At 38.7% G+C, this 238,539-nt stretch overlaps 3 protein-coding genes, 1 long non-coding RNA gene, 1 other non-coding gene and 1 pseudogene across 8 annotated transcripts; 4 read left to right on the top strand and 2 right to left on the bottom strand.

Moving 5' to 3' along the window:
- Nucleotides 1-12,924: 12,924 nt before the first annotated feature.
- Nucleotides 12,925-12,998, top strand: TRNAV-AAC (transfer RNA valine (anticodon AAC)). The gene has a single exon. It is a non-coding gene; the product is annotated as a tRNA-Val (tRNA).
- Nucleotides 12,999-14,504: 1,506 nt separating this feature from the next.
- LOC104602110 (putative indole-3-pyruvate monooxygenase YUCCA5) lies at nucleotides 14,505-16,761 on the bottom strand. Of its 2 annotated transcripts, XM_088901664.1 has the most exons (4): nucleotides 15,927-16,761; nucleotides 15,427-15,798; nucleotides 14,883-15,090; nucleotides 14,505-14,758 (listed from the first exon to the last, which is right to left on the bottom strand). In XM_088901664.1, the coding sequence occupies exons 1-4, from the start codon at nucleotides 16,602-16,604 to the stop codon at nucleotides 14,700-14,702; spliced, it is 1,317 nt and encodes a 438-aa protein (XP_088757790.1). In that variant the 5' UTR covers nucleotides 16,605-16,761; the 3' UTR covers nucleotides 14,505-14,699. The 2 variants fall into 2 exon arrangements, with proteins under 2 accessions (XP_088757790.1, XP_010263981.1); XM_010265679.3 differs by having other exon boundaries at nucleotides 14,694-15,090.
- A 31,720-nt stretch (nucleotides 16,762-48,481) lies between these two features.
- LOC104602108 (myosin-6) lies at nucleotides 48,482-174,751 on the bottom strand. Of its 3 annotated transcripts, XM_010265677.3 has the most exons (39): nucleotides 173,783-174,749; nucleotides 173,505-173,633; nucleotides 173,027-173,170; nucleotides 172,754-172,899; nucleotides 172,524-172,680; nucleotides 172,310-172,368; nucleotides 172,045-172,204; nucleotides 168,997-169,146; nucleotides 168,769-168,905; nucleotides 168,508-168,654; nucleotides 168,232-168,333; nucleotides 159,631-159,688; nucleotides 159,424-159,525; nucleotides 159,152-159,189; nucleotides 158,884-159,010; nucleotides 156,159-156,329; nucleotides 155,946-156,077; nucleotides 155,736-155,845; nucleotides 155,491-155,548; nucleotides 154,231-154,408; nucleotides 153,577-153,782; nucleotides 145,379-145,498; nucleotides 134,121-134,219; nucleotides 101,490-102,002; nucleotides 101,144-101,283; nucleotides 98,782-98,896; nucleotides 98,657-98,701; nucleotides 98,454-98,534; nucleotides 98,165-98,335; nucleotides 69,760-69,918; nucleotides 69,446-69,625; nucleotides 69,002-69,130; nucleotides 68,850-68,920; nucleotides 68,630-68,729; nucleotides 51,462-51,518; nucleotides 49,613-49,669; nucleotides 49,444-49,524; nucleotides 49,243-49,325; nucleotides 48,482-49,164 (listed from the first exon to the last, which is right to left on the bottom strand). In XM_010265677.3, exons 1-39 carry the CDS (start codon nucleotides 173,783-173,785, stop codon nucleotides 49,050-49,052), a joined length of 4,830 nt encoding a protein of 1,609 aa, XP_010263979.2. In that variant the 5' UTR covers nucleotides 173,786-174,749; the 3' UTR covers nucleotides 48,482-49,049. The 3 variants fall into 3 exon arrangements, with proteins under 3 accessions (XP_010263979.2, XP_088757195.1, XP_010263980.2); XM_088901069.1 differs by lacking the exon at nucleotides 134,121-134,219; XM_010265678.3 differs by lacking the exons at nucleotides 48,482-49,164; nucleotides 49,243-49,325; nucleotides 49,444-49,524; ... (3 more) ...; nucleotides 68,850-68,920; nucleotides 69,002-69,130 and having other exon boundaries at nucleotides 69,452-69,591; nucleotides 173,783-174,751.
- Nucleotides 174,752-175,148: 397 nt separating this feature from the next.
- LOC148801237 (xyloglucan endotransglucosylase protein 1-like) lies at nucleotides 175,149-180,639 on the top strand (annotated as a pseudogene).
- A 19,419-nt stretch (nucleotides 180,640-200,058) lies between these two features.
- On the top strand, nucleotides 200,059-210,213 carry LOC148801236 (uncharacterized). Its single transcript, XR_016083614.1, has 2 exons — nucleotides 200,059-200,366; nucleotides 207,952-210,213. It is a non-coding gene; the product is annotated as an uncharacterized LOC148801236 (long non-coding RNA).
- An 11,781-nt stretch (nucleotides 210,214-221,994) lies between these two features.
- On the top strand, nucleotides 221,995-226,679 carry LOC104602107 (protein neprosin-like). The gene is made up of 7 exons (XM_010265675.3): nucleotides 221,995-222,467; nucleotides 222,601-222,687; nucleotides 222,757-223,026; nucleotides 224,018-224,191; nucleotides 224,362-224,415; nucleotides 225,061-225,207; nucleotides 226,015-226,679. Exons 1-7 carry the CDS (start codon nucleotides 222,267-222,269, stop codon nucleotides 226,390-226,392), a joined length of 1,311 nt encoding a protein of 436 aa, XP_010263977.1. The 5' UTR covers nucleotides 221,995-222,266; the 3' UTR covers nucleotides 226,393-226,679.
- The last annotated feature ends 11,860 nt before the right edge of the window (nucleotides 226,680-238,539 follow it).

The raw sequence follows: 238,539 nt of genomic DNA, 5'->3' as shown, positions 1-238,539 counted from the left end.
TCCCCTGAACCAGTCCATATTCAGCACCGCTTTTGTTTTCAGATGACTTCTACAAGTATACTGAATAAGGACAAGCAAAAACAGAGTTCAACCGACCACAAGAAGGCAATACACTGAGTTCAGCCTTCAAGAAGTAAAACAGAAACTTCTAGATACTTAGCCGAAGTACCCTTTTCAAATCTGGACTTCAAAGTAAATACCACTTGGCACTCAGCTGAAGTACCCTTTTTACAAACACAGTGTGGGCAATAGAGACAACCCCACTGTCAAGAGAAAAAAGGCCTCAAGAACAGTTCGGAAATTTCTGGGTTAAACCAGATTCAATGGCAGCCGAAGGTAGTACAGAACAACCAAAGCTTTCGGACAGTTCAACAGTCCAAACACAGTCGAAAGCAATACAGAACAACCGAAAGAAAATTGAACCCAGAAATATGAGTACAACTTACAGTTTCGAACCAGAAATCTGAATACAACTTACAGTTTTGAGTTTCAACAGAACCGAACTGTTCCTCTTCCCCTTTTTCTTTTCTCTGATTCTTCCTGGCCACCAAACCACTTCTCCAAGAGATTCAAGTCTTGGGCACTTCCAATGACCTCCAAGAATCAGGCAACACGAGTCAAGCTTCCAGCCCTAGGATACTAAAGTTCAGGTATGCTCTGATACCATGAAGAAAACTGAAGAGAAGAGAGTTGAGGGTTCGACAATGAGGGTCTGAGAAGAGGATGTCAAACTCTCCCTCTCTCAGCCCCCTAACACTGTTTTATTAGAAATATTTGAATAATTACAAGGAGGCCCTTAGTTGAGCAAGAATTTACACAGAACTTAATATTGACAAGATGGACCCAGAATAAGGCCCATTACAGAAAAGAAACATAAATAACAAGAAAGAATAAACAACCTATGGGCTTCTCTACAATAATTAAGATTTATAAATTTTTATTATATAAGCCCATTTCAACAGGACAAGTCTCTGGTCTCAACTCTCAACTACAGATGCTCTGATGAAACTGTTGATGCCTATTAAGATAGTATTTACCTTTGACTCGTGACTTGTGAGTTGTGGCAGCAAAAAAGCTTGTGTATTGACTGTCACTTCACCATTTTATTAAAGCAAAAAGGCTTGTCCTGTGCTGCAACCACTTGCTCGTCAAAATCTAGTACTACTGGTGTTGAGACTTCAGGTCTGAAACCTAGAACTCCTTTTTTCTCCAAAAATATTGAAGGGTCTATATTATTTGTCAATATAAATTGGCATGTCATGGAGTACAAAGCCTTCTTAATGGTGAAATGCTAGAGTGGCCTAGTGCCACAACGCATGGTGGCCATTATTCATAACGCACCGAAAGGGGAAAAGTGCATAAACAGGAGGTTTATTCCGACACATGGTGCCAGGAATCTCAACAACCTGCTTATGTTTCTGTCCTTTCTCCAGTGGTGCTTGCTTGAAACACCCCACTTACCTTATAAGGAAATCTCTTTTGCATAAATTGCTCATATTTGGATAAAACATCCTCAGTGTGCTAAATTGTGCTGAACCGTTCAAATTTTGTTGTCATTTGTTTCAAACCGAGTTTAATATCTAAGAAAAAGGAAGCTGGTGCATCACTGAATGTTTTGTCTGCCAGTTGTATCTTTGAGGCCTGGGGAGAACGAACATGCTATCTTCTCAGCTTCTCTAGCATCAGCATCCTATTTGGATGACAGCTGGCAACAATGATATTGTGATCTTTCAATTTCGATTTTCGACAGCAATGACTGAAAGATACCATTGCTTTTCTTTTGTCACTGACCAAAGAATTCTGTTACAAATGATTTGATACTGTTAAGCCTATAGGTCTCCTCAAAGGCAATTTAGTGTATTTTCAGCCACAAGATCTAATTTATATCGAAGGACTGATATTCCTTTGTAACAAATGAACGGGTTTAGTTTTTTAATATGGTAAAAGAGGAGAGAGCCCAAGGTTGGTAGGGAAAAAAAGTGCAGAGAGAGGAGGGTTGCAACAAAGGAGTTTAAGGGTAACTCTATGTGAGAATAAACGAGTTCCCATTGTACCCATTCTTCAAGTTCATCTAGTGGATCCACTTATAGGCCATAGAGCTGAACCACATAAAAAGCTTGTCCCTCATGGTGATGCTTTCTTTTACTTTGTTTTCTTTTATTGATGTTATGTATGACTTTGCCTATCTATTACTCGAGTTTATTCTAACTGGGATCAGAGCTGAAGGGTAAAATACTTAAACTACCCTTGTGCTTTAGCAAATAGACAAAAAGAAAATTCATTAAGTACTCTTAATTGAATTCTTCCTCTGCCATTAGCGTGCTGTTACAATCCACTTGCAATGTCGATTTTTTCCTCCATTATTCTTTAAAATTTTAAAATAAAATTCAACGGATCCAAATTTCAATAATGCTTCTACCTGTGGATTGAGTGTCTCCGATAAGCATGTCTGATGTAAATGCTCCCACCATTGCTGTTCACCACCGCTAATAAAGAGATTTTAGAGCAGCCCCAACAGTTTTCCATTGCATGAGGAATTTCTTTTAGCAGCCAATAACAGTAAAAAACAGAGCTGAATGGTTTCTGCTTTAAATTTCAGATAAAAATTAAGTCGAATAGTGAAGGGAGTGACCGAATAGAAAAACAAGGAAGGGGCATTTACGTCTTTCTCTTGAGTACTTGTCCACTAAAAAATGTTTAATAGAATATTTTGTGGATTCTATTAAACATTTTTTTCATAGTTTGACAGGGGGAAAATAAAAATCATATGCATCAAGTTGTCATGCTTGAACAAGAGGCATTTTGCATGTAGGTCTGCTGGATTTTATCTGCCACTTTTTTTTTTCAACACAGAGAAAGTGATTTGGAGGAATATGGAGCATTCATTTAGGTTGTGCTTGGAACCGTTGCCACTTCTACTTGCAATGTTTTAGGTTGGCCAATACAAATTGTATGAAAATATATTTTTTTCTACCACAAATGATTTGAGTAGAAATGGCAACGGTACCTAACACAACCTTAGTGGTCTGATTTGTGCAAAATATTTATCACCTTGCGGAAGTGGTTTCCTTCAACGGCATGGTGTGGACTGTCAAGCACTGGTGCATCAGTCTACTGTGAAGATGTATGCATTCTTTGTTACCAAGCAGGTGTTTTCACAATGCCCATGATCTTCTGAGATGCTAGGGTGTGCTTCAGAGTGCCCCAACTATCATGAGCAACATCCTAGGGGCTCTTGAAGTGAGTTTAATGGAGAATTTAAGCCCAAAACAAAGAATGTTTGCCACTTAAAATGGCTGGTTCACAGCAAGCACTGACATGAAAACAGAATGTATGGTGTTACAGTGGATCTGCTAACTGTAGAAAATCCAACTCAAATTTGTTGAGATCGAATTAGACAGACCCAGGATTACGAGATGATTTCAACTCAAGCATTCGATTATGGTGGAGACTTCATTTGGACAAAAATCTGTGGTGGTTCAAGCTGTCTCTGGTTGTTGTATGTTGTGGTGTAGGCCAACTCTTATGTTTGTGGTGCTTATTTTATTGTTATGTTGGGTTTGAAGAGTTATTGGGTCCAGATTAGTTGCTTTTCATTTTAGGGCAAATTTCTGCACCCTCCCAATCGTTGATGAAACCTCCTCTATAGTTTGAATTACATTTACCTCCCCTGAACTTTCTAACACAGTCGTAAGTAAACCCCCTCCACTGGAATCCTCTAACAAGTAGGGGTGGATTCGGATTGAGCTAAGTCAAATATTTGGCTATTCAAGATCAGCTTTCCAAAAAATGATAGACTCGAGCTCGAGCTTAATTCAAGCTAGAGGCTTGAGATCGAATTCAGCTTGACTCAAAAGCTCATATGTTCAAGCTCGACTGTGAGTCAAGCTTCCTATAAAAAATAAAAATGATTTTTCATTTTATATACAAAAAATAAGAATTATAAATTTTTTTATTAATATATATATATATATATGTATGTATGTATGTATGTATGTATGTATGTATGTATGTGTGTCTTAGGCTCAATTAGCAAATGAGCCTATATATTGGACTTGAGCTTGGCTCGAAATTTGGTTTAAACCAAGCCAAACCAAGCTTGATTTGTTTAGGTTGGTTTCTCTAAAAAACACAAACTTTATAAATAACAAAAAATAAAGAATTTAAAGTTGTAGCTTTACCTTTGAGTGATTGATATCAAGGGCAAAATAGGAAAATAAATCAAATTCAAAAAAGAGATTGGAAGGGTTTGGGCTAGCAATTCATATGAAAAGAAAATTTGAAAAGTAAATATTTTGGTCAAAAGCAACTACATGGATATTTTAGAGATTTTCAAGAGATTCTAACAAAGGGGTTCTAATTGCAACTATGTTAGAAAGTTCAAAGGAGGTGATTGCAATTACCAAACTTCATGGGAGGTTTCCACAATTTACCCTTTATTTTAACTTATGCGTCCCTTCACTAGTCAAGGACGTACTCTTTCAGGTTAGTAAACATGGTACCAAAGCACTAATCGACTTGATTGTTGATTGTTTCAACCTTTTTTTTTTCTTCTATTTTTTCTTTTTTCTTTTATTTTTCTAATTACCTATGAAGAAGCCCTAGTCTGATCGTAGGACACAAAGAGGTTTGTATCTAGGGTTTCTCTTTGGGTGTAAGGACCAAAGAGGAATTTTCCCAACCTAATGTATGCCCTATAAGAACTTGTTCACAACTAGTAGCCATTAGTCTACTAGAGAGATCTGTTTAGAACAGATCTAGGAGGATTGAGTGGACATTCTGAGATTAGGCTTGAAGGATAGTTCCTGGTGCAGTCGGTTGTAGTAGAATGGTTTCTCTGGTATCTAGAAGGTGCAAGAAGGCTAAAAGTGGTTATAACTGTACAGTTGTAGCTGTAGTACTGTCCAACAGAGTATCATTGTTAGTATAAGCCTATTTCTTTTGGGTGACAAAAGCTGCAATGTTATTGTTGGAGGGGAACCATGTTAATAATCTCAAGAGAAGTTTCTTCTAAAGACAACCAAACTGTTGGGAGAGCCTCAAACCTTGATAATCCTAATCTGCATAGTCTACAAAGCACTAGTGTTTTATTGGATGAGTACAATTTCAGAGATTGGTTAGTTTATACCAAGTTGTTCTTTACCCCCTAGGAGCTTATGAGCTATATCAATGGAGAGAAGAAAGAACCTAAGGAGGAAGATGCAGAATACTCAACTTGGTGTGGGGAAAACACAATTATTATGTCTTGGTTACTTGCTTCGATTGACATCTATGATCAGCCTGAGGGGGAGTGTTGTAATAAGTGATTAAGTGTGTAGGCCGACTCTTATGTTTAGGGTGTTTATTTTATTTATATGTTATTGGGCCTAGATTAATTGTTTAGGGTGTTTCTTATGGTATTGTAGATTCCCTTCTTTTGGTTTTTGGATCTCATAGGACTCCTTAGCCTTTGTCAAATTTTTTGGTCACAATATAGCACAAGACCATTGAGCCAACTGATTGGTGTCTCTAGTTGACAATGAAGATTGCCAAAATTTCCTCTTTGGTAAATTTCGAAGAATTTGAAAAGCATGGGATGTATTTGAAAAATTGAAGAAAAATGAAAGAAAAATTGACATTTCATACCAAGGCTAGAAGGGTATTTTTTATCATAAAAGGGTAATTTTGAAATTTAGAAATATTATATAAGTCATGTGGCATCACATGCGAACAGATTATAATGGTGTGCTAATGACAGGGAAAGAATTTGTCAACTATCAAAAAACTTAGGGGGTACTTTAAGTGATTTTTCAAACAATAGGTTAAGTTTTAGTCTATTTACTAAAACATTGTGGTAGACCCTCAACCTTTGAATTGGGCCTGGGTTGCTAAACTTGGGCTTAACCTTTAGTTGGGCAAGCTTGAGCTCGAGGTTTGAGAGTTGGGGTTGGGCTTGAGTTGACCCTCAACCTGACCCAACACGCACAAGTTGCACCTGAAGAAGGAGCATCGTGGCATTCCTAATCGTATTAGTTTTTATTTTTTTATTAAATTGTTTTAACTACTACTAAATATTTATTTAGTATTAAATTTTGTCATTTTAAAATGGATTAGGGGATTTTGAATTAATAACATTTAATTTTAAAACTAATAATTTTTTAATTCTTTTAATTTTATCAACAAATTTGTAATATCATTTTATTCTTTTACATGAAACTTAAATGTATATCAAATTATAAGATTTAATTTTGAAACTAAAATTTTCTTACTTTTTGGTTGTTTTATTAATATACATGTATTAATTTGTATTAACTTTATTTAAAAAAATGTATTAATAACAAAATATCAGAAAAATGGTAATTTTTATCTATAATTCTTATTACATTATTAACTTAATTAGATAACTAATTATATAAGTATATTATTATTTAATTAACCTTTTTAATTATATAATCACTTTCTAAGTTAACTAAATTTATTAAGTTAATTAATGTAATTAAGAAAAGTAATTAATAATTTCCTACATTAATTAACAAAAGTAATTTAACTAAATAAAAGTAAAATAACCTTGTATAAGTTAGGTGTACAGAAAGTTAATTATCTAATAACTAATTAATTAATCTTAGTTAATTAAGGTAATAACATTTTTTGAAAATGGTATGGTAAAATCAATTAAAAATCTATACAAGATGTATACAAAAGAGAAAAGAAAAGAGATAAAACAACCCCAAGAACCACAAAGTCCTAAGCAACAAGGCAAAGCCCACAAAGCCTAGATAGCTCCCCAACAGGACCTCAGCCATCCCATATGAGCTAACTAGACACCAACTGAAGAAAAGTGATCCTTTGAAAAAGTAGGGAGGCAAACAACCCTATCGGCTTGAAGGAGGATCAAACTGTCAAATTGTAAAATTCTACCAATAGCTTGAACTTCCTATTCTCAAGAGGAAACACCACATTGGATCTCTTCACTAGATGGGCATGCAGCCACCCTGAGAAGTGAAGCATCATCAGCCATCAGTCATCTAGGAAGGAAGATTTCATGCTCTCGAATCCCGTCCCCTGCAACCAACACCCTGATTTAATGCTTTAAGGTAATGACTTTAAGGAAGTCAATGAAATAAATTCAGTTAAACCTTAGGGAAAATTCCTGATCAGTACTCTGTAGTTTGGCACGAGTGATAATTTGGTCTTTGAACTTTAAAATGCGACAATTCAGTATTCAAATTTTTAAAATGTGACAATCTAGTATCCGAACTTTCAAAATGTGACAATCCAGTACTTACTGTTAATCAATCCGTTAATCAGCCGTTAAGTGACATTTGAAAAGTTAAAAATGTCATTCGAATGCCATCTAATTTTCTTTATCAACCATCCAAACATTGACAAAAAATTGAACAATCCCAAATTCTAGATTCTTCTAAATAGTCACCAACTTTTTTGAATAGAAGACGCTAGGATTTGGGACTGTTTAGTCTTTTGTCAACGTTTGCATAGTTGATAAAGAGAATTAGATGGCATTCGAAGGGCATTTTTGACTTTTCAAATGTCACTTAACGGATGATTAATGAACTAGTTAATGGTAGGTACTACGTTGTCACATTTTGAAAGTTCGGGTACTTGGATTGTCACATTTTGAAAGTTCGGATACTGGATTGTCGCATTTTAAAGTTCGGGGAGCAAATTGTCACTTGAGTCAAAGTACAGGGTACTGATTGGGAATTTTCCCTAAAGCTTATTTATTTTTTAAGTTAATTAATTGAAACATTATGTAACTAAGTAGTTTAATACTTTAAATAGTCAAAAAGGTCACTTTATGAGTGATTGGGTCGACCCTCATTTGTCTTTAAACGACTAAATATTAACATGAATGGAAATAATTTATAGAACTATAGATAGCTGCATTAATTAGTTGGGTTGGCCCTTGTGTTAGTTGCTAAACCAAACCTTACTAAGGCCAAAGGGAGAGGACAAATAGAAATTAGAGATAATTTAGGAGAGAATAATAGGTCTTTTTTTTTTTGTTTTTTGGAAACCTGATTGGAGGGGAGAATAAAGGGGAATTGGAGTATTTATATATACTAATAAGTGTGTACATGCTTTGCACGTGGTAATTCTAGATGATGATAATGATAGTGATAATGTATCAAGGTTTTTCTATAAAATTTATGTATTTTTTATTTTTTTGTTTTTATATATATTTTTTGTTTTATATTATTAATCAGATGCAGATTGAAAATCCAAATTTGATTACATAAACACCTCACCCAAATATGTGATAATCGGATCGAGTTGTGAAGTTTGCTTGGCTAGATTCTTCTTTTTGTAATATTTAATCTTTTGGTGTATCATTTTTTTGTTTATTTATCAAAAAAAATGTAACATTTAAATAGAGGGAATTGAAGGAGGTGAAAAGTAGTAGTTCAATTTACAATTTAAACCTCATAATTAAATAGTGACTACATTCAAAAATGAGTATTTTAGTCAAAAGAAAGTCTCACAATCTCATTCATATTTTTAATAGTAGTCTAAATATATAATTATAGATGTGTTCAATTTTTTCTATAACATTTTGTATTTTTGTGTGTAAAAATAATTCTAATATGTCACACTTATATTTTATTTAATATGATAGATATATGCTATTATATATGTGCCTAAATGTTTTATTGCAAAATTTATGTATGTTTTCCATTTTTGTATTTTTATATTCTATTAAATTTTATTATTTATTTATGACATTAAAGGTTAACATGTTTGACCCAAAATTTGAACTATCGATCTTTGCCAAACAGTAAAATAATTTCATTTTTAGTTAGTTCTAAATTATGTATTTCATTTTCATTACCAATAAAAATAATTATTGTTTATTACACTTATTTTTTAATTCTGATTAATAAAAATATCATAAATGTGTCTAATTTTTTCTACATTTTTTTTAAATTTCTATATTTATTTCTATTTTAAAATTTTTATTACCTAACTATGACTTCGTAGGTTGATCAATTTGATTCGAATGGTTGAATTGCTTAGCCACCACTTGGATTCAAAATAATTTTGTTTTTGAGTCAATTTTAAAGTATATGGGTTTATATTGTTAAAAATATTGACACAAATCTAATTCAATAAGAGAAAATGGGAGTTAATAATTTAAGTATAAGACTTAATGAAAGGGGATTAAATGAGGTGGGAAATAATAATTGAAGTTATATTTTCAACTTTACCATTAGAAATGGACTAAATACAAAATTATGGGCATTTTAATAGCCATTAAAACTAACATTAAAGCTGTAATAAAATGGCTTTTATACCCTTTCTCAAATAAAATAGAGGATAATTTTAATCCAAAAAAAAAATTACATTGCATTCACACTTGTTATATATATAAGAGAGAGATGCATAATCAAAATATAATGAGTATTGTGAAACATGTAATTAGTCCCCTCATATCACTAATATAGATAGCAGCTAAGAGGTCTGAAAGGTTGTTAGGATTGAGATCTACTGAGCCAATTGAAGACGACAGAGCCTCATTTGCTAGCCAGTCCGCAACATGGTTGGCCTCATGGTACACGTGTCCACAATGGACCTCTTCGTTCATACGAGTTCTTAACTCTAAGCAATCCTGCACAATACTCCTAAGTCTCCATGGGGGGTTGGTGAGACCACGAGCTTTGAGGCTCCCTCTATGGTGACGGGGTTGTTGATGAAGTTTGTTGCTAGATTATAAGCCTCCCACGTAGCCCAGGTTTTGGCCAAATTGATAGAAGTAGTACCTAATTTATAAGCTTTAAAATCCACTACTCCACCCAGATGATTTCTAGCAATGGTAGCGACTGAGCACATCCCATTTGTAAATCGTGATGCATGGAAATTTATTTTGATATTAATGTTTTCTCTCTTTGGATATTAATGCTTTCTTTATTTTCTATTAGAGTGTGTAGGAATTTTAGGATTCTTACCTTTAATTGTAAATATTTCTGCCATTTTCCTTGGATAATTCAGATTCATCTTCCTGAAAAAAGTGCATCCCTTTATAGGGTATCCAAAGAAAAGAAAGTAGTTTATTATGTATATTTTTTAATTTAGAAAATAAAATTGCAATGCTTACTACTATTATAGAAAATTTTTGGAATAAAATAATAAGAAACTCCAATCTAATGTAATCTTTTCATTTTCTTTTTGAATGCTAATTTAATATTAATTAAGGAAATTTAAAATTATATAGAAACAAAATAGCAACAGCTAATCTGACAATGGTTTAAACTAAAATCAACTACAAATAAAAATAGAAAATGAAAAAAAAAACATTTCCAGTCCCAAAATAATAAAAACAATCTAACATTTATGAACTAGATAGCTAAAATTCCAAAATTAATTTCTATAGAATATATAATTTTACAAATAAACCTCATTAAATTTTATAGTGCAGAAACATTGCACCCAGAGACCACTATACATTCAGCTGTAAATTAATCTTGCAAAATGAGGGTGCAACATTTAATTTTATTGTTGTTGTTTAGTAAGAGATGTTTTAAACAAAACCAATGTGATTTTCATGCATAGTGCCACCCATCAATGGAAAAGTTTGCTCCCCACATGTTACAACATGTTGCTAAACATAGGACATCCCACTTGTATGAGATTTTTCCAAACCATAAAAAATGTGTACATGCAGCAATGCAGCACTGTCAAATTATTGAGCCTCAGTTCCTTCCCACATAAACAGATTTAGGGGATGAATGGAGAGATTTGGGTTTTTATGTCTGTTGTCTTCATTCTACAAAACTTAGTAAAGAGTTAAAGAATACATCCTTCACTTTTCTGAGTGATGTCAGCCATATCCATCATTGATAGGGCATAGAGAGAAATGGAAGTAGGCAACATCAACATCAAAAACTAAGGGCAACCCATAAATTTAAAAGCTTCTTTCTTCTTTCTTTCCTTTTCCCCCCTTTTTTTCCTTTCCTTTTTAGTGTTGATGCAATGAAGGTGTTCTCACTTCTCATTGTGTAAACCTTACTGTTTATAAGTCATTGTTTTTCATTGATTCTTTACAATTTTTAAACACTGGTGGATTCTGAAATAAGAGAACCTTGTCTAGACAATCAGGGAGACATGGGCCTCCATATATATATAGTGGGTTCTGAAATAAGGGAGACGGATGGTGGCAAACCCACATGATGTTTTCTTGGTGTTAGTGATGGTTAAGTGAGAAGATGGAGATGTAACGGAAGCCATAGGTGCTCCAACAAAAAGAAAACATGCAGATGATCCATGGAGAAAAGACAGAGAAACACAGTTGTACTTATGTTTCAACTTTTAAAACTGGAAGTAGTGCAAAGTTCAGGCACTTGAACAAGTAGAGAAAAATAGAGCTGCTGCAGATTGTGTACCATAAAGGATATCTGAGATGTACACCAGCATCAATGTTCTTTTGAAAGATGTTGTGGTGGGTGGAGAAATACATACATGGGCCACAGGGAGAAAGGCCTCTAGCTGTGTGGTTTCATCAACACTTGGTGACTCATGTGCTTTGTTTTCCCTTTTGTGTACATCTGGGTTTCTTTTCCTGCTTATTTTGTTGATTCAATGTAGCATATAAATTTGAATCAGAGCTTAGTAAGAAGAGTAAAGGATTAAAAAAATAATAATGAGAAAAGAGGAAAAGACAAAAAGAAGAGGCAGGAATTTTTTATTTTGTGTGCTCAAGTTGCAACCATGGTTTTGAATTTTGAAAAATTTATAATTTTGGACCCAAAATGTAGAAATGGAATTTTAAGAATTTTGAAAAATTGTGCAAATTATTAATTAAAATTCATGATAAAATTTAATTGGTGAACCATATGATGAAATCCTAAAATTTCAGTAAATTTGTAACATTTATTCTGCAATAAATTCATGCTAAAATCTATGGTATATGAATTACACTATGAACGAAAAAATGTGAACCAGTGATAAAATGGCAATTGACATCTTCAACATTGTTGAAGAGTTGATGGTAAGTATATCTTGTTAAACATGAAAGCACATATTGTGAAATGGGAAGGAATGAAAAGTAAATAAACTATTTGATGTTTTTAATATGATTAATTAAAATTTTGATTTACCATACAAAAAATATTTATAAATCCACCATAATTAGACCTAAGGGTGTCCCAAAATCAATTTGGATGGATTAGACGGACCGAAAAGACATACTGGATTGGACCAATCTGGTCCAAAATATTTATTAGGTTGGATTGACTTGGTCTGTTCGTAAAAAAAAGAAAAAATTATATTGGATTCGGTTGGATTAAGCCAATATTCGATTCAATGATTTTAAGATAAAAATATAGGTGTTTATAAACTAGGTTTGGGTTAAAACCAATCTAAATTAAAATGAATTTGAACAAATTGAACGATCCAAACATTAAATTAGACCAGTCCAAAATGATCCAAATTATTGATTGGATTAGATTGGACCTAATCAATTTATAATGGACTCACATTAGACTGGATCGGATTGGACCAAATCCAGACCAATTGACACCCCTAATTAAACGCTCTAAATTCCACACCCAACATTTTCTGAATTTCATTTCAATTATTGTGATTGAAACCAAAATTTTCCAATATTTCACGAAATTTAAAACCATGGTTGCTAATATCATCTCATGATGTAAACTTTGGAAGCTTGAATCCAAAGCCAGGATTCTAGGAATGCGGACAATGCTGACAGAAATGGATCATCCACACATTTATTTATTTAAATCTGACAAACAAATTAATGTTAGATACCATTGATCTAATGTCAGAATTATCATACACAAAGGTCAGAAGTTGATGAGTGATCATAAGATTGCAGCCATCAAAAGGGCCTACTGAAAAGTCTGAACTGGTAGATACATTAATTGTTCTTCTGAAACCCATTACTATGATTTATTACAATCAAGATCACAATCAGGTGTCGTGGTGTAGTTGGTTATCACGTCAGTCTAACACACTGAAGGTCTCCGGTTCAAGTCCGGGCGACGCCATTTTCTAAATTTTATTAGTATTTTGTTCCGACCTCCCATCTCAATTCAAATCTCCTTATTTTTCTTCTACCCCTCCCTCGCTGATGGATTTTGGGGTAGTTTTTTTTTTTTTTTTTGAACTGACTGATTTTGGGACAAGGATGGGTTTTGGTATTTAAAACATTGTATCGGTATGGTATGAGGCAAAAATCAATGTAACTCTCTTCAATCTGCATATTAAATTTATTAAAATACCCTAATGTTTATAATTATATTGTTAATACAAAACATATAAATTTATGTATTATGTGTTGAATTTAATAATGTTTTGAATCTTATATAAAGAATAATTAATAATTTATATATTTTCTAGATCCTTCAATCAAATAATTTGAAATTTTGGTGTTTATTCATGTTATTTTAATTTGCTTGTTTATTGCTAATATAAAACAGAAAATAACAAAAAAAATAGATATGGGTTCTAAATCCAACTCAAGAGCCCGACCCATCCACCCCTCAAATACAGGGATGATGGGGTCGGGAAGGGTTTATTCACATTTTCATGTGTAGGGATGGTTTGGATTTTGAAAATCCAACCCGTTGCAAATTCTAGAGAACTAGGGTACAAGTGAGAGGGTCAAAAATTTACAAAACCCTCTCTGAAACTCGCCCCACTACCATCCCTAGATGTTTGTTGCTCAGTTGGCCACATTCTGAGTCAAAATATAAAAGAATTAAAAATCAAAATTGATGAGTGCTTTGCTTTTCTATACATATGTATACCTCAAGTATAAATAAGGCAAGACTAGGATAATGTTTGGCATCTTGGTATTCTTTTTAAAAGGAATTAAGTCAAAATGGTGTTTCTCATAATTCCTTCTTGCACAAAATTAAAACCTATGCACTGAAGTTGGTGTTTCTATACAAATTGACATAAAAAATTGATTCTTATCCATATTTATACTAAAATACTGATATATAAATTATTTTAAAGCAACTCGAAGCAATATATATAAAATTTTCTAGTTTACCACTGTGCCCCCATGTGCAAGGCAATATAGAACTTAGCTGCTCTCTCTCTCTCTCTCTCTAGATCTCTCTCTCTCCTCTCCGTGTATTTGTCATCCTCAAAGCGAAGGAAAGGAATGGAACAAAATGATGAAATGGTGGCAGGATAGTAGATATGGGACCAATATAATATAATAACTCTAAATATCTCTCTAGCCTGCCCTTGTGGTGATATATGTAGACTGCTGAGTCAATGATGTGGACCATTGGTGGGGCCCTCTCTAGTCTCACCTCATAAAAACTTGATGGGTAAAACCTGAAAATGACGTGAGTCGCCCATCCAGTGAACTGTCAGGATTTATTAGTTGGCGGACCAAAATGTGTGGTTTTGGGGAGGTAGGTTTCCTCACCTCAGAAAACAGAAAACATCAAACACTTTCATAAGATAAATCCTCTAAACAAAACCATTCATTAATCAATGTCACCGGAATGGTTAGAGAGAGAGAGAGAGAGAGAGTCTTCCTTTAAACAAACTCTTTCATTTAGATTCAATGATTGGATTATTGTACAAAACTTTGTAATCTAACACTAAAAAAAGCCTCATCTTCCTCTGTACACAAAACGCCCCATCATTTTCAAAACTTGGGCTTTTTGGAGAGGGCTGGTCTCTGTGCTATCTGTCTCCTGTGTTTTTTCTTTTCTTTTCTCTCCTTTTTACATAATTATTGTACACGATCGATCTCTGTCACGGCTACCCATCTCGACGGATCGATCGGTCGCCAACCATGAAATTAAAAGAAAAAATGCAAAGAGATCAAATACAATAAGCACCCAGAAGGAGAAACTCGATGCATGGAACTATTGAGTCATCTGTGTGATCTCAGAACTGTGAAATGCATCTCCGGTGGCAGGCAGTAATCTGCTTTTTCTGCTTTGTTTCTTCCTTCCACACTTTTCCAATATCTTGTGCTATCTTCACTGCATCAGAAGATGCACCAGAGAGCCCTCTCCTAGTGAACCCAACTGCATAAAGCCCTGCATTGCCTTTCCATCCATTTGGAAATGGAGACTTTGGAAACCCGTTCTTGGAGAAGAACTCACTCTCCTGTAAAAACACAGATATAGGAAGCAACTTCAGTCCATTTATCCACTTGTTGTTATATAAGATTTTCTTCAGAAAACCAGACCCACATAAGAAACTTCTGAAAACTCTACCCTTTCTTCTTTTAAATAATGAAAGAAAAACAGACAAATCACCACCTCCAAACAGAACCCATATACTTATTACATCCTGAGTTCCTAAATAAGTGTCAAATCGACCCAAAAATAGTAAGAAAACTAGAAAGAATCTAACAGATGCCCCCCAACTTATTCTAGAACTGTCATATAAATCCAAAGAATAAAAGTTAAGTTAGAAAAAAAAAAAAGAACATCTTCTCACCTGTAGCCAAGAAGGGACGTTGCTGCGATACCCAGTAGCCAGAATAACCGAATCAACCTCAAGCTTTTCTCCATTAACAAGCTCAACACAACCACGGGAGAACCTTTTGATCCCAGGAACAATTTTAACCAAACCAGATTTGATCTTTGATAGTGCACCAATGTCCAAAACAGGGGTCTTTCCTTGAGAATTCTTGAGCTGCAAAGGACCCATGGAAGGTCGTTTCAGCCCGTATTTCTCAATGTTTCCTAGTACCAACCATGCCATTATCAACAGCAGCTTATCAGCCAGCCACAGAGGAAGCCATTTGACCATGAAAAAAGCCAATTCGTACGTGGATTTCCCGAGAACCTCCCTCGGCAATACATGAACCTGTGCATTAATTAATTGAAACCGAATTCAGCTCCAGTATAATGAATTATATATGTAGTTTTCAATCGATCAACGAGATCTAATGGTGAATTATATATGATCGTGGGGGTATGCTATCGATTACTCACCGAGCTGCGAACCACCATGGATGGGAAGGCATTGTGGTTGCAGAGATCGAGAGAGACTTCCATGCCTGAATTGCCACAACCCACAACTAGAACACGCTTTCCCCGGTAGTCCTCACCAGACCTGTAGTGACAAGCGTGCATAACATGGCCTCCAAATTCCGACAGTCCCTCGATCTCAGGCAACACAGGCTCGGCATTCTCCCCTGTCGCCACGACAAGCCAGCGGCAAATGTACTCAATCTCGGCGGTGCGGTTGCCGCCGCCGCTGCTGGTAGAAACAGTCTTGACCCTCCACAACCCACTAGTCTCATCATACTTTGCAGACTGCACGCACTCATTGAATCGTGGGTTGAGCTCAAAACGCTTAGCATATGACTCGAGGTAGCCGATGAACTGTTTCTTGGTTGGGTACTCAGGGAAGTCCTCCGGGAAGGGAACCTTAGGGAGTTGGCAGAATTGCTTAGGGAGGTGAAGTTTCAGGCGATCATAGGTGCGCTTCTGCCACAGAGATGCAATGCAGTCCGTCCTCTCAAGAATTACAAAGGGTACGCCCTGTTCCTTGAGACAGGCGCCCACTGCTAGTCCAGATGGGCCGGCCCCTACGATGACCGGACCGTTCACCAAGACACACCGGCGAGCGAAGAAGTCCTCGTGATCAGACATTTTCGGTGGCTGCATACTGGAGACTGGTAGTGTTAACGTATGTAGCAGATCGAATTGTCTATGCCTATGTATGTTTGTTCTTGGATGACAATAAGTGAATTTGAAAGAGAAGTTGGGAGAGGAGATAGAGTTGATCAGAAGAGGCAGGAAATTAGAGAAAGGATGTCTTGAGTTGGTTGAGTTTGGAATGGGAGGGGAGAAGGGGTTGGAAGGCTTTAAATAGGAAAATTGTGAAGAGAGAGAGAGAGTCCTTCATATAAAATATTCTTAATATCATTCATTGAATGCAATTTTATTTAAATTTAGGATTTTTCAATTTTAATTTTTAATTAGGAAAGTTGCTTATGTTTTTATTTTGTTTATTTCTGTGGACAATTATCTAATACTAATTAATAGTATCAAAATGCATCACCCACAATGTTAGCTTAACGCCCCTAGATTACCTCTCTACCATTTCAATCACAATTTTAAACCTAGGTAAAAACAATAAAAGCTGTATGGACCATCCAAACTTCTATATATAATAATTTATATATGCCATTTGATCATGCTGATTTTTAGGTATAACACATATCCATCCATCACTACCTAATTCACAAATGTAACATCAATAGATCAAGCGTCAAAAGGTACAAATTAAATCTTCTAGTCTAGGTAAAACTTTTTCTAATGTTGCTCTAAAGAAAAAAAAATTCTCACATTTGTATGTACACACACTTATTAGCTGCCTAATGTCACATATTTAGAAAATTTCAGTCAAATTAAATAAATGGTTCTAACCTAATGGCTAATGCTATGTTTGGTTGGATAGAAAGTTTTTTTTTTTTTTTTTTTTTTTGGATTTGGAGAGGTGGAAAGTTAGTCAATGAAATTTTGATTCCCATTAACCAAGAAATTCATACTCATTTTTAAGAATTATGCCGAGACTAGTGAAAGTTTATTTTTCTGGATATCACTTACCTAGTGGATAAATTAAGTGTAAATGATACCCATCTTCTAAGTGGACAAATTAAAGGGGAAAATTGCCAATACTTTGATGAGACAAAAATGCCCCTTTTAATAATAGAATCTTTATGGTTAAGATTGTCATTGCCTTATTTACATAGAAAAATAAAAGAACATGGGTAAATGCACTTACTTGGGTAAATCTTTTCTAAGAAAAACTTACCCAAATAAGTGACTTACCAAAAAGCGAACGAAGCATAAGAGATAAACACAAAAATCCTTAAAAAAACATTTCCTTCAGTTTTCAATTTCTCTTTTATGTATTTTCTATTAAACCCAATACAGCCTGATAGATTGCTTATGCCACAAAATCGGGCATGATTAGATGACTCATAACCATGTGCTCAAGATAGACTTTAGTGCTTTAATAGAACCTCTTGTTCTTTATCCCAATGAATAGATTAAAATAAATTGTTGAAATCACCTAATTGAGCTGATTATTATTAATTTGTGCACACAATTAATCTCCTAGGAGAGGCTTATTTCGATGATGGTCCCTATCAATACACATAGAGTGGACCCAATTCAACATTTCTATGTATGTGTATCATCAGTGTATGTATATATGTATATATGGAAAATGCATATATATAAACATTATTTTTATTAATATTTATATAATTTATTTCTTTTATTGGCTATATTTAGAGTTAATCTGGGAACAGAAAAAAGTTTGCTAGCTATCCAAGTTGCACTTTATGCACACCGAGTTGCACCCCACACTACCAGGTAAGTGGACAGACTTTACAATTTTAAGTGACGTAATACCTTCCGTCAGAAACATGATTGCACCAAGGATGTACTATGTAAAGAAATTAGGTGCAACCTTTAATTTACAGCTCATAGCCTCATAGGGCTGCAAATCGTATTATCCAAATTCAAATTCAAATTTGATTTGATCCGATCCATTTATAATTCGATTGATATGGATCCACCCCTATTCAGTTCGATATGATTCGATTCAATTCAACTTAAATAATTATATTTATTATATTTTATTTACTGTTATAATTGGTTTGCATACTGTAGTTTTGCTAAAATGTCATAGGTTTACCTTTCATACAAGTGATTTTCAATTTATTTTGTCTACCGTGAAGTGAATCAAGCTGCAGATTGGTTAGTCTATCAAGCCCAATCCTGTACTATAGACTTCTTAACTTTTAATTTGCGGGATTTCCCTCCTCCTTTAGGCTTTATTTGTAATTGTGATTTGTGGGGATGTGCTACTCGAGGCTTGTGTGGCATCGATTGGATCTATCAAAAAAAAAGTTTAATTCATTTGATTAATAATATATCATATTTTGATCAATTTTAATTTATTTATTGATGCTATATTTATTCAGCATCCGGTTATTGCATCCGATACGATTTGAATCCAATTGAAATTATTAATCTAATTAAAATCAAATTTGGATTTAGGTAATTAATTTCTCATTCAATGGATCCATTTGCATCTCTATGCATATCATACGACTCCCATGGTATCAATTTGCTATAGAACCCAAAAAAAAAAAACTTGATAAAACTATAAAATATGAAACGAAATTCAAATAATTAAGAGAATCCAATAATAATAAAATAAAGAAATTTAAGTTATGACGAAAAAGAAATACTATTAATAAAATACAAAGGGTTAAATTATATGGTTTGAATTTACCGCCTATGTATATCCAAACCATATACTTTATGGCTTGCAGCTCAAATATATGAAAACTGCTCTTATATGTATACAAATTTTCTTCTTCTTTTCAACACAAAAAAACATTTATAAGAGAAAGAAACCCACTCACATTTGGGTTCATCTATAATATGGAAAAGATATCATATCTGAAAAACTTCTGAGCATTCAACTGGAATCATAAATCTGGTAGCCAATCAGGTGTTATTAATCAAGATTCATAGGTGGGTTTTGATTGGTCAAAACTCTTCCCATACCATATCTTTTCCACATCATAGATTTCTCCACTCACATTTATATGGATTTCCTTACCTTTCCTTTCTTTTCCCCACCTTTTCCTTCAAACCAAACATGGCCTAACTGATTAGCTCGAGCAGAGATGTGAAATCAGTTCTCTCAACCCCCAATTTTGGGGAAAAGGGTTATTAGTGTGGTGTTATGCTATTCTAACTGCCTCTATGGGATTCAGGTGTATCACAAAAAAAAAAAAGAAAAGAAAATCCACTCTTACACCAACATCTTTTTTTTTTAATCTTTTTTTCTAAGAGATAATTTTCCATATAAAAAGTCTATCTTATTGTAAAAAAGTAATTAGAAAAATCTACAATACTAAAAAAATATGATACAAAACGAATTTTGACCAATCAAAACTCACTCATAAATTTTGATAAATAATACAACCTAATTAACTACCACGTAAATTTCAGATATCATATCATGCGAACCCAAACTAACTATATCAACTGTTAGATTACAACATAATAAGCGTTGCACAAAAGTAACAACCTCCTAATTTTAGAAGAGGAGACCTACAAGAATAATTACATAAAAGGTGTTAATAGATAATTTAGATATTATTATTAAGGGAATATATGATGGGACAGGAGATCAAACTTTTTCACGATATCGTACATTTGGGCCCATCTAGTCCCATTGCACCAATTCTCATTCACCAGCGTCCTATCCAAGAACATTCTCATTTCTATATATTTAGGTTTTAATTAATTAGGTTTTAAGTGAATAAGAATGAGGAAGGTGCGTATGAGAGAGAGAAAGAGAGAATTTAGGGGCATGAGAAGCAACACGTCATCCTCATCCCATGAGAGAATTAACAACGAGAAATTCAAGAGGAAAATGATTAGAAAGAGCAACGTCCACGTGGCAGACGAGGGTGCTTACTGTTGTAGGCGCCCATAATTGATCCAATTTACCTCGTGGTTCGAGTAGGGGCTCAATACTCTCTCTCTCTCTACTTGTTCAATTTAAACTTCACCAACTAGGGTTTTTTTTGTCTGTTGTATATATGTTGCAACTATAAAAGAAAAATTAAGAACCCTAGTAGCTACCTCATTTATATACTGACGATGATTTGTGTGTATAGATACAACGATATTGGTTTTTTGTGGGGCTCATTCCTTGAAATTTAGACGGTGGATTGTTAGGGAGAGTTTTTGTAAGATGTGGTGATTTTGGGTCTCTTCTTCTTTCACGTTTTCCATTATTTCATGGATTGGGTGCCATGATATATATTCTCTATACCCTTTGAGGGTTTTGTATAGTTCATTTGGACTCATTTGGTAAATAAACACACTTGCTCGCTTCATTTTTGTTGAAGGCATTTAGTCAACCTTTTTGGCGTTACTTAAATTTGCATCAGTTGCAGAGATTTCTTAAATTGTTTTTTTTTTCTCTCGATGCTCGTGATTACCTGTTTTTGTTTTAGCACGCTTAACATGCTTCTTTGGTTGTATTTTATTTCGTTGTTGTTAATTTTTCTACTTTATAACCTAAGCATTTATGAATGAACTTGCCTTTAAGCATTAAATAAAAAAAAAAAAATTGTTCCTTACAATGTTGTTCATGTTCCAGAATTAGCTAACCTATAAAAGTGCCATGCTGATCAAAAGCAGGAGCATTAAGCTCTAGCTAGAATGAGTTTTTTTCTTTAGTTAAATGGTCTATTATGATACTTTTCATTATTGATTATGTAACTTGGGCTAGGGTTCTGGTTCAGATCTTCCTTCTTACTGTTATTTCGGGTAAAGTTGAAGCTATATATATTTGTTTTATGTATTTCAGAGAAAAATACAAATATTTGTATTGAAGTACACTACAAGGCTTGAGTTAGAGTTGAATAATCATGGTATATACCCCACCCACTTGGAGTTTGGGAGTGAGAACTCATGGAGAGGAAAGGAGGGAAGCATGTGCAGCAAACCTTGGTTTCATAGACTCTCTCCTTTTCATGTAAAGATTACAGCAGAGAGAAGGAGAGAAGTAGGTGTTTGGCACTTCTAAGGTTTATATTTTAATAATTTTAACTGATGGGGCTTTGGAATGAGCAGTGGAATCATACAACATGGATGCCAACTTTATAATGCCCTCCCCCCCTCTCCCAATTTAAAACCAAGCCTCCAAATGTGGGAAGTTAAGATATTTATAATACTAGCATCCATCCATGCATGATCTGTTAGCTAGCTAGGGATATGTGCTTTTATCATCCCTAGCTAGTTGCATAGCCTTGCAAAGTCTCTAAGCCAGTTTGGGGGCCACCTCAAGGCCACCCTTCGCCATCACTCTTTTGGTTAGCTTTTTAGGCTCCAATAGAGTACTTTCCTTTCCTTTTCTTTTCTTTTATTCTTTCTTCTACTTCTTCTAAAAATTAATAAATTTGAGGTCTTTCGAGATATTTTCTTTCCTTTTGTCGATCCATTGGCGCTAGCTATTAGTTACCAAGCAAGCGCGTTCGAAAGAATATTAAACCAGTACTATCTAACTAAAATATACTAAAGTCTAGCAAAACCTTTAAAGGGTTTGATCACGCGTAGAACAATAAAGGTCTAGAAAGATGAAATCATTAGGATATCACAGGCTTCCTAGAAGCTCAGTCGCCAATCTCAAGTGACCCTTTTCTCACAGGTCACCAAGAAAGTGATTGGCGTTTTTGTTGCAGATTTTATAGTTATATTAATATCACAAAATCAGTAATTTACATGATTGCTTATAATCTATAATCATGATATATACCAAGAAAAGTAGTTAACATGCAAACCTCCACAAATAAAATTGAGTATTTATAAGTACATTTTTCTATATATTGGGTTCTATATTTGGCTGTCAAGGAAACCTATTGATTTATTGTATTTTTTAATCAATGTAAAAACAGATTTCTATTCCCTTCTTATATGTGATATTATTGATTTTATTTTTGGAATTTTTGGCTCTGACAACCCTTGGTAGTGTCAGCTAATTAATTTGATTAGTGATAGTGAATTAATATTGGAATAAGAACATGAAATAGAAAAATTAAATATCGATTGGAGACAAATTATAGTAAAACCTTACAAAGAAAGGAATATGTGGAAAATGACTAATCCGATTGCTGCAAATTCCTTGATGTGAAAATCACCAATTCTTATTTTGTAGAAATTAAATCAAATTTGTAACAAAGGCTCAGTTTGAAAGGAATACAAATACAAATATGTAGAGTGCAAAACCTTGTTTTTCTTTTAAGCTTTTTTTTTTGCTCTAAATACTTTATCTTTTGAGGGTTTAAATCATATCTCCTCCCAGTGATTATTAATAATTTTTTCTTTAAAATAAATAATAATAATAATATTATTATTATTATTATTATTTTGTTATTGTTATAAGATTGGGAGATGATGCAACCCAAACTAAAACCCTGTTTTTTTTTTTTTTTTCTTTTCTTTTCTAGTCATGGAATAGTTTCCATAATTGGTCTACGAATGTTTTGGTCAATCTCAAGTAGTAAAGGAGTACGTGTTACAACGCAGTTCCACAACATAAAATATGTTGTGTTAGGTTCAGTTCATGATTGAAGGAGGGCCCCCGTCAGATTTCAAAAGTTTTCTCTTTGCATTTGAACCTTTGATTAATCTCAATCTTTTTCAGTCTCTATTTTATATACATTTGAATACTCATTACACTCGCAACTTCCAAATCCTTAATTATCTTCGTTATTGATTCAGCTATTAAAAATAGACTACTGATCGGCTACCCTTCTTCACCACAAACCAACATAAAGGTAAAACCTCTCAGCTGCTCCCTTTTCTAATCTAAAGGTCCAGAAGCATCTTAAATTGGAATCTTGAACACCAACGGTTCGATGGAAGGTTCTCTAGGGTTGTTTTCTTTAGGGTTCAGTCAGAATTACATGATTAGGGAGAACTTTAGAAGTTCTATAACTAAGTCTATTATATTATATTCCACTTTGGAAGCTTTAATCATCTTCTAATGGAATCATCCCATTTTTTACACAGGAAATTGGATGTTTTAAATCCCTGCCCTACAGAAGGAATGACTCATAAAGTCAAGAAATGCTGAGGATAGGAGAGAGAGAGAGAGAGGTAGTGACTTGTCAAACTAAAAGGTGGTAACATGGCATCATGAGAACTTGTGAAATATTAAAAGAAAACCCAACAAATCCATTCCACAAACCTATGTGGGCATCATCTGCTCTAGCACATTTCCTATTAGGTTTTGGTAGTTTAGATATGCATTCTGACTCCAGTTTGTTTTTCTTTCATTTGACTCACTAAAACAAATAAATGTTCCACTGATCTATTAAAGAATTATATTTCAATGAATTTTATCATATAACATATCCCCTTGGAGATGTTCTATCTCTTGTCCTATATTGAGAATATCAAATCTTAATTAACAATTAATGACCATTATCAAGATATCAATAGATATTGTCAAGGTGGAAATCTATCTAAAATTAATTGGCAGTATCTTTCTGGTCAAAAAAATTAATAAGTTTATCAAATCTGATCGCCCCTTAAAAACAATTTCCTTCTATTATTTTGTTATAAAACTAAAGTCTTATTACATATTATTCTATGATTTGGTTCATTTTCTTTTGATTCTTTAATTTTATTAAATCCCAAGTAAGCCGACCTTTCTGGTAAAATCAATAAAATAATAGTAGTTACTTAAAATTGATTAGTTCTTAATTTGTAAGCATCAAATCTTAACTACTTTCCTTTAACTCAATCTCCCTAAGTTTCCAACTTAAGTTTGCTAATAAGATATTGATAAATTAAATTGCACTATTTCCCTATTAGTTGACAAAATGGAGAAAATTACTGAAGTATGAACCAGGTAACACGGATATTAAGTGTGGATTTCTTAAGGGTTACTTATTAAAACACCCCCTATAGTTTCATGAATTTATTAAAATCTACCTTGTAGTTTACATTTTGCTAAAACCCCCCTTGTAATTTGCAATTAATTTACTTAATCGACTTTCCATTAGATGTTAGTGGAAATGACAGTTTTGACCCTAATGTCCATTTGAATAAATTTAATCAAAAGAAAACTAAGAATAAAATGCCATTAATGCCCATACTAAGACATGAGCAACTACTCTTTTTGGTTAATTTTGCTTTTTATGCAAAGAAGTGTTAGGGGTAGTTTTGGGATAAATATTCATGAGCCTATGCCATTGAACACTTCTTAGTGAAGGGTTGATTAAGTAAATAGATTGTAAATTATAGGAAGTGTTTTACTAAAATGAAAACTATAAGGTAGGTTTAAGTAAATTAATTTATGAAACAATAGGGAGTGTTCTAGTAAATGACACATTAAATTAATCTGTATGTACATTAGAGAGGGAGATAAAGAGCGAGAAAGAAGAAAAAGAAACGATGTATCTAATTAAGAGATTAATATAGAAATAATGTGTTATATATGATCCCAGTTACTTGTTAACCACATGGTAGAGAAACATGCACTGACCTATGAATAAGAAATTAGGGGTTACCAAAGAAAGAACCCACTTTGTTTAAGGGTAACTTAAATCATTGAGCTTGAATGTGGGTGACCTCATTCTCTTCCCCATTTCATTCCATAAGCTGGTGACCCAGTTCTCAAGGACTAGATTCTGTTAATAAGGTCGGTAGAAACGGTTTGAATCAACATTGAAATCTCTTGTGTTAGTTATCCAGATATAGGGAGCTGAACCTGCTGGCACAACCATAGCCTTGGCATGTGGTACCAACCTCTCTCTCTATATTAATCTTTCTGAATTTTCAAATTGGCTTCACCATACCCTAAATGCCGCCCTTAATTGCCATGCTTTTTGCTTCACAGTACACCAACACACACACAGACAGTAGTGTTTAGCCTTTCAAGTTGATATAACTATTATTATATATACATATTATAGGGCACAGATCTCAAGTGGGTTTTGATTAAAAGGGAAATTAGTGAAGAACATGTGGTTGTTCTTAATGAGATGTGTTTAGAGGGGTCTCCCTCACTTATCTAAACCAATTTCCTAGGCATCTCACATGCTCCTTATTGATTTTATAAACCCAATATCAAATTAAATAAAGCATATTATATTTCTGATCAGTTTAGTACTGTTAAGTGAAGCTCTCCTGATACACCGCTCATCACATGAGATGCTGTGGATCAGATTGGTGATCAGACCACACCCTTCAGTGGGTCCTGCTCATCAGGAGATATCAAGAGTAGTCAAGAGTCAACCTGATGGGAAGATCCTAAATGTTGGGTATTTGTCAGGACTGCGAGTCTGTGACACAATATATATAAGAACCAGGACAACGTCTATGGACGGTTGAGCTCATGCAGTCTGGTCGGTTTCAACTTTCAAGGTCCAACCGATGAAATTAAAACCAGTATATATATCTAAATTGCCTAAGACTAACGACACAGAGATTGATTTATAATCTCTAATTAATACTGATTCAGATTTATAATCTCTAGGTTCCTTCCATCTAGTGAGAGGTTCTGAGGGTGCAACGCGAAGCACAAGAAGTTTACATGGAGATTTCCATGTATTAGAGCACGATTTCCATAAACTGATTCTCTCCAAAGCTGAAGAAATGTTTGGAGTATGGAAACTCTCTTCCGATGAATATTTCTATTAATTTTTTATTCATGCATGAAACAAGTTTTCAAAAGGGTTTTGGCTGCACAAGTGCACATGCAATGCACTAACAATTAATTAGAAAGGCCAGTTTCACCATTAAGACAAGATTTATTTCTTCAATACCTTAAAACTCATGCGCATTTCTTACTGAATCTTCATCAAAATTGCTCCATTAGTATTTATTACTACACCCCACTAAATGCAGGATGGCACACAGTCAAAACATGAAACCATGCATATAACCACTGAATGTATACAACATAAGATTTCTCCACTTGTTAGATGTTGATTATCCCTAGTTTTCTCCTAAAAAGCTGAGTTCTTCCAGCTCTGATCTATATATCAGACAATAAGATCCTCCTCTACCATACCTCAGCAATGAGGTAAGCAACTGACATGTGTTCTAAGAACAATTCTTGTCATATATTCTCTCTCCAACTAACTAACAAACTAACTATAATAACTAACGGTATACATATTTCAAGAATATTTCCCAAGTGGTTAGAGAACCGTTGTATGAACATGCTTAAGAACTAATTCTTTCGGTTATGTTATGTAAGACAAATTTGACCGAAGAATATCCCTGAGTCACGAGGACGAGTCAGGTAAGAGAAATCGGAACACATGAAACCACATGGAATAGATATTTTATAAATCCATGTTAAAATATATATGATGATGATGATGAATATATATCTAGCCTTTAATGAGAAAACTGGTCAATGAGCTTCTGAAAATCAAAACTCTAAATACCAGACTAACATGTGAAGCATATAATTGAAGCGGTTTACTACTCCTACCAAGCAGAATTGCCGTTGGTTCTGTCATTAATTAAAGAGGATGGTCATAGTATTAATTTATTTATATAAAATCAAAAAAAAATAAAAAAAAAGGGAACCTTGAACAACCGTCCCAAACTACCTTTTGATTGTCTTGAACAGAGTTCATTTGGGGTCATCACTCATCACATGGCATGAGACATTTCAATGTGACTCCATGGTTTTCAATTCATTGAAACACAGAACCTCATTTATTTGAAGAAATTAATTAAGATTTGATTTACTAAACCTGGTTTATAGCAATTTTATATATTTATCCATTTCTATAGTCTGTTTGGTTCAGACAGGAATAAGAATGGAAACGAAAATGAGAGACAGTAGAAATGAGATTTCATTCCCAAAAAGGGCAGGGACTGGTCGTTCCTTCAAACGGGGGAATGCTATCGTAGCAGGAATGGGAGTGATATTTTAATTTGTCCACCTAAACAGTTAGAATCGAAACAACCCATTTTGATTCCGATTCTAAACCTCTATTCCTGTGAACCAAACAGGGCCTTACTGTTTTATTTTAATTTATTTGACTTCCTTTTGCAACTTCATTTGATTTTTGGATTGATATTTTAAGATTGTGATTAGTCCTTACTTATCAGTTGGCACATCAAATAATTGATTTATGTATCACAAACAAGTAAAGCAAACAAAGTGATGAGGGGATAATAAAACATACATCCTATATATATGAATGTATGTACAAAATCAAGAATGAATCAAGACAAAACACTGTATTGCCACTATGAGGATGATTGTATCTAGTCACTCCAAGGTAGTTGTAGAGCACTCATGGGCGATTAATTTGCCTTATGTTTCATAGAAAGCTCATTAGATTCTTCATCATCAATCCTCATATATGGCCCTATGATTGTCAAGGTTTAATGCATCAATTTGAGGATGAAATTCAGTTGATGACAACTGTAGGATACACTTTATAGCAAATTACACAAAGGGATAGATCCTATAAAGGTAACTTGTGGGGACAATTACATGGGTAGCTAGGTAGAAGACAATAGGCGACTGCCGTGACATGTTTCCATCTATTGCCAAGGTATCAATGCCTACTTGCCTATAGGAAAATCCCAGCAATAAAGAGACAAACACACAAGGGCATATAGAGAGGAACAATGGAAATTATCCAGAAAAGGAATAGTTAGGAAAAATAATGTTCATTATCATGGTTTTTAAAACCGACCCAGAGACTGAACCGGTCAGAGGTCCGGTTATTGGGTTGAACAGTCCGATCGTTCGAACCAAACGATTGGTCCATTCTAACAAAACAAAATAAAAAACAATCAAAATCGTTTGAACGATTAATTGTCTGGATCAGCGATTTACTGATCAAAATCAACGGTTTTTGAAAAAAATCTAGTTTTGGAAAAAATAGAACCGGTCACCTGACCGATTCCCGGTTTTTCCAGTCTGACCATCCAGTCCAGTCCAATTTTGAAAATCATGATCATTATAATGAATTAGAAAAGAAAATGTATAATATATATATATACACACTTGTATATTTTGAGATAAGCAACTGGGATAGATATCTGGAAAGTCACTAGCTAGTACAATATGGAAGTTCAGTTGCAACTGATCAATGAATTAAATTGAGAGTGGCAACGACAAGGTCACGGTTTCTTGTCTCAATTTCAAGGAACTAGAGTATGTATGGAGGTGTAGTTGCAACTCGATCGATCAATTAAATTGAGAGTAGCAACGACAAGGTCACGATTTCATGTCTAAACTTATTACATGCCAAGAAACAGAAATTTTGATATGGGAGAGAGCAATTTGGCTTCAATTATTATAAATTTTCTTGATGCAAAAGTTGTGATATTTATGTTTTGAACTATGTTGTATATGCAATTAATGGTTTAAGTTACTTAAACCTCTCCTAATTTTTGTGAAACTCTAAGAGAACTTCCCATGCATGTAGTGGTTTCATACTGCAGTTGATAACTATATTCAAGAGGCTATTATCCATCATGTAGATATTGGACAGAAAAAGAACTTCAATATATCCTTTGACGAGGGTAGATTTTGCCCTCTACTAACAATGTGCTAAGTGGCAATTCTAGAATTGTCGCATGATATCCCATCACCATGTGGATGAGGACTTGCCTTAAACAAAATGACGGAGACCTATTTGGAACCACGTTGGGTGTTCCTCACACACCCTGAGGATGCTTCAACACCACCTTTCTATGGCTGATCTGTACACACTTCGTTAGGATTGGGATGGCCACCATAGGATCGAGCTTGAGATTTCGACATGAAGGGAGACCTCCCATCGAGGTCTCACCAACCAGATTGGGACCCAAGTAGCAACCTACATGACGTGGTGGTCAACTTGCCTATACCTCCGCTGGCTTAACAGAGACCCAACTGGTGATCTACCTTTGATGACCTGACGGCATAAGATCTCGATAGGACTTGGTCGACAAAAGAGTCGACTTACCTCTACCAACCTAACGAAGAATCAGCTAGCGACCAACCTCTACCGAACTGACGTTGTAAAATATCGACAATACTAAGTCGGTAGAATAGGCAACTTACCTCCACTAACCTAATGAAGACTCAGGTGGCAACCTCATCACAACCGAGCTAGGGACCTCAGCATTGGCGGCAACCTCCCTCAAGACCCTCTAACCTAACTGGGACCCAGTTGGTGACCTACCTGACGTGGCGATTGGTCACTTCAAAGTGAAACATTGTACTTGACTCCTATAGGCATGATGCTTGACCGTTAGACCCGTCTCTCTACATCGTCCGCATCGGAGTTGATTGGACGGACCTTATCCCTCTATGTGGATCATGTTTCCGACTAAGAGATCTCCTCTGAACATGGCGGATGCAGTTTCCCGAGGATCTCGGACTCGTTGCATGAAGCTCCTAGTTTCTTACACCTATATAAAGGCCTCCTCTCTTTCATAGAAGGTATTTGTGATTTACCTCTAACAACTCTCTACCTCTCTTGCTTTTTACCTCTCTCAAAACTCTTTGTTGACTTAAGCATCAAAGTGTCCACCCCGGATAAAGCAACCTGGACACTCTGATCTCTTTCTTTATAGCTTAGCTAGGCGACCTACTCAGTTCGACGTCTTAACAATCTGCCAACAGGGAGTACCAGATCACGCATCATCACCTTGAATTATATATATCATGTTTTAGTCAATGTTTTGAGAACTAGATTGGAGAAATTGATTGACCATGAAAAATGATTCAATGATTAGGAGCAATGGACAACTTTCAGTTGGATGTGCATTCTGCTTTTCAAAACATTGTCTTCTTTTCAAAAAAAATATTAATGATAAAAAAAGGGGGGAGACATGAGACCTTACCCACGAAACAACACTAGGAACTAAAGCTCGAAACAAAAGACAAAAATAAAACTAAAAGAAACAAAATAACTTAAGAAGAACACTTGGAGTGATAACCCTTGTTTATTCTAGACAACATGTGAACAACTTCCATTTGAATTGTTTCCTGCACCTTCTTGGACATGGAATTCTTTTTCTTCTTTTTATTTCCCACTCTTACGGGTTCTTGATTAGATTCATTCCTCTTTGGAATTATATCTAACCAGATTTTCAACAACGTGAATTGTTTCTTCGCACCATGAATGCACTGAGTTCTATGTCAATGAGCTACAAAGGAATTCTACATTCTCATTGATTCCAATCTCCTAATCAACCCAACTCTATTGATTTGCTATAGGCCATAGAAAACATGGCCTACCATCACTGCCTTTTGCTGACACCTCCTACAAAAGTGTTTGTTTCATTGGATTCTTCTCCAAATCTATAGAAACATTTGGACGGGTACTATGATGATTGTAATGGCTTTTTAAAAGAATAAGAGAGAAAACGAGGAGAAAAAATACCTAAAATTAGGACTGTTTACGGGTTGGGTTGGACTGGGTTGGTTTAATAGATTTTTTTTCAATTGATCCAACTTGGTCGGGTTACTTAAAGAGCAAATCGAAACCGACCTACCATTAAGTAAAACTAACCCAAACATGAAGGGTCGGTTTGGGTCGGTTTGACATTGTTTGTGAACAACCCTATATTTGGTATAAAATTCCTACTCAAAAAAGAAAACAATCATAAAGACAAAAGTAATTCCTATTTAACTAATGTTTTATTGTTATTTAATGTTAAAAATAAATAACTAAATAGAAAAAATAAACTAGGATAAAGATTAGATTACCTGGTTAGGGAAAGACTAGAAAATGAGAAACTAACTCCATGAAAACTAAAAGACTGGCCCACTACAATGGGTCTCACCTAAGAATTAATAGTGGGTGATGACTGATCTAATTTGTGTGAAGCCACGACCCTGACTGGCGTTTTTCTCTTTCTTTCTCTCCATTTTTTCTCAGGCAGGACCAGATTGGACTGCAGCCAACTCTGTGATGGGCCTGAGCATCCAGGAAATATCGTGGGCACGTCGGCACAATGGGGTTTGGACTGAAAATTCCATGCACTAACGTCTGTATAGAGTGGATCACCTGTGGAATATCTTGGGCATGACTGAGCTTTAATAAACTGAAAGTCCCATCCACTTCGATCACTTATGGTGGATTCATACAGGGTTCAGCTTAAGTCATTGTCGCCAAATCAAACATCAATTTTTAGAATTCGAAATAAACTAGATATAATATATAAAAGATTCAAGGTTTGGAAACTTTATAATTTTCTGATGAACAAGAATTAAACTGTGATGAAATGAACTTGGACCAACAAATTGGTAAGCTTAAGACTCTTGGAGCACGTCTAATAATCATAACCTTTAGAGGACAGTCACATATCACCAGCCTCTGCATCCTATGTCTCAATGGCTCTCAGTACTCTATGTAGCTTTTATATATTTTGGCAGCACCTCTCTCCTTACTGGTGGCTTTGTCTCTGTTACAGATAGCCCTTTTCATGCACTCCGGAGCATCCCTCTTTTTATGATGGTTTTGTGGCTTAATTGGTAGGATCTCTTCATTACCTCTAGGGTTGGGGGGAGGTGGGGGTTAAGGGAGATGGGGATGGGTAAGGGTGTTAAAGGACTGGTTTTGGATTGGACCCCATCCAGTCCAAAATTAATTTGGACGGATTGGATAGACCAACAAGACATATCAGATTGGACAAATTCAGTCTAAAATATTTATTAGATTGGATTGGACCTGGTTTGTTCCTAACAAATTTATATTGGATTGGGTTGGATTAAGCCAATATTTGGTCTATTGATATAAGATAAGAATACATGTATCAATGGATCGGGTTTGGGTTGAAATCAATCTAAATTAAAATGAATTTGAACAGATTGGGCAGTCAGACATGAATTGGACCTGCCCAAATTGGTCCAAAACATTCATTGAATTAGACTGGACCTGGTCCATTTATAATGGACTTACATTGGACTGGATCGGATTGGACCAAATCCAGTCCAATTGGCACCCCTAGCCGGATGGGCTACCTCCCTCCCCCCTCAAAAGAAGAAAAAAGTTCTATATTGGGCCAGTGGGCCCAAATCGTTACCTGAGCCCAATGTAGTTGAAAGAAATCTTTTTTTACTCCAAGGGGCTACACAACGGGGGTAGCCCATCCCCTAGACCTATAAACCCCCTAACCAAGGTGTAGGTGGAATTCAATCCCAAGTCTCCGCTACAACCATGAGAGACCTTACCAACCAAGTGGTTGGCACCTTATTAGTTGAAAGCGATTAAAACCCCCCCTTTTTTTCTCGCCTTAAAATTTCATTTTGGAATCACGAGAGGGGCATTGTTTGGTATAATGGTAAAATCTTGGGCTGGCAGATATGACGATGCAAATTTGAGTCGAGAGTGGCTACTCTGTAAAAAATGCCAAAGGTTAAAGATCATATCCAGTCTGCCCCTCCAAACTGTCCATATAGATCCATTGATTTTACCATATGTACATGTTCAATGCCCCAGGCCATTTCTGCCCCACATTGTGTTGGTAATTTTGGCGAACAATATTAGCTATCCATGGTTCTAATTTGGCCCACATTTTACACCAATTTCAAACAAACAAGATGAGTACAAAAACGATTTAAAATGTGAATCATATTTACATTTATGAACCAAAAAAATAGTAAATATGCAGTGTACATATTTGTTTTTGCGTTGCAAACAAACGCAGCCAAAGGCTCAATTTAAAAAGAATACAAATACAATTATATAAAGTGCAAAACCTTATATTTTTGTATTATTTTATAATATTTGCACTCTACATACAAATATTTGTACTCTTTCCAAATTAAGCCAAAGTGATTTTGGACTAAAATCCTTTTCTTTTCCATAAGATAGGGTGGGGACTGGGGAATGAAACTTGGAGACTCCATCTGAGCTCCAAACTTGTTTGCCGACCAGCAAACCCACTCTAGAATGCTCCCCAAAGGAAATGAAATTGACCTTGTAGGCATTCCATAGTCCCTAAGAGTCCACCTCATCTGACCTACTAAACTGAGGCCTATACAGGTGAAGATAGATGACTCTGTGATTGCAACAACAATGGCAAATATCACAATTTCATTGAACACATAGAAAGGCCGGCCCATCGGTCCACTATTTGCCTGCAGATATACGCCTCACCCATGTGATTGCCATGTGTTTGATGAAATGCATGAACCATAGTACAACGGAACGGAACGGAAGTAACGGGTCTTTGAAATGCAGGAGTAGGGGACCTTCAACGATGGACCAATGATATTGTGTTTCGATGGTTCGATCAGGTGAAGCCATCAGGCCAACCACGAGGGTCGTCCTTTTGTATACGTAGTCGGTAACAATGGAGGTGCCAACATCTTGACCAAGGGACACTACCAGTCATGGTTATCCTGGAGATGGGATGTTACAGGCAACAACCCCGACGATATACCAACTGTCGGTGAGCGATCAACACTTGGGGCTCAGAATTGTGCTACTCTGAAATCTGAATTCAAGGGTGGTCCATTGTAGGGGACCTCGCTACAATTTTGTTATATATGGTCCCAAATCCAGTGGAGATCGTTTGATTTTGTGGATGACTGGTTCAAGGGGCTACTCAGTCCATGTGAATTCCTCATGGCGAAGGCTGGTTTCTCTCTCTCTCTCTCTCAGAGGCCAGCTCTTTCAATAAATACTTACTAGTTCTAAGTCAATATATGCAAGTGCTCCAGACTTATTGCAGTCGTCTATGATTGGATTTTGAAAGAAAAGGACCAGTAATGACAATATATGCAAGAAAATAACTCGTAAAATCAATAAAATTTTTTGAAAAATCAACCCTGAACCAGTCTATTCTCTAATATATATATAACTAAAGCTAGCTTTGATATTGACCTATAATCTTATATAGTAGCTTATAAGAATACAATATAAAACAAAAATCCATCACCTTCGTCTTTAATTTCATGAAGATATCGCAAAAGAATAAAAGAAACTTTTGAGAGAGAGGACTATCACATCCAGAGAATTGAAGAGTCGAAAAGGAAATCTATTATACGTGGCAACTCACTAATGCTACCGTCTGGGTCTGCAATCAACATAATATGTATTTTGTACAACTCTTTGTTTACTTTTGACTTAAAGTCCTGGAGAGCGAAAGGAAGCTGTCCTCTTTAATTCTGGAAGCAAACCTAATTTTTGGAGCTACAACTGACAGAGATATAAAAGATGATTAATTAGTTATCTTAATTTATAGCAAAAAAAATGTAAGAGACTATTTTTGTCAATTGACCCCCTACTAGTTAAAGGGCAGACTATATATTCTCCATTTTTTACTGCAATAACCATTCAATAGGACTAATGGGAGAAAGCTCCTAATCGTGATCAAACAATGAAGACTCCCCTAATGATCAATAACCAATGTGGCTCAACATATTTATTAAATCACACTGACAAGTTATATACCAACCCTTTTCTAGGAATTTCTTAAGTATATATAAATGAGAAAAACTGAAAACTCAATTATTAGGGTTGCTAAAGAAAGGTGTGATGCATGGTGGATGTAGGGAAGTCACATCTGCCCCTCAGAATGGGTTTCAAAAATGTCCCACAGTACATCCCAACTGTATACTGGAATATCTCACAATGATAAGTAAGGAAGATGTTTTCAATGCATGCTGAAATGTACATGTGGGGTGCTTTTGAAGCATGTTCTATGGTGGACAGATGTGAACTCGGATATAGGACCAAATTATTTGACACCTACACATTTATTGGGATATCATTCCAAGAAAAAATAAATAAAAAGAAAATGATCTTAAGCTGTGTTACTGAAGAAGTATTTATCAAAATATTGGAATAGTCATGACCAATCACTTTATGATTGAATGCAAGAATATAACTTATATCACATACTATTGTGCATAAAAAAACTTGTATCATCTTATCATGTAATTAAGCCATGACCAATCACTTTCAAGAGATGATTCATCAATCCAGCTATCTAAACCTTATCTAAACACAAACCACAAGATCATATTATGCCAACATTACCCATCCTTCACATCCATTCATTAATTTCTATATCATTCAAGTTGTGTGAGAGAAGAAAAAAAAAAACAAGAATATAAAATCATTGCATATGATTGCACATAATCTTGCTTTTTAATTAAAGAGAAGCATTGATTGCACACATATAGGTCAGCCAATAGTATTGTGGAGGACTTAATGCATGGACTCTTTCTTTTTTTCTTTCTTTCTTTCTTTCTTTTTTTCTTTGCATTGAAGAGGGTGTTCTATGTTTGATCAAAAGATATAAGGTTTCACTACAAAAACGAATGTCGAGTCGACCTTTAGGCTGTGTTTGGAAACAACGCAAATGGAGTGTAAAACCTGGTTCAGGGTAAATTTGCACTTTGATTCACTTTTGTCTGTGTTTGGCAACATTGCATTTATGCATTGACAAATGAAAGAAAACACATTTTTCAATACATATTTACATTGATAATAAGATGTAAAAGTACATCAATAAAAAAGAAGTAAATTTGCATTCAAGTGGGCTTTGATAAAAAAAAAATGGCATTTATTGGAATTTGTGTTTGCATCCATTACAGCTAAAAGTTTGTTTGGTAAGAAGGTAAATTTGTCTGTGCAAAACTAACCCAACTTTGCAATTTATATAGACCATTTTACACTCTATTTTTGCATTCACACTTATTTGCATCATTTCCAAACACAGCATTAGTGAGTTGTTTTTTTTTTTTTTTTTTTGATTTTGCGATGTTATCACACATGTTACCAAAATTACTTTGGGGCAAAATGATGTTGGCAATTAACATGCCAAATCTAAAACAAGTGTTGTTGAATATCAAATTTTCATGGAAAGCTGACCTTTGGGGACGTTTATTTTCACGATTTAACGACGTTTATACCAAACATTGCCAAAATTATTTAGCATGAAATGATAAAAGTAGGGAAAAGTATCTTTTATGATGTCAGAAATAAAGAAAATAGACTCTAAAACAATATGCTAACATGGTAATTTATATGAATTTTAAAATCAGCTATGAGAGATTGCTCTAATCACCCTACTGTTGAAGATCAACCGATCGAGGCTTTAAAAGGCTAAAGTTGTAGTTGAGGCATAAAGGCTCAAAATGGAGAGGTATAAGCCTCAAGGCATAGTAAGCCTAAAAAATTTAAAAAAGATTAATTAAAGTTTATAAATAATAAAAACAACATACAATAAACTAAGATAAAATGATAGAATTTGCTAGAATTTATAAAATAAAAGTCTAATAAGTAACAAATTCTAGGCTTCTTTTTTAGCATTCAACAAAGTAATAACTAATCAACTAACAACCATAAGCCTTTTATAATTTCAAAATCCAAATTTGTCAAATTGTTTAAATGATTATTCATATGTTTTAGATTATCAAAAAGTCCCCTTCATCAAAGTTTCCATCACTAATGAGTACTTCATTTATAGTATTTTCTTATGGAAAACAATAAAAACAAACAAAAAAAAATCCATTAGGAAGAGAATTGAGAAGCAAAATTGGGTATATAGTATTTTCTTATGGAAAAAAATAGATACAATGATATATTTAATAAATATGCTAGATTTCTAGTCACCCAAAAGGTGTAAAGTAATAAGAAAAAAGAATCACATTTGATTGACCAAGAATGAACGAAGAGAGAATAATTATGTTCCTTTTGGCCCTTGTTGCCTTGAACTCTTCTAAAACCCTAAAGATGGGCTTGGTTTGATGGAAAAGGTAGGGAAAGGAAGGAAAAGGTAAGAAAACATATAAAGGGGAGAAAACAAACCAAAAACTAGGGCACCCAACCCTAACGAACAAAAGAAGTAACAAGCAACAAGGGGAGAAAACAAAACACTAAAGCCTAGCCAAAAGCCCATTTACGGCCCAACCAATAAAGCTGGAGAAACAAAACACTACAGCCAGCAACAAGGGGGATAGCGGAATTCCTGAGCAAAATGTCCTAAGAGAAACTAGGAACTTTATTTTCTCTATTAGCTTTACATATTTAATCTTTTAATTTGTCCCATAATTACCAAAGTGTCTATATGATTTAAACTTAAATAAAACATTAAACAATCCTTTTTTTGTATCAAATAACTCAACTATTACAGGTTTTTGAAACTTTTGCCTTTTTTTTTTCTGACCAAGGCTTAAGCCTTTTAAAACCATGACATGTAGTGTGTGATGGGAAACTGGTTTTGGGCAAGACTCTGTGACTTACATGCTAAAACTATACATTCAATCAAATTTTTTATATATAAAACAAAATATCTATATTTATACTACTATTAAAAGTGTGAATGAGGTATAGATTTTGAATTTTTTTGATTAAAATATCCTTACTCTTTGAACTTGGTCTCCCTATATTTATGAGGGCAAAAGACATAATTTGTAAATTCATATATTCCTTAGCATTAAGTCCTATATTTAAAGTATTAAGTCTCATTTCATTTCATTAAATCTTATATTTAAGGCACATTAAATAAATAAGATTCATGGACTTTTTTTTTACTAAAACACCCCTATTTATGAATTTAATCCCTCTTTAACTATATTGGCAAAAAATGTAATTTAAAGTACTATTACTTTTCACTTTATTAAATTTCTTCTCATTAAGGTATTAACTCTAATATTTATAATAATGTAAAACCTACGTTCAGAACCAACATGAAAGTTAATTAAATAAACCACCCTTTTGTCTAAGTGGCAAGTAAACAGTTCAACCATCAGTGTCAAATGGGTCGACCAATGTTGTCACAATTAAATAATAAAAACTTAAAAATAGATATAAATATTACAAAAATTATAAAAAAAATGTAAAAAAATTAGGTACATCTCTAATAATCTATTTATCATATCAAACAACATTAAGCATGCTAAATAAAAGTATTTTTATTCAATGGAAATGAAATACAAGATTTAAAACTAACCCAAAAATGAAACCATTTTTCTATTCAAGTGGTGGATCAATGATTCAACCTTTTAGGTCAAACAGATCAACCCATGATATCATAAATAAATAATAAAATTTTAAAAAGTTAGAGACAGAAAAATTATTAATAACATATATTTTTGTAAAAAACATTTGGATGCAACTTTAATATTATGTATTCACCATATTAGACAAAAATAAGTGTGATAGATAAGATTTATTTTTACTAATGATAGAAATAGAGTTAAAAACTAAACTAATTTAAAAAGGAAACTATTTTTTGTATCTAATTAATGGTTAATGGTCCATAAGGAGGCTAATTAAGTGGGTTTAACTATAGCTCGTATCGACCTAGCTTGTAATTTTAGATGGGTAACTTCGATTTCCAATCATTGACTAGGGCCTAGGAGTAGGTTGAAAAGTTTGGGATTTTTTATTTTTGGGTTCAGCTTAAGCCTATTCCTTAGGTTGAAAAGTCAAGCTTGATTATATATATATATATTTGAATATATGCATATATATACAATTATACACATACATCATATGTCAAATTTTGTCATGGGGCTAATTGATAATAGATAGACCCTAGTCCAAAACTAATACAAGTGCATCAAATTTCAATGCAGTTTGGAGGTTGGGCCCAAGTTGAATAAATTAGACTTTGTTTGAAGCCTTATGTCATGACTTGACTACTCCCATTGGCTAAGTCGTGTGGCACTCACATGGCCCTCCAAGCAAGTCAGCCAAACTACACACCCAAAACCCTTCTTCTAGGTTGTTTAAGTGCTAAGGACACACACCAAAGTACACAAGAGCACACTAAGTATTGTAAGAGGAAGAGATTGTATTGCACTAGAAGAAAGCTTATAGCTCAAAGAATGCCCTTACAACTTGGATGCTTGTTGCAAATGAAGGAAGGGACCCCTATTTATACACTAACCCCCACAAGGAATCCTCTAGAATTATGTACACTTGACATCATCTAGACGTATCTCTAGAACATTCTACCTTCTACAGTCTTCTAGGGGATGCCCATTCCATAAGATACAAGAATACTCTAGAGGAAGTCTAGATTACTTCTAACCCCTCTAGGGCATTCCACATAAACCCGGATTGCTCCACAAGGTTCTAGAGATTTCCACCAACATCTAGCCCCTTCTAGACACATGGAGAACACTCTAGAACACCCCAAAACACTCCAGAACAGCCCAAAAACATGCAGAATTGTCTAGGAGCCTTAGGAAACACCTAGAAAGCCTCTAGCCAAGCAACCCATTATGTCACCCCATGACATTCTCCCCCACCTGATTGTGCAACACCCTCGTTGCACTCAGTTGGCTTGTACATCCTATTTCCTGATCAAGTCCTTGTGGCCGGCCGCAATCAACTCATCCACTCGTACATATGATGCTTCTGATGTAGGCAACCCCTTCCACTTGACTGCGTACTCCAACCATGGAGTTACCCCGGGAAAAGTGGCCATGGTTTCAGCAATAATCTCCTCATGTTCCCTGCCCTTTGGAAATGTGGCCTGCATTGTTGCTATAGCTGCCCATTTGCTCCAACCTTGATCATTTTCTTGGCCCTTGCCAGTGTCCTTGCCTCGGCCTTTGCCTTGGCTTATGCCTACATATACGACTTTGTCCTTGCCTTTGACCTACTTGTCGTGTTGTGCTGCCCTTGGTTGCTTGTCCACCCATGGCCTTGCCCTATGCCCATTTGTAGGGCTGATAACTTCTTCATTATTGCACATGTCCCATCCACCAAAGGGACCATGCATGAGGCCCCTACCTACATGATGCACAACACCCGTGCATAAGGTATGGGCATAGACCACACATTGTTGAAGAAGTCCATATCTAATATCATCTGGTAGTTATCCATTGGCACTACGGTCACATCTATGGCATCCTGCCAGCTCCCTAACTGGATTCTCACCCCTTGAGCAACACCCTCGATCTCACGTGCTTGGGAATTAATTGCCTTGATCATGCATGTGCTCTTTGTGACCTCTAAGCCCAAGCGCTTTGCCTCCCTAGTTGAGACAAAGTTGTAAGTCGCTCCTGTGTCAATCATGGCCTAGGTCTTCTCACCATTGATCAACGCCTCCACATACATTAGCCTTGACCAGGCCGTGGTCTTGGCTACCCCCTTAGCCAGCCCCTTCAGCTTCTTAACACTACAAAGTAACTACAATGACCAAACCTTGGCCTCCTCATGGCCAACGTCCTACTGCCCCATCTGTGCCACTAGTGCACTAAGCACCCTGTGCTATAGACAGTCACGAGCATAGTGGTCCCCTTTAAAAATGAAGCACCTTATTTTTGCCTTACCCTTGTCCCTTGACTTATGAGGACTAGTCTTGTCGTCTTGAGCTTTGGTCTGGGCCCCCTTGCCCTATAATCACTCAACATGTCCCAATTGTCCCTATGGTTGTGGTGATCTCCCCTACCTATGTTGTGGCCACCCCTTGTAGACTTGGGCTCCATTGAGCTACCCATGTTGCTCTCCCCCAACTTCTTCGCCTCAGCCATGGCAGTGGCTAGATCTTGCACGCCCCTGTGTTGTAACTCAATTTTCACCTACGACTGGAGTCCATCCATGAAGTTGAACAACTCCTTGTCAGCCATGTCGAGTATCTCAAGCATGAGTGTAGAGAACTCCTATACATAGTCCCTAATCGACCTAGTATGCTTCAACTTCCTCAAGTTGCGTTGCGTCAAGTAGGGGTGAGCAAAAAAAAACTGAAAGACCGAACCAACTGAAAAAACCAAACGAAACCAAATCGAAAAATTGGTTTCAGCTCAATGTTTTTAAAAAATTAAAGGTACCGATTTGGTTTCGGTTAACCAACATAGAAAACCAGTGGTAAACCGAACCGATCAGTATACATATATTTCTATATATTTTATATATAGTTGTGTATATTATATATATTATAAATTAATAAATATCCATTATATATAAATATATATTTATAATATATGATATATTATTTATAATTTTTATTATATATTTATATATATTTTTATAATATATTGTAAAAATTTAAAAATCAAAAATCCGACGATTAACCGAATCGGTCAACTGGTTAACCGACTGGCTTTGGTTCGGTTTCGGTTACCGATTTTCCAAAAATTAGTAGTATCGATTCAATTCCCAAAAAGCCCTACGGTTTGGTTAACTGAGCCGTGAGCACCCCTAGCGCCAAGTACTCTACATTCTCTAGATAGAATTAGCGCTTGATGTCCCACTTGAACTCATTCCATGTGTCAATGTGATACTGCCCCTTCTCCATGTCTGCACAGCGCTGCCTCCACCACAAGACAACTAAGTACCTAGTGGCAACACGTACCTTGGCCTACTCATCCCTTATGTGCACGGCTTCAAAGTACTGCTCCATGTGCCATAAGAAGTTGTCCAACGCCCATGCATCCCTAGCACCATTGAAGTGAGGTGACTCGGGTGCCCTTACCTTTGGCACATCCCGTAGAGTCCCCACCTCGTCCCGTGCTAGAAGCTTCTTGTAGAGCACCACGTTTGCCTTAAGCTCATCTACATTAGCACGGGCCTTGGCCAGGCTTCCCATCAGCTTGGCTTCCATCCCTTCTCATTCTTTGTCTTCCCCATGCCAGGCAAGATCCACAACCTCTTTCATGGTTGCCTTGAGCTCCACCAGCCTGCCCTCTAGGCCGTCAAGTCGACTGCCCATGCTTGTGAACTTGTCTTGCATGTCTCCCATGGCAAGCTCCAACCTCGCCATCCTAGCCTCCAAGGCAGCAAAGACGTACCTTGACACTTCCCTTGTTTTCTTGGAGTGACCCTTCTCCCACTTGTATGTCTTGCTATTGTCGAGTCCATCCTATATCATGTCCATGCACAAGCTCCCATGCGTCCCTAGAAAAGTTGTTCTGATACCACTTGTCACGACCTGATTGATCCCGTTTGCTAAAACACTCACTTGGCACTCCAAGCAAGTCAGCCAAACTACACGCGCAAGACCCTTCTTCTGGGTTGCTTAAGTGCTAAGGACACACATCAAGGCACACAAGAGCACACCAAGTATTGTAGGAGGAAGAGATTGTATTGCACTAGAAGAAAGTTTACAACTCAAAGAATGCTCTTACAACTTGGATGCCCGTTTCAAATGGAGGGGACCCTTATTTATACACTAATCCCTCAAGGAATCCTCTAGAATTATGTACACTTGGCATCATCTAGAAGCACCTCTAGAACATTCTACCTTCTACACTCTTCTAGGGGATGCCCATTCCATAAGATACAAGAACACTCTAGAGGAAGTCTAGATTACTCCTAACCCCTCTTGGGCATTCCACACAAACCTAGATTGTTCTACAAGTTCTAGAGAGTTTCACCAACATCTAACCCCTTCTAGACACATGGAGAACACTCTAAAACACCCCAAAATGCTCCAGAACAGCCCAAAAACATGCAAAATTAGCTAGGAGCCTCAAGAAAGCCTATAGCCAAGAAACCCATTATGTCACCCCATGACACTTAGGTCCAATGCATAGGGTTAGGCCGTGGTTAAGCTTAAATTCAGTCCAACTTACTTGGCTTGTTCCATAATGGTTTAATCGTTTAGGTAAGTGAGTTAACCAATGATGCCATAATTAAATAATATCTAGAATTATTTTAATAATTAATTATGTAAATGGAATAAAAAATTTAAATTTTCCTAAAAATAAGATTGTTTTTTTTCAAGTCAAATTGTCTAGCACCTGGTGCCATAATTATATAATAAAAGCACAAAAAAAAATAGATAGAAAGAAAACACAAAAATTTGTCTATAAAATTTGTGCACGTCTCTAATATCATATATATCATATTAAATAAAAATAAATATAATAAACAAGATGTATTTTTTTTACCAATGAAACTGAAATATAAAATCTAAATACACCAACGAGCCAAGGGAAATCAAGGGAAGTCATTAGCTGGTTTCTTCTAGCGTTGTCGCGGAATCGAATCCCATAACTAGCGCACTTTGGGGAAGATGGAGATCAAAGGGAATCATTAATGGTTAATGGCACCAAATACAAAAAAAATACTTAACTTTTTTAAATGGTTCTAATAAGAATATTGAAATTAGGGCAAAATTCTTAAATTACCCTTATGGTTTAGCTAATTGACTAACTCCACCCCTAATGGTTGACTATTGTCTTAAAGTACCCTTACTGTTTTGGACAATTATCCGCATTGTTAAATCGTAACGGAGGAAGGTGAAATATCGCTTTTGCCCCTATTTCAATAAACGCGCCAAATTGGAAATTATGTTTTTGTCCATCGTTTTAATAGTTTCATTGACTGAGTGGAGAACTCAGTTTGAATTTGAGTGGAGAATGAACACCATCGGCTGCGTGGGTTACCATTGCAACTCCTGACGATGTGACGACGTTTTTGTCCACCGCTTTAATAGCTTCGTTGACTTAGTGGAGAACTCAGTTTGAACCATGGAGAACCAGTTTGAACATGAATGGAGAACAAACACCATCGGCTATGTGGGTTACCGCTGCAACTAAGAGTGGTGTGATGACGTTTTTGTCCATCGCTTTAATAGCTTCATTAACTATGTGGAGAACTCGGCCTGAACCTGAGTGGAGAACGAACACCATCAGTTGCGTGGGTTACTGCTACAACTCCTAACGGTGTGATGGCGTAAACGATTTGTTTAGGTAAGGTTTCGTATGGGATTAAACCCTAATTAGATAGGGTTATTCAACTGTGTGGGGAAAAACCCTAATCAGTAAGGTTTCTTATTCGACTGTAATGGCGTTAAATCCTAATCAGATAGTTTTTTATTTTTTTATTTTTTTATTTTTTTATGGAGAAAAACACTGTTTTGCCCTATTTTTCAAATTTTAAAGGCAACTATTGAACTAATGTACTATAATGGCATTAAATAGGGGTGTCCATGAAAACTGAAAAACCGAACCAAACTGGAAAATGCGGTTAACCGAACTGATCGGTTTCGGTTTCGGTTTGGTATTTTTGAAAAACTGAAGGACCGGTTTGGTTTTCGGTTACCCTAGAAAAAAATCGACAGTTAACCAAATTGATCGGTATATATATTTATATGTATATTTTATATATATTTTAAATATGTCACATATTTTCTATATATTATTAGAGGTGTAAATTGGGTCGTGTCGGGTATACTTTATATATATTATATATATTTATATATATTTTATATATATTATAATTATATAATAGTATATAGTATATAATATATTAATAAAATAAATATTTCTTTTAATTTTATTATACTAATTTATTTAATTATTGCATATATAAGCAATTTTATACACAAAATTCATATAAAATTAAAATTTTAAGTTTTTTGTCAATTTTTTTAAATAAATAGCTTTGGCCCAATAGACGGTCCGACCTAGCCCAAGGCTCGGTCCACGGGCCAGCCCGGCCCCACATGGACCCGGGCCGTGGGCCGTGCCGGGCTGACCCCCAAATTTTTCACCAAGGATGGCGGCACAGCCCGTGATGGCCCGCAGGCCAGCACAACACAGCCTGCACAAAGTGGGAGCCGACCACGGGCCGTGCCGTGCTAGCTCGGCATGGCCCACTTTACACCTCTATATATTATATATAAATATATATATGCATTATATATAAATATATACATATATTATATTTATAATAATCTATTTATAAATATATTATATATTTTTATAATCCTTATAATATATTATATATGATTTATTATTTATAGTATAATATTATACATATATTTATATAATATATATTATGAATATAAAAAATCAAAAATACTGAAGAACCGAACCGGTCAAAATCCGAAACCGACGGACCAGTTAACCAGTGGTACTGGTTTGGTATCAATTTGGAGAAATTGAAAAACTAGTAGAACCGGTTCGGTTTGCAAAAACCGAACCATGGACGCCCCTAGCATTAAACCCTAATCAAATAGTGTTAAACCCTAATCAGATAGGACGATTCTTTCTTGTCTTGTATGTTTAGTTTCTTGTCTTTTATGTTTAGCTTACAAACATTTTTTTTTTAATTTTTTTCTTGCAGATGGACGGAAGACAATACTTTGCTTTTCATAGTCTTCCTTCTTCCTCCTCCAAATTTATTCGGTTGGTTGACAACCACTACTTCAAGTTCGTTTGGTATGGCAGAACTTGTGGCTCTGGCTATGGTCTCCTATACTCCAAACCTGGTTTGTCGAGCAGAACCTAAGCCTCTAAACCTATACTCTAATAGCGCCCTACATCTAAATCATAAAGGGAATTTTCGACCATCAAAGGGTAGTTTTGGTATTATATGATGAACAATCAATCACATGATGTCACATGTGAATGGCTCTTGATGGAGACTTGACGATAAGGGAGGTGTTAGTCAATTATCTGAAACAATAGGGATACTTTAAGACAATAGTCAAACAGTATGGGTGGAATTAGTCAATTAGCTAAACCATAAAGATACTTTAAGAAATTTGCCCTTGAAATTATTAATGTTATCTAGAATTATCACGTACAATTTACTAATTAGATTCAATAGCAGAAACCATATTTGTGGTTCATCGATTAATTATTCCTGCATGTTTCTCCAGGTTGTTCTAATTACTATTGTTGGGGAGCAATATAATATTAAGGAACTTAAATGACCAATGGATAAGAGCTATAATAGACTACAGGGACGCTGCAAAGGGCATTACTCGAGGAAGCTAAAAAAAGGATCCGAAAATTTAACAATTTAAAGGGTAATAGAATGGCATGTCAGAACATAGTTTAGCTTAGGTTTGAGTTGAGTTGAATTAAATCATGGATTAACAATTAAGGGTCGTGCTAAATATCACAAGAAATGATTATTGCAGTGAGTATTAAAGTATATAAATCTCATGGAGTTGCCAAAGAAGTTAAGACACAAAATAGGTTGTACTTGAATCAAACTTGTTGGGAGGATGTACCTTATAGATTAATTAATGCAAATACTTAAAAACAGTCGGATGAAGCCCATATAATGAAGCTCAAAAGCACCCAATTTAATATGATAACCCTTTGGATGCCTTTGATGTAAAAAACGTTTGACAATGAAAGAGGGAAGACTAAAAAACCCATGCGTAAAATATCATTTTTAACGGCCCAATAGATCATGGTAGATCAAAATAATCATCATGATCTTGAAAGATAAGCTCCAAAATACTTGGTATCAGTTTTGAACCACCATTGATCCGGCTTGGGAACTGTCCAGGCAACTAGTTTTATTTTACTCAAACCCAGTCCTTGATAAAAAACCGTTGAATTGGTCAAGCGTCAGCCCTTTGACTGGTTCAATGGTTTTTGATTATTTTTTATTTTTTAAGTTGGAACGACCTGTCTATTCAAACCAGATGGTCAAACCTTTGACCCGGAAACTATTTGCTAGAACGATTCTGGTTTTGGATCGGTTTTTAAAACTTTGCTCATTATATCTTTTGGTCTCTTGGGCTGTTGAAAGATCTAATTAAGAAGATTTCCCAAACAGATTAATAAATTTGGTCATTTTTCATTTGATAATGAATGATGGGAAACTGAAAAGAATCGGACCCTAGAAAGCTCACAGAAGCCAAAAATGGTTAAAAAGTTAAGAAAATTTCCATGTTATGTGCCTGAAATATAATTTTAACAGCTTGGTAGAACATGGTAGGCCAAGATATTTACCAAATCGCTTATCTTGAAAGACAAGCTCTAAAAAGCTCGATATGTCTTTTGATCTGCTGGGCTGTAGAAAGATCTACTTAAAAAAGACATGCCAAACAGACCCTATATTATTAGGATAAATACAAGTTTCTCCACGGTATCCATGCTTGTTTAAAGTGTATCCTGATACACCTTTTAAAATTGTCTTTCTATACTCCATTTTCAAAACTTTGAACCATGCTTGCCACTAAGCCACCTTACTTGCAATGATGCTAATGTTTGAAATCATATAGGCTTTATTAAATTTTTAGGGTACATTTAATTCAAATCAATAATGTTGTTATATGAATGTTCAACAAAAAAATTTGTAAAAAATCAATAAATAACAAAAATTAAAAGTATTGGGAGCAAAACTAAAAATACTGGGGTATCTTAGCAATTCCACCAATGATAATCCGCCTTTTGTTTCCTGCATCATAGTACACAATTTGGTTGTAACTTGTAACCCGTCAATCCCAATCCTCCATTACAACCCCTCAACCCAGGTGGAGGGAATCAAACCCAAGCCTCCATTATAATCAGCCAAAAGACCTTACTAACCGAGCCAGTTGGGCACCTTCAGTATCAACCCTTCTTGGTTGATAGCATGGCTGAGTATTGATAGATATAGACCAATTTCTAAGAAATTGAAACAAGAAAACTAAAAAATGAAAGGAAAGCTAATTAATGATTAAAATTAATATTTTCAAAAGCATTGGTGTTTGATGATATTTATATTGATTTCTTAAGCCATTACTAACATATCCTAATACTTGTACCATTCCCCGACATTTCCAAAGTAAATATGCATTTGTAAGATTTATATGGATTTCCTTGATGAATTTCATTTATTTGTCCTAATCCACCGTATCCCAAGTGTGTCCCAAATCCTAATCATATCTCAGTACATATATTAGAAGACAGTTTGAATCCCGGTTGCTACACTAGGCTCCTAAAGCTATGTAGGATCTCCAATTTATGGTGGAATAAAATATGCATGAATATTTGAAAACGTTTAGAGAGAAACCTCAACTCATCAAAACAGGAATAATATGAAAAGGAAGCCAGATAAAAAGAAGACAGGACCTGACTAGGATATCTTTAAATCAAAGAGTCATTCCCGTATATTTGCTAACACTAGCGCATCAGTAATCCACTTTAACCAAAGATACTCGGGGCTCAATGTCAATGAATAAAAGACTAATTGCCATCTATATTATTGAGAAGCTACTCACATTATCCTTTGCTTGTTTGCACATGCTACACAAGTTCACATAAGGCTAACTCAGCGTGGAAGCCTTTAAAGGAAACAAACAAATATCCCATCTGAAACAAATCAATTCCTTTTCAACTGAGTGATAAAGTAACAGCAAGTGACAGTAATACATATTTTTTTTTACAAGCCTGCTTGCTTTGTTGTAAAAAATCCATCCAGAGTGTATACAAGGTGTACAAAAAATTAGGAACCAAAGAATTCTCCTATAAATGTGGTCACATATTTGACGCTTTATACAATGAAAATTGGGAGGGCAGGGGGAACAAGATTGACACCTCCCACCAACAGTAAGCTTGCCTCCTAACCTCCTTACAAAGAATGCTGCCCCAATACCAAAAAGAAAATAAAACAAAAAATGGTGCATCGATCAAAAGGAAAACAAAATCTATCCTACCCCTCTTAACTATTCTGAATCACCCTAGGCATTTTACAAAAATCTAAATTCAAAGAATAATTTTACAGCAGGGCATGGATGCAGAGAAAAATAATATATGATGAAAAAAGAGGAATAAAGGGAGAATTTACATTAAATGAAGGCATACTGAAGAGACTGGGGATTTACTTTCTACCTTTGAGTTGTAAAATATTCCAGCGAGAAAAGAATTGGTTGAGAACAGCCTCACTCCTGTAAAAATTGGAAAGCTGGATTCTCAAGAAGTACTGCTGCAGGTTTCACGTATGCAAACTCCTTCTCTTGCATAGAACTTGATATCTCTTCCACTGAGAAGGGAATGCTGCATTAAACAGGCATGTGTTAATAGAAAACGAGCTGCCTAGTTTACTGTTCTGCGATGGAGAGGAAAACTTTTCACCTGGAATTCTCATCCAATAAAAAGGAGTTGCTAACATCATTGTTGTTGTCCTCCGTCATCATCTCCTTCATGCTAGAAATGACCTGTAGAAAGGTAATAATAAAAATTTGGAACTGTTATAGGAAATAGAAGCCTCAAAATATACAACCAGTTGACAATAAACTGTAAAAAGAAAAGAGAATCAGTAATGTTAAAACTTACAGCTGGATCAACAGTTGGAGTATTGTAGTTGTCATCCCAGTACAATGTACATATTCTATAAAGCTGCTCGACAGTCAAAATCTGGAAAAGCAGGCACCAATTACAATTTAGGTAGAAAGATGCATAGAAGATAAGATGCATAAGTGGATGGAGAGAGAGAGAGAGATACTGGGCAGAGGTCATTGGTGATGTCATCATACGAAATTCTAGACTTCTGGTGTATAACCTGCAGATCAACAGAAGAAGCCAATTAAACGAGAAAAAGAAATAATGGATGTGCTTGTCTAGATGTGAAGGATGCAACACAAGAGTTACCAAAACTTCTATGCGTATCTCAGCATTCAATGTGTATTCCTGAATAAACTCATTTTTCAATTATTCAACCATTTTATTGTACCGAGTTCAATGTTAGGCAGATTTGTCAACATGCAACAAGATGTTATTTTTAACTAGCTTTGTTGGTTGGGTAATTGGTCGCATTTATTCATGAAACAGCAACAACAAGAAGAGTTGTTGAAGATAAGCTATAGGAGTGTAGAGAGGGAGAGAGAGAGAGAAGAGTTTGGAAACTTTTTTTTCCAGATAAAATATAGGAAGTTATGTTGAAGATAAAAGAGGGCAAGATGAAGCAACAGAGACTCATGGATAATGACGATAAATGTTTAGAATCTAATGGGGGCTTGGATAATACAAACCATAACAGTGATGAACTGAAGGGAGAGAGTCATGAAGAACAAAAACCACCATAACTGGTTCATACATCATCAATAATGAAGATAAATGTTTAGAATCTAATGGGGGATCGGATAGTACAAAATCATAACAGCGATGAACTGGAGAGAGTCGTGAAGCAAAAATCACCAATTTCTATAACTGGTTCACGCAAGATTAAAAAGATGATGTAGGATGCAGTGGTAGGTCATTGGGAACAGAGATTGGTAATTACGGCAGGTAATGAAGTGACAGATTGGACAGGAATACTGGAGTCGGTTGTGGAGCAACTCAATATTAGGACTGCTGTGATCCTTATGCCCTTTGACGATAGGAAGGCTACATTGATTAGGGAAGAGAATGCAGAGTTTTCAACAGTTGGGACTGAGATAGGCCTGATTATGGTGGAAAAATGGCATACCTCGTGCAACTAGAAGAAAATAAATGAAGTTTTATTATAAAGCTGCTGGGGATTCCCTTCAATATATGTAGGGAGCATATTCTTGATAGAGTAGCAAGGGGCTTGGGAGGAATACTTAATATCATCAACCTGCATGCTACAAGAGCTCAGATCATAGTGGTGATACCGGAGGATGCCCCTTGATCGATTGATGTGTTCTTCGATGGTCTGTGGAGCAAGATCTGGTTGGCGACAAAACTTGAAGCATCACTGTGGAAGGGTTGTAACAAGGTTGAAGATGATGGTGAGGTGGCAGGGTGGTGTACATGTGGAGGGAGAGAGGATAGAGGAACACATGTGCAGAAGCAAGAAAATGAGGAGAGGAACAGTCTACAAATAAGGACCAAATGACAGTTTCCTGGAAAAGAAATTAATTCAAATAATTTCGAAAACAAGGAGGTGGGAGCAATTCCTACGTAGAGGCGGTTAAGGGTGTTATTACTTTCTTTAACAGGTAACAGACATTGAATAGAAGAAAATTAAAATTAGAGGTTAGAATAAACACCAAACACCAAAGACACAAATAGTCTGTATGCAATCAAACTAAAAAGAAAAAGAAGAAAACCACACTTCAACAAATGATGAACTGTATGACAGTAAACTGTATGTATCAGTTGACAATAAACTGTTTGTCAGGACTCTAAAAAGAAAGGAATTGAGTAAAGTGAACATTCAACAGTCAAACACCATGCTTCAAGCACTGAATGTTCTTTTGTAAATTTAATATAGGTATTTACTTTAAAGTAATTGTTTCAAACAATTCTCTGAATGTCCTTTTCTAGTTTAAAAACCCTATGCATATTTACATTTTCATCAAATGATGCTTCAATCAAGAAAATATACATACCAAAAACCCAACAGATTGCCTTATGTGCTTAAGTTCATCCCATGCTGATCCTGCATACTGTGCAATCCAAGGAAATATCAGATGTAAAGAGAACATATATATATATATATATATATATATATATATATATATATATACACATTTTAGTTCCTTTATGACCAAGCAGATTTGATCATGTCATGCCTAAGATTTCTTTGAGCTTAACAAATAATTGCACATCTGGGCCATTCTGTAGACAGCCTGAGGGGTAATGTTGTAATTTTGTAAGTTTGAGGGGTATTGTAAACATTTTACCTTTCTTTGTTTCCTTTTGTATTCTACTGAGGGGGCAGAATTGTAATTCCCCACCTTTATTTTATAATAACATTCTTTATGGAGAGGTAGACACTTTTTAGACTCTCCTTTCATCCTAATCTTTTTGGCATGTTTGAGAACAACATCGCAGGGACTAAGATGGTATCAGAGCAGCAACTAGACTTGAGAGTGCAATAGAAGACACCAGTGTGGCTTTCCCAATCAAAACTCTTTTTCCACAGATCAATAAAGGCATTTATTTGGAACCTTTTGCACATTTTTCTGAATGTCATGCCTAAGATTTCTTTGAGCTTAACAAATAATTGCACATCTGGGCCATTCTGTAGACAGCCTGAGGGGTAATGTTGTAATTTTGTAAGTTTGAGGGGTATTGTAAACATTTTACCTTTCTTTGTTTCCTTTTGTATTCTACTGAGGGGGCAGAATTGTAATTCCCCACCTTTATTTTATAATAACATTCTTTATGGAGAGGTAGACACTTTTTAGACTCTCCTTTCATCCTAATCTTTTTGGCATGTTTGAGAACAACATCGCAGGGACTAAGATGGTATCAGAGCAGCAACTAGACTTGAGAGTGCAATAGAAGACACCAGTGTGGCTTTCCCAATCAAAACTCTTTTTCCACAGATCAATAAAGGCATTTATTTGGAACCTTTTGCACATTTTTCTGAATGTCATGCCTAAGATTTCTTTGAGCTTAACAAATAATTGCACATCTGGGCCATTCTGTAGACAGCCTGAGGGGTAATGTTGTAATTTTGTAAGTTTGAGGGGTATTGTAAACATTTTACCTTTCTTTGTTTCCTTTTGTATTCTACTGAGGGGGCAGAATTGTAATTCCCCACCTTTATTTTATAATAACATTCTTTATGGAGAGGTAGACACTTTTTAGACTCTCCTTTCATCCTAATCTTTTTGGCATGTTTGAGAACAACATTGCAGGGACTAAGATGGTATCAGAGCAGCAACTAGACTTGAGAGTGCAATAGAAGACACCAGTGTGGCTTTCCCAATCAAAACTCTTTTTCCACAGATCAATAAAGGCATTTATTTGGAACCTTTTGCACATTTTTCTGAATGTCATGCCTAAGATTTCTTTGAGCTTAACAAATAATTGCACATCTGGGCCATTCTGTAGACAGCCTGAGGGGTAATGTTGTAATTTTGTAAGTTTGAGGGGTATTGTAAACATTTTACCTTTCTTTGTTTCCTTTTGTATTCTACTGAGGGGGCAGAATTGTAATTCCCCACCTTTATTTTATAATAACATTCTTTATGGAGAGGTAGACACTTTTTAGACTCTCCTTTCATCCTAATCTTTTTGGCATGTTTGAGAACAACATCGCAGGGACTAAGATGGTATCAGAGCAGCAACTAGACTTGAGAGTGCAATAGAAGACACCAGTGTGGCTTTCCCAATCAAAACTCTTTTTCCACAGATCAATAAAGGCATTTATTTGGAACCTTTTGCACATTTTTCTGAATGTCATGCCTAAGATTTCTTTGAGCTTAACAAATAATTGCACATCTGGGCCATTCTGTAGACAGCCTGAGGGGTAATGTTGTAATTTTGTAAGTTTGAGGGGTATTGTAAGCATTTTACCTTTCTTTGTTTCCTTTTGTATTCTACTGAGGGGGCAGAATTGTAATTCCCCACCTTTATTTTATAATAACATTCTTTATGGAGAGGTAGACACTTTTTAGACTCTCCTTTCATCCTAATCTTTTTGGCATGTTTGAGAACAACATCGCAGGGACTAAGATGGTATCAGAGCAGCAACTAGACTTGAGAGTGCAATAGAAGACACCAGTGTGGCTTTCCCAATCAAAACTCTTTTTCCACAGATCAATAAAGGCATTTATTTGGAACCTTTTGCACATTTTTCTGAATGTCATGCCTAAGATTTCTTTGAGCTTAACAAATAATTGCACATCTGGGCCATTCTGTAGACAGCCTGAGGGGTAATGTTGTAATTTTGTAAGTTTGAGGGGTATTGTAAACATTTTACCTTTCTTTGTTTCCTTTTGTATTCTACTGAGGGGGCAGAATTGTAATTCCCCACCTTTATTTTATAATAACATTCTTTATGGAGAGGTAGACACTTTTTAGACTCTACTTTCATCCTAATCTTTTTGGCATGTTTGAGAACAACATCGCAGGGTCTAAGATGGTATCAGAGCAGCAACTAGACTTGAGAGTGCAATAGAAGACACCAGTGTGGCTTTCCCAATCAAAACTCTTTTTCCACAGATCAATAAAGGCATTTATTTGGAACCTTTTGCACATTTTTCTGAAATTCTTTGAAGCGATCTGATGAGGTTTAAATCAATTTTGTTAGAGTCGGCTAAGGAAGGGGACTTCTGTCTTTTATCATAAGTTAAGATGTGCTTTGTCTGTTTGGTACTGTGTTAAGTTACATGTCCCATACTTAAGTAGGAGCATATTAGACATTGGATCTTGTATTGACAATATATATATATATATGGTCGGCTGGGAGAGTCTCTTTGACTTCTCAAATCAACAGTACTCTCCTTCTTCTTCTCTTTTCTCCTTCTTCCTCTCTCTTTCTCTTCTCTCTCTCTGAACCTGGTTCAACTGAGCTATCAACACATGGTATCAGAGAAATAAACAGGAGGGAAGAAGACTTTACAGATTCAAGTTCTTGGTACTGCGATCAGTCCTCCCCTTCTTTCATTTTTGTTTTCTGGGGCGCGCAACCTGGATTAAGGGTGAAAGAAGGCTGCGGAAATCTATAGAGGGCTGTGGTAACCTATTCTGGTGTTCCCAGAATTAATATGGTCTGGATTACAGGTGAGAGAGGAGTCCGGCAGCCCTAGTTGGTGGTTTCTGGACTGCTGTCACCATGTGTGACAGCCCTAGTGGTTGTGTGGTTATGTCTTGTAAAGAGACTGGGCCGAATGGGCCCTAACAGCCTCTCTTGTAATATCTTTTATTTTATGTTGATGGACCACACTTAATGGGCCTGTTATTTATTCTTGTCTATTTTTCTTTATGTAACTGCCAAGCTGGCTACCCACTTAAGGGCATTCTTGTCATCATCAATTTTTAGATCTTAATAAAATAGGGTTATAGGAGAATGGAGAATTTTTTTTGACTCCTTCTCTTACCTCTTCTCTTCGCCATCTTCTTCTCCTTTACAGTTATTCAGATCTGTTTTATTCTGCTAATCACTAAGTTTAATCTTGATATTAGAGGACTGATTTACATCTTGGTATCAGAGCGGGTTTAGTTCCTCTTCCTTCTTTTTCTTCGTTCCTGTACGCTCTAAAATCAAGAGAGTGTATGGAGAGATAGGTTCTCTATAGTATAGAGAATCACTTGCCTAGTTGGTAGAAGGGTTTGGAGAGTTTAGTTCTGGCTAGATTTTGCCAAGAAGTGATGCTGTTCTGCTGCTGCCCGAAACCCTAGCCGACTAGAGATTTTCGAGGTTACCAGGAAAGGTGAAGCTCGAGTGTGGCGCTCTGTGCTTGGAAGGTGTCTTGTGACTGCTAAAGGAGGGCGGTTCAGGTTTGGAAGAGTTTGGGTTAGTCTGGTAGGTGCGACAGCATCTTCTCTCTTCCTCCCATCTACTGGACGGAGCAAAACCCTAGTTTTTGAAGCACCCGAGTTCTGGTTTGACTTCAAGTAAGTTTACATAGTCAAAATTTCTGTTCTTTGATTTCCGTTTGATTAATGGAGCCATACGGAAGTGAGTTCAAGCAGGTGCCGGTTTCTGGACCTGCCTCAGTAGATTCCGTATTGACTGGTGTTACCACAATTAAGCTAGATGGAACGAACTATCTTGCTTGGGCACAATCTATAAAAATCTATGTTTGTAGTAGAGGAAAACTCGGGTATCTCATAGGCAGTAAGGTGAAACCCGAAGAGACAGACCCTAAATTTGAAAAATGGATGCAAGAGAACTATACTGTTATAGGATAGTTAGTCAACTCTATGCAACCCCATATAAGCCAGCACTATCTCTGGATGTCTTCGGCCAAGGAGATATGGGACAGTGTAACTGAGACCTATTCACAGAAACTGAATGTAGCCAGAGCGTACAAATTGAAAAGTGATGTGAAAAATCTGAGATAGGGGGAGAAGAATGTAGCAATCTACTACTCTATACTAAAATCCCTATGGCAGGAAATTGATGTTATGGAGACAGTGGTATGGGAGAGTAAAAAGGATGCTGAAATGTATAGAAAGCTGGTGGAGAGAAATAGGGTGTTTGATTTTCTCACTGGACTCAACCCTGAGTTTGATATTATCAGACATAATATTTTGGCAGGGATGAGGTTACTCTTTCACAGGCATATGCTATGATAAGTAGTGAGGAGAGTAGGCGGCAGGTTCAGTTGCAGAGTCCACCTTAAGAACATTTTGCACATGCGGGAATGAAACCAAAGGGCCCTACTGATAAAAGAGAGCAGGTGTGTGAATATTGCAAGAAACCATGGCATACAAAGGACACCTGCTGGAAGCTTCATCCTAGACTTCTCCCTGATAGGTTTAAGAACAATAGTAACCCTAAGAAGGGTAGTCAGGTGGGAAAACCCAAGACTACTAATGCTGCTACAGTACCTGAAGGGGGAAGTAAGGAGAGTGAAGAGAAATCAACCATTGAGCAGTTGGCTGCAATGAAGCTGGATTTTGAGAAGTATGGGAGGCTCCTAAATCACCTGGAAGCTACAGTTTCTTCAGCTCACCCCTCCAATAGTACATCATCTTCATCGGCTTTTGCTCACTCAGGTACTCGTGCTTCTGCAAATCATGCTTCAATTTCAGGTAATCATAAAATCCCTTGGATTATCGATTCCGGTGCATCATACCATATGACCAGTCTATCTAACCTTTTTTGCTCATATCACCTTCTCTCTGGGAAAGAGAAAATATCCCTTGCCGATGGTTCCCTTGCCCCCATCTCTGGTAAAAGTGATTTAAAGACCTCTGACACCCTGTTCTTATCTTCTGTTCTTCATGTCCCTAAGCTTAACACAAACCTCTTATCTGTTAGTAGCTTAACAAAGTCCATGAATTGCAGCATAACCTTCTTTCCCACTCATTGTGTTTTTCAGGACCTGCAGTCTCAGAGGATGATTGGGAGTGGCCATGAGGCGAACGGAATATACTTGCTAGACACACCGGATCAAGCTTTGGGATCACCTTAGAGTCAGTTGTGTCAGAGTCTGTTAACAAAATTTTATTATGTCATTTTCGGTTTGGTCACTTGTCTTTTTCTACTTTGAGTCATTTGTTCCCAGATATGTTTAAAGGAGTGTCTTTATCGAGTCTTCATTGTGAATCATGTGAGCTGGCAAAGCATTGTAGACATTCCTATTCAATTAGCAATAAAAGATCACTTTCTCTTTTTTATATTGTTCACTCTGATGTGTGGGGACCATATCACAAGCCAACCATGGGGGGCTACAGGTACTTTATCCTTTTTATTGATGATTATTTGCGTTACACTTGGATTTATCTCATGAAATCCAGGGATGAAGTACCAGCTATTGTGAAAAATTTTCATGAACTCATCCTCACTCAGTTTAACACTCGTATCAAAATATTCCGCTCTGACAATGCTAAGGAGTATTTTGAGAGAACCCTCTCCACGTATCTTAAAACTTTTGGGGTTATTCATCAAAGTTCTTGTTCCTACACTCCACAACAAAACGGGGTGGTGGAAAGAAAGAACAGGCATGTGGTTGAGGTTGCCAGATCCCTCTTGTGTGCATCCCATGTTCCTGTAAAGTTTTGGCGAGATGCTGTTCTTAGTGCTACCTTTCTGATCAACCGTATGCCCTCCCGGGTCCTTGGCTTTAAAACTCCTTTTAGTCTTCTCTTCCCAGATGAGGATCTCTTTTCTCTTCCTCTCCGTGTGTTTGGATGTACTTGCTATGTGCATATTCAAAGTCACCAAAGGCACAAGTTTGAACCCAAGGCTCATAAGTGTGTGTTTCTGGGATATGCTTCCACACAGAAGGGTTATTGCTGCTTTGATCCAGTTCGTGGCACCCGCTTTGTATCTCGGGATGTCACCTTTGCCGAGTTGACTCCCTTCTTTAGTATTCCTCCTGAGGGGTATAAATCTGATGAGCCCTTTGCTATGTCTCCAACTGTTCCTCTTCCCATCCCTTATGAGTCCGATCATGGGGTGTCCACCTCTTCCACTGGACCTACCTCTGATATCCCCACTCCCCCTCCTCCTTCTGCTCCTGCTCTCCAAAGGTGGTACCAAAGGCAGAGATTCAGACATGTGCAGATTGTTTCCACTCCTTCAGAAGAGCATCTTGCCACTCCCATCATTCCTGAGGAAACAGATCAGCCCTCTACTGACCCATCTCTGACTGTCCCAGACCTTGACCTTCCTATTGCTCTTCGCAAGGGCAAGCGGAAGTGTACAACCCACTGTATCTCCAAACACTTATCTTACAGCCTTCTCTCCCCTTCCTACTACTCCTTTCTTGCATCTGTTTCTTCCCATGTGATACCCAGGTCTGTACCGGAAGCATTATCTCAAGCTGAATGGAGGGATGCTATGATGACTGAGCTTGATGCATTGCATAAGAACCATACCTAGGATATTGTGGACTTGCCGGAAGGGAAGGAACCAATGGGTTGTAAATGGGTGTTTACCATTAAGTATCACTCTGATGGCTTTGTTGAGAGGTTTAAGGCTCAATTGGTTGCTAAGGGTTACACCCAAATGTATGGCATTGACTATCTTGAGACATTTGCTCCTATAGCTAAGATGACTTCAATCAGGGTTTTACTTTCTCTAGCAACTACTTTTGACTGGCCCCTACACTAGTTGGGTGTTAAAAATGCCTTCTTGAATGGAGACCTGCATGAAGAGGTCTATATGTCTCTACCTCCAGGAGTGTATGGGAAAGAAATGAAAGGCAAGGTGTGTAAACTACACAAATCTATTTATGGTCTCAAACAATCTCCTCGGGCTTGGTTTGAGAGATTTCGGGCTGCTCTTGTCTCCTTTGGCTACATTCAAACACAATCTGGTCATACACTATTCTCGAAGAGAAATGACTCTCTGGTGACCTTTTTGATTGTTTATGTTGATGACATTGTGGTCACGGGTAATGACATTGAAGAGGCCAGTAAACTAAAAGGATTTCTCAACTCTGAATTTGAAATCAAAGACTTGGGAGATCTTCGGTATTTCTTGGGCATTGAAGTTGCTCGATCTAAGGTTGGTATCTTCATATCTCAGTGCAAATATGTCCTTGATCTTCTTGCTGAAACTGGTCAACTTCGAGCTAAAACTATCTCCACTCCCATTGATCCTAATCACAAGATTTCTGGCACAAATGGTGAACCTTTGTCTGATAAGGGAGTGTTTCAGAGATTGCTTGGGAAGTTGTTATACCTTTGCATGACTCGGCCAGATATTTCCTATGCAGTAAGTGTTATTAGTCAGTTTATGCATTATCGCAGAGATACTCATCTAGCTGTTGCAGAAAGGGTTCTGTGCTACTTGAAAGGTACTCCAGGGAAATGTATTCTATTTGCTAAGCATGGTCACATGAAGCTGGAAGCCTTTACTGATGCAGATTGGACAGGATGTATTGATGACAGAAGGTCCACCTCTGGTTATTGTGCTCTGGTTGCTAGGAATATTGTGTCTTGGAGGAGTAAGAAACAATCAATAGTTGCTAGATCCTCAACTGAAGCAGAATACAGGGCAATGGCTCATGGTGTGTCAGAATTACTATGGCTACGATCTCTTCTAGAGGAATTGGGGGTGGACTATGAGAAACCAATGATGCTCTATTGTGACAACCAAGCTGCTATCAACATTGTACATAATCCTGTTCAACATGACAGAACTGAGCACATTGAGGTTGATAGGCATTTCATAAGGGAAAGAGTCTCTTCAGGAGAAGTTTGTTTACCATTCATCACATCAGAAGAGCAACTGGCTGATATCTTGACCAAGGGAGTTCCAAGGGGGAAATTGACACACTATGTAAGCAAACTGGGCATGATTGACATCTATGCTCAGCTTGAGGGGGAGTGTAAAGAGACTGGGTCGAATGGGCCCTAACATCCTCTCTTGTAATATCTTTTATTTTATGTTGATGGGCCACACTTAATGGGCCTGTTATTTATTCTTGTTTATTTTTCTTTATGTAACTGCCAAGCTGGCCGCCCACTTAAGGGCATTCTTGTCATCATCAATTTTTAGATCTTAATAAAATAGGGTTGGAGGAGAATGGAGAATTTTTTTGACTCCTCTTACCTCTTCTCTTTGCCATCTTCTTCTCCTTTACAGTTATTCAGATCTGGTTTATTCTGCTAATCACTAAGTTTAATCTTGATATTAGAGGACTGATTTACATCTTGTCTAGAGGTGTCCATGAAAAACCAAAAAACCGAAAAACCGAACCGAACCGCAAAATAAGTTTAACCGAACCAATCGGTTCGGAATTTTTGAAAAACCAAAGGACCGGTTCTATTCGGTTTAAAATTTTAAAATATTTATAATTTTGAAAAACCGAAGGACCGGTTCTGTTCGGTTTAAAATTTTAAAATATTTATAATTTTGAAAAACCGAAGGACCGGTTCGGTATATATAAAAATATATACTTATATTATATTTATAAATATATTATATATTTATAAAATATTTATAATATATTATATATCATTTATTATTTTTAATATAATATTATACATATATTTATATAATATATATTATAAATATAAAAAACCGAAAAACCTAAGAACCGAACTAGTCAAAAACCGAAACCGGCGGACCGATTAACCGGTAGTACCAGTTCGATTTTGGTTTGGAGAAATAGAAAAACCAGTAGCACCGGTTCAGTTTACAAAAAAAGGCCATGGTTTGGTTAACCAAACTGTGGACACCCCTAGTTATATCTGTGGTGGTATGAATCCTCTACTAGTTGGACCAGTTTTTTTTTTTTTTTTTTTTATGTTGACAAAAGCGGCTGAATGTGTGTTTAGGTGGTATCGTATGTATTGAGTCGTGGTGGTTGGATGAGGAGGTGCTGTAAGGTGGTGAGTGAACTGTTGTAGTATTCAAATAACAACAGTAGTTTTGTCCATGGTTTCAAATGTTGCAACATTTCGCTAATGTCGCCTGACATATGTTGATGTCGAGGCTCACCGACATGAAACTGGATGGTAATATAAACATTACATTATTTCGGTTGACATTTCCTATATTTCGGAAATGTTGGCAAAATTGGTCCAAATAACAAAAAAAATGACAGTTTTTCCTATTAGGTCGACTAATGTACATTAATAATATAATATATTAATATATTACATTAATATAATACAGTATATTAATATAAATTATTCCATTAATAATTTCTACTTAATATTTCAAATAAAATATTTATAAAAAAGAATTAACAAAAAATAAAAACAAAAGAATAAATTAAGTACTTTATAATATAAAACATAAAATATTTTCAAGTAATAAAATATAAACTAGTTAGTATTTTTAAAATATTTATTAAAATCATAAAATGTTTATTAAATTTTGTAATAAATCATATTCTAAATTTAATATAAAAAATCTGAATAAATTTATTAAATTTTATACTAAATCATAATTTATTATAAATTTAATATTAAAAATCATAATAAATTCATTAAATTTTATAAGAAATCGGAATTTATCATAATCTTAATATTACAAAAAGGAGAATCAATTCATTAAATTTATAATAAAACATAATGTATTATAACTTTAATATTTCAAAAATCAGAATAAATGTATTTCTATTTACTAGTGTGAAATAAATATATTAGAACTTATAATAAATCAGAATTAAAAATAGGAAAAGAAAATACAGGATAACCTTGTAAAAACATCAAAATGCATAATAAATCAGTAAATCGTCATTTACTAATTTTTTGTTGATCTTAGTTTCTTAGCTTTATATAATGGTAGGGAATAAGATAATAGTCTAGAAATATGTATTAATGCTTCTTTTATCATTTTACAAAATATCATTGCATATTTCCACAATGTCTCTAATTTTTACAATATTTCCCCTCGACATTTCCAACATTTCCGACATATGTCCTATATTTTGGTAAGCGACATTTACATTGACATTGACATTTTAAACCTTTGTTTTGTCTGGACTGATAAATTTCTTTTTGGAAGGGCAAAAGCAATTTCTTGAATTAAAATCTTGATGGCATCAATTAGTGATGTCAGTGGTGACCAAAAATCGAGTGTGATGATTTCCTCAGATTTTTTAAATGTGCATATGACATCCATTAAACTCAATGGTGAAAACTATGCGCCATGGGACAAGTAGGTGGAAGTGTTTCTTACGGCTAAGAAGAGTAAAACATGCGAGGGAGGAGAAACCTACAACTGAATCTCTAGGTTTTAGCGATTGGGAGCATGAAGATGCTCAAATCATGACGTGGTTTTGGAATAGCATGGAACCCAAAATTAGTGTCAACTTTATGTTCTTAGATACAACAAAGGAGATATGGGAACATGCTAAGAAACTCTATTCCGGCCAAGACAATACTACGAGAGTCTATCATCTTTATCACGAGTATTTCAGTTTGCAACAAGGAAATCAAACCTTTGAAGAGTATTGTGCCAATATGAGAAATCTTTGGGACGAACTTAATGTCTGTCATCCCTTAACTCCAGATGACAAAATTCAGCAACAACAAAGGGAGCAACTTGATGTTACCCGGTTCTTAGTGGGACAGAAATCAGAATATGAACTCGTCAGAGCACAGATATTAGGTGGATCTGCCCTTCCTACTCTAGAGGAAGTGTTTTCTTGTCTTCGTAGGATCTCTTTTGGACCCACAAAGGTTACCATAAATTTTGATAGATCAGCATTTATTGGAGCACGAAAAGAAGGTTATGGAAATAGAGGAGGTCATGCAGTTTGAGGGGGTCGTGGTAACCTCATGTTTGGTCATAGTCATGGTAGTGGTGGAGGTCATGATTCAGAAGGAGGCCAAGGTAGAGGAAGAGGAAGCACTACTAGGAAATGTACACACTATGGAAAGGATGGACACACAATTTCTGTTATGATCTACATGGGCTAATCAAGCCATTGTTGGTGGTAGAGATAATCAACCGGTTGATCCAACACCTTCTACATCTACAATTACTTCTGGGAAGGAGATGCTGAGTGTTCCAAGAGATGAGTAATGAGAGGTTCCTTCAGGCTACTTCACAATAGAATACTGCCACCCTTGCCCATTCAGGTATGGCTTGCCTGGCATCAAAACCTTTTCCCTGGATAATTGACTCTGAAGCCTTTGATCACCTTCCCCCTTCTTTTCTTATCTTCTATTTTTTATGTACCCAAGTTTCCATTCAATCTTATGTCTGTTAGTAAACTAACCAAGTCTCTCAATTGTTCTATCACTTTTTACCCTTCCTCTTATGTTTTTTTAGGATCTCAAGACGAAGAAGAAGATTGGTGAAGGGCATGAAGTTGGTGGATTGTATTATCTTGATTTCCTTACCTCCTCAACAGTGGCATTGTAGACTTGGTCATCCATCTTTTAAAGCTCTCAAGCTACTTGTTCCTTCATTGAGTCGTTTGTTTTCTTTGCAATGTGAGTTGTGTCAGTATGGGAAACACCATTGGGTTTCCTTTAGTCCTAGAGTTGATAGTCGTATGTTGAGTCCTTTTACTTTAGTCCATTTAGATGTTTGGGGTCCGGTTAGAATTGAGACCTATAATGGTTACAAGTATTTTGTTATTTTTGTTGATGACTGTTCAAGAATGACATGGGTTTATTTAATGAAAGAAATGAGTGAATTATCCTCCATTTTCCAAAAATTTCATGCTAAGATACGTACACAATTTGGTGTTCCAATTAAAATTCTTCGTTCAAACAATGATAGGTAGTATTTCCTTACTTCATTTTAGCAATATTTGGAGCAACATGCCATTATTTATCAGACTTTCTGTGCATCCACCCCCCCAACAAAATGGGGTGGTTGAGAGGAAGAGCTGGCATTTACTTAAAACAACTCGGTCCCTTCTTCATCATATGAATGTTCCTAATCGTTTTTGGAGTGATGCAGTGCTTACAACTAGTTTCCTCGTTAATCACATGCCTTTATTCATTCTTGGCGGTCGTTCTCCGTTTTCTATTTTGTTTCCCACTCTATCTCCATATCCCTTGACTCCCAGGATCTTCAGGTGTGTGTGCTTTGTTCATAATCTGGGTGCTAGTTTAGACAAGTTGGATGCATGCTTGACTAAGTGTATCTTCCTTGGCTACTCTAGGACTCAGAAAAGGGTGTAAATCCCATTACTCGGATGTCATTTGTTTGCCCTGATGTTACATTTTTCGAGTTTGTCCCATTGTTCTTAGGTCCTGATATGTCTCTCTCTCCTAGAATGGTCCCTCTTCCTCTTCTAATTAATGATCCCATTCCTATTGTTCCTGTTGTGACCAAGTCTCCACCTCCTCCAATGCAGAGTCATACTGAACGACTACCAATTTGGCAAGTGTATACTCACTGACAAACACTAGCACCTCCTCCAGCTTCAACTTTGTTAGTAGATCCAGTTTCTTCTACACCAGTGTTGCCTACTCCTTCTGATGTTATCCACTTATTGCATTGTGGAAAGATAAATGCAATTGTACTTTGCATCCTATATCCAATTATGTTTCTGTCTCTCACCTTTCCGCTTCACATCGCCAATTTGTTTCTCTGTTATCATTTGTGTATGCACCTAAGAATGTCCAGGAGGCTCTTACCTCACTAGGGTGGCGTCAAGCTATGGAAGAGGAACTCTCTGCACTTCAACACAATCACAGGTGGGAACTCACCAATCTTCCTCTAGGTAAGCATATTGTTGGTTGTAAATGGGTGTATACTGTTAAATATCTACTAGATGGGAGAGTGGAACGGTTGAAAGCCCAATTGGTTACCAAATGATATTCTCAATTATATGGTGTAGATTATGTGGAAACTTTTTCTCCTGTTGCAAAGATTGGTTCAATCCGTGTTTTGATTTCATTAGCAGTTATATATGATTGGCCCTTGTTTCAGCTTGACATTAAAAATGCCATCCTCCATGGAGATCTTCTAGAGGAAGCGTGCATGGAGCAACCACCAGGGTTTGTTGCTCAGGGGGAGGATGGTAAGGTGTGTAAGTTCAAGAAGGTAATTTATGTGCTCAAACAATCCCCTCGTGCTTGGTTTGGCAAGTTTAGTGAAGTAGTGAAAGAGTTCGGAATGAGACAATGTCAAGTTGACCACTTAGTGTTCAGTTATGATTCTAAAGCTGGGAAGATTTTGGTAGTGGTTTATGTGGATGACATAGGTATAACTGGCAATGAAAGACTTGGGATTGATAGACTGAAGGTCTTTCTACAAGATCACTACCAAAAAAAAGGATCTTGGGAAGTTGAATTATTTTTTGGGTATAGAAGTTGCCAAATCGAAGCAAGGTATAAACTTGTGTTAGAGGAAATATGCTCTTGACCTATTGGAAGAAATAAGACTATTAGGGGGCTCCAGGCCGTTAGTGTGGTAAGAAAATTCATGCAAAGCCCTCGAGTTCCACACTGGGATGCAGTACTTAGAATTGTGTGGTATTTGAAGGGGGCTCTAGGCCGTGGATTATTGTACAAGCCAAGAGGAAGTCTCGAAATAGTTGGCTATACAAATGCAGATTGGGCAGGTTCAGTGTCTGACAAGTGATCCAATACAAGTTATTGCACCTTTCTTGGAGGAAATCTAGTGACATGGAAGAGCAAGAAGCAAACTATTGTAGCAAGGAGTAGTGTTGAAGCAGAATACAAGACCATGGCATACACTACACGTGAACTAGTGTGGTTGAAAAATCTTTTGCAGGAAGTTGGGTTCTCAATAAACAAACCCATGAAACTATACCATGACAACCAAGTTGCAATTCACATCTCATCCAATCCAGTTTTTCATGAGAGGACTAAACACATAGAGGTATATTGTCATTTTGTAATGGAAAAAGTCCTTAGTGGTGTCATAGGTACAGAGCATGTGAGAACAGGTGAGGGTTGCGTTTGGGTTGAAAATCCAACCAGTTCAAACAAGAGAGCAGTTTAGGGTGAAAACAAGAGAACAAGTGAGGGTTGCATTTGGGGTGAAGTCCTTAATGGAAAAAATCCACAAGTTGACTCCTCAATATTTGTCACACAACCAATTCAAACAAGAGAAAACAACCAGTTTAGGGTGAAAACAAAAATCTGTCGACCCCACCCTAGAGAGTCAATATATATATGTATGCATGTATGTATGTATGAAATATAGTACTTATAGAAAGGCCCATGTGGGGCAAAGAGGAGAAAATAAGAAAGAAGGAATACATGATACTGTACAACAAGGATTATAGAAATAAGGTACAACATCAGGATTCTTCACACTCCCCCTCAAACTGATGTGTGTGCTTAGCATCAGTTTGCCCATAAGAAATAGATATTTGGATCTCGTCATGGCCTTGGTGAAGATGTCAACAATTTGCATATTTGAGGCCACATGAGGAAAGGATATAGAGCCAACAAGAAACAAGTCTCGAATAAAGTGACAATCCACCTCAATGTTCTTCATCCTTTCATGAAAGGCAGGGTTAGAAGAAATCTTTATAGCACTAGCATTGTCTACATGCAGAGGGACAGGTGCAGAGATAGGATGACCAAAGTAGGGATTTAAGTCCCACAATTTTACTGCACACCGACAACATTTCTCTATATTCAACTTCTGTGGAAGACTTGGAGACAGTTTTTTGTTTCTTGTATTTCCATGATATAAGAGAATCACCCATGAAAACACACCACCCAGTAATGGAGTGATGAGTATCGGAACAACCTGCCCAATCAGCATAGGCCATCAAATGGATAGGAGAGGATGAGGAGATACATACTAACTGACAACCTAAACCGCATGAGAGATGTTAGGTCGAGTCATAGTTTGAACCCCATTAGTTGATGATAGATAGAGGCATCAGTGAGCAAGGGTCCTTTTGACTTGGATAATTTAATATTGAGCTCCAAGGGAGAATCAACTTGCTTATTATCCTTGATGATTCTTTGGACTTCAAGTCCTTAGAAATAGGTGAGAGGACCCAAGTCCTTCATGTGAAAGGATCTGTGAAGACTTGAGGTCTTCAGGTGAAAGGATCTGTGAAGAAGGACCCAAGTCCTTCTACATCATCTCCAGTCAACATGTCGTCCACATACAAGAGGAGAATTATAATACCCTAAGGCCTTTTTCGAACAAAGAGAGAATGATTGGAATCACTCTGACTATACCCAACATCCACAACAACATCTCGGAATTTCTCAAACCATGTCCGAGGAGCTTGTTTTAGCCCACAAAGAGATTTCTTTAGGCGACAGACAAGAGATGGATCACTACAATACACAAGAGGGGATTTCATGTAAACTGTTTCCTTTAAATGTCCATGTAGAAAGACATTTTTCACATCTAATTGATAGATAGACCAAGAGTGCACAAAAGAGAGGGCTAAAAGGACATGAACTGTAGTGATCTTGGCAATGGGAACAATGTCTCCTCGTAATCAATGCCATACTCTTGTTTATAACCCTGAGCCATAAGACAAGCTTTGTATCGATCTAAGGAGCCATTAGACTTCAACATGATAGAATAAACCCACTTACTCCCAATGGTAGAGCCATAAAAAGGAGCTGGAACAAGGTCCCAACTGCCATTCTCATGTAAAGCTTAAATGGAGTTTATAAGGACTATTATAAAAGGGCCAAGTGTTATCAGCCTAGCCTTGGATCATATTAGTTCTATATATTTATACACAATATAAAAAGATTGTTATTTCATGGTCTACCATTAATAGAGTTTATAAGGATACTAATGGGGGTGGAAGTAACCCCCAATAAGATCAAGACCCATGGCGACCTTGATGGACCGATACTCACCTCGAACATCCAACTCTAACCTTGGATGATCTGGAACTTACCAAACCCAGTCGGAACTACCCTATCAGTAGTAGCAAAGGGCAGATTGGCTTACAAGCTGATCCACATGAGTAAGAAAGCACACTTCGCCGAGATGAGCTAACTCAGGAGAAACAAACCCGAGCTTTACTACGTTTACGGTAAGACAACCACCTGGCAATGCAGTCATCACACCTACCCATCTTGTTAGCTAGTAGGCCCTGGGCTTCCTCCACGTGTGATTAACGTGGCATATGAGTCACCTAAATGTGTTCCACTTCACTTCCAAGTGTTTCTACTTACAGGTGTCTTGCTCATCTCTGACATGTACAGACTGGCACGAGCATCCCCAATCTAGATAAAGGTTAGTTTTGCATTCATTACACACTTCTTGAACGCATTTACTGCTACCTAATACACCTTGGACAGGTCGGCCATTACTAACTTGCTCGTCGGAGACTTAAGCCCAGGATATCACCCTAGGCCCTCTGATCCTCTTCTTCCTTGCACGTTCCCTACCTCCCTACGAGTTGATCCTAAGTCCTCATTGAGACTTTTGGTGGTCATTAGATACATTTGAAGATTAGCTAATGATGGGAGGGACTAGTTCCTACTAATTGAAAGAAGTTGTTAAGTAAAGAAGTTATTTATTCAATCCACCATTCTTAAGAGATTCAAGTATAATCACTTTGTGATGGTAAGTATGCACCGGTCCATGGTACTGAAGGTTACCAACTATAGTCTTCTACATGAAGATAACACTCATGAGATTCTGTTGATCTAAAGAAGGCTTACTTGTATTTTTTGGATTCTATTTCTTTCCTCCTCATCGAGGCCAATGAAAGGCATAAAAGGAAGGGGGGAGAAGATGACTGATCATAAAATCACACTCAATTACCTCTTCCTTTGCTTCGGAACACCATAGCTCCAGTTCCTCTAACCCAGATTTCACATATTCCCCATTGCTGAATGTGCAACACTCTCGGCGTAGTAAAAAACTGGAGTAACAAAAATAAGTAACTCACATCATTATTTTGATTCTCTACATTACTAGGATTTTCTTGTTTTTTTTTGACAAATAGTAATAAGAAAAAAGTGGATCCAACATTGCAAAGTACCTGTTAAAGAGCTGTACATTTATATATGAGAAAGTCTGAGCAAACATCTTCTGAATGAGAATTGGAGGAACCTGAAATAAGGTCAACCATAAGTATTCATGCATCAACAAGAAAGAACCAGGGCAAGAACAAGAATAAACAGAATCCCATACAAAATTTTCTTTCAATGTATTGAGAAGTGCGTTGAGGCTCTCAATAATGTTCTGCCAGTGATCAGTTGGAGAATTATTGTCAAATGATTGCCCAGGTCGCAACATAGCTCCCCTTGATGCTCTTGGTACCTACATTTCAGTTAGCACAGTAACAGTGTATAAATTGCTATGCCCAGACCTAATAAAGACAAGCATCCATAGCATTCTCACAGAAATTCCAATTACTCGTATACAGAATCAAAAGGCATGTTATTTTCAGAATTCCTAAAAGCAAGTTTATAGAATTCAGTTTAAAACATAGAAGTATGCTTTCTATACTAATATGAAATTTTTGAAAAGCAAGTGTTATTCTTCACAGAGGTCCTTGACCAAGACATCTGAAAAAAATCTTTTCTGAAAGGAAAGCTATATATAGACAATGGAAATCTGAAGTTAAAAAAAAACCTGGATGCATTGGGAAAGTAGTGATCCCAATTCTTTCTTCACATTGTCTCTAATAATTCCATATATCTTCTCCACATATGCTGTCAGCTGCTGCTTGAACAGCAATGCTGGGTATTTGGCCTCAACTTGGCGTACAACATCTAAACCTACAGCAAGTTGTGCAGAAGACAAGCGGAAGCCCTGATAAAAATCAAGATCATTATACATAATGTAAGAGATGATTTCTAAGTCAAGTCTCTAGTTCTCCTTCACTCAATTAAGGATGGAATCAATCTAATAAGAAGATACGAAAAGAAGTAGAGGTGTCCAATTACTTGAGTCATCCTCCCAAATAATGATGTTGGAGGGGGAGGTTTCCGGCGTGGAGTTGAAACACTTGTGCTACCACTAGTTTTTAAACTGCGTTGTAGAAGGAACAACAGGGAAGAGGTAGTTGACAGCCAGTAAGCCATACGTTCAATGTTATCTTGATTCTGCAAACAAAAGGAAAAGAAAAACAAATGTTGAACTAAAAGAAAACAACACCTAAATTTCAGTTGATTTCTCATAGATCATAAACTTGTGTCAGTTGATTTCTCATATCATAAACTTCGGTGTGCAGAAGAAAGAAAAAATAAAACATGTAAAACGTAAAAGAGTCATAAAATTGGGAGGAACCTTGATAGTTAGGAGAAAACACTAGAGATGAAAATGGACAATAAAAGGGCAAAAGGAATAGATCCCAACATTTGTTGGGAGCTCAGAACTAGCACCAATGCACTGCTTAAGTGCTTATCTAACAGTCCAGAATTTCATGTTATGATCAATGACCAAGCAGAGTTGGCCCACATTACTCCCATCCTACAAGAAATACAACTCAAAATAGACTCATAGTGTAGGCTACATGAAAAATAAAATAAGATTCCATGTTAACAGAGTTGGAAATTTTAAACACCTATTTCCAAAAGAAGTATAAACACTTAATGACCTTTGAAGTGGATCAAACAAAAATAAATTTTTTCCTTACTAGGAAAACAGAACGAATGATGTTTAAAGATTGAAAAGTTGTTCTAGGAGAAAGCTTAACAACACAACATAGATTAATAGTGGTAGATGTGTGCATTAAGAAATGGAAGAGAAAGGGAATAAAATAGGTGTCCAAGAGTTAGGTAGGAAAACCTAAAAGAAAAAAAAGCTCGCACAATTTAAAAACAAGTTGATAATAGAAGGGTATTAGAATTTAGATGGAAAGATTAATGATATTTGGCTCGAAATGGCAAACAACATAATGAAAGTAGCAAAGGATGTCTTAGGAAAATTTAAAGGGGAAAGGTAAAGTACTAAAGAAACTTGGTGGTCAAATGAAGAGGTTCAAAATATAATCAGATTAAAACGAACATGTTACAAAGAAAGGAAAAAATCTAAAAATTACAGAATTTGGAAAAAATGAAAAAAATATAAAACCATAAGGGAGTTAAAATGAAAGTGAAAGAAGAAAAATGTAGATCTTATGATGAGCTTCATCAGAAATTAGGAACTGAAGAGGGAGAAAAAGGAATGTATAAACTAGCAAAGCTGAGAGAAAGGAAAGGCAGAGATTTAAACCATGTTAGGTGCATTAAAGATGAGGATCATAGAGTCTTGGTAAAAGATGAGGAAATCAATGAAAAATGGAAAAACTATTTTGAAAGATTATTAAATTAACAGTAGGGAGAGGATGCTAATGGAGGAAATCTAACAATATTAAGGGTTAAAAATATAATGTACCTCCGTAGAGCTAGACCTACTACAGTAAAAGAGCCACTACATATGATGAAGGGAAAGGTGTTAGAACCTAATGAGATTCCAATAAAAGTGTGAAAAGGTATGGGAGAGGTATGCTTGTTATGTCTAAGTTATTTAATAAGATAGTAAAAGATATGAGTATGCATGATGATTAGAGAATTACCAATATGGTGCCTATATTTAGGGGTGAGCATTGTTTGGTTAAAATCGAAAAACCGAACCAAAATTTTCGGTTTCGGTTTGTTTGGTTCGGTTAATTCGGTTTTAAAAAATTTTGGTTTTTAGGATTGGAAATTTAGTTAACCAAATTAACCGAAATTTATTATATACATAATATAATATATGTTATTAATATGTAAAACATAATATATTTTAATATGTATATAATATATAGTTGACAAACAAAAGTTAAAACTAGGGTTTAGAATAGAGAAAGCAAGAGGAGAGAAGAAGAAGAAGAAGAGATGTGTGGAGAGGTGTGTTCTTGTTAGTGTTCACACCCTCAAAAAATCTTTATACTTTGAAAATAGTAAATTACAAGGAAGCCCCTACTTGGACGCCCAAATACAAAAAGAGTACAAGGAGGAGAAAAAGGTCCAAAAACACCCCTGTCTAAGCAATCTCAACACTCCCCCTCAAGCTGAGCATATATGTCAATCATGCCCAGCTTGTCAAGGTTCTTAGCAAACTTTGGATGGTGGACACCTTTAGTAAGGCAATCAGCTAGTTGGTCTTCCGACCTTATAAAAGGAAGGCAAATCTCTCCGCTAGCAACCTTTTCTCTAATGAAGTGTCTATCCACCTCAATATGCTTTGTATGATCATGTTGGTCAGGATTGTGGACAATATTTATGGCTGTTTTATCATCACAATATAGTCTCATTGGGATATCTACTTGGATGCCTATCTCAGTCAATAAGGTCTTCAACCAGAGTAGTTCAGACACTCCATCAACCATTGCCCTGTACTCTGCCTCAACACTAGAATGAGCAACCATAGATTGTTTCTTACTTCTCCAAGAAACCACGTTACCTTCCACTAAGGCACAATAACTAGATGTAAACCTTCTATCATCAATGGACCCTGCCCAATCAGCATCTGTGTAAGCCTCAATCTTTAGATGGTCGTAATTGGAATACAACATCCCTTTTCTAGGGCATCCTTTCAGGTATGCTAAAGTTCTATTAACTGCCTACATATGAGATGTTCTTGGTTCATACATATATTGGCTAACCACTCCAACAGCATAGTATATGTCTGGTACTCTGGTCTAGTCAAGTAGAGATACAGAAGGCGGCCTACCAATCTCTGATATATCCCCCTGTCTAGAAGACTTCTTTAGTGGAACTCAACTTGTGTTTAGGATCAATTGGAATTTTTGTAGGCTTACACCCTAATTTCCCAACTTCTTAAAGCAAATCAAGTACATACTTCCTTTGTGACAAAAAAAATTCCCTTATTGGATCTTGCAATTTCAATACCAAGAAAATATCAGAGATCACCAAAGGTATTTAATCTTAAATTTAGAAGCGAGGAAGGACTTTAATTGAGAGATACTTGTGATATCATCACCTATCACAACAATGTCATCAACATATACTATCACATTGTTACTCTACCATGAACTCTTCTAATGAATAAGGTGTGGTCAGCCTAAGATTGAGCAAACCCAATCTTCAAGATAGCATTTTCGAACTTGTCAAACCAGTCTCTCAGGGACTGTTTGAGCCCATACATGGACTTCTTCAGGTGGCAGACTTTTCCATCACTATTAGGAAAGCTTACCCTAGGTGGTAAGTCCATATACACTTCCTCTTGTAAGTCCCCATTAAGGAAGGCATTCTTTACATCCATTTGATATAAAGGCCAAGAGTAATGGGCAGCAAGAGACAGGATCACACGAATAGAGTTCATTTTAGCAACTGGAGCAAAGGTTTCTAGATAATCAATGCCATAAGCTTGAGTGTATCCTTTGGCTACAAGTCGAGCTTTGTACCTCTCAATCGAGTCATCTGCCTTGTACTTAATAGTATAAACCCACTTATACCCAACAGGAATCTTATCTTTAGGGCAAGGAACAACCTCCCAAGTCTGGTTCTTTATTAGGGCCTCCATTTCTTGGTTCATAGCTTCCTTCTAGTCAGGGGACTGCATTGCCTCTGTAACACAGCGAGGGATGGAAACAAAAGAGATGGCAGAAATATAGGCACAATAGGAAAGTGAGAGAGCCTCATAAGACACAGTAATAGAATACTTGCTACATGTCCTCTTCCCTTTCCAAATGGAATAGGAAGATCAAGGTTACAAACAATAATAGGATTGTTAGGAGCTTCAAGATTACCTGAGTCTGGGGAATCAGATTGTAATGGGCATTCTTATTCAGGAGCCACCCTCTTACTGTACCTGATGAAAAAATGCTACCAAGACTGAGGTCAATATGACATAAAAGCAGAGTGATCAATAGTAAAGATCTATTGAATTAAAAAATATGAAAGAAAAGTAGTGTCTTGAAGAGAGAAGGAGAAGGAGAAGAAGAGAAGTTGAAAAGAAAAGAGAGATAATCTGGCCGCCCCTTCACTTACTATTTATACAATAAATAATAGAATAGTACAAAGACAACTATGCCCTTATAGGGCGGCAAAACATAAAACAACATATATAACACTCAAAAACATAATAAAATTTGGACTCACAAATCTATTGTGGTCCCCACCTCCTATCTAATAACTAACATAAAACATCATAAAACTGATTAATTTTCAACACTCCCCCTCAAGTTGGGAGTAAATGTCACACATTCCCAACTTGCATAGATCGTGTTCAAGCTTGTTCTTTGCCACCCCTTTAGTGAGAACATCAGCCAGCTACAACTTTGAAGAGACATAAGGCAAATAAATTTCTCCAGTTGTTAACCTTTCTCTTATAAAGTGTTTATCAACTTCAATGTGATTTGTCCTATCATGCTGAATTGGATTGTGGGCAATATTGATTGCAGCCTGATTGTCACAGTATAACATCATAGGTTCCTCTGATTTTATCCCAATCTCACTCAAAAGAGATCTAACCCAAAGAAGTTCTGAGACACCATGAGCCATGGATCTATACTTAGCCTCTGCACTTGACCTTGCCACAACCGCTTGCTTCTTACTCTTCCAGGAGATCAAGTTTCCACCTACAAAGGTACACACTCCTAATGTAGGCCTCATGTCATCTAAGCATCCTACCCAATCTGCATCTGTATAGGATTCTAGCTTCAGATTCTCATGATTTGAGAAAAGAATGCCTTTTCCAGGGAGATTTTTCAGATATGCAAGTATTCTCTCAATAGCTTCCCAGTGCTGAACTTGAGGTGCATACATGTACTGATTCACAACACTGACAACATAAGAAATATCTGGTCGTGTCATAGACAAATACAGCAGTCGACCCACCATTCTTTGATATCTCCCCACATCCTTTACCAACTCACCATCAACACCATTAATTCTGTGATTTGGATCAATAGGAGTGTCTGCTGGATTGGTCCCCAGCTTCCCAGTCTCCCATAGTAAGTCAAGTACATACTTTGTGAAATGAAGATCCCATGCTTGGATCTTGCAACTTCAATCCCCAAGAAGTATTTGAGCTCACCAAGATCTTTGATCTCAAATTCTTGTTGCAATGATTTTTTGAGATCATCAATCTCCTCCACATCATTTCCTGTCACCACTATATCATCCACATACACAATCAGAATTGACACCAAAGCATCTCTCCTCTTCACAAAGAGGGTGTGATCAGACTGTGTCTATGTGTATCCAAAACAGATGAGTGCCCCTCTAAACCTGTCAAACCAAGCCCTAGGTGACTGTTTCAGTCCATACAGAGATTTTTTGAGTCTGCACACCTTTCCTTTACCAACATTTTCATAAAAGCTTGCTAGAATGTCCATATATACCTCCTCCTGCAAATCACCATTGAGGAACTAATAGTCACTCCATCCCAAATCCCCCTAGTATTAGCCCATAGGAAATTTTTTGCAATATGAGGTAACATAGAATTACACAGCCAAGACATTACCATGTAATTCTCCTGCACCCATCGGGAAGAGTCTGTATCAGGTTTCTTCTCCTCCCCAATGAGATACCCTAATTTTCCACGGGCACCAATATCCATCTTAGTTGATTATGCCCACTCCAAATAATTTGTACCATCATGTTTTACTGTAGTAATGATCCCAGACCCAAAAATATCACTACTACCTCCAACACCTAGTCCCACAGTAAGGGTAGATTTCATCTTGGTATTCCAACTCTCCATCTTACTTCAAACAGTTCAACAGTAAGAAAAAATAGATTGGAGACCTTCAAAACATAATTTAATATTACACACACAGAAACCAACCCTTCCGGAAGAAGAAGACCCTAGATGGAGAGAAATCTCTCTCCTCCCCACGCCTCCCAACAGAGAGGAGTGAATCGATCACTCTGGGAGGCTCAGAAAATTCCAACAATCAAACCGCCCTCTTCAAAAAATCAAAAGAAAACTAACAATACCTAGGCGCCCAAGATCAGATAAAAAACAAAGAGTCCAACTTTTCTGGGACTCTTCCCGATACTCCAGTTGTTCCTGATTTTGATGCCAAACAGTAGATCACCTTCTTGATGACTAGATCCCACTAAAAAATCCAAGAACTGGGCAATCTATAGCAGATCGATCAACCCTTTACTACTTCATGCAGTCGGCTTATCTAAGGCTGCATGAGAATGCTTCAAGAAACCCTAGCCGATGCTCTGATACCAAGTAGAAATCTGTTGAATTAAAAAATATGAAAGAAAAGTAGTTTCTTGAAGGGAGAAGGAAGAGAGAAGGAGAAGAAGAGAAGAAGAGATGTTGAAAAGAAAAGAGAACAATAATCTGGCTGCCCCCTTCACTTATTATTTATACTAAAAATAATAGAACAGTACAAAGACAATAGGGCGGCAAAACATAAAACAGCATATATAACTCTCAAAAACATAATAAAATTTGGACTCACATAACTACTATGGTCCCCATCTCCTATCTAACAACTAATATAAAACATCTACTCAAAAAAACATCATAAAATTGATTAATCTTCAACATCAATCATAGGAGGTTGCATCATGGAGGCGGCCCTTTGACTTTCTTCCGCTTGTACAAGGGAGTAAGCGGAAGCAAGAGAGACAATGCCAACAATAAGAATGTGTTGCCTGGTAAAATCTAACTTTGGATTTAAGCCAGCCAATAAATCAAAGCCTCTATTCTCCTCTATGTACTTCCGATATTGCTCACCATCTTCAAGGTCCTTCCATACGAGTGCTTTCAAGTGATCCATTTCTTCCCAAATAGATTGTAGAGAAGAGAAATACATAGCCACAAATCTCTCCCCTTGACGCATACTACAAGCTTCCCTTCGAACCTGGTACACTCTAGCTGTATTGTTAACTTAGGAATTAGTGGCAACAACTCTATCCCAAATATCCTTGGCCGTTGGAAGAAACATGTAGTTTCGGGCAATATGAGGTTGCATTGAGCAAATCAGCCATGACATAACAAGGGAGTTATCCTGTTCCCCCTTCGCAAATTACGGGTCTTCAAGATTTGGCTTCACCTCCTTTCCTGTGATGAATTCCAGTTTACCTCTCCGAGTAATGGTAAGTTTAGCAGATTGAGACCACTCTAAAAAATTGGTTCCATCAAGTTTAACTGTACTTATCATCTACTAGCAATATCTACACTTCTCGGGAACACACTGGAAACCATCTGAACATCCTTAGAATATTCCATATTCTATCAAGACACTTTCTCGCCAACCAAAAATGACCCCTGACACTTAACCAAAGCCACAGACCCAAGAACCAAGGTCACCACACGGTTAAGATACAAAAGGAGGCCAAAAAACCAAATTGGCGGCAAAATAAAAGGAGAAACAAAACTCCCTAAAATTATATAGGGCTCAGAAAATTATGAAACCACTTTCTTTCATTCCCAAAGAGTGAAACGACCTGAATGGTTTAGGTTTTACAACAGAAGAAGTCATTAAACATGATGTACAAGGCTCGACATCAGATCTGAAATTTTTAAGATTTTCTCCTTGAAAAAATCACTAAAAATCATAGAAGCTTCGAATGAGAGAAAGATTCATATCAAAATTCCTCTAAAATGAGGGCGAATCAAACAATGTAAGTTTCATTGACTGCCGCCAACACCTATACGGACTGCTGACGTCACTCGGTGGCAGTCTGACATCAGCAGTTCACCTCATGAGAGAGGATCAACAGGAGAGGTACTCCCAAGTTCCCTTACCCGCTCTTATACCAAGTTGACAAACAAAAGTTAAAACTAGGGTTTAGAAGAGAGAAAGCAAGAGGAGAGAAGAAGAAGAAGAAGAAGAAGAAGAAGAAGAGATGAGTCGAGAGGTATGTTTTTGTTACTGTTCACACCCTCAAAAAATCTATATACTTTGAAAATAGTAAATTACAAGGAAGTCCCTACTTGGGTGCCCAAATACAAAAAGAGTACAAGGAAGAATAAAAGGTCCAAAAACACCCCTATCTAAGAAATCTCAACATATATATAATATAATATATTAAAATATATAAAATACATTAACATATACATAAATATATTAATATATAATATATAATATGTATTAGTATAATATTAATAAAAGTCGGTTTTAACCGAAAAACCAAAAACCGAACCAAAAAATTCAGTTTATTTGGTTTGGTTTTTAATCGAATAAACTGAATGCTCACCCCTACATATATTTAAGAAGAAAGGTGATATACAAAGATGTAATAACTATCGAGGGATTAAATTCATTAGCCACACTATGAAACTTCGGAGAGAAATTGAATAATGATTATGAATTGAAACAAGTGTATCGAAGAACCAAGTTGGCTTTATGCCAAGGAAATAAACCATGGAAGTTATGTTCCTTTTGAGAAGATTGAAAGAAATGTTCAGAGAAAATAAGAAAGATCTTCATATGGTGTTCATTGATTTAGAAGAGGCTTATGATAGAGTTCCTAGAGAGATAATATGGTGGGTCTTGGAAAAGGAAGGGGTTCAAAATAGATATATAGACCTAATTAAGCATATGTCTGAGGCAGAAACAACAAATGTTAAAACACTACGCTGTACATCCCACCTACAATAATCTGAAATAAGGAAAAGAAAAAACAAAAAAGAAGAAGAAGGTTGAAGAAGATGCGAGAGAGAAAGAGTTCAAATCTCTCTTCATCCCCCAATGATCTCTTTTATTCTTTTGTTGAAAAAAAATAAGGACAATTACATAGTGTCCTTAGTAGGACATCCATCACTAAAGACAACAATAAAAAATAATAGAAAAAGAAAAAAAAATAAGCCCATAACTAAGGCCCACTACCTTTTAACACAAGCCATATGTGTGCCTCTAGGGGCATGCATAAACTGATTGATCACACTAACAACATATGAGATATCTAGCCATGTCATACAAAGGTATAGCAACTTCCCTAAAAGTCTCTAGAACACTCTCCTATATGCCAAAAGCTCACCATCATTAGCTAAGAGTTTATTGTTAGCATAAATAGGTATAGAAGTAGATTTGACACCAAGTTTCCTAGTTTCTATGAGAAGATCTAACACATATTCTGTTGGGATATCAAGATGCCATCTTTTTATCCTCCCAGTAATTACAATATCATCAACATAACAATGCGGAAGGTAACTTCAGTGCTTCTCCTCTTTACAAACAATGTATGATTAGATTGTGCTTGAGTATAACCAAACTCAAAAAGTGCAACTTTGAATCTATCAAACCAAGCTTGTGGGGATATGTTGAGGCTATAAAGAGATTTCTTCAACTTGCATACTTTGCCCTACATTTCCTTACCATACATACTTGGGGGAAGTGACATATAAACCTCTTCAGTTAAGCCTCCATTTAAGAACGCATTCTTAAAATCAAACTAATGTAATGTCCAGTCATAACTCACTACCAAGGACAAAAAAACTCTCACTGGGGTCATTTTTTGTAACTGGTGATAAAGTCTCCATTTAGTCAACTCCATATACCTGAGTATACCCCTTAACTACTAGCCAAACCTTATACCTCTTAGTGGTGCTCAGCATGGTACTTAACAATGAACACCCACTTACATCCCACTGGTTCCTTCCGATGAGGCAAATCCACAATATCCTAAGTACAATTTTTGTAAAGTGCTTTTTCAGTTCTCATAGCCTCCCTCCATTCTGACTTAGACAACCCCCAAGAGTTTGGATGGCATTGGTGGCATAGTTTCTGGCGGCTTTGTGGCAATTTAACTCTGCTGGTCCTGACTTTTGAGACGTTTTCGGAAGACATGAAATAGAGGAGGATTAGGAAGAGGAGGTAATAAAACTTGTGTTTGTTTTTGTTTCTCCTCAACTGAATGGTTTCCTTGAGGAGAAACAGAAAAATAAGGAACATTTTCAAAAGAAAGAAACACCCATAGAGACAAAATATTTTTTAGACATGGGATCAATGCATCAATAGCCTTTCTGAGAAAGAGGATAACCAAGGAAAATACACACAATAGCTTTGGGGTCGAGTTTACCGCAAGTGGGAGAGAGATCATGAAAAAAAATTGACACACAAAGATGGAACCCTTAGGGAAGAGGAACTGATGAGGAGACCTATAATCCAGTAACCGAGATGGCACCCTATTCATAACATAGGCAATAGTGAAAACAAAATCCACCCGAGTAACTTCTAGAAGGTGGTGATTTTTTCTCTCTGCAACCCCATTTTGTTGAGGGATTCCGGAACATGAGCTCCTATGATGAGAACCATGGGAAGTAAAGAAATCTGTGAAGTCACCATGAAAGTACTCCTTGGCATTGTCTGATTGGAAGGGTTGAATCTCTATCTGAAATTAGGTATAGACCATAGATTGAAAACCTCTTACAAGTTTAGGGACCTTTCCCCATGAGTGCATAGAGTAAAAACCCATGTGTATCAAGAGAAGTCATCAATAAATGAGATTAAATGTTTGTAGCCATTCTCAGTTGGAATATTAACAGGTACCCAAACATCAAAATACACAATATAAAAAGGAAAACTAATCTTTTTTTGTGTAAAGGAAACAAAGTTCAGAAATTTTTACTTAATTGACACACTTGGTACTGAAAATCACTAATTGACACAGACTTAAACAAATATGAAAAAAAAGTACTTCGAAGACTCAAAAGACATGGCCCAAACGGTGGTGCCACAAAACAACTTTACTCTTACTCGACTAACTCAAAAACTCTGAGACTGCAAGACCAACTTTGTTCTCCAACACATAGAAACCATCGACCATGTTCCCTCTACCAATTGTCCTCCCGGAGGCCAAACACTAAAAAACACAAGAATGTGGAAGAAAGGTTACTAAGCAAGTTAAGGCATGTGCAAATGTTACGAATGGACAATAAATTAATGGGTAACTTTGGAACATGCAAAACATTGAACAAGGTAAGACCAAAAGGGAAAGATATAAGTCCTTGACTAGCAATGGAGAGAATGATCCATAAACTAACCTCACTTTATCTCTGCTAGAAAGAAGAGTATATGACTGAAACAAGGTTGACTTACTAGTCATATGGTTGGAGGCACTGGAATCAATAATCCATGGGGATTTTGGGTTATTAGTAGATACAAGGAAAGCAATGGATGAATTACTTAAGGAAGAAGCAAATGAAGTAGAAGGTGTAGATCCAGAATCTGCCTGTCAGAGGGCCCTACCATATTGCTCCAAGTGGTCACAGAAGGAGCTTATAATCTCCTCCTTGCGATTAGAACGGAGGCATTCTTGAGAAGAACTCATGGTAGAAAAACCACCATGATGCTCATGGGATGCTAAGTTTGTCGAAGTGAACTTCTGATTTGCCTTCTTGCTCTGGTCTTGTGTTGATTTCTTGCTCAATTCCTGTGCCCACTCTGGTTTCCCATTCAATTCCCAACAAGTCTCGCAACTATGCCTGGATTTTTGACAGTGTGCACCATAATTTATCTTTATCGTCTACCTTTTTTCTAGTTTTCCCCTTTCTTGTTGAACCAACATTACCTCTTACAGATAAAGCAATGGTCTCCCCCTCGGAAAGATTCATAACAGGCTTCATACTTTTCTCATATTGAACAAGTGCATATACCTCTTGGGCAGAAGGAAGATCCTTGCTTCCCAAAATCTGCACCCAAATGGGTAAATACATGGGATTCAGACCCAAAAGAAAAGCAAACACCCTCTGCAGTAAGACTAGCTATTTATAGGCTTTGGCATCTTTCTCACTCTCCCATTCAATGCTTTGGTAATAATCTAACTCTTTCCATACTGAAGTGAGGGTAGAATAGTAAGCTGATAGTAGAAATTGCTGATAATTGATTCTGATGGATGCTTTGTGAAGAAAAGTAGTAGAAGCTGAAAGGTTTCAGCAAGAGAGAGCGAGAGAGAAGAAGAAAAGAGAGTGGGATGTCACCAGAACTGAAATTAGGTCTGGCCGCCAACCCCTCTTGATTTATATACTTAAATAAAAGAATGAAAGATTACAAAGATACCCTTAGTAGGGCGGCTACTTTAAGTAGCTGAACAATCACAACTTAAAATAACATAAACTAATGGCCCTAAGATCCAATAACTTCCTAACTAAATAACTTAAATAAAAATAAAACAAAGTTGGGCCCAATAACTTAAAATCGGCCTAAACTCAACACTCCCCCTCAAGTTGGGAGTAAATGTCACACATTCCCAACTTGCGTAGATCATGCTCTAGCTTGTTTCTTGCAACACCTTTTGTAAGAACATCAGCAAGCTGCAAATCAGAAGCAATGTATGGAAGACAAACTTCCCCTGAGGTCACCCTTTCTCTTATGAAATGTCTACCCACTTCAATGTGCTTTGTCCTGTCATACTGAACTAGATTGTGGGTAATGTTAATTGCTGCCTGATTATCACAGTACAACATCATAGGTTCTTCTGCCTCTATACCAAGTTCTCCTAATAAGGAACAGATCCAGAGAAGCTCTAAAACTCCTTGTGCCATGGCTCTGTATTTAGCTTCTTTACTTGACCTTACCACAATTGTCTGTTTCTTACTTTTCCATGAAACTAGATTGCCTCCAATAAGAGTGCAAACTCCTTATGTAGATCTCTTGTCATCTAGCATCCTGCCCAATCAGCATTTGTGTAAGCCTCTAGCTTCAACTGTCCATGGTCAACAAATAGTATGCCTCTACCAGGTTGTCCCTTCAGATAAGCAAGAATCCTGTCAACAACCTCCCAATGCTGGACTGGTGGGGCATGCATGCATTGACTCACCACACTCACTGCATAAGAGATGTCTGGTCTGATTGAGTCTGAGTATAGCCAAAAATAATCAAGGCTTTCCTAAACCTATCAAACCACACTCTAGGAGATTGCTTTAAACCATAAAGAGACTTCTTCAATCTGCATACCTTCCCCTTTTCAGCATCACTATAGAAACTAGCAGGAAGATCCATATATACTTCTTCTTGCAGGTCCCTATTAAGAAAGGCATTTTTTACATCAAGTTGGAAAAGGAGCCAAGAGTATGTAGTAGCAAGAGAGAGAAGGATCCGAACAGAAGTCATTTTTGCAACTGGTGCAAAAGTCTCTAAGTAATCAATGGCATAGGTTTGAGTGTACGCTTTTGCAACCAGTCTAGCCTCCTTGCCCTCTGTAGATCCATAATCTCCCACGTTTGATTCTTAATTAAAGCTGCCATTTTTTCCTGCGTAGTTGTCTTCCACTCAGGTTTGGAGAGAGCCTCACAGACACCCTTGGGTATAAACACAGAGTCGAGGGAAGAAAGGAAGGCATGATAAGGAAAAAGTCCACTGTAGAAGAGATACTGTGAGATACAATGAGCAGTATACTTTCTCTTCCCCTTTCTAAGTGCAATAGGAAGGTCCAGGTCATCTGTAATGGGGTTAGTGGAATCAATAAGAACTGAAACATCAGAGGGATCAAGAGGAATACCTAAGTCAGTGTCAGCCGAATCTGTAGTCTCCGAGGAACGGATAGGAAGTGATTTGGGTTCTTCTATAGTGGAATCAACCTCCCTGCGAAGGCGCTGTCGTGAGTAGCACTGAGAAACAGGACACAAGGGAGGTGGTAAAGTAGGTGACATAGGAGGGTCAGACATAGGAGTGGACACAGGAACTAGAATCGGAAGAGGAATAGACTGCTCACTTCCTTGCCTATAACACTCTTGAGAAGAACCCTTCGAGAAAAAAGATGTGGACTCAAAAAAGGTGACAATCATAGTAACATAACGACTCTCAGAGACTGGGTCATAACAATAGTACCCTTTCTGATTTTCTGCACACCCAAGAAAAACACACTTGTTTGCCTTCGGATCAAGGTTTGAGCGATGAGGACCAAGAACATGAGCAAAGCAAACACAACCAAAAACCTTGAAAGGAATGTGGAACATCTCCCCCTCAGGAAAAAGAAGGCTGAATGGGGTGCTAAATCCAAGAACACGAGAAGGCACCCTATAAAGACTGTTATGAGAACTGCATCACCCCAAATCGAACTAGGATAGTAGATGTGATAATCATGCTCCTCGCAATCTCAACAATGTGTCTGTTCTTCCTTTCTGCTACACCATTTTGCCGTGGACTATAAGAACAACTGCTCTGATGAATTACTCCATACTCTGATAGATACCAAGCAAGGTTCTTCTCAAAATATTCATTGGCATTGTCTGATCTAAACACTTTCACTCATACACCAAACTATGTTAGCACCATCTGATGAAACTGCCGAACCAAGGATGATACCTCATCATGGGATCTCATTAAGTAAATCCAAGAATACCGAGAAAAAAAATATCGATAGCCACCTATAGAAGGAACATGGTATGGTCCCCACACATCAGTATGAATAACATCAAAAGCAGATAAACACCTTTTATTACTTACCTTTAAATTAATGTTTACAATGTTTTCCAAGCTGACAGCCTTCACACTCTAAGCTAGACAAATTAACAGACTCAACTAACTTTGGAAATAAGAAATGCAAAGAAGGAAAAGACAAATGTCCCAAATGATTATGCCAAAGCATAATTTGACCCATAGACTGACTGAAAATCCCTGCTAACATGATGACTCTGATAATTTGGAAGCGCATCCAGAAGGTAGATTCTGTTGTCAGGTGTATTATATGTACTGTACGCAGGTTTAGTGCCCGTACGGGTATTTTTGTAATTTTTTGTAGTCCTCTTGTGTTGTACGGCTATAAATACAAATGCTTCACTCGCATGAAGCAGTTTTGGTTTTGAGGCCTTAAGTCTGCAGCCTCTTTTCTCTTCTTCTTCTTCTTCTTCCTTCTTTCTTCTTCTTCTTCTTTTGCTCAACATGGTATCAGAGCAGGACCGACTAGACCTGGAAAACAACCAGCTGAGGTCTCTCTTCACTGCTGCGTAGAAGCTATAGTCCTGATGCTCGAAGACAAGGAAGAAGAAGCATTCTCTAGTGCTGCGGTTAGTCTCCATTGCCGAGTAGGGCTCTGCTACAAGAAAGCTGACTATTCAACTTCCTAGCGCAGAAAAGGGTTCTGCTACATGTTTTTTCTGGAGTTGCTCGGCTAAGAAGACTGTAGAAAACCATCCCAGATGTACGAAGAAGGGTTCTGGCCTGCAAAGAAGATTGGGTCCATGAGGGTACTACCTATTCACAGTTCGGGTGACCTGGGTACTGAACTGAAGTTTCTCTGGTTATGGTTCTCTTCTTGCACTCTTTCGATGGACTGTTAATGTCCTATAATCTGAGTAGGGATTGTTCGGTTTTTTTTTCCCTCCTCCAATTGTGTGTTGCTCTATTCAGCTCTCTAAGGGACTGTTGTTGACCCCTAAACCCTAAGTGACTGTTCGGCTGCCCTGGAAAGTGGATATCAACTGATTAGGTGTGGTGAACCACCACTTGTATTTCTGTTCCTACTGAGAAGCTGCATGAAAGTTGTAAAATTGTAGGTCATTTAGACCTGGTTACACTGCAAGTTTAGTGTTCGTATATTGTTCTGTGAACTCCTACGAAGGGTAGGTCATACAAACTAGTACTGCAGCTGCAGTGTTTGTGTTTGGTTCTCTGTGAAACCGAAAATCAGCAAGTGCCTAGTTGTGGACTGTAGCAGCTCTGTAAGGCAGTGTGCCTTTGTTTTTGAGTACTTATAAACCTAGAATCATGAATAAGGAAAAAATGTGGTGCACTAATTGTCAGAAGCCCCGGCACACCAAAGATACTTGTTGGGATCTCCATGGGAAACCAAAGTGGGCTCAGGATCTACCTAAGAAGCAAGGCTCAGATGTAATTAGAAGGCATGGGAAACAAGGTACCAAGAAACACCACATGGCCAACATGGTTACTCGGGAGAATCAGCCCTCCACTTCTACTATGACTCAAACACCACATGGTCAACATAGCTACTCTGGATCTGACCCAAGGGAGGATATTGTAAACTCCTTCCGTGATCATTTGGAGCTTTATGGTAGAGCAATTCGCCAGATGGATGCTCCTCCCACCACCTCTTTTGCATCCACATCAGGTGCCACAGCTTTCCATGTTGCTTCTCACAACCTTGACTCTCCATGGATCATTGATTCTGGAAAGTCAAAACACATGACTGGTATGTCCTCTTACTTTCAAACTTATCACCCTCTTTCCGGAAGAGATAAAGTGAGACTAGTCGATGGATCATACACTTCCATAGCTGGTGAAGGAACTCTCTCTCTTCCCCTCGGCCTTACTCTTTCTGATGTTCTTCATGTTCCAAAATTCCCTATGAATTTGTTCTCAGTCAGTACTGTTACAAATTCCTTAAATTGTTTTGTGACTTTTTTCCCTACCTATTGTGTGATTCAGGATCTGGCCTCGGGGAAGACGATTGGTAGGGGACGTATGGTTGATGGACTCTACATGCTAGAGAATACGGCTGGCCTTCATGTTACAGAGTCTATGAGTCAGTTCAAAAAGAGTAAAATGTATTTGTGGCACTGTCGTCTGGGTCATTTGTCTTTTGAGACTTTGAAACTTGTTTTCCCAGAACTGTGTAAGTCAGTGTCTGTTTCTAATTTTTCTTGTCAAATGTGTCAGTTAAGCAAGCATTGTAGAACTCAATTTCCTTAAAGAAATAGTAAATCTGAGTTTCCTTTTCACATTGTACATTCTGATGTGTGGGGCCCTGTTACTTTACCTTCTAAGAGTGGCTACAAGTACTTCATTACCTTCATTGACGATTATTCCAGATACACTTGGGTATATCCAATGCGAACCCGTGAGGAAGTACCAAAAATTATCCAAGATTTTCAGCGGATGGTCTTCACCCAATTTCAGACCGAGATTCAAATATTCCAGTCAGACAATGCAAAAGAGTTTTTTCATAGTGACCTCACGGAGTTCTTTGCTTCACATGGCTCTCTTCATCGGAGCTCTTGTGCCCGTACACCACAACAAAATGGTGTGGCTGAATGGAAGAACCGACACCTCCTTGAAGTGGCACGGGGTTTACTACTCCACATGAATGTTCCCAAACGATTTTGGCTTGAGGTTGTCCTTTGTTCTACATACCTCATTAACCGAATGCCCTCTCGTTGGTTAGAGTACAAAGCCCCACATCAGCTTCTCTTTCCTAAGGCCCCTCTTCTTTCTATCCCTCCTCGTGTTTTTGGTTGTCGGTGCTTTGTCCAAAACCTATCTCCCACCCGGCGGAAATTGGACTCTCGTGCTATCCCATGCATATTTCTTGGCTACTCATTCTCTCAGAAAGGGTATCGCTGCTTTGATCCTGTTTCTTGGAGATTCTATGTCTCCATGGATGTTACCTTCTTTGAAGATGAGCCATTCTTTCCTGTTTCTCCTCAAGGGGAGTGTAGGCATGAGGAGAAACTGGTTCAGGTTCCTCCTCTTCCTATTCCTTCTCCTTCTCCCCCTTCTCTTCCTGATCCTGCACCTTTCCGTGTTTTTTCTCGTCGTCATAAAGGCCAACCAAGTTCAAGAGCTGTGGAGAATCCAGAAGCTGTACCTTAAGTGCCATCAAACTCATCGGGGGAAGATCATACTCACAATGGTCCTGACCTCCCTGTTGCTAATGATCTTGACCTTCCTATTGCCCATAGGAAAGGTGTTAGGTTGTGCACCACTAAACACCCCATTTCCAACTTTGTTTCCTATGAGAACATCTCACCTTCATTTCGTGCCTTCCTTACCTCTAATGACAGTATCCCTATTCCCAAGAATGTGGCAGAAGCTTTCTCAGTACTAGAATGGACAAATGCCATGAAGGAAGAAATTGATGCTCTTCATAAGAATGGCACATGGGAACTGGTTGATCTCCCTAAGGGAAAGGATCCAGTTGGATGTAAATCGGTGTTCACTGTTAAGCATGGGGCTGATGGAACTATGGAAAGGTATAAAGCTCGTTTAGTGGCAAAGGGTTTTACTCCAGTATATGGAGTTGATTATGCAGAAACCTTTGCCCCTATTGCCAAAATGAACTCTATTAGAGTACTTTTCTCTCTTGCTGCCAATCTGAATTGGGATCTACATCAGCTCGACATCAAGAATGCCTTCTTGAATGGTGACCTTGAAAAGGAAGTTTATATGGTTCAACCCCCCGGTTTTTTGGCTCAAGGAAGTGAACAGAAAGTGTGCAAGTTAAAGAAGTCTTTATATGGGCTGAAGCAATCACCAAGAGCTTGGTTTAGCAGATTTCATACTGCAGTTCAGCAGAGGGGATACAAGCAATGTCAGTCAGATCACACACTGTTTGTAAAAAGGGTAGAAGGTAAAATGGCTGCCCTAATAGTATATGTAGATGACATAATTGTTACTGGTGACTGGAAAGATGAAATTCAAAGTTTGAAGGGCTTCCTTGCCACTCAGTTCGAAGTGAAAGATCTAGGACCCGCCAAATACTTCCTTGGAATTGAGGTTGTCCGATCAAAAAAGGGTATCTTCATCTCCCAAAGGAAATATGTCCTAGACTTGCTTAAGGACACTGGAAAGATTGGGGTTAAACCAGCTGACTCTCCCATTAACCCCAACCATAAGTTAAGTGACAGCCAAGGTGAACCTCTTAAGGATGTGAAGCAATTTCAGAGGCTTGTAGAGAGATTGTTGTACCTCTTTATGACTCGTCCAGACATAGCATATGCTGTTAGTGTCCTCAGCCAGTTCATGCATGCACCTAGGTCCACTCATCTTGAAGCAGCGGAGAGAATACTGCGGTATCTTAAGAAGTTCCCGGGTGTTGGCTTATTATTCCAGAAACATGGACATTTGAGAGTTGAAATTTACACAGATGCGGATTGGGTTGGATCTCAAAGTGACAGAAGGTCTACTAGTGGTTACTGCACCTTTGTAGGAGGGAACCTAATTACTTGGAGGAGTAAGAAGCAAACCGTGGTAGCTAAATCTAGTGCTGAAGCTGAGTACCGTGCAATGGCACACGGAGTAGCCGAAGGTATGTGGATAAAGAATCTATTTGGAGAGTTGGGTTTTCCAGTAGACAAACCCATGACTCTACTCTATGACAACAAGGCAGCTATAAGTATCGCTGCCAACCCGGTACTACATGATAGAACAAAGCACATTGAAGTTGACAAGCACTTTATCAGAGAGAAAATCATCACAGGCGAAGTATGCACTCCATACATCAGCTCTGAAGACCAACTAGCAGACATCTTTACAAAGGGGCTAAACCATTCCAGACACCAAGGTCTCTGTGACAAGTTGGCCATGATTGATATCTATGCCCCAACTTGAGGGGGAGTGTTGTCAGGTGTATTATATGTATTGTACACAGGTTTAGTGCCCGCAGGGGTATTTTTGTAATTTTTTGTAGTCCCCTTGTGTTGTACGGCCAGTATGGTATAAATACAAATGCTTCACTCGCATGAAGCAGTTTTGGTTTTGAGGCCTTAAGTCTGCAGCCTCTTTTCTCTTCTTCTTCTTCTTCTTCCTCCTTCCTTCTTCTTCTTCTTTTGCTCAACAGATTCCATTCACCTCATGACTACTCCCAATCGTCCTCTTTGAAACCAAATCCTGCAAAACACAATGACCAGGAGAAAAAATCAATGAGCAATTCAAGTTCTTAGTCAAACTACTAATAGATAACAAGTTAGTACTCAATCTGGGTACATGGAGGACAGAGGGTAGGGAAATGGAATCAGTTATCTTGACAGACCCCTTCCCAACAATGGAAACATGGGATCCATCGGCTATGGAAACTATGTCTCTGCCAGAGCAGAGTTGGTAAGAGAAGAAAATAGTGAAACTACGGGTCATATGCTTCGAGGCTCCAGAATCTATAATCCAAGGAGGTCCCTCGTTACCTGTAGTAGAAACATAGTTTGCAGTGGCATGTGAACTACCTATATGAGCAAAGGAAGTAGAATGTCCACCACCAGATCCACCCGTACCTAGCTGTCTACCTGATAATGGATTAGGGATGACTATATCTCACTGATTAAGTAACAACCCATATCTCTCAAGTTCGGCCTTCATTGCAGTAGCTGCAACAGACTCCAAAGTAGCTGTAGTAGGGGGCCCAGGTAAGTCACCAGTTATTGCCATATTAACATTTCCCTTCTTGTTTTTGAGTCTATTTGGCACAAGGTGAGGATGAAGCTTCCAGCAAGTATCTCTTGTGTGTTTAGGCTTCTTATAGTAGTCACAGATCAGGTCCCTCTTATCTTCTTGATTTCACTGCCACCCCAATCTCCACTCTGCTTAGGTTTCATAGTACTAACCATAGCTGACTGTTCAAGACCCGAATTCTTCATCATCACATTCCTCCTACTCTCTTCCCTTGATACAAAGGCATATGCATGAGAGAGAGTAACACTATCACTATCCCAAGAAAGGATATGTTGCCTTGCAATGTCATACTCGGGATTAAGGCCAGCAAGAAATTCAAAGACTCAATTCTTCTCTAAGAGCTTCTGGTAGGTAGTTGCATCCTTATTACTTTCCCAAACCACTATCTCTAGATGGTCAATCTCCTGCCATAGGGTTTTAAGGACCCAAAAATAAACAGCAATAGGTTTATCTCCCTGTCTAGTAGCAATAACCTGGTTCCTCAACTGGTAGGCCCTAGCAACATTCTCACTCTGTGAATAGGTATCTGCAACTCCATCCCAAATTTCCTTAGCTGTATTTGCCCACAAAAAGTTTTTAGTTATATGGGGCAACATAGAATTGCACAGCCAAGTCATTACCATATAATTTTCCTGTACCCACCAGGAGTAGTTAGTCTCGGGTTTCACTTCCTCACCAGTGATATACAACAACTTCCCACGAGCACCAATGGCCATCTTTGCAGATTGTGACCATTCTAAATAGTTTGTACAATCTAACTTAACTGTAGTGATGGTCCCAACCCCAAAAAGGTCTCTAACACCTCCTCCCCCTGTTCCATTTCACTCCCTGGTTTGTTTTCAACTCCGTAACCCTCCATTAATCCCAAAAACGGGTTAGAAAATCACTTTAAGATGAAGAAATATGAGATAATTCCCTTCAGGCACGACAGACACCCTTCTAGTACCCTAGATGGTCCTCCCACAAAAGATTCCCTTTCTGCGGGAGCGGGAGAAGAGAGAGAAGAAGAAACCGCTCCTTCCAGGGGCCTCCAAAACAGGTGCGACTTGAACCGCCCCCTTCAGAAAACTTCAAGGAACCCTAAAATATTAGGGCGCCACTTCCTTGGTCAAAATTGAAGAGTCCTACAAAAACTGGACTCCCCCCTTTCTCCAATTCTTCCTGAATTAGATGGGAAACCCTAGACCAGCTACAGGGCAAAACAGATCCACCAAAAAATCCAAAAACTGGGCTTACTTGAGGTCTTCGATCAGCCTCTCATATCAACATGCAGTCGGTCGATCTAGGGCTGCATGATAGAGCAGCTCAAGAAACCTTCGGCCTGCTCTGGTACCAAGTAGAAATTGCTGATAATTGATTCTGATGTATGCTTTGTGAAGAAAAGTAGAAGCTGAAAGGTTTCAGCGAGAGAGAGAGAGAAGAAGAAAAAAGAAAGGGATGTCGCCAGAATTGAAATTAGGTCTGGCTGTCACACACATACATAGGCCAAACAGACCTCTGCAAGGCTAACATATGCCACAAAACATCAATACACAACTGCTGAACCAGGTCATTCATGACTTACACAAGGCTCCATGTGCACACAGGTTTCTGGATCATCAAACCCAAAAGGGTTTAAACTTCCCTTATACCATTGGGTTAAGGCAAACATTAACCACTTAGGAAGAATCAGTCAGTCATCAATCAACTTCTGGAATCACTATTGGTGAGATTCAGCCCAAAAACAAGAGATAAAGCTGCAGCCGAACAGTTCTCAGGTCCAGGACAGATTTTTCTTCTCCATTCTCAGTCCAAGGAGCAGAAAGGAGGGCTTCGATCAGAAGCGAAGGAATTTACAGAGCACTGTCCTGCTCTAATACCAAGTTTTCAGTTAGAGAGAAGAAGAGAAGAGAAGAGGAAGAAGAGAAGAAAGAGTTGAGAGAGCCAAAACGTTCTGGATGGTGGTTCCAAATCTTGTGTATATAGACTAGGGCGACCATATATAATAAAAAGAAAGGAAAAAGACATAAATGCCCTTACGACATAATAGTACATATTACATCAGAAGGAGAGGGAGGGGAAGAGGAAGAGAAAATCTCAAGGAAGGCTGCAAATGATTAAGAGGATAGTTTGGGGGAGGAGCAAGAAAAGAATGGTCTTTATAGGAAGCGAAGACACTGAGGTAAATGAAACAAAGGAATCAACAAGAGGTGGAATCAACAAGAGGGTCAACAAAACAAAAAGAGTTCGGATTGAATGGTCTATTAGGTGGGGTCTCTCATTGGTGAGATGGGTGTCATTTGAGTTGTCTTGTGATCAATTGGGTGTTAAGGATGGAAGTGGATATCTCGATGTTTTGCTAGTATGGGAATGATTTGTTGTTATGTTTGTTCTATTTGCAGTGTTGTTTGGAATCTCTCAACTGATATCCTTCCTTGCCTCTGAATTTGAAATCAGGGACCTTGGCGATCCTATGTACTTTTTGGGAATTGAAGTAGCAAGATCAAAGAAGGGTATTTTCATTTCTTAAAGAAAATAGGTTATGAGTGTTCTATCAAGGATTGGTTAGTTGTCTTCTTTACCTATGTTCGACAAGAGCAGATACATCCTATGCAGTCAGTGTATATGCATGAGCCCAAAACCTCTCACATGCAAGGTGGAAATGGGAATTCTAGTAGAAACTCCTATGAGACTTTACTATGAATCAAGAAGTTATAAACATTGCTCATAATCCTATTCAACAAGATTATACAAAACATATTGTAGTGGATAGACATTTCATCCAAGAAAAATTTGATAATGGATAAATTTGCCTATATTTTGTAAGATCTGAGAATCAACTTGCTGACTGCTTTACTAAAAGGATTTCACAGTCCAAAGTTTGATAGTAACCTAGGCAAGATGGTCATGATAGATATCTAAGCTCAACTTGATGAGTATTGAGAATATGCAATATTTTGTAAGGGTAATTTTGGATTTCTCCTTTCTTTTGTATTTGGTCACCCAAGGGCAATCTTGTACTTTTCCACTCAAATATAAAAGCAATGTTTTTTTGGTGTGAACAATAACAAGACACACCATCAGAGTGCACAATATTAAAAGGAGAAGATCTTTTATTACTCAAGGGATAACTATTTCTACAATGCTTTGACAGCTCACAAGACTCACAATAAAGACTGGACAAACTAATTCCTTTAAACAATTCAGGGAATAAATGACTCAATGCAGAAAAAGAAAGATGACCCAAACGAAAATGACATAACATAACTCGATTGATAGACTCTGTAGATAGAGACCCAAAAGCAGCTTTTCCAGGTTGTTCAGGGTACTGTCCCGGAGTATCAAGCAGGTATATTCCATTCGCCTCATGGCCACTCCCAATCACCTTCCAAGACTCCAGATCCTGAAAAACACAGTAGGAAGGGAAGAAGGTTACACAACAGTTTAATGACTTGGTTAGACTACTTACAGATAACAAGTTTGTATTTAGTCTAGGTACATGAAGAGCAGAAGGTAGGAACAAGGAATCTGTAGCCTTGATGGTTCCCTTGCCGGAGATAGAGGCAAGAGTACCATCGGCTAGGGTGATTTTGTCACGTCCAGGAAGTAAATCATATGAAACAAACAAGGTAGAAAGGTCGGTCATATGATCAGAAGCCCCTGAATCAATAATCCAAGGGATCTTAAGATTACCTGAAATGGTTGCATGATTAGCAGAAGCCCGTATACCTGAATGAGCAAATGCAGAAGAGGCTGAATTTTTTGAAGGGTTGGAAGAAGAAGTCACACCCTCTAGGTGACTGATCATCCTCCCAAACTTCTCATATTCTGCTTTCATGGCTGCTAACTGCGCACAAGCTGTCATCTCTTCAGTATGGTACTTGTCACTATCTGGACCAACAGCCGCATTAGCACTCCCTGCCCTTTTATTATCATGCTTCTTCTGAAACCGAAGAGGTAGAAGCTCAGGATGTAATTTCCAGCACTTGTCTTTAGTGTGTTTTGGCCTTTTACAGTACTCACAGACAACCTCTTTCTTCCCTGAGCCACTAGGAGTCCCTGCAACCCCTTTGGGTTTCACTCCCATATTAGCAAAGTGATCATTTAGACCAGCCCCTTGAACCTGGACAACCCTTCTGCTCTCTTCACTACTTACCAAGGCATATGCTTGTAACAGTGAGACACTATCCTTGGATAAAATATTCTGTTTTGTAATATCATACTCTGGGTTTAGTCCGGTTAAAAACTCAAACACCCTGTTTCTCTCAACCAGTATTTTGTAGGTCCTTGCATCATTAGTGGTGTCCCGAGTTACAACTTCTATCAAATCTCTTTCTTGCCACAAAGACTTCAGTGTTGAGAAGTATACAGCTACAGCTAAAGGTTTATCCCCCTGTCTTAAATTCTTCACATCACTTCTCAACTTGTAAGCTCTAGCCACATTTAATTTTTGGGAATAGGTTTCAGCAACACTATCCCAGATTTCCTTTGCTGAATTCATCCACAAATAGTGTTGGCTAATATGTGGCTGCATTGAGTTCACAAGCCACCCAATAACAATATAATTTTCTTGCATCCACTTCTCAAAAGATGGATCATCTTCTTCGGGAGCCTTCTTGCTCCCGGAGATAGAACCCCACTTTCCTCTACTACAGACATGAATCTTTACCGATTGTGACCATGCCAGATAATTAGTTCCATCCAGCTTGACCGTGGTCACAGTCAGTAAAGAGTCAACAGAGGCTCCCGGAACCTGTCCGGATTCAGCACCATTCTTGTTTTCAATCTCTGAGGAGTTCATCTCTTTAACCACTTCAAAAAGATTTCAACCAACTTCAAAAAAAGGACACCGAATGAAGATGGAACAAGGACTGTATTAAGCCTACCTCAATGCAGCAGAACCACAAATCTGAGTCACACCCAAAAGCTGTGAGAAACAGAAACAGAAGCTGCACCTTGTAGACTACATGGTACACCAAACAACTTGGTTCGGTCTTCAAGAGAGAAAATCAGAAGAACTCCTTTTCTAAACAGAAATTCTAGGTACTGTCCAATAAGCATCCAAAGGAAGCAAAAAAACTTCAGAGACTTTTTCACAAACACAAGGTGGGCAGTAGAGGAGACCACACTGTCGAAAGATTAATACAGCCCAGAAAATAGTCCGTACAGGTGCCCTAAACAGTCCAAAAGAAAAGGCCAACCAGCAGTACTGATTCCAGAGATATTTCAGCCACTTGAAAGTCCAAACAATATGAAAACAACCCAAAAAAATTCTGGGCTAAAGCAGTCTAAAAGAACAGCCGAATAGCAGTACTGATTTCAGAGAAATTTTGGATACTTCAACAGTCCGGAAAAATATAAAGAAAACAACCCAGAAATTATTGGGCACCACTCTCAATCTCTGATTTAAGCTCTAAATCAGGAACCAACCTGTTTTCTCTGATTCTTCCTGGTCACCAGACAGCTCTCCAAGAGATTTGAATCTTGGGCACCTTCTTCAATCTCTAATGACCTCCAAGAACCAGACGACTCAAACTGAAGCTTCCAGCCCTAGAACAACTCTCATGTAGCCGGCTGGACAACACCTACATGAGAGCCCAAGCCAAGTTTAGGCCTGCTCTAATACCAAGAAGAAAAACAGCCCTTGAGAATAGAGGACTGTTTAGAACAGATGCAGAAATCAAAAGAAAAACAGCAGAAATCCTTCTTCTAAGGAAGAGAAGATGAAGAAGAAGATGGCGGAAATAAGGGTTCAGAGGAAGAGAGTTTCGAACCTTAATCTCTCCCCTTACCACCTAACACTATTTTATTAAGTTAAACTTTAATAATTTACAAAGAGGTCCTTAGTTGGGCAAGAAATTAAAAGAACATAACATAGAAAGAATAGGCCCAGAATAAGGCCCATTACAGTAAAGAACATAAAAAATAAGAAAGGATAAACAGCCTATGGGCCATTCGGCCCATCTTCTCTACACTTTTCTTCTTTTGTGCTTCTCATTCAACAACAAATAAGTAGGACTAAAACAAAGTATATGACATGTAAGTTTAGAAATAATAGGAGTGTAAATCAGGATACACGTAGGAAGAGAGACCAAGAGATAATTCAATGCTTCTCATTCAACAACAAATAAGTAGGACTAAAACAAAGTATATGACATGTAAGTTTAGAAATAATAGGAGTGTAAATCAGGATACACGTAGGAAGAGAGACCAAGAGATAATTCAATGTTACCATTTCTAGTACCTTGGTTCAATAATTCATAACTAGGGAGAGATGAGGATGTCACCCAAAGAATTAAAGCAGATTGGGAAAAATGGACTGCATCTAGACTTTGTCTGATAGCAAACTACCATTTATATTAAAAGAAAAATTCTATAAAATAATTAATAGTTGTAAGGCCAGCTTTGTTGGGAAATCAAGAAACAACATGTTAAGAAAATGGGTGCCAGAAATGCTAATGCTAAGATGGATGAGTATAACAACTAGAAAGGATAGGATCAGGAATAAAGTCATTCATAGAAACCTATAAGTAGCTCCAATAAATGATAATGAGAGAAAATAGATTAAGATGGTTTGGTCACGTCTATAGAAGACCACCAATAGTCCCATTTAGAAGAATTGATTTGTTACAAGTGTAAGGGTCTAGAAGAGCTGGGGGTAGACCAAGAAGGTCATGGGTTAGGAATGGTTTAAGCACTAATAATTTAATGGTGGATACAGCTTTAAATAGAACAGATTGGAAAAACAGGATTCATGTAACTCACCCCCATATAGTTGGGATAAGGCATGGATGATGATAATGATGTTAATAGAGCATTTCATCTTTTATGTTGTTTGCTTTCTTTTTTTTTTTATTGAGTGAAAGTGAGAGACTTCATAGACAAAAAACAAAAAGTAGAAAATTGGAAAAGAAAAACGGTTGACCTCCTTCATAATCTCAAGCAAGGTTCAAAGTATCAATACAGCGAATATTCACAAACAAACAGATCACAGTATGTGGTGTTTTGACCGAAAAAATTACGAGTTTTTGGAAAACACTTAAAAAAGGTGTATAGGTGATTTGTCAAAATGATAAGATATGCCCAATATGAGAGCATATCATATCATTACTTTGAAACTTAGTTTCAAGTAAAACTGATACACAAAGAGACAAAATATCTCCAAAAGAAATTATGATTCTACAAAAGATAAGGCCATAATAGAAAAGGTGTACAAAGGGAAAGAGATAAAAGCATAGATAAGCTCATTACTGAAGAAGACTCAAGGATGGTAATTGGGTGATTATAGAATGGAGAGGAAACTTTATGGATGTTCATAAATGAACTAAAGAAGTGCAGATGGCTGAATAGAAATATCGAAGTGAAAGTCTAATGCTTACAAAGGGAAGCCAAGTAGCCAATAGCATGGCGGATAATCTAGCAAATCAAGGGGTGCGGAAAGAACAAATGTCTTGGGCTCAATTATAAGAAAACTACAAGGGAAGATAAAATCAATCTATTTCATGGTTTGGATTGAATGATATAAGCCTTTGGAAGGTTAGATGAGGCTAAAATCCTCAATGAATGTTATTTGGAAGGCAGAAAGAAAAGATAAATAATAACAGTTAAGCATAAAAAAAATACAGAGAAGGGATAAAAAACAATAATTTGAAGAATAAGAATATTCAGAACAGAAGAAAAACAATAGTGTGTCATTTGGAAGGCAGAAAGAAAGACAAGATCATTTAAAGTGGGTATAATGTGTATTTAGAATACATTTGCTTCATTTTTCACCTCTTTTCATATGGTGAAATTTTAATTGATAGACTAAGAAAACATGATCACTAAGGAATCAGCCAACAAAGGAGAGAAGACTGAACAGTATCTTTATGGTATTAACATCATAGTGGTTAAATTTACCAAACACATCATACACTGCAACAGGCCACATATTCTCAAAAATCTGTTTTTACAGAATTAGTACTTTATTCAGTTAGTCCTCACCCCTGTCACTGGAAAAGGCACAATCTTGTTTGATATTTATATAATCAAGGTCTTCAAATGACAATTTGATGATTGCATTAAACAAATAAATATTTGCTACGTTGAACATCCGGTTACCTCAATTGCAGTATGTCACTAATATCATAGTGGTTGGGTTTACACAACACTTCATGTACTGAAACAGGCCACATATTTTCAAAAATTCGTTTCTCCAGATTGAGTGCTTATTGGGTTAGTCCACACCCTTTCCTTGGAAAAGGCACAACCTTGTTTAATATTCATATAAAACAGGTCTTCTAATGATTGCATTAGAAGATTGGTGATTGCATTAAATAGACAAATATTTGGTATATGGTGCATCGGGTTACCTCAATCGCAGAACCTATTATCTGAATAAGACGGTCAAATACACTAGTTCTTTCAGCTTCAAACAATTTCCAATGGAGTAGGCATTTATATATGGTAAATGCTGCAACAGGCTTTCCCTGACTGAATCCAAGATGTTGTGTCACACAGTTGAGAAGAGTATCAACACTCTCCTGCACCAGAGGTAGGGAGTCCAAGTAATGTTTCTTAAAACTTGCTTGAGAAGAAATTATGAGGAAAATAACTAAGAACACCAAGTAAACAGATTGCATGGGTCTGGCAAGCCTATACTTGTGGTCTCTCGATGTTGGACCTCCTCAACCTCATAGATTCTGTTCCAAACTTCTTAACAGGCGTTGCACTCTGTGCTTCCTGCAAAAACAGCTTTTTGTTATATAAAAACAAATATAGTAAACCAAAATTGAAAGAATAGGCTCACCAATTATGTCCAAAACAGTTAAACAATAAATAAAAGGATATAAAAGGTAAATTACATTGGCTTTTGTCTCTTCACTCTCATGGTGACCATTTTCTAAACTCTGCAAGTAAAACCATGCATAAGAATGTAGCCACAGAAAGTGCCACAAGATGATGATATATCTACTTTTACTAGATTTACCTTATCTGTTGAAATATATAAATGTCCGGACATACGTTTCCCTGGTGAATTTAAAAATGATTGCTGCCGTATAACTTTGTTCTCAGATTCCACATTAGAAAGCTTCTCCTCAAGCCTGTGAATTAAAAGAATAAAAGGGAAGAAAATAAGTACACCAAACAATCAAGGAAAAAAAAAGAAAAAGAAAGAAAGTAAAACAATTTCTGTTCCGTGTTTACATAATCAAAGAGAACTAAATTGAAATTTTAACTAGATGACAATTAGTTGAATGTGTGAAGGAAATTAGATGAATTTGTGCAGAATAAACAAATTACTGATCGGATTTTGATTGCTAATGAAGGTATCAAGGAAACAAGAGATCTAGAAAAAAAGTATAATTTGCAAGTTGGATCTGGAGAGAGCCTACGATTTGGTTGGTTGGACTTTTTTAACTGAGGTAAAGAGACGGTGCGGGTTTGGAGAGGTGGTGTAAATGGATATGGGGCTTTTTGAGAATCTGTCATTACTCAGTGATAGTGATGGCACAGTTGTGAATTTCTTCTCGGTTAGATGTGGGAATAGACGGGGTGATCCCCTCTCTTATTTCTTATTAACTCTTATTGATGATGTCCTCACTAGACACATACTGATGGCTGATTTCAAAGGTTTAGTGCAAGGGTGGAGAGTAGGAAGAGATTGTGTACTGATAACCCATCTACAGTTTGTGGATGACACCATTTTGTTTTGTGAAGGAGATGAGCAAGATTGGATTAGGAAGCTAAAGTCTATGGTGCAGTTCTTTGAGAATATCAAACTTAAAAATAAATTTTGAAAAGAGCTGCATGGATGTGGTTAATATGGAAGATGGGGATATTTAAGATTGTGCAACCATTTTAGGGTGTAATATTGCTTAATGGCCTCTGCCTTACCTAGGTTTACCCTTTCAAACTAACCCAAAAGAAGTTAGATTTTGGAATCCAATAATTGAAAGGTTCTCTAAGAAGCTTGCTGGATGGAAGAAAGGGTATCCATCTTTGGGTGGCAAGATTACTCTGATCAGATCAACCTTATCCAACCTAAATGTTTATACCCGCCAGTGTTTAAGATCCCAATAGGTGTGAGTAGAAAGATTGAGAAGATGATGGGAGACTCTCGTGGGAACCAGGAGAAGGAAAGAGGGATCATAGGATTAGTACAGAAGAGGTTAGTAGAGGTAAAAATCTCAGGGGTTGGGGATAGGGAACATACAATGAGGGAACATAGGTCTATTAGAAAAAAGGATATGGAGAATCCTACGAGACAAGGACAAATTATGGGCAAAAGTGATTGTGAGTAATCATGGACTCTTGGACAACGAATGGGATGTTGGAGCATTGGCTAGCAAATCGAGCTTCTACTACATCAAACCTTGGAAGAAATTGAACATTACTCTTTCAGGCTCTTTTTCTTGTTTTTCCTTTTCTAAAGCCCTATCCCAACCCTCCACTAGTTCTTTGCTATCTTTTTCAGTTAAGGAGGTATGGTGTAAGCCTATTCCTCCTAGGATTTGAGCATTTTATTGGGAAGTTGTCCATGAAAAGATTAATATTTGTGACTTACTTCAAAGAAAGCAGCCAAAGTAGTGTTTATCCCCTCATTGCTATTCCTTGTACAAAGTCAATGATGAAAATTGATACCACTTACTAATCTCTTGTCCTTTTATTGCATCTATTTGTGAATGAGTTTTCTCCTTATTTGGGTGTAGGTGGAATCCTTTGGTGAATGTTCAAATCCTTTTTGCTCCAACTACTTTTGTATGGCCAAAAGTAACTTTGATGGTAGTAACAGGGAAATCCAGGAGCCCAGGACTTTCAGGTATTGGTGGTGCTATCAAAGATGAGGAGGGGAAGATAATTGCCCTATTTTTAGGACCAGCTAGGGAGGAGGACTCCCTTAGAGCAGAAGCATTCGCATTGATGGAAGTCGTACAAAAGGCGAAAACTCTGAACATTAGAAAATTGATTATTGAAGGTGATTCAAAATTGGTAGTGAGCTGGATACAAAGTGACAAGGTGAAGTTTTAGATCTACAACAATGGAAAGAAGAAATTCAGAAGTTTAACAAGAGACATGGAAGTAACTTTCAGCTGGATTAAACAAAGTGCAAATTCCTTAACTGATGCAGTAGCCAAACAAGGGGTGGGGAGAGAGACTGCTTCTTGTGCACAGTTGCAAACGAGAGGACCTGATGTGGGGAGAGATAAGAGGTTTTATCTCTCATTGACTTTACTTTGTAATTACAGTCATTGTACTCCAGTAACTTCTTTCTCATTAATGAATTCATGAAGTTATCATTCAAAAACAAAAAAAAAAGATGAAAAAATTGGTTCAATCACTAAAAGAACCTTTGCATTGAAATCTTCAATTGAGTCATCTTTGCCTCTGCATCCAAAGCTTGCTTCAGCCTTTCTTCACTAACTCTATTTGTTTCTTCATACTTTCTCTCTGTTTCATCAATCTTCTTTTCCAGAGAACTCACCAAAGCCTGAGATTATGACATACTAAATAATTAACAAGAACAAACCAATATTCTGTTTTACAAAGGACGACATTCTCAATACTGTTTTAAAGAATATGAATACATGTCAAAAAGACATGTCGACGAAACAATATTCATCAATATGCAGGAACAGGAAATAGCAGCCATCGTATATGAAAAACATTAACATCTTAGAGCTTCAACAATCTTACCTTGAGTTCTTCGTTTTCGGCAGTAAGCTTATCCAACATTGCATTATCAACAACTGCAACTTCCTTTACGATGGGAGCTTGCTCTGCTGTCCTTTCCACAGCCTCATGTTCCTTTGCCAGCATTGCTTTATTTTCATCAAATTGGTGTTGCCCCTCTTGCAAAGCCAATTTTGCAGCCTCACGTTCCTTTTCCAGAATTGCTTTTGTTTCATCGAATTGACATTGCATCTCTTGCAAAGCCAATTTCGCATCCTCACGTTCCTTTTCCAGAATTGCTTTTGTTTCATCAAATTGACGTTGCATCTCTTGCAAAGCTAATTTTGCATCCTCACGCTCCTTTTCTAGCATTGCTTTTGTTTCATCAAATTGGTGTTGTGTCTCTTGCAAAGCCAATTCCGCATCCTCACGTTCCTTTGCCAGCATTGCTTTTGTTTCATCAAATTGGTGTTGCATCTCTTGTAAAGCCAATTGTAATTTTGCATTTTCTTGTTTCTTTGCTTCCTCAATGTCCACCTAAAAACACAGGAAGGATGCATCAATTAAAGAAAAGCAATTAACACAACACAACTACAGTCTGTAGCATATGGCTTAGAAAGAACCATAAACAGATGTATTAAGAGAATCCCATGGCTCCCATCTGTCATCTTCTGCCCTTTTTTCCACACTGAGCCAAAGACATTTTCCATTTTTCACCTTTCTCGTTGGGATAGTGTAAACATACAAGACAGAGAAGTATAAACACACAAGACATAAATTAAATTAAAATAAGCATCCAGGTTGGTTACTGTAAATAAGAGCATGTAATGTAAGATTCTCTTATATACACAGTTTCGCCAGTAAAGTACCTGACTTTGGATATTTAATTACCAAACTATCTGTACAACTTCATAGGAAAAGGCCCAACGGTCTATGCTGTTTGTTGATATTGGTGTTAGAATAATGATTCATAAGACACTGAATACAAGTACAAAATGATGGGAAGATTGTTGGATAATATATGACCTTGAAATCCAGCAACTGCTAGTTGCCACTAATTTAGAGGCATGACATGATCAGTATACATACCTAAACTGTTTCAACCAATGACTAAGGGCAATTAGTCTGAGTGGGTTGACGTGCAAATACTGCCTTATGAGAAAGGACAATGTATCTCTTTTGTCTCGCCATTTTTTGATCAATAATTAAAAACTTTATTAAATAAGCGGAAAAAAAGAGTGCACATTCAGACACCTCTGTACTACAAGCCCTCTTTAAATTGTGCCCAACACCCTGTTACAACTGACCCTCTGACTTTTGGTTGTCCTTGCTTAGAAAGTCAACATACAAACAACTTGCAGATCATTTGACTCGATGAAATGTTAATCCTAATTCGCTAGACAGTGTTTTTATCACATTTATTATTTACCTGTATTCCATACTCCCTGGTTGATTGTTCTTAGTGAGCCAACTACAACTACTTTTGAAGCTCTTTCCAAAATAATATTCCGGACACGCATGTTCGCCCACACCTATTGGTCCCATTAACAAAGCAGTAATGCTTCCCTTAGCACTATTCTCTACCTATACCCAATGGTCCGGGATTCCCAATATCGCAGACATCAATGTTCAGTTTCAGTTTATCTAAATCCAGTGGCCTCCATTACCCAATGCACCATCTTAATCATTATGTGTTCCATGATTTCTTTCTTTCTGCAGCATTTAGTATCACCAATGCACTATCTTAATCATTAAACAGATCCATGGTCTTTACCAAAGTCCACCTCCATAAAACCCTTCCTCTCCAGTTGGCATTTTAAATAAAGTGATTAAAAAGTCTTGTTACATTGTCAAATTAACAGCTCAAGGTATGACAATGTATGTTTATAGAAACATTGAACAAAAATGACTCCTACAAATTTATGATTGGTGGTGCATTCTCTAGCTTGTTACTCAAGATCGTCTGGATTTCCCAAATCCTTCTAGCAAGTGATCTCAAAATGGTTTTGAACATCAGATTTTCTAAATGGTCTTTATGTTTTAATTAGAAACCTATAAATAATAATCTGGCCAACTAGAGAAAATTCGCTTCTCTAGTTCAAACAATAGGGAGCTCTCTTGCAGAAGGTTTTCATGTTTGAGGGTATCCACCAGAAGATGAAAGAGGCAATAATGAGTTCAACTGAAGGAACTTTCGATAGACTAAAGCTATTAAACAAATTCTTGGTTGGTCAATTCGTTAACTCTGAACCAGATGTGAAGAAGTGTTGAGTTGGATGGTGACTGAATGGAAACCAAGCAGGCAGTTCCAAGTGAGGAGACTTGGCACAAGTTTCTTTCTATTCTCTTTCAGTAGTTAGAAACAAGCTATAGATATCCTTGAACGAGAACAAGATCAATTATGGGATCCAGAATTAAGATTGGGGAGGTGGAATCCTCTTGTCAGTGTGCTGAGAAATGTGGGACCTTCAAGTTTCGTCTGGATTAACATGTTTGTCATTCCTCTACATGCCTGGAGCTTCCAAACATTCAAGGATGTTGGCAATGCATGTGGTATTTTTAGATTTGTCAGTTCAAGAACTTTGGAGTAGAAGAATTTAGTGAGTGTGCGTACCTTAATTGAGGTGGAGGAAACTCATCTCATTCCAGCATCCTTATTGCTTCACTTTGGCAAGGAACTATTCGACTTAAGGGTGGTGGTAGAAGGAACCTACCCAAGTGATTGGATTGATTATCATCTTCTCGTAGAAGGAGACATGAAGCAATTCTGAGTCATCATCTGGTGCAAAGAGGTGGAAGTCAAACAAGCAATTATTAGAGATAGGTTCAGAGGTTGAAGATGAAGGCAATTTGGGAAGAAAAAAAGTTACCAGTATTAGTGGGGCTGATACGCTGGGTATGTTGGATTTTTGAGACTTTGGGAAAGGAAAGAGGGTTGAATTGGGGAAGTGTATGAAAATGGAAGAGAGGTGTGGGGCCCACTCGGTGTCAGATAAAGAGAAGGTCGGGGATGGCTCGTTGGATCTATTGGGCACTGATATTACTAGAAAGATAGAGGATGTGAATAAATCGTTTGTTGAGATTGCTTAGACGGGTGTTTCTGGACTTTTTCTCTTTCTTGTACTCTTTTTGTTTTCAGGTGGCCAAGTAGGGGCTTCCTTGTAATATACTATTTCAAAGTATAAAGATCTTTTGAGGGTGTGAACAGTAAAAACAACACACCTCTCCATACATCTCTTCTTCTTCTTCTTCTCTCCTTGTAGTGATACAGTAGACCAGACATGATGTTCCTTGTTTATGTGGTCCTATAAGTTCAGTTCTTATTTCTTATTTCTTGCCTTTATGCTTGCGTACTTGTACTATTTTAGGTAGCAGGGCATTTTTGTCCTCCTACCTAATGTAATGTTAAACATATAAATAATAGGCGGCAGTAAGTAATTTTTCGCCCATCACTCTCTTTCTCTTCCTCTGCTCTCTTTTCTCCTTTTCTTCCTCCTCTTCTCTTCTTCTCTTCTCTCTTCTTCTTTTGGTTTCTGTTCTCTTTTGTACTCAGAAGTTCTGCTACCAACAGTAACTTCAAGTTGGTAACAGAGCAGGTTTAGGTCTGCTCGTGAATCTCATGTAGGCTCTTCCCAGCCCGCTACATGAGAGTTTAATAGGGCTGGAGTTTTAGTTCTTTTCATGGCCTGATTCTTGGAGATTGGTGGAGTTCGAAGCCTTGCCCAGGATGTTTCTGTTCTTGGAGTTCGCCCAGCAGTCAGGAAGAAAAAAGTTTTTGAGGTGAGATTTAGGGTTTAAATCTCAGATTGAAGGTGCCGCCTAGAAATTTCTGGGTAGTTTTCTCCTTATTTTGTTTCAAAAGGGCAGAGGAGTGTGGTCTTATTCTTCTTTGTGTTGGTTTCAGCATGGAGTTCTTTGGGGGTGAACAGAAACCAGCTGGAGAGGGTGCTGAAAGGGCTGTTAGTATGACTGATAACAATCCTTTTCAGGTTACCACAATCAGGTTTGATGGTTCTAATTATTTGGAGTGGGCTCAACCTGCCATGATGGCAATTGGAGGAAGGAGAAAGTTAGGCTATGTGACTGGAGATACTAAGGGACCAACCAAGGATGACCCTTCCTATGCCAAATGGGTTCAAGAAAATTATCTTGTGATGGCATGGTTGTGCAATTCGATACAGCCCCATATTAGCAGAAATTATATTTGGGAAAAGATAGCCAAGGATATTTGGGACAATATGAAAGAGACTTATTCCTAGCTACTTGATGTGGCTAGGGCTTTTGAGATGAAAATTGAAGTTAGCAATCTGAAGCAGGGGGAGAAACCTGTATCGGTTTATTACTCCACTCTGAAATCCCTATGGCACAAGATAGATCATCTTGAAACAATCGAGTGGGAGAGTAATAAAGATGTGGCAACCTTTAACAAGTTGGTTGAAAGAAATAGGGTTTTTGAATTTCTTGTGTCTGAATTCTGATTTTGACATTATTAGAGAAAAACTTCTCACTAGGGAAAATGTTACCTTGTCTCAAGCCTACTCACTAGTACGTAGTGAAGAGAGTAGGAGGAAGGTTATGCTTCAAAATTCTTAGATGGAAGTGGCATTAGCAGCTACAAGACACAAGTATAGTGGTGAGAGGGAGAAAGAGATAAAGAATGAAGGAAAGAAGGGTGTGTTTTGTGAGTATTGCAAGAAACCTAGGCACACAAAAGACACCTGTTGGAAGCTTCACCCGAATCATGTACCGGAAATACTCAGGAATAAGAAAGGAAATGCAAATGCAGTTGTTACATCAGATGGTTCTTCTCCTCAGGGCCTCAATCCACTTCTTTGGAGGCCATAGCTGCATTCAGGGCAGCATTGACTCAGTTGGAGAATGAAACCGGGCTTGTAGGATCATCTCAGTCTATCTCTACTACTACTACACCTCCTTCCTCCACATCAGCATTTGCCACTCAGGTACAAGAGCCACTACTTTTCATGCCTCTACTCCAGGTAACACTAGCCCTACTTGGATTATAGACTCAGGTACATCAGATCACATGACAAGCTTGTCTTCATTATTTACTTCTTACAACTTGTGTTTAGGCATAGATGAAGTATCCATAGCTGATGGCTCCCTTGTTCCCATCATTTCTGGCAAGGGAAACATCAGAATCTCTGATGCCACTACTTTATCCTCAACTTTGCATGTACCTAAGCTTAGCACTAATCTACTTTCAGTCAGTAGTCTTACAAAAAGCCAAAATTGCTCAATAACCATCTTCCCTGACCATTGTATTTTCCAGGATCTAGTGACAAGGAGAGTGATTGGGACTGGCCATGAGATGAACAGAATCTACCTGTTCTAGCACCCCCCTGGAAGTGATAAAGGAGTTACGAAGTCTTTTGTTTCTCAGTCTATGAGTTAGATTATGCTTTGGCATAACCATTTAGGTCATTTGTTTTTTGGGTCTTTGAAAAACTTGTTTCCTACTTTGTTTAAGTCAGTTCAGATGTCTTTTTTGAAGTGTGAGAGTTGTGAACTTGCAAAACTTTGTAGATCCTCCTATTTTTTGAGTAATAAAAGAAGCAATACTCCTTTTGAAATTGTGCATACAAATGTATTGGTGGCATATCATATTCCTGCTATGGGGGGGTACAAGTATTTATTATTGTTTGTTGATGAATACTCCCATTTCTCATGGGTTTATCTTATGTGTTCTCGAGATGAGGTTCCTACCATAACCCGTGCCTTTCACCAAATGGTTCTCACTCAATTTGAAGTCAGAATCAAAATTTTCAGATCTGATAACATCAAAGAATATTTCACTAAACATCTGAATTCATATCTTTTTGAGTATGGGGTTGTTCATCAGAGTACTTTTCCTCATACACCTCAGCAAAACAGGGTAGCCAAGAGAAAAAATAGGCATATCCTAGAAGTTGCAAGAAGTATTATGCTGAATTCTCATTTTTCCATTCATTTTTGGGGGGATGCTATTAATACAGTCGTGTACCTCATCAACCGAATACCTTCCCATGCTCTAGATATGAAAACTCCTATTTCATTATTGTATCCTGAGAAAGATTTGTACACCATCCCTCTTAAAGTTTTTGGGTGCACTTGTTTTGTTCAAATTCTAGGACCCCATCATTCTAAGTTGGATCCTAAAGCTGCTAAATGTATATTCCTTGGCTAAATATTGCTGCTATGGTCCTAGTTCCGGTTCTCAGTTTGTACCCATGGATGTTACCTTTATTGAGGATGTCCCCTATTACCTAGGTGTCTCTTCTCAGGAGGAGAATAATGAGAAGGATAATCCCTGTCTTGGAGTTCCTCTACCTATCCCTATTCTTGAAGGAGAGTTGTGCAATAAGGGTGCTTGTCAGAAGTGTAGGGAGTTGAGAGTTTACCACAGGAGGTGGAGGCAGGTTGATTTTGGTGCTCATAATCAGCCCAGGCTAGATCCTCTCTCCTCTGCAGTTCTAGATTCAGGTACTTTTCCCTCCTTGTCTGTTGATACAATACCCTCATCTTCTAATCCTCTACCCCCTCTAGATGATCTTGATCTTCCCATTGCAGTTCATAAGGGAATGCGTCGGTGCACTTCATATACTGCTCATTGCATATCTCAATTTATCACCAATGATCATCTTTCACCATCCTATAGGTCCTTCTTGGCATCTATCTCTGCTATACCTATTCCTAGGTCTCTACAGGAAGCTCTTGTAGTACCTGAGTGGAAGAATGCAATGGAAGAAGAGGTGGGTGCTCTCATTAAAAATAAGACTTGGGAGCTAATTGACAAACCAGAAGGGAAGAAACCAGTTGGGTGAAGATGGGTGTTCACTGTGAAGCATAATGCTCAGTTGAAAGGTATAAAGCTCGGTTGGTTGCAAAGGGGTATTACTCAGACTTATGGCATTGACTACCAAGAAACTTTTGCACCTGTTGCCAAGATGAATACCATTAGAATTCTACTATCCCTTGCAGCAAATTTCTCATGGCCTCTATTCGAACTTGATGTCAAGAATGCTTTCCTTAATGGAGACTTGCAGGAAGAGGTGTATATGGAACTACCTCCTCGTTTTTATGATGTTGCTATAGGAAAGAAAGTTTGCAAATGGCAAAATGCTTTATATGGTTTAAATCAATCTCCAAGAGCCTAGTTTGACAGATTTAGATTGGCTCTTGAAAGGTTTGGCTATGTACAGGCCCACTCTGATCATACTCTTTTCATTAAGAGATGTTGAGGATTAATTAGTTTTATGATGTTTTTCTGAGTAGATGTTTTATGTTAGTTGTTAGATAGGAGGTGGGGACCACAGTAGTTATGTGAGTCCAAATTTTATTATGTTTTTAAGTGTTATATATGCTGTTTTATGTTTTGCCAGCCTATAAGGGCATAGTTGTCTTTGTATTATTCTATTATTTTAGTATAAATAATAAGTGAAGGGCTGAACCCTGAATTTGAGTTCTTAGTAGGGCTGAACCCTGAATTTGACATTGCTAGGCAGCATATTCTTTCCAGGGGTATACTGATGCAGACTTCCAGTCAGATCCAGATGATAGAAAGTCTACATCTGGTTATGTTTTCACGATAGGATCGTGCGTTGTTTGCTGGAAAAGTAGCAAACAGGGGTCCATGGCGGATTCCACAACCGAAGCCGAATACATTGCCGCAAGTGAAGCTGCCAAAGAAGCCGTGTGGATGAAGAAGTTCGTTCACGAATTGGGAGTAGTTTCATCCAGCACATCACTCATTCCATTGTTGTGTGACAACACTGGAGCCATTGCTCAGGCTAAAAAGCCATGAGCCCACTCGAAGTCGAAGCACATCAAGAGGAGGTACCATGTACTGCAAGAGATAGTAGGAAGAGGGGACGTCCTAATTCAGAAGGTAACATCAGCAGAAAATGTAGCGGACCCATTGACTAAGCCACTAACACAGAAAGTGTTTGAGAAACACGTGGAAATCATGGGACTCCGGCTTATACCAAATTGGACCTAAGTGCAAGTGAGAGCTGTTAGACAATGTATGCCCTTAGCTCCAATCAGAATGATGTACATTATGGCATTTAATGTAAATGAATAAAGTGCATATTTGATTCATGCTATTATGGTGTGTTTCTGTGTAATACCCTTAAACTGGACACATATAAGACTCGTGTTAGTTTAGAATCTTCACAGCCATTGGATAGATTTGGGGAGATTTATCCTGCCAAGGTTGACACTGATGTGCCGCCAAGTTGGTTGGGTGGCTTGTCTCAACTGCCAGGTTGAGACCTGAGGTACATGTAGTGTGGGTTTTCTTGAAACCCTGAATCGGACCAAAATTCCAGCATTGCCCTGGACCTTGGAGATAGATGGGCAAAACTGGAATGTTACACATGACCCCAAGACTCGACTATGATACTACACTAGGTGTTGGATTGGGCTGTCTTTGATATGTCAATCAGTGAGATCCTTAGAGGGGGTCAAAACCTGGGTATGTTGGGACAATCCGAGAATTCATCTGAGTGGGTGATCATAGTGACAGGATCAGCCCCTTTGTCGGACAAATTGAATGATCGGGGATGCACTCTCTCTGATGGAAACCTAAACAGCCGGCAGTTGATTTCAACCGTTGAAATTTGTTTTGCAAAGTATATTTATATACATATATATTATGGTTTCAAAATGTTTGCAAAAGGTTTTAATTCCCGGGATCCATGTGAGTAGAGAGTGCAGCACTGTGCCTTGCAGTCGAGGGAGAGAAAGGGTAACCAATATTGCCCACAATATTGAAGTTGATAGGCACTTTATAGGACAAACACATTGAAGTTTTATATTATGACAATCAGGCTGCAACCAATATTGCCCACAATACAATTCAGCATGATAAGACAAAACACATTGAAGTTGATAGACACTTTATAAGAGAAAGGGTAACAACCAGAGAAGTTTGTTTGCCTTATGTCTCTTCAGAGTTGCAACTGGTTGATGTTCTCACTAAAGGGGTGGCAAAGAACAAGCTTGAACATGATCTACGCAAGTTGGGAATGCGTGACATTTACTCCCAACTTGAGGGGGAGTGTTGAAGATTAATTAGTTTTATGATGTTTTTCTGAGTAGATCTTTTATGTTAGTTGTTAGATAGGAGGTGGGGACCATAGTAGTTATGTGAGTTCAAATTTTATTATGTTTTTGAGTGTTATATATGTTGTTTTATGTTTTACTGCCCTATAAGGGCATAGTTGTCTTTGTACTATTCTATTATTTTAGTATAAATAATAAGTGAAGAGGGCAGCCAAATTATTGCTCTCTTTTGTTTTCAACTTCTCTTCTCCTCTTCTTCTATTCTTCTCCTTCTCTCTTCAAGAAACTACATTTCTTTTATATTTTTTAATTCAGCAGATTTCTACTAGAGAAATAGTGCTTCTCTCACCCTTCTTGCAGTGTATGTTGACATTGTCGTGACTGGTTGTGATCCTGATGAGATTGATTCTCTAAAACAATTTCTTCATGCGGAATTTGAAGTGAAAGACCTTGGTGATCTACGTTATCTCTTGGGAATTGAAGTGGCCCGCTCTAGACATGGTATCTTCATTTCACAGAGGAAATATGTCCTTGATCTTCTTGAGGACACTAGGAAACTAGGGGTTAAATCCACAAACACACCCAATGAGTTGAATCATAAGATAAGTGTTGAAGGGTGTGAGCCTCTTAAAGACAAAGCAATGTACCAATGACTAGTTGGAAACAGTGTTTTAAAAGGCATGGGAGGTGTATGCTTGGAGGTGCGCCTCCAGGCGAAGTGTTCCCAAAACTCCCTAAGGCGTATGCCAGAGGCGTTGACACCTCTGAGGCATACGCCTCCTCTTCATCCTCCTCCTAACCCCCCTCCTCTTAAGGAGGCTTACGCCTCTTGCGTTCTAAAACACACCTCATGCCTCTAGGTAGTGGAACGCCTCGCGTCACCTCTCCACGTTTTAAAACTGTTTCACAGTTGTGCTTAGGTAGTTTGAACCAGTAGAGAGAAGGGAGAAAGAAGAAGAAGAAGAAGGAAGAACAGTCGAATCTGATAGCTAAACCCTATCAGCCGACCATAATTTAGATTAGCATCTAATTAGTTGTACAAAGACTAAACTGCCCCCACTTAAGTATGGGACAAGAAGTCTCTATTAAAACTGCCACATAAACGCATAACTTAACAAAAATAAAATGACTAAGGTCTTTTGTTTGAAAATGGTTTTGCAGAAAGACCTTAGTTTATCAATCCCCAATTTGTCACTACCAGTTATGACAATATCATCCACATAGACCACTAATAAAATCTTTCCGGCTTCTGAATCATAGCTGAACACAGAGTGGTTAACCTGACATTGTTTCATTCCAAAATTCTTCACCACTTCACTAAACTTCCCATACCAAGCATGAGGAGATTGTTTCAACCCAAAAATTGCCTTTTTCAATCTGCACACCTTACCATCCTCCCCTTGAGCAACAAACTCAGGTGGTTGCTCAACATATACCTCCTCCATAAGGTCACCATGAAGGAAGGCATTTTTAATGTCAAGTTGAAACAAGGGCCAATCATACATAACTACTAGGGAAATTAAGACACGGACAGAGCCAATCTTAGCCACTGTAGAGAAGGTCTGCATATAGTCCACCCCATACAATTGTGAATAACCTTTAACAACAAGTCTGGCCTTCAAACGCTCCACACTACCATCCGGCAAGTATTTAACAGCATACACCCATTTACAACCCACAATATGCTTACCAGGAGGAAGAGTAGTGAACTCCTGCCTGCCGCCACCCAGGTGAGCTAAGAGCCTCTCGGACATTCTTAGGTATAGAAATAGATGACAACAGTGAAACAAACTGGCGATGTGAAGTAGAAAGGCGAGAGACTGAAACAAAATTGGAAATGGGATGGAGGGTACAACTACGTTTACCATTCCGTAAAGCAATGGGAAGATCAAGTCCTGAAGGTTCTGGGACAGGAGCAACAACAGGATCCACAAACAAGGTAGAAGCTGGAGGAGGAGCCGGTGTCTGTCGATGAGTATACACGTGCCGGATCGGTGGTCGTTCAGTAGGGATCTGCCCTGGAGGAGGTGAAGGGTTAGCCCCAACTGGAACAACCGGAATGGGATCACGAACTGGAAGAGGAAGAGGAAGAGGAAGCAAAGGTGGAGATACCAATACTTCAGGTCCCAAGAAGAAAGGGACAGAATCAAAAAAGGTGACATCAGGACAGACATAGCACTTCCGAGTAATGGGATTGTAACATTTATACCCTTTGTGGGTCCGAGAGTAGCCAAGAAAGACAAAATAGAGCGTGCATCCAGCTTGTTTATCCCATTATAAGACTTTATTTTAATCAGACCCCAAACATCTGAATGAACCAAAGCAAAAGGACTCAACATACGACTATCAACTCTAGGACTGAAGGGAACCCGACGATATTTCCCATACTGACACAACTCACACTGTAAAGACGACAAATGACTCAAAGACGGACCAGTATCTTGAGTGCCTTGAGAGATGGATGTCCCAGTCGACAATGCCATTGTATAGGAGTGAGTGAATTCCGAAGTGCAACTGACGATCCACCACCGTCAAGGTAATACAATCCATCGGCCTCATGCCCCCACCAATCTTCTTCCCCGTCTTGAGATCCTAAAAAATACAAAAGGAAGGGAAAAATGTAATAGAGCAATTAAGAGTCTTAATTAATTTACTGACAGACATAAGATTGACTGGAAATTTAGGTACATATAGAACAGATGATAAAGAAAGAAAAGTCGTGTCAACAATACCAACACCACTGATGAGAGAAGAGGAACCGTTGGCAAGGGTAACAGTTTGAGATGTGGAAGTTTCAGAGATGGAAGACAACACACCTGGAGTCCCGGTCATATGATCAGAGGCTCCAGAGTCAATAATCCAAGGAGAGGGTTTGGATACTAGACAAGCTTTTTAGACAGTTTTGTATGCCCTCAGCTTCAATCCGATTTGATGTACTTTTGTTATTTAGTGGAAATAAATAAAAGTGCATGTTTGATTCATGTTGTTTGGTTTAATTCTGTGTAAGACCCTAAAACTAGACACTTATAGAGACTCGTGTTAGTTTTAAATATTCACAGCCATTGGATAAGTCTGGGGAGATTTATCCTGCCAAGGCTGATACTGGTGTGCCACCAAGTGTTGGGATGGCCTGTCTCAGCCACCAGGGTAAGACCCGAAGCACATGCAGTATGGGATTACTTGAATCCTTGAACCGGACCAGATTTCCAGTATTGCCCTGGACCTTGGAGACAGATGGGAAAAATTGGAAAGTTACACCTGACCCCTAGACTCGATTATGACATTTCACTAGGTGTCGGATCGGGCAGTCTTTGATATGCCATTCAGTGAGATCCTTAGATGGGGGTCAAAACCTGGGTATGTTGGGACAGCCTGAGAATTCACCTGAGTGGGTGAGCATAGTGACAGGATCAGCCCCTTTGTCGGACAAAGGGTAATGATCGGGAAAGGCACTCTCTCTAATGGAAACCAAACTACCGGCAATTGATTTCAATCGTTGGAAATTTGTTTTGCAAAATTAATATTTATATATATATATATATATATATATATATATATATGTACGGTTTCAAAATGTTTGCAAATGGTTTTAATTCCCGGGATCCATGTGAGAGGAGAGTGCGGCACTGTTCCTTGCAGCCGAGGGAGAGGTTCTCTCTTGTCGGGCAGTGCTTGATCATTAAGGGCTGAGAGGTTAAGTGTAAGACCATTTAGGATAGTACCTGATGGGCTAATCTTGCACCTGCCCACAGTCCCTGGGTTTTTATAAGATGGCTTGGCCCAGGGACCACTTAATGTAAGTGTTGGGCCCGTAGGGTCCATATGATGGGCTCAGGGGTTTACTGAGTTTTTCAGTGAATTCGGCTGGGCCTTGTATTAAAGGCTAGGCCGAACCCATGTGGCTGGTGTGTAGATCAATGCTTGGGTCCCACGCCATACAAAGAAGCCCAACTAGGCAGCAAATTGGAAAGTAATTAAACACTGAACACTTAATGGGCCAAAAGCCCATTTCGAGGTGGGCTGATATGATCACCCATATGGGGCGAATCTGAGATTAATGTTAGCAAAAGGATAAGGCCTTTAACCTTATCCACTCTAGGAGACCAAATTCAAATTAGATTTGAATCTGGTAACCTCCTGATAAGATCAGGAGTAAGCTAACTTAATCTGCAGATAGGATTAAGATTATCCCCTATCCAAATACTGATTTGGATTGGGATAACTCCTAATTAGGAGTTTTCTTAATCAAGAAGAAAAGAGGAAAAACAAGAGGTGGAGAAATATCAGATTTCAAACCACTTTTTGATACACAAGGGATACCTCCTGCGAATTGAGATCAGATCTCAATTGTACTCCAAAGAGAAGAGAAGCAAGTTCAGCCATCTTCGTCCCAGGAGTTCTCCTCCAGCCGCCACCGTTCCCTCTTGCAAGATTCGATCTTTGCAGCAAAAGGAAGTCAAGAAATAAGTTCTTGACATCAATCTTGCAAGAAAGACTGAAAAGACTTAGTGTTCAGTGTTTCCAGAGGGTTCTTGCGAAGGATCCAGTGTGTAGGACACACCCTGCTGGTTCTGTTCCATCCACAGTTGTGTCATCTTCAGCAGGAACGGATCTTGGTGTATTCTTTGGGCGTGAACACCGACTTTGGGAGATACTGCTTCTCCGGATCAGGTATATTCCTCCCTTTTACCTTTTGGTTCAGATCTGGTTCGATTATGGTTCAAGTAAGATCCTTGAATATGGTATTCTAAATTTAGGGAATACGATTCCCAGTTGGAAGAAGGTAGGAAAATTTTTGAAATTCGCCCACCCATTCCACAACCTTTTGGCGTCCATTAGATGGATCCTACCATTCTTTCAAAGCTATACCTGAGTGTGCAAGGGTGGCTGTCGTATGCTGTGAAGTAGCCTAGATGAACCTCTCATACTCACCATGCAGTACACTCACCATCTCCTTCCCGGAAACAAATGTAGATGTGGAAGGTATTAGATCTGCCTGTTGGTTATCACTGACATCAACCCCACCAGCTACTGCATGATTAGCCCATGTAGAAGGTGGGCAATGAAGATCATAACAGAAATTCACCGAATGTTCGTCCCTGCCACAATGGGTACACATCCTAGTAGATTTACTTTTTCCTTTACCATGGCCTCCCCGTGAGTCACGACCACCTCCACGACCAAATATGGAACCACCTCGACCTCCCCAGAGGCATGTCCTCCCCCTCTAGTACCACGTCCACCTCCTCTGGCTATCACAAATGTTGATCTATCAGACGGTGTAGAATTCTCTGTAGATCCCAAAGAAATCCTGCAAAGCCATGCAAAAACTTTCTCAAGTGTAGGAAGAGTAGAGCCTCCCAATATTTGGGCCCTAACTGGTTCATACTCTGACTTTAAACCCACTAAGAACCTAGTGCCATCCAGTTGCTGCCTCTGTTGTTGTTGAACCTTAACATCTTGAGTGAGGGGATGATAAACATTGAATTCATTTCTGAGGTTCTTCATACTAGCATAGTACTCTTCTAGGGTTTTATTCCCTTGTTGTAGATCAAAATACTCGTGATAGAGCTGATATACCCTTGTAGTATTATCCTACCCAGACTAAAGCTTCTTGGCATGTTCCCATATGTCCTTAGCTATATCTAAGAACATAAAGTTGGCACTTATTTTGGGTTCTATACTATTCCATAACCATGTCATCATTTGGGCATCTTCCTATTCCCAGTCATCAAACCCTGGAGAGTCAGCTAATGGTTTATCTTCCTTCACGTGTTTCACTTTCCTCTTTGCCTTGAAGAAAACTTCCACCGACTTGGCCCATGGCACATAATTCTCACCATTAAGTTTAATGGAAGTCATATGCACACCCAAATAGTTAGAGGGGATCATCACACTCGGTTTCTGATCACTAGAACCATCTCCCATTGCTTCCATTATGTCCCCCCACTGCTATCTCTAATGCAGAACTCTCAGTCACCAACCAAATACTGCTGTCAAGGCAACACTACAGCACACTGATAACAATCTCACAACTAGTCACAATCAACACTTGATGTAGAGTAACATTCAGGTTAAGAATTGGATGTTTTAACCAGATTTGGCTACCATCCAGATTAAGAACATTGATGAAGGCTACTAGGCTGAGGTATTTGGCAACTTCTTTCGGCACAAAAAAAAAATTCTGTTCACACCACTACTGACACCCCAGAAATATTAGGCACCATTACAACAACACAACACTCAAGCAACCACACAAAAATTTTGTTTACACCACTGCTAACAACCCAGAAATAGTAGTCACCATGACAGCAATGTAACCACTCGAGCAACCACACACAAACCCTCTTGAAATGGTTCAGTAGAGAGTAAACACCACAAGCACCACCACACGACTAGGGCTGTCACACATGGTAACAGAAGTATTAGGTTGATATCCTAGGGCTGCCACACCTTCCTAATACTTGTAATAGGGATTGCGGCAGTCCTAAAAAAAATAAATAACAGATGCAGCAGCTTTCAGATTGTGTACCTCAGATTCGCAGCCCAGAGAAGAAAAAAAAGAAGAGGGAGAAAGAACTTGAAGTCGCAGCCTTCTTCTCCTTCGTTTATGGCTCTGATACCATGTTTGACAGCTGTGCTTAGGTAGTTTGAACCAGTAGAGAGAAGGGAAAAAGAAGAAAAAGAAGAAGCAAGAAGAAGAACAGTCGAATCTGATAGCTAAACCCTATCAGTCGACCATAATTTAGATTAGCATCTAATTAGTTGTACAAAGACTAAACTGCCCCCACTTAAGTATGGGGCAGGAAGTCTCTATTAAAACTGCCACATAAGCACATAACTTAACAGAAATAAAATGACTAATCTACCCTTATTCGGCTAGATCTAACAAAAAATTGGTTGGAAGACTCCTTTATCTATGTCTCACTCACCCTGACATCTCTTATGTTGTTAGTGTTGTCAGCATACATGCATTCTCCTAGAACCACTCATCTATTGGCTGTGGAAAGAATCCTTGCTTACTTGAAGAAATGTCCAGGTCGGGGAATACACTTTAGAAATAATGGTCATACGAAAATCGATGTGTATACTGATGCTGATTGGGCTGGATGTGTTGATGATAGAAGATCGATTTCAGGATATTGTGCTTTTGTTGAAGGTAACCTTGTGTCAGGGCGTAGTAAGAAGCAAAATGTTGTTGCCCGTTCAAGTGCTGAGGCAGAATACAGGTCCATGGCCCATGGTGTGGCTGAAGTGTTATGGCTGAGATCTCTTCTCGAGGAACTAGAGATTGAGTATGAGAAACTGTTGAGGTTGTATTGTGATAACCAAGCTGCTATCAATATTGCTCATAACCCCATCCAGCATGATAGAACTAAACCTATTGAGGTTGACCATCATTTCATCTGCGAAAAAGTTGCTTCTCAAGATGTTTGTTTGCCCTATGTCACCTCTGATATGTAGTTTGCTGATCTCTTCACCAAAGCAGTCACCAGAGTCAAATTGGAATGACTTGTGTAAATTGGGAATGATGAATATCTATTCCCAACTTGAGGGGGAGTGTAGTGATACAATGGACCAGACATGATGTTCCTTTTTATGTAGTCCCATAAGTTCAGTTCTTATTTCTTATTTCTTGTCTTTATGCTTGCTTACTTGTACTATTGTAGGTAGCAGGGCATTTTGGTCCTTTTACCTAATGTTATGTTGAACATATAAATAATACTGCCTCGGGTGGCAGTAAGTAATTTTTCGCCCATCACTCTCTTGCTCTTCCTCTGCTCTCTTTTCTCCTTTTCTTTCTCCTCTTCTTCTCTTCTCTCTCCTTTTGATTTCTGTTTTCTTTTGTACCCAGAAGTTCTGCTAACAGCAGTAACTTCAAGTCTCCTCTTGCTTTCTCTCTTCTAAACCCTAATTCTTGCAAGAAGGTCTTTTGTCCCGTTCAAGGTAGAGGTTAATAGAAAGAGAGTAACTCCTTTTAAAGACTCAGTTAAAGGAAGACGACCGAGCAGATTCATTTAGAACAAGATTCGAAAGGAAAAAGATGTCATTTACTATAAAGGGAAGAAGCACAAGGTTATTGATAGAATGCAATCAAGATATCCACATTTGACATGACCCAAAGAACTGGTAACAGTGCAATTGATTCTGGTGGATGCGATCAAAATAGGAGAAAATCAGTGGACTTAGAAGTTGCAACTCCAGAGGGGAGCTCTGGTGAAGCGATTAGAAATTCTAGTAACAGTGTGGATGATTTTCATCATTGCGGTCAAAAAAGTAGAAACAATGCTAGAAGAACTCAGAAATGCAACTCCAAAGCAGACCTCTGTTTCAACGTCTAAGGCACCTTTTCTTATTGAAAATAAAGCCACGCATAATGCAGATAGGGAGATGCACAAAGAAGCAGAGAATGGCCTGATGGAGAGGGAGAATAACTCGAGTAGGTTTGTTGTTGCTGAAATCAGTTCCCCATTCCAGATTAAAGACGATGCTGCTGAAAATTGTCCTTTCGTGGAGGTGGTGATTGGGAAGATTTAAATGTGATTGAATCTATGACATCGAAAAAGTATCAAGGAGCCTGAGGCGTGCCTAAGCACGCAGGTGAGGCGCATTTTAGGCTAATGTTCAGGCATGCCTTGCCCGAAGCTTCGAGAAAACCCATTTGCTAATGTTGTTCATTCATTCATCTTAATAAAATATCTTCTTAAAACACAATTAAAATTATAAAATCATTATTTTCTGTGTGAAAATTAAAAATTTAAGACCCTAACATGGGACTTCTTTGGGTGTGCCTCAAGGGGTGTGGCACAAAGGTGGCTCATAGAATCAGGAATGTAATATGTTATACATCACATTAGCTACTTGAAGTAATGCAATTGAGGAAAAGAAAAAAGATTGTGAGTTTAACATGCTTGAAAATGTTTTATATGTTTAATTTTATTTTCAATTGAGAAACATGTTTTATATGTTTTATATTTTATCTTAATATTATGTTTAATACTTTATGATTTTTTTGCATTTTTTTTCAATTTTTTTAATTTTCTGACATTTTTTTTTGTTTACCTTTTTTTGTATTTTGCGCCTTGTGCCTCAGGCGCAAATTGGCTCCTGCGCATTTTTAGTGCCTTGTGCTTTTAAAACACAGGCTTGGAGTGGTTGGGCCCAGGTCTACAAAGAACTATAAAATGGTGTATAAAAGAAGGAACAATAAGATTATTAAACCAACAGATAATGTTCTTGATAACGAGAATTCTTAGGGTGCCTCAAAGCCAGGTAAGCACTTAGGGACTGGTCATTATGAGGATGTTTTTGAGAAGGTTTCCAATTCTATTGTAAGAGACACTGATAATAGTATCGGAAAGAAGGTGGAGAAAACCAGAAATGTTCTTATAGAGGCAGGCTATAAAGGACATAGAAATTAGTAAATGCTTGATTTTGTTCTTCTGGGGAGGTGAGGAATTCACCAAAAAAGACTCTGAGGAGTTTGAGACAGAGAAGAAGGACGAAAGATCAAGGAAAAGGGCGTTTGGAGAAGGGAGATGGGATGGAGATGGCAACTAGGAGGAGGTGTTCGTTAGGGAAGATTAGTTCTCATTCTTCTAGTTTTTATCTTTGTGTTGTAATTGACCTTTTTGATGTTGGTATAGGATATGGTACCGAAGGAGTTAATTTTGTTGTTCTTTTTTTTTAAGTCTTTTGTTGGTTGTTTTAGTGTAAGTGTCTAAGTTAGTCTTATCTTCTTTCGGGTGATTTCTATCACCTTCCTCTATATTTTCTTTTTATTTTAATGAAATTTCTGTTTACTTTTCAAAAGAAAAGAAAATATTTTTATACCCCTTTCAGGAATATTTGGAACATGGCACTATCCATCAAACCTCATGTACTTACACCCCTCGTCAAAATGGGGTGGCTAAGAGAAAGAACTGCCATCTTTTAGATTGGTCCCTTTGACACAATATGAGTGTAGTCAAACATTTTTGGACTGATGTTGTGTTTATATCTTGCTTCCTTATTAATTGGATGCCCATGTCTATCCTTAAAGTTCATTATCCCTTCTTTGTTTTGTTACCTACCTTATCTCCTCTTCCTCTCAATCCCAAGGTTTTCAAGTGTCTGTGTTTTGTTCATAATCATGGACCAGGAATGGACAAATTAGATGCACAATCCACTAAGTGTATCTTCCATGACTATAGGATCCAAAAGTGTGCAAGTTTTATAACCCCAGTTCCCGACGTTCTTTTGTATGTCTCAATGTTACATTCTTTGAGTTAGTTCTGTTTTTCTTTAGGTCAGATGTCTCTCCTCTTTCTCCACCTCCACTTCCAGTTCCTAACAAGGACCCCATTCTTCTCATTCCGATTGTGACCAAGTCTTTGCCACCGATGCAACTTTCCTTTGAACGACCACCTATCGAGCAAGTGTATACACATCGACATGCATAAACTCCTCCAGTTTCTTCATCATCAACAGATCTAGCAGTTGTTCTTGCACCAGCCTCGCCCCCTTGTCTCTGACCTTGACCTTCCCATTGCCTTGTGGAAAGCTAAATGCAGTTGTATTCCTCATCCTATTTCGAATTATGTTTTTGTGTCTCATCTTTCTACCTCCCATCGATAGTTTGTTTCTTAGTTGTCCTTTGTTTTTGTTCCTAAGGTTGTTTAGGAAGCCCTTAACTTTCTAGGATTGCACCAAACAATGGAAGAACTCTTAGCTCTATTGGTTGCCAGAGGTTACTCACAATCATATGACATTGACTACACAAAGACCTTCCCTCCTGTTTCTAAGATTGGCTCAGTTTGTGTTTTGATATCTCTAGCTACTATGTATGATTGGCCTTTGTTTCAACATGACATCAAGAACGCCTTTTTACATGGTGATCTTCTTGAAGAGGTTTATATGGAGCATGCACCAAAGTTTGTTGCTAAAGGGAATGATGGTAAGGTGTGTAGACTCAAGAAAGCCATTTATTGACTTACGTTGCGTTTGGCAAGTCTTTCCACGTGGGCTTCGGGCTGTTTAGAAGCCCCGAAGCTTGAATTCTAGGCTTTTCCCATTTGTCAATGGAAAGATCTATTGGGAAAAAGCTCCAGCCCATGAAAGATGCTTGCAGCCCGAATTTGGACTTTTTCAGGAAGCTTCAAATGAAGCTTTTACAATCTTTTAGCACCCCGCCTTCTTCGAATATGTGGCATGATGCACACACTTGGGAGAAAATAGGTTATTTTCACAAAAAAACTATTTGAATGTGCAAGTGGGACCTACCAATGATATGTGGGGCCCACCTTGGAAAATTTATATGGGCCAACATTAGGTATTATGTGGGGCCCACATACATGTCCACATATGGAACCACATGCATGTCCACCAATGGCATGTGGGGCCCACCTTGTAAAATGTATGTGGGCCCACATACATGTCCACACTATTAGACAGTCTATGCCCTTAGCTCCAATCGGATTAATGTGCATATCCATTTATTGTAAATGAATAAAAGTACATAATTGATTCATGTTATATTTGGTGTACTTCTACGTAATTACCCTTAAACTGGACACTTATGAGGCTCGTGTTAGTTTAGAATGCTCTCAGCTGTTGGATAGACTTGGGGAAGTTTATCCTGCCAAGGCTGACACTAATGTGCTGCCAAGAAGGTTGGGGCAGCCTGTCTTAGCTGCCAGGGTTAGACTCAAAGCACATGTAGTGTGTGTTTGTTTGAAACACTGAACCCGGAACCTTTTCCAGTTATGCCCTGGACCATGGAGACTGGTGTGCAAAACTGGAAAATTACACCTAACCCCTAGACTCGATTATAGTACTACACTGGGTGTCGGATTGGGTTGTCTTTGATATGCCAATTAGTGAGATCCTTCTAGGGTCAAAACTTAGGTACGTTGGGGCAATCTAAGAATTCACTCGAGTGGGTGATCATAGTGACAAGATCAGCCCCTCTATCGGACAAAGTGAATGATCGGGACTACACTCTCTGATGGAAACCAAAACTGTCGGCAGTCAATTTCAAACTTGTTTGATATTTGTTTTGCAAAATATATTTATATGAAAATTATATATATATTATGTTTTAAGAAAAAGGTTTGCAAAAGGTTTTAATTCCCGAGACCCATCCGAGCAGAGAGTGCAACACTACACCTAGCAGCTAGGGGAGAGGTCCTTCCCTGTCAAGCAATGTTCGATCATTAAGGGTTGAGAGGTTAAGTGCAAGAGACCACCATTTAGGGTTGTTTTACCTGATGGGCTATATCTCACTTAAGTCCATTGTCCTTGGGCCTTCATAGGATGGCCGGACTCAATGATCATTTAATGTAAATGTTGGGCCCATTAAGAGCCCATATTGACGGACTCAAGGGTTCACTGTACTTGACAGTGAATTCAGCCAGGCATTTTCACAAAAGGTTGTCCGAACCCATATGGGCTTATGTGAGGTCATTATTGGGGTCCCACGCCATACAAAGAAAGCCAAAAGGGCCAGCAACTATCTAGGGTCGTGAGCCACATGTTTAATGGGCCTAAAGCCCATGATTAATTAGATTAATCAAGTGGTCACATGACAACTTAAGCAGTCATGTGACATGGGCAAGTATGGGTATGGATATGGGTTTGAATCAGCAATTAGGATAAGAGGATAAGTCTTATCCACTTAAAGAGTCCAAATCCAAATAAAGATTTGGATTGGACTCCTCCTAATTGGATTAGGAGTGCTGATCCTTAGGGCTTATAAAAGGAGGGTGAACTACTCCAGTTAACACATCTGCTCTCAGTTCTCTCCTTCTGCTCTTGCTGCCCCACATACATGTCCACACATGGACTCCACATGCATGTCCACCAATGGTATGTCAGGCCAACCTTGTAAAATGTACGTGGGCCCCACATACATGTCCACATATGGACCCCACATACATGTCCACTAATGATATGTGGGGCTCACCTTGAAAAATGTATGTGGGCCCTACATACATGTCCACACATGGACCCCACATGCATGTCCACCAATGGTATGTCGGGCCCACCATGTAAAATGTATGTGGGCCCACATACATGTCCATCCATGGTGTGTGGGGCCCACCTTAAAAATGTATGTGGGTTCCACGTGTTAAATGAAAGGTTTGCTGGCCCATACACAAGACATTCATATATACATAACACATATTTTATCACATTACCAAACGGTCTTGAGCTTTTATGGTCTTTCCTGAGATCTATGAAAAATAATTTCAACCAAACAATCTTTCGTCTTCCAGGATCTATTTGCAAAAGCTCACCCTGTCTTTTAACTATTAGATCTTGTAACAGATCTTCTGGAAAAGACTTGCCAAGCAGGCACTTAAACAGTCTCCCCGTGCTAGTTGACCATTCAGTATTTAGCCATGACTCAAGTGTTGGGAAGATTTTACTAGTGATATATGTAGATGGCATTGTTATTACCAGTAGTGGCGGGTTGGGAATTGATAGGTTGGAGACTTTTCTGCTTGATCACTTCCAAACAAAGGATCTTTGTAAATTAATATATTTCTTGGGGATGGAGGTAGCAAGGTATAAGTACTAAACCAATTGGGTGCCAAACCAGTTAAAACACCCATGGAACCAAATGTCAACTAGAGTAGTGATGAAGGTAAGGAGAGTTGTAAATCACCCCTGCAATAATCTAAATTAAAAGAAAAGAAACAGGAGAAAAAAGAGATTGGAGAGAAGTGATAGAGGAAGAAGATAGAAGAAAAGGAAGAAGAAGAGATTAGTTCAAAACCTCTCTTCAGCCCCCAATGATCTCTTTTATTCTTTTGTTGTTAAAAAATAAGGACAATTACATGAGTACCCTTAGTAATGTGTCCATCACTAAAGACTACAATAATAAAAACAATAAGAAAAAGAGAAAACAGGCCCATAACTAAGGTTCACTACCTACTAACACAAGTCATAAACATAACTTAAAGAAAAACAAAGAAACTAAGTTCCATTCGACCCATTATCTCTACACTCCCCGTCAAGCTAAGCATTGATATCAATCATGCCGAACTTTCTTACACAATGTTGTAACTTTGCCCTCGGGACACCCTTGGTTAGAACATCTACTAACTATTGCTCTAAGGCAATTAAAGGAAGGTAAACTTCAAAGAAAACTACCCTTTCTCTTATAAAATGTGATCAACTTCAATATGTTTTGTCCTGTCATGTTGAACTGGTTTATGAGTCATTTTCATCGCAACTTGATTATCAAGTAAAGCATTAACGGCTTATCATGTGTAATACCCATCTCCTCTTCAAGACCTGAGCCATAACAACTTTGAAACTCCATGTGCCACTATCCTATACTCTACCTCAGCCAAAGACCTAGCTACTACTGAATTTTTCTTACTCATCCAAGAGACAATGTTCCCTGCAACCAAGGCACAATAACCCGATGTAGATCTCCCATCAACGATACTACCATCCCATCGACATCTGTGTAAGCCTCTAGCTCCATGTGTCTATGCCTAGAGAAGAGGATACCCTTTCCTGGAGTTCCCTTCAAGTAACACAAAACTCATTCTACAACAGCCATATGTGTGTCTTTAGGGGCATGCATAAACTGACTGATCACGTTAACAGCAAATGAGATATGTGGTCATGTTATGCAAAGGTACAACAACTTGCCAAAAGTCTCTAGAACACTCCCATGTCTACCAAAAGTTCACCATCATCAATTGAGAGTTTAGGTTAGCATAAATAGGCGTAGAAACAGGTTTGGCACCAAATTCTCCGTGAGAAGATCTAACGCATACTTCCATTGGGAGATGAAGATGCCATCTTTACACCTACCAACTTCGATTCCCAGGAAACATCCCAATTCCCCTAAATCCTTAATTTCAAACTTTTAGTTAAGGAATGTATTGAGTGCCTTAACTCCTTTGTATGACTCCCTATAACATCAATATCATCAACATAAACAATGAGCAAGGTAACCCAAGTGCCTTTCCTCTTCACAAACAAGGTATGGTTGGATTGTGTGTATGTACGGCCAAACTCAACAAGTGGAGCTCTGAATTTATCAAACCAAGATCGTGGGGATTGCTTGAGGCCATAAAGAGATTTCTTCAACTTTCATACCTTGCCCTGCATTTCCTTACAATACATACCCAGCATAAGTGACATATAAACCTCTTCAATCAAAGCCTCCATTTAAGAGAGCATTCTTCACATCAAATTGATATAAGGGCCACTCATAACTCACTACCAAGGATAACAGAACTCTCACTATAGTCATTCTTGCAACTGGTGAGAAAGTCTCCATATAATCAACTCCATATACCTGCATATAACCCTTGTACTAGACAAGCCTTATACCTCTTAATGGTTCCATCAACATGATACTTGATAGTGAACACACACTTACATCCCACTGGTTCCTTCCCATGAGGCAAATCCACAATATCCCAGGTATGATTTTTACAAAGTGCTTTTATTTTATTTCTCATAGCCTCCCTCCATTCTGGCTTAGACAAGGCCTCTATAATTGACTTGGGTTTAGGCCAAGAAGAAATAGAGGCTAAGAAAGAATAATAAGTTGGGGATAATGGGTTGTAAGACAGGTATTTGAAATACATTGTGTTGTACATTTCCTCTTACCTTTTCTAACAACAATAGGTAGGTTCAAGTCTAGTAAGGGAGGTTCTGAAGTAGGGGTTGAATGACTAGTACGAGAGAACAACTTGATCATGTCGTAGCCTTTATCTCTGGTGCCACATCTGAACTAGGATGAGTAATGATAATTGGAGGACTATTACGAGGAGGACGAGGAGGAGCAAGAATGGTAGAACTAGGAGACGAAGGCTCTACCACTAAAACAAAAGGAACCACAAGAGACTTAATCTCAAGATCAATAGGAGAAGGGAGAGGAAGTGGTGAAGAAAACAGTTCAACGAAATGCTCCCCCTCAGAAGAACAGTTCAACAGAATGCTCTTTCTCAAAAGAACAACCATAAAATGGAAGTGACTTTGCAAAGCTAACATCCATGGAGACAAAATGAGTTCCACTAGTGGGATCAAAACAGCAATAGCCCTTTTGTGCGGAGGCATACCCTAAGAAAATGCACTTCTGGTCCATAGGTTCAAACTTATGTCTCTGAGAACTAGGTACATGAACATAACACGTGCACCCAAAGACATGCAATGAATTAGGAAACAATTCACTCTTAGGAAACAAGACAACAAAGGGAGATTTGAATCCCAAGACTCGAAAAGGGTGTGGTTAATAAGGTAGGTAGTTGTCATCACTGCATCACCCCCAAAATCTCACTAGAACATGGTAAGGAAAAAGGATGCTCCTAGTTACTTCAACAACATGTCGGTTCTTTCTTTCGGCTACCCCATTCTGTTCTAGAGTAAGGGGACAAATTCATCAAATTGTTTTACAGGTTTAGGTACTTTAGAACAGGAACCGGAACTGTTGTGGCCACCGGTTTCCGGGTCGATGGTTGGACCGATTCAAACAGATGGTCCGTTCCAACAAAAAAATAAAAAAATAATAATTAAATAAAAAGCGGCCAAAAACGTTGAACCAGGAATAGGTCGACGATTCGATTACCTAGGTCAACGGATAGTTGACCAATTCAACAGTTTTTTGCTAAGGACCTGGTTTGGGATAAAACGGAACCGGTTTCCTGACCGATTCCCAGGCCTAACAGTCCAACCATCTGGGTCAACAGCAAATTGAAAACATTGGTTTCTACAATGTTTTGACAACTCACACGACTCACATGTAGACTTGACATCTTAGTTTCTTTAAACAAAACTAGAAACAAAACACTCAATGAAGAAAATGAAACATGACCCAAACGTTAATGACATAACATAATACAACTGTCTAACTCTAACACATTTGAGCCAAAAGTTGCTCTCGAAGTTGATACTTGACTTTATCCAAGCATGTCCAACAAGTATATCCCATTCACCTCATGGCCACTCCTAATCACCTTATGAGAGTATGTGTCCTGAAAAACACAATAAGAAGAGAAGAAGGTCACAATGCAATTCAAAGATTTTGTCAAATTACTAACTAAAGAAAATTAGTGTTTAATTTAGGAACATGAATGACTAAGGATAAGGTGAGGGTGTCTAAAGCTCTAATGTTTCCTTTGCCAAAGATGGAATCAAGAGAGCCATCAACAAAGATGTTCTTATCTCGACCAAATAAATGTTGATAAGTAGAAAATAAATGGAACACACTAGTCACATAGTCGGAGACACCATAATCAATTATCCAAGGGATCCTACGATTACCTAAGATAGAAGCATGATTCACAGTAGCACGAATACCTGAATGGGCATATGCGGAAGAAGAGGGAACAGTCTTTAATGAAGTAAGTGTTATAGTAGTAGATTCCAGGTGACTAATTATTCGGCCATACTTCTCATACTCAGCCCTGGTAGCAACTAGTTGCTCTCCCACCAACTTTTCACCACTATGCCCCTATTTACTTTCTAAGGTGGCTACATTTACATTTCCACTTTTCCCATTCTCATTCCTTTTTCCACTATTTACATTCTTGAGTCTAGTAGGTATCAGCTCTGGATGCAGCTTCCAACAAATGTTTTTAGTATGTTTAGGCTTCTTGTAGTATTCACAAACAACATCTCTCTTCCTAGTGTTGATCTTTAGTTTCATCCCACCCAACTGGGAGAACAGGAGGAAGTTCAACAGCTCCTACCAAAGGTTCCAAAACCTTATCCAACTCAAATCGCCCTTAATTATAATCAAAAGGCTACCCTTTGATCCCCAAGTTCCAGCTTCAAAGTGTCTCTAGGACCTGTAACTAGTTTTCTCCAATTGTTAAGGGTTTTCGGGGGAAAAAAAACCTACAAAAACCAGCCTTAGGCTTCTACTAGGGACGAAAATTTTCACAGAACCTCTTCAAAAAACCCTTCCAATTGGGCTACATACGCTGTTACCTAATCAGCCAATCAGTTCTCCAAACAATCTGTGTATGGGCAAAAAGAGAAGAAAGAAAAAGTGAGAACCTGCTCTGATACCAAGTTAGAAACCACACCTGCAATAATCTGAATTAAAAGAAAAGAAACAGGAGAAAAGAAGAAGATGGAAGAAAAGGAAGAAGAAAAAGAGAGAGTAGTTCAAAACCTCTCTTCAGCCCCCAGTGAACTCTTTTGTTCTTTTGTTATCAAAAAATAAGGATGACTACATGCGTGCCCTTAGTAGGACGTCCATCACTAAAGACAACAATAACAAACAGAAAACATGCCCATAACTAAGGCCCACTACCTACTAAAACAAGTCATAAACATAACTTAAAGAAAAACAAAGAAATTACGGCCCACTACAAGGAGTTTGAAGACCATGGAAGGTATAGGAGTTTGGTGGGTAAATTGAACTACCTAACCACTACTTGGCAAGATATCTCATTTGCAATTAGTGTGGTGAACCAGTTAATGTAGAATCCTCAAGTTCCAAATTGGGATGCAGTTCTAAGGATTGTAAGGTACTTTAAGGGAGCTCCAAGTCATGGCTTGTTATATAAGAAAGGAGGAAGCCTTGAGATAGAGGAATATACTGATGCTGATTGGACCGGTTCAATATTTGATAGGAGGTCCACTACAGGGTATTGTACTTTTTTGGGGGCAATTTGGTGACATGGAAGAGAAAGCAGAATGTGGTAGCAAGAAATAGTGCATAAGCTAAATATAGAGCTATGGCACACACAACATGTAAGCTTGTGTGGTTGAGGAACCTCTTACTATAGATCAGGTAAACAATTGATACCCTTGTGAAGCTATATTGTGACAACCAAGCTACAGTCTACATTTCTTCCAATCTACTTTCCATGAGAGAACAAAACATATAGAAGTTGATTGTCACTTTGTGAAAGAGAAGGTGCTCCGTGGAGTGATAAGTACAACATTTTTAAACACAAGAAGTCAATGGGCAGACTTATTCACCAAAGGGTTGAATTGGGGAAGAGTGGATTACATATGCAACAAGCCGGGACTATATGACATATAATCACCAGCTTGACGGGGGAGGGTTAGAGTCAGCTATATAGGTTGACGTAACCAGATTCTTAATAGATTGAAGGTTGAAAATTGTAAGAGTTGACTGTAAAGGGGTCGAATCAGCCTTACTCTTATTTTTCTTCTCTTCTCTTCCTTCTATTCTCTCTCTTCTCTCTTTTTCTCTGTTATTCTAGAACTAAAACCAGTACAAATCTAAATTTTATCAAATATGAACCAGTGAGAGCATAATACTAGGTGGGTCTGCCCTTCCCTCTCTTGAGGTGTTTGCCCATCTTTAGAGGATTTCTATTGGACCTACAGAAAACTCAACTTTATCTAATGGGTCTGCTTTGGCAATGACAAGAGGGGGAGGTCATGGAGGTAGAGGGCGAGCTCAAGGAGTTCAGCTAGGTCATGGTGGTGGTAGTGGTCCCATGTTCAATCATGGAGGTGGGCGCATTGGAGGTCAAAATTTGAAGGGCAGCTTGTGGTAGAGGGCATAGTAATTGTTCGAGGAAGTGAACGTACTATAGAATGGGGGAGACAATAAAATTTTGTTATGATCGACATGTTCCACCCACAACCTAAGCCCATCATGCAATGTCTAGTGATGGTGGTATGAGAGATGAAATTCAACACATTGATCATACACCTACATCTACAGATGCCTTCGAGAAAGAAATAACTACCCTTACCCACTCAGAAATGGCTTATCTAGCATCCAAACCTTCCCATTAGATTATCGACTTCCGATAATATGACCAAGACTCCAGGTGTGTTTTCTTTTCTTTCTCAATCTTGTACATCTCACACAGTTACTCTTGCTAATGGCTTCACATCTTCTATTTGTGGCATTAGTAATGTTAACATAGATTCATTACCCTTGTCTTTAGTTTTGTATGTTCCTAAATTCCCCTTTAACCTTATGTCTATTAGTAAATTGACCAAGCCTCTTAATTGCTCTATCACCTTTTACCCTTCTTTTTATGTTTTTCAAGCTCTCAAGACAGGGATGGAGATTGGTGGAGGGCATAAAGTTGATGGACTATATTATCCTGATGGAGTTGGTTCGTCAACAACTCTTCAAACATATCTTTCTCTCTAGTGGCACTACAGGCTTGGTCATCAATCTCTTAAGGCACTTAAATTACTTGTTTCGTCGTTGAGTTGTCTTTTTACTTTGGAATGTAAGTTGTGTTAGTATAGGAAACATCATTGTCTTCCCTTTAGTCCTAGGGTTGGTAATTGTATGTCGAATCCTTTTCTTTAGTCTATTCAAACATTTGGGGTCCAAATAAAATAGTTTCATACAATGGTTACAAGTATTTTGTAATTTTTGTTGATAATTATTCAAGGATGACATAGCATTATCTTATGAAAAAAAGGAGTGAAATCTTTTCCATTTTCAAAAAGTTTCATGATGAAATTTGAACTCAGTTTGTTATACACATTAAAATTCTTCATTCTGACAATGGTCAAGAATATTTCATCAAAGCACATGTACTTATACTCCTTAACAAAATAGGGTCGCTAGGAAAAAGAATCGGCCATCTATTAGAGGCCGCTCGATTCCTTTTGCACCATATGAATGTACTGATTGTTTTTGGAGTGATGCAATGCTTACATCTTGCTTCCTTATTAATCGGATGCCAATGTCTATCCTTGAAGGTCATTCTCCCTTCTCCGTTTTGTTCCCCACTTTGTCTCCTTTCCCTCTCACTCTAGGGATTTTGGATGTATGTTTTGTTCATAATCTTGGGCTTGGGATGGACAAATTAGATGCACGATCTACTAAGTGTGCTTTTCTTGGCTATTCCAGTACCCAGAAAGGGTATAAGTGTTATAATTTCAGTTCCCAACATTCTTTTGTTTCTCTAGATGTTACTTTCTTTGAGTTTCATTGAGGTGCTCAGCCCCACCTCCACTTCCTGTTCTAGTTGAGGACCCCATTCCACTTCCAATTGTAACCAAGCCCTCATCTCTAGTGCAGCTTCCTGCTAAACAACCACCAATCCGGCAATTGTTTCTACACCAAATTCACCCTCTCTCTCTGACCTTGACCTTCCAATTGCCTTGCGAAAAGGTAAATGCAATAACAGTCTTCACCACATTTCTAATTATAATTCTATATCTCACCTTTCTATTCATCGATAGTTTATTTCTCTACTATCTTTTGTTTTTATTCCTAAGGATGACCAAGAAGCCCTTACCTCTCCAGGATGACACCAAACAATGGAAGAACTCTCAGCTCTGGCTCATAATCATACATGGAACCTCACCACTCTCCCTCCTAGCAAGCATGTTATAGGGTGTAAGTGGGTACACACTATCAAGTATTTACCAGATGATAGTGTAGAGCGGTTGAAAACTTAGTTGGTTGCCAAAGGTTACTAACAATTGTATGGCATTGACTACACAAAGACCTTCTCTCTTGCTGCTAAGATTGACAGATCGTGGTTTGATATCTCTAGCTACTATGTATGATTAGCCTTTGTTTCAACTCGACATCAAGAATGCCTTTTTACATGGTGATCTTCTTGAGGAGGTCTATATGGACCAAGCACCAGGGTTTGTTGCTCAAGGGGAGGATGGTAAGGTGTGTAGACTCAAGAAGGCCATTTATGGACTTAAACAGTCTCCCCATGCATGGTTTGGCAAATTCAATGAAGTGGTAAAAGAATTTGGCATGAAACAATGTTAGGTTGATCATCTAGTATTTATCCATGATTCAAGTGTTGGGAAGATTTTATTGGTAATATATGTAGATGACATTGTTATTACCAATAGTGATAATTTGGGGATTGATAAGTTGAAGACCTTTCTACTTGATCACTTCCAAACAAAAGATCTAGGTAAATTAAAATATTTCTTGGGGATAAAGGTAGCAAGGCCTCAGCATGGTATTAATTTGTGCCAAAGGAAGTATGGTCTTGACTTATTAGAGGAGATAGGATTGTTTGTTACCAAACCAGCTAAAACACCAATGAAGCCAAATGTCAAGTTGAGTAGTGATGGAGGTAAGGAGTTTGAAGATCCTAGAAGATACCGGAGGTTGGTAGGTAAGTTAAACAATATGACGATTACTCGGTAGACATATCGTTGTAATTAGTGTAGTAAGTCGATTTATGCAGAATCCTCGGGTTCCACAATGGAATGCAATTCTAAGGATTGTACGATACTTGAAGGGAGCTCTAAGCATGGTTTGTTATACAAGAGTAGAGGTCTGAAACCAGTACAGATTATATCTGTAACACTAGGAAATAGGTTCCTACCACAATTGTTCCCAAAAGTTATTGCATTTCAAGTTTTCAAAATTATAGAATCTCTAATGAGACTCCTAAAAATTAAATAGCCCCTTTAAAATTATGAAAAACACTATTAAGAAGACACTAACAAACTAGGAAATTAAATTTGAAAGAACTAAAAATACTTAAGTCTAAATCATCTATAAATTACAAAGTTACCACTGGATGATAGATAGGAGAAAACTGATTTTCATCTAGTTGTCAGATTTATTTTACTTTTCCATGTAGGAGTGTGTTCTGTAGCATTGCTCCTTGCAAGATGCCCTTTGGTTGAGAATCAACCTCTCTCATGTATGTGTTTTGTACACACTTATAAACCTTCAAACTTCAATATAATAAGAAGAATAGAAAATATCAGAAAGAAGAGGAAAGAAAATTGATGAGAAGAAAAGCAGCAAATAGAGGCTATAAACTGTCTGCTCTTATTTACGATGGGTTACAGGAAGTAAAAAAAAAAAAGAAAAAAAACACTAAATAGTCATAACTAATGACAAAAGGCCCATACAACCAAACCAGAACGTTTGCATGAACACCCCACCTTTGGAAGGGCCTTGCAAGTGAACTCATGGCTGGCCCGTCGGACTCAGCTACAATGTGAACCAAGCATATTCACCAAAATGCTTGTCATGTTGTCTCTCCAAATTACAAAATGCTTCTATACAACAGTGATCCAACCATATAAAACATCCAAAAGGGGACTATAGCACTTGTGTTTTCCCAATTTATACATAATTTATGACCCATTGTTTATTGTATCTTCTCCAGTTAACATTAAAATCAGGACAATAAAGAAAAATTAGTGTGGTCATATAGCAAGTAGGCAGAGGCTGTGAGTTTAACTTATCGATTGTAAATTGCAACTCAACATTTTAAATTCTTATGCTTGTATCTCTCTATGAATTTTATGAACAATATTAAAAGCATTGTGACTAATATTTACAATAAAAAATTATTCATGTGAAATGCATCCAAGAGTCCAACTTTTTTAGGTTTACCGAGTTGGACTGTTAGACATATCACATTCTGGTTCTTGTGTCCATATCCATGCAACACTGAAGAAAAAAACATATATAACCTAAAATAAGAAAGACAATAATCCATACAACAAAAATTAAACATTTATGGTTTAACTCTCATTATATACCAATTAGTTGGAGAGACCCCTCATCTTGAGGAAACTTTGTTCGTAAACAGCAAAAATAGATTAGAACTCTTCTGCTAGGCTGCTTAACAATACTACCTGGAATATAATGCCAAAAAGTGCAGTGCTTCAGAAACGTAAAACACTTACCCGCATTCGTTGCTCTATTTCCAATTGCAATGTCAATTCTTCAACTTGCTTTTCCAACATATCTTTAGCAGCCTTCAGAGCACCAGCTTCCTTAGCAGCCTGTGTATATAGTCAGGACATCTTTTTCTTGATAAATTAGTCAGGACATATTATATATAAATTATTTAGAAAGTATCCACAAGAAATGAAACTTATCGATTTAAACAGCCATAGGGCTGTGGTGATTATAAGAGATAGGAGAGTATTGAATTGTATTACTATAGTCCCTGTTGTATCCTATGTTGTTCATTTCATGATCTTTTATTTCAGCCTTGTAAGGGAATTCATGTTCATATCTTATATACTTTAATATGTATTGACTCTTTGGGCGTTGAGGGGGGCGGGGGGGTCATCCTCTTGATACCCCTTTTATTCAGTTTCCCTCATATTTTCACTTTCAACCCTCTAGTCAGCACTGTTGATCTCCCTCGTTCCTGATTTGTTTGGACTGAAACTTTAGATTAGGTATCGCCCTAATCATTTGAAACAGATAGAAGAGTCAGATTTTGATTAAGACTTGATACAGGTTGTCTTAAGTCTCATCTTCTGCTGTGATTTTGGGACACAATATATTGCTATTTTGATAAATCAGATTTTGTTTCGATATCAGATCAGATTTCAGACTGGTTTACTTCAAGATAGCCTCAAGTTGCCTGATAAGATAGAAGCCATTCCTGCTAAACTTAATGGAGCCAACCATGGAACGTGGAAATTCGGTTTTGACTATTTTGTTTAAGGAAAAGGCCTAAAGGCTATTTGAATAGATTGGTTACTCAGCCTAGTGAAACAAAATGCAGACTTATCAGCAATGGATCTTAGATAATGGTAAACTGGTTTCCCAGATTCTTGTCTCAATCAACTCTAGCATTGCAATAACTATGAGGGGGATGTGCACTATCTATGACATATACCCCTATTTATAGAAGTTGATCATCAGTCTAACATGTCGCGGCAATATCAGATTGATTCAGAAATATTTTCTTTTGCCAAGGAGATAAGAAAATTCAGTAGTATTATGCGGGTTTTCTTGATTTCTAGGCAGAATATGAACCGGTACATATAGATCCCTCTATTCCAACAAACTGTGTTAAGTACCTATGGAAGCATTTTTGTGAAACAGAAGGTAAATTGGTTCCTTAAGAGACTCAAACCATAATATGAGATTATTAGATCCATTCTTATCAAATAATCAGACATTAGAAGTGTTTCCTACATTTAAACTATTTAATGCTATAGTTTGAGTTCATTTCAGAACACAAGTATCCTCCATTCAGATTTAGGGGGAGAATATACAGTAGAAATCACTGATTGCAGTTTTAGATGAATTCCTTGTGAAGAGAAAGAAGAAGAAGATGAAGAGTTTCAGCAGTAGAGAGAAGAGAGGAGAAGAAAAGGAGTGGGATGTCAAACAGAATTGAATTAGTTCTGGCCGCCAACCCCTCTTTGTATTATATACTCAAATTAAAAGAATAAGAGATAACAAGAATGACCTTAGCAGGGCAGCTACTTTAGTAGCTAAACAGTCACAACTTAAAAAACATAAACTAATGGGCCTAAAGCCCAATAACTTCCTAACTTAACAACTTAAAAATAAAAGATAAATAACTGGGCCCAATAACTAGAAATCGGCCCAACTCAACATATACTAATGGAGAATTTCAATCTAACTTAAAGAGCAACAAGAATGGACATACTATTAGTACGGTGCAGACACTGTAGCAAGAATCTCATGTCCCAACTTCATTTGGGTAGAAACAGCCAATACAGCTGTGTACTTGATGAACTATCATCCTACTACTATTCTTCAAAATACTTCCCCTTTCCAAAATTTGTTTGGTTGTTCTCCTAATCTTTCTCGTCTACATGTGATTGGTTGTCTCTGTTTTGTTCAACTTCCCCCACATGAACACACTAAACTTTCAACTAAATCTACTTTATGTGCCTTAGTGGGATATAGTATTGATCATAAGGGTTTCTTGTGTTATGATCCTTCTCTTCATCAAATATGTATTTCACATCATGTTGTGTTTCTTGAATATATCTCCTTTTCTTATGGTATTGCCTAGTTGTTTACTCTTATTTCTTTTTTGTAAAGTTTTGACTCACAATATATTCCAGGCTCATAGCCCATACACCTAACTCCCTTCAACCTACAAAACCTGATAAACAACCTTAACCTCTTTTTTTTTATTTTTCTTGACAATGGAATAGTTCTGGCAGTGCCAGATTCTATTAATATTTATAGGGCGTCTAAAATAAAAGGGAAAAAGACCCTTGTGCCACTGCTGTAAATAAAGTACAATAACAGAAAATAAAAAAGACTTTAAACCGACCAAACAGACCCTAACAAGACAAAATAATAAACAAGAAATAAAATAAACTATTTCAACACTCCCCCTCAAGTTGGAGCATAGATGTCAATGATGCCCAACTTGTCACACAAATCATTATGCCGCACATGATGAAGCCCCTTGGTGAAGATGTCTGCAAGTTGTTCTACTGAGATGACATATGGAGTGCACACTTCTCCACTCACAAGTTTTTCTCTAAGAAAATGCTTGTCCCTTACAATGTGTTTCGTCCTATCATGGAGGATTGGATTAGCAACAATGTTGATAGCAGCTTTATTGTCACAATAGAGTGACATAGGAATGTTAACTAAACCCAATTCACCTAACAAGTTTCTTATCCACATGACTTCAGCAACTCCATGAGACAAAGCTATGAATTCTGCTTCAGCACTGGATCTAGCCACCATACTTTGCTTCTTACTTCTCCAAGTGACCAATTTTCCTCCTACAAAAGTACAATACCCACTGGTAGACTTTCAATCATCGACTACCCCTGCCCAATCAGCATCAATATATACTTCCACCTTTAAATGTCCACGCTTCTAGAATAGCAAACCAGCTCTTGGAAACTTCTGGAGGTATCTAAGGATCCTCTCTGCAACTTCTTCAAAGTGAGTTGTCCTAGGATTGTGAATGAACTAACTAAGGACACCCACTGCATAAGCAAAATCAGGCCTGGTCATAGACAAATATAACAGTCTCCTTACAAGTCTCTGAAACTTCACATCTTTCAAGAACTCCCCCTGACTATCTCCCAGCTAATGGTTAGGTTCAATTGGTGAGTCAATTGGTTTCACCCCAACTTGCTTGTATCTTCTAGTAGATCTAGTACATATTTCTGTTGGAAAATAAAGATGCCCTTTTGAGAGCAGGAAACTTCAATTCCAAGGAAATAACGTAAGGGTCCTAGATCTTTCACGTCAAGTTGAGTGGCTAAGAATTTCTTCAGTTTCTGTATTCCAATCTCCCAGTCTCTTGTGATCACTATGTCATCCACATACACAATTAAAGCTACAATTTTCCCTTCACCTTTCTTCACAAACAGTGTGTGGTCTGATTGGCATTGTTTAAGCCCCATCTAGTGAACTGCTAAGTGGAACTTACTACACTAGGGCTGAGGTGATTGTTTCAACCAATATAAAGATTTTTTTAACCTGCACGCCTTCTGCTCACTACCTTTGGCACAAAAACCTGGAGGTTGAGTCATGTACACTTCATCTTCTAAATCACCATTCAAGAAAGCATTCTTAATGTCCAACTGGTGAAGTTCCCAGTCAAGATTTGCTGCCAATAAGAGAAGAATCCTGATAGAGTTCATCTTGGCTACTAGAGCAAATATCTCTGCATAGTCTACTCCATATACCTATGTAAAACCTTTTTCCACCAATCTGGCCTTGTACCTTTCAACAGTTCCATCAGCCTTATGCTTCACTGTGAGCACACACTTGCATCCCACTGGTTCCTTCCCTTCAGGAAGATCCACCAGGTTTTTGTGCAATGCATCAATTTCTTCCTTCAGGTTTGGATAAAGCTTTTGCCACATTCTTAGGAATAGAGACACTATCAACGGAAGAAAGGAATGCACGATATGAAGGTGAAATATTATCATAGGACACAAACTGAGAGATAGGATGATTAGTAGTACAGGATCTAACACCCTTTCTCTTAGCAATAGGAACATCAAGATTATTAATGACAGGGGAATCAACATTGAGAGGTTCAGGCATATCAATAGGAACAAGTGTACCTGCCTGATGAGGAGGATCTACCTCTGGAGAATCCGATGATGTTGGTTGCATAGTTTCAGGTTCCACAGCTCTTGAACTCTGCTGGCTCTTGTGGTGGTGAAGAAAGGCACAGAATGGAGGAGGATCAGGAAGATGAGGTAATTGAGTCTGAGCCTAGGTGTGTTTCTCCTCAACCCTACTCTCCCCCTGAGGAGAAACTGAGAACAAAGGTTGACTCTCAAAGAATGATACATCTACGAAGACATAGTACTTGCGTGAGGTGGGATCATAGCAATGACAACCCTTTTGAGATAAAGGGTAACCAAGAAAAACACAAGGAATAGCACGAGGATCAAGTTTACCGCAAGTAGGGGACAAGTTATGAACAAAACAATGACACACAAAAGCATGCATTGGAATGGGAGACAATGGAGTTGTAGGAAACAAAAGTTGATGTGGGGCCTTATACTCTAGTAACCGAGATGGCATGCGATGTATGTAGCACACAGAACAGCATCCATCCAAAAGCGTTTCGGAACATTCATATGGAGTAATAAACCATGAGCTACTTCGAGAAGGTAGTAGTTTTTCCTTTAAGCAACACCGTTTTGTTGGGGTGTCTTAGAACAAGAGCTTCGATGAAGAGATCCGCACGAAGCAAAGAACTCTGTGAGATCACTATGGAAGTACTCTTTTGCATTGCCCGACTAGAAAATATGAATTTTAGTTTGGAACTAAGTGAAAACCATGCATTGAAAGCCTTTCACAATTTTGGGCACTTCATCTCTAGATCGCATAGGGTAAACCCAAGTATATCTAAAGAGTAATCATCAATCAAAGTATAAAGTACTTATGTCCAACCTCAGTAAGTAGAGTAACAGGGCTCCAAACATCAAAATAGACAATATGAAAAGAAAATTCAGATCTCTTATTTCTTAAAGGAAAAGAAACTCTACAATGTTTGCTCAATTGACATGTCTGACACTGCAACTTACTAACTGACAAAGACTTAAATAATTCTGGAAATATAACTTTTAATGAACCAAAAGAAAGATGACCAAGACGACTGTGCCATAAGTAGGCTTGACTCTCACTGGATGAACTCAAGGACTTTGTAGACTATAGCCACAAGACCAGCTTTATTCTCCAATACGTAGAGACCGTCCACCATGCTTCCTCTACCAATCGTCTTCCCCGAGGCCAAATCCTGAAACACACATGAAGACGGAAAGAAAGTAGAGAGGGTAAGGCCGAGTGGGAGAGATATAGTTCCTTGGCCGGCTATGGTGGAGAATGAACCATCAGCCAGTTTCACCTTATCTCTCCCAAAGAGGAGGTTATATGCCTAAAATAAATTTGACTTACCAATCATGTGGTTTGAGGCTCCAGAGACAATTATCCAAGGGGAATCAGATGTACGAGATGACACATGGAAAGCAGTGGTAGTGTTACTTGATGTAGATGCAAAGGGGGTAGGAGTAAGACCAGAATCCATCTAGGGAAGAGTCCTACCATATAACTCCAAATGGTCACGAAAGGAGTTGATAATCTCTTCCTTAGGGTCACAACTAGGGTGCCTTTCCTGAGTTACCATGGGACTAGTCTCTTGAGATGCCATATTAGTTGAGTTATACTTTTCCTGATTCTATTGGATTGGTTTCTTACCCTGATTAGTTGTTGACTTCTTACCCAATTCTTGTTCCCATTTAGGTATCCCATGGAGGTCCCAACATGTATCGCTAGTGTGTCTTGTCTTTTGACAGTGAGTGCACCAAAGTTAACTCTTGTCATCCACTCTCTTTTGAGAATCACCCTTCTTAAAGAAGCCTCTGACATTAGAATCTATTCTTCCTCGAATAGCTAGGGCAACTGGCTCTCGCTCTGCACAATTCATCACACTTCTACTCTTTTCTGAATGGACTAAGGCATAAACCTCCTGAACTGATGGCAAGTCTTTACTTCCCAAGATCTGAACTCTAATGAACTCATATGAAGGGTTCAACCCCAAAAGAAAAGCAAATGTCCGTTGCTGAGAGACAAGTGACTTGTATGCCTTTGCATCTTCATCACATTTCCAATTCACATTTGATAGTGGTCCAGTTCATTCCAGATTGATGTCAGATCTCAGTAGTACACTAAGAAACTCCTCTCCCCCTGCTTGCAAGTAGAGGATTCAACTTGCAGTTGGTATATCTTGGCATAGCGCCTTTGCTCTGAATAAGTAGATTTTGCTTGTTCGCATATTTCACAAGCTGTTTCAGCTCACATGAATGTCTTTCTTACTTGTGGCAGCATGGAAACCAAGAGCCATGACATCACCAATACTATTTTCTTGGTTCCACCTATCATAATCAGCACTTCCATTCTTCAGTTCCTTCACTTTCCCATTAATATATCCTAATTTCCCCCCTAGCAGAGATGTAGAGTTTTATTCCCCTAAACCATTCAAGGTAGTTTAGTCCATCGAAGGGAATTACAGCCATGGGAAAACTCATATCCATTCTCCCACTCACTCCATTTTGACTTCCTATTAGTATTTATAGGGCATCTAAAATAAAAGGGAAAAAGACCCTTGTGCCCCTGCTGTAAATAAAGTACAATAACAGAAAATAAAAAAGAATTTAGACCAGCCAAACGGACCCTAACAAGACAGAAAATAATAAACAAGAAATAAAATAAACTATTTCAACAATTTTGATCAGCAACACAAAGTCAATTCATTAATTCAATAAAATAATAAGTAATACAACAAGTCAACAAGATGTTGTGGGCACAAACAACAGGCCTAAAAACTATCTGAATAATTACAAAACAGCCCAAAACATGGATCGTCTCTGAATTCCTTGTTTATCTAAACCATCAGCCAAACTGTTAGCAGATCTCCTAATCCACTTAACCTGGATCGTCATGTCTTTAGATATCTGTTTGAAGCGCCTGAACTCATTCCTTAGCTGCCAAATTACTCCTTCCTCTTTTTCAGCCAACCCACAACTATTTTTGAATCACCTTCAATAATCAACCTATCAATTCCCACTTTTTTAGCTTTCTCTACTATGTACACTGCTGCCATCAGTACTGATCTCACCACATCTCTATGCGGAACCCTTAGTACATGGCTAGAATGTCTCCATTTCCCCCACTGATTACCTCACCAATTCCCAATGGGTCCAGGATTGCCCCTGCAGCTACCATCAAAGTTCAATTTCTTCCATCCAGCACATGGAAGTGAACAGGCCTTGTATACTCTGTCTTCTAGAGGAAGAATGAGCTATTAGATTAGACCCTATGATCTGAAGATATCTTCAACCTTAAAACCAGCGAAGAGCATTAAGGTTATCGCCCAATGTGCCACCCTTAAGGTTATAACTTCTATCACAGCTTCCTTACTCCTTTCTTTGCCTTCAAAGATTCTTAAGTTCCTTTCCTCCCAAATTGTCCAAACTATTGCTACTCTTGTGCATATCCCCAAAATCCGACCCCTTTTTTAGAGTAACCAAAGGTATGAGAGCTAAATAAACCTTCCAAACTAACGGGTGGAAGCCATCTGCAACCAAAAAGAGACGCAAACCACTCCCATACAAAGATAGCAAAAGCACAGAAAATTAGTAGATGAAATGCAGTCACACCATACAACTTACATAAGCAACACCAACTTAGGAACAAGCACCAATTTGGTCCTCTCCTCTAAAGAAAATTACAGAAGTTAATGGAGCCATGAAACACTTCTCAACAGAAAGCATTAACATTTGGAGGAATAGACCGAGACAAAATCTACTTAACAGGGAAGGAAGGAGAAAGGGAGGAGGCTACAAGAGAGTTCAGAAAGGACTTGGAAGAAAAATCCTCAATTTGATTAAGGGCCCATACTCTGGAATCAGAACCACCACCCCCCAAGACCACTGAATTCAACAAGCTAAGAAAAGAAGGAACACTAGAAATTTCGGATTCTCTAAGATTTCTAAAAAAGTCCAAATTCCAACTCAAGCATGAACGGGAAGAGGAAGAATTGATAAAATCACACACGGGTTTTACATTAAAGCTATAGAGACCAAAGAGAGAGGGAAAGACCTCAGCCAAGGAGGAATCCCTGACACAAATATCCTCCCAAAACCTAATTCTCTGACCCAAAGCCAAGTCATACCTTATGTGAATGAGGAACATAGGAAGAATGTCATGGATAGCTTTCCAGGGAACAGCCATAGTAGCTCTATGCAAGCTGCCTGCATCCCACCCATTGTTTGAGAGCCCATGGATACTTGGTATAACTCTACTCCACAACTTCTCATTTTCTTTACAAAACCTCCAAAACCATTTACTCAACAAAGCTGTATTTTTCAACTAAACATTTCCAATGCCTAGTCCCCCTTCCTCCTTCAGCTGCACCACCTTCTTTTCCTAGGCTCCTAGAGGAAATCTCTCATAATCTTTTCAGTTCTTCTTACCACTGCTTGGGGCATTCTAAAACCAAAATGTAGCACTATAGGAGATTTGCTAGAATGGATTTGATCAATGTAATTCTCCCACCCACCGAGATATAATTCCTTTTCCAAATTGCTAGCCTTCTCTTAAACCTTTCCACTACTGGTGTGCAAAAACTAATCGATCTAGGGTTGCCACCAAGGGGTAATTCCAAATAACACAGAGGCCAATTTCCTTTCTCACAGCCCAACGAATCTGCCATTGCTCTAAAATTATCATCTTCCACTTTGATTCCAGCCAATAAACATTTAGACAGTTGATTTTTCAAATTGGATATCCTTTCAAAGAGCATCACTACTAACTTCAAATTTTCTACCCCACCACAAAAAACCAGAGTATCATCTGCAAACTGCAAGTGGGACACCAAAAAGCTATCTCTTCCAACAACCCAACTCTTAAACAACTGCAAGGAGTTAACCTTCAGGATCAACTTACATAGTACCTCAGCCACCAGTGTAAAGTGAAAGAGAGAAAGTTTATCACCTTGTCTATGACCTCAGGAGCCCTTCAATGAAATCAATTGTCGTTCCATTAACTATAAAAGAGAAGTGGCTTGTTTGCACACAACCTCTAATCCATTTAAACCACATGTTCTCAAATCTAAAGGGAATTGGGCCTCCAGCAGTAGACCTCTGAAACAAGCAAATTGACCAATGATCTGAGGTAACTCTAGGTAATGTTTTTCCAATCAAACCCGTCCAATGGTCTTCCCAGTATAAAAAAAATAAAAATCTGTCCAACCTAGAACAGATAGGGTTAACTTGAAGATTAGACCATGTAAAGCTAGGTTGACCTACAAGGATATCTCTTAACTCAAAAACCTCAATAAAATTGTTAAATTTCCTCATGCTAGACGAAACCCTTTGTCTTCCTCCATTTGATTCATCCACAAACCTGATTACATTAAATTCTCCTCCTAGGCACCAAAGTCCTCCCCACAATCCTCTAATGTCTGCTAACTCTTCCCTCATCACATTCCTTTCTCTATAAAAAGTTGGAATATAAACATTGGTGAGAGCCCATTCAAACCCATCCTGAATATTCTGAGAATCTTCCCACTAGTTCCTCATTACAATGGAACATATCCTCCTTCCAAACTGTTATTCCCCCTGAAGCACCCCATGCTAGTAAAAACGCCATTAACATCTCTCTCTCCCCCCAAAAGCGCCTAATCCATTTCCTATTTACCCCCTAAATTTTGGATTCTGGGATCAACACTATGTCTAGCTTCTCCTTCTTCAGCAAATCTAATCACTCTTCTCTTTGTGGCACTTCCTACACAACTCACTTTCCAGCTGATGACCTTCATTGACCTAGCTAAAATTACCCTCGTGCTCCTCTTTCTATAAACCTCCTTTTCTTCCTCCCCTAGCACTAAACTCGTCCCCTTTGACATCATTAATGAGCTTCTCCACCTCATTTAGTTTTCTCCTTTTTCCTTTCTTAGTTTCTGCATTCACATCCTTAGATATCTCTAAATTATGCCTCATTCTATCAACTAGGACAATCACCGGGTCCTCTTCCCCTTTGTCCTTTCTCCCAAGTTGTCCACTTCAGATCTAATCTCCTTGCCCTTTTCTTTACACATGGCCTCTCCTTTTTCTCCAACTCTGTTTTTTCTCTGTACTTCCCTCCCGTTTTTCCTTTCTTGGTTCTCTCAGTGACCATGTTCTCATCAACTTTACCAATTCAACTAGGGAATATGTTGACACAAACTGGGCTAGATGCCTTGACACATGATGTTCTACTGCAAGATAGTGTGTGTTTATGAATGAATCTCTTACCTCTAATAGTGCAAGAAGCAACAGACAATCTCTAAGTCATCTATTAAAGAAGAGTGTAGTACTATGTCTTCTGTCTACAGTGAGATTGTTTGGCCAAAGTCTCTCTTTGCTAACCTCGATGTTGATCTTTCTCTTACTCTCCATGCAGATAATACTAGTGCCACTAGGATTGCTACTAATCTGGTATTCCATGAGAGGACTAAACATGTTGAAGTGGACTATCACTTTATTAGACACTTGACTCTTCTTGGCTCTATCACTCTTCCACATGTAACCTCTGACATGCTGATTGCCAACATCTTTTCCAAGGCTATGACTAGATCTAAAAATCTATGTTTTGTGGACAAACTGACGCTTATGACTGCGCATCAATTTGAGAGGGAGTGTAGAGATGATAGATATTGGAAGAGTATTATATTGTATTACCAATGTTCCTGTTGTATCCTATCTCGTTAATTTCTTATCCTTTCTATTTTAGCCCTGTAAGGTCAATTATGTAATTGTACATGTATGTATGTATGTACGCATGTATATATGTATTGGTTCCTTAAGAGTGGGAATTGACTCTTTACCATGACATCCCTTTGTTCAGTTTCTCTAGTATTATCCCTTTAAACCCTAATTTCAAGTGCACAACTAGATTGTCAAGGGCTAAGCATGCTATAATCATTTTATGCTACAAATAGTTAAGCTCTAAGTTGCACATGGAAGAAAACAAGACTGCTTGGACATAATAGCAATGTAACTTTACACAAAACAAGTTTGTGAACATTAACAATATGATCATGCAATATTGGAATCTATAATTTCATTAATATCATAAATTGAATTTAGAAAAAGAACCAACATAAAGAACAGAAAAGGGAAAGAAATGTCACCATCTTGAGTTTCCGTAGCTCTCTTCTAGCAACTCTTGCTCTCCATGCACACTGCGTGGTAATGGCTGCCTTCTTTAGCCTGAAGTAGTATAAGCGAGCCAAGTATTTTCGGCACCAACTCTGGACAAGGAACCACAACTACTTGTTAGATTTTGCAGTTAGGGGCAAGGATTTAAATATCGATACGATACGTCCGGTACGGGGCATATTGTATCGGTATCGGTGGTGACGGATACGGGATATGCTACGACTGGCATTGTATCATGCCAGTCGTGTGTATCGCTACGATACAGTACCGCATATCGCACTGTATCGGCCAATATGGACCGATACGCACAATACACAGATACACGCGCAAATTCCATCTTAAAAAAGTTTGCGTCTTGCGCGACTCAAACCCAAGCCTACTCGCAACTTAAGGTGCTTAGCAATTTAAGCCACTAAGCCATTTTTTAATTTGTGATGGTAAATGAAATACAATTGTTGTTATTATCTTTATTATAAAATATAATCTGAATAAATGTCATATCTTTATATTAAACAGTTCCAACATAAAATTAAATAGAATAATATTAAAACTTAATATTTATAAATATAAATAAAATAAATAATCTACCAATTTTATATTTATATCAAAAATTGATTTTTTACTCAATAAATTTATACAAATAAAAAGATTAATAATAGGATAATTATTTTAGTACTTAAAATTCATATTTTATATAATTTTAATATATTTTTATAAATTATTAATTGATATTTTAATTTACACTAAATAATAACATATTTTATTATTTATAAAAATAAAAATTTTGTTTAAAAAATATTCAAGCATATAATATTATACTGAATCTATAAATAAACTAATTTAAATTTATATAAAAATTATTTATTATTTTAGAAAAATTATTGAAATAAAAGTGTTAATAATGGAATAATCATTTTAGTAATTAAAAATTATGAATTTGCAATAATATATGCTTTTAAAAATTTTTATATATACATATGAAATATTTTATGTTAACATTATATATTTTATAAATTATCAATTGATATTTTGATTTACATTTTATAATAACATATTTATTATTTACAAAAATAAAAATATTGTTTATTAAACATTTCAAAATTTAATATTTGGTTGACTTTTTTTTGTTAATTGAAAAGTAAAAATATTAAAATGAAAAATAATTAATATAGTAATTAAAATATAGTAGCATTTGTTTGTATCTTGGAATTAAATAGAATAAATATAATAATGGTTTTATACATGCGTTAATTTGTAAAGATCTATATAATATGAGTCTTAGACTCCTTATTAATGGATTATCAACAAAGTTGTATGATATCTGTGCATCCCATAATATTAATTGTAATACATTCCTTTATCTATATCATTAAAATATACATTTCTTATTTTTTATATCTTATTTGTAGCTATTTTGACCTTAAAGCTAGTGTAGTTGATGTATTTACGAAATTTATATCTATTTTCTTAGTGTATCCATGTGTTTTCATATCTTTCGTTTGTATCTATGTGTTTCCAAAGTGTATCCGTATCCGTATCCAAGTTGTCCGATACGATACCCGATACCGATACCTTGATCCTTGGTCATGGGTATTTTGATATATGTCACATACTTATTGAATAGTCTTCATTCCTTACGTAATATGTTCTTATTTTATTGAATAGTATTTTGTTCTCTAGCTGAACCGAAGGTTTTCTCCTCTAGTTCTAACTTTCTCTTCTCTTCCTCTTCTTCTCCTTGTTGTCTTTATCTCTTACCCTAGCACTAAAACCAGTGCAGGTCGAACCAAGAACTTGGTATCAGAGCACTGGTAGTCAACCCAGAATTTTTTCACCACTTCTCAGCATACTATTTCAAAGAGAACTCATCACCCACTTGGAGGATCAAGGAGACACCAAAAAGGAGTGGTCGCTTTTCCGTTTAGTAGGTATTCATGCCTCTCCAATGGGTTCTGAAGAGGCTGTTTCAGTGGGTTTCTAGAAGCCCTATAATCAATGACTCAAAGAAGGCTTTGTAGTGGACTCTTCAGTGCCGGCAATGATGATGCCAAAAAACAAAGAAAGAAAGAAAGAAAAGGAAAAAAAATAAAAAAAAAAGAGAAAAAATGTGAACGTATTTTGCATTTCCATCTTTTTGTAATAGGATCCCAAATTTTTGTTTAGGGTCATGGTTTAAAATGTCGATGTCGGTGAAAATGTTGGTCATCCAAATATAAGAAACATGTCAAAAATGTCAGAAATATCATATAGAAATATTTTAACATGGTGGAAACATTTTAAAATATGCAAAATACAGAAAGGTATTTTATGAAATGATAAAAGAAGCATGGGCACACCTTTTTTAAATTATTATGTTATTGCAAATCATTAAACAAATCTAAGAAACTAAGGTTATAGACAAAACAATACGTTCTAAAGTTGCCCTGTGAACTTTAAGATTCAGAGCTTCATGATAAAATGAGTTAAAGCAAAATTTTAACTCATAGAAAATGCAAATGTTTGTAATAGATCAACCAAATAATCATTAAACAAAGCTAAGAAACTAAGGTTATAGACAAAACAATACGTTCTAAAGTTGCCCTGTGAACTTTAAGATTCAGAGCTTCATGATAAAATGAGTTAAAGCAAAATTTTAACTCATAGAAACTGCAAATGTTTGTAATAGATCAACCAAATAATCTATTACACAAACAAAAAACTAATATTAAACTTCATGTTTGAAATGAATATTGAGCTAGCTCAAAATGGTAATCATGTAAGTTAGGCAAACAATAAAACTGTTACTTAACATATTTACAATATTGTACCAACTTATGTTATAATACTATCTCTTGAACTCCACATAGTACTATTAGTGTTTTTTTTTTTTGATAAATAACAGAGACTTTTATTAAAAGATAATAATAGAAAAGGTACAAAAGGAGGGGTAAAAATTCTTAACCCTCCCAAGAAAGCAATTCAGATTACAATGTTACCCAGAAGAAATTAACTCTTCCCACCCCTTGTTTGGCCAATGAATCTGCCAAGGAGTTGGCGCACCTCTTTATCCATTGAAACTTGACTTCCATATTTTGGGTGAGATGCCTAACTTTCTTTTTTTCATTAAGAAACTTCCACAAACTAGAAGTATCCTTCATCAACCAATTCATAGCCAACTTAGAGTCACCTTCCACTATCAATTTTCTGATATTTAACTCTTGCGCTCTTTTTAACCCTTCCAAGACAGCCAATATTTCATCTCTAAGAGAGTCCTCCCATCCAATAGAACCAGAATACAATGCAATAATTCGACCTTCATCATCTCTGAAGGCTCCCCCTATACCCGATAGACCTGGATTTCCTTCACTACTACCATCAAAGTTTAGTTTAGTGAAACCTGAAACTGGAGGGGACCAAATTGGGTGGGATACATTCTTTCTTGGAGCTGACCAAGCCACTTCTTTCCACTTCCTGATGATGTCTCCTTCTGAATAATTTTCGAAACTTTGCAAAGTCTTAACCCAATGGATCACCCTTATAGAAATCAGTTCAATGATTACACCCTTATTTCTTTCTTTCCCATGAAAGGTTCGTTGATTCCTTTCCTCCCAGACTGTCCAACATACAGCTGCTTTTACACACCTCCACAGAATTTTTCATCTCTTCTTCAGCCCCCTAACAGTAGTAGAATGAAATAGGCTTTGAACATTTGGGGGAGGGGTCCACCTGCCACCAAAAAGAGAGAAAAAACAAATGAGCAAGAAACCAATAAGCGATAGCAAGTCTCACCATTCTTCTTACAAAGGATGCACCAGTGTGGGGATAAACACCAATTAGGACTTTTTCTTTGGAGTAAATCGCAAGTGTTACACTTTTCAAGGAAAACTTCCCAACAAAAAACACTAATTCTGGGAGGAATTGGTCTACCCCAGACTTCCAAAACTGGAAAAGGGATTCCAAAGACAGGAGGGGAATGAGCCAGTTCCTTGAAGAAAGAGGAGCAAGAGAAGATACCCGAAGGAGGGAGCCCAAATCCTACTATCCCTCCTAAGGGGGTCAATAACCACCCCCTCAAGGATATTTAGCAGGTTAGCAATGAGGTTCAGTTCCGGTTCTCTAAGGGCCCTTCTAAAACCCAAATTTCAATCAATGGTTGAATTAGAGGTGATCAAAACAGTGGAGACCGGCTCATTTTTAAACCATGATAAAGAATACAAGGAAGAGAAAAGTTCTTTCAGCGGAGTGCTTCCCACCCAAACATGATCCCAAAATTTCACGCAGTTACCGGAGCACATATCATACCTGATTAGAGGAAGAAAAGAAGGAAGTATGGCATGAATTGATTTCCAAGGAGAAGCCCTCATAGCCCTAGTTGAAACTCCAGAGTCCCAGGCATCCGCCGCTTGCCCATGAATACTTAAGACAACTTGAGCCCATAATTTATCCCTTTCCAAAGTCAATCTCCAAAGCCATTTCCCCAGCAGAGCTTCATTCATTTTTTGCAAATTGCCTAAAGCAAGCCCACCATCACTTTTGGTTTTGGTAACTATATCCCACATGACCCTATGATCTTTTTTCTCCTCTCCTAGTTCTCATAAGAAGTCTCTCATCAACTTTTCCAAAATTCCACAAATTCCTTTGGGCATTTTAAACATCGAAAAAAACTCTTAGTGTTCACTAAGAAATATGTTGATTCCAGTAAAATTTCATGACACTACCCATGGAAGTGGAAATGAAAATATGTTGTGGAAACTATTTGTTGTACTCCACATAGTGCTTGTAGTGTTCATTGGGGAAATGTCAACTCCAGGAAAATTTCATGTCGCTAGCCATGGAAATGGAAATATGTCGTGGAAATATTAGGGAAATTAGGGACATTTTAAACCATGTTTTGGGTTAGCTTTGTTGACAGTTTGGGTCCAAGGGAATTTTCGTCATCCTAAAAATTCAGATTCTGGTCAGGGACAATTGTACACATCAGTTGGGATTTGGTCTCTTAGGGCTTTTTGTAACAAAAATCTTTTTGGGGTTTGTTTGAAGTTATTTTGTTCTTAAGGAGTTGTTTGTGAATGGGAAACATTCTAGGGGCTTATCAGTGTTTTAAAAGCGCAAGGCGCAAAAAAAGTGCAAAGGCCAATTTGTGCCTGAGGCGCAAGGTGCGCGCCTTTTTAAGAAAGGGGCAAAATTACAAAAAAAAAAGCTAAAAAATAAAAAAAAAAATCAAAATAATGCCAATTTTTTTTTAAATGCAAAAAATTCAAAAAATATTAAACATAATGTTAATAAAAAATATAAACATAAATTTTAAAATAATGCATAACATGTAAAGTGTATTCTCCATTTTATGAAAGATAGACGTGAATTATTCTCCATTTTCCAAAAATTTCATGCTAAAATCTGCACTTAGTTTGGTGTTCACATAAAGATTCTATGTTCTGGAAATGGCTGAAATTATTTCTATACACCTTTTCAGCAATATTTGGAACAAAATGGGGTGATTGAATGAAAGAACCACCATCTACTTGACATTGCTCGATCATTTCGAATTATGTGTTCCCAATCGATTTTGGAGTGATGTTTACTTACACCACATTTCCTTATTAATTATATGTCCATGTTTACCCTTGAAGGTCATTCTCCCTTCTTCGTTTTGTTTTCGACTTTATCTCCATTTCCGCTCACTCCCAAGGTTTTTGGTTGTATTTTGTTCATAATCTAGGGCCTGGAATGGACAAGTTCAATGCACGCTCTACAAAGTGTACTTTTCATGGCTATTATAAGACCCAAAAAGGGTATAAGTGCTATAATCCCATTTCCTAGCATTCATTTCCTTATCTTGATGTTACTTTCTTTGAATCTATTCCTTTCTTCAATAGGTCTGATGTTTCCTCCTCATCTCATATTTCCACTTGCAGTTCCAATTGATGACCCCATTCCTATTGTTCCAGTTGTGACCAAGACCCCCTCACCTCTAGTGCAAGTTAATACTGAACAACCACCAATCAAGCAAATGTATACTCATCGACAACTACTAGCTCCACCAGTTTCTTCTCCATCAGCAAATCCAGCAGTTGTTTCTAAACTCATATAGCCTCCTCCTTCTGACCTTGACCTTCCCATTACTTTGCGAAAAGGTAAACATAATTGCAACCTTCATCCTATTTCTATGTTTTTGTTTCTCATCTTTCTGCTTTCCATTGCTAAATCATTTTTCTCTTTTGTCCTCTATGTCTATTAATAAGAATGTCCAGGAAGCCCATACCCCCCCAGGCTAGCGCCAAGCAATGGAAGAGCTCTCTACTCTTGCTCATAATCACGTGGGAGCTTACCACTCTCTCCTGTTAAGCATGTTGTAGGTTGTAAGTGGGTGTACACTGTCAAATACTTACTAGATAGCAGTATAAAGTAGTTGAAGGCTCGATTAGTTGCAAAGGGTTACTCACAAATGTATAGAGTAGATTATATAGAGACCTCTCCTATTGCCAAAATTGGCTCAATTCGTGTTTTGATATCTTTAGCAACTATGTATGACCAGCCCCTGTTCCAACTTGACATCAAGAATGCCTTCATACATGGTGATCTTCTTAAGGAGGTTTAAATGGAGTAACCACCAAGGGTTGTTACTCAGGGGAGGATGGTAAGGTGTGTTGACTCAAGAAGACAATTTATGGGTTGAAACAGTCTTTGCATGTTTGGCTTGGTAGATTCAGTGAGGTGTAAAAGATTTTGGCATGAGACAATGTCAAGTTGATAATTCAGTATTTAGCTATGATTTTGAAGCTAGAAAGACTTTGTTGGTGGTATATGTAGCTGACATTGTTATAATTGGTAGCGACAAGTTGTTATAATTTAGCTATGATCTTGGTAAACTAAAGTATTTTTTGGAAATAGAAATACTTGTGCCAAAGCATGGTATCAATTTGTGCCAAAGCATGTTCTTGACTTGCTAGAGGAGACAAGATTGTTGGGTGCCAACCTAGCTAGAACACCCATGGAGCCAAATGTCAAATTAAGTACAAATGCAAGTAAAGAATCCGAGGATCCTAGGAGGCAGAAAAAGTTAGTGGGTAAGTTAAACTATATGACTATTACTAGGCCAGACATATCATTTGTAGTTAGAGTAGTAAGTTAGTTTATGCAGAATCCATAGGTTCCACATTTGGAAGCAGTTCTAAGAATTGTGTGATATTTGAAGGGAGCTCCAAGTCATGGTTTGTTATACAAGACTGGAGATAGTCTTGTCAACGTCTATAAAAGATCCACTACAAGGTATTATACTTTTCTTGGAGGGAATTTGGTGACATGGAAGAGCAAAAATCAGACTATAGTACCAAGGAGTAGTGCTGAAGCTGAATATAGAGCCATGGCACACAATGCAAACTAGTGTGGTTGAGGAATCTCCTACAGGAGATTGGGTACTCAATTGACAACCCTATGAAGTTGTATTGTGACAACTAAGTTGCATCTCATCTAATCTACTTTTTCACAAGAAAACAAAGCACATAGAGGTTGAAGTTGGGGAAGACTGGATTACATATGTAACAAGTTGGGTCTATGTGACATATACTCACCAGCTACAGAGGAAGTGTTAGAGTTGGTAGTCAGGGGTATTTTGGTCTTTATAACTTGTCTTATTGAATGTTCTATCCATTATGTCTCAGTTTGAGTAATATGTCCCATACTTAATTAGGAGCATAAGTGTCTTTCTGTTTCTATTACAAACATATAAATAAGATTTGGTCGGCTAGGGAGAGAGATTGAATTCTCTCTAGCTGAACCAAAGTTTTTCTCCTCTACTTCTCTCTTCATCTTCTCTTCCTTTTCTTCTCCTTCTGTTATCTTTCCCTCTTATCCTAGGACTGAAAAGTGCAGATTGAACCAAGAACACTACGCAGATTGTAAGATAAGAACTATTAAGAATGAAATAGAAAAATATAGGAATGCAATATAACCAACAGAATAAATAAGTAAATTTGGAAATTTAAGAACAAAAACAAACTCTTCAGGACATTGATTAATGCAATCAAGTATAAGCATAGCAATGCCCTCTACTCCACTTGACTTCCATTGTCAAAGAGAAATAACGAAGCTATTAAAAAGTGGAAAAATTTTTATTTATCAAACATAAAAAATGACAGCAATAAAAGGTTAACAAAGTCCTATTAAATGTGAAATAAAAGTCATGTATTACCTGGATAATTATTGCTGCTTTTGTCTGCCTCCTGAAGCAAAGTTCATTACGAGCAGCCATCCTACGCATACCTGTTTGAATAGAAACAGCTGAAGAGCACAACTTTTTATAGGCTTTCCTAGCAAGATACATGCGCAAGTATTTCTGGATCCGCACACAGGCAGCTTCTTTCCGCATGCTCTCATACAGTTGTCGAGCAATTTGTCCTGTATCAGAATACAAGCAAGGTAAAAGTAGTTTAATTTCCTTTGTATAAAATAATTGCAAGCTTGGCTCTCAGGTTATAAAAATGACATGAAAAAGGAAACAAAGGTGAATAAGTCTCTTAATTTATGAATGATAATGTTTCATTGTCTTCGTTTGAATGATGATGTTTAATCGTCTTTTTTTCAATAATGTACTTAATATCAGTTTAAACTTTTCAGCTGGAAGTAACTTTTTACTTTTAATGATGGAAAAACAGAGGAAATAGTGGAGAGTGAGATTAAGCAAAACTGGCCCCATTTTCTCCAAAAGAAAACATTTATGTTCTTCCCCTCTATTTTCTTTTTCTCTTTTTCTTGTTTTCTGTTCCCCCTTTTTCTTTGCAACCAAAAACAGTATCACCAAATTAATTCTTTTCATTGATAAGCAAAAAATTATATAGTACAATACCTCTGCATGCAGTTTGGATCTGTATAGCAGATAACCGCAATAATATAAAGTTTTTCCGAGCCAAGTATGTGCGGGCTCTCCTCTGGATAAGGCTCGCTGATCTTCCTAAAACTTCAATCCTGAGAGCATCGAGTTCTGCCATCTGGCCAGCCCTAAGAAATACCTTTGTCTTTCCAATCTGCATGATAAATTGAATTAGTTAGATATCCCTACAACATATGCCAGAAATGTTCTGGTGGAGAAGAAAAGCAGACTCAGTAGCTCCCAACATAGCAAAGTATCTCCTAGCTACAGATGTATCTCCTAGCAACACTGATAATGATATCAGGTCCTGCATATGATCAATTACTGAAACCTGACTGCTTATGTCGTTACCGATATCCACTATTATATCTTTATTAAATTCAATTTGAAAATAAGCGTTCACTAGATTACCAAGAGTGATTAATAATAATTAGGAAGTCTAGTTCACATAAGATAATTTGAGAAATAATACCTATCACTTGCTTAAGTGGTGCTTGTCCCCTTATTGGTGTGTTCTGTATAATGCCAATGGAGAGACCCGGTACCACTTACTAATAACCTATCCATTTATTGCATGATGTATTTGGAAGTGGTAATCTCAGTTTGGGTGCAAATGGAATCTTCTGATTGATGTGTCAAGCTTGTTTGCCTCAATAACTTTCTTGTGGCCAAAGAAACATGGACGAATCACGTGGAGATGTACTAGAGCTGCACTAATTTCGACGATTTGGGAGAAAGTACTTCAACAATATTCTTAGAAAAGTAAGGAAGCCACAATTGAATGTCTCACTTCAAGGGTAGCCCACGGCTGAAATCTATTGAGAAGCTCTCAGAATTTTCAGTGGGTGATATCAAAAGAAATTGGAGGGAAGTGGAGAGAACATCCATAAATAAGAATGTCACTTATCACCAGAAAGAGGATAAGCTAAGCTGAATTTTTATCGTAGCAGCATGGGGAACCTTGGGTGACCAAAGTAATGGAAGTGAGATTTCAATGGGATAAAAGGACTGCTAACAATATGGCTGATACACTTGCTAAAAGATGGATGGGGAGAGAGCAACTTTTTTGGGAACAATTGTAAGAAAAATAGGGAATGGGGAGAGATAAAAGGTTTTATATCTTCTCGATTGATTATAAGTTGTTTGTATTTGTATACTCTTTTCATTCGTAAAACACATGGTTAAAGACAAAAAAAAAAAAAAAAAAAATCTTTCCCATTGATTAATACAATTTACCTGATAACCTTGTAGATTTGTCTTCTCCAGTAACTTCTTTGAAGCTGTAGCCCCATCACTACTCCCATAATAACGATTAGCCAAAATAGAAGAGGAAAAAATGTCAACCTTCCAATTATAGAGATATATAATCATTAATAGAAGTATTAGTCATACAACGTAGGCATGGCAGGGTGGAGAATTTTTTTTTCATTTCTATTCTTTTTTGTTTCTTTTTTTGGTGGGAGATAAGGAGGAAAAGCTACCTTCCATCCAGAACGCATGGTGCGAGAATGCTAAACCGCTCTAAGAATTCAGAAAATGTTCTTCTTGTAGGATATCCTGCACAACTTATCCTAATTGCTTCCATGACTCCCTGATATTTAAAAAAAAGTCCAGCATATGGATATTAACAGACAAAAATTTCTAGTGACACTAAAACAAAGAACAAAAATAAATAAATAAATAATTCTTACCCCACATCGAAGCTGCTGTAGAATATTGTTGTTATCAAATATAGATGGCTTAAGAAGATTATTCGGCTTCACACAACGAATGTAGTGTGGATCAGTGGCATTCAGAGTTTCAAGCAAAGATTGTAGTTGTTGCTGCACAGGTGCATTAAAGCACTTCATAAATCAAGAACCTCTGGATAGAAGCAAAAATATCAAACAAACAAAACACCACACCTTAAATCGTGAGCCTATTGATGAGAACTTTGAAGTTTTAGATGACTCCTCAGGCAATGGTGGGAACAAACTGGAGACAAAGGAACACTTTGAAGCACTTAAGACTGCTTGATGCTCAGCAACAACATAGTCTTTGTTCTTGTCCAAGAACAACTCGGTTTGATAAGTAACCTGAAAAACCAAAATTTGTGGTTAACCAATTTCTTATGTGAAATTAGATTAATAGAACATTGATGTTTCATTCATTGTTCACGATATCAACAATATTGGTGAAATGTCCCCATTTTGCTAGGACACAATACAAAATTTTCCAGGAACCTTTTTCTTTTCAAATATCTCCAAAATTTTGCCAATATGTCAGTGATATTTCAGATCTCATTGATAGATAATATATTTAATATTTAAAATTCTAGAAAATTATTAAAAAACTTTAATATTTTGTTAAAATCATTGTCTTATTAAAAATATTTTCCTAAAAGAACCATAGAGAATTGGTGATTGGATAATTGGCCTACCATTTTGATATTATTCACTAAGTCACTATAATTCAAAAGAAAAACAGAAATGCATATAACTAGAAAAGAGTATTCTGAAATTAATCAAAACATATAGTAACAAAAAAGAAAAAGTGAAAATGGCAAGTATTGAAATATTTAATGAAGAGAAGACGGCCAAAAGACTAAAAAAGAGACAAAGAGAAAAATACTAATAAGGCCTCTCAATTTCCCCAATTTGATTTATAAAGTTCTTTACTATGGTTTTTTGAACCTTATGCAAGTATATTTATTCTAATGATTCCTTGGAGGTTTAATAATCAATTCCATGTTTCTAAAAGTCTTTCCAATTTTTTAAATTTTCCAAACATCTTAGCGAGACTAGCGAAATATCTCCAAAATTTCTCCATCTCTAATGGTGAAATTTCCATTGATATCGAAAGTAAAAACCATGGCTTCATTAAAGCACAAGGCTCCTTTTGGTTTGTGAGATGTCATGAAATGGAATGGGAAAATGGTGGATTTCGAGATCTCAATTTTTGGGATGTGGAATCCCACCATTTTGGTGGGAAACAAGTCAGAAAGGAGGGGCAAAGTTGTTTAACAAAAAAAACACCTCCCTTGTAGAAATTTTGAGAGTTAATATAATAATAGACCCATGGCCCATTTATAAATTATTATTTATTTAATAACAGTTTAATAAAACAATTTAATTAAAACTAATAAATAAGCTAAAAAATAATAAATATAATATTAATCAATTAAAACTAACTTAAAATTACTCATTAATTAATAATGAAATATTAAAATTATTAATTAAGTCATAAGTATTAATAAAATAAAATATCAACTAATAAAAATTAAAATATTCATTAATGTCCAGAGTTAATTAACTAATTATTAATATTAATTAACTAACAATTAATAATAAAATACAAAATACCAAAAAATTATTTATAAATTAATGGTTATTTAATAATTAACAACAAAAATAGTTAAATCAAAATAAATGTTAATTAATTAAAAGTAATTGATAATTCAAGAAAATAGATATTAGTTAATAATAAATATTAAAATATTAAAATATTAGTTTTAAATAATTAATACTAATAAAATATAAAATAAGAAAAATTTACTAATTAACTAATTAATTAATTAATAATTGTTATTGGGGTTGATTTTCCCACTACTTTTGCTTTTGCAACCAAACAATGGAACATGAAAAATTTCCACCCATTCTCTTTCTCATCCTATTCCATCCCATCCTTTCCCATCACACCAAAATCTTTCCTCGAACCAAACACAGCCTAAGAGAGTTGTGCCTCCATGCAAGCCTAAAGGAAAAAATGCTTCATATTGTTTACCCGGAAAGGCAGATTCCCCACACCTCGAGTTACCTCATGTGTGTTTGTATTCTTTTGTTTTTTTTTTTCTTTTTTGAATGAAAGTAAGGTAAAATTAAATTTAAAAACCAAAAGAAGGTATACAAGGTGTATATAGTAGAGACCCACAAAAGAACCAACCCAAGGAAATTACGCGGCTAAGCGTAGCTCCTAGCCCAAAAGCCAAAGGACAGCAAGGACGCAAACTAGGCCAATGCCCCAATACAAATACCACTAGAGCAAAAGCCACAACCAAACCCAGGTAAACAGCACAAAGCATAAAGGCAACAAAACCGAAAAATGGACCACCCAATTAACTACACACAGAAGATCTACCCCTCCCTCTTCGACCTCTCCCTCTAGTGTTTGTATTCTTTTGTTGCATGGTTATTGTTGGAGTCTTATCACACAACTCTTCCCCTGGATTGTGCTTTTTTATTTTGATGAAGTTATGCCTTGCAATTGGTATTAACAAAATGTATGTATTTCATATATAGTTTTAAATTTGTGCTTGTATCTATGCTTCAACATAAATGAGGTATGTTTTATACATATAAAACTTTTAATAGTTATCAAGCTCTTAATATCCTCAAATTTCCTGTTTACGTGCTCAGCTATTCGCTTATATGCTCTTCCCCTAGAAAATATGCTCCTGATGTACACACTTTTTTCCTTCCAGTTTTCTTTTTCTTTTCTTGAAAAAAAAATGACACATGAAGTTTAAACCTCACACCTTGGGGCTTACACCTCTCACATGTAAAGACCCTGGCGCCTCACTTTGCGCCTCTGCATTTTTAAACAGTGTTATCAACTTAAAAGGGATACTATGAACAGATGTATGTTACTTACATCACCTGCGTAATGCGAAATGGTGAAGTCAGTACGTGACAACTTTGGCTTGCTGAAGCGCTTATGTTTTTGAAATGTCTGATACAGCTTTTGAGCAAACGTCTCATGTGTTGATCTTGGAAACATGCTACAAAACAAAATCCCCAGCTATCTCACCATCTCAAACAAGCAACTCTAAAAATATTTATCCATTAAATGATATGAAAAACATGTTCCCTTAATGAAATAGGAGTGGTAAAAGCACAACTTATAATATTCTTATTCATACCAAGCTTCATCCAGAAGAGCAATGATCCCACCAGGTTTCTGGAAGTTGTAAGTGTAAAAAATGTAAGATTAAAATGTTTCGCAGAATACATAAAAAATATTGACAGGAGATAGAACTGATATTAGTGGAAGGGGATATGCATAATAAAGAGTCAATAACTGTTCCTGAATCACCATGATGAAAGTGATGTGATAACCTATATCAAAACAATTAATTTAAGTTAGACAAATTAAGCATAAAGAAAAGTCTTAGCCAGGGATGAAAAAACAAACCTTTTCAATAAGATCTAGAACATCTTGGTTATCGATGAATTCTATGTAACTCCAATCAATTTCTTCTTTTGTGTATTCCTCTTGCTCCATTTTAAAAACATGCTGCTTGTCAATAAAATAATGAATAACACAAATGAACAAATACATACATCTAAATCAGAATTTTCAAGGAAAAACAAAGAACCAGAAGAGATGCAATTCCAAAACCTGATTGAAATGTTGCTGCAGTTTCTCATTTGTCAAATTGATACAGAATTGCTCAAAGCTGCCAAAAGAAAAACATTCAATATATGGCACTCAAACAATAGAATATGCCACAACTTTTCCATTAATAGAAACAGCAATCAAAACAATCCATTATATGATGGAAGGGGAAAACCTGCACTCTATGCTGACCTAAAAAGATCAAAGAAAAGGAAAGAAAAAGAGAGGGAAAAGAGAAGAGAAGAGAAGAAAGATAGGAAGCAAAGAGAGAGAAGAAAAGGGAGAACAGTCAAGAGAAGTCGAACTCACTCCCCTCACTGTCAACCCAGTATGTATTATTATTCATTAATGGATGAAATCACAACTGTAGAGAAGATGGGTCGAATGGCCCATAGGCTGTTTATTCTTTCTTGTTATTTATGTTTTTCTGTAATGGGCCTTATTCTGGGCCCATCCTGTCTATATTAAGTTCTTTGTAATTTCTTGCCCAACTAAGGGCCTCCTTGTAATTATTCAAATCTATCTTAATAAAATAGTGTTAGGGTGCTGAGAGAGAGTAGGTTCGAAACTCTCATTCTCAAACCCTCATTGCCGAACTCTCAAGCTCTCCTCTCTTCAGTTTTCTTCATGGTATCAGAGCAGGCCTGAACTTTAATATTCAAGGGTTGGAAGCTTAGGCTCGTGTTGCCTGATTCTTGGAGGTCATTGGAAGTGCCCAAGACTAGAATCTCTTGGAGAAGTGGTTCGGTGACCAGGAAGAATCAGAGAAAAAAAAGGAAGGGGAACAGCTTGGTTCTGGTTTGAAGCTCGAAACTGTAAGTTGTGCTCAGATTTCTGGGTTATTTTCTTATGTTTGGACTGTTGAAGTGTCCGAAAATTTCTGGTTGTTCTGTACTACTTTCGGCGTGTTTGGACTGTTGAAGTGTCCGAAAATTTCTGGTTGTTCTGTACTACCTTCGGCTGCCATTGAATCTGGTTTAACCCAGAAATTTCTGGGCTGTTTTCACTCCTTCTTGGACTGTTAAAACTGCCGAAACATCCTTGTAACAAGGCTGTGGATTGTTACTTATATTTGGCTGTTTTTGGGGGCTGTACGAACTGTTCTTGAGGCTTTTTTTTTCTTTTTTGACAGTGAGGTTGTCTCTATTGCCCACACTGTGTTTGTAAAAAGGCCTTTTCAGCAATACCAATTGGTATTTACTCTTCTTGGCTATTCCTTTGGTGGTTACCTTGAAGTCCAGATTTGAAAAGGTACTTCGGCTGAGTGCAAAGTGCCTAGAAGTTTCTGATTACTTCTTGAAGGCTGAACTCAGTGTATTGCCTTCTTGTGGTCGGCTGAACTCAGTGTATTGCCTTCTTGTGGTCGGCTGAACTCAGTTCTTGCTCGTCCTCATTCATTATACTTGTAGAAGTCATCTGAAATCATATTTGAAGTGGTTACATGATGTACTCCTCAGAGTTTGAAAACAAAAGTGGTGCTGAATATGGACTGGTTCAGGGGACTCCAAGTGATTCCTTATTGACTGTGATTACAATCAAACTAGATGGAACTAATTATCTGGCATGGTCACAATCAGTAAAGATTTATGTATGTAGTAGAGGAAAGTGGGGGTTCATTTCCGGGAGTAAGAAGGCTTCCCCAGAAGATGATCCATCCTACGAGAAGTGGATGCAAGAAAATTACACTGTCATTGGGTGGCTTGTGAACTCAATGCAGCCACAAATTAGCCAACACTACCTATGGATGAATTCAGCAAAGGAAATTTGGGACAGTGTTGCAGAAACCTATTCCCAAAAACTCAATGTGGCCCGAGCATATAAATTGAGAAGTGATGTAAGGAATTTAAGGCAAGGGGAGAAGCCTCTAGCTGTGTATTTCTCAACCCTGAAGTCTCTATGGCAAGAGATTGACCTAATAGAAGTTGTAACTTGGAACACCACCAATGATGCAGAGACCTACAAAAAATTGGTAGAAAGGAACAGGGTTTTTGAGTTCTTAACTGGACTAAACCCAGAATATAATATCACAAAACAGAATATACTTTCCAAGGAGTGTGTCTCATTGTCACAAGCTTATGCATTGGTGAGTAGTGAAGAGAGCAGAAGGGTTGTCCAAGTTCAAGGGGTTGATATTAGTGATCACTTTGCCAATATGGGGGTTAAACCTAAAGGAAATGCTGGAACTTCTGGTGGCACAGGAAAGAAAGAAGTTATATGTGAGTACTACAAAAAGCTCATGTGGTAGGACCCCAGAATAGAATGGGGTTGCTGAGAGGAAAAATAGGCATATTGTTGAAGTTGCAAGAAGTATCTTATTTGCCTCACATGTTCCTACAAGGTTTTGGGGCGATGCTGTTCTTACTGCTACCTACCTTATAAACCGTATGCCATCCAGGGTTTTGGGGTTTAAGTCTCCCTTCAATCTCCTTCATCCGGACAAGGACCTTTTTCCTGTTCCTATTCGTGTCTTTGGCTGCACCTGTTATGTACATGTTCCAAGTGTCCAAAGGCATAAATTTGAACCCAAAGCTCAAAAGTGTATCTTCCTTGGTTATTCCCCCACACAAAAGGGTTATTGTTGTTTTGATCCAAAGACTGGCACTCGGTATGTCTCAATGAATGTCACATTTGATGAGCTTTCCCCCTTTTGTGGTTCCTCTCCAGAAGGACATTGTCCACAGGGGGAGGATTTGTCATAGGTGTTTGCTCTTCCTCTTCCTGTCCCTGTTGAGTCTCTTGATGTGTCTGCTTCTCCTTCAAATGTATCAAGGGTGGATCAGTCATTCCATTCTCCTTGTCCCAGTGTTCTTCCCTCTTTACCTCCTCGTCCTATCCTCAATCCCAAGGTGTATCAAAGGCAAAGATCTAGAAATGTGCAGGTTGTTTCTCCTACAATACAAGAGTCTCATACACTTCTAGTCACAGAAGAGACAACAGGTACTGTTTCAGCACCTTTGGAGTCATCCTTCCCTGACCTTGATATTCCCATTGCTGTTAGGAAAGGAAAACGGAAGTGCACTGCACACTGCATTTCCAAGCACCTTTCTTACAGTTTGCTTTCACCTTCATACTTTGCCTATCTCTCTTCTGTTGCTTCTAACCCTATTCCCAGGTCTGTGTCAGAAGCTCTTAAGATTCCAGAATGGAGGGATGCTATGAGATCTGAAATCGATGCCCTACACAAGAATGACACATGGGAAGTGGTGGATTTGCCTGAAGGGAAGGATCCAGTCGGTTGCAAGTGGGTCTTTACTATCAAATACCGAGCTGATGGCACCATTGAAAGGTACAAGGCCAAGCTGGTTGCAAAAGGCTATACACAGACATATGGGATTGATTATTTAGAGACCTTTGCACATGTTGCCAAGATGACATCTGTGAGGGTTCTTCTATCTTTAGCTGCTCACTTTGACTGGCCCCTTTATCAATTGGGCGTGAAGAATGCATTTCTGAATGGTGAATTACATGAGGAGGTTTATATGTCTCTTCCTCCAGGGATGTATGGAACTGATATGAAAGGGAATGTATGCAGGCTGAAGAAATCTCTTTATGGACTAAAACAGTCCCCTAGAGCATGGTTTGAGAGATTTAGAACAACACTTGTTAACTTTGGTTATGTGCAGACACAGTCCGATCATACTCTTTTTGTAAAGAGGAGTGGACCTCTGGAAGTATACCTCATTGTGTATGTAGATGATATTGTAGTGACTGGTAATGATGTTTCAGGAATTCATGATCTAAAATCTTTTCTCCATACAGAGTTTGAGATTAAAGATTTGGGGGAATTGAGATACTTTCTTGGCATAGAAGTGGCTCGATCCAAGGATGGGATTTTTATCTCCCAAAGGAAGTATGTTCTTGACTTGCTCTCTGAAACTGGAAAGATGGGTGTTAGACCAATTGTTACTCCTATTGATATGAGTCATAAACTCTCAGCCTCAAAAGGGACATTGTTAGAAGACAAAAGAATCTTTCAGAGACTTCTTGGGAAACTTTTGTACCTATGCAATGCAATCAGTTGTTTGCCGGCCAGATATTGCATATGCAATCAGTTGCATTAGCCAATTCATGCATGCTCCCCGAGACACTCATATGGCAGCAGCAGAGAGAATCCTATGTTATTTGAAGGGCTCCCCAGGAAAGGGTATTTTGTTTGCCAAACATGGTCATATGAAACTTGAAGCCTACACCGATGTCGATCAACATCATTGGCTTGTTCAACCCCAAGTTCTTCCATCAATGATTTTAGCCATAATAATTCAGAAACTCCATGTGCCATGGCCCTGTATTCTGCTTCAGCAGAAGACCGAGCAACAACCGATTGTTTCTTGTTTGTCCAAGAAACAACATTACCAGCCACCAAGCTGCAATACCCAGAAGTAGATCTTCTGTCATCAACATTGCTCATAACCCAATGCAACATGATAGAACCAAGCATATTGAAGTTGATCGACACTTCATTAGGGAAAGGGTCTCTTCGGGTGAAGTATGTCTTCCATTCATCACATCTGAAGGACAGTTGACAGATTTTCTCACCAAGGGCATTCCCAAGGCAAAACTTCAGCATGATACCAACAAGCTTGGCATGATTGACATCTATGCTCAGCTTGAGGGGGAGTGTAGAGAAGATGGGTCGAATGGTCCATAGGCTGTTTATTCTTTCTTGTTATTTATGTTTTTCTGTAATGGGCCTTATTCTGGGCCCATCCTGTCTATATTAAGTTCTTTGTAATTTCCTGCCCAACTAAGGGCCTCCTTGTAATTATTCAAATCTATCTTAATAAAATAGTGTTAGGGTGCTGAGAGAGAGTAGGTTCAAAACTCTCATTCTCAAACCCTCATTGCCGAACTCTCAAGCTCTCCTCTCTTTAGTTTTCTTCAACAACAATATCCCCAAACATGTAAAACTGATATTAGAGAGAAAATAAAACAAGAAAGGCTCAGGTTTATAAATACAAAATACAAGGCTTTGCACTGTACATATTTATATTTGCACTCAGTCAAGAGAAGTCGAACTCACTCCCCTCACTGTCAACCCAGTATGTATTATTATTCATTAATGGATGAAATCACAACAATATCCCCAAACATGTAAAACTGATATTAGAGAGAAAATAAAACAAGAAAGGCTCAGGTTTATAAATACAAAATACAAGGCTTTGCACTGTACATATTTATATTTGCACTCTTCCCATACTGACGCCAAAAGGAAAATACACCTATGGACTAATTCTAACACTCCCCCTCAAGATGAAGCATATATGTCATAAAGTTCCAACTTCTTACAAATATAATTCATCCTTGAATGGCCCAAACTTTGGTAAAGATATCACCTACTTGGTCTTTTGACTTAACATAAGGAGTAGCAATATCTCCACTTGTCACTTTCCCTTTCATAGAATGACAGTCAACTTCAATATGGTTAGTTCTTTCCCAAAACACTAGGTTGGAAGCAATATGAGTTGTGCCTTGGTTGTCACTGAACAACTTAATGGGCTGATGAACTGGGATGTTTATTTCCAAAAGAAAATACTTCAACCAAACCAACTAGGTTGTTTATTTCCAAAAGTACATAATCATTAGAGCTGATTTTCTTCTTGATTTTAAAAGGACCCTTCTTGAATGGAGCTTCTTATAAACACCTTTAGGGAAACGATCAGGCCTGGTTCATACCATTACCATGGCCCCTTCATTAAAATCAATAAACCTGCATCATAGGTTACCATGGGACTTATAGGCTTCATTGTTGGTTGCGATCTTCCTCCTAACCTCATCATGGATCTCCTTGATGTGGTTAGCAAAATTTTTTTCATCAGCACTTGGTCTTGCCCCTGATGGAAAAGGAACTAGGTCTATAGTCTTCTTAGGCTGAATTCCCATCACTATCGCAAAAGGGCTGCGACCTGTACTCATAGAGCTATTGTAGGAAAATTCGGTTGTAGGCAACACCAAATCCCACTATGTAACATGATCACTCACCAAACAATGTCCCTAGACTGAGCACAAATCTTTTATCTGTTAGTAGCTTGACAAAAATTTTGAACTATTCAGTGATTTTTTCTCCTGGTCATTGTGCTTTGCAGGATCTGGAATCAAAGAGGATGATTGGGAATGGTCGTGAGGTGAATGGAATCTATCTTCTTGATGCACTTCCCAGTCATCAGAATCATCATGTCAGCGGGAACATTGAGTCAGAGTCAGTGGGTCAGATTATGCTTTGGCATAACTGGTTAGGGCATTTGCCTTTTGCTTCTTTGCATTTGTTGTTTCCAAGATCGTTTGAGTCTGTCAGTTTGTCCATCTTGGAGTGTGAGGGTTGCCAACTAGGAAAGCATTGTAGACATTCCTTTAAAGCAAGCAATAAAAGATGTTCTTCTGTTTTTTATATTGTTCATACTGATGTGTGGGGGTCATACCATATTTCTTCTATGGGTAGCTATTGGTATTTTCTTCTATTTGTGAATGATTATTCTTAATACTCTTGAATATATTTGATGAGATCCCCTGATGAGCATCTTTGGTTCAATAGTAACATCAGATGGTGATGTCGGGGTTTGGAATACGAATAAAAGTGTTTAAATCAGATAATGTCAGGGAATACTTTGAAATAAAAAATGGCATCAAACCTATTGGAGCATGGAGTAGTCCATCAAAGCAGTTGTACATACACTCCACAACAGAATGGTGTAGTAGAAAGGAAGAACAGACATATTGTGGAAGTAGCAAGAAGCATGATATTGAGCTCTATAGTTCCACTTCATTTTTGGGGTGATGCAGTTATTACAGCAATTTTTTTTATTAATCGAGTGCCTTCTCATATTCTTGGATATAGCACTCCATTCAGCATTCTTTTTCCTGAGGGGGAGATGTTCCATATTCCTCTAAGGGTTTTTGGATGTGTATGCTTTGCCCATGTTCTTGGTCCTCACCACTTAAAGCTGGACCCTAAGGCAAAGAAATGGCAATTTTGGAACCCAGAGGTGGATAGAGTTAAAAGAGATTAGCTTCTTGGAAGAGGAATTACCTATCTTTGGGAGGGAGGATAACCTTAATCAAGTCAACTTTGGCCAATTTACCTCTCTACTTTTTATCAGTGTTCAAAATTCTAGTTGGGGTTTCCAAAAGCCAATAGAAAATAATTAGGGACTTTATGTGGGAACCAAGGGAGGAAAGAAAGGATCATAGTGTCAATTGAGAAACTATAATTAAAAGCATGAATTTTGGAGGCTAAGGAATTGGCGATCTTCATAAAAGAAAATTGGCTCTTTTAAGAAAGTGGTGTGGAGGCTACCAACAGATAAGGACAAGTTATGAGCCAAGGTGATTTTGAGTATTCATGGGTTGACAGCTAAGGGCTGGAATGCAGGACAATTGGCTCGAGCTACTAGTGCTTCTCCTTCAAAGTAAGAAGCCTTTTTTGGTGCTTATCTCCTAACTGGTGTGTTCTTTGTAAATCTAATGGTGAGTCCTACTATCACTTATTAATTTCCTATCCATTTGTTTCTTCTATTCGGGAATGGATTTTTTCTTTGTTTGGTTATAGATGGATTCCTCCACCAGATAACTCTCATTTCCACCAATATTCGGTAAGCTTATGATGTGAATTATCAGGTTTTTAATCTCTTTTTATGATATTTCCCTAAATAACAAAACATGAATTATTTATTTTTAGAAGTATGAGTATTCCGTCTAAATTATCCAATTATAGATATCTTATTGGTTGATATTTTGGAAACTATGAAGATGGGAAATATTGGAAAGTTTCAGGGATATTGCAAACCAGGTTAGAATTAGATGTTGTCCAACATAGACACTTCACCTGCATAAGAGAGTCAATACAACATTCCCATAAAATCCATTTTTTCATTGGTCAATTAGAAGATATCAGTCGTGACCAAATGAGGAAAATTTTAAATTCTCTCTCTAGTCTCTACAGAAAATAAGAAAGAGAGACCAGTGATGATCAAATGAGGAGAATTTTTTTCATTGGTTCACAACTCTTAGATTTTCTAGCAAAGTAGCAAATATAATAGATAAACAACCTAGAAAGATAAATGATGATGTCATAATAAGTCTTCTTACACAAATTAGATAACCAGAGCAAACTGTCAGAAATAGCCTAAGGTCTTGACAATACAGACATATGATTAGAGAAGGCACCTGGCTAGGAAAGACAGCACAAGCTTCTTATTCAACAATTGGCAAACAGGCTAGCTTATAAACAAGGAGCATAAAGAGAGAGTAACTATTTTAGAGGAATGTTCCCCCTGCTCAAGTATGATATATAAAAAAGCTAAACCTTATGTACAGTGAGGGACAAAGGGGATGGGAAGGATGGGCTGGCAAGCACTCAAGGGGATGCCAGGCAGACATTTATGTAAATCAATCCTTTTTGTAATTGGTAAAATCTTAACTGTTATCCATCAAAAAAGAATCCAAATCAACTGACAATTGACAAAGACACATATAAATGCTAAGCCCCATTTTCCAAATCACAGCATAAAATGCCCTTCAACCACACAAACAAACACAGTTTTCATGCAGTTCACTGCAAGAAAATCACCTTTGGAATGATAAAAAAATAAAAGCGTACCGGTTAAGCACCTGTTTGTCTTGAAACTCTCAAATCCATAAATATCCAGCACTCCTATCAAGGTTTTTGAATCAGGATCTTGACCAATTGAACTATTTATCTTATTCACAAGCCTGTAGAAACAAGTAGCAAAAAGTTTGAGCACACTGAAAATTCAAAACCACTTATTTAAATTCATATTCAAACTGAAGAAATTAAAAACCAAGTTTTCAACTGATTAGTTATTATGAAATGACAATCAAGACTTATCGATCAAATAATCATTTTTACCTAAAAAGCAAACTTACCAATCAAACAACCTCGAATAGACAATCTTTGCCAAAGCATCTCTACTGAGAGCAGCTGATTCAGGATCAAGACACTTTGTTATAGTCTCATCACGAGTTACAATCACTTTTTTGCACAAGGAGTCTTCTAGAGCCTTCTCATCGCACCTAAACAAAACATGGGGAATTAAGAATTTTCTATCTTCTGTAAAGACTTCATATTCATTCACATAAGATGCTTAAGAAGCATATGCAAAGTAGTTCAGAGAAGTCATTATTTACATAAAAAGTTCGGCAGCAGTTCTGAGATGTGACCAAGATTTTTCATTTTTCGGTTCAGATGAATCTATTTCCTTGCCTTTTGCAAACTCAATGTTGCCTAAATGCAGAATTGCAGCCACAACTCGGAATATTGAATCCTGAAGAAAACAAGGAAAGTGAAAACTCATTATAGATGGTTCTTTGAGGGTCCAAATCCTCCCCATGGAGACAACTCCCTGGTAAAAGCACCTGCTCATCAGTACTGATTCCAACAACATCCATCGCCCTTCTAGTTGCAATGTATTCCTTTGAATCATCTATTCCATCAAGCTCACAACAATTTGATTGATTCAGATAATGGAATGCCCTTGGGTTTCCCAATTTGAACCTCTCAACATCCTGACAATGGACAAAAAAGAGAAGAATATGAAATATGACAAAAACAAATCAGTCATAAAAATCATTCAACATAAGAAGTTTATGATGTTAAATAAATCCCAATATGCTGCCAAACAAAGTAGTAACTAAATAAATCCCAATATGTGCCAACAATTCAAATGGCACATAGCATCACAAAAACACAGCCACTGTAAACCACTTCTCATCACCAATCATTGTTAGTGTGCATGTGTTCAGGGGAACAGTGTATAAAGGTGATACCAACACGTGCTTTGGCTCACAGGAAAGGCACATTTAGTAGGTTGCACCTTGCTTGAACCCAATGCCTAACCTCGCTTGTTGCCATACTTTGATGAACTAACCTAAAATATTACAATGAAATACATAATTTACTATAGTGTAGGTTATACCTATGAGGCTTAGAGTTTAAATAGTCTAACCTATGTAGGACTTGAGCATACAAAGCTAAGTACCTACTATTTTTTTAACAGCAAGAAGAAAGAAGTTTATTAAAATAAGCCATATTAATTACATAAGAGAGGGTGTCATTATTACCCAAGAAACAGAAAACTGAGAAGCATATCCCGAGAAATTACAATAGAGCCCAAAACAACTGCTGCCTATAAACCCCCTGCTTAGCTAGTGTGTCGGCCATACCATTTGCAGTCCTTATCCATGTGAAATTGCCATTTAAGTCCCTTGCCAAGCTATCTATTTCCCTGCAAGCATATCTGTAGGTCCAAGGCACATTGCACCTATTGGTAGTCCATGAAACAACCAGAATCCCCTTCAACCTCCAAGTTTTTTATGCTTGATTGTTTTAGCCAGTTTGTGGCCTTGTAGCAGGGCCATCAGTTCAGCCTTTAAAGAATCCACTACCCCAACAGGACCTACATACATAGTCATTCTGGATTTCCCATAGAGATTGCATCAAAATTCAGTTTAATTTTATTGTTTGTTGGGGGCTTCCACTCCATCACTTTTCTCACCTTTTTTCCTTTAATTCAAAGAGCTTCCTGTTCCTTTCCCACCACAGAGACCAACACATTGCAAAAGGGATGCAGATCCAAATGATTTTAGCTTTTTTGCTTCCTGTGAACTTTGGCTAACCAAAGAAGATCTCTGCAGTTGAGGATGGGCGGAAAATTGGAATCCAAATAGGAATAAGTAGAACCTCCAAATGAAATTTGCTATTTTGCAAGAGAATAACAGGTGGAGAGCAGTTTCCTCTTCGGACTTACACAAATAACAGTAGATGGCCATACTGAATCCTCTACTTTTCAAGTGATCTGATGCAAGAACACTGTCCAGAACGACCAACCAAGCAAAATCCTCAATTCTCGGGGGAACTGGATTACGCCAAACTCCACTTATTTGATCACTCACCACATCATCCTTAATGAGAGCCAAGTAGAATGACTTCACTGTGAACTTTCCATTCCTGCACTCCTTCCACCACAAACCATCATCATTGGTTGTAGAGATTCACGTTTGTTCTAGCTTGTCCAGCAAAAGGATGCACTCATCCACCTCTATATCAAATAGGGGTCTTCTGAACCTAGGGCTCCAAACCACCTGATCACCACTGATTCCATAGAACCAGGCAACCGAAACCTGATGATCAGCCAGCCTATACAGCCTTGGGCAAATGTCACACAACTTCCCAGCCCCACTCCAATCATCCTCCCTCACTCTGGACCCAACTCTCACATCGAAGCTTACCAAATCTCTAAAATCCTTATTAAAATTATTCCTCTTTCACTGGAAAGAAATCCCTTGCTACACCCCTTACTAGTATGGAATAATGCACCGAGCTCAAACAACCTTAATTGACACTGACAATTGTCCTATTAACTCCTCTAGACACTCCACTTCCTCATTTCTCCGGATTGTGATAATACCTCCAGAAGCTCCCCACGAATTTCTTCTTCTAGAGCTCTCTGCGCAAACTTCCTCTGCAACAAGCTTCCCAAATCCAAGTAAACTCGAACTCTTTGTTTTTTTTTCTTAACATTTTTTCTTCGTCTATGTATTTTCTTTTCTAAATCCAAGTAAACTTCCATCTTATCTTCCTCATCATTTTTCTTAAACATTTTCCCTAAATCCAGCTAAACACTTTTACTCCCTCAAATGCCCGACGAGATTCAAATATTCCAAGTAAGAAATCCCTTATCTTAGGGGGCACATGCTTACTCCAAACCTCTTTCACTAGCAAGGAAGCAGAAGCAGGAAATAGCTAATAAAAAGTTAAGACAATATCTTTCATCCATTAGTACATAAAAGTTCAGAAAATCACTGGTTTATCTCTTTGGTTCTTGCATCACTTATTCACATCCCCTGAGGATCACTTTGTTCACTAAAAATGTCATGCAGAAAATGTGTCAAATGAACCTAATTTCGATTTGGAGAGAACTTTTGTAAGTTCTCTGGCCAATTTGACTTGGAGATAACTTTATAACGTTTGGATGTCAGAAGAGGTTCAAGATATAGAACAGGAAATTGCAGCCCAAATGGGTTGAATTCAGTCAACTCAATAAGCAAAAGCCAGAGAATTAAAGATCTACCCTGGACCCTGCTCGCCCCACCTTTGCCTTTCTCCATAAGTCCCTTATAGAGGAAATGCCTGATAATGAGGAGGTAGCCTGACCACTTGAATGTTATTACTCAGCTCAAGCTGTCTTCCTTCTTGAGCAGTATTATGCTACATGCCACAGTGAATAACAATTAACAATTAACAGTATAACATACATACATACATACATACATACATACAAATATATATATATATATTCCAATTATCATGCATACATGCATATATGCATGCAATAGAAACATAGATATACATATATACAGACATGTATATGTATAATCCCAAAGCAGAGAACAGTGGCCCATTACCTCAGGTGGTGCAGCACAAAGCAAGTAGAAACAATGATAATTTCTCTCAGGGTCAGACACTTGACAAACACGTGATCGCTCTAGCAAGTAGGTTCTGATGGCAGCTCCTGAAATTCTTCCCCGCTGATCAAACTGGATCTCCACAAACTTACCAAAACGACTTCAAGGTGCGAGAGAAAAGATTTAGCATGGACTTCAACCAATCAAAAGATATATTTTAATTAACTGAAATGGATAGATGGCTTTTAGTAAGAGCTCATTTCACCTTGAATTATTGTTTCTGACAGTCTTTGCATTACCAAATGCTTCTAGAACAGGATTAGACTGCCAAACAAAGAAAAGATGGTGCAAACAAACAAAAAACTAATAAATCTGTTGGTTGAAATTCAATAATCAGATAGAACTGACAATGGTCTCAAAACCAACATCCTTAACTTCTCTACCACTTTGTTGGATTACAAAATCATACATTGCTTTACCTCAAGTACTTGCTGTTCCACTGTTCTCCCCTCAGTTGCAGCTCTTCCTCCCATAAATGCAAGATAACGCATAAGCATTTTTGTGCTTTCTGTTTTACCTGCTCCACTTTCTCCACTTACAAGAATTGATTGACTTATCCCCTCATTGATCATCAGTCTGTTTCAACAACAATTACAACTTTTTTAGGTAAACTTGATGTCCCTAACTTAAATTAGAGTAAGGCCAGTACCTATAAGCAGCATCTGCGATAGCGAAAGGATGTGGGCTCAGCTCACCAAATGCTGCTCCTTTATATTGTTCCATCACTTGACTATCATACAGCTGAGGGAGTCTTTTAAAGGGATTCACAGCAATCAATATGTTTCCCGTGTAAGTCTGGAAGCATCATTTTGTGGATTAGTTCCAGACTACTTCCAGTATAACAAAAACAAGCAAATAGATGGCTGGGTGGGGTGTCAAATGTCATTAATAAAATGCAAAGACCTTATCCTCTAATACTTACATAAATTTCATTGGCGTCATATCTAGCCTTTAGATTATGCAAAACTCCTGGTTCATGCAAATATGGCAGTCTTGTCATATCATCCACACCACACGATGGTGCATCATCATCTTTGGGATAGACGTTAGATACATTAACAACAACCTGCAATATAGAGATGCCAAATTCACTCGGAGACAATTAACACATAGAGGTCATTCAAAATTAAATTCTTTCCATTTGTTGAAATAAGATGTCAAATCTATAATATTATTACCAAGAGTAATTGGTAGAAGAATATTTTTTTATTAAATGAACCGAGTCCAGAGCTTATAAAAACTGATGCTAATGACCAAGTGTGGAACATAGAAAGGAGCCAGAAGAAGATACCAACAACAACTCAATTGACCTACAAACTTCGCTCAAGAAAGTTTGCATTCTCAATTTTCAAGTAACAAAACATTAAAAGGAAAAGGCAAAAAGCCCCCCATCCACTTACCGTTTTCCCTGATGTACAGCTGACTTTAATTTCTTCACCCTTTACCCCCACAACCTCCCCATCTATCCAAGCTACCTCAGGATCCTCCACCCAAACATGAGATCCAACCACAAAATTGATAGAAGCAGCCTGCAGAGACAACAGCATTAGCAAATCAGCAATCATGAATACCATTTTTACGTAAACTGCTAATCATTCAAGAAGGTCGTTTGGTCTTGAAGCGATGAGTATTTGTATTTAAGAACAAACCAAACGAAATCCATTCAAAACAGAATTACCATTTTAAGAGCTCGATCTGATCGAAACCCCACCTGCTCCTGGATAGTCGAAGAAACCTTTATCAATTTTTTTTCTTTTTTTTTTGTTTTGATAAGTAAACCTTTATCAATTATCCCTTGTACCAACCAAAAATTCTCCCATCTATAGTAGGTATTAATGTATTATTACGAATATAAATTATTTCTAGTGTTTATAGTAAGGCGTTGAGACTGCATGTAGACTGTTGCAGAAGCCCAACGCGGGAAACAGGTATAAACCATCAAGCTGCTTAACCCTTCACCAACCTATTTGCCAAAAACCTGCCTGTGTGAAGAAGACTAAAAACCCTGTAATGTTCCTCCTTCTCCCTATACATTTCTCTTTGTTTCATGTTCTTCTTTTCAGTTTTCCTCCTCTTTTCTGGATACAACCACATCGCAGGTGCTAAGGCAAACCTCCCAAAGATCTAACAACAAGACTTACAACCAAAACATACACAACGATGCAAAATGAAGCTCAAGATCCAATCCTTCCAGCAACAGCCATCGACCCCCACTATTTCTTCTCGCGACCAAACTCAATCTTCCCCATCACAAAAGTCTTCATGCCCTCCTTCCTCGTTCCAAATCTCTGCCCCCCTCCCCTGTAGCTGATCTCTTAATGCTTTCTTCCCTCCTTCTCTTCTCAAATTCTTCAAAAGCTCTTCCGACAAAGGCATCTCCTGCCATGAAAAACAAACCCAACGATTTGCCAATATCCACGATATCCACCTCTCTCTATCGACAATTTTCTTTAAGACCGCCCTTCCTTGTTTCAGCTTCTCCCCCTCTGTTAGACCCTCATTACCATCTTCCCTCCCTCGAACTTCACTTCTGCCTTCCTTTCTTCGCTAGGCTTCCATCCTTCCCCATCTCCCCCTCGAAAATAACAGAATCAGATTACTACACAGCAGAGAAAGGGAGAGATAAAAGGCAAAAACTAAAAAACTAGGTTAAAAGTTAAAACTAGGTTTTTTATTAGATTAATCGGTCCAAGACCACCCCTATTTAACTAGGAGAAAACAAACCCGTATGTTTCCCAATCATATTGGTTCAGTGGACCTATCCGGTTCAAATTTTGGTCAAACCACATTGGTTCATTTCACTAAACCATGCAGCCTAAAGAAATTACTCACCCCACAGAGTCAACTACTACTACTTCAATCGTTGACCACATTTTTTACTTGAGATTTCCCATTTTTAGCATGTATGTTTGGTAGTCTTTATGTGAGCCACACCCCCACCCCCACCCCCCACCCCATACACGCTTTTGATACCCGAACCGAAACTGTGAACACCGCGGTAACACGTGAAATATCGGGTAATATCGTTATTCTCTATTACAATTATGGGCATTCTTGGAAAAATATTGTAACTGTAATAACTCCCGTTCTGCAGGTTTTGTCGTACTTCTATGTGGCGCAAGCGCAGCACTGGCTTTGGTCGTGCAGGTGTGAATTTAGTCCACCTCCCAATTCAAAATGCGATCGTACAGTCGGGATCAGTGTAAGGGCCCACTCACCGTGGATGATGTTTATAAGAGGAATATTCGTATCAGCGCCCCACATTAATATCATCTCTCGTATTTGTCATTGGGAGATATTCCCGATGCACGGTTTAAATATGTTGTGGGGCGCCTGTGAGGTGCTCTGTGAGGCAGTGAAAAGGCCATGAATTTATTAATGGTCTCAACAGATACGACGGTTAAGAATCTTAAGATCTCACCTTCGAAAAGGGCCTCACGTATCGAACTGGTGCACGTTGTTACAAATAGACCTGTTCATGGGCCGGGTAGGCCGATGGCCCGGCCCACACCCCGGTCGGGCTTGGTCATGTAATTAGGCCCGCGGGTCTGACCTCGGGCCTAACACAGTAAGTTCGACTGTGTTTCGGGCCGAGTTTGAGATTTGTCAAAAAAGCCCGGCCCAACTCAACATTATATATTTTATAAAATATATAATATGTATTTTATATATTATATAAAATATATAAATAATATAATATTTATTGAAATTATTTTCTTTATAATTTCTCTCTCTCTCTCTCTCTCTCTCTCTCTTTCTATCTCTATCTCTATCTCTCAATTTAACCGCTTCAGCAGTAGTAACAGTATGGGCTAAATTTCGGACTCGGACCCAGGCCCGGGCTTCGGGCTTTTTATGAGGGTCGGGCTCAAGCCCAAGTTGTAAGCCCGATGGTCGGGCCAGGCTCGGGCTCGGGCCTTAGAAAAATCTATTAATACAGAGAGAAAGCCTGGCCCGAGCCCGGCCCATGAACAGGTCTAGTTGCAAATCTCCGACGACGACACCCCATGTGTAAAGAACTTTCAAAAATATGTATTGACTTTTCATTAAAACATAGAATAATAATTGCAATTATTAATGTATTAATAACAAAAATATTATTTCATTTATATCAATTAATAATTTTAGAAAATAACTTTTAGAAAAAAATTATATTTATTAATAACAAAAATATTATTGTATTTTGAATAATTATTTATTGTACTTTTGTGATAAATATATTTTCAATAATTATGTACAAATCTATTTTTGTTTTATTATTTACTAGTAAAATTTTAATAATGGATTAAAATATTGTCATTTTAATTTTTAAAATTTAATTTATTCTACTTACTAGATTTATTGCATTTTTGTTATAAATTTATTGTTAGTAATTATGTATTTTTATTATAATTCATTGATTAATATTTATCAGAGATTTAACTATTATTGGAGATTACATTATTTATTGACTAAATTAATATATTTTCAATATTTAATATAGTTTTATAATTATTGAATTTATTATGTTTTTATTAGAATTTTATATTCAATAATTATTTATTTTCACTATAAGCTTTCAATAATTATTGGAGATTAAACTATTGTTATTTATTAGAGATTAAACTACTAATTTAGATGAAACTAGGGGTCTTCATGGGTCGATTCAGTTCAATTGTTAGCTATTTAGCCGACCAAATCAACCTAGTTGGGTTGGGAAGTTGGTCACCTAAAATCGACCGATCGACATCGAGGTGTAGGAGTAGAAGTTGTGCAATGAAAATTCTAGAAAAAAGTTGACCATGGATCTTAGAAAAAAGGGGAGGAGGTGTGTAGAAGAGATAGATGGCTCTAAAATCATGGTCTAAGTCAATCAAGTTTACTAGGGTTAGGATCCAGGGTACAATTTGTTGGCAAAAGAGGAGATCGCAATAGTGAACACGAATCACCCTTATTTATGAGATTCTAATCCAATAGTTGCCAAACCAATGGCCACTAGGACTAGTTATTTAGACCCTATATTGGGACCAGATCCAAACTCAACTAGTAGTGGGTAGTAAGAAAATGGTTGAAGGGTAAAATACATAAACTACCCTTATGTTTTAACAAATGGACTAAAACATACCTTACTTTTGAAAAATTACTTAAAGTACCCTTAAGTTTTATAATAATGGACAAAATCCCCCTATCGTTAGCACTGTTAGACAGTATATGCACTTAGCACCAATCAGATTGATGTACATTATGTCATTTATTGTAATTGAATAAAGTGCATAATTGATTCATGTGTTTTGGTGTGTTTTTGTGTAATACTCTTAAACTTGACACTTATGAGACTCGTGTAAGTTTACAATCTTCATACCCGTTGAATCAATTTTGGGAGATTTATCCTGCCAAGGCTGACACTGATGTGCCGCCAAGTTGGTTGGGGTGGTTTGTCTCATCTACCAGGGTGAAACCGGAGGTACATGTAGTGTGGGTTTTCTTGAAACCCTCAACCGGACCAAATTCTAGTATTGCCCTGGACCTTGGAGATAGATGGGCAAAACTGGAATGTTACACCTGACCCCTAGACTCGATTATGGTACTGCACCAGGTGTCGGATTGGGCTGTCTTTGATATGCCAATCAGTGAGATCCTTAGAGGGGGTCAAAACCTAGGTATGTTGGGACAGTCCAAGAATTCATTTGAGTCAGTGATCATAGTGACAAGATCAGCCCCTTTGTCGAACAAAGTGAATGATCAGGGAATTCACTTCTCTGATGGAAACCTAAACTACTGGCAGTTGATTTCAAACGTTGAGATTTGTTTTTGCAAAATATATTTATATAGAGATATGCATATATATATACATATATATATATATGTATATATTATGGTTTCAAAATGTTTGCAAAAATGTTTTAATTCCCGGGATCCATGTGAGTGGAGAGTGTAGCACTGTACCATGCAGCCAAGGGAGAGATCCTCTCTTATCGGGTAGTGTTTGATCATTATAGGCTGAGAGATTAAGTATAAGACCATTGAGGGTAATACCTGATGGGCTAATCTTGCATCTGCCCACAGTTCTTGGGTTTTCATAAGGTGGCTGGATCCAAAAACCATTTAGTGTAAATGTTGGGCCCATTAGGAGCCCATGGTAATGGACTCAGGGGTTCACTGTCTTTTTATAGTGAATTCGGCCAGGTCTTGTAACAAAGGTTGGGCTAAACCCATGTGGCTGATGTGTAGATCGATGTAAGAGTCCCACGCCATACAAAGAGAACCAACTGGGCAATAGATTAAGGAGTAAGTGAGCACATAAGCTTAATGAGCCTAAAGCCCAATTCGAAATGGGCTTAAGTTAGTTAATTAAACGACCAAGATCTGATTTATAATCTAATTAGGATTAGCTGAAGGATAAGATAAGTCTTATCCATTGAAGAGTCTAGATCCAAATATCAAATTTGGATCAAGAAACTCTCTCCTAATTAGATTTGGATCAAGAAAGTCTCTCATAATCTATAGAGTTCTCTCCTGTTCTTGCCATCCCTACCTAGTTCGATCTCCACTTGTGGAATTGATCAAGAAAGGTTCTTGACATTGTTTATTAGTTGAAGAAACAATCTGAAGTTGTACTCACCAGCCTCTATTCGATTCTTGCTGAAGAATCTCGATTCTTGCTGAAGAGCCATCCGGATTTTGGTCTTCTCCTTAGGCGTGAACACCTTCATTGGGAGTTACTGCTATTTCGTATCAGGTATATCCCTTTTGGTTTCAGATCTGTTCCGGTTTTGGGTTCAAAATTGATCCTTAAAAATGTAGTTTTCTAAAATAGGGAGTGCGATTCCCAAATGGGAGAGAGAGAAATTTTTGAAATTTCGACCAACCTTCCTGTAGGGTTCGGCCATCCATATGATGGATCTCTCATCCCTTTAAGCACGCCATTACAATCCACTATCATGTGATGCCACACGACTTACATAACTTTTCTAAATCCTAAATTTTCCCTTTTATAGTTAAAATGTCTATTTTACCCTTCGTTGTTCTCCAAATTTTCAAATTACCTTTCCACACAAAACTTCTTTAAATGTTCACCTCTCACTCATTGGAATAGAAGTAGGTGTTGTCTTTTTTGGTTTTAAGCTCTTAGGCTCTTACTGCTTCGACTAATAATTTTTACTAAGATTCCAACTTCCAAGTTCCAGCATCACATGGGGCCATGGTAAAAAACAGATAGTCAACAATGGGATGCTTCTAACTCTATCATTTGACAAGAATGAATACCTCTTTGCTAAGATAAACATGCAGCTTAATCTTGTCCCTGGCAACTCAACCGACACAGTTAAGACTTATTACTTATCATCTCAAGGGTCGACCCATAATGAGATTGAGTTTGAATTCCTTGGTAACCTAAGCAGTGACCCTTATATCCTCCACATGCAGTAACGTCTTTAACCAAGGAAAGGGAAACATGGAGCAAAAATTCTATCTCTGGTTAAATCCTACAACAGACTTCCACACTTATCCCATCCTTTAGAAACCCCAATGCATCATCTTTTCTATAAATGGAACACCCATAAGAGAATTCAAGAACTCAAAATCCATTGGAGTTCCTGTTGGATTTTAATTTCATTAGAGATTAAATCCAATGGGGTTTAATTGATCAATTACATTAAAAAAATACCTGCACACATGTATTGAAAAATAGTTCTTTCTCTTACTAAAAAAAATTTTCAACTTGTCATACATTAGAAAATTACAAAACTTGTTTTGAGTTTTTAAATAGGAGCTTATTTACACTCCTTAGAAATAAAAAGGAGAGTACAGAGGCTTGCTATCACACAACGTGCATGCACACGTGTGCATGTGTGTGTGTGGCGCAATGAGGCGCTTTAGAGGTACACTTTGCTTGCACTTCACATGCACCCGCGTGGATTGCGAAGGGAAGCTTTGACTTTTGATGCAAGGTTGGCTGTTGATGTTTCAATGGTCACTGATTGTGATCAAGAGGCACTATTCAAAGTTAAAAGTCATTAACTGTTAATTACCTTTTTAACAATCACAATGTTTGAAATTGTGACTGTTCAAGGCGCATTTTCTAAACCAACACCTTCTTTTGCTCCATGACTTCATAAATTATTTAAGGAGCATTAATCAAGAAAATGCACACACAAGCTTTTCGAAAATCACTTTGTCTCTCTTTGTTAAATCTGCTACTGTCTCATAGAAGGTTTCTTTGGAGAATCTTCACCTTTGCTAGTTGTAGACTCTCGCCCAAGGCTCTGTGGTATCCTGGGAACGAATTTGCCTGTAACCCAACAACAAACTCAGTAAATCTGGGGGAAAATAACGTTCCAAAGACAATGTCTTTAGGCACACCTCAGAACTTCTTCTCCAAGTTTTCATGACCCTACATTTCCATCAGTTCCATTCCCTAAGAACCAACCCATGAAGATCTACTCCAGGCTATGGAATGTTGATGATTGGGCCACAAGGGGTGGCCTTGCCAAGATTGATTGGACAAAAGCACCATTTATTGCCTCGTATAGAAACTTTAATGCCAATGCCTACTGATGCAGCGCGGTCCGGGCACTCCTAGCTGGCGGGCGCTTGGCTCCTAGCTAGCGACAAACGATACCTGAGAAGCAGAAGGTGAAGGATTCTCAGGGAGCTCGCCCAGTGGGAATACTCCGATGCTTAAGTTAGAATACTTGAGAGAGTTGTAAGGGATGCAAAGAGAACTAAGAGCGTAGATAGCGCTAGATCAGTGAAATTCGAGATTAATTCAAGATACAAGATACCTTTGCCCCTTCGACCCTAGGGCCTTTAAATGCAAATGTTCTTGTCAAATTAGGCGTAACCGCCACTAGCTCTCTATCGCAGCCGTTATTTGCCAGGGCTACGCAGGTAACCGTTGCAGAGTACTACCCAATCAGATGAGAGACATGACCCAAAAAGGACAGACACGCCACCACCTGTCGAGAGACGTGGGTGTAGTATGCTGGGCTGGCAGGGACTGCGCCGTCAGAGACATGATGACGTCTGACAGGTATGGTCTCATCAGATAAGAAGCTTCCTAAGAACGTCGCGTCGCTTAACAGCAAGCTGCTTTGTAGCGAGCTATCCCATAGCGAGCTGCCCTGTAGCGAACTATCCCCTAGCGAGCTGTCTTGTAGCGAGCTCCTGGATGTGTCCCGAGGTGATTCCGCCTGAGATTGCCTTTGGGCAGTCTTCTTGCTTAAGTAATGGGGCGAGCTGATTCTCTTAGCTCATGAGCTGGGATAGACTTGACTTAGAGTACTCCCTTTCCACATACCGGGGTCCATGAGCTCACGCTGTAGCGAGCTCATTCCGTGGCGAGCTGTAATGTAGCAAGCTGTCCTGCAAGGAACCTAGCGAGCTCGCTACTCAGTTGTTGCCAGGCTATCATGTTGAGTTGTTGCTTATGCTGAGTCTCATCGCCTTCTTAGGAGGTCGGGTCAAATCACCCTCCATCAATTGCCCCCCACTCCTCGGGCTAAGGATTCTACTTTGGCACGAGGAGTTCATGGAGTGTGACGGGTGGATTTGACTTGAAATTAAACTTGATTGACCAATCGCATTAAATACACATGCGGACATCAGGCGATTTCTGGACCTTTCGAATGCCAAAAAGCGCGCCAAAACGCCTCTCACCTCCAGAAGTCGTGCAGTCGGCATTACCTTAATCATGGAAGACGTGTAGCCAGTCACATTTCGGTTTCAGAAGACGTGCGGTTAGCTTGACTACGAACCGTCAGATTTGCCTTAATCTGAGCTGTTGATTTTGTGGGCATAGTGACTATAAATAGGAGGGCCCCAGACCTCATTTCCTTCACACCAACTTGCCTTGCCTTTGGATTCTGAGGTCGCGCCTTCACCTAGCCGCTCGAGCTCTTCTCTTGTTCACACCGTCTTTTCGGTTCATCTCTTCCCGGGTGAGTCTTATCACTTTGTCAGTATGTCTGGGTATCCGTACAACATTTTTCCTTAGGGCGGTAACCAAGATGACGCTCCCTCGAGCTCAGGGGGAGCTTGGGGGCAAGCTCGGGAGGCCTCCGACAGGACGGCTTCCACCTCCCAAGGCAGGGAGCCAGATAGCTTTGGTCCTTCCTCCATGTCGATGGAGAGACTTAGAACCTTGGTTCTTCAATTTAACCTCCCTAGAAACCTCATCTATAGTCTCCCATCCGGTGACTACCCATGGGAACACGGTCACGATGAGATCGTGATCTTCCAGGAACAGCTCATCGTTGGCCTACGTCTTCCTCTACATCCTCTGATAGTGAAGGCTTTAAACCATTTTAATGTTACTATAGACCAGCTTCACCCCAACTCAATCTGAAATGTAGTTGGGACAATTTCTTTATTTTATGAATACTGTCTTCCTCTTAACCACGACATCTTCTCCACCATCCTTTCCATCAAGAATGCTTCCCCCGGAGCGCCTCCAGAAAGGCGTTCCTATTATTTTTCTCCCCGTCCTGGCTTCAAGCTCTTGCACGAGCTGCACGGGCTCAACCTTGAGGGCATAATGATGAAGGGCCTGGATCCAGAGGCGGCGGACATGGCAGAGGAGGAGGAGCCTGACTCTCTGAAGGATGACGACGATGTGGAGAAGGTGGATCCTTGAGGCCGGTTGCTGCTCTTCTTTTTCTTTCTTCTGCATGGATTCTGGTGGTTCCCGAGTGTTTGAACCCAGTTTTAAGTATTTCTCTTATTTTTTTATGAACTCTCTCGGGCAGTTGGGCCCTGCTTTTTATTTGTTTTCTGTTGAACTTTTCCCCGGCTGTTAGGCCCGTTTTTTTGTTTATAGAAATTAGTAATGAAATGTTTTATCTTTTTATGCTAAGTATTGTGTGCTCTTTACTTTCTGCCAAAGCAACTTTATCACTCGAGCTGTTAGAGTTACATGCACGAAGTAGGATCTTTCGGTAGTTGTTACCCCGAGCTGTTCCTCCATACTTGGGGTAATTTTATGATATACACTGGAGTGGTTATTATAGTGAGCTCGAGCTGTATGCACCTGGGTTAAATTGACGTAGCTTGTCCCTTATCGGGTTCAACTAGTATGCCGAGGTGAGCTACGCTTCATAGGGTTCATACCCGAGCTGCCTATGCCTTCGGCATTAATACTTATCCTTTACCGATGAAACGGTTAGGTCTTTCATAGTGCCGAGGTCTTAGTTAGATCGGCGTTTTAAACCTTAGGCTGGGGGAGTGACTTATAGTCCACTCTTAGAGTTCACCCATGCCATAGAGGCGACTGGGTCTTATCGTGCCGAGGTCTTTGTTAGCTCAGCATTTTGGTCCTTAGGCTCTGGGAGTGACTCATGGTCTACTCAGTAGTTCACCCATGCCATAGAGGCGACTGGGTCTCATCACGCCGAGGTCGTCGTTAGCTCAACACTTTGGCCCTTAGGCCCTGGTTGTGACTCGTGGTTTACTCAGTAGTTTATAGGTAATATTGCCCTAAGTTGACAATATTCCATGCCCGAGGTACTTGTTTCCCTTCTAGGGTTTCGAGCTATTATGTTCCTTCCCCGAGCACTCGCTTTACTTGGTAGGGTCCTTCCCAATTTGGCATGAGCTTAGCAACACCGGGCTCAGGCACCATAACTTTACGAAGGACCAGGTCGCCGATGCGGAAGTTATGCTTCTTGACCCTGGCGTCATAGTACCGAGCTACTATCTGCTGGTAGGCTGCGGTCCTAATATATGCGAGGTCCCATACTTCGTCAAGTAGGTCAAGGTTGGTGCGTAGCTCGTCTTCATTTGCCTTGTCATCATACGCTTCTAGTTGTAGCGAGGGAACCTCAATCTTGGATGGGATGATTGTTTTAGTGCCATAGGTGAGGTTGAAGGGAGTCTCGCCTGTAACAGTCTTCACTATGGTCCGATAAGCCTATAGAACACTGGGTAGCTCGTCTGCCCATAGTCCTTTGGCTCGGTCTAGTGTGCCTTCAGTCCGCGGAGGATAGCTCTATTTGTAACTTCCGCTTGGCCGTTTTCTTGAGGGTGTGCCACCGAGGTAAAGTTCTATTGAATTCCCATGTCTTGGCACCAGTTCTAGAATTTAATGTCCTCGAACTGCTTGCCATTGTCAGAGATCAGTACCCGAGGTAACCTGAAACGACACACTATACTTTTCTAAAAGAAGTTCTGTACGTTCTGAGTTGTAATTATTATGAGAGGTTCAACTTCTACCCACTTAGTGAAATAATCAACTGTTACCACTAAGAACCTCCTTTGGCCTGTTGCTGGTGGAAACGGTCCGAGTATATCGATCCCCCACTGTGTGAAAGGCCACGGGCTGGTGAGATACTTCAGTCAGCGGCAAGTTGATGGTGGATATTGGCATGCTTCTGGCACTTGGCATGAGTGTCGCGGAGCACGAGCTCGGCTTCGGAAGGTCACAAGCCGTTCGTCTATTATGACGCATTTGGCCACTTGATGCTCTACCCTTCTAGCGGCATTGCAGTCTGCATGGAGGGTCCTGTGTAGCAGGAAGCTCGCGAGCGGATCAATCCAGCTCGGCTCTGCTTGCACGACAGGAGCATCCTTCTCTGCCCCCCGAGAATGCTAGGCCGAGGCAGGTTCTCTATGTACACGGTTCTCATGGTATTATCGCTGGTGCTGGCTAACCGGGACAGGGCGTCGGCCTCAGCGTTCTCCGATCTCGGGATTTGCTTGATGAAGTGTGACTGGAAGTTGAGCAGGGCCTCTCTTAGTTTGGCTAAGTAGGCGATCATGGTTGGTTCGCGAGCTTCGTATTCGCTAGTGACTTGATTGACCACAAGCTGTGAATCGCTGCAGATGACGATATGCTTGGCTTTCACCTCTTTGGCAAGAGATAGCCTGGCTATTAATGCCTCGTACTCCGCTTCATTATTGGATGCTGCGAACTCGAAGTGTAGTGCATACTCCAGCTTTGTGCCACTTGGGCCATACAAAACAATTCCGGCTCCGCTGCCCTGCTGGTTTGACGAGCCATCTACGTGAAGGATCAAGGGCTCCTCATCCCAGTTTGCGTTTGGCCTAACTAGGAGAGATGCCGCACTGGTTACTTCCTCACGTTTCTCAAGCTTAACCAGCCTGGGAGCTTCGGGCTCGCCCGAGCTAGGTGCCTCGTGCTCGATCGTCCTGGGGACTTCGAAGTTGAAAGTGCATTCCGCGACGAAGTCTGCTAAGGCTTGGACCTTGATAGCAGTTCGCAACTTGTATTGAATATCGTACTCGCTGAGCTCAACGGCCCACTTCGTCAGTCTACTAGAGACCCCGTGCTTGAGTAGAACTTGCCTCAGAGGTTTGTTGGTGAGGACGATGACAGTGTGAGTTTGGAAGTATAGACGAAGCTTCCGGGCTGCAATAACTAATGCATAGGCCAACTTTTCTATTTTCGGATATCTTGTCTCTACTCCCTGCAATACTTTGCCAACATAGTAGATAAGTCGTTGGACCCGATCTACCTCTTTTATCAGTACCGAGCTGACCACCTCGTCACTTGCCAAGAGATATAGCTCTAAAACATCACCCTCCTCGGGTCGGGTTAAGACCGGTATACTAGCGAGGTACTTTTTGAGCTCGTCGAACGCAAGCTGGCACTCTTTGGTCCATTCAAAACCTTTGCTTTTAATTGCCTTAAGGAAAGGCAGACAACGGTCTGCCAACTTGGACATGAAGCGGCTCAGAGCAGCTATTCGGCCATTCAGCCTCTGAACCTCATTCAATTTCTAGGGTGGTCTCATGTCTAGGATGGCCTTTATTTTATCCGGGTTGGCCTCAATGCCGCGCCAGTTAATGATGTAGCCCAAGAATTTACCCGAGGTGACACCGAAGACACTTATTGGGGTTCAATTTCATGTTAAATTTATGCAAAATTGTGAAAACTGACTGCAAGTATTGTATTAAATCATGCGAAAATTGGGTCTTGACGACCAATGTTGTCTACATAGCATTCTATTTTTCTGCCAATCAACGGCTCAAATAATTTATTTACAAGTCTCTGAAAGGTTGCCCCAGCATTTTTCAACCCAAAGGGCATGACCTTGTAACAGTACAGGCCGAGCTTGGTTATGAAGGCAGTCTTTTCTTCATCAGCTAGGTCCATCCAGATCTGATTGTAGCCTGAATAGGCATCTAGGAAGCTCAACAACTCATCCAGATCTCCCACGGACCATGCAAAAACATCTAAATTTTCAAGTAAGAAGCGTACCAGTTGAGATTGCAGGGGCTCTTCAATAGAAGCACCGATCTGAAGTGTTCGAGCTGGGTCCTCCTTTGATGCCGGGATGGAGAGTCTCTTCCGTCGGTGAAGCTCGCTCCTCCCACTGCTCCGTAGATCATTCCAGCTCGAGGTCATCGGCCACCTTGGCTTTCCCTTTGAGGGTGGCGACGCAGCACTTGTGAGATTCAAGCTGGTCACCTCGCGCTATCCCAATTCCGAAGTCTGTGGGGAACTTCATTGCCAAATAGTAAGTGGAGACCACTGCGCGTAGGGCATGGGTGATCGGCCGACCTACTATGGCATTGTAGGGGGAGGGGGTTGCGACCACTAAGAAGTTGTGGTTGAGCCTCACAATGCTAGGCCAAGTGCTGACTTCCACAGGTACTGTAATCCTTCCCTGGGGCCAGACTTCCTCTCCGCTGAAGCCTACCGGGGGAGTGTTCGCAGGCTTCAGGTCGCTTTCTTGGAGATGGAGCTGGTCAAATGCTACTTTGAAGAGTATGCCTGTTGAGTTGTCAGAGTCAACGAGGACACGTCTGACTTCAAAGTCATCAATCTTCATCTTTATGACGAGCGCATCATCATGGGGGTAGTGGACCCTACGTGTGTCATCCTCTGTAAAGAAGATCGGATCTTCCATCCTTGACTGCTTCGGTGGGTTCTGTTCTTCCCTAACGGCCTCGCGAGCTGATGTCCGAGCTGCAGTTGTGGTATAACCTGCGACAATCGAACCTCCAACGATCACGTGGATGGTTCCCCGAACTAGTCTCTCTTTCGGGGGTTGCCTCTGCGGTTGCTTTGCCTGCCTGCTAGATTCGGGAGCATCTCTGTTCTGCTCCCCTTGCTGACCTGCCTTATTATTATTATTATTTTGTACAAAACTTTTCAAGTATCCGCGACGGATGAGCTCCTCTATCTCATCACGGAGTTTTTTACAAATTTCGGTGCTATGACCGTGGCCTTTATGGAAACTACAATATAAATTTTTATTCCTTACACTAGGATGGGCCTTCAGCCGAGGTGGCCACTTCACATACGGGGCGTCCTTGATTGCCATAAGGATCTCGGCCCGCTTCGCGTTCATGGGCTAGTAGTCCGTTCTTTCGGTTGCTGGAGCTCAGAAAGGATGACTCGGCCTTGCTCCACGAGCTGGGTCTTTTTTCTTCTTACCATCCCCTTGAATTGAGGACTCGCCTTCCCTTTTCCTCTTTTCGGGCGCACTTGCGTTCTTCTGGTTGATTTCCTCCTCTGTCTCTATAAATTGATCCGCGAGCTTGAGGAACTCGGTCACAATCTTGGGCTGGTTAACCACCCCATGCTACTTGAATTCTTTATAAGTAATGCCTCGCTTGGCCGCGGTGAGATGAACTGTGGGGTCCAGATCGGGTATTTGCAAACAAGCGTTATTGAACCGCTTGATATAACTCTGAATGGACTCCCCTTCCTTCTGGACTATGCCAATGAGGCTTTCTTGAGTTCTTGGGAACCTCTTGCTGGTGACAAAGTGGGAGGTGAAGACTTGCACGAACTGTGCCCAGCTTATTATTGATCCGGGCGCAAGGTTTCAGTACCATGTGCGGGCCACCCTTTTGAAGGTGGTAGAGAAAGCCACACACTTACCAGATTCACTGGCCCTTGCCAGGTGCATCTGGGACTGGAAGGCGTCCACATGGTCATTCGAGTCGAAGGACCCCTCATACTTATCTAGGGGAGGGAGCTTGAAGTCATTTGGTATAGGGACCGCAAGAAGTTCTGACGACAGAGGGGAAGGGACTGAAAGGAGAGGAGTAGCTTTGACTTCATCTGAGCTTACCTCCTCCTTACCCTTGAGCTCGGGCAGGAAGCGGGTAGCAGTTTGGCGAGCTCGTCGGCGCCTCCGCTGCTGCTTCATCGGCTCGGCGTTGGTGCTGCTGGCTTCAGAATTACCGAGCTTGATGGGCTCGGATTGCTGATGATAGCTGTGAACCGAAGGGCCCTACTTGTAATCTGCGGCTAGGACCTCAAATTGGTTTTCTACGAGCAGGAGCTCAAACTGAGAGTGCTGAGGCAATGCGGTCCTGACCGGCTGGGAGGCCCCTGACCTGCCTACAGGCTGCGAGGCGAGGGTGACTGGTCTTTCCTTCTTGTTGTGGGACGAGACTTGTCTTTTGGAAGGATTCTGGGTTTGAGAGGCCTCTCCCCGATGAGGACGTTCGCTTCGGCGAGAGGGCTTGGCTTGCTTCGAGGTCGGATGCCGAGGGGGAAGCGGCTGCTGAGCCTGAGGCAGTGAAGGGAACTATTGTTGGTACTGGTACTGAGAAACTTGATGCAGCACTTGCTGCTGGTAGAGTTGAAACTGCTGGAATTGTTGCATTTGAGCTTGCATGACTTGCATACACTGCACCAGGTCTTCGAGCTGGTTTTGGTTGCTCACCGGGGGAACAACGGAAGGTTCAATGAAGGTTGCTCCAATTGCAGAAGGGAGTGGCGCGTTCACAGGTGCCACTGTGTGAGGCACGTTCAAGCTGGGAACTCCGTCCACAGAGAGGGGGACGGTGAACTGTCCAATGCAGATAGTAGGGAGCTGGGGTTGCTCCCCTGAAGCATTCTGGTCGGCACCACGTCCGGCATTACTAGAGGAAGCCATGATTGCTGAGTTCTTAGAGAGAGTTGCAGAGATTAGAGGAAGGCTTTTTGAAGCGTTCCCATAGACGGCGCCGAATGATGCAGCGCGATCCGAGCACTCCTAGCTGGCGGGCGTTTGGCTCCTAACTAGCAACGGATGGTACCTGAGAAGCAGAAGGTGAAGGATTCTCAGGGAGCTTGCCCGGTGGGAATACTCCGATGCTTAAGTTAGAATACTTGGGAGAGTTGTAAGGGATGCAAAGAGAACTAAGAGTGCATATAGCACTAGATCAGTGAAATTCGAGATTAATTCAAGATACAAGATACCTTCGCCCCTTCGAACCTGCGACCTTTAAATGCAGATGTTCTTGTCAAATCGGGCGTAACCGCCACTGGCTCTCTGTCGCAGCTGTTATTTTCTAGGGCTGCGCAGGTTACTGTTGCAGAGTACTGCTCAATCGAATGAGAGACATGACCCGAAAAGGACAGACACGCCACCACCTGTCGAGAGACGTGGGTGCAGTCTGCTGGGCTGGCAGAGACTGTGCCGTCAGAGACGTGATGCCGTCTGGGTACGGTCTCGTCAGATAAGAAGCTTCCTGAGAACGCCACATCACTTAACAGCGAGCTATTCCATTCCATAGCGAGCTATTCCATAGCGAGCTATCCCCTAGCAAGCTGCCATGTAGCGAGCTATCCCATAGCGAGCTCCTAGATGTGTCCCGAGGTGATTCCGCCTGAGGTTGCCTTTGGGCAGTCTTCTTGCTTAAGTAATGGGGCGAGCTGATTCTCTTAGCTCATGAGCTGGGATAGACTTGACTTAGAGTACTCCCTTTCCACATACCGGGGTCCATGAGCTCACGCTGTAGCGAGCTCATTCCGTGGCGAGCTGTAATGTAGCAAGCTGTCCTGCAAGGAACCTAGCGAGCTCGCTACTCAGTTGTTGCCAGGCTATCATGTTGAGTTGTTGCTTATGCTGAGTCTCATCGCCTTCTTAGGAGGTCGGGTCAAATCACCCTCCATCAATTGCCCCCCACTCCTCGGGCTAAGGATTCTACTTTGGCACGAGGAGTTCATGGAGTGTGACGGGTGGATTTGACTTGAAATTAAACTTGATTGACCAATCGCATTAAATACACATGCGGACATCAGGCGATTTCTGGACCTTTCGAATGCCAAAAAGCGCGCCAAAACGCCTCTCACCTCCAGAAGTCGTGCAGTCGGCATTACCTTAATCATGGAAGACGTGTAGCCAGTCACATTTCGGTTTCAGAAGACGTGCGGTTAGCTTGACTACGAACCGTCAGATTTGCCTTAATCTGAGCTGTTGATTTTGTGGGCATAGTGACTATAAATAGGAGGGCCCCAGACCTCATTTCCTTCACACCAACTTGCCTTGCCTTTGGATTCTGAGGTCGCGCCTTCACCTAGCCGCTCGAGCTCTTCTCTTGTTCACACCGTCTTTTCGGTTCATCTCTTCCCGGGTGAGTCTTATCACTTTGTCAGTATGTCTGGGTATCCGTACAACATTTTTCCTTAGGGCGGTAACCAAGATGACGCTCCCTCGAGCTCAGGGGGAGCTTGGGGGCAAGCTCGGGAGGCCTCCGACAGGACGGCTTCCACCTCCCAAGGCAGGGAGCCAGATAGCTTTGGTCCTTCCTCCATGTCGATGGAGAGACTTAGAACCTTGGTTCTTCAATTTAACCTCCCTAGAAACCTCATCTATAGTCTCCCATCCGGTGACTACCCATGGGAACACGGTCACGATGAGATCGTGATCTTCCAGGAACAGCTCATCGTTGGCCTACGTCTTCCTCTACATCCTCTGATAGTGAAGGCTTTAAACCATTTTAATGTTACTATAGACCAGCTTCACCCCAACTCAATCTGAAATGTAGTTGGGACAATTTCTTTATTTTATGAATACTGTCTTCCTCTTAACCACGACATCTTCTCCACCATCCTTTCCATCAAGAATGCTTCCCCCGGAGCGCCTCCAGAAAGGCGTTCCTATTATTTTTCTCCCCGTCCTGGCTTCAAGCTCTTGCACGAGCTGCACGGGCTCAACCTTGAGGGCATAATGATGAAGGGCCTGGATCCAGAGGCGGCGGACATGGCAGAGGAGGAGGAGCCTGACTCTCTGAAGGATGACGACGATGTGGAGAAGGTGGATCCTTGAGGCCGGTTGCTGCTCTTCTTTTTCTTTCTTCTGCATGGATTCTGGTGGTTCCCGAGTGTTTGAACCCAGTTTTAAGTATTTCTCTTATTTTTTTATGAACTCTCTCGGGCAGTTGGGCCCTGCTTTTTATTTGTTTTCTGTTGAACTTTTCCCCGGCTGTTAGGCCCGTTTTTTTGTTTATAGAAATTAGTAATGAAATGTTTTATCTTTTTATGCTAAGTATTGTGTGCTCTTTACTTTCTGCCAAAGCAACTTTATCACTCGAGCTGTTAGAGTTACATGCACGAAGTAGGATCTTTCGGTAGTTGTTACCCCGAGCTGTTCCTCCATACTTGGGGTAATTTTATGATATACACTGGAGTGGTTATTATAGTGAGCTCGAGCTGTATGCACCTGGGTTAAATTGACGTAGCTTGTCCCTTATCGGGTTCAACTAGTATGCCGAGGTGAGCTACGCTTCATAGGGTTCATACCCGAGCTGCCTATGCCTTCGGCATTAATACTTATCCTTTACCGATGAAACGGTTAGGTCTTTCATAGTGCCGAGGTCTTAGTTAGCTCGGCGTTTTAAACCTTAGGCTGGGGGAGTGACTTATAGTCCACTCTTAGAGTTCACCCATGCCATAGAGGCGACTGGGTCTTATCGTGCCGAGGTCTTTGTTAGCTCAGCATTTTGGTCCTTAGGCTCTGGGAGTGACTCATGGTCTACTCAGTAGTTCACCCATGCCATAGAGGCGACTGGGTCTCATCACGCCGAGGTCGTCGTTAGCTCAACACTTTGGCCCTTAGGCCCTGGTTGTGACTCGTGGTTTACTCAGTAGTTTATAGGTAATATTGCCCTAAGTTGACAATATTCCATGCCCGAGGTACTTGTTTCCCTTCTAGGGTTTCGAGCTATTATGTTCCTTCCCCGAGCACTCGCTTTACTTGGTAGGGTCCTTCCCAATTTGGCATGAGCTTAGCAACACCGGGCTCAGGCACCATAACTTTACGAAGGACCAGGTCGCCGATGCGGAAGTTATGCTTCTTGACCCTGGCGTCATAGTACCGAGCTACTATCTGCTGGTAGGCTGCGGTCCTAATATATGCGAGGTCCCATACTTCGTCAAGTAGGTCAAGGTTGGTGCGTAGCTCGTCTTCATTTGCCTTGTCATCATACGCTTCTAGTTGTAGCGAGGGAACCTCAATCTTGGATGGGATGATTGTTTTAGTGCCATAGGTGAGGTTGAAGGGAGTCTCGCCTGTAACAGTCTTCACTATGGTCCGATAAGCCTATAGAACACTGGGTAGCTCGTCTGCCCATAGTCCTTTGGCTCGGTCTAGTGTGCCTTCAGTCCGCGGAGGATAGCTCTATTTGTAACTTCCGCTTGGCCGTTTTCTTGAGGGTGTGCCACCGAGGTAAAGTTCTATTGAATTCCCATGTCTTGGCACCAGTTCTAGAATTTAATGTCCTCGAACTGCTTGCCATTGTCAGAGATCAGTACCCGAGGTAACCTGAAACGACACACTATACTTTTCTAAAAGAAGTTCTGTACGTTCTGAGTTGTAATTATTATGAGAGGTTCAACTTCTACCCACTTAGTGAAATAATCAACTGTTACCACTAAGAACCTCCTTTGGCCTGTTGCTGGTGGAAACGGTCCGAGTATATCGATCCCCCACTGTGTGAAAGGCCACGGGCTGGTGAGATACTTCAGTCAGCGGCAAGTTGATGGTGGATATTGGCATGCTTCTGGCACTTGGCATGAGTGTCGCGGAGCACGAGCTCGGCTTCGGAAGGTCACAAGCCGTTCGTCTATTATGACGCATTTGGCCACTTGATGCTCTACCCTTCTAGCGGCATTGCAGTCTGCATGGAGGGTCCTGTGTAGCAGGAAGCTCGCGAGCGGATCAATCCAGCTCGGCTCTGCTTGCACGACAGGAGCATCCTTCTCTGCCCCCCGAGAATGCTAGGCCGAGGCAGGTTCTCTATGTACACGGTTCTCATGGTATTATCGCTGGTGCTGGCTAACCGGGACAGGGCGTCGGCCTCAGCGTTCTCCGATCTCGGGATTTGCTTGATGAAGTGTGACTGGAAGTTGAGCAGGGCCTCTCTTAGTTTGGCTAAGTAGGCGATCATGGTTGGTTCGCGAGCTTCGTATTCGCTAGTGACTTGATTGACCACAAGCTGTGAATCGCTGCAGATGACGATATGCTTGGCTTTCACCTCTTTGGCAAGAGATAGCCTGGCTATTAATGCCTCGTACTCCGCTTCATTATTGGATGCTGCGAACTCGAAGTGTAGTGCATACTCCAGCTTTGTGCCACTTGGGCCATACAAAACAATTCCGGCTCCGCTGCCCTGCTGGTTTGACGAGCCATCTACGTGAAGGATCAAGGGCTCCTCATCCCAGTTTGCGTTTGGCCTAACTAGGAGAGATGCCGCACTGGTTACTTCCTCACGTTTCTCAAGCTTAACCAGCCTGGGAGCTTCGGGCTCGCCCGAGCTAGGTGCCTCGTGCTCGATCGTCCTGGGGACTTCGAAGTTGAAAGTGCATTCCGCGACGAAGTCTGCTAAGGCTTGGACCTTGATAGCAGTTCGCAACTTGTATTGAATATCGTACTCGCTGAGCTCAACGGCCCACTTCGTCAGTCTACTAGAGACCCCGTGCTTGAGTAGAACTTGCCTCAGAGGTTTGTTGGTGAGGACGATGACAGTGTGAGTTTGGAAGTATAGACGAAGCTTCCGGGCTGCAATAACTAATGCATAGGCCAACTTTTCTATTTTCGGATATCTTGTCTCTACTCCCTGCAATACTTTGCCAACATAGTAGATAAGTCGTTGGACCCGATCTACCTCTTTTATCAGTACCGAGCTGACCACCTCGTCACTTGCCAAGAGATATAGCTCTAAAACATCACCCTCCTCGGGTCGGGTTAAGACCGGTATACTAGCGAGGTACTTTTTGAGCTCGTCGAACGCAAGCTGGCACTCTTTGGTCCATTCAAAACCTTTGCTTTTAATTGCCTTAAGGAAAGGCAGACAACGGTCTGCCAACTTGGACATGAAGCGGCTCAGAGCAGCTATTCGGCCATTCAGCCTCTGAACCTCATTCAATTTCTAGGGTGGTCTCATGTCTAGGATGGCCTTTATTTTATCCGGGTTGGCCTCAATGCCGCGCCAGTTAATGATGTAGCCCAAGAATTTACCCGAGGTGACACCGAAGACACTTATTGGGGTTCAATTTCATGTTAAATTTATGCAAAATTGTGAAAACTGACTGCAAGTATTGTATTAAATCATGCGAAAATTGGGTCTTGACGACCAATGTTGTCTACATAGCATTCTATTTTTCTGCCAATCAACGGCTCAAATAATTTATTTACAAGTCTCTGAAAGGTTGCCCCAGCATTTTTCAACCCAAAGGGCATGACCTTGTAACAGTACAGGCCGAGCTTGGTTATGAAGGCAGTCTTTTCTTCATCAGCTAGGTCCATCCAGATCTGATTGTAGCCTGAATAGGCATCTAGGAAGCTCAACAACTCATCCAGATCTCCCACGGACCATGCAAAAACATCTAAATTTTCAAGTAAGAAGCGTACCAGTTGAGATTGCAGGGGCTCTTCAATAGAAGCACCGATCTGAAGTGTTCGAGCTGGGTCCTCCTTTGATGCCGGGATGGAGAGTCTCTTCCGTCGGTGAAGCTCGCTCCTCCCACTGCTCCGTAGATCATTCCAGCTCGAGGTCATCGGCCACCTTGGCTTTCCCTTTGAGGGTGGCGACGCAGCACTTGTGAGATTCAAGCTGGTCACCTCGCGCTATCCCAATTCCGAAGTCTGTGGGGAACTTCATTGCCAAATAGTAAGTGGAGACCACTGCGCGTAGGGCATGGGTGATCGGCCGACCTACTATGGCATTGTAGGGGGAGGGGGTTGCGACCACTAAGAAGTTGTGGTTGAGCCTCACAATGCTAGGCCAAGTGCTGACTTCCACAGGTACTGTAATCCTTCCCTGGGGCCAGACTTCCTCTCCGCTGAAGCCTACCGGGGGAGTGTTCGCAGGCTTCAGGTCGCTTTCTTGGAGATGGAGCTGGTCAAATGCTACTTTGAAGAGTATGCCTGTTGAGTTGTCAGAGTCAACGAGGACACGTCTGACTTCAAAGTCATCAATCTTCATCTTTATGACGAGCGCATCATCATGGGGGTAGTGGACCCTACGTGTGTCATCCTCTGTAAAGAAGATCGGATCTTCCATCCTTGACTGCTTCGGTGGGTTCTGTTCTTCCCTAACGGCCTCGCGAGCTGATGTCCGAGCTGCAGTTGTGGTATAACCTGCGACAATCGAACCTCCAACGATCACGTGGATGGTTCCCCGAACTAGTCTCTCTTTCGGGGGTTGCCTCTGCGGTTGCTTTGCCTGCCTGCTAGATTCGGGAGCATCTCTGTTCTGCTCCCCTTGCTGACCTGCCTTATTATTATTATTATTTTGTACAAAACTTTTCAAGTATCCGCGACGGATGAGCTCCTCTATCTCATCACGGAGTTTTTTACAAATTTCGGTGCTATGACCGTGGCCTTTATGGAAACTACAATATAAATTTTTATTCCTTACACTAGGATGGGCCTTCAGCCGAGGTGGCCACTTCACATACGGGGCGTCCTTGATTGCCATAAGGATCTCGGCCCGCTTCGCGTTCATGGGCTAGTAGTCCGTTCTTTCGGTTGCTGGAGCTCAGAAAGGATGACTCGGCCTTGCTCCACGAGCTGGGTCTTTTTTCTTCTTACCATCCCCTTGAATTGAGGACTCGCCTTCCCTTTTCCTCTTTTCGGGCGCACTTGCGTTCTTCTGGTTGATTTCCTCCTCTGTCTCTATAAATTGATCCGCGAGCTTGAGGAACTCGGTCACAATCTTGGGCTGGTTAACCACCCCATGCTACTTGAATTCTTTATAAGTAATGCCTCGCTTGGCCGCGGTGAGATGAACTGTGGGGTCCAGATCGGGTATTTGCAAACAAGCGTTATTGAACCGCTTGATATAACTCTGAATGGACTCCCCTTCCTTCTGGACTATGCCAATGAGGCTTTCTTGAGTTCTTGGGAACCTCTTGCTGGTGACAAAGTGGGAGGTGAAGACTTGCACGAACTGTGCCCAGCTTATTATTGATCCGGGCGCAAGGTTTCAGTACCATGTGCGGGCCACCCTTTTGAAGGTGGTAGAGAAAGCCACACACTTACCAGATTCACTGGCCCTTGCCAGGTGCATCTGGGACTGGAAGGCGTCCACATGGTCATTCGAGTCGAAGGACCCCTCATACTTATCTAGGGGAGGGAGCTTGAAGTCATTTGGTATAGGGACCGCAAGAAGTTCTGACGACAGAGGGGAAGGGACTGAAAGGAGAGGAGTAGCTTTGACTTCATCTGAGCTTACCTCCTCCTTACCCTTGAGCTCGGGCAGGAAGCGGGTAGCAGTTTGGCGAGCTCGTCGGCGCCTCCGCTGCTGCTTCATCGGCTCGGCGTTGGTGCTGCTGGCTTCAGAATTACCGAGCTTGATGGGCTCGGATTGCTGATGATAGCTGTGAACCGAAGGGCCCTACTTGTAATCTGCGGCTAGGACCTCAAATTGGTTTTCTACGAGCAGGAGCTCAAACTGAGAGTGCTGAGGCAATGCGGTCCTGACCGGCTGGGAGGCCCCTGACCTGCCTACAGGCTGCGAGGCGAGGGTGACTGGTCTTTCCTTCTTGTTGTGGGACGAGACTTGTCTTTTGGAAGGATTCTGGGTTTGAGAGGCCTCTCCCCGATGAGGACGTTCGCTTCGGCGAGAGGGCTTGGCTTGCTTCGAGGTCGGATGCCGAGGGGGAAGCGGCTGCTGAGCCTGAGGCAGTGAAGGGAACTATTGTTGGTACTGGTACTGAGAAACTTGATGCAGCACTTGCTGCTGGTAGAGTTGAAACTGCTGGAATTGTTGCATTTGAGCTTGCATGACTTGCATACACTGCACCAGGTCTTCGAGCTGGTTTTGGTTGCTCACCGGGGGAACAACGGAAGGTTCAATGAAGGTTGCTCCAATTGCAGAAGGGAGTGGCGCGTTCACAGGTGCCACTGTGTGAGGCACGTTCAAGCTGGGAACTCCGTCCACAGAGAGGGGGACGGTGAACTGTCCAATGCAGATAGTAGGGAGCTGGGGTTGCTCCCCTGAAGCATTCTGGTCGGCACCACGTCCGGCATTACTAGAGGAAGCCATGATTGCTGAGTTCTTAGAGAGAGTTGCAGAGATTAGAGGAAGGCTTTTTGAAGCGTTCCCATAGACGGCGCCGAATGATGCAGCGCGATCCGAGCACTCCTAGCTGGCGGGCGTTTGGCTCCTAACTAGCAACGGATGGTACCTGAGAAGCAGAAGGTGAAGGATTCTCAGGGAGCTTGCCCGGTGGGAATACTCCGATGCTTAAGTTAGAATACTTGGGAGAGTTGTAAGGGATGCAAAGAGAACTAAGAGTGCATATAGCACTAGATCAGTGAAATTCGAGATTAATTCAAGATACAAGATACCTTCGCCCCTTCGAACCTGCGACCTTTAAATGCAGATGTTCTTGTCAAATCGGGCGTAACCGCCACTGGCTCTCTGTCGCAGCTGTTATTTTCTAGGGCTGCGCAGGTTACTGTTGCAGAGTACTGCTCAATCGAATGAGAGACATGACCCGAAAAGGACAGACACGCCACCACCTGTCGAGAGACGTGGGTGCAGTCTGCTGGGCTGGCAGAGACTGTGCCGTCAGAGACGTGATGCCGTCTGGGTACGGTCTCGTCAGATAAGAAGCTTCCTGAGAACGCCACATCACTTAACAGCGAGCTATTCCATTCCATAGCGAGCTATTCCATAGCGAGCTATCCCCTAGCAAGCTGCCATGTAGCGAGCTATCCCATAGCGAGCTCCTAGATGTGTCCCGAGGTGATTCCGCCTGAGGTTGCCTTTGGGCAGTCTTCTTGCTTAAGTAATGGGGCGAGTTGATTCTCTCAGCTCGTGAGCTGGGATAGACTTGACTTAGAGTACTCCCTTTCCACATACCGGGGTCCATGAGCTCGCACTGTAACGAGCTCATTCCGTGGCGAGCTGTAATGTAGCGAGCTGTCCTGCGAGGACCCTAGCGAGCTCGCTACTCAGTTGTTGCCAGGCTGTCATGCTGAGATGTTGTTTATGCTGAATCACGTCCACGTGTCGCCTTCTTAGGAGGTCGGGTCAAATCACCCTCCATCACCTACATCATGTCTTTAGGCTCCTCTTCTTTTGACTCCAAATCTCCCACTTCAACAAACATAGGGGGCGAACCTTTGTAAACCTATAAGACAATGAATTAATAAAATAATTGAATACAAAATTGATAAACTGAAATAAATTAAACAAATATCTCACATATTAAAATAAAATAACATGACATAAAATTGACAAATAAATAATATAAAATAAACTCGAACATGTAAGATAAGTCTTTGTAATCTATAAGACAACAATAATAGCGACCAACATGTATGATGTTGTATGATCCAAGGTGTGCTGAACCGAACAAGTAATACATAAGATCCTGCCAATTACATGAAATCGAGGTGGAAGAGTGAAGTTGTGCACCAAAGAGGTTTGTAGGCAGAGAAAGAATCAGAGGCCGTAGGAGATGATACCTGGGAAGGCGCTCCAACACTTAAGTCAATAGCAAGAATCATACGACCATAGATCTTCTTCCGTTTAACTACCTTTGCTGGTTGATCATAGCTGCCATCCTTGGTACAGAAACCACTCACGTTGCTTTTCATGGTCAAACCTACCTTCTTTTTACTACAATCTCCCTTTTCTAACACTTCAAACTGCATGCTATCAGATCCGATATACCTACCGTTGCTTGAACTCATCGGGACAATCCAAAGAGGCAACCATGATTGCCCTCTCAATAGCAATGAAAATGTCCATGTGTGCACCCTGAAAAGAACTTCCAGTAACTGAGCAAGCTAGATTATGAGGCAGCCATGATCACAACCCTAAGTCCCATTAGTTCAAATCCAATAAGTAAATAACTTCTAAAATGGGTAAATCCGGTTGCCGAACGCTGCTTGGGCCCACACTTGGAACTTGATTCTATGCTGCCATTATTTCAAGTCTAAAAAATAATTAATTAATAAGGTAAGGTCGGATGCCTTAGCTTACCTGAAGCTTAGGATTGTAATCAAATCGGACTTAGATCGGATGTAGCAAAATTTGCATCCAATCTGGTTATTGAGAGATTACATTCGAATCCAATTTGAAATTTGATTAGATTTAAAGACTCATATTCAAATTCGAATATTAACTGATCTGGATGGGATTCGAATTTAATCTATCTCTCCTATAAATTTTCTAAAATATCAAAAAATTTTAAAATTTATTTATTTTTAACATTTATATATAATAAATTAATATAAATATAACATAATAAATTTATTATACATATAAATTTATATATTATATTTCTAAATATATTTACATAAAATTTATATATTAAAATTAATAAATATTATAATATAATTAAATTCGGATTTTAATCGAACTAGATGGGGTCAAATCTTATTGCACAAATACATCATCTGAGTCCGAAATAATTGTATCAGATGTTAGCCTCGGATTTTTGGGTATTAGGCTTACTTGAGCCCATACTTAAAAACAAACCCTACGATCCCATTAGTTCGAGACCAAAAATAATTAATTTATTATTTTCTAGCTTGGATGCCTGAACCTATCCGCATCCACACCCAGAACCTCACTCTATGGTTCCATTAATTCAAATAATAAATAAATAAATAAATTTAACATGGATAAGTCCGAATTCCCAAGCCTACCCCGACCCACAACTAGGACCGGATCCTACTTTTGTTCAAGTAAAAAAAAAAACTAATTGAAATTACATTGACCCACACGTGCGAAGAAAGAAGAAAAAGGGAGAGAATAGAGATGAGGTTTAGTGAGGAGGTGTCGCTGTTGAGAGAGAAAGGAAAGTCGAAAAAGAAAAGCAAAGAGAGAACAAAGGAGAATATAGAGAGAGAGAGAGGAGGTGACGCTGAGTACAGAGAAAGAGGGGAGGTGTCGCTGTTGAGATAGAGGAGGGGTCGTTGCTGTTGCATTCTATGTCAAAAACAAAACCCTAGAAGAAAGGGAGAAACCTAAGATAGAGATACATAGAGAAAAAAAGAGAAAGGCGAATACGGAGAGAGGAGGTGCCGCTGCATTCAAGTCCAAAAAATTAAAACCTAAAATTATATTGGCTGAATCAAAGTGTACGTATGTGTTCTTTCTTTTTTTTTTTTTTCTCTTCTTTATTACTTTGTCCCATGAGATGAAGCTTTCTGTCTTTAATCTAATTGTAATGTTTTGATTGCTTTTTTCTCCTAATATCGAAGTTCCTATCTTTAGCTCTTTTGTTGTATTCATTGGATTATTAATCCCTTTAATGGCGTTTCTGTGCTATTTCTTAACCTCCCATACATTTTTTTTTTGGATCTGTTAGCATTGAACCTTAGGATTAGATCATTTCTTGGTTGCTTCTTTTTCCTTTATTTTTTTCCTTTAATTTTTTTTAAATATTATATCAAATCTTAGGTCTATGGTGGATTAAATTTCCAAAATTTAAAACCTTAATTAAAATATACCACTTTTTTGGCATGTTTGATGTGATAGTTGGATAAGACAAGTCATAATGGGTTTGGAAATTTGGAAGGAAAAATTGAACAAGTTGGGATCAAGGGTGCCTAGACAATAGAGTTTATCAACAAAAACCGGAAAGCTAAAATGAATTGAGGAAACCAAACCGAAAAATCTAGTTAATCAAACTGATAATTGATGCTGTCTGATTTGAGGTGTAGTCGAGTGGGACACCTAGTGGATAATCCTACCAACTTGGACAAAGTCGAGGTGGAAGGATGAGGTGGCACATTGAGCAAATAATGCAAATAGAAGAAAGTCAAAGTCCCTAGGATGAGGTCCATGGGGAAGGCACTTTGACGCTCAAGTCAGTAAAGAATAGTGAAGTTAGTTGGGCCATGCTATTAAGGATGAGCTAGTCCAATTTGAAAAGGCGAATATGAGAGCAAGAGTGGGAGAGTTAAAGATGTTAAACCTTAGGGGGAGATACCTTTAAATAGTCGAGTGTTGTGTCCTATTGGGGTATGCTCCTGTGTTGCACGCTATTTCCCTGAAGAGGCCAAGGTCCGTAATCTTCGGAGGTCTTGCATGCTACGACACGGGTTGTCTTGGAGCTTATCTATTTGGGGTCTTCACATAACGGTCTATTCATCTGCTTAGTGCTAACTCAGAGTTGTGGACATTGTCGAACTCATCGAATGGATCCAATTACCACGGTGTCCACGTGGCGAATACTAATGACAAGGATATGGCCCCAACACCAGTCCTCCAGTTCCAAGGTTGAGGAAGAAGTACTTGGCCAAAATCTAGAGTAGGGGTGAGCATTGTTCGGTTTAAACCGAATTAACCAAAATTTATTATATACATAATATAATATATATTATTAATATGTAAAACATAATATTAATATATAATATACATTAACATATACATATATTATAATATACATAAATTTATTAGTATATAATATATAATATGTATTAGTATAATATTAATAAATTTTGGTTTTAACTGAAATAATCAAAATACTTGGTTTTGGTCTTTTTGGTTTTTTAATAATTTGGTTTCGGTTCGGTTTTATATTTTATAAGTCCAGTTTTTAAAAATTCGGTTTATTCGGTTCGATTTTTAACCAAATAAACTTAATTCTCACCCCTACTTTGGAGGTCAAGCTCTTTTGGTGTTTGACTATGGAACTCTTGTTAGAATTCTAAATGCTAGTTGAGACATGTGTCCATGGTTAGACCACTAAGTCTTCATCCTCGTCTTTTTCTTCCAAGTGTTCTTTAGGGTAAACTAAGACCATAGAGTTCAACTCAAGTAGTGAGCAGAGTGGGGGGGCGATATCTCTAGGAGAGACCACTAACATGAGTGTCTTTGAGACCGATGCCAACAAGGACGTGGTCGAAGTGGATGGCATTGGCGTGGGCTCCGAGGAGGAGGTCCGTAAGGCAGGCCATCTCTTGGAAAGAGGGGTCGTAGTCGAGGGTGAAGATGTGGGTCATGATGAGGCTGAAGCTTAGGCCAAGGTTGGCGAGGAGTCTAGTGAGGTTGAGGAGGGTCAATGGGTCATTGGTTGCAATTTACATGGACTTAGTGACGTGCCTTGGTTTCTGATCGAGGCCAAAATAGATTGCACCCAGAGTGTATATTTGATCCCTGCCAAGTACAAGTTGAAGTGCCTGAGGAGGGGAGAGGGCATAGAGGAGCTCAGGGAGGGCGAACTGTGCGTGTACGAGCATAGCATGGAGGTCGGGTCCAGATTCCCATTACATGAGAGGTTGGTGCAGATATTGATCGAGCACTATGTGTTACTTGTCCAACTAGTGTCAAACTCTTTTAGGTACCTGATCAACCTGTTGTGTTTCTACAGATTGCACGACATGCCAATGACCTTCAACCTTTTCCACACCCTCCTATACTTGAAGAAGCTCAACAAGTTGGAATTCAACTACCTTTCGGCCTGACAGAACTTGAAGATCTTTGTTGGTGCCCCTTCGTCTATGCATAGGTGGAAGGGCAAATTCCTTTTTGTGAGTGAAGAGGGTAGATGGCCTGTACGCCTGATGTAAGGACCTTTGTAACCAATCTTCGGATCGATATCATGGAGTATACGTTTGAGGCTCGACTAATTAGTATTGAACTATGCCCACCTCAGCCTAGTAATGGCATTGCGATGCTGCTATTCTTTTCGCATTTATTTGTTAAGTAATATTGACCAACCGTCTTCCTTTGCAGATTTTGAGATGTCGTCCATGGGTAATCACTAGAGGTCGACCGAGGAGTTGGAGAGAGAGAAGGCAGCTAGACGAAGTTGTCTTCAGAGCGCTTAGATCTAGAAGAAGACAACATTTAGTCCAAAGGATGTGCCTCTACTAGTTGGGTAGGAGTTCGGGTGACGTGCTTGTTCAGCCTTCGAAGTGCCCCCACGAGGAAGTGGTCGAGCTTGAGTCAAATGTCGAGAGGTAGTTGATCCCCCCTTGTCAAGCGATGTTGTTGAGGCCTCAGATACAGGAGGAAGGTCATTACTATTGGTTGAACTGGAAGGTTCTGCCAACCGACACCCTTGAGAAGAAGGGTGTGTTCGAAAAGATCAGCTAGGGTATCTTGCTTCCCGAGGTGGTGAAGGATCTACGGGAATAGACTAGTGGGTCGGTCTGTAGTATGGCCATCACGTTTGCTATCTGGGTAACACCCTTTTTCTACTTCGGTCTAGCTTGACTTTGTTATATTAGGATGCTTGCTTGGTTGTCCACCTTGTTAATTGAATGTGTGCCATGTCTTAGTTCATTAGGACTTGGGAGGGAAGACGAAGGCCATGAAGGCTACCTTAGGTGAGGAGAAGGCAAAGGTGAAGGGCGAAGAGAAGAAGGTCCGGACCTTAAAGAAGGAGCTGACTGAAGCAAGGGCATCGGTGGTTGAGGAGTTCCAAAAGTGGGCAGTTGAGGAGTTTCGTGCATTAGCGCAATATGAGCGGGAGCTAGATGAGTTCGCCATTGACTTGTATCTCCTTGGGTTCGAGTAGTGCCATAAGAAGGTGGCGGAGATGTTTCCTAAAGGCCTTCAACCCTTGGATCAACAACCTCCTCAAACAGGCTAGGCCGAGGGAAGAGAAACTGAGTGAGACCTTGAGGTTGAGGATCAACTTAAGTTGGACCCTCCAATAGATGAGTATCTCTTGATCTGTTTCATTTTTTTCAATCTTGTATGGCTCGGTACAACAAGCCTAAATGTCTTTTGTAGTTTCTTGTTACCTCTCCTTTTTTTTGTATAGCTCAATATGCCAGGGTAAAATACTTGTAAAATTTTTTCTAATGAATGAAAGTTATTTTGTCTTAACTCTTTGGCTTCTACTATTGTCTTGCACTATGTTTGCAATATGGCCTTGGCCTTCAGATGATTGAGGCCTTCACCTCGCTATGGTAGCTTTCCTCGACTTGCTTGGAACTATCCATCTAAAATGCGGCCTTGGTCTTCGGTTGATCAAGGTTTTAAGCTTTCCCCCTCACTTGCTTGTTTGATGTGTGCCCTTGGTCTTTAGTCGACCGAGGTCTCACACTCCATGGCTTAGGTGACCCCTAAGCTGAGCTGGCTGAGGAACTCCCAAGCTCTTAGGTTCCTTACAGAGCTTGGTCATCTCAAAGTTGGTTAGCAGCTCCTTAACGGGTTGACCATGGTGCTCAGCCAACTCTTCACTCGATGCTAGGCCAAGGGATTTGTCATGGGTCCTCAGCTCCATAAGGCCATTATAGCGCCCTGGGATAGTCTTTGTTGGTCGTCCTTGGGCCATGAGTGGTGGGGACACTATTCCCGCTTCGCTTAGCTTAAACTAGGGATCCCACGTGTTCATGTTCAGCTAGGTCACCGTGGAGGGCTCTTGGTGTGTGTAGCAACTTTTATTTCTTAGAAATTAGTTATAAGGAGTTCGGCTGCTTGAGGTGGGCATAGGCCTACTAGGCCGAGGGGCTCTCCCTTCTAAGCATCCTTTGCCTGAGATGACAACGATGACTCTGGTTGAAGGCGGGCCCAATCGTCAGGTGTGTCAGAGTGGCTTGAGTTATCTTTTTTGAGAGCTTGACGATTTACCCTCTTCAGATGAGGTCCTCTATGTGGTTGTGGAGGTCCCAACAGCCTTCGATGTTGTGGTCGTGGTCTCAATGGAACTCATAGTGCTTGTCCCTGGTCTTCCTATTTCCTTGAGACTTCAACTTCTCTGGCCAACAGATGAACCGACGATTACAAATTTGCATCATCAACTTAGTTTGCATCATATTGAGGGGTGTCATGTTCTTGAAGATCAAGGGTGGAGTCCTCAGGTGGTATCATCAACATTTCAACTTCTTCTCATCATGATTAGGTTGATGGTTGTCCAGATCTCTACGCTTTGTTCGATATTGATTCTCTTTACCTTCCCTACATTGTGTTGGAGCCTCTTCGATGTTGTTGTAATTCTAGGATCGTGTGAAGAGCTCGGTCATGTTTTGTGGAGGCTTCTTTTGTAGTGAAAAGTTGAAGCAAGAGGATCGTAGGCCATGCATCAGAGCGACCATGGCCATAGATTGATCAAGGTTTTGAACTTGGGTGGACTTGGCATTAAACCTTGCTAAGTACTCTCACAGTCTCACAGGGGCTTCTCATCTTTCTACCTATTCTACATGAGACTGACCGACGTCTTCTAGTGCCATCGGTTATTGGCGAATTATGCCAGGAACTTCTCTTTGAATTGGTCTTGTGTACCAATGGACTACGATGGTAGTGCAAAATACCATTGCCAAGCTGTTCCCTAGAGAGTGGAGGCGAAGGCCTTGCACAACAAGGCTTTGGAGGTGCTGTGGAGGAGCATAGTAGCCTTACACCCTTCTAGGTGATCAATGGGGTTCATGGTGCCATTGTACTTCTTGAACTAAGGAGGTCATCATCTCATAGGGGTCTACTAGTCCATGATCTCCTACGTGAAGATTGGTTCTTTAGTGGAGCAAACTCCATTGGCGGGCACGTTTCAGTTGAGGTGACTTGTTCAAGCTCGTTCAGCCACTCCCACATGTCTTTGATTTCAATGCCAAGATTGGAGTGCTTGCTTTGCTAGTTTTGTCAGTTTGTGGCAGTCTCTAACAGAGCTCGACTTGGCCTTGGAGGCCTACGACTATTGGTGTTGCGATTGGGGTCCGAGGTGCTTCTTGACCGGGGCTCGGATGCCAGAGTTTTGGAATGGTGATTGAGTGTTGTGGACTCAACTCTAGGCTTGAGTGTCAGATCTCCGAGATGGTTGTGGTTGCTCACACTCAACCTTGGGCTTCGTAAGGTCTCCTAGGCATCCTTTTGGGGTCATCATCTTGAGGATCAGTCGTAGTGGGCACTTGATGAGCTGGTGGCACGGTTGTTGGGGCGCGTCCAGGCTGCCCCAACACCTCCATCAACACAATAAGTCGGTCAATTGCTCTCTTCAAGGCGTTAAAGTCTTCGGGGGACACTTGCTTCGGTTGTTGAGCTTTTCAGGGAGCGGAAGTATGTCAAGAGTGGGATCCCCATGATGGAGATTGAGCGCCAGAGCGATAGAGGTGTTCTTGGGATATATTATTGCTAATGCACGAAAGAAACTAGAGAGAAACTAGAGGCTTTTTGTGCTAGTTCCCATAGATGACACCAATCTAATGTTGTTCGATCTAAGGTGTAACCGAATTGGACATGCAACAAATAATACTGCCAACTTGGATGAAGCCAAGGTGGTGCATGCAAAAAGAAGAAAGTCAGAGTCTTGAGGATGAGGTCCTCGGGGAAGGCACTTTAACACTTAAGTTAGTAGAGAATGGTGAAGTTGGTTGGGCTGAGCTGGTCCAAGCCGAAGAGGTGAATATGAGAGCAAGAGTGGGAGAGTTAAAGATTGTAGACCTTAGGGGGAAATGCCTTTAAATGGCCTAGTGCCATTTCCTACATTGGTATGCTCCGTGTCTTGCGGCACCATTTCCCTAAAGAGGTCAAGGCTTGTAATCTTTAGAGGTCTTGCGTGCTACTACTCGGGTTGTCTTGGAGTTATCCGTCCGGGGCCTTCGCATGATGGCTTGATCGTCTGCTTAGTGCTGACTTAGAGTTGCTGACGTGACCAAACTCATCAATTGGACCTGGTTACCATGGTGTCTACGTGGTGAGTACTGACGGCTAGGATACGACCCCAACAACTGGTTTGATGTTTCTCAAAAATCGGTGATACCAGTTTTGGTTTGTTTAACCTAAAAGAAAATCTGACGATTAACTGAATTGACATGTTTATATATGTATGTATATATATAATGCATATATTATATTATCTAAATGTTATACATAAATTTGCATGCATTATATATAAATATATTATATTTATAATTATCTAGTTATAATATATAATATATACATTTATTTATAATATATACTGTAAATATAAAAACTAAGAAATCGAGAATTGAATTGATAAAAAATTGAAACGATGGACAGGTTAACCAATTGGTTTGGTTCAATTTCAATTCACAGTTTTTCAAAATCCGGTGGTACCCGTTCGGTTTAAAAAAAGTGCCCATGGTTCAGTTAACCAAACCATGAGAACTCCAGGTTCAGGAATAAGAAGGACAATTTTCATGGGTACTACCCATTTCATCCCTAAGTGCATTAACAACACTATACAACTTGAGTTAGGCTCAACCTAGGCAGGGCTAGTTACAAGGGAAACATAATGAATACAAATGTTCTCAAGAAAAGGAAGAAAATGGTAAACCAAACACTGCCTTGGCGAAATAGTGGCAGGAAAGCAATTAAAAACATTCAAGTAGGGCTTGGTCGAAGCGGTTTTCTTCACCTTGGGGAGTCAGGTCTAATTCTGATTTTGGGGGTAAAGCGTATGACGTTTTACATAAGTTGGATTCTAGGAATTATAAGATTATGCTTTTATCTTAGTTGACAATAGCATCTTACTGTATTTGGTAAGCAAGGAGTGTTTGTATTTTTTGGAGTGAGAAGTTTAATTTGTTAAGGCTGGTTTTAAAATTATATCTACCATTTTGGAGTGTTTTTAAGTTTGGTGTGAGGTCAAGTGGGTCGGTTATTGCAGGTAATCTAAGGCACTTGGTTCCAATTTTCTTATAGAGGATTCCTTGTTTTCGTTAATTTGTGATGGAGGTGTAATCTTGGATTGTTTAGGAGCTTGTGGATTTATTTGCATGGCTTCTAATGGTTCTTTTGTTGCGACTGCAGGTAGAGGATGTAAAATGGGTTATGTCCCCTGCGGGCTGGCATGGCTCAACATGATATGGGCCATGTCGAGCTGTGTTGCGACCTGGCCCATACTCCTGGGCCATGTTGGGCTTGGGTTTTGAGGCCCACGGGCCAGCATGACATAGCACGACAAAGTGGGTCATGCTGGCATGGCCTGCAACTCGGTACGACATAGTTTGTTATGGGTCACTCCGGCCCACTAAGAATATAGCTGTTGGGGACCCTTAATGGCTATTTTTTTTTTTTTTTGCTTTTTGGGGTTTTTACATAAACCAATCTCTATAAATAGTTAGTTTGAGGGGGTATTTGTGGATTTCAGCTTTGGGGGAGGAAAAATGACATTAATGCCCCCGATAGCTATATAATAGCTAGTTTGAGTGGCATTTTGGTAAAGTAATAATTAACTTATGAAAGACCAAAATACCCTCCCAACAACTACAAAATACTATTTTAAGGGTATTTTGGTCAATTGAATTAACCATCTTCTCATCACACCAATTCTTGTACTCTCTCATATTCTCGTATAGAGATAATTTAAAATTTAAAAATATTATTGATGTAATGGAAGTTAAATTTTAAAAATATTAGGAAAATATTTCTCCTCTATATTGGTTAGTTATAATATTAGATCCTAAGCATAATTTTCAAGGCAGCAAGGCAATTCTGGACAACACCGGGGCACTTAGTCGCCTAGGAAATAAAAATTTTATATTATAAAAAAACTAACTTTTGGTTAGTTCCTTAGTTTATATACCATTCAACATGTATATTAATTGAAAAAATAGCAATCTTCTTTATTAGGGACACTAAATTTCCTCTAAAAATGTGGCAAATTATCACTTCTAAAGATAAAATATTTTACATAAATTAATTTCATTAGTTTCAAACATAATACTATTATAATAAGTATTTAATAAAGCAATTTCATATCAATTACCAGGTAAAGAAGGTTTATTAACATCGTATGATAAATATTCAAGATAAAAAGTAAAATAGATAAAATAAGGACAGCATTTTTGTATTATTTAATTAGAGAGAGAATAGAAAAAATACCTCTTTATAATTCTATTCTTTGTTTTTTCTTTCTTTTTTTTCCTCTCCTCAAAACCCTTTGATCTTTTAAGTTTTAATAGTAAAACATTAAAATAAAATATTATTGACATATGCAGCATATAAAAAAATGTATTAATACATACATTAATAAGCTAGATACAACAATATAAATGATATTATAAAAAACATATGCCTTATCATTTTTTGTCACTTAGAAGGGCACGTAGTTGCTAAAGTCAAGGCGTTTGGACGAGGCACCAACCAAAGGTGCCTAGGCAATGCCTTGACAACTATGATCCTAGGATTAAAATAGATGATTTATATGTTTAACTTGAACATTATTATGAAAATATGAAAACTGAAATTGAAACAAAAAGGATGAAATTAATGTTTGTTATTTAAAATAAGTAATCTATATGAATCTCAGTTATAAGGATTTAGAAGAACTTGTATATCCTCCATTACTGAAGCATCTAGTTCTAGTAGTGAAAGAGATAAAGTTTGGTCTTTAATAAATAGAAGGCAAAAATTAGTTGTCACTTCATCATCAAGTTCATTTACTAGACAATTTTTATTTACAAGCTAATTGTACTAATTAATTTAACAAATTCACTCAAATTGAAGGGATTAAATAATTTTGATATTTTAGCCTAGTGGAGTGAACATGAAAAAAATTGTCTAGTTTTTACTGTCCCAATATGTGATTTACTAATCCCTCCGATGTCTACAGTTTTATCGGAATCTTGTTTATAGGTACTAGGGTACTAGATGGCGAGAAACACTATATGAACAATGAAAGCCTGTGTGTATTTGAATGATTGGTTGGGTGCTAAGTATAGACTACAAGATCAAGGAGGGCATGACACTTGATATTTCTCCAAAAGCAAATGATGTATATTAAGATCAAAGTCAAGGAGATGGAGGTGGAACTTGAAGAAAATAATGAAATCAATACTTTTTTGTATACTCAATAATTGTGTACAACATTTTTAAAGTTATTGTAAATTTTGTTTCTTAATTTTATTTAAAAGTTATTACTTATTTTTTAATTTTTTTCAATGCCACTATAAATTTTTATTTTCAATTTTATTATATTATTTTTATATTTTATTCAAATTCCATTGTATTTTTTTTACTTTGTATGCATTAAATTCAAATGAAATAAAATTTCTAAAATTTTCTTTTCAATTGTTGTCTATTTTGTATTTTGTTAAGTGCTTTTTTTTGGTTAATTTTTCATTTTTCATAAAATTTGTATCATCTTTACTAGTAGAAAATTAAAAAAAAAAACAAAAAATGACCTGGCCCAGCTCGGCCAAGGCCCGCAGTAGGGCCTGACCTAACATGGCCCTGCCTAGACTCATGCCATAGGTGTTAGACAGTTTTGTATGCCCTTAGCTTCAATCAGTTTGATGTACTTTATGAGTTTATTGTAAATGAATAAAAGTGCATATTTGATTCATGTTCCCTTAGTATGTTTCTGTGTAATACCCTTAAACTGGGCACTTAATGAGACTCATGTTGGTTTAGAATGTTGACAGTCAGTGGGTCGGTCTGGGGAGACCTATCTTGACAAGGCTGACACTGTGGTGCCACCAAGTCGGTTGGGGTGGCCTGTCTCAACTGCTAGGGTGAGATCCTAGGCACATACAGTGTAGGATTAATTGAATCTATGAACTGGACCAGATTTCCAGTATTGCCTTGGACCTTGGAGATTGATGGGCAAAACTGGAAAGTTACACCCGACCCCTAGACTCGATTATGATACTGCACTAGGTGTCGGATTGGGCTGTCTTTGATGTACCAATTAGTGAGATTCTTAGCGAGAGTCAAAACCTGGGTATGTTGAGACAATCCGAGAATTCATCTGAGTGGGTGATCATAGTGACAGGATCAGCCCCTTTGTCGGACAAAGGTAATGATCGGGGATGCACTCTCACTGATGGAAACCAAGACTGCCGGTAGCCGATTTCAATCGTTGAGATTTGTTTTGCAAGATATATTTTATATGAGATATAAAAGTATATATATTATGGTTTTTCAAATGTTTGCAAAAGGGTTTTAATTCCCGGGATCCATATAAGTAGATAGTGCAACACTGTTCCTTGCAGCCGAGGGAGAGGTCCTCTCTTGTCGGGCAGTGTATGATCATTATGGGTTAAGAGGTTAAGTGTAAGACCATTGAGGATAATACCTGATGGGCTAATCTTGCATCTGCCCACAGTTCCTAGGTGTTACAAGGTGGCTTGGCCCAGGGACCACTTAGGGTAAGTGTTGGGCCCATAGAGCCCATTCGATGGGTTTTAAGGGGTTCACTGTCCATAACAGTGTATTCGGCCAGACCTTGTAATAAAGGCTGGGCCGAACCCATGTGGCTGATGTGTAGATCAATGCTTGGGTCCCACGCCATACAAGGAAGTCCAACTGGGCAGCAGTTAGGAAGGTTAAGTGAGCACATAAGCTTAATGGGCCTAAAGCCCATTTCGAACTGGGCTATTCATTTAGTTAATTAAAGGGGCGAATTCTGAGATGGATTAGCAGATAGGATAGGGTCTTGACCCTATCCACTCAGAGAGTCCAGATCTGAATGTGATTCAGATTTAGAAACCTCCTAATGAGATTAGGAGAAAGCTAATCTAATCTGCAGATAAGATAAGGGTTTATCCTTATCACTTGAAGAGAAGGCTGATCCAAATATGATTTGGATAAGTAGCTCCTAATGAGATTAGGAGCTCATTTTTCTAGGTTAACAAAAGAAGGGGGCGGCAGCCTAATAGACACACATCAGATTTCCTTCAGTGCCGAAAACAAGAAGAGAGAATTATGCACCCTGCGAATATTCTCTTGCCGCCTCCCTGTTCTTGCTGCCCTGTTTGCCAGTTCGATCTCTAGTTGTGGGAGAAGTCAAGATTGGATATTGACATCAATTCTTTGAGAAATGACTGAAATGAAGTTGTGCTCACGTACCATTCTACTGATTCTTGCGAAGGACAGAGTTCTTGGAGAAGAACACTACTGATTCTGCTCCATCCTACACTGCGCCATCTTTAGTGGGAGCAGTCTTTGGATTCTTCCTTGGGCGTGAACACCTTCGTTGGGAGATATTACTTCTCCGTATCAGGTATAATTCTCTCATACTCCTTTTGGTTCAGATCTGATTCAGTTTAAGGTTCAAGAATGATCATTGAAAATATGATTTTCTAAATAAGGAATGCGATTCCCAATTGAAGGGAGAGAAAAATTTTTGAAGTTTGCCTTATTCCGCAATCTTTGGGCGTCCATGGGATGAATCTTTCATCCCCTCAACAGGCCATTCCGGGCTTGACACGACACAACCCACTTTACACCTCTAGTTGTAGGTGGATAATGTATGATTGGTGTTGGTGCTCTAAAAGGGGCTTGGTTGAATGAATTGCATTGAGAAGTTAGGGGTGTCAATTGGATTGGATTTGGTCAAATATGATCCAGTCCAATGTGAGTCCATTACAAATGGACCAGATCCAATCCAATCCAATGGATATTTTGGACCAGTCCAATTTAATGTCTAGACTGTTCAATTTGTTCCATTTCGTTTTAATTTATATTAGTTTCAACCCAAACCTGGCCTATTGACACCTATATTTTTATCTTATATCAATAGAAAAGATATTGGCTTAATCCAACCCAATCCAATATAAATTTATTACAAACGGATCAGGCCCAATCCAATCTAATAAATATTTTGGCCTGGGTTGATCCAATCTAATATATCTTGTTGCTCCATCCAATTCGTCCAAATTGATTTTGGAATGGACGGGAGTCCAAAACCAGTCCATTGACACCCTTAATGGAGATTGAAGATGTAGGGTGGGACATAGGGTTTCTGGCTCGCAGGCCTCTCTACTCACAGGACACTACAGCATATAAGGATTGTAGGTAGAGTCCTTTGGGCAGGAAATCCGGACTGGGTAGGGAAGGTTTTGCTCAAACCCTTAAGCATATAAGGATTGTTTGGGAGGTCTTCTTTATGATTGAGCTATGTTAATTGAATCACTTTGGAGAAATTGCTTGAGATAGCTTCATTGAAAAGTCAATTTTGCATATATAAGCTTATTTTCGACTTTTTTGCTTTTTACAAAACGCGGCTTCACCACATTTCAGCTTTCTCAGCTCATATAGCACTAAAAGCCCTCTCAACTGGTCACATATACAATCCCAAGGAAGCTCTACATTTGACGTAAGCCTAGCTAAATTCAACTTTGGGCTTTATTGGGCCCATGACTGGTCCCATTTCTACTTGACTAGGCCTGAGCCAATCCAAATGGTGGCTATGGAACAACACGTAGGATCCGTGGATCAGAATCAGACCAGATCATAAGTCTTATCAAACGTTTGTCTTTAAAGACAAGACCCCAAAAGTTCAATATGTCTTTTGATTATGTAGGCCGTTGGAAGATCTTTCTGAAAAGACTTGTCAAACCACATAAAAAAAGGCAAATATTAACCATATCAATACACATATTTGGGTATTGGATATATCAATATTTTAATCCTTGATTGCAAGTTAAAAATGAACATTCCTTTTTTTTATAAGTACTTTTCAATGTGATATAGCTTTTACAAGCATGACCCTACCTAATTATTTTAAAAAATTGCAACTGATAATTGTGCTTACTACTTGATACCTTTTCTTATTGTGAGACATATTCCAGACCTAGTTCAAGCCTATCCAACCTTTCAAAGAAATTCCTAACATGGGTAGAGTGGACATTAAGGGGGTGTTCTTTTTTTTTTTTCTGGATTTTGAGAGGGAGGAAAGTTAGTCAATGGGATTTTAGTTCCCATTGACCAAGAATCTTATGTTCTTTTTTTAAATTAATGTGGGGATTAGAGAAAGTTTATTTTCTTAGGTATCTCTTACCCGAATAAGTGATAGCCATTTCCTAGGTGGATAAATAACTTTCTCACCAGAGAGAAAAGTTTCTAACACTTGAATGGGACAAAAATACCCTTTTTAATAATGAATTTTTATGACTAAATTGGTCATTTCCTTTTTTACGAACTCCCTTAAAACTAAGAATGAACCCTTTTGGTGCTTCGTTTTCCATGATTAAAAGGCTAAGGTAGTTGTTTGATTCCCTATTCGTTTGATTAATTAAAAAGGAATGCGGGGCTCTCCTTTGACTCTTATCCTAGCATATAAATGTCTATAATGTCCCAAACTGTACCCTTGTTAGGAGTAGTCTCTACTCTTCTTGGATGCATCTGATCTAAACATCTTCATGCATGCCCTATCCTATCAGAGACCTAAACTGGTACCTGTGTGTTGTCCCAGCTATCTGGGGTCTTAGGAGAGTTCAATTGGGTATTGACTTATCTTGTCATTTTTTCCTTTTTATTATAAAGCAGCCCACTCAGACTTGAATGCGTATTTTCACGTTTATCAACCTGAGATTCATCATTATACAAAATAATGGAATTCATATCTGTGCCCCGCAATATATCCCAACTGTGTATTGGGATAATTTCCCACTGACAATTTTGTGAGATCTTCCCAATGTATGTGGGATACCCTCTGTGGGGCGCAGATGTGCTATCAAAATAATGGCCCTTTCTAATATATATGTATGTAATTTTGCTCAAGCATGTTTAACTTTGATGATCTAATATGGTGCATCAGTGCTGATATAATCACACCCATCTTCAGTATTAATGATGATGCCCTATATTTGCTAACTATCATGATCTAATCCATAGTGTTTTCTTTTGAAGATGGAGCACACCATATATGATAATAGTGAGTTGAATCATAGTATCATTTTCCGATCTATATGGTTGGTTGGGAGTTGAGACTTTTAAAGCCTCCCCAAATGGTATACCAACCCTTCCAAAGAGATCTCAAAGAGATATTTTCAAACTTCCCTTGCCCGTTAAGCACATAAAAATAGGGCAACAGCCCATTAACTAAGCTTTTCAAACTAAGCAAGCAAAGGCAAGGAGGCCTTTAAGCATCAGTCCCTTTTGCACTTAAATGACGAAAACACCCTTCATTTGAGTGTAGAGTGAAAAGGTCGCTCGTGGGCCCTTCATTTAATTTTAATTTCTGAGTTTCTTGTCTGGGACAAATGTAAAAATGGGTCTTCTCATACCGTGAGGTTAGAACTCCTCTGCCTTTAAAGCCAGTTGAATATAGTGTTCATTGACCAAAATGACCTTGATGACAATCCATCTTCAAAATATCGAGCTATTTGAATTTGGTTGAGAGAACCTAGCTAACAGATGAGAAGAACGTGCAGGTAGTTAAGAGACCCTATTAATTTACAGTAGGTCCATTTGAATTTTGAAAGAAATTCTTTCTCTGGATCAGGAAGCCATGAGTCATTGATCGAACAGGTTGTGGGCAACAACATTAACAATTTTAAATGGCATTGATTGATGAGTTAGTTGAATGGAGTAAACAAGGATGACTGGTCTTATCTATTCTTCATAAATTATCTTTATTTTATATGTTTTTGGTCTCTCAATTCTTCCTTCCACTCAAGTGTGGGCTCCCATGTTCCATGTTAATTGTATCTAATATGACTTCTAAGTTCTAAAATATGATTTATTTGCATCTGACATATAAAACTAAACAAATTTAGTTGACTAGGCTTGATAATTAATATTAGCATCTAATTAATTTCTTTCTAAAAGTCAAATAAACTACTACTGGATGCAGTTGTCAATATAACCCAAGTAGTTTTCTATTTTCAGTACTAGTTGTTTCCATGGTATAGGGTTTTCTCAACTTTCTTACAATTTTCAGATTACAAGAATTTCCTAACTAAACCAATGAATACAGCAGAGTGGAGATCTCTACTGATGGGGAACCAATGAATACAGCTGCTGCAAGGGTTTCGGAACTTAAACTTCTCCTCATGTATAAACAAGGTCTGTCAAGGAAAGTTCCATTTGGGCAAAAAAATATCTAAAAATCTATTTACCATTAATACAAGAGCAATTAATTCAGCTAAAGTGGAAAACTTTAGCTTGAGGTCTAAACCATTGAGTAATAAATTTAATGGAAAATTAGGACCCACCATTGAATAGGTCCCATTTGGGAGATCATTTAGGAGAAAACTCAAATCTTTTTTTTTTTCTTTTTTTTTCCTGAACAAGTGATTGTAGTTAGTTGCTTGAGTAAACATTTTGGATTGTGGGAAAACAATCTAAATTGATGGTTTATCAACTTCAGTTGAAGCTTCTAGAAACAATGCTCTTAGTAAAAAAGTTTCAACTAATGTGGTTTATTCAACCCATCCATATGATAGAGAAACTCCAAATTTTCCTTATAAGGCCTTATCCATATCAGCTTCTATTGCATATGAGAAGGAATTCTCATTTTGCACCTCTAGAAGGAATCTGATAGGTGTGAAGAGGGGAGGAAGTGATGGAACAAAACTTAGGGCCCTTACCTCAGTTGTCATCTCCTTCTTCATCATCATCAAGCCTTCTCCTAATTATACACGGTCAGCTACTTGTATCTTGCTTCACTGACATATCCACTGTTCAATTATGAACATTTAGATTCAGTATGGTTTACAGCCATAATAGGAATTAGAATCAGAATCAAAATCTCTTGGATGGTTCAAACAAGAATAAGGATGACAACGGGGCGGGTTCAGGGAGGTTTCTTGTAAATTCTAGATCCTATCCACTTTCCTAGACCTCCCAATTCGTACCCATCCGAAAACTTGTAGCAGGTTAAAATCCTCCCCGCATTCAAGGGTAGCAAGGGTAGGGGCGGGTTGGGTTTAAAATCCACATCTAAGCAATAAATAAATAAAATAACACAAATAAACAATAAAAATTTCAATTATTTGATTAAGACATATAGAAAACACATGAACTATCAATTATCCTTCACATAAAATTCAAAATATTATTAAGTTCATCACCTAGTACATAAAGTTTGTATGCTTTCTAACAATATACAGGTCAGGGAGGGTTGGATTTTGTCTAATACCATACCTTACCTGTACCCGTATAAGTTGTAAAATCTCAAAATCCGTCCTTACTCCAAAACCTGTCCTTCAAGTAAAAAAGCTAGCTCCATAGGAGAGGGTAGGGTGGGGTACCCACCGGGTAGGGTAGAAACTGATTGCCATCCCTAGACAAGAATAAGAATCAAAACTTTACACCAGGAATGAGATTCTAATTCCACCCAACCAAATAATTGGAATCAGAATACGTCATTCCAATTTCAATTCCAAACCTTATTCTAGCAAATCAAATGAGCCCTTAAATCATTTCTTACTACATAATTAATAACCCATGTCCACTGTTAAATTATTAATACTTAAATCATTTCTACTACATAATCAAATGAGCCCTTCAACTGGTAACAGATTCAACTCCACCTCAGCTGCTACATTAAAATATTATTTCCCAAATAAAAATTATAGATTACACTGCAATCCATTGCAAAATTCTGAAATTCCAGTCCCATAGTTTAATAATAGCCTCCTATAAACCACATCTTATCCATAAATTTGACACCAATCCACGGTCAGAATTCATCCCACTTAAGAATTCTGAGGTGGGCTGAACAGTTATTCTCCCTAAAAATTAAATACCTAACTGTCATTTATTTTAAAGGAAGCAATTTGTATCACCCACCATAACTTACCACCCGTCCCATTTTTCAAGAACTAGGACCGACCACTGCATGGATTTCAAGTTTCCAACTAAAACAACTGCTGTACCATAAATCAGTTTAATTAGTTAGACTTCTTCCAATTTGGGCATTATTTGTAGAACTATTTCTAAAAAAAAGAGTTTTTGTTCACATCACTGCTCAGGAAAAAGAACTTTTTCTTCTGATTCTTGATCCAGCTAATCTTCTAGCGCCCCCCCCCTCCCCCCCATCTAATGGTGGATTCATGATGCTTCAAAAATGGCACAAACACAAAATTATGGGGCCCCAATACCCATGTATTAATGGTTCTAACTTCTATGTCCCCAGAGCCAAGACCCCAGCTTAACCTTATCTAAATGGATGACCTAGTCTTGCTAAATTACGGCCATTGATAACGCTATGACCACTTTGACGGTCATTATCACTTATTTGTCTACTCAAATAATAATGCAAAGTAGAAAAAAATTGGAACAAGTAGCTTCACTATAACCATTAGAATGGCGAGGGCCTAACATTGATCAATGCTCATGTCACAGTTGCATTTGTCATTTTATGTACCAGAAAACCTTATTTTTCTATTTTATACCCTACCTTTCAAACCAAATACATCCAAAAAAACATAGTTGGAAGTTGGAACTATTTTTCATGTGCCTCAAGCCAATCAGACCTTGTTTTCATGGAGCTGTTTATGCCGCTAAGTATGGCAGTGGATCAAAGTCAGGTCAGTTTCAATCAGCTGAAATTTAGACAGCGATTTAGACAGTGATTTAGACTTATTTTTCTTTTTCTTTTTTCGTCTCAGTTTGGAAAGATTATATATAGAGAGAGAGAGTGAAACCTCGTATTTTGTATTATTTTATATATATTTATATACATATTTGTATTTATACTCTTTCAGAACTGAGATTTCTTTCTTTTTTTTTTCTTTTCTTTTTTTGAGAGGTGGGAATGGAAAAATTTTGGCCAGCAAGTGTGAAAACACAGGTTCAAGTTTAAAAATGGCCACTTTGTGCAAAAGAAAAAAAAAAGAAAAAGAATATGAAAAAGCAAAAGTTAAGACATGTGTTCAATCCAAGGTTCAAAGTCAAAACATGTGGGAATGGAAAAATCTCTGTACTCTTTTTTGTTTTTTGTTTTTTATTTTTCTCTAATCTGTTTCAGATGAGCTGGTTTAAGACCGGTCTACCCCCTGAATCACTTGCTAACCCGAAACACTCCCTATAGGAGCATATCGAAAAGGCTCGATATGATATGTATCGACTTTGAACTAGCTAAGACCAATAATTGGTAGTGGTCTTTTTATTGATTAAACCTGGATTGATGGATCCCAAGTGGACATCTGGCAAAGAGATTCAACATAATAGCAATACAGGTCAGAAAATAAGAAAACAAATTGTATATGTTTTTTGCAAATAGTTACAAAAATGCCATTTTTGTTCCCATATTTAATACAAATACTCGGTTTGTCTTTGGCTTTTGCCATGTCCCCATATGTTGGGTGAAGTTTTGTTTCTTACTTTTTGCTTCTTGGGACCAAACCATGTATGCATGAACTTTTGCTGTGTGTAAGTACTTCTGAACAGTCCAAATTGGGTGAGTTCCGGGAAAGAAGCAGAGGCCTGTTCATATTCATCACGACAGGAAAAAAATTGCATATATGAACCCCAACACTTCTAGAAACTGTATCTTGGCTCAACATTAATTTGCCACCTGTCAATGTTCTCTTTAACTCTCTTGCTCTTCCCATGATTTTCATTTCTATATTTTACTTTGGCTCTAAAAAGTACAAACTCTCGGTTGACAACGAAATGGAACTTTAGAAGTTTCCTATATTAGGGTTGTTAAGGGTCAAGCAACTATAGGGCTTTCAATGAGTCGGTTCTACCAATCGACCCAACTGAACCAATTATATTGGTTCTGGTTCTGTGATTTTGTCTTAATTAATAATTAGGCTGGTTCTAATTCTTGTTTGTTCCAAACCAATTCAAACCCCAACTGATTATCTTCGTAATAATAATATATAAAGGCTTTTTAGGTTTTTTGTAATTTTTATAATATTTTATGTCTACAATGGTATAAGATAATTTTAGTTAAAAATGCTTAATTTATAACATATAAATAATATATTATTTTACTGCCATTTTTATTAAGGTTTATCAAAAATCAAGTCTTGTTGTATAAGTTATTATTTATATATAAATAGTTATAGCCGTCAGTATGGTTCCGTCTATCAGGTCAGACCCAATAATCCCGACTCAAACCCAACTCATTGACAGTCTTAAAAGCAAGACTTAGGTGGCATTTGATAAATCTGAAATCTGAAGTTTGAAAAGTTAAAAAGATATTAAAAGTCTGAAATCTAAAAAGAGGTACAGACGCTTTTCTGCTTTTTAGAGGATCTGAAAAGATAATACTGTTTGTGTGGATTAATTCTACAACATCTAAAATTACTTTGTTTTACTATTTTACCCCTAGAACAAGCTATTTTGTAATTGTGAATGCAGTTAGCACTATTTCATAAAAAATAACTTATCAAATTCAAAATAATATCGAAATTATACAAACAGTTAATAAAAATAATTATTCACTAATAAAAAATCTTAAAATGATTAAAATTTAATAAAAACTAAAATAATCAATAAAAATTAATAATTAATTATTTAATTATTAATAATATTGAAATAACATGAACAAAAATGATATAATAAACAATAATTACTAAAAATAATTAATAATTATAAATAACATAATAAAAATTAATAAAAATAATTAATGTTTAGTAAAAAATATTAAGATAATTAATAATTAGTAAAAATAATTTATAATTAATTATCATCATCATCATCATCATTATTATTATTATTACTCAACCGTTGACGGTGGCAGGAAGTCAGGAGAGAGAGAGAGAGAGAGAGAGAGAGAGAGAGAGAGAGAGAGAATCACTACTACAAAAATGAGCGGTGGATTCACGAGACAGTGAAAACACGACTGACGTTCTTCCTTCTTGTCCCTGAGAGAGAAAACATGAATGACTAGGTTTTTTTGGGTTAGGGTTATAGGGGTAGCACACGTCATTTCCAAAAGATTGGAAGGGTAATTTCGACAATACATCGGCTTTGAAACTTGTCTGAGCGCGTTAAGATCCGGCCCATGTTCTATGGTTTTCAAATCTGAAAACAAAATTCAGATCAGTTTTAAGAGGAGACACCAAGCGGGTCTGAGGTCTGAAAAATAATGTTTTTAGACCTCAGACATTTGAAAAGTACAATCAAACACCACCTTAACATGATTTAGATCTTGTTGGGGAGGGCTGAAATGTAATGGCTTTTGGCTTTCCAAGGTAAGTCTTAGACAAAGCCAAAATCGGATATCAATTAGTCATTTGAAGAGTTCTCCACTTCTACCACTTTGAATAGCTTATGTGGGCACTTCTGAGCAAAAACTTAACTGATCTTCTGTTAAACGGGTCATGAGAAATTAACCGTCGAGAATTTGCAGTTGTACACAAAGAAGAGCACCAAAATATCGTGGTGGGTACTTTGGTCATTTCCACACATCCCCAGTCAAATTGCTGAGTTTCGGGAGGAGAATGGAGACTTAAGAGCCAATTCTCCCTTGAATGAGCTCTGAAGCATTAGAGAATCGAGAATATAAACTTAGCCATTAATGATTAAACTATCCTATTTATTACTTCAATATATATAATATTTTGTACTTTATTATTTAAAAATTTATTACTTTATTCTAAAATGTACACTTGGAGCAGAGCGCACAGCAGCATGGATCAAGGTGATTGCTTGTATCACAAAACACTGAACAGGAATAGAATCCTCCCCATCTGCTCAAAATTCAACACCTTCTCCCTTCCTCATCTTCCCCTTGGCTTTCCACCCCACCACCCAAACCCTAGAAATAAGTTAAATTATTAATTAAAAAATCAAAGAAAATAAATGATGTTATCCAGGAGAGATAGTCCGTGATGGATGGATGGGTAGGCCATGATTGGCTGTAAAGATGGTTGAATCGGTCAGCGATGTCAACAGTTGGATGGGTGGGAGGCATACTTCACCATGGTTGAAGGAAGTACAGAATACAGTCTTTGAGAAAAAGAAGTAACAAATAAATAAAAGAAGCCCCAGAATCTCAGAGGGAGAGTTCAGTAAACTGAGGAAGAAAGTGAGTGCAATTTCAAAAGTATTTATGGCTTATCGTGTAGTGGCAGATGCATATTCAAGGAGGTGTAATTAAGGGTGTGTGGAGTGGAGATGGGTAGGTCAAGCTTTTATAGGGCGCTTGAAGCCACTGTTCTTCCCGCTGGTGCAAATGCAAATGTTCCTCCATCATGATGGCGATCCATGAACCAGAAGGGCTATGCGCAGGTTAACGTGCACCTTCCATCAAGAGGGAGGCAGATCGAGACAGAGTTCCTTGTTGCCAGCTGCTCTCTTAATTTCTTCCCATTTACCACTGTTGGTTGGTTTATTATTGAGAATTAATGAGTGGGGCTCTGATTTGTTTGTGCTATTTGTTTTACTGGTAATGGTGGTGATCTAGGCATCTCAGCTTCTGGGTGGCACTGAATGAAATGGATACCGGAACTAGAAGGAAGAGACGACAAGCCCCACCTCTGATTCTGGCTCTCTTCCTCCTTGTTTTCTTCTCAAGATGCACAGTCCACGTTTTGGGTTTGAATTACACAAATCTGAGACAAGTATCAAGCTTAAGAGTTGCAAGGATTCAGAGACATTTGGAGAAGATAAACAAGCTTTCTGTTAAAACCATTGAGGTAATTAGCTTAATTATCTCTATAGTCTTCTCATCACTGCCACTGGTTTTCTTAATGATCTTCTGATTTCTTGTCTTCTGGCTGAGTAGGCCTTAATTTTGAAGTTTGATTCTTTCTTGATTGATTTTCTCAGAGCCCAGATGGAGATATCATTGATTGTGTTCATAGACACAATCAGCCAGCCTTAGATCATCCACTTTTAAAGAATCACAAGATCCAGGTACTTTGGCAAAACTCTCTCTCTCTCTCTGTCTCTCTCTCTGAATGTCAACTTGTATGTCTGCAATAGAGAGTACCTCCAGAGATGCCAAGAATGAGAGTGACAAAGGAAGGAGGAGGAGTAAGAAGTTACAATAGCAGTGAAGGAACAGAACATACATGGCAAACATGGCATCAAATTGGAGAGAGATGTCCGAAGGGGACGATTCCGATGCGACGAAGCTCAGTGAATGATGTCTTGAGAGCTAAGTCTCTGTATCACTTTGGGAAGAAACAACGCAGGCTGCCTCTTGATAGATATGTTGAAGCACCTGATGTGGTCAGCGGCAATGGCCATGAGGTATGTATGTATATATGTATGTTATGTTTTATCCCATGATTAATCTATCCTTGTCTATACACCAACGAAGAGGAAGAATGGTGATGAAAATGGGTATGAGAGGTTACAGAAGTATCTGAACTTGGAAGGTTCAAATGATTAATAGAGGAATTTTTTCAATATTGACTTGTGTATATGTATGTGTTTATGCATGCATTAATATATATATATATATATATATATATATATATATATATATATGATATTTTCCATTCAACGTCTCGACACCGAGCAAAGAGGAAAAATGGTGATGAAAATGGTAATGGGAATGGAAATGAGAGATCAGACGTCACGGAAAAATGATATGTTATATATATATATATATATATTAATGGGAATGGGAATGATCAAGTTGGAAACTTGGAATGGGAATGGAAAGTCACAGAAGGAACTGAACTAATTATAAGATTCAAATGGTCAAATGTGAATAGAGGAAAATTTCCATTGCCTACCTCCTTTGGTTACTTCTTGGCTTCTTCCTGCCTCAAATTTTGAATATCCACTTGAAAGTTCAAACTCACTCATTTTTAGCTTTTGTTGATGAAGAGACAATATCCTCTACTCCTCTCTACCCTGTTACCTTTAGCTTAAAAAAGTGAAAAACCACTGTCTTGATTCTTGAAGCAGCTAATGGTAATTCTCGCAAGTAATTCAAGGGGTAAGTTGAAATTTGATAAATATGTGATATAGTGCTGCAACATACATAGGATTGCCATGGGAAAACCTTTAAGTTTTTAGATTTAGCTACTGGTTTTCTGCACAATTAGGCACTGGATTTGCTTGGTGTTTTGTGCAGGCTGTTGTAGTGTGGATTCAGTGCCCCACTAGAATGATCTAGATCATCGTATCTTTTTATTGCCTTTTGCAGTCTTTTCTCTCTCAGCATCTGTCTGCAAGCCCAAAAGATGTTGACTTTTTTTTATCTTTTCTGAACTGTTTTGCACGTTTATAGCATGCGATTGCATACACTGGATCATCAACGGAAGAAATATACGGAGCAAAGGCTACAATAAACGTGTGGGACCCATCAATTCAAGTGGAGAACGAGTTCAGTTTGTCTCAGATTTGGGTTCTCTCTGGATCCTTTGACGGCTCAGATCTGAACAGCATAGAAGCTGGTTGGCAGGTGCTTCTTCCGTCTCGCGTACCACGTTACACAGTATCCGACATTCGAATATTTAAATAGTAAATAAATAATTAAAAATAACAAAAAAACTCGTTGAAATCAAGATAAACAATTATTTAAACTTCAAAGAAAAGCATTTTCTGAAGCTTTGATTCTTCTCTTCTAGTCAGGTCAGTCCGGAGCTTTACGGGGACAGCAAACCTAGATTATTTACTTATTGGACGGTCAGATCTCTCTTTCAACTCTATTCCTCAATATCTTGTCCTTTCATTAAATACAAACGTAAAAATCATGTTTTGTTTTACTATGCATCAGCAGTATAAGTATCATCTGTGCTACTATGTAGTTGTGTTGTAGGCCCCATCCATCGTATGCAAATCAAATTCCGATTAATTCTAACCGTCTGATGTGGACCTTTATTCTGAACTATTCCACCTACCCTTCTTTAGTATCCTGACTCCTGAGTACACCGCTTGGATGATGGCCTACAAGGGAAAGCCCAAAGGTTGACATTTTAGAAATGGGCCAGGATTACTGAATTATAAATAACCCAGAAAAAGAAACCCATGAAAAGATGGGTTTTGTCCTCTGCCTTGGCCCAGTAATTTTCAAATTTTGGCCTCAGTCATGGACTCATGGTGGACGTGGAGTGGGCCCTTGGGCCATTTAACTGGCAAACCCGTATACGTATAAGACATTTGTTGGATTAGATGTTGCCTTTGAAAGGCTTCAACCTGGTTGGATTTGGGCCTGGTATATTTAAAGCCCATTACACCTTGCACATCTTGTATAGAACAATAACTGGCCATGGTTGGTTGCTGTAATCACAATATTGCATCAAGTTGATTGTCTCCATTTTAATGCTACAGAGTGACTCGTATGAGGCGACGGGGTGCTACAACCTTCTCTGTGCAGGATTTGTACAGACAAACAGTAAGATTGCCATTGGAGCAGCTATATCTCCGGTCTCGAAATTCTCCGGCAACCAATTTGACATCACCATTCTTATTTGGAAGGTCTGCTAATTCATCTAATGGCTTCTCTATATGTCTTCTAAGGCACATTTAATGGCTTCTCTAAGTGATACTTTGACACAGTCCAACAAGAGAAAGAAATTAGGACTTATAAGGGATTGATCAGATATTTGACAGTCACTCTTAAGGGTTTTTGCCGATCAACAACCCTGATGCAAAATTTGCACCTTTCATCTTATTTGCACTTATTAGCAGTGCAAATTTTGCATGGAAAAATTTGCACAATCTTCCTCCTACCTTGATTCTCTTTAATATAAAGTGGGAATTACATCATTTTGCTTTCTATATTCTCTCAAAGAAGTAACTTTCTTTCTGCCTCCATTCTCCATATAGAATGGGAATCACATGATTTTACTTTCTATTCTCACAAACAAACAAGATGAAGTCAACTCTGAAGCAAAAACAAATCAGAATTTACACTCAGCTCATTTGCACTCCCACACATTTATATCAATGCAAATGAAATTTGCACTGCAAACAAATGTAGCCTAGGTTCTGCTTGTTCCACTGTAAAATGGTAGAAATATTTTCAAACCGAAATATTTCAACATTTTATGGTGATGAAAACTTTATTTTGCACTTTTTTTTTTATGTCCAAAACAAACACAACCGTAATGACTAAGGACCGGGGCTTTCTAGGCCCATAACTCCTTGATCCTGTCTAGGGTGCATTTGGATCTTTATAAGCATGAACTGGAGGATCTCATGGCCTATACTTGATTTTTCCCTAGAAGGTTTCTTTGTGATACCCATGTAATGGGCCAACTCATTGCTTTTGTATTCCTACAGGATCCCAATCTAGGGAATTGGTGGCTTGGATTTGGTGATAACACATTAGTGGGTTACTGGCCGGCGGAGCTGTTCACACACTTAGGAGACTATGCAACCATGGTGGAGTGGGGTGGTGAAGTGGTGAACTCAAGGGCCAACGGCAAGCACACATCAACGCAAATGGGCTCCGGCCATTTCGCCGAGGCAGGGTTCGGCAAGTCGAGCTACTTCCGAAACCTAGAGATTGTTGATGCAGACAACAGTCTCAGCCCAGCCCAAGACATCTCCACCCTCGCTGAGAACACTAACTGTTACAACATCAGGAGCTCCTCCAACAATGAATGGGGCACCCATTTCTATTATGGTGGGCCTGGGAAAAACCCACAGTGCCCATAATCATCAACCATTTATACAACCTTAGAAGAAAGTAAAATCTCCATTCTTAATTCTTTCTTCCTAAAGTTCCTATAAATATCTTTCTCTAGTTACAAGTGTATTGTTTTGAATTACCAAAATGTGTAATCTCATTATTTTTGTTCCATCAAACGGGCTTAGGTTTTTTATTTTGCTTTCCTTTTCTTTGGTCCCTTGTATTTTTCTTTTTTCTTGGGTAATGATCCTTGTAATTTTAGTGTTATATTCTTCAAAGTACTATGATATAATGGACTATGAGCCTTAAGAAAGTGGATATTCAATTGATTAATATTTAATTAAAACACATAAAAGAGTAATATTAAGAGAAATAAAAATAAAGATTTAGTGCCACTTGACCTACAGAGTATGAATGAACCCACCAACGCCATAACCTTTCTTTTCTTACCCTTGATTGGATGGGGAAGATTATCCAATGCCAAGATGAACCATGGGTTAGAGATGGGTCAATGTGGGGGTGGCTGTTAAAGCTGTTTGATAGACCATAATAAGGGCCAGTTTGGGAGGATTAAAGCGTTGTTCAGCTTCTTTGGAGAAGCCACTAAAAGAAGCTTCAATGCTATGCAGTAGCTTCTGACGTTACATGAGCCGAGAAAGCTGGAAATTCCTTAAGCCATGTTTGACAAAAAATCGGAAGGCTGAAAGTGAACTTACATGAACCAAAAGTTGACTTTTCAAAAATAAACTGCCAACAAAAAATAATCCCCATGCGAGAGGCTTAAGCATTCAGACTGAACTGCTGGCAAGGAACGAGTCCGGATCTCCTGCCCACACAAATTCTGCCCATGTCTACCCACAAATATTGCAGTCACACATGGAGAATATCTCATTCTCTTACATAGTATTATGCTGGGGAGATGTTCCCAATTCATGGGGATAGTGTGTTGTGAATAGACATGGGCAGAGTTCTCATGGGCAAGAGATCCGGAGTCGGAAGGAACGTCCATGAGAAATTAGACCATAAAATGCAATAATTCTGGGAGAGGGTCACTGCAACCTTTCGGTAATATTGGAAAAACCGAAAAAATATTTAAAAATAAAGCATACCTCCCCCATGCCACAAAAGAATACATAGCAAACAACCCACCGACTCCCCAAAGAGAACCATCTGAAGTAATTGAATTGGATCAGATGGATCACACCAATATCAAATTCAATAAAAATAAATTTGGGAGAAAGATGGTTCAGCCCAGGGTCAGAAATTTTAGGCCTAAAGTACAGTTGGGATTGGTGCCATCTCGGAATTGATGCCAATTTACGGGCAGGCATTGATGTATAGAGTAGGAATTTTTGACATTTTGAATATTTATAGATCTGCAGTGAAATTCAGAAATCTGCATTGGATCTGTCCACTTTTTCGAATAAACTTTGATGCCTCAAAAAAATTGCACGGAAGGTATACCTTTACTGAATGCATAACGAGGAATGCTCAAGGCATAGTTCTAAAGATAAAATGGGGCAAAATTGGTAATACAATCATCTTGATAGATGAAGTGTGGGCTGCTCTAGAAGCCCACAAGTTAGCTATCCATTTGCTAAATCAATTCATCACCATCGAAGGAGACTCTCTCCTCGTAATTAACAACCTCAAAGGTGTCTTGAAGGTCCAGTAGCAATCTACTTCGCTTCTCAAGGAGTGCAGGAATCTAGTTCATAGTTCCTCATCAACATTCTTGTACAAACACACCCACATAGAAGGCAATGCAACTGCTGACTGGCTGGCCAACCAATGCGGCTATCTGGAATGAGCCTCAGGACAAAGCTCCCCTCTTTGGGACTTCATTTTCTTAGTTCTTTTAAATGCAGCTGAGAGGTCTCTCCCCTACTGGTGCTAATTTTCCCTTGTACATTAAAAAAAAAAAGTTGACATATTGTTGAAACTATCTTAGGTGTTTTATCCGAAGTGGCTCAGTCAACACAGAAATGTACCCTAGCTGCTCAACCCCCCTTTATTATTATATGACACTTAGAGAAACCCTAAAAAAGGACGATTAGGCTGATTACTTAATATACTGAGGTTAGGATCTATAATCTCAAAGGCAGCTTTGTTTGGATTAATTAGAAATAAGAAATGAAGGGAATTGCAGTCTCTCACCTAAGCTGGCCACTTTTGGAAATGGGTTTTGTTTGTTTGTGTGATTTATAGAACCAAAAGCCATTGAATTTGGGTAGGTGCAAAGCTTTCAGAAACTCAAGAAATAAAGGCAAATGGAAACAGCTTATTCAATGGCATTTATTATTTGAAGAAGTTGGAAGATGAGCCCATTTGATCTGCAAGCTTTTCCTCTTCAACAACTGTATTGTAGTGGGGACATGAACCTTTTCTTTTTGATGGATTTGGTGGCAAACCCAAATCTGAAATGGAGAAACAATAGTGGGAAATGAATGATAGATATGGTCCGTTTGGTTCGGAGGAATAGGGGTCCGGAATCAGAATTTCGATTCCAGGCGTTTGGTTGGGCGGAATCGGAATCCGATTCCCATTCCGAGTGGAATGGCAATCCCCCATTTGAGGGAATGGCCATTCCCGACCCACCCCCAGGAATCAGAATCCCATTCCTGTTTCTTAAAATAAAAGGGAAATTGTCTAAAACTCACCATGAGTTTTCAACATTTCTCTTAAACTTACCACAATTTTTCAAAATGTCTAAAACTCACCATGTCAGTTAGTTTTTATTTTTCAAAACTCACCTTCCGTTAGTTCACCGTTAATGCTTCTTAACAAAGGTGCCCATGTCAGCATGAATAACAATTTTCATGACCAAATTATCCTTGAATGGTGAGTTAGAGGAAAAATGGTCTTTTTCAGTTTTCAATTTTCTTGTTTTTTTTTGCATTGTTAATGTTTTGTTATAATTTCCAATATTTTTTATAATTTCTGTTTTTTTTTACATTTTTCTATTTTTTACAATCTATAAATTTTCATGTATCTTTGTTATTTATTTACAATTTTTGTGTTTTCTATAACTTTTATTTTCTGATTTTGTTTTTCAATTTCTATAGTTTCTATAATTTGAAAATAATTTTTTATTTTGTTTGCAATTTCTATAATTTTTTATATTTTTTGTCATTTCTATGATTTTATGTATTTTATATTTGGAAATATTTTTTGAACTTTTTCCTTTTTTTATGTCTAAATATTAAAATGGTAATATATTAACACCCGTTAATTTATTTTTTATATATTTTATATTTTCTATGAAGGTTAAAATGGTAATATATTAACTTTTGTTAGTCTGTTTAACGCCAAGTTAGTGACATGGTGAGTTTTAGACATTTTGAAAAGTTGTGGTGAGTTTAAAGAAAAGCTGAAAACTCATGGTGAGTTTTAGACAACTTCCCAAAATAAAAAAAAAAAACAAAATTATATAAAAGCCCTTAAACCCTTTCACTACCTGATTCTAACTTTCTAACCCTCATCTTTCGTCTCTCTCCTTGTAGCTGAAGTTTGAAGAATGGATTTGGACTGAAGCTCCGACGACAACAAGGTAAGTCATCGTTGATTTTGCTCTCTCTCCTCTCCTATTCTACTTCTTCTTCTTCTTCTCTCTCTCACACACACTCTTTACTCCAGAGCGGCAGAATATCAAGCTTATGATACAAAGCAACATGTACAGATATCTTAGCATATTGCTTGAGGGCCGGGAGCATTTTGAAGAGGAGGTTTTGATGAGAAAAAAGGATACTACATCAGATGCTGAAGATTCTAACCCAGGTTTTAATAGAATATTCTTTCATTTTGTTTTACCTTTCTGGTGTTTGCATTCTTTATTTTATTGACTAATTTAGTGCAATCCCTTGGTCGAGATAAAATATCTATACCACTGGTGGTAATTGTTTTCAGTCTTCCATTGTGATGTTGCATGGGCCACCCCAATGTAGGTTGGTAATCTTAAGTTGACCTGCACCTGTGGGAACCAATGACTGATTTTTTTTTCCGTCTCTTATGAATCCAATGAGTTTATGATTTTGTCCTGAATTGACCTGTTTAAATGCCAAATTATGGTAGATGCAGTTGCTTCCATAAGTCTCAAGGAAACAAAAAAATAAAATAAAATAAAACTAAAAAAAGGAAAGGGAACAAACTACAAAACTTTTTCATTCAACAAAGAGGTGCATATTGCATAAGAATGGAACCAGCACTATACTGAAACTTACAAACAGGTTTATTGTACACATAGAACATTGGGAGAAATGACTTGAAGCTTTCTTATCAAAAAAGAACAAAAATACCCAAAACTTAGAGAAGTGGAAATACTAGTTCATCATTTTACCTCAATATCCTACATTTATTATTTTCACAGCTCCATACAAAATTCCGGGAGTAATGGAATCCATCTAGAAGGCCTACTAAAACAATCAACTTCATCATATGTTTTAAACCATCTAATAAAATGTTTGTATAATCATCATCATCCATCCCTTATCCCAACCATATAGAGTTGGCTACATGAATTTTGTATTGCCATTCTGTTAAATTAATTGTAATTCATTTCTTACTACTTCAATAGTTCAACCTATCCTGTTTGGTCTACCCCTAGCCCTTCTAGTCCCTTCAACTTGCAGCGTATCTTTCTTCTTAGGGGTGCTGTAGATGGTCTTATATGCACATAGCCAAATTGGAAATACTCCTAGGTTCCTTTGAATGATTTTATTTCTGCCCTATCCTTTTTAGGTTTTAAATTCATCCATCTGAACATACAAATTTCTGCCACACATCCAATAGAATGTTTGTATCATGCTTTGAAATATTTGATGTATATAATTTCTGTTTAGGACATCTCAATCTCTGGCATGTTTCCAATAGTATTATTCATTTTAAATCAATAAAAGCAAGTTGTTATGTACCAAAAGAGAAAGCAAGCCTCAAATCCTAGGACCATTTGGGCCATCTCTCATGCAACCAACAACAATCTGGGAATCGTCTCCATCTTTATTGCTCATAGCTAAGGATTCATTAGTCTGAGCTGCTGGAACAGAGCCATGATATCCTCAAGTAGAGTTTCCAACTCCAATTGAAGCATAACAATAGAATTATCTCACCCCCTTGACTTGTCTAAACTCTAGTCATTCCTAAAAGTCTCAGGTTTCTAGTACATTTGTCAGAATTGAACTTAACAACTCATTTGGAATTTTTTTTGACAAATCCTGCATAACACCCAACCCAACTACAAAAGACAAACAACATAAACGCTGAAGGCAATAATCGCCAAGGGACCACCTAAGTCACCTTAAGAGACTGTTCTGCAACAATTTTTATCCTTATCCACATGATTACATGGGATTTAAACCATACTAATCTCAATATTTCCAACTATAGGGATGTAAACCAATGTTACATGGACACAACAAGGACATTAATGGACAAGGTGTTTAAACTAAAAGTTGAGGTATCCAACATGAAATGTAATCCTTGTACAGGTATCTGGGTACCATAGGTTTAAATGGTACATGATTGTCTAATGTTTGAAGTTGATTTTGTTTTACAATTTCATATTATAAATACATTTGATTTTCTTTTGCACTTCAACACCCTGCCTCCCTTGTGTAGATCTTTAGAAGAAGTTAAAGTTGTTGGTATGAATGACTTCTTGCACTTCAATTTATAATGCAGAGGGTGGAAGGCATAAATTAATGTGGTGATGGATATTTGAATGAATTCAAGAGAATGTGGAGCCAATGAAAGTAAGCAATGCATCTATTCAATTAACCAAAGATTGAAGCATTTCTTTGACTGGCTACTGGAAATTATGGCTATGGGAGATTTGGATGCTTTCTTTCCTACTGCAACTTGTGAGTATGCCCCTGTTGTAGATGAAATTTGGAAAGGTCCTGCACTTCAAGAAACATACAAGAGAAGAGATGAATTGCATTTTCTTCATGGTGTTGCCAATTATTTCTTAGATCGGGTATGCCTAAAGATATTTCTTTTATACATCTTTCAAAATAGTCATGGAAATTGTTTATGTTATTTCTCTCATGCTTATGTTTTATAAGTTGGTGTTTGATTGAGGCATTTTAGGGGCCATTGCTTGGTGCAATGGTAAAATCTCTGGTTGACAAGTGTGTGGATGTGGGTTTGAGTCAGAGAATGGCCCCTTCGTGCAAGAAAATGCCAAAGGTTAGGTCTGTATTTACTCCATACCTTCCAAACCCCGAATACTTGGGACCAATGCCCTTTTCTGATTGGGGCATTTTATGTTTTTTTAATGACTAGACATTTTACATTGTTTAGGAGATGATTTATTTCTGATGACTTTTTTTTTTCATTTGTGTATTTTTTTCTTATTTGATCTTTTGATGTGCAAGTGGGAGTTACTGGTAAGTATTTTAATGGGTGTAAAAGTTTAAAATCCAGTCTAGTAGATGCAGAATTTACCAGCAAGATGTCATCACCAATATAAGGTTAACTGGCAAATTAAAATCATCTTGGAGCGGAAAAGGTGCTACTAGATCAACTAATAGCAAACTCAAGTAAACTGATTGAGGTGAAAACCAATATAGAGGCAAGTTCTATTGCTCAGGTTAACCTGATAATTTCAAGGGGTTTTTACCGTTCAGTCCACCTCTGAAATCCTAGCTCCACTGTATAGTTGGGGGTAGGTGCCAGCTCAGAATTAATGCCAATTCATGGGTGAGTATGAGTGTTATAGGTGGAGCTGTACATAAATTTGAATTATTGTCAGTCTGCAGTTCAAATCTGAATTCTGAGGTGGAGTACAGGCTAAAAATCCCTAATCTCAAAGGTTTAACAGCCAAATGAGAAGAGTGAGAAGAGTTTTCAAGAGATGAGAGATTGAATTAGAGGTCGTTACAGGGGAAAGAAGCAGAGAATATTGTTACTAGTGAAAAAAATTGGAGAGGGACATGGAAAAAACAGTCGGAGAAGAAAAATAATTAGCAATATCATTTTCAAAGGTTTTTAAAAGAAAGAGATGCCAGAAATAGGTGGTTCCGTTTCTAGCTTCTAGTTGAACCAAACAGGGGCAGAATTGGAAACTTTGGCTAATTCTGATTCCAGCTTCTAGTTGAACCAAACAGAAACAATCAGAATTCGATTCCGATTCCTGAATGAACCAAACAGATGCCAGGAATAGGTGATTTCAATTCCGATTCCTAAGGATTCATTCCGATTCCGATTCCGATTCTAGTCTTGTCCACAAACCAAACACACCCTTATTACTTCTATTCAATTCATGTGTAAGTTTGAATTTCCAAACCAAACAGCTCACTCGACTTCTTGTGTGTTCATGCCCCCATGATTTTCCATCACTTCCCATGTTCATTTTATGGCAAATTGCATCAATAGACAGTTTTCCATCACTAGGAAACGAGCTTTCCCACAACTAGGTCAAAACCAGTTTTTGTCTTATTGATATAACTCGTACCTAACTCAGCAAAATTTTGAGGAAATTTGGTGTAGTTTTCAAACTTAGATCTTTCCTTTCATTTCATACTTGGATGGAAGAACAAAGATTCAAGAATTTGAGCTACTGTAGAAAAAGATAAATAAAAAGTAGAAGAAGGAATTTAGATGGAAATAGAAAAAAAAATGAAACAAGCTCAGTAGATAGTTTCCCTTTCTCAATTTGCCATTTGGTTGCATTTGGATAAGCTTAAAGGTTTGTGCTTTTAAAGTCAAAAATTAGAGACTGAAATCGGATTTGCTCCTCACAGATCGTGTCTCACACCAAACCTCAAGCTAAAGACCATGGATTTCAATACAATAATAGGAATTCGGATCTCCTGCATGTCCACGCCTACCCACATGATGTTCCCAATGAATGGTAACATGCAAATATATGAGAGATGTTCTCAATGTACAACTGTAATGAGACATGGGTAGAATTCTTGTGGATTAGAGATCCAAACTTCAATAATAGTGCTATTGTTAAGGTAAAAAAGACTACAATTTAGCTTGACTCATTCTAAGGCCATCTTGTAATAAAGACTACAATTATATCATTAATATACACATGAGATCTAATTTAATACCCTTTATTTCTCCCTAATGAAGGGTTTTTTAATTTTATTTGGGTGTTCCTATGATGAGTATGAATGAAAGATATTTTGGGAACCCTCTTTTTCATAACAAGAATGAAATTCAGGATTGACAATTTCGTATGAGAAACTACAGGAAAAAAAAATTCATGGTTGCAAGATTAATCTTTTGTCGTAATTAGGTAGGATTGTCCTGGACACAATGAAAGCTATTATAAATTTCATGATGCAATCCCATCTTTTGCCCAAAGAAACTTGCAAGAAAATAGATGCCATCTGTAAGGATTTTTGGTGGGGCACAACCAACGCAACTCACTTATGTTCATGGACTTCCTTACTGATGAGGGGTGATTTGGCCCGACCTAATAAGTAAAGGACACGTAGACGCGACTTACCAGCTAGATGACAACTCAGAATGTGGTGCCATGTCAGGAGATCAGGGGACCTCGGGGCTCGGTCACTTCAGAGCCAAGGCACCCCGGTACCCACATACACTGAGGTGCCGTTAACAGATTCTAGAAGCTCTCCAGTTGTCTCCGAGTCTTCTAGGGTCAAATTACGGAACAATAGGACTTATTCGCACCCTGCCCGAATCGAATGAACACAATAAGCATTATCAGCTAGCATGTTATCCATCCATCGATGTGGTACGGACTCCTCCTTGTTCGCTCTGAGGATATCGAAACTGCTTCATGAGGCCCACGACAGCTCAACTATATAAGGCATTCACCCCATAGAAGAAGGTATGCGCAATTAAGTGCATTCTAGCTCTCTGCTTTATTGATTTCCAGCTCACATCTACTTACTAAGTACTAACTTAAGCATCGGAGCAACCTTGCCCAGTTAGCCACCCCAGGTTCTCTGATCCCTCTTCCTTGTAGTTTGGATGACCCATTTGGCAACCAACGTCCGAGCTGCATTACAGCTAGGAGCATCCAGATCGCGCACGATCAATTGGAGCTGCCTGTGGGTAACGATCAAAAGGTCAACCTTACATCTCATTCAACACCTTATTCTCTTTTGATGGCATCCTCAAGCAACACCGGCAAAGACATTGACATCGGCGTCACTAGGGAGCAAGACCACCCAGCGTCACTACCCGGAGGCTCTTCAGTGACTACTGAACAATTCATTATTCCCCTCATTGCCTCGGGGATCCCAATTGTGTCGATGCAGCAAAAAAGTCAGCAGGTGAACGTCTCATTGCCCCAAGTAAACACCACTTTCACAGAGCCCTCGGTTATTCCTCCTGGGGTTAGTGTCACCAGTTTGATGACCTAGTTCAGAGCGTTTGAGCCATGTAGATCCAGATGCAACAAATGCACCAGTTCCAACAGTTTCCACAGTACTACTTCTACCAACAGTACCAGTAGCAATTTCCAATATTGCAGTTGAACCAGCAACAAAGTCAATATCAAAACCAAGGTCAAAACCAAAATCAGAACCAAAACCAACATCGAGTCCATCATCAGTAGAAGCACCAGGGTGCATGCCAATCTCCTCCCTAGAGTGTGGGAATTTCTCAGGTCTCAGTCCCCCCCCGAGACTGGACCCCACCTGGGGTAGAATCGACGGTTAGTGTACACCCCAACCTTCTCAAAGAGGGAACCCCAAAGACAAACCCGAAGTCAACCAACACACGAAGACCAGCCAGCAACAACACTCGCGGCCTGAGAATTGCAAGTCGCGGCTCAATGATAATCACCTCGGAGCCTAAGGTGCGGACTCGAGATGAGACCCCTTGGATCCCCGTAACAGCTAGCAGCGATTTTGCAACCGAGAAGAGACCGAAGGAAGGAACCTTGTTCCACCTCACGATAGTGTCCGGGAGGGAGAATGGACCAGGGTTGAAGTACCCGATAACACGGAAGTTAATAGCACCAACATGGAGCCAGCAAAGAAGCAACAGTGGCGACGTTGCAAGACTCGTCGATCATCTGCCAAGTACAGCCGCCCACTAAAACAAAGCAGGGAAAGGGAGGAAGTGAGCTCGATAGCTACACAGTCGGCTCCTGCTTTGTTAAGTCGGCCCTCTCCCCTGTCACCCGAGCTACTAGCAGCCCCGATGCCGAAGGACTTCAAGGTACCTTCGTTGGAGAAGTATGACAAAACTTTCGACTGCAACGACCATGTGGACACATTCCAATTTCATATGCATCTAGCCAGAGCAAACAAAGCATGCATGTGCGTGACCTTCTCCACTACTTTCAAAGGACTAGCTCGAACTTGGTACAAGAACATCGCACCGGGCTTGATCAAAAGTTGGGCACAGTTCGTGGATATGTTCATGACCCACTTTATCACTAGTAAGAAGTGCCCGAAGCCACAAGAGAGCCTTCTGAACATGGTCCGACGGGAAAATGAGTCAATCCAGAGCTACATCAAGCGTTTCAATGAAACGTGCCTATAGATACTAGACCTCGACCTGGCAATGTGCCTCACTGCAATGCGGAAGGGAGTTACACACAAGGAGTTCAGATGGTACGTTGGAGTAAATCATCCGAAGACCATCACGGAGTTCCTAGCGTTAGCAGAGAAGTTCATAAGCATAGAAGAAGAGCTCGGCCAAAAACCAGAAAGCCAATAGGGCAAGAAAAGGAAAAGACAAGGAGAAGGAACAAACAGCACCAAGCACAAAAGAAAGAAGAGAAAATCGCCGAGGAGAAGTAAGTCACCTCACTTGAGAAGTAAGTCCCCCTCTCGGAGTTACAGGTCGGGTCGATGATCCAAAACCCCTCCTGTGGAGAGAATGACCTATACCCCCTAAACGCGAAGCGAGGAGAAATCCTACTAGCGATTAAGGACTCTTCCTTCCTCAAGTGGTCACCCAAGTTGCGGGGAGACCCGATGACCAGGAACTCGAACGTCTACTGTCATTTTCATTGGGACCACGGTCACAGTACGGGGAACTGTCAGAATTTCCGCAACGAGATTAAAGAGCTCGTCCGCCATGGGTATCTGAAGAAGTACATCTTGCGCGAGGGGAGGTAACAGGGGAACCGACAAGGAGATCAGAGGAAAGACTCTCTGGAGCTGAGCAGGCATAACGAACAACCACCTTGGCAGCTACCTAAGGAGAGACCGATCCGCAGGGTTATCATCATGATCACTGACGGGTCCATTGTAGCGGGGTGTACCACAACAGCGGGGAAGACCTCAGTTAAAGAACTAGAGTAGGAAGCAAAGAACCCACCGAAGCGACCTTGGGTGGAAGAGCCCATTTACTTCATTGTGGATGATGCACGTGGGATACAGTATCCTCGTGACGGCCCATCCAGCACACCCTACGTGTGATAGCATACTACCTGGCGATGAAGTTCCTGGCGAGTTACGGAGTAGGGGTAGTACGAGGTGATCAGCTTGAGTCTCACAAGTGCTATGTGGTTGCGCTGAAGGGCAAGGCAAAGTTGGCCGATGACATCGAACTGAAACAACCGACAGACTACACCTAGGAGCGAGCTGCCCCGATGGAGGAGATAGTCTATGTATCGGTTTGCAAAACCAAGCCAATGAAGACCCTCCAGACCAGTGCTCTGATAAGCGAACCACTCTGAACACAGCTAGTAAGTTTCTTAATAATTTAGATGTTTTTGCTTGGTTCGTGATAGAAATGTCCGGCATTGACCCTATTGTGATTACTCACAAATTAAATGTGGACCCTTTAGTCAGGCCAGTGAGACAAAGAAAACGCAACCTCACCCCGGAGCGGTGGAGGGTAGTCGATGAGGAGGTCGGGAAGCTCCTTGCTGTAGACTTTGTTAGGGAGGTCCATTACTCGAGCTGGGTGGCCAACCCTATGCTGGTGAGGAAGGCCAATGAGAAGTGGTGCTTGTGCGTCGACTAAACCAACTTGAATAGAGACTGCCCGAAGGACTGCTTCCCGCTTCCTAAAATAGACCGCCTAGTAGACGTGACCTCGGGGCACGAGTTGCTGAGCTTCATGGACGCCTACTCTCTCTATAACCAGATTAGGATGGACATAGCCAACCAAGACAAAACCGCCTTTGTAGCCGAGCTAGGACTGTATTTTACAAAGTAATGCCTTTCAGGTTAAAAAACGTTGGGGCAACTTTCCAGTGTCTTGTAAACATGATTTTTGAACCATTGATT

The sequence above is a fragment of the Nelumbo nucifera genome, chromosome 3 (genome assembly GCF_055504915.1).
Source record: "Nelumbo nucifera cultivar China Antique chromosome 3, China Antique-T2T, whole genome shotgun sequence".
Taxonomy (NCBI): Eukaryota; Viridiplantae; Streptophyta; class Magnoliopsida; order Proteales; family Nelumbonaceae; genus Nelumbo; species Nelumbo nucifera.
This window is presented reverse-complemented; position numbering and strand designations above follow the sequence as displayed.

What these genes read in the sequence shown, in the direction of transcription:
- LOC104602110 (XM_088901664.1), bottom strand. Translation starts at nt 16,604, where the DNA reads ATGCAGCCACCGAAAATGTCTGATCACGAGGACTTCTTCGCTCGCCGG. An exon ending in ACGTCCCTTCTTGGCTACAG is followed by an intron (nt 15,091 to 15,426) that starts GTGAGAAGATGT and finishes GTGTTTTTACAG; the next exon opens with GAGAGTGAGTTCTTCTCCAA. An exon ending in TACTGCCTGCCACCGGAGAT is followed by an intron (nt 14,759 to 14,882) that starts GCATTTCACAGT and finishes GGTTGGCGACCG; the next exon opens with ATCGATCCGTCGAGATGGGT.
- LOC104602108 (XM_010265677.3), bottom strand. An exon ending in GCTGTACATCAGGGAAAACG is followed by an intron (nt 173,171 to 173,504) that starts GTAAGTGGATGG and finishes TCTATATTGCAG; the next exon opens with GTTGTTGTTAATGTATCTAA. An exon ending in ATCGCAGATGCTGCTTATAG is followed by an intron (nt 172,681 to 172,753) that starts GTACTGGCCTTA and finishes TTGTTGAAACAG; the next exon opens with ACTGATGATCAATGAGGGGA.
- LOC104602107 (XM_010265675.3), top strand. Translation starts at nt 222,267, where the DNA reads ATGGATACCGGAACTAGAAGGAAGAGACGACAAGCCCCACCTCTGATT. An exon ending in TTTCTGTTAAAACCATTGAG is followed by an intron (nt 222,468 to 222,600) that starts GTAATTAGCTTA and finishes TGATTTTCTCAG; the next exon opens with AGCCCAGATGGAGATATCAT. An exon ending in GCATAGAAGCTGGTTGGCAG is followed by an intron (nt 224,192 to 224,361) that starts GTGCTTCTTCCG and finishes TCTTCTAGTCAG; the next exon opens with GTCAGTCCGGAGCTTTACGG.